This window comes from Leguminivora glycinivorella, chromosome 8, assembly GCF_023078275.1.
Source record: "Leguminivora glycinivorella isolate SPB_JAAS2020 chromosome 8, LegGlyc_1.1, whole genome shotgun sequence".
In the NCBI taxonomy this organism is placed as follows: domain Eukaryota; kingdom Metazoa; phylum Arthropoda; class Insecta; order Lepidoptera; family Tortricidae; genus Leguminivora; species Leguminivora glycinivorella.
In genome coordinates, this window is record NC_062978.1 from 1,916,164 (window position 1) to 2,204,521 (window position 288,358).

At 37.8% G+C, this 288,358-nt stretch overlaps 9 protein-coding genes, 1 long non-coding RNA gene and 4 other non-coding genes across 19 annotated transcripts; 10 read left to right on the plus strand and 4 right to left on the minus strand.

The window, feature by feature from the left end:
- Positions 1-17,065: 17,065 nt before the first annotated feature.
- On the plus strand, positions 17,066-38,839 carry LOC125228841 (transcriptional regulator ovo-like). 3 transcript variants are annotated; one of them, XM_048133531.1, is made up of 5 exons: positions 17,066-17,549; positions 33,901-35,594; positions 35,938-36,363; positions 36,996-37,108; positions 37,512-38,839. In XM_048133531.1, the coding sequence occupies exons 1-5, from the start codon at positions 17,390-17,392 to the stop codon at positions 37,564-37,566; spliced, it is 2,448 nt and encodes an 815-aa protein (XP_047989488.1). In that variant the 5' UTR covers positions 17,066-17,389; the 3' UTR covers positions 37,567-38,839. The 3 variants fall into 3 exon arrangements, with proteins under 3 accessions (XP_047989488.1, XP_047989487.1, XP_047989489.1); XM_048133530.1 differs by having other exon boundaries at positions 36,996-38,839; XM_048133532.1 differs by having other exon boundaries at positions 17,069-17,549; positions 33,901-35,543; positions 36,996-38,839.
- A 19,570-nt stretch (positions 38,840-58,409) lies between these two features.
- On the plus strand, positions 58,410-61,896 carry LOC125229038. The gene is made up of 6 exons (XM_048133803.1): positions 58,410-58,557; positions 59,075-59,096; positions 59,431-59,586; positions 60,876-60,967; positions 60,999-61,014; positions 61,693-61,896. Exons 1-6 carry the CDS (start codon positions 58,504-58,506, stop codon positions 61,716-61,718), a joined length of 366 nt encoding a protein of 121 aa, XP_047989760.1. The 5' UTR covers positions 58,410-58,503; the 3' UTR covers positions 61,719-61,896.
- An 8,531-nt stretch (positions 61,897-70,427) lies between these two features.
- On the plus strand, positions 70,428-73,414 carry LOC125229064. Its single transcript, XM_048133841.1, has 5 exons — positions 70,428-70,567; positions 71,215-71,242; positions 71,669-71,851; positions 72,494-72,610; positions 73,243-73,414. Exons 1-5 carry the CDS (start codon positions 70,517-70,519, stop codon positions 73,272-73,274), a joined length of 411 nt encoding a protein of 136 aa, XP_047989798.1. The 5' UTR covers positions 70,428-70,516; the 3' UTR covers positions 73,275-73,414.
- An 11,124-nt stretch (positions 73,415-84,538) lies between these two features.
- LOC125228459 (glutamine-dependent NAD(+) synthetase) lies at positions 84,539-141,835 on the minus strand. Its single transcript, XM_048133018.1, has 21 exons — positions 141,144-141,835; positions 139,937-140,026; positions 139,748-139,848; positions 139,365-139,476; positions 138,723-138,809; positions 138,553-138,651; positions 137,602-138,342; positions 107,616-107,764; positions 103,982-104,237; positions 100,687-100,832; positions 99,711-99,813; positions 98,489-98,635; positions 97,901-98,105; positions 94,850-94,996; positions 92,298-92,338; positions 91,279-91,386; positions 88,927-89,082; positions 88,223-88,437; positions 87,503-87,725; positions 85,448-85,624; positions 84,539-84,818 (listed from the first exon to the last, which is right to left on the minus strand). Exons 8-21 carry the CDS (start codon positions 107,759-107,761, stop codon positions 84,690-84,692), a joined length of 2,199 nt encoding a protein of 732 aa, XP_047988975.1. The 5' UTR covers positions 107,762-107,764; positions 137,602-138,342; positions 138,553-138,651; positions 138,723-138,809; positions 139,365-139,476; positions 139,748-139,848; positions 139,937-140,026; positions 141,144-141,835; the 3' UTR covers positions 84,539-84,689.
- On the plus strand, positions 116,911-134,403 carry LOC125228460 (cytosolic carboxypeptidase Nna1). Its single transcript, XM_048133019.1, has 16 exons — positions 116,911-117,266; positions 118,941-119,116; positions 125,801-125,953; positions 126,775-127,007; positions 127,456-127,602; positions 128,070-128,328; positions 128,409-128,573; positions 128,641-128,756; positions 129,014-129,173; positions 129,254-129,573; positions 129,654-129,927; positions 130,338-130,517; positions 130,857-131,005; positions 132,103-132,279; positions 132,733-132,903; positions 133,972-134,403. Exons 1-16 carry the CDS (start codon positions 117,230-117,232, stop codon positions 134,264-134,266), a joined length of 3,012 nt encoding a protein of 1,003 aa, XP_047988976.1. The 5' UTR covers positions 116,911-117,229; the 3' UTR covers positions 134,267-134,403.
- Positions 141,836-142,910: 1,075 nt separating the features above from the next.
- Positions 142,911-143,407, plus strand: LOC125228458 (vacuolar ATPase assembly integral membrane protein VMA21 homolog). The gene is made up of 2 exons (XM_048133017.1): positions 142,911-143,074; positions 143,153-143,407. Exons 1-2 carry the CDS (start codon positions 143,054-143,056, stop codon positions 143,405-143,407), a joined length of 276 nt encoding a protein of 91 aa, XP_047988974.1. The 5' UTR covers positions 142,911-143,053.
- Positions 143,408-143,449: 42 nt separating this feature from the next.
- Positions 143,450-146,359, plus strand: LOC125228457 (piRNA biogenesis protein EXD1-like). Its single transcript, XM_048133016.1, has 3 exons — positions 143,450-144,037; positions 144,377-144,493; positions 146,077-146,359. The coding sequence occupies exons 1-3, from the start codon at positions 143,450-143,452 to the stop codon at positions 146,317-146,319; spliced, it is 948 nt and encodes a 315-aa protein (XP_047988973.1). The 3' UTR covers positions 146,320-146,359.
- A 3,078-nt stretch (positions 146,360-149,437) lies between these two features.
- Positions 149,438-155,387, minus strand: LOC125228867 (vacuolar protein-sorting-associated protein 36). The gene is made up of 7 exons (XM_048133561.1): positions 155,101-155,387; positions 154,656-154,851; positions 153,670-154,034; positions 152,535-152,699; positions 152,012-152,112; positions 151,017-151,131; positions 149,438-149,737 (listed from the first exon to the last, which is right to left on the minus strand). The coding sequence occupies exons 1-7, from the start codon at positions 155,194-155,196 to the stop codon at positions 149,564-149,566; spliced, it is 1,212 nt and encodes a 403-aa protein (XP_047989518.1). The 5' UTR covers positions 155,197-155,387; the 3' UTR covers positions 149,438-149,563.
- Positions 155,388-156,678: 1,291 nt separating this feature from the next.
- LOC125229039 (histidine--tRNA ligase, cytoplasmic) lies at positions 156,679-187,134 on the plus strand. 4 transcript variants are annotated; one of them, XM_048133804.1, is made up of 10 exons: positions 156,679-156,936; positions 157,052-157,339; positions 158,307-158,519; positions 159,270-159,491; positions 165,647-165,853; positions 166,458-166,752; positions 176,418-176,518; positions 178,206-178,388; positions 179,495-179,721; positions 185,949-187,134. In XM_048133804.1, the coding sequence occupies exons 1-10, from the start codon at positions 156,844-156,846 to the stop codon at positions 185,950-185,952; spliced, it is 1,833 nt and encodes a 610-aa protein (XP_047989761.1). In that variant the 5' UTR covers positions 156,679-156,843; the 3' UTR covers positions 185,953-187,134. The 4 variants fall into 4 exon arrangements, with proteins under 4 accessions (XP_047989761.1, XP_047989765.1, XP_047989763.1 ...); XM_048133806.1 differs by lacking the exon at positions 157,052-157,339 and adding an exon at positions 157,594-157,756 and having other exon boundaries at positions 156,805-156,936; XM_048133807.1 differs by lacking the exon at positions 157,052-157,339 and adding an exon at positions 157,589-157,756 and having other exon boundaries at positions 156,809-156,936.
- LOC125229040 lies at positions 179,512-185,955 on the minus strand. The gene is made up of 3 exons (XR_007177362.1): positions 185,807-185,955; positions 182,195-182,196; positions 179,512-179,577 (listed from the first exon to the last, which is right to left on the minus strand). It is a non-coding gene; the product is annotated as an uncharacterized LOC125229040 (long non-coding RNA).
- A 62,326-nt stretch (positions 187,135-249,460) lies between the features above and the next one.
- Trnay-gua lies at positions 249,461-249,547 on the plus strand. Its single transcript is given in 2 exon segments — positions 249,461-249,497; positions 249,512-249,547. It is a non-coding gene; the product is annotated as a tRNA-Tyr (tRNA).
- A 3,244-nt stretch (positions 249,548-252,791) lies between these two features.
- On the plus strand, positions 252,792-252,877 carry Trnay-gua. Its single transcript is given in 2 exon segments — positions 252,792-252,828; positions 252,842-252,877. It is a non-coding gene; the product is annotated as a tRNA-Tyr (tRNA).
- Positions 252,878-258,971: 6,094 nt separating this feature from the next.
- Trnay-gua lies at positions 258,972-259,057 on the minus strand. The gene is given in 2 exon segments: positions 258,972-259,007; positions 259,021-259,057. It is a non-coding gene; the product is annotated as a tRNA-Tyr (tRNA).
- A 1,366-nt stretch (positions 259,058-260,423) lies between these two features.
- Positions 260,424-260,509, plus strand: Trnay-gua. Its single transcript is given in 2 exon segments — positions 260,424-260,460; positions 260,474-260,509. It is a non-coding gene; the product is annotated as a tRNA-Tyr (tRNA).
- Positions 260,510-288,358: the final 27,849 nt, after the last annotated feature.

Sequence of the window (288,358 nt, forward strand, 5' to 3'; positions counted from 1 at the left end):
ATGTGATTGGCTTTTATTCAAACAATGAACATTTTCAAGTGATCAGTGTATAAATATCTTGTGTTAGTATAAGCACTAGATATTCCGTTGCAATTTTAAGTTAGATTTAGATTATTAGTTTCATTTAGTTTTTTTTTTTAGATTATGAATTCCTCTGATTGAGCTGATTCAGTCAGACTGAGTAAGGCCGGAAGAAAACTTTTCGAATTTCGCAGTTGTATGATTCCAGAATTGACCTGTTCAGAATGTATAAGACCGGCGTAACGAACATTGTTCTCAAAGCTCATGAAAACACAATTGTGATTGCGAAAATGCTCCATTGGACATTATGCTTAGAAAGTGTTTCCATGAAAAGTAATGAGGCATTACAATTCAGTAAAACAATTTGTGTAACATTTGGAATTTCCTCCCGCGAATGCTCCGGCTGTGGAATGAGCTCCGTTTTCCCGAGAATCTACAATATGGAGTTCTTCAAAAAAGGGTTGGTCGAGGGTAGCAATGTACAAGTATCAGACCGTTTTCAAAATTTCCGTAAATTATTGGAAATTTTCGTGAAAAAAAATTCTCATGGAAGTTGCTATTGAGAACATTATCTTTAACATTAGGATGTATTACGCGTTGTTCTCAACAGTTGACGATCGCTTCATTTGATATTTGAGTTACACTGACGTTTAATATCAACTCACCAAATGCTAAAGAAATTTACCCTAAAGCTGGATAATGAACATGCGAACGGTACATACTTTCCTAGTCGAGGGTTGGCAACGCGCAAGTAACACCTCTAGAGTTGCAAGCGTCCATAGGCTTACTTTCCATCAGGCGCCCTTTATGCTTATTTGCAACAATCATCATCATCCTCCTTGCGTTATCCCGGCATTTGCCACGGGGTCCGTTTTGACAACTAATCTCAAGATTTGGCGTAGGCACTAATTTTTACGAAAGCGACTGCCATCTGACCTTCCAACCCGAAGGGTAAACTAGACCTTATTGTAATTAGTCCGGTTTCCTCACGATGTTTTACTTTACCGAAAAGCGACTGGCAAATGTCAAATGACATTTCGCACTTAAATCCGAAAAACTTATTAGTTCGAGCTGGGGTTCGAACCTCCTCCGCGACCTCCAGTCCAGCGCTTCTTTGCAACTATTTGGTAAAAACGCCAAGTTTGTAAATGTGCAGTGCGCTCGTGACGTGGCTGACATTAGCCGCGCGAGCCGTGATCTTGGCAATGGCTGGCAACGTGCGGTGTCGGTAACCGGCCCGGCCCCGCACCGCGGCCTGACAACCGGTATGCTTGCTGCTTGAGAATTCTCGGCCTTTACTATGACTTTTTGATGTTACAGAATTTTCTTTACGGAACGCGTTGAATTTTAGAATAGAATAGTTTATAAGCACACAGACATTAAACAATTTTCGAGACATACGGATAGAATATGAAGAGCCACGTAATAGCCTCCCCTCAGCATATTACTGGTGACTTCCAGCGCTGGTCTTCCGGTGTGACCATTAAGTGAGAAAAATCACGGAAGGCAACATACAAAAGTAACGAAACAAAAATCATGAAGATCAAAAGAAGGACTGGTATACATAAAATAAAAATGCGACAAGAACCTTATAGTTATTAACATTAACTATTACAATTATACAATTGTATTTATTTACTAAAAACATGCCAGAAATAGTATTTTATGGTTATTACACACAATTGCTTGCCAAGTAATTCGATGTTGATACAACGGTGAACGACGCCATTAACAATAATTTTAACTTGAATGATGATATATTTCGTCCATTGATGATGAAGATGACTCATAGAAAAAGTATTGTATACAATAGTGATATAATTAAGCTTTTCACTCTCGTACCGTACTATCAGGCATTAAACATGGTAGGTACTCTACTGAAAAGCTTTGTATTATATCACGATTGTATAAAATACTATTAAAGAGAGCTGTACCAGGCTAATGTAGACAATGCCAATTTCGGTTGGTTTTACTGAATGATTAGGTTAACCTTGTACCAACTACTAAAGCAACTTGATATGTCCTCGATGCTACCTGCGGGTGATAATGCATACATTTCTAATCAGTATTTACATTGAACTTTTGGGGCTATAGATTATTTACTTATACCAAGGATTATTTACATACTTCATACTAAGAATCCTACCTCGATTTTTCAGCGCCACCTATTAAATACTGTCATAACTGGGCCATTTTTTCAAAGTCCACCCCACTTTTTTTTGGATTGGAATTTTGTATGTGGTTTTGGAGAAAAAAAGTGTCCCAAGGTTTTATTCCCATTCCGTTACCATTTTTCCATACATTTTGTATGGCGGTAACGGAATGGAAGGTTCGAAAAAATGTATGGAAATCTTGGGACATTTTTTTTCTCCTAGCAGGATCGAAAGAGCTCGCGATTCTGAGTATTAATCGCGTAAAAAATACCCATGTTACAAAAAATTGGAGTGGACAACTTTGAAAAAAACCGGCCAAGAGCGTGTCGGACCACGCTCAGTGTAGGGTTCCGTAGTTTTCCGTATTTTTCTCAAAAACTACTGAACCTATCAAGTTCAAAACTATTTTCCTAGAAAGGTCTTATAAAGTTCTACTTTTTTGATTTTTTTCATATTTTTTAAAGTTATGGTTCAAAAGTTAGATCGACGCACTTTTTTTTTCCTTTAGGAGCGATTATTTCCGAAAATATTAATATTATCAAAAAACGATCTTAGGAAACCCTTATTCATTTTTAAATACCTACCCAACAATATATCACACGTTGGGGTTGGAACGAAAAAAAATATCCGCATTTTACATGTAGGGGGGTACCCTAATAAAACATATTTTTCCATTTTTAATTTTTGCACTTTGTTGGCGTGATTGATATACATATTGGTACCAAATTTCAGCTTTCTAGTGCTAACGGTTACTGAGATTATCCGCGGACGGACGGACGGACAGACAGACATGGCGAAACTATAAGGGTTCCTAGTTGACTACGGAACCCTAAAAAATGGCCCAACTACATCATTTGTTCTTATAAAACGCAAAAATATTTGGGAAAAATATGATTTAGGCCACTTTCAGGCTGCGAAACAGCGCCATCTAGTTTTAAGCCTAAGAGGCCCATACATTGGTACGCTTTTTTATATGGGCTTTGTCAGCCCAGTATTAATCGTTCTTGCTTATACACATTTATATTATAGGTAAGGAACCATTTCGCTGCATTTTCAGGCCCCTATTTGAGAACCTTTGGATAAGACCAGAACCACAGAATACATAATAGTACAAGTACAGAAGGCTCACTCCTTTGATGTTCACAAAACGCCGCCATTCTAAATTCTTACCTACATTAACAAACGGACCGCACGTGTGCAGACGACATTGAATTCTATTGCGCCGCGCGAAGGTCGTCGCCACTGAATGGGCCGCGAACTCGCGGCCGCCGGCATGTACTTGTAGCGCGGCGAAAGGATCGCTGAGTGAGCCGCCCCTGCCAGAACGCAGAATTTTTTGTCATCCAGTAAGCTATAATCACATACTTAAATCCAAAATTTCAAGTCAGTAGGTAATTTAGTTACGAAGTTAAGCGAAAGCAAAGTTTCGCATTTATGACACTCACTAATTTCTACACTACACTGTCTTTATTAAGTTGGCAAGTATAGATTGTTTTAAGTACATAATAGTATTCATACATTTATTTTACAATCTTTAGAGGTACCTTAAAACAGGCACTTAAAGCCCTTAACATTGTTACTGGCTGATAGTGCGCCCGTATATTTAAATATCGAGTTATCTACTACATATAAAACTAAACGAGGACTTCCCTATCCATTTGTATAAATATTTCCATTACATTACGTGTACTAGATAACATGGTGTATTCAAAAACATACAGGGTGGGGCCTGTAGCAAATGCAAAAAATTAAGACGCTACGGGAGCGAAAATGCTAAAATGGAAAGGAGCCCCCCTTTCAATTTGGGAATTTCAGTTAAATACACTAGTGTTATTAACTAGATTTATCCAAAGAAAACATTTCCATTAAGAACATTTCAGTTAAAAGATATTGCGAAAAAATCTTTCAAATCGAGGTTCCGCTCTCGACTGTTTCCTCCTTCAAAACTTAATTAAACGAAACAAAATTTGAGAATTTGAATAACAATGAAATAATCTGTGTCGGACCGTTTAGTTCTTTTGGCTAATTATTACCGATCTTGAGTATCACACCTTTTTTTTTGAGCCATAATGAAAAAGGCCAAAATTTTTGATTGGCTCTAGCGTCTTTTAAAATAAAAATATCAAAAAAATCAAAACGGTCCGACACAAATAAAAATAATAATAAAGTGTTGAAAAAATCATTGCTCTATCTTCAAAAACCAGGAAGGAAATAGTAGAGAGCGTTTGTATGGAGAATTGACCCCTCCTGTATCGTCTTAAACGGTAGGCTATATACTCCTTAAACTGACCAACATTTGTTCAGCTAGTTACTTTTAAAAATGAAGTCTTTATTTTTTTTTAAATTTTTCATACAAAATAAATATTCGCTTCAATGTACGTCATATTGTTGTCATTGTCGTCATCTGTCACGCTTTAGACTCAACAGAATTCACAATACATTGCCTCTTAGGAAAAACTTTCGAGGGTGATAAAAATCAAAATATACAAGTTATTTTTAAAAGTCGCTGAATGTTGCTTCGTATAAGGAGTATAGCCTACGGTTTAATTTTTTATTTTTTGCCTTTGTTACAGGGCCCACCCGGTGTATGACTACGTATAAGGCATATAAAGTATAATAATTATTTTTATATAAATAGGGAATTTCACGATAGTACAAAAGACATCAACGTGCTGCTTTAAAGTATGTAAAGATAAAGAACGGTATCCCGTTGGATATTCAGAGTATTCAGATAGGAATAAACTTATTCCACATTTGACGACCGGTCTGGCTCAGTCGATAGTGACCCTGCCAGCTGAGCCGCGGTCCTGGGTTCGAATCCCGGTAAGGGCACTTATTTGTGTGATAAACACAGATATTTGTTCCTGAGTCATGGATGTTTTCTATGTATTTGCTTAGTTTGGGGCTAAGTTGATCTGTGTAAGGTGTCCCCAATATTTATTTATTTATTTATTTATTTTATTACTATTATAGAAAACAAAAATTCAAAAAAGGAGTTTACATATTTCTAAAGGATCGGCAACACGCAAACTAAGGGCCACCGCACTAGCGTCTAGCGCATCTAGCGTCTCGCGAGCGTAGCGTCTGGCCAACTGTGTGGCAAAGCCCGACGTCGCGGGGCGCGACGTCGACGCAACGTCGACGCGGAGTCTTTTTCCATACAGCTGTAGAAGGTAGGGCATAGCGAATGATATTCCGCTTTGTGTGGTAGGGCACAGCACAGCGGATATCGTCTCGCTCGAATCTAGAGCAGAGCCCAACTAGGGAAGTACCTCCGCCTTACAGAAGACGGCAGCCAAATAGCACTAGACCCTACTCATAGTGTTGTGTTCCTGCCGGTGAGTAAGGCTGCCATAGCTCAACGAGGGTGCGGGGTGCTGAGGACGGGAGGACTTACGGAACTAATTTATTCCGTCTATTGTTCTTTGAGTCGTCGACAACCCAAACCCTCCTTTGAACTGTACATTTTTCCTGTGTACTTATACTTAACACAGCAAGGGGAGTGTACATGTTTCTAATGGGGTGGCAACGCGCATGTGACACTCTTTGAGTTGCAGGCGTCCATAGGTTACGGTGACCGCTTTCCATCAGGCGGACCGTATACTTGTTTGCCACCGACGTAGTATTAATAAAAAAAAAAGCTGGCCTGACGCTAAGGTCGCGAGACGCTAGATGTGAGGGGACCCTAAGCTATGGACTTCCACCATGTGGTATTAATATTAAAGTTGTACCTAACACTATATAGTATAAAACAACATCATCTTTGTATCTGTCTGTCCTTTTATAATATGCATAGATGTTTGACTAGGTTCGCAACGAATTTCGATGCGGTTTTTCTAAAAAATAGTAATTAGTGAATGTAATGTATAAAATAAAAAGTATTTGTATGAAGAATATTGTAAAACCCTTTACATAAGTAGGTATGAAATATGATTTAATAGTCTAATAGACAACTGTTACTGTTAATTGATTCATTTTGGTAAATAATATTTTTACTTTTTACCTTTTTTTTTACTTTCAACACGAACTCGGCAAAAAAAGCTTTTTCTCAAACATGCAATGAAATATTGTCTTTACGTTCCTTAAAATGGGCTGGGAAGTATCGCTTTTTGGGCGCAACAACTCGAGAGGACTGTAAAGGGATTTCATATTATTTTTCAGGCCTAGGCCTGCAAAGTAACTTTTTTTTATAAAATATTGTCCTTTAGAGCATTTTTATTTTATTTCATTGTATGTTTGAGAAAAGCACTATACATGCCTCGGCGTGAAAACGGATTCCCGGCCTCGTATCCCTATCCGGCCTCGCTCGCACGCTCGCTCGGCCGTATATACCCACTTGGCCGGAAATCCTCATTTTCCCGGCCTCTGATGTAATGTACTATTTATAAAATTAATTTCGCATTCAAGCCCATTATTTCCAATTAGGTTATCTAAATGATTCACTTTCAAGAATTACGGTAACGAACATCGAATCGCCATAACGTTACCATAAGCTTTATAAAATGCATTAAATATAACGCTGTACACCGTTTCACTCACAAAGACGCGTGCCTCTCTCATAATGTCATATTGGATTTGATCAATCTAGACGTCTTCGTGAATGACATGAGATCCGTAAGGCTCGTGCGAGCAATTGAATAATATGAGTGTCCACTTGAGGGGTAATCAGAGAACCGGTTCAGGCATTAATATATATTACTGTTGCAGTTTTCTGCGCGTGGAACGCAAGAAGCAATATCTGATATTGTAGAGGATTTATACAGTCGCTTTCGAAAAACAAGCGGCTACGACAAATCTTTAAGAAAAAGAGGGAAACCTCTCTTTCTTAAAGATTTGTCATGTACCTACACTCTTTTTTGCTGTGTAGGTACTTAACACAGCAAAAAGGAGTGTACAAGTTTCTAATGGGTTGGCAATGCGCACGTGACACTGTTGTGACGGTGACTGCTTTTCATCAGACGGACCGTATGCTTGTTTGCCACCGAGGTCACATCTCGGACACTGGCAATCAAATATATGAAAGAGGCGCGTTCCTAGCACACAGTCTAAGCTCTTGTAGGTGACCGCGTACCATGCTTGTATGAGTGAGATATGACAGGTCGACTGTTCGCGTTTTTGACAGGCGGTAACTGTAAGGTAACCGAGAGGGGGTGAGCGACACATTCAGCGGGGAGCGAGATAGACCATAGTGTACCCGACGTAGTATAAATAAAATTACAATTTTGAAAAGCCCCCGACCGCTACACAGTAGACCGATTTTCATGAAACATGGCTAAGAACACTCCCGACTAACTCAACTTTCATACAAAATAAAAACAAAATCTCAATCGGTTCATCCATTCTATTGGGGATATTAAACCACAAAAACGAACGTAAAGCGTTTATGATAGCTTAACCAATTGGAACCCTAGTTTACAACCATGTCAAAATGACAAACAGTAAGCGCAATGATATGACATAGTTCTACAGTGCGCCGGCGAAACGCTGAGCGTTCCATTTTTTCTTACAATCCGCGCGCATTCGTTCTATTTTCCGCCAGCGTGGACTGCTCGGGCTTTATGAAAACATTATGACTGCCGACGTTCTACACGTTCGTCCGGCGCACTATAACTTGCACTTTTACTTTATTCGTTGCGCATAATAACCGACTTCTTCACTACAACTCGCTCCGCCTACGTTATCAAAACGCGCATGTGTGGCCGAACTTTAAATCGGTTCATCCATTCGGGAGCTACGATGCCACAGACAGACAGACACAGACAGACATGTCAAACTTATAACACCCCGTCGTTTTTGCGTCGGGGGTTAAAAAAGATCTTCCACATTCGGAATTCGCAATATATACCTCTGTTGCGCCAGCGCATGTTCTTCCGCGCAATCACCGGGCATGCACAACTGTACTCGCGATCTGTATCAGCGACACACTTGACGCGTTGGAGCGGGCAGTCGCCTTTAATTCACAGCATTAACGTGAAAGAGGACATACAATAGACCTCGTTTTCCTCCCTGCTCATTTCATAATGATACGTTAATTTTCCTGCTCTGAAAATCGCAATGTTATTTAATTTATTTAAATTTTATTGCACTAATTTACAAAAAAAGAGAACATATGACGAACGCCTTGAGGCATTCTCTACCAGTCAACCATCGGGCTAAGCAGAAACAGTTAGTTTGGTGCACGATTTTAAAATTAAATATGAAAATACAGGGCAAGATTGCAATCGCAATATACATGCTTATATATAATAAATATAAATACCTATATATGGTCAGATTAAAATATATATACACATAATAATATTGTACCTAGTTAGCTTTGACCAGAGTTTTAGTTGTCAGATTCATTTTATTTTAAATTGTAGGTACATTTAAATATATGTACTTACTTAATAACCTACCTACTTACACATAAATAGCATTATGTTCTGTTTCAAAAGTCCCGCTGGCTAGTAATAAAATTAGCGCGATCATTAATAGTTTACTAAACTAATAGTTTTGAAAAATCAATCGTAGGAAGGGGTATAGCTATTGTTAAGATGCATCAAATTATGTCAATGTATTCCATAAGGCCTGATTTAGACGGCGTGCGAACTCGCATGCGATTTTAGTTACATCGGTACTGTTGAGGTTGCATACAAATTTGCACAGCCATCAAATACCGCAATGTAATAGAACTCGTATGCGAGTTCTCATACCGTTTAAATGGGCCCTAACGTCAATTTTAAGTCAAAAGTCAAAATATTCTTTATTCAAATAGGCTTACAAATCTTACAATAAGCACTTTTAAATGGTCAACAGTGTACAGTATTCATCTTATTCTAAATATCAGAGCAATTTATTGGTGCAATAAACAATATTGTTTTAAAACACATTCAAGGGGGAAAACGAGGGCTTTTGAATAGGGTACCGACTGTCCCCTATCCTCTTAATTAAAGGAGGTTATCAAGCCTGGACGTGTCGGGGCGGTTTTTTAAATGGCGGTATTTTTGTGGTGTCGCCGGAGTGGACATTTGCATGCTACAATATTACCGCATTTTAAGAATATTCTTATTTTTTCCGGGCGTATATTATTACTTTGTTTTAAATTGGATGTGATATTTAAATGAAATCTTTAAGGGTTTGCCGAAAGAATTTTACAACAAGTAGGTATCGCTCTTTAGCGATAAGAGCGCCTGTTGTCTACCGTAGTTAAAGTTATTGTGCTAAATTTATTGATGGCATCTTGTTATATTGGTGAGCTATAAAGAATATTTGTAAAATTGTCGAAGGTCGCTCGACATGTTTCGCTCCGTAACGAGGAGCATTTTTATTGAGCACGCATTCCTCGTTACGGAGCGAAACATGTCGAGCGACCTTCGACAATTTTACGTGAGTTACCCGATTTTACATGTTTAATATGTCAGTGTCTCACGTTAGTTTTATTATTATCTTATCTTATCTTATCTTAAATCTGCGGGGGCCCTTACGGATACACTTCGACCCATCGGGATCTTTTGTGCAATTACCCCCTACGATCCTAAGATCCTTCAGCTATTCAGGAGCTTCTCGACCATCTCCACGTATCGGATGATGAGGCTCATGGGTAGCTCTCTGAAGTCCTTCGGTGCCAGGTAGCCTGCTCCAAAGTTCTTCATTCTTTGTCTGGCGAGGGCGTGACATTCACACATTAGTTTTATTATTAATATTTGTACTATATTATATTGTATCTAAATTCAATATTGTTTCTTTCCCTGTCTCTCTCTCTCTCACCTAAAAATCATGGAAAAGTGCCTGCGATACATTTTGACTGTTTAGACGTTGATGTCTTTTGGATATCCAAACTTTTTGACGACTTTGAGGTTGGTTCAACATCAAAAATTATTAAAGACATGTAAGTAAAGCGACCAGCCGGCGTATCATGCTGCCAATTTTATCACTTGTCCACGTGGATAAGACATCTGTCACTCTCACACTGACATACTTGCTAAAGCGTGACGGATGCTTTATCCACGTGGATAAGTGATAAAATTGGCAGCATGATACGCCTGCTGAAATATATGACTATAGGCTACTTGCCTCCTAGTCAAATCAGCTTCTTTTTAAGAATTGTCAAAACGAATTTGAACGACTTGCTAATATGGAATTAATACGTAATCGAATCGAGTGACGTCACGGTCACGGTAAATTCAGTTACTTTATATATTTCTACCTGACTTATTAAATAGAAATTGGATTAAAAAAATATTTTTCAGTACAGATGGTCGTTTTTTTACGCACTAGTTCGAGAAGTAGTTCATTATATGCCAGTTCGGTCGTGTTTTAATTTATCGCCACTCGTTTCGAACTTCCTTTTTTACGCACTTGTATCGTAATGTACTATTCTGTCCATCTGATGCTTTATTTCGTGCATGGTATAAATTATTTTATTTTAAATACATTCAAGTTCAATATAACGTAAAATAAATAAAAAACATTACTCAGCAAAATCTCTAATAGCTTATCAAACTGCAGTCAACAGAATACAATAAAAACCGGCCAAGAGCGTGTCGGGCCACGCTCAGTGTAGGGTTCCGTAGTTTTCCTTATTTTTCTCAAAAACTACTAAACCTATCAAGTTCAAAACAATTTTCCTAGAAAGTCTTTATAAAGTTCTACTTTTGTGATTTTTTTCATAATTTTTAAATATATGGTTCAAAAGTTAGAGGGGGGGGACGCACTTTTTTTTCCTTTAGGAGCGATTATTTCCGAAACTATTAATATTATCAATAAACGATCTTAGTAAACCCTTATTCATTTTTAAATACCTATCCAACAATATATCACACGTTGGGGTTGGAATGAAAAAAAATATCAGCCCCCACTTTACATGTAGGGGGGGGGTACCCTAATAAAACATTTTTTCAATTTTTTATTTTTGCACTTTGTTAGCGTGATTGATATACATACTGGTACCAAATTTCAGCTTTCTAGTCCTAACGGTTACTGAGATTATCCGCGGACGGACGGACGGACGGACGGACGGACGGACGGACGGACGGACGGACGGACGGACGGACGGACGGACAGACAGACATGGCGAAACTATAAGGGTTCCTAGTTGACTACGGAACCCTAAAAACACGGTAAGTACATTAATATTTAATTTGTTCCGACACCGTTTTGATATTCGTGCCCTGCCAGCCCCAGACGGGATTTAACATGTGAAATACATGTTTATCTTTATGTGTACCCTAGCCCGGTCAATCTACATTGTCCTTACAAATAACAACAGTGTCAAAGTCCAACTCAATACTTGTACGTTCTGGTTGCTTCCCTTGTAATGTGTTTTGACGACCGGTCTGGCTCAGTTGGTAGTGACCCTGCCTGCTAAGCTGCGGTCCTGGGTTCGAATCCCGGTAAGGGCATTTATTTGTGCGATGCGCACAGATATTTGTTCCTGAGTCATGGATATTTTCTATGTATATAAGTATGTATTTATCTATTTAAGTACGTATATCGTCGTTTAGCACCCATAGTACAAGCTTTGCTTAGTTTGGGGCTAAGTTGATCTGTGTAAGGTGTCCCCATTTTTTTTTATCTCGATTTTCCTAGGTAGGTATTCTGTATTTTATAAATGCATAATGAACAACGTAAACCAAATAACACATTAAAAATAACACCTACAAAAAAATCATAGACTTAGTTCTAGTCGTTAGCTAAGGAGCCCAAAGGCTGGCCAGCAATCCTGATCAGTGTGCGTAGCCAAATGCACAAATACTCACGATAATATCTCTTTCGTAGCTATCTATCTCTATCGCTCTTGCGTATTGGCGCGACAGAGACTACCTTTCTGCGGCGTTTCAATTTCGTTTCGCGTCGCAGAAATGCCATTCGGCTACAGGGCCTGCTGAGCGAAATATTGGTAAGCTCTCTGGTCAGATGCATTAACATATAAGGCGCTTAGGTAGCGCCTCAATCTCCTCATAGAAACATTGTATTTTGTTATGTATATCAAATCAGAAATAATAGTGAATTATAAGTGAACAACGAAGTAGCATTAGTTTTCAGGATAAATACTTAATTTGAAAGGAGATACAGACACAGAGACAGGCAAAAAGATACAAATTAGGTAATGCTTTCCTAGAAAGCCTAGAAGCGAATGTTTAGATTCTAGCTTAGCGGGTAAAATCCGTACAATACATTTGATTTTAAACTGTTAAATCTACTTATAATTGTTGAGAACAATTTAAAAACAAAAACAATAATAAAATTTGCGGTAAAAGCTGTGAAATTAGCAATCGAGCTCCGGAACCGTCATCGAATCGCTTTGTCTACATTAATGACTTTATTAATGATCGTTCCGAGCGACTGATTACATTTAGTTTTTACTCAAAATTGTTTTTTCCGATTTATTTATTTATTTAAACTTTATTACACAAAATATACACAAAAATGTACAAATGGCGGACTTAATGCCAAAAAGCTAGGCAAAACTTTATATGTCGTATCAAAACCAAAATTTTGCTGATTTGTAAATTTGCTGGCTTACCATAAACATTATATGCATGTGCATAGTCATCATTTTATTAGCCTGTATCTTGTCAGTGGAGTAATCATCATTCCGTTCTTTATCATTCTTCAGTGTGGGAATGCTTTGGTATATGTATGATGTAACATCACCCTGGCCCATTTTTTGGAATTTGTGTGATTAACCTCCCGGTGCTTTCAATTGCCCAAAAGTCCCAAAACGTACTGGTGTTTCCCACAACGGCCACAACCCACAATATGCCGTTCATGGGCTCATGGACCGCGAAAATTCTACCACGTCGCTCCCTTCCCTATATTTATATATAACTGATCAATTGAAGGTGCTGGCCGTTTACTGGCCGATTCTATCCAGATTGGCAGGATTGACACAAATGACAGGGTTGAGTGGAAGAAACGAAGCCTTTGCCCAGCAGTGCGACACTAATTCTGCCGACGTATTTATCAATTATTCACGTAGATAAGACATCTGTCACTCTCACACTGACATACTTGCCAAAACGTGACGGATGCTTTATCCACATGGATAAGTGATAAAACTGGAAGCATGTATTATGCTATGTCGGGCTAGTAAAGTAAAAACACTGATCTAATGCTTTATAATTGATTTATAAATGTAATGACTTATTTGTATGTTGATAAAATGAACATCACTATACTTAATTAAAAGTTTAGTCAACTTTAAAATCACACATGTCATCTCCGATAACGCTTCGCATAACGGTTTCCAAGTTATAAGTATTACAGGTACGATCTAAAATGGTAATTTTATAAATAAATCAACGCCGGTATTGGCTCCAACGTTGGTTCAAAATACAGGTCTGTAACTCGATTGAGGTTAGCGTTGCCGAGAACTTGACTAACTTGAGTGCGCCGGCGCGCGCGCCGTTGCGCAATCTCGTGCGCAGCGGAAGATGTACTGAAGTTTTATACGGTATTTTATTCGTTTTGGATTTACTATTTTATTTTATGAAGACTACGATAATATTTTTTTAGGTTAGTGGCTTAGGTGTCGTAAAGCATGTATTCATAAACTCATTAACAAAAAAATATTTTTGAATTTAATGGCGAAGCAACGAATTGGCAATTGCCACATATTACCTACCTAAGGTTATAGTTTACAGTTATTCTAAGAAAAAGTTTGTTTATATAAACTTTGTTTTTACAAAAATGCATTTTCACTGAAAATACGATTCTTAAAGTGTAACGATCTAACCTCCGAGAAGAAATAATATTATTGTCATTGTCAATTCAACAAATACCTTTATTGCGAAGAGGAACGAATTACATCTAAGTGCGAGTTCAATAAACCCGTCTCTAGTGGTCGGGCGAGACGACTGACAATCGTTGACGCCGATCAAACGCAGCCTGGCTCTGTCGCGCCAATACGGTTGCGATAGAGATAGATAGATACAAAAACGATATTATTGTGAGCGTTTGTGTATTTGGCTACGTGCTCTGTGGTCGAGACTCGAGGGCCCGAGGTTTGCACGCTCCGCGAGAGCCGGGGCCCATCCGGGCAGCGTCCGGTTTTTAGCCGGATAATACCATGGGAAATGCCACGCGGCATTTGAAGACCAATAAAATAATGGATACGTTAAGCCCTTTTTGCAACGCTAGCCATGTTTAACGCAAAATAGACAGAAGAAATAGTATAAAGAGATTTTGTATTTGAAACAAAAAAACAATGTGGTTAAATTAATCTGCATAAACTATTTTAATAAGATGTAGTCATGTACTTACATCTAAAACAATCTGAACTTTTCAGGTATTTATTAGCCTGGCCAGAAATATATGATATGACTAGGTACGCGCCATCTTGCGGAATTTCATTAGAACTATTTTCTTCATACTAAACTGAACTGTCATCCCATACATGAGAATAAACAGCGCCCTCTTGACAATAGTCATATATTTCTGGTCAGGCTGTACCTAATCCGTCCAGTAGTTTTTCAGTTTATTACCATACAGAGAGATAGATTTTGTCTTCATTCATAATGTGTAGTGAATTTGCATCCGTTCTTTAAAAATAATTAACATACAGCTCCATGGCATCATTGAAAGGATCGGTAGTTTAATGATACCTACATTAAGAAGCAGAAATTTTAATTCCCAGGTTGTTATTTCAGTATATTTATTCGTAAAATCTGCTTGAGCGCCAACGCACGCAAAAACGCGTTTCATTTTTTACCAAAGTTAAAAAAGCAAACAGAGCCAATTCGGTAGCACATTACGGTTTTATTTTATTTGCTCAAAACAACCTCTTGCCACTTTATGGACTCGTTAGTTGCGTTTTGGAATAAAAATGATTTATGGTCCCATGGGGGAGATTTATTTTTCTGTAGGTCTTGAACCTTGATGTTCAGGAATCTAAGGATAAAGATGATTGCAAACTTGATAGATAAACGTATTCAAGTCCTCGCATAATGAACTGTTTAAATTATTTTTAAATGTGTTTTGGTTTTAACTTTTAATACTTAGTTGCTATGGTAGGTTAGGTTAGGTGTTAGTTGGTATTTGCGGAGGAGTGCCGAAATGTGCCTGCGACCTCGTCCTACAGCCCTGAGGCGGCAATCGAGGGGTTTTAGTGGGTAAACCATGGGTCTCATTAGCCTATATGGGAGCTCCACATAACCATCCCAGGCCGGTCCCTGCGCCTGGGATGGTATGCGTAACGCATTTCCCCTCGTAAAAAAAAAGTGTTACTTGGTATGGTAAAAATTCAATAAATTACGTCTGCTAGCTGACCGTTAAGATTGTAGTCCTACAAGCTCTTATAGTAACAAAACAGTCATGATAAAAAATTGTAGAATTATCAAAAATATTCCTCTATATTTCATGTCATCAACCCGCTGGATGGACAGTTTTAAAAGGCCTGATAGGGATTAACACAGGCGCCTATTATTAGGACTGCAGAAGACCGTGGTGAAGAGCTTTGGTGCACAAAATAACGACCTCATATGGTCGCGACTCGCGACTCTCAGGAATAAGGAACCGAGGAAGAAGAGATATTTCATGCAATTTTTATGGTGGATAGCCTCTATCTTTAACTTTGCCGACGTCATCAATAATGTTACTGTACCTGATGTTTACTAAACTAGTTTTTACGTTTTATTCTATTTTGCCAAACACAACGAAATTCTTCGGATCTAAATCCCAGCACAGCTTTAACGGAGTGTAAAAACCCTTACAGATTAGTGCAGTTTTAATCCCAAATCCTACATCTCTATTTTAAGCGTCACATCACGTGGAAACACAAAACCGTTTTGTATTAACTGTTTGCTAGAAAACCTTACAAACTATCCTAGGGACATTGTGTTTAACAAATCATTTCACACTTCTTTAAACAGGTTTTTGGAGTTTTTCGTATTAGTCGCGTATTATACTTTCCTTCTTTGAGATATATTATCGCCGACAGTTAACTATACTTCTTTAAAATCATTTTCCGGTACCGGATACCTATCAATGCTTACGGAAGTGTTAACACTTAACTGCTTGCAATGGCCGGTTCATAAAAGAGATTTGGAATATTTATCACCTAATCTCCTGATATTTTTTCCAAGAATCGATGCATCATTTCTTCGCGTATTGAAAAGGCTCCTTTCGGCTACAGATAGTGGTGGAAACACTGGAAACGTGGCGTCATGCCTCCAACATGTGAGCACCGAACAAAGGCACCGCCGCTTCTCCTGCAATGAACTAAACAAAAAGATTATAATTTCGACGTCAAAACTTCGTGCAGACAATACGGGCTGTAAAATTTATTGTTACCTACTTTATGCCCGTAATACTGTTTCCTTTTTCGAATACTTTTCGACTGATTGCAACCCCAGGTTTGTCCTATTGTCTTGCGAGACTTACCGTTGATTGAAGGGATGCCGCCGACTGTTTCTGTGAGGTCTAAAATCATGTTATATTTTAACGAAGCAAGTAATAAATATGCAAGAGATTATCCTTCTTCGGGTATAATTTATTACAGATTGCTTTTTCTTCACTTCCAGTCTCATCATTATGCTAAAATTTATCATCATCCGTCTGAATATAATATATGTATAATCTTATTGAGTAACTTCTCAAGGATTTGGGTTCGGGGTGATTCATTAGTGACTCCAATGACACAGATATTGCGACTGAATTTCCATGCCGAAAATCAGTGAAGATATTCGTGGAATTGTACAAGATCTTCTTATACATATGCATTAATTTCTTCTGTTTCATAAATGTCAATAAAACATTGATTTAGGTATTTCCTTGTGGAAAATACAGGTAGATTAAGGCTACACAACAATTAGGTCGTCGGAAAATTTCGAAGGGTGCCTAAATAAAAAAGCCATTGTTATTGTTGACAGGATAACATCTTAACACAAAACAGCACTTTTACTGTTGTGTAAGTGCGAGCGGTGCCGGGCCGGGGCCGCGGCCGGGAAGGCATGGAGCGCGGTGCTTATGGCCGGCGGCGCGCGGGGGGCGGCGGCGGGGGCGGACCTGTTCGGGCAACGGTGTCGCAGGCGCCGCACGCACGGGCGCTCGCTCAGTCCTCCCGCATCGCCCAACGGTACCGAACGTGCGTCGGCGCACAGCTGCGCCACCAAATAAACAAACTTACCGGTCAATGTGTACGATGCTGACTTGTGTCGCTTCGGCGGGGTGAACTTACAGACTTAGTGATTTTGACTAATTTAAGGATTGAGTGCAAGTGATAAAACGCCAAGATGCCGAAGATATTCCTGATCAAGAAGCGGATGCACGACCAGCAGCTGGGCCTGCAGGAGGGGCAGGAGCTGCTGGTGAGCAAGGCGGACGCGCTGTGTCCCGGCTCGCCGCTGGACGACGGGCCCGTCGCGCTGCTCTCCAAGAAGGACGACTGCGGCGGTAAGTCTCGACGCCCACATAATGACCCATTCATTCCAGACTGTCTGCATATGGCCAGCGTCTTAAATTATTCTATTCATGCTTGTATCAGACGCTAGTTCCTAGCCGTAACTGTTACTTTATCATCATTTTTGACACTGACCTCTTCCGTCTGGCTATTGTATTTTAATTCAATGTTGATTTCAGACGGGTTACTTTCTTACGTTTTTTTTTTTATATAGATTAGGTATGTGCCTCATAACAAGAATGAGTTCCCAGACTCTTTTACTCGATTTCGTCTGCCTACCGTCTTAACGTGTTTTTACCGAAACTACCTGAGCGTCGAATTAGCGCGTCCCAATCCGGCATTGTCATCGTACGTGGGTCGATTTAGTTAGAATTTAACTGTTGCCGGTTTGAAAGATTCAAGTTTTTTGTTCGTTCTTAGAATGTTAACCTCAGCAGGTCCAATATATGAGGTTTAAAGACCAAAATCATTCACCGGAACGGAACAAACTATTTCACATAATGGTAGGAAAACCGTTACTAATGTAAATTGAGTAGGTATAAACTATAAGTTAATGTTACATATGTACAGTTGATTATATATTATAAATTGACGTAGACGAACACAAACAATCGAGCCTCCGCACGTTAACGGTCCGAATGATTCACTCTTAACTGTCGGGTTTTTTTCTCAGTTCCATGTTTATTCTCGATGACATGTTAAAATTCTAAGCCATCGTTTGCACGGGACTTGACACTTCGTGATCTATAAGACTGATGCTATTTTTGGCGACATTCAAACCACCTTGGTACTTGTAACATCCTGATAACGTCATTTAGATATTTATATGCTTAAGTTTTGTAAACTGAATAAGCCCTAACTACCTACACACACTCATGGAAGTTGCTCCACCGACAAGAGTCGACGACAAGTTTTGAGACGCAACTATGGGTAAGAGTGAGTGGCAAATATCTGCATCTCTTTCTTGCATATAACTCTGTTTCAAAACTTGCAGCAAAAACTTGCAAGTGTAAACTCAGCTTTAAATGGATGATGATGAACTGACCGCTATTGATGAACTAACGTGTGATCTTGAATATTTAGCGATCTATTCGCAATTTCAGCTACCCACGTCACTTTATTATTTAGGCACCTAAGGAGGCCTATTCTGTTTATAACTTGTGATTGCTGACTTAGCAATCAAGTGACATAATGTCTCTTGTGATTATGATAGCAGTCAAATTCTATATATACAAATACATACATACAATCACGCCTGTATCCCATAAAGGGGTAGGCAGAACACATGAAACCACTAAAGCTTCAGTGCCACTCTTGGCAAATAAGGGGTTGAAAGAAAACGAAACTGTGACATTGCAGTGGCAGGTTGCCAGCCTCTCGCCTACGCCACAATTTAACCCATATCCCATAGTGGCCTTCTACGACACCCACGGGAAGAAAGGGGGTGGTGAAATTCTTAACCCGTCACCACACAGGAAATACAAATACTTATTACAATCTGAATTATGTATGAGTCCCTGAACTTGAAATCATGTCCTGTTTGGCTAAAGTTAAAATTACCATAAACCACCACGTTTTTGTTGATCCAAATACATAATCCGAACTATCCTTCAGGTACAAATATTTCTTACCCTAATCCCAAACGGATGCATTACTAATGACTTGCCCTAAAAAGATAATAGGCTCTTATGATAACCGTGTAAAAGCTTTTAGTGGTCCAACGATTGACAATTATGCCTTTTCTTACTTCATTTAAGACGCTGGCAGCACCCAATGGCCTTGACGCTAGCGTACACTGTCTAATCGTATGGGAGTAAGTGAGAGCGCGATGTCACTAAAAGAGGGCGGATAGGTACGAAAAGTGCAGAAAAATATTAAAATAAAATAGAAAGATGCATTATTTGTGGAAAATGTTTCGTTAGTGTTTTAGATATGTATATATGTGTTATTATAATATTAACTAAAGACAACTAAGTGAATAATTGAACGACAAACAACCGTTTAATGACGAACTCGAGACCAATCTTTGCAATTTTTTTCTATCGAGCCGATTTCATTAAATCGTGTATCGAGTACGGCTATGTTCTTCGAAATATAATGAATAATAACATATAATTTACTTGCCTTACTAACACTAATAGTTTGTCTTAAAAAACTGCGCAAGTAACATCAATTTTACGCAATTGGGTGTTGTCAGCCCCTTAACACGGAAACTTAACTCAAGAGTTTACTAACTTTGGAGCACTCCAACACCTCTGGTGTTTCGGGTGTCCGTGGGCGGCGGTGATCGCTTACCATCAGGCGACCTGTCTGCTCGTTTGCCTCCTATCCCATAAAAAAAAAACTCGAATGAGGACCGGTTTGGCCTCATAATCCTGCCTGCAGGGTCTCCAAAGCCAATGGTAGCATGAGTATCATGACCGAATCTTCGTAAGGGCGTTTATTTGTGTTATGAGCACAAATATTTTGTTCATCATGTTTGTTGTCATGGGTATTCTTCTATTCTATTCTAGAGCTTCTTCTTCTTCGGTCTATGCTGAAAATTGCGATCACAAGTAGCGTGTCTCCACTGAATGCGGTCATAAGCCATGTGGTCGCCGCCGTCAGTAGACTTCTTCGCACAGTCAGACCATCTCTTACGAGTCTTACGACAGTTACGACCCATTCCAAGCGCGTTTGTCATTCATTCGTCCCAAGATGATACACTTCTCCATATAGTGTATTGGTGATCTCATAATGTGTCCTAAAAATCTAAGAGTTCGCTACTGGCATATTTTGGAGAGCTTTGTGGTGATATTCAGTTCTTCCAAAATAGAGATATACCGTAGGTACAGCTACAGTTAGTTTTCTCTAGGCATTATCTTCTATAGCCTCCTAATATCATCCTCATTGCATTATCCACGGCTCATGGGAGCCTGGGGTCCGCTTTGACAACTAACCCAAAGATTTGGCGTTACCACTAGTTTTTACGAAAGCGACTGCCATCTGACCTTCCAACCCGAAGGGTAAACTAGACCTTGTTGGAATTAGTCCGGTTTCCTCACGATGTTTTCCTTCACCTAAAAGCGACTGGCAAATATCAAATGACATTTCGCACATAAATTCCGAAAAACTCATGTCGAGCCGGGGTTCGAAACGAAAGTCGCACGTACTTACCGCTAGGCTACACTGAGAGAAATTTGCATTGTGAATTTAACAAGTTCGACTTGTTGCGGTTTATCCGTTTGAATCAGCCAAACGTATGTTTAAAACAATATGTGTCAGGTTGTTTTTATAAAATCGACTTGTTGATTCAAATATATTGCCGATTCAAATGACAAGTAGCTTGTTGTTTGAACCAAAGAGCACGTAGGCGCTATTTTAACCAAAAAACTTGTTGAACGAACATGAAAACTGGTTGTATTTTCTCTCAGTGTACCAGCGCTTTTATAGCCTCCTAATATTCCAAATATTAAAGAGCAGTCAAAGCCCCCAATGCTGCCAACGCGACACTGCCGGTACGAGACAGGAATTGACCGGATGATGCGAGGTGTCAATGATTGCTGGACAATGGCGGCACTTCCGGTGCACCCGCTTTGTATTTAGGCTACAATCCCCGCCATTTTAATCTAATTAACTTTATACACGTACGATATCTATTGGCTGGCTATTCATTCATGTCTTCGTCAATTGCATGAGGTGACTCTTGCTGATTTAGTTAGCATGGACACGTAACAGTTAGCAAATCAAAACATGTTATAATATAAATTAAATTCATACTTAAACCGCCTTAAAATAAACTATTACAACCTAATTCGAACTTTAATATACGGGAACAATTAGATCTGAACCATATCGTATCCGGAGCTAGTTTTTGTCAAACAAATAAAGTTTGAATTAGACCGCACTTCAAATTAAACTACTTTGTAGTTACGTAACTATAACCTCTCATATCATAACTATAAACGAACCAAGTATTTAACACCATAGTTAACTTAATTAAATAACAAAGAAACAAATTTGACCTTGCGTAGAGTACGCTACTTCGTTAACTGAAGGTCCATATTTGCTTATTTATCTAAGGACATACATACTTTAATTATCGTTTCTTTGGTCTTGGAGTTAACGCAGTCATTCTAGTATTGGAAAACCGCAAATTACTAAACTTATGAACTTCATAAACTGTTCTAGTTCCAGTACTACTTTTAGTAACTCAGGGGTTGAAAGAAAATGAAATTACATCTCTAAAATCTAGGTATAGTCTGTACCTTTAAGTACTTTAATAAATGTAAACAAAATCTACCCTCTAATCCCAGGGTAAATGAAAATATTACACAACCAAATATCGGCTAAAGACAGGTCGCTCAGTGACTGATCAGCTTTTGTTTTTGTATTTAGTTGATTAACCGACAAATGTAACTACTGGAAGATGTCCAAATTTGTTTACGTTCTTTTAAAACCTAAAAGAGTATAAGTGACTTCATTCGTACTGTCTGATTTAAAATAGTAGAAATCGAAAATTGGCAACGTGTCACCCTTTTCAAACCAATATGCCCAAGTCAATATAGTTTGAATTGGCAGTATTATCATGAGCCGGGTGCGTCCTCTTGACATTCTACCATCTAAAGGGCGCAGCGCAGGCGCAGGGATGAACGAAACTTGCGAATACAGGTGACGAGACACCTGTGGAGGGGACATACAAAGGTGATGCAAGTGCATAGGGGTCGAGACGAGGGGCTAAAACTACTAATTTCATAAGGGCTTGAACAAGACAATTATATTATTTATAACAGGGAACTTGCCTCTCCTTAAAATAAAATATCTCATACCATGAACGAAATAGACATCACTAACAAACTGCTGTGCAGTTTGGCAGATAAGTACAAAACTTTATTGTAAGTTTTCTTTTCTTATAACGGCATAAAAATAAAAAAAAAGCATCAGATGATTTGACCGTGGCGTCACTCGATTCGAGTATTAATAAAATATTAAAATATTTATTGGACAAAAATAACACTAAATATTTTACAACCAATTATCCGCAACGCAGGCTTCGTCATGAGGTTACAGCCATAAATCAGCAACAAGCGTCGTCGTCAGGGAGTATTAACACAGAATATATAATAGTACAAGTACAGAAGGCTCACTCCCTTGATGTTCACAAAACGCCGCCATTCTAAATTCTTACCTACATTAACAAACGGACCGCACGCGTGCAGACGACATTGAATTCTATTGCGCCGCGCGAAGGTCGTCGCCACTGAATGGGCCGCGAACTCGCGGCCGCCGGCATGTACTTGTAGCGCGGCGAAAGGATCGGGGAGTGAGCCGCCCCTGGTATTAATTAAATTAATTAGACAGTTCTTAAAAAGGAGCTGATTTGACTAGAAGGAAAGTAGCCTATACATGGATATTTTTTTTTAAATTTTGGATACTACCGTGTTTATCGGGCAAAGTAATGTAGGTACCAACGAAATAAAATAAGGACAGGTGGTCTTTTATCTTTAGTGTTCAGTACAAAAGACTTCAACGGGTTTCTATACAAACGAATATTCAATATTATCATTTATGAAATATCGTATTGTACTATATTTACGGTCATTTTAATGTTAAACATGATACTTAAATTAAATTTTACAATCATCAAAATGAGAGCGAGAGAGATTTGTACAATCTGTACATAAATGTAACTTAAAAGATAAGTGTGAGTGTATAAACGAGGGAGTAATTTTTAACTGGTTCCTTCTTTTAATTATATAAAATGCTAATTCAGTATTAATTAGCTCATAATAGCATTCCTATAAATTTTGTGCAAGAAGCTACCCAAGCAACCCATATAAACATGAATTCGACAAGTTATAAAATTTAATGATAAATTACATTTATTTCTTACGTTCGTACTCGTTCAAGTCAAGAATATTTAAATTCTTAATGACGCCAAAAGAATTTAACTAGTTTCAAAGTCATTACAGGGGCATTAATATTAGAATGCTATTGAAACTAATTACCGCTAACCGCGTAATATTGTGTTCTGAGACTTTATTGATTTAAAATATTGAAATTTAAAACAAACAATGAAATGTACCTCAAACATTTCGGTAAGCAATAAGCATATGTTTGACGACGATGTTCTCAGATGCCAAGATTAAGTTATTTCAAGTCAAGCTACATGTTTTCTTACATGTCTGCATAAAATGTCGAGATATTTCAAAAACTCAAAAAACATAGTAAAGTCACCAGGTAAAGATATCTCCAGACGTTGCCAGCAACAAAGTGATACACAGTTTTACCTCTAAAAAAGGAGCCCAGTAAAGCCTGTAATCTACTGGCAATAAACTATTATAATGCTGGCAACAATGCTTATCGCTACCATGCCACTTGCCATTTACGAACAGTAAAAAATCTGCATCTTCGAAGAAAAAAACAGTTCACCATGTGGCCGCCTGCGCTATTGTGGCCGGCCCATTGTGTGCGAGCGCCTTTTTATTTTTACTTTTTATTACGATTGCTGTGTAACCAAAATACCAATGGATTGGGAATAAAAATATGTCTTTAATTAATGTAGGATTCACCTTAGGATTTAGGAGTAGGATTTATGAAAGTAACAATTACCATGGGATGTGTTTTTAAATATGATGTACCTAGTCTAGATGTTTTAAATGCATAGGAAACCTGCAACCCAGTATAAGAAACTTCAAAATTATTAATAGTAAAGTGCACAACTTTTTTTTATCAATACTGCTGTACTATCAATATACTTACATACATGAATTTTGAAAAAGAATCAAGTCAGTAATAAAGGATACATGTTACAACTATAAAGATATATATATATTAGTTATTATAGCATCACATTGAAGTATTATTTCAACGGCATCAGCCAGTAATTAAATCTCAATTAAAATAACGCAGCTAAATGATGGGAAGATCCGGCGCGGCGAAACACAAACGCCAGACAACAACTGTTGTTTTTGCACAAACTGTAAAACATTTGCAACACTCACTTGTATATTTAACAGTATTTAAACTTAAAGAAACATGTTTAACTATTAACATACCTAATACTTCATTCGGGAACTTATTACAGGAAATTTGCTTTCAAGTGTCAACATCCGATGTAAAGGTCGATTGCGTCGGTATTTAGTAGGGCTTGTGATATACGTGTTACACGCGGAACCGTAGCTACGTAGCCTTAGCACCGGCGGTGCTAAGATCCCGTACTACACGGTCACGTCAAAGATACGTATCCGTTTCTGGATTCGGCTACGTTCCCGCGAATCTCGGCTTCGGCTCCTCTCCGCTCGGTTGTTGAAAGAGAGCTTGTAAGTGTCGAACGGACCCTTCGCATTATGTGTTATACTCGTGGTCTTTGCATTGATTTGATTCCAGATGTTTTTTAAGTAATTACATATTGGTATTATTCTGTTCTCTGATAACCAGACATTATGAGTTTGTACAAAAAAAACCAGAGGTGGTATTGGTGGGATTTTTGAATCTCACCGGTGCCTTGTTTTGTATGCAGCCGATGACTATTTAGTACGAAATAAGCCACCCGATGAGAATCAAAAATCGCACCTCAGGTAGGTACTAGGTACCTACTTGGCGATGTCGATGAATATGAAAGTCCATCCAAATAAATATATTAATATCTCTAATTAATATTTACTCCCTAGTAAGAAATGCTACAGGTAGACCAATGCAACAATTTAAAAGTATTTTAAGTGAAATAATAATATACACTGTTGTTCATAAATATTATTACTGTCTGGACAACCGTCTTTCGTCGGTGAAAATACTAAGAAATAGTTGCACGTGCAGATAAAGATAACAAACAATAGTGTGCGGGCCATTGATAATAATTACCTTCAAGTAGCTTTGGGATTTACCTGTTAAGTACCATGTGTTCCTATTGTTTGTGAAGTTAAGTGAAAGCAAAAATAACAAACTATTTGACTACTTCGGATACTACCAACTATAAGACGCTGACTGTACATGTTAGATTGTTTAAAAAAAGTTGATTAATTATAGTCTGTGTCATGTGAATGAAAATTAGAATTTTACCTATTTTTTTATATGTTGATTATACGCGAATTCTTTTGATATAATACACATCTTTTACAATTTGTACTGGTCTATTATTTTTGCCTCCAACATAATATTTGCATCTTATTATTTTTGATCCATCTTAAAACTTTATTTAAAATGCAAAAATATGGAAACTGAGATTAAAAACTTTCCCCTTGCATTACATTCGGGGGTCTTAGTGACACGCATAAAATCTACACTAAACGTCACGGTCACGACTGGATCCGATCTACGTATAAATAAGATACGTATCTCCGTGTACACGTAGCTACGTATCTTAATTACACGTAGCCGAATCACACGGAGCAAACGGAGCGGATCTCCGTTGCCGAGTAACACGGCAACGGAGATTCGGCTACGGGTACACGAAACACGGTCACGACCAGGAGCTCTAGTATTTAGTTTTTGCTAGAAGGCAGGTTGATGTAGGAACAACCGGCCGCCGCCCGGACCAAGATGCGGGACCGGCTGTTAATTGCCATTCGCCCGTTTAAGCAACACATCTGCTCAACTCGCCTTGTCCTTATAGTAGGAGTAGGAGTTTATAATGATATTTTGCAAATAGTTTGCCTAGATAAGTAGATATATTACGTACGGACGGAAATTGCGTAAAATAAACATTTTTTTTTTTACTTTTTTACTTTCTTTCTTTACCAAAGTGTCACAGATTATCTATCATTTCTTCCTTATCACAAATAAATAACGTATGAGGGTAGAAACATCTAATAACGTATCTTAAACCATTAGCAAAGCCACCGTAATTATGCAAACATCAAAGATATAACAGTCATTATGATCTAAGTTGACTCACGGTAATATTTTATTACGCGTAGTTTTATAGTGCGGAAGTGCGGTATCTTAAAAAACGTTTGCGAAATCTTTATGTAGGTAGTTCACAAAACGTTTTTGAAATAATGATCTCAAGGCATCACGGTTCTGACATAAATCCTATAATCGCCATGCCATTTTGGTCAAGTGCAGCTCATCTATTTGCCGACTTGAAAAGGTAGATACAAAGGTTGCTAAAGTGTTCTAAACAAATACATAAAGAGGACATACACATCAATAATAACAGTATGAGCGATGTCATTATCATGTTGTCAGTTGCTGATCTGGCGGGTTGGTTGAGGAGGGGGGAGATGGGGGGGGGGGACAAATTGCGGAAACAATAAAACGCGATGGTCTCGTGATTGATATTATAAAATCATCCAGAACGCAACTTTTGCGGTTTACCGTGCTTCGTCACTAACGCTAACGGGATCTACTGCAACTTCACTATTACTGATCGAGCCATAATATTCCAACGGGATATTCAAGCACTTACATTATAAAATGTATGATTATTGATTAGATCACGTCTTTAACAACGGGAGACTGAAATTCTTTTGAAAAATGGACCAATCTAGTATATAAATAAACCTGCCTTCAGAACAGTCACATCACAATACACACAGTATGGCACTAATACACTGTTATGTTGATTACACACCTCGGTAATGTAAGTAGCTCAGTGATTATTGATATGTACCTATATATATTGGAACAAAAAGCTTTGTTATCGGACACCATTAAGGACCATCAACAACATAGCTTTATCTATTCAAAATGAAGTCTAAAACTTTCGGTTCATCAACTAAAAAGAAAATGTTGGTAAGACGAATGGTATATTTTAAATGGAATATTGCAGAATAAAATACAACAGAGCCTACATGCTTCCACGTCGCGAACGTAAGGTCATCTCTGCCATTGTCGTGCTTAAAAAGATAATCATTTCGTGTATTTTGGAGCAATTTGGGCTCCATTGCAACCTTAAAGAGACCGCCCACGGTACGCTGTCTGTACGCACAATTACCTACGCTTTACGAGATCAGTCTTTGTAGTCAGTTCTTTACATCCGGGTAGATGTAGCAGATTTATGTATGTTTTGGTGCCGAAAAATGATTATTTAGGTAATTAGGAATATATTTGTAGACGGAGATAAATCGTACAGGGCTTACAGATGTAGTGCGGAAAGCCTTTCCTTCGTATTTTTACGGAAACGATCGTATTTGTCATACTAGTTCGGTTAAGACAGTGTCAGTACGTCTTGTACTCAGACTGACTGAAATACATAGTACAACATGTTCGTATATTTCTGTAAGAATATGAAGTAAAATCTTTTTGCACTACATCTGTATGCATAATAACAGTGTATTATTAGCGGCTGTTATAGGATAAGTATAATAAAAAAACTAACTGAATCAATCCGGTCGGGAGGGTAAATGTATTTAACATTTCCCATAAACCACTAAGGTAACACAGTTTTTGTTGTCCGCCATCCCAAAATTTGAATAACGGTAACGGTCTTTAACGGATAAAGCAGTAGGTAATAAAATTCAAGTTTCCTCCATGGAGTGGCGAACAACAAACCGAAGGCCTCCTTGTAGGCGGGTTTTTTTCTATTAGTCAAATTCGGCAGCTAACCTTGAACATTCGCTAAACACATTTGGGTTATTAACCCTGGCCAAATCTGGTTGTGATTCACGTCGTGAACAAAATAATAATAGAGGTGTTTAACAGTTTTTGCGACCGTTCATTTAAGACGGTATACAATTCTAACTTTTTACTGCTCAGGAGCTTGTATCCATGCTCCATAGGCGGCGTAGGTTGAGCCGTCCGGCCGACCGGCGCATGCGACGGTCTAACCAATTTTGTTGTAAATTTAAGCCTTTTGTTCTTTCAATGTCAGACTCGTGTTACAGCATAAATTACACTAAAGGAAACATACATAATTTTCCGCTAACTCCCAACTGTAAATTGGCATAAACTCATGGCTGCATTACACAACATTTCGCACAGGCAATTTCAACGCCACGTGTGGACTCCACATCTGGTAACAGTCCACACATGTGACCGAAACCAGGGCACTATAAAACTCGACAAAAAATGTCCTTCGGGACGACCTTTCGTCTCGGAGCGATCCTCGGACGGTACTGCTATCGGTACTTATGGAAAAAAGGCTCCAACGGAATTTTATTTACCCGCCGCCGGAGCGGGTCTTCATAGCTGTTTTATGTTTTATTTAATGCGTTAAATGCTAACAGCGTCCAATAACCTCGGCGCAAGGACATGCTAGTCCGGCGGCTAGTCGGCTCGCTACAAGACTGCCCCGGGCTAGTTTTACTGCCTCTTCATTGTTCGTCTACAGATGAATACATATGTTTGTATTCATGAAAACAGCGCATTTAAAACATAATTTTACAGCTAGTTACTTAGTAAAACTCGTAAATTTATCTTGGCAAAAAATATTATGATTCATATTCGACAATTGAACATTCTTGAGAAAAACGTGACGCCCTCGAAGGTTTTGGCCGAAAGTGCTTTATGCTCTGAATTTTAATTGTAACATTGTGCTGTACAGACAGACAGGTCGCAATTAATCATTTTGACGTAACTATTAGAATAACATTTTGTTAGTGATTAATGTCTGGATAATTACTAGCAACGAACGCCTTTAACGCCAATATAATGGTATCAGAATGTTTTGAGGCTACAATCAAGTATTGAGCAAAACGGCACTAATGAGTAAATTATTATCTGAACAATTATGCACGTAATTCAAATTTCATTGAAGTTCTCGGTAAAAACACGTTTTCAAATTGACAATGATCAAAAAACACTTCTGACAGAGCGCTTATCTAAAAATTGTTCCTAATTTCCTCACAGCCCGATTTCTCATATGAACCTAACTGAGATGTACTAATTATTGCCAAAAGTGTTGCAAGGAAGGCTGTGTGTAATAGGCAAATAACGAGCACTGCGAAGGTCGCCCTCAGCAGGAAACCGTAGGTACTAATAGATATGGTCATGGCAATTACCGGGCCTTGACTTACCGTTTTAGAATAAAAAACCGCACAACTTGAAATAGATTAAAGGAATGTACGTCACGCTTCGCCATACTGAGAATGATTAACAAAGAAGTTCAGAGTGTGCTAATAACTGCCTAAGATGGCTGACGGTTAGCGTAGAATGCAGGATGACGGCACTTATCACTCGCTCTTTGTTGGTAATATACCCACTTAGGTCTTTTGTAGGTAAAATATGTATATGTAAATTAAAAATACCGCCTGACAAAAAAGAGAGGAAATTAAAAAGTGGCAGCATCATCTTTAATCCCTACAGCTAGAATCTTTAGGTAATCATAAAATTGAGGATAAATGAAATCATTACACGGCCAAATAAGAAGGTTTAAAGACAGCTCGCTCAGTGACAGAGCTACTAGGTTTTGTATTTGGTTGGTTAACCGACAAATATTGTAAATTGTAAATTTGTAACTACTTACCCAAAAATTTACCAATAATTTGTTTACGTTTTTAAATACAGAGTTTACATTGTTGTCAGTTTTTCATTACTACTCTTTTTGACCAGACTATAGCTAATTAAATTATATGATTGATTTTGTGATCATTGTCAACGAAAAAATAATGATCCGATATACCGACTCTCGGCCCCGTTCGAGCTACGAGGCAAACGAAAACGACGCATACAAATACGTGATAAGGTTACCATAACACGGCCTGAATGCGTAATGTTTGATGATGTAAAGAATTATTAGGTACACGTACGTAAATATATACGATACATAGTAGAAGATAACCCGTTACATTTCAACTCTTACGTCTTATTAAAAACAAAAATAAGTCTCGATTATTTTATTACTTATAGATAGCACAGGGTGAAATAAACAGGATTTTACGCTAAGATATACACCGCAAATTAATGTAGTCGAACGGTATAATAAAACTATACTCACGTGTTTGTCTACGTTTGTTGAAAACGACCACCGACCATAGCACTTTTGCAGAGTGACTTTTGAAATCATAAGGAACAACTTTTATTACAGAACCAATGCTGAAAAAAATTTTGGCTTTTCCGTAGAAATAAGTGGTCACGTCAGTTATTTTTTTTTCGCATTTCAGTATTGGTCCCATAATAAAAGTTGTTCATTATGACTTCAAAAGTCAATATTATGCAAACTGTGGCAGGATGAAACAAGAAGAAACTGACATAAGACTTTTTATGCTACAATAAAGAGAGGGTCAAATATTCACGCCAAGGTAATATTTAACTACGAGGCATTAATAATGAAGAATTAAAAATATCTATTGCCGAAACCGTCGATAATGTTCCGCAAACCGCAAAGCAAATAGGTAGGTATTTATTAACAGGTTCGTCAAACGATTAAGGTAGTCAGGTAGGTGGAATGGTCCATGCGTTTAAATATTCAATCCTCAGGGGCAATCATTAAAAATATTAATTAATTAATGTCGGTATTGAACAGTTAATTAATTTAATTTTGATGAAATTACTTTTATTAGTAACTTTAGTATTAACTTATTTGGACCTTTTCTAAGAATTCAATCGGTGAATAGGTGATGTGATCGATAAGGACGCGTGTCTTAGTTCATATTATCATGCTACTATAGCTTAACATTTTCTACTTTACGCGTCATCTTAAATGACACGATTCATACCATATATAGCGTACATCACAATACACAAACATATTTATCTTTTAAGAACGGTTTCCATAAATCTAACTCACTCTAACATCCACCCGGCCTAGCCAAAGTGACAATCATTGACGCTAGGTGGCGATCGAAACGCAATCTGGCTCTGTCGCGCCACTACAGAAGAGCTTATAGGATTAGCTACGATAAGCGTAAGCGTTTGTAACTTTGGCTAGGTACCCAGTTGTCCACATTAGCATCTCAAATCCCAAAAGGCGTATAACCATAAATAATGTATACAGCATTCCACTCCTTTTGAAGTGAATTTTATATTCCAAACCTGTCTCGGTCTTCGGCGGGACGTTTTTTTTTGCTCGCCAACCTATACTTGCATGCAGGTATTTATCTACAGTCAGTAGAAGTAGATAGATTTTATTACATTATTTGTATGCGTAGTAAGTATTAAGCAATGTGATATCAAGTACCTACTTTTAATAAGTTAGATAAACAGAAAAAAGAACTATACAAAAATTGTCCTCAAAAATTACAATGCATATTTAGTTATCAAATAAACTTTCATTTAGGCCCTTAATTATTAAAATACTAGCTTTTGCAAGCGGCTTCGCTCGCATTAGAAAGAGACAAAAAGTAGCCTAAGTCACTCTCCATCAACTATCTCCACTTAAAAAATCACGTCAATTCGTCGTTCCGTTTTACCGTGAAAGACTGACAAACAAACAGACACACACTTTCCCATTTATAATATTAGTATGGATTACATACAGAATATTTCATAATAAAAAAAGCATGACCAGAAATGTACGACTACAGCGCCATGTTGCGGAATTTCATTAGAACTATTTTCTTCATACTAGACTGAACTGACACCCTACATCAGAATAACAGCGACCTCTTGACAATAGTCATTTATATCTAGTCAGGCTTTAAATAGTCCTTCAGTAACAACTTCCATTTTGTTGATTCCGATCATCTTAAAACGACTGTCAACAGTTTCCGAGAAACCGTCCACTCGTCCCGAGACGCATATTTCAACAAACATACCATATTTACATGCGCATTCGTGCCTTAAGTGCCGCTATAAACCTTGGCCGTGTCTTCACAAAGCGTCCTTTGCTGGAATATCGCGCAACAAAAATATGGTACGCTATGCTCGGGACCCGTCACGCCTCGCTGCCTAGACGCATACAATTACGGGCTACACACAAAAAAGAGACCCAACAATGCAGGATTCGTCCTTGAATCAACAAAAGCCGAGAAAGGGCAAGGGAACTCGTTTAACAACCTTGGGACTTTCACTGGTACATTTTTGCTACAAATCTCTTTTTAGAAATTCATTAAGTAAGCGCAATTATTGTTTCAAGTGACTTTTGTTTCTCCGAGGCAGTCTATTGAGGTAGGCGATTTGATTGAAGCTCTGGGTTATTTTCTAGTATTAAGTAATCCGTCCGTCAAGTCCGGTTGCAACGACGAGCGACAACGTTTTTAGTTTTACTAGTAAATTGAGAAAACAAAGCTACTTCCACCCGAGCACGGCCCCCTGTCTTGCCTACAACAAGTAGCAAGATTACATTGTGGCCATGTAACTTTTTGGAGTATTGCTTTTAAAATTTTAACAATTTGTTCGCCTCGGGTCTAATCTTATAAGCTAAATAGAACCCAATTTGTATTTTTAGATTGCGTATAAACTAGCTTTACTTACAAATGATGAGCAAGCACGCATACTAAAAATGACTTTTTCTAACTAAACTAGTCACAATAAAATAAGGTATTAATACTATGATAATAATACCCCGTAAATAAACCTATTGATTGAAATGTTTTAGTAATAAAGATGTAGATATTATTTTTAATTAAAAGAAATTAAATTGGTTTTGTACGACATCCGGTTAGTACGACGTAATATCGGCTGTTCCTTGAGCGTCGTTGTAACCGGAGTCTATAGTATTAAGTAACTTCTTTTAAGAATTACGGACATTTTACACAGATCGAACTTGTCCCAAATTAGAAAAAACTTGAACTAGGACTACTAGGCGATTGTAATAATAAATTATGAATGAATTCGTTAATAAATTAGCCATGCACTTTTGCAGCTGATAGTACACATACTTGTGTAGATGAATAGGTACGTACATAAACACAGAACAACATCTAATGAATGACTCAAGAACAAAATATACCCATATCCCATGCTTATCACTTTCGCAAATAAGTACCTTGTTATATTTAATTTATGTTATCACGCAAATAAGTATCTTTACCAGAATTCGGGATTGTGTAGAGAAATATACGATTACGCTACATGACGCTCATAACATAAAATTATACTATTGTACATTATTTGGTGTTTAAATATGCGATGTTAGATATTTGTGCACAAAACTATAGTGAGTAACAGGAAGTAGCGACAGCGGCTGAATAGCCAGGTCTGGCGTCAATGGCTGGCAGATTTAGGTCGAGATTGGATTTGTCACTGACGCGCCAATTACAATAAGCGACACACACACATACACCAGTGGGTGTGTATGCGGAGGCGATGTTACCGTTATGGAGGCACATACCAGTGACGTCAACGAGGTCTCATGCCTCCGACGCAACACGCATACATTACTAATAATCCGAGGACATATTATATTAAATGTAGAAATACTAACATGTTAAATGCATTCGAAAAATATGTTTGCATCTACTAAATAGATTCATAATTATATAGTCGTATTCAACGTAGAATGCTTCATACATTATTAACCAAATGTTTCTGTTTTCATTCCAGATCGTGATGTTTTCGGAGAAAGATCCATCGAGCGCGGCAAGAAAGAACCAAGAAAATTTGTATCGTCGATTCTGGGCGGCGACATCCCTTATGGAAGCCACAGAGGTCACGTTCTCACACAAGCAGAACGAAAACAGTATTCACCAGTCCTCGTAGAAGACAAGAAAAAAGATGACAAACCTTTAATTAAAGAGGAAAAGGATCCATTAGAAAGCCAGTACGTTGTGCTCCCTTCCAGAAGCTCGCCGTCTCCAGAAACATCCCCATCTCCCAGTATTGATAACAATATCACATGTCAAAAAGTATCAGTAATACAAAGAACACCCTCACAATCACAATTCCGTGATGGCAAAAAAGATTCAATAGATGTCAGCATTCCAGCGACACTTCCGACAACAGAACCCGAACAGGACCAGCCTATTGATTACGTTATTGCAAAGAAGCGCGGGGAAACAGAAGATGAAGAAACAGAAAAAAAGATAAGAGAGCAAAGACGAACAAGCAGTTCTAAAATTGCAAACGGCATTTTAGCAAGGCCTACATTAGTACTAAGGAACTGCCCAGCCAACAAGATCCCCGGAATAATCAGTGCTGCGGCGGGTCACGGGCGCTCCACCAGTGGGGGCGGCTCTAATGGTGGATCTCAAAATAGTGGTGGTTCAGCCAACTTCAGCTCAGGCGGGGGCAGCACTGCTCCTTCTTCGGGCGGAGGCGGCGCTATTGGCGGGGGTTCAGGGAGTGGCGGGAACGGCCGCGATGGACGATCCAACTACGGCCCAAACAGCCCACCGACGGGAAGCCTGCCACCATTCTATGAAACACTGGGCCCGTCCACGAAGGGCGGACAGAACTCATACAACGCTAACGGTTCCTTCTCAAACGAATTTAATATGATTAATGGCTTTAACATGGACTGTGAAAGTAATGAGAACACAACAAATTTCCCGGAACAAAGTAAACAGTATTCATTAATGCAAAATGCAAATTATGGACTAGCTTTAAAAGACGAAGACATCGATTATGAGAATAAAATGGAAAATTTGGGCGCAATGGGTAACTACGGAAGTAATTTCGATGACTCAATGGTAGTCGATATGGGAGACGACGTCATAGATACGTACCACTTTACAAACACATTAACCTTTCCCGGATCGAACGAAGGTATTCTGGGCAACTTGTCGGATTCGACAGAAGACTTTGAAAACCTGTTAAATAATCATGTAGAACCTATCACCGACTCGGATCTGCGAGAATCGTCATCAATCTCGCCAGCGTCTGTAGACATCGAATCACTAGCGGAGCAAGTTACATTAAGTAGACAGTATTATGAAAAGGCGAATAACTATTTGGCATTCGCTAGCCAAGAAGCGGGTTCGTCGTATAACTTCGCTAAGGATCGGCCGGACTTGTTGATGCAACTGAACCCGGCACTTTTGCAACACAGCGAAGGTCAAATGCAGCAACTGCAGATCCATGTTCAGTTGCAGCAGCGGCAGCAGATGATGTCGTCGCCCGGGTTCCCGTTCAGCCACCCGCTGGAGCTGGACTCTCCGACGGGCGTGTCGCTGCCCTCGCCGGGCGGCAACAGCTCGCTGGACGGCAGCCCGCACGCCGACACCTCCGCGCTCAGCCCCGCCGCCGCTGTAAGTCTCAAGAAAGGCTCTGACTCCAAAGTCCAAATCTTGCAACACAGGGTAAGCATTACTTGATTTTAAGGCGAAGCTTTGATTCGTTTTTCTCCTTCAATGTCGCTCTCTATGTTTATAAAAGAAAGACGACATCGAAGTTTGATAATGAAAATCATTGTTATATTATGCTGAGCCTGAATCAATTTATGCTTTATCTTATTGCAAAATAATTTTGAAATTTCTTTTTTGGACAGCTTCTATTGATTTAGCTCAGCTGCATAATTTAATAATGAACAAAAAGTTCCTCTTAACGTCTTTAATGCAAACCACGTCATACATCATAATAGACTGAGCTGTCCTTATCCTGAAAATAAAAAAAATAATGGACATCTTATTATCTCTTTTCTAGTTGGGTCTACCGGCCGAGCTTCCCTTAGAATTCATCAACGGCGGCCACGGTGTAAAGAACCCCTTGGCCACAGAAGCGAACGCAAGACAACGAGAGGAGGAGAAAAACAAACAAGTATTAGTCAGTGAAGACGACCCGACCAAGTTCGTGTGCAGAGTCTGCTCAAAGAACTTCAGCTTGCAAAGGCTTCTGAACCGACATATGAAATGCCACTCCGATGTCAAGCGATACTTGTGTACATTCTGTGGCAAAGGATTCAACGACACCTTTGATCTGAAACGCCACACGCGGACACACACTGGAGTCAGACCCTACAAGTGCAATCTCTGCGAGAAATCGTTTACCCAAAGATGCTCACTAGAATCTCATTGCTTGAAGGTGCACGGAGTTCAACACACATATGCGTACAAGGAGCGGAGAACTAAGGTAAGATATTGTATTTATTTCACTATCTAAATAGCGAATGAAAAATTATGTTAGGCAATATTCAAACGCTTTTTAACTGTTAATTCTTTTGAACTTAAATATGATACCTATACAAAGGTAGATCCCAGGGCCCTATGCAAAGTGCCGGGATAACGCTAGAAAGAAGAAGATTTTAATACAATAATAATAAATTGCAAAACTGAGATACTTCCCCAAATAACTCCAGTAGCAAGTTTTGACTTGTTTCTTACACATTGTATATTTTATTGTATTTTGATGACCTGTCTGGCTTAGTGGTTAGTGACTTGCCTGCGAACCCGAATCCTGGTATGGACATATGTTTGTGTGATGAGCACAGATATTTGTTCCCGAGTCATGGGTGTTTTCCATGCATATACATATATATATATTGTATTGTAGGACATTCTTACACAGATATTGTGTTGTGGGTATAGCAACGTTATATACTTATATACATACTCCATGACTCAGGAACAACACAAGCCTTCTTCGAAGCTTACCATAGGGCTTAGTCAATCGTCAAATGTAAGAATGTCTGGGTACTATAATATTTATTAGGGCTTAGTCAATCTGTGTAAGAATGTCCTGTAATATTTATTTATTAATTCCAGATGTACGTGTGCGAGGAGTGCGGTCACACGACGTCGGAGCCGGAGGAGCACTACATGCACCTCAAGAAGCAGCACCCCTACTCGCCCGCGCTGCTCAAGTTCTACGACAAAAGGCACTTTAAGTTCACCAATGCTACTTTCGCCAACCAACTCTTAGGACAGCTCCCTATGCCAGTCCACAATTAAATCTAAATCTGTGTAAAGCCTGCAGCGGGAGCGTGCAGCGGAGCGGGCGAGCGTGCGTTGACTCAGAACACTTGTGTGAGCTTCAATTGTTTGACAAGCACGCCGCACGCAGCGACCCGTTGCACGCCCAGTATGAGCGTAAGCAGGTCTTACACTAAATTTTTTATAACCGCCTGTAGCAACTGGCAAAACATCGTGTTCCAATAACTATACCATTCGAGTTATATGCATGACTGAAAGGTATTTTACGAATTTATTCCGTCCCTTTTTAGCTGAATTTTATTAGATCCCAGTGTTTGTATAGCTCAATTGACTTTTTTTTATGTGAAGGACAACATACATGCAGACGGGTCGCCTGGTCGGAAGCAGCCTCCGTCGCATATAGGGGCTGCGCTCCATCGAGCCGCCGGCAGCTTTGTCCTCACATCCTATACTCTAACCTTATCACTACTCGAACGTTGACTAACCTAAATCAAACGTCTTCCAAGCAGTCTCACGACTGCACTCTCTGTAATCTTTCTTACCGGGAAATCAAAATCTGTTCCCAAAAAATACCTAAATTTTTAACAGTCAAGAGAACGCCAACAGCCCAGGCATGACTGCAATTAAAAAATTTAAGTATCGGGTATTATGTGCAATCTTTGGTGATGGTACGGGATTAGATATACGTTTACGTGTAATTTAGTTTAAATCGTAGTATTATTTTAGTCATTTACGAATTTTTATATGAAAAATTGATTGTAAGTTTCATTTCAAATCAGCCATGGAAAGCAAAGGGAAGATTATTGTATGGTGCTAATGCGAGCGACGCTGAATTGAAATGAAGCAGGTATGAACCGGATGACACCTCTTGTCCGCTTCATGTAGACGTCTTAAATCGGCATGATTTTAGATGAATAATTCCACAATAAGGAATCTCTTTCCTCGTTTTAGTGATACTAGCTTCTAATTATCTTTGAAAACATTAACACAAATTATGTCACAAGTTTTACGAGTATGTACCTATAAAGTGTTATGTTTGTTCTTTGTACTTATTATTGAAGACGGAATTTTGATTTGAAAGTGACTTCCCGTGCGAAGCACAATGTCGTACCGAGTATAATTGCATTTCTAGAAAATATTTATATTATTTAAATTAAAGTATAGATCGGTTAGAGTTCGTGCTGTGAGTGTGTGCGAGAGTTTATCTATTGTGATGTGTACTGACTTATTTAATGTGTCGATTGTTATGTTGTTAAGGAAGGTCGTCATACCGCGGTTGGACTTGTAGATTACGATGCTCAATTGATACATTTGCGCTTTCACAGCGAAGCTTGTGGACCAACATTGTAAATATGTCTAAATTTATAAATATTAGTTACAAAATTAAAGCATAATGTACTTAATATTGTAGTACCTAATTAGCCTATAATGAGATTTTTAAATGATATTGAAATTTATAGTATTTTGAACAATTTTGTAGTTTTTGATAGATCTGAACTTTAAATTGGCTTATCGATAATGGAATGCATGTTTGTGATAGCGCAATGCCTCTGTTATACTTGTCTGTTGCATTTACTAGCATTTTTAATCCAATGTCAATGTGTGGTTCCTTATTTGAAGGAACGTACTCTTTGTTATTCTATATTGATAAGCAATATATAAAGATTAAATACTGATTTCTATCGTTTTATTGATCATGATTATCCAACACTGTTGGCACCCTTCGTCTGGACCCCAGCCTCCGCTGTCCGTCCGTCTGTCCGTTCGCTCATCTGACTGACATGATCGAATTATAAATTATGAAACTAAACGCAGGATACCCAATTACGCATACATTAACATGTTACGTTCTGGATAGGTACTTAGTTTTTCTGAAAATTAAAATATTTTCTTAGCGTTATTAGATCTTGCTGCCAAAAAGATCCAGCTACAGAGTTATGCTCTATTTTGATATCAGTAGGTTAATTTTATAAAAACCATCACTTCTAATTAAAATGACGAAAATGCTGCAAAGAGCTTTGCTCATTAAAAGTCTCATCTAAAGAAAGAACCCACCTAGTTATAAAAATAAAAATGGTCTATTGTAACGGCTGAGTATTTAGGTAACTACGGAACCTGTCCTGAATATGACCGGATATGCTATTAATCCATCAGGGTGCATTGGTGTAATATCGAAGCACAGAAATGCTCGGGTAATTACGAAAGGGGAATCTTGATATGATGGAAATAATGGTGATTTATGTGACTTTCGAAATAACCCCAACGCACCCTATAAGTAAAGTGTAAGATCATTCGATAGATACGCCTATCTGGGATTCATTACACTCATTGCTTTTGCTTTCCACTAAAATTACTACTCAAGGGAATTCAAACCACTTTCGTTGACAAATATTGAATACTCTAGCACTATTTATTGGGGTAATTAATTACTAATGTAAGACTAGAAACCGTGGAGCCTGCCTGTAGAGCGGTTGTTTAAATAGGTGCGTATGCATCGTTGACCTTATACTTAATAGTATTTTATCACTGAAAAAAAGGAGGCAGAACATTAAATATTTAATAATGTACGAGTTAAAAGCGTAAAACATGAAAAAAAAAGAATGGTTGAAATTGCCCCCCCCCCCCTACCTTACGGAAATAGTATAATTTATACCTACAATGCATCATGTTGCAGATCCACGTCCAGTCTCAGATCATCATATCTTCTAAATAACATTACCTCATAATATGGAAGAACGAGCAAGGAACGAACTCACAAACGAGTACATTAAAAATTTAAGGAAGTATTTAATAGTTCTGAAAATAGGTGCATTCAACAGATTTGATATTGAAGACGGAAAGATCGTCAGCATCTCACGCTTCTCTCAACTCTGTTCAGTATTAGCAATGATAACTGTTCCTATCGCTGCTTACTTACTCATTCTCCAGACGTCTATAAAAAACGATTACTTAATCTTGCCAGAATTAATAACAGTGATTGAACTCACAGTGTTGAACGATGTAGTACTGCTCAATATCCATTTTTTCAACAGACATTCTGGATCAGAATTGCTGAAACAATGTATAGAAATAGACTTATTCTTGGGAGTGAAGCAAACAAAAGTTATGAGAGATATTGTAACTAAAGACGCACAAATTTGGTCTGGCTGTATTTTTTTATTCGAGTTAGCGATAGCTGCTATTTTGATCTTGGCATTTTTCAATAAAATACCTGTGTACATCTACTTTGTGGGCATAGCATACTTTCAGCTCCTGTTCACGCTGTGCTACGACCAGGTGCTTCAAGTTTGTTTATATAAGTTTCTGTGCTTGAGAGTGCACTACTTGAACGTGGGATTAGTAAAACTGGCAAATTTATACACGGAGTATTTAACGGAGCAACTGCTTTTGTATCCCTTTCATTGGAAGAAAGAGTACGATGAAGCCGTGGACTTGTCGAGAAAGGATACGAAATATTTTACTGAGAGCCTGAGGATGGTTCATGCACAGTTACGACGCGTGCAGCACAGCTACCGGTTTATGGTATGTTTCATAGCCTCCTATACATCCTATTTACTTCTAGCCTAGTCTGTTGTGACGATGGACTAATATACCTTAACGCATTCACTGCCACTCTCTTCTTCTAGACATTCGCGAGATGCTGCACTTTGCTGTGTGCCTCAAACGCACACCTTTAAACGAGCAATTCTTGTATATTTATTTATTTATACCGACGATCTCGGAAACCACTCTAACGATTTCGCTGAAATTTGTTACGTTGGGGGGTTTCGGGGGTGAAAAAGCGACCTAGCGTAGCCTCAGACCCCGGAAAACGCAAATTTTCGAGTTTTCATGCGTTTTTCTTTCGCGTTAGTACACGTAAAATATGGTCATTAATTTCGCCGCCAGCGCATCGTTTCCACGTAGCTAAGTAGTAGTAGTAATCACTTTATTGTGTACAACAGTTTATATACAATTTGTAGGAATAGAATTTGTAGAAGTCGTAAGAGGTCAGTCTAACGTACGCAGGCAGATCGCAGGAGTCAGGCTTTCGAATCCTTTTTTGTATTTATAACAGTACTTTTATCTAAAGACGTAATATAATAAAATAGAACCGAGCGGAGCTCGGTTGTCCAGATATTGTGAGTTTAACTGACTATTGCCCAATGCCAGGGTAAAAATCACTAAATTATTACTAACGCGTCTGTGCGTCCAGGCTCTGTAGCCGAATGGCATTTCTGCGACGCGAAACGAAATCGAAACGCCGCAGAAAGGCAGTCTGCATCGGTCGCGCCAATATGCAAGGCAAGAGCGATAGAGATAGATAGCTACGAAAGAGATATTATCGGCAGCGTTTCGTGGGCGTTTGTGTATTCGGCTACGCAAACAGGGCACTATGTGAATCACTGATTAAAACTTACACGATTTTTATACATATTTAATATTGAAAACGGGACTTAATCGCGTATTACAGGACTTAATCGCGTATTATTATGTTTTTCTACTCCCGTGGTGTTATTCGTCATTTACCGTGTCGTGCATATAGATGGTTAAAACCCTACATAAAAGATGCCCCCCGCGCGGCGCCCCGCGCACCCACGCATACGATATAGCTCTTAAAGCATTGTTAGGTAGCCGTTGAGGGATATAGCGGGCCGCGGGGCGCTGGCCGGGGGCGGGCGGCGGCGCGGGGGAGTGCGAGCGACAGGGTGAGTGCAGAAACATTGCAGAGGACAAGTCAAACTACTTATAGGAAACAGTGCGAATTTCACGAAAGTTATTCTAGAAAACTATTTAAAAGTAAGTGCATGGTCGTAGAAAAAGTATTGTATGCAACGGTGTTTAACTGAGTCAAAAAATACTCGTGGCGTCTTAATAACAATTTTCTTTTTTGACCTCCTTTAAACGTCTGTTGCATAATAGTATTTTTTCTACTCCCGTGTTGTTATTCGTCATTTACCGTGTCGTGCATAGATCGTTAAAACCCTACATAAAAGATGCCCGCCCCCGGCCGGCGCCCCGCGTACCCACGCATACGATATAGCTCTTACAGCATTGTTAGGTAGCCGTTAAGGGATATAGCGGGCCGCGGGGCGCCGGCCGGGGGCGGGCGGCGGCGCGGGGGAGTGCGAGCGACAGGGTGAGTGCAGAAACATTGCAGAGGACAAGTCAAAATACTTGTAGGAAACAGTGCGAATTTCACGAAAGTTATTATAGAAAACTATTCAAAAGTATGTGCATGGTCGTAGAAAAAGTATTGTATGCAACGGTGTTTAACTGAGTCAAAAAATACTCGTGGCGTCTTAATAACAATTTTCGGCTTCGCCTCAAATTGTTACCCACGCCACTCGTCTTTTTTGACCTCCTTTAAACGCCTGTTGCATAAAATACTATTATTTTTTTCTACGACCATGCACTTACTTTTTAATAGTTTTTTAGAATAACTTTCGTGAAATTCGCACTATTTCCTGTATTTTGACGCGTCGGCCTCCCCTCTGTTCCTGCACTCCCCCTGTCGCTCGCACTCCCCCGCGCCGCCGCCGCCAGCCCCCGGCGCCCCGTGCACCCACGCTATATCCCTTAAAGGCATCCTCACAATGCTTTAAGAGCTATATCGTATGCGTGGGTGCGCGGGGCTCCGGGCGGGGGTGGGCATCGTTTATGTAGGGTTTTAACGATCTATGAACGACACTGTAAATGACGAATACCAACACGGGAGTAGAAAAAATACTATTTTAACACTGACCGACGTTTCAAGGATGGCATTGCCCCCGTGGTCTCGGAGCAGACTGGCTTGAAACGTCGGAGGTCAGTGTTGAAAACATAATAATACCTCAGTATGTGAATGCAACGAAAACGCATACATGCGCAATGCGCAGGGGTGGCTCACTCCGCGATTCTATCGCCATGCTACAAGTACATGCCGGGGGCCGCGAGTTCGTGGCCCATTCAGAGGTGACGACCTTCGCGCGGCGCAATAAAATTCAATGTCGGCTGCTCGCGCGCGGTCCGTTTGTTAATGTAGGTGATAATTTAGAATGGCGGCATTTTGTGAACATCAAAGGAGTGAGTGTGTACTTGTACTTATTATATATTCTGTGATATACGTCGTTGGCAGTGAATTCGTTAAGAGACTGGAATATAATTGTATTATAAACAAAACTCTTAATAAAAGATATATTTTATCCTACTGACTGCGCCATGTACGAGTATGTAAAGCCTGGCCAGAAATGTATGACTACGCGCCATGTTGCGGAATTTCATTATAACATTTATGACTATTTTCTTCATACGAATCTGACTGACTTCATACTAATCACCCCATACGTGACATACAATAACAGCGCCCTCCTGACATCATTATCATCCTCCTTGCGTTATCCCGGCATTTGCCACGCAGCGCCCTCCTGACAGATTTGCTTGACCGTCTATATCGAATTTAACAGTTTTATGTAAAAGTAGTGCATATGTTACTCAATAGGTGTCGCTCATCCCTCAGAATAGAATTTCTAAAACGCGCTATTAAGACTTTTCTTAAATTGTATAAATACCTACGCCTGATAAAATTTCGGCAGTTTATTATTGAGTGATACTTCGTCCGTTATTCTTTAATTTGTCCCTGCAAATACCATTAGGGGCAACATATGGACATATACTTACCTATTTAGTTTAGTATTTAGAGTAAGTTAAACACAAATAACGATCACAAGAGAGCAAAAACTAGATTTTTTTAACGTATTTGTAAGGGGCATAGGGGCATAGTTGTTTAACCGCACGTGCCAATATGAATAGAATAGAATAGAATAGAATAGAAATCATTTATTCGTGACAAGTATACCGGAGCAAACGAAACATCTCAATATAGAACCCTCGAGCGTAGTGAGTGGTCCGAAAAGAAGAATCTTGAGCGTTGTGAGGGTTTCAAGGCACGAAGGTTAAACCAATTTTGCCACCGACTGTAACACAAAATTGTTCACCGCACCGATATAAATGAAATAGTTTAAAACATTTCAAACTAAATCAAATCCATAAATTTATTAAATATTTATATATAAGTAAATGTATTAAATATTTATATAAATTAAATATTTATATATACATTTATAAACATTTATACTTAAGACGCTATTACAGGAGCGAAAATGTTAAAATGGAAAGGAGCCCCTTTCAATTTCGGATTTTTTGTTAAATATACTAGTGTTTATTAACTAGATTTACTTTTAGAACTCAGTTAAAAGATATTGCGAAACAACTTTTAAAATCGAGGTTCCGCTCTCGACTGTTTCCTCCTTCAAAACTTAATCAATCGTAACGAAATTTGAGAATCCGAATAACAATGAAATCATCTGTGTTGGACAGTTTAGTTTTTGTGGAATTTTTTGATGGGCTAGCGTCTTTAAAGATATGAATATCAAAAAAATCGAAACGGTCCGACACAGATAAAAATAATAATACTTTGTGTTAAAATAATCTTTGCTCTATCTTCAAAAACTAGGGAGGAAAGAGGCAACTTGTATGGAGAATGACATCTCCTGTATCGTCTTAAAATGTAACATCCAGCTTAAGACTTTTGTGGTTAATGTGCTATTTTGCTATCCGTTTTCGAATAATCAAGAGAGCCTTTACCAGTTGGTGTGTTGAAAGATATGATTACGGCGAAAAAATCAGTCAAATACCCCGTTTCACACGGTGTTGTGTGAAAGTAGTGCTTGAATTGCTAACTAGATGACGCTTATCCCTCAAAACGAAATTTCTAAAACGCGCTATTAAGATTTTTTCCAAATTGTATAAATACGCTGGTTAAAATCCAGCAAGTTGATAGACAGACAGACGGACGTTTGTGGTTCGACTTTTGATCGAATTTTTTAACATTGTCCCTACAAATACCAGTAGGGATAACATAATTTATAATATCTAACCAAAACACGAATTATAATAGTTTCACTAGAGAGCAAATTAGAGAATTAATTTTACAGGGGGGCAATATTGTTGTTTAACCGCATCCACCGTAGTTGGGGAGTTTATTGAAAAACCTTAAATTTTTTGACCAAAGCATGAAACTTGGCACAGTTGTTCCTTATATCAAAATAAGCCGATTAAGATCGGGAGCCTTCGGGAGCCTCCCCCCTGGGGCCCGGGAGGGGGTCAAAGTACCGCTTCACCCGGCTTGGTTTGAAAAATTCTAACTTACCCCGTTTAGTTAATAGGTCATGTTTGGTATCGTTTTCGAGTAAATCAATAACGTAGAATTCGTTTTCAGTACTAAAATTATCATTTAATGGTAAATAAAATAAAAAAAATTAAAAAATTTGAAATTTTCATCCATGATTTACAAATTCAAGTCATCATAAATGACAAATTGTTTGCTTTTTCTATAAATAAAAAATATGACATGATAGCCTATTTAATATAGATTATAAAAAATATAACTTTTATCCACCTTTACTAACGTTAAGTTCCACAAAAAATTACTTTAAGACGCGCGGCGTCGGTACGCCGCGAGCGTAATTTTAAAATGCCTTTATTTTAGAAACTCTATTAGACCCCGTTTAGCTATTAGGTCATGTTTGATATCGTTTTCGAGTAAATCAATAACGTAGAATTCATTTTTGGTACTAAAATTATAATTTAATGGTAAGTAAAATTAAAAAAAATTTAAAGATTTGAAATTTTCATCCATGATTTACAAATTCAAGTCATCATAAATGACAAACTGTTTGCTTTTTCTATAAATAAAAAATATGATAAGAAAGCCTATTTAATATAGATTATAAAAAATATAACTTTTATTCACCTTCACAAACGTTAAGTTCCACTAAAAAATTACTTTAAGACGCGCGGCGTCGGGACGCCGCGAGCGTAATTTTAAAATACCTCTATTTTAAAAACTCTATTAGACCCGGTTTAGCTATTAGGTCATGTTTGATATAGTTTTCGAGTAAATTAATAACAAAGAATTTATTTTTGGTACTACAATTATAATTTAATTGTAAATAAATTAAAAAAAAATCATCTATAATTTGCAAATTCAAGTCAACAAAAATGTCAACCGTTTGCTTTTTCTCTTATGTCACCAAACACCCAGACAAGTTTGGTGGAAACTTCCTTCACGAACTGCTTGGTGTCTGATGACCATGGTCCAAATGTTTCAAATGCAATTGCCGCAAATATGTAGTTGTTTTTTAAAAATGCATATTTGCGCGTTTAAACTGGGCGTTTTGCAGCAGCAGTCTCTGGTTTCTGGGCCGAGCGTTAGACGTTGGACGGAGCCAAGGTATCCACACAGGTCACGCCCCACGCCAAGGGTCGTCCCAGAAACCAAGGCAAAAGCAAGCAACCATCAGGCCGCTTTCCGTCTGCTGCTGACAAGCCGACAGGTTCGAGGGTTGTCGGCATGTTCGCTGTGCCGAGAGCCTTGCGGATTAAATCGTTAAGTGCAGTGTGTCACAAAATTCGGCCAGCAATAGACTGACAGTGGAGTCCGTGGTGTCCTAATGCGTCGGCAGCAAGGGTGTGGTTGGCATGTCTTTAGCCCCAGTCTTAGACAAATGGCAGTATATGATGAAGTAAGGCAGCCTCGGAAGGAGGTATGTTCTCCAAGTGTCGATCTTTTCTAGTAAAGAGGTTCTTCCGGCACTCATTCACTGTTGCGTAAGGACCCTTGATCTGAAACAATATGTGCATTGTCATTTTATTTAAACAGATTCTGCAACTATCAAATTACAACATTTTGGTGGATCACCTTCACTATTACCCACTTACCTACCATACAAAATAATTACAAACTTTAGTAGAATCTGATTAGCCTATCTATGATATTGCTCCATCTCGTAATAGTTTGAAGCCTTGGGTGGCCATGTTTCTCCCTTGTTGATCGTTTCAAGCTGCGTTTATCGTACCTATCCCATACTATGTCTAATCTAGAAACGTTTTCTTTTGGCTTTGAAGCTTAGCCAGGCCACTCAAGGTGTCAAACTATTACAAGATGGAGCAATATCAGAGGCAAATCAGATTCTACTAAAGTTTGTAATAATTTTCTATGATACGTAACGTAAGTGGGTAATACTGAAGGTTACGTGATCCACCAAAAAGTTGTAATTTGATAGTTGTAGACTCTAAAATGATAATGCACATATTGTTTCAGACCAAGTCGTTGCGCAACGGTGAATGAGTGGTCGAAGTACCTACCTCTTTAGGTACCAAAAAAGATCGACAATTGGAGAACATACCTCCTTCAGAGGCTGCCTTGGATCAGCATATACTGCGCACAGTGTACCAGGGGCCCATTTCTCGAAGCTACAAGTTACAGTTTTCAACTGGTTGTCAATGTCTAATATGACAAGTTGGAAAGAGACTTCCGCTTGTAACTTGTAACTTTCAGTTTTGAGAAATGGGACTCAGGGCGTTCTTGTTTGGAGTCAGGCGTTGGCGTTGGTGCCACACCAAAATTTGCCAAGTCCGTCTTCTTGGGGATGGAAGGAAGAAGGAGACGAATGGGTACCACACTGGTCAGACAACACTGCTTAGAAGTTACAAGATGTAAATGTAAATCAGGTTACAAAAACCGATGCAACTGCATAAAGAGGGTAGAACCTTTTTTATGCAGTTCCATATGTACCCAGCTATGTTTTTGTGAAGGGAATGTATAGTATGAGTATGAGTATGAGTAATCTGTCAATTAGGACACCACAGACTAAACTATAAGTGCTAACTTTTCAGTGTTGGATACTCTATGGCAGTTCCGACTCAATTATAATAAGCTCATTATAATTGACTTTAGTTAACTATAATAATTTCAAAAATAGAACTTCATACAATTTCTATACTAATTTGCGATACCTGGCAAATTTTCCTGCATCTGAAACACATTTTTTTTATCTGTCGCGTTATCGGCCAATCAGAGACGGTTATTACAAACAATTGGTTGCTAGGTAATTCGATGTTGATACAACGGTGAACGACTCTATTAACATTAATTTTAACTTGCATGAATGGTGATATTTCCGTCCATTGATGATGAAGATGATGACTCGTAGAAAAAGTATTGTATACAATAGTGATATAATTAAGCTTTTCACTCTCGTACCGTACTACACATGGTACTCGACTGAAAAGTTTCGTATTATATCACGATTGTATAAAATACTATTATATAAATTTCTTTCAGGATTCACTACAATGAATAAATAACAGGTACAGTCGGTCTTTAGATCGTGTGGTCCGACCCGAGTGTTGCCGTTGTCGACACGTCAATAATAATGAATCTTTTTCTATTTATGCATTAACACACCTCTGACACTGGCGATCAAATATATGAAAGAGGCGCGTTCCCCGCAGACAGTCTAAGCTCGCGTAGGTGAACGCGTACTATCCTTTGTGAATAGGCTTTAATATCATATTTTTATATTTATAGAAAAAGCAAACCGTTTGACATTTATCGTGACTTGAATTTGCAACTCACAGAAAATGATTTATTTTTATTTCATTTAACATTAAATGGTCATTTTAGTACCAAAACTAAATTCTACGTTATTAATTTACTCGAAAACGGTACTAAATATGACCTAATAGCTAAACGGGTTCTAATAGAGTTTTTTAAAATAAAGGTATTTTAAAATTACGCTCGCGGCGTCCCGACGCCGCGCGGCTTAAAGTTTTTTTATGAAACTTAACGTTAGTAAAGGTGGGTAAAAGTTATATTATTCATAACCTATATTAAATAGGCTTTCATATCATATTTTTTATTTGTAGAAAAAGCAAACAGTTTGACATTTATGATGACTTGAATTTGTAAATCGTAGATGAAAATTTCAAACTTTAAATTTTTTTTTATTTTATTTACCATTAAATCATAATTTTAGTACCAAAAATGAATTCTACGTTATTGATTTACTCGAAAACGATACCAAACATGACCTATGAACTAAACGGGCTATGTTAGAATTTTTCAAAGCAAGCCGGGTGAAGCGGTACTTTGACCCCCCCTCCCGAGCCCCAGGGGGGAGGCTCCCGAAGGCTCCCGATCTTAATCGGCTTATTTTGATATAAGGAACAACTGTGCCAAGTTTCATGCTTTGGTCAAGAAAAAGAAGGTTTGGCCTCTTTTTGTCGATAAACGTCCCCACTACCGTAACTGCGAAAGATTGCAATATCGAATCGCAAGCGTAGCGAGTGGTACCAAAAAACCGTTGCGAGGGTTTCAAGATTTTGCCAATGAGTGCATTTTTACATCACACTTGCAACAAAATACGATAAAAAAAGCAAATTATGGTACCTACTTAAGATTTTAATAAAAAAATTTCTTTAAATTTCATAATTTGTTTTTTTTTGTAACTCCCGCTCCGCTTGCGTGCAATTACACAAATTTACTGTGCGAGTGTGATAAAAAAGCTAAAAGTTATTACGTAGCTTACCGGCTCGCTAATGGGTCCGCATCCGCACATTGGCAGAGCATCTGCGGTGGTTGTAATCTTCTTTCTTTCTTTTTATTTCTGAATTACTGTGACATTAAATTCAAGATTTTGATGACTCTTAGGTACAAAGCTCCTAAAGTGACACTGATGTTTTTGTACAAACTGTCATTTTTAACCCCCGACGCAAAAACGAAGGGGTGTTATAAGTCTGACGTGTCTGTCTGTGTGTTTGTCTGTCTGTCTGTCTGTTTGTCTGTCTGTTTGTCTGTCTGTCTGTGTGTGTGTCTGTCTGTGGCATCGTAGCTCCCGAACGGATGAACCGATTTAGATTTAGTTTTTTTTTTGTCTGAAAGCTGAGTTAGTCAGGAGAGTTCTTAGCCATGTTTCATGAAAATCGGTCTACTATGTCGCGGTCGGGGGTTTTTTTTTAATTTTAATTTTTAATCGATTTTGGCTTATTCAATGAGTTAATATAGATCAAGTTATACTTGAAAAGTACGAATATAAATACAGTCTGACCAAAAAGAGTAGAAATGAGGAGGCACACGGACATTTTATCCCGCAATTTTTTGCAAGTCTCGCTCTCACGTACGAAACTCTTTATCTCTGCAATGGACTAATAAGGTGGTGTCATCTGTCATAATCTGTGAGTTCTCCTCATTAACACTTTAGCACCTAAGTGAAACAACAGTAATGTGATGAAAGAGAGCCTATTCCTGCCAACAAACAGTCCTACATACAATACAATCACGCCTGTATCCCATAAAGGAGTAGGCAGAACACATGAAACTACTAAAGCTTCAGTGCCACTCTTGGCAAATAAGGGGTTGAAAGAAAACGAAATTGTGACATTGCAGTGACAGGTTGCCAGCCTCTCGCCTACGCCACAATTTAACCCATATCCCACAGTCGCCTTCTACGACACCCACGGGAAGAAAGGGGGTGGTGAAATTCTTAACCCGTCACCACACAGGCTCCTCCAGTCCTACAGTTTGGCGGAAAGTGCAATGTAAAAAAACTGTCTCACTTTTATTGAATTTTTTTTTTTTAAGTGGCAACATCGTAGTGTCGTCCCGTTTTCTCACACATTGATTTGAAAAGGATGACACTACAATGTTGCCACTTTTTAATTTCTACTCTTTTTGCCCGACTGTAAACATGTAACAATTTATTGCAGGTTTTTGGATGTATTACATCACTAGTTATTGGAACATTTCTGGCTGTTCAATCGGTGATTGTATTCATTAAGGATAAGGTAAGAGTTATAACCACCGTGTAGTGACGGGCTATATATAGTTATTTGTTTTACAAGGGGGCAAAGTTGTTGTTTAACGGCACGTGCCAATATTGAAAATGAAAATGAAATGAAAATGAAATGAAAATGAAATGAAATGAAAATGAAATGAAAATGAAATGAAAATGAAATGAAAATGAAAATGAAATGAAAATGAAATGAAAAAAATGAAATGAAATGAAAATGAAATGAAAATGAAAATGAAAATGAAATGAAAATGAAATGAAAATGAAATGAAAATGAAATGAAAATGAAATGAAAATGAAATGAAAATGAAATGAAAATGAAATGAAAATGAAATGAAAATGAAATGAAAATGAAATGAAAATGAAAATGAAATGAAAATGAAATGAAATGAAAATGAAATGAAAATGAAATGAAAATGAAATGAAAATGAAATGAAAATGAAATGAAAATGAAAATGAAATGAAAATGAAATGAAAAATGAAATGAAAATGAAATGAAAATGAAATGAAAATGAAATGAAAATGAAATGAAAATGAAATGAAAATGAAATGAAAATGAAATGAAAATGAAATGAAATGAAATGAAAATGAAATGAAAATGAAATGAAAAAATGAAATGAAATGAAAATGAAATGAAAATGAAATGAAAATGAAATGAAAATGAAATGAAAATGAAATGAAAATGAAATGAAAATGAAATGAAAATGAAATGAAAATGAAATGAAAATGAAATGAAAATGAAATGAAAATGAAATGAAAATGAAATGAAAATGAAATGAAAATGAAATGAAATGAAAATGAAATGAAATGAAAATGAAATGAAAATGAAATGAAAATGAAATGAAAATGAAATGAAAATGAAATGAAAATGAAATGAAAATGAAATGAAAATGAAATGAAAATGAAATGAAAATGAAATGAAAATGAAATGAAAATGAAATGAAAATGAAATGAAAATGAAATGAAAATGAAATGAAAATGAAATGAAAATGAAATGAAAATGAAATGAAAATGAAATGAAAATGAAATGAAAATGAAATGAAAATGAAATGAAAATGAAATGAAAATGAAATGAAAATGAAATGAAAATGAAATGAAAATGAAATGAAAATGAAATGAAAATGAAATGAAAATGAAATGAAAATGAAATGAAAATGAAATGAAAATGAAATGAAAATGAAATGAAAATGAAATGAAAATGAAATGAAAATGAAATGAAAATGAAATGAAAATGAAATGAAAATGAAATGAAAATGAAATGAAAATGAAATGAAAATGAAATGAAAATGAAATGAAAATGAAATGAAAATGAAATGAAAATGAAATGAAAATGAAATGAAAATGAAATGAAAATGAAATGAAATGAAAATGAAATGAAAATGAAATGAAAAAATGAAAAAATGAAATGAAAATGAAATGATGAAATGAAAATGAAATGAAAATGAAATGAAAATGAAATGAAAATGAAATGAAAATGAAATGAAAATGAAATGAAAATGAAATGAAAATGAAATGAAAATGAAATGAAAATGAAATGAAAATGAAATGAAAATGAAATGAAAATGAAATGAAAATGAAATGAAAATGAAATGAAAATGAAATGAAAATGAAATGAAAATGAAATGAAAATGAAATGAAAATGAAATGAAAATGAAATGAAAATGAAAAAATGAAAATGAAATGAAAATGAAATGAAAATGAAATGAAAATGAAATGAAAATGAAATGAAAATGAAATGAAAATGAAATGAAATGAAAAAAATGAAATGAAAATGAAATGAAAATGAAATGAAAATGAAATGAAAATGAAATGAAAATGAAATGAAAATGAAAATGAAATGAAAATGAAATATTTATTTTTCAAGTAGGCATATTACAATGCGCATATGAACGTCAAATAAAGCTACGCCGGCTCTAACCCTACGCCTCAGCCTCGAGAAGATTTCAGTCCCCCCTCAGTTGGGAGGGGGATATCCACTATGGGACCGGCAAGAAACTCGGCGGGCAACTTCTTTTCAAAACATTACATCTTATAATTAACATGCATTAAATAACAAGATACAATTTAACATGCAAAAGTATTCATCAAAGAATATGAACAGACTAGGTACTCTATGGAAATTAATTTCAATAAATTATATTATCGCTTAATAATACGTCGTTCTTCTTCAGAGAAAACATATCAAATTGTCACAGAAGAAAAAGATAATATGAATCTCAATATCATTAAATATGTAATTTACCTACACAACATAAAATATAAAATATTTGATGTGCTTTGATTGATACCCGAGCAAGCGAAAGATTCCAATATCCCGCGAGCGTAGCGAGTGGTTAAAAAGTGGAAATTTGAGTGTTGCAAACAAACTTTGCCACCGAGTGAAACGCAAAATTTTTCACCACATAACCTACACGAACAAAATACTGACTATAAAACATCAAACTAAATGAAATCCATCAATTTATTTAATATTTATGATTCAAAATCATCCTTTTTAGGTAAAATCTACAGGCATCAAGTTAAAATTTGTGTGGAAATTACTTTGCACTCTTGTGGATAAAATGCAATTTTGTTATCTGTTTTCGAATAGCAAAGAGTGTTTAATATCATGATATCACATCAATACATATTTTGAAAAAAAAAAGCCATATTGTATATTTAACCACGTTGACAACGAATGCTGTAACGTGTTCGAAACGTCGGGATGAATTGTAAATTCATTATACGCGATTTAATCCGTTTCCATAGTTTAATTTCATATTGTATATTTATTTCAGAATATACCTGTGATACGCACGTTTTCCTTGATGGGCTGGTTCTTTGCCAGCTGGTCCATATTTATCGGAATAACTCAGCAAACGGATAAACTGAACATGCAAATTCAGCGAACCAAACTTATATGCACTTATATTCAACTGAAACCTAATAATTCTGGTATGTGCAATAAATATCCGTATCTTTCATGGCACCTTATACTACGTAAATCGTGTTCCCTCTTCATCATTATCACTCAAAACACCTACCAACCGTCGCAAACAATTTCCTTTCAGAAGTTTTATTATTTTATAAGTATCAAAATTAGTGACGGGTTAAGAATTTCACCACCCCCTTTCCCGTGGATGAGATAAAAGTATGAGCGATGGGTTCAACCTCTTATTTACCAAAAGTGGCACTAGAACTTGAGCAGTTCCATGTGCTTTTTAGGAATGCGGTGAGTTTATGTAAGTTTTTAAAAATAAAAGTTGGTTTCAGATGAGCTGTTCTCCCTATCCCGAAGCATCTTAGACACGCTGTCCGTAAGCGACAGCAGAATCTCCATATACAGCCTGTTCTACTTCACCCAGAGCCTGCTGCGGGTGATCGCTACTTCGGTGTTCGTCTACATCACCATGCAGCTACAGATCGCGTTTCCCAAACGCACTGCTCCTAATAAGAAAGACGACTAACCTCCTACATCCTGGGTTTCAAAAGAACAAAAGGAATTCGAATTTTTAACTACAATGGGATTAGACAAAGTTACAAATTCAACACCTAATTGTGTCAAAATTGTCACCACATTATCCGATCTGATATCGGATGTCGGAAGGATTTCAATAGAAAAAATCCAAGATGGCGCCTGTAATGTATAGGATATCGATCCGACATCCGATATCGGATCGGATAATGTGAAAACGCACTTAGGAAGATAAAATTTCCAAACACACTTTATTAGAGCACTTTACAATATCTGATACGTTTTAGGATGGATGTCAAAGATGCTTTTATGTATAGAATATCGGTCCTAAATCCGATTTCGGATCGGATAATGTGGAAACGCAATTACACTGTGCAGTCTGTGCAACATGGGGCGTAAGTAAAATATTGTAAAAGCGAATAGTTGACATGAGTTTACACTATTACGCCCCGAGTTATTATAACATAAAAGTGAGCTGTTCTCCCTGTCCCTATGCATCCTGGAGACGCTGTCCGTGAGCGACAGCAGGATCTCCATATACAGCCTTTCTACTTCACCCAGAGCCTGCTGCGGGCGATCGCCATTTCGGTGTTTTCGTCTACATCACTATGCAGCAGCAGCTCGCGTTTCCGAAACGCACTGCTCCTAATAAGAAAGACGACTAACCTCCTACCTACATCCTGGGTTCCTTTAAAAAGAACGAAACGAATAGTAGCTGATAATAGGCTAGTTTCCTATATTTAAAATAAAATATTTTATGCACTGCACGAAATAAAGCTCCACAAAAATTTGAAGAAATATATGGACGGTAGTTATATTTCAACAAAATTTCTATTTAATAAGTCAAAGAGAAAGATAAAAAGTAAATGAATTGATTGAATTGTATTTCATAGTAATTCCATACTAGCAAATCGTTTTGACAGTTCATAAAAAGAAGCTGATTTGACTAGTATAGTAGGAAACTAGCCTATTGTAGTGGATCCCATTAATAATTACCTGGATTATACATTTTGAATTCACAGTTGTTATTATTATGTAGGTACTTAACTGATAAAGACTCCAATTTCCTGATAAGCTGATAACCAAATTAAGTCCCGAGGGCACAGTATTTGTATAAAAGTATACTTTTTATCATCATTTAGAGCAACTAATTAATTTACTACTACATATTCAAATTAACAATAATGTGGTTTAACATTATTTGATGAATTTTTTCGTTTAAATTAGGGATGTACCGACTAATCGGGAAAGCCGACTATCCGGCCACATTTCTAGTCGGCGATTAGTCGGTGACTAGTCGGCAAAAAAGGCCGATTAGTCGGCTCTTCATTAGTGATAGAAAAACAGTACAAAAGTAATTAAATTATGGTTGTATTATGAACCTATTCGTAATTCCTTTCTTTCTCAAAACTACAAATATCTGTATTCATCACAGAAATAGATTTCCTACCTAGGATTATAGATTTCATAGCCCTAAGCCAAGCCGGTTGTTAAAAATGGAAAATGTATATAAAAATATTGGCATTAACCTTTGAACCTGTAGGTAACAAATCATGAACAGCGCGAACGAAGAACCTAAAATGACATTCAAAATGTGAATTTAGTCAAAAATTATGTTATACAATGTTACCTGATACTTAAACATATTATAAGTAAGTATACAATAGAAACTTTGAAATGTCTTAAATAAACGCCTGCAGTAAAAATCGAGCAATATCTCTAATGTACGTCACACAGAAAGTCCCTCGTAGAAATTAGAAATAGAAGTAAGCTATATAAATATGTATGTATTGCAAGAACATATACCTTTTTTTTAAATATAAAATGGACTTACTCTTGGCCACAGACTAGCCAAAGGCAAAGACGTGGCCTACGATGGGGTGAGCTCGCCCAGAAGATGCCTGTGCACTCTTGATTTGAAGGTTACTCATAGGTAACAAAATTATTACAGTCAATGGACCTTTTTTTTTTTTTTTTAGTATGAATAGGTAGACGTTTGACCACGATCACACCTGATGGTAAGTGATGATGCGGTCTACGGTGGATCACGCTTACATTGATGAAGGTTCAACATTAGTGTGATACATTGCGTTCGGTGCGTCCTTTTCGCAATAAGTAGGGTACTAATTTCGAAAATCACATAAAAATCGCCCTTTTTCCATCATATCAAGATTCCCCTTTCGAAATTACCCGAGAATTTTTGTGCTTCGAAATAACCCCAATGCACCCTACCTGTAAGTGCGAAATGGACGAACCCACATGTAAGGCTACCTGTATCACGCGATGATACCGCTGGTTTGTCTCACTGGCACAGGTAAATCAGTGTTGAAATTTCAGGACTGAACCTTGGGCCCCAGATTTCACACTCCATCCAGACCTACTTAATCGGGTTTTTTAGGTAATACGTAATACGTGGCAAACAAGCATATGTACTGCCTGATGGTAAATAACCGATACGGAATAAAATAGTTGCTAGTCCTTGAAATAACATATTTTTTACCAATTTCAATACCAAATGACAAGCGTGACTAAAATGTGTACTGCTTCAAAACAATTGAGCATTATTTACTAACTACTCACTTGAACTCATATTATTCGCATAGAGTGGAACAAATTTCATTGTGGCGTAGGCGAGAGGCTGGCAACCTGTCACTGCAATGTCACAATTTCGTTTTCTTTCAACCCCTTATTTGCCAAGAGTGCCACTGAAACTTGAGTGGTTTCATGTGCTCTGCCTACCTCTTCGTGGGATGCAGGCGTGATTGTATGTATGTATGTATGTATGTAAATTTCATTCATATCCCTTCTATTCTACATAACCTCGAACCGAAAAACAACTACGGTATGTACAGTCATCTGCAATAATATGTGATACAACTTCCTTTTAAACATATTTAAAATATTTTAAGCGGGTTACTCACGTATTAAAGTCGATATAACGCTCGACATGATTCGATCCATTTCCGAGGATCTTTCTCAAAGAGTAGCGACTCTGCCTTTACTCGTCGAGCGTTATACCGACTTTAATACGTGGGTTCAACTATAGAATCCCGCTTAAACACTCGGCGTTAAAATTTTAAATTAAATAAATAAATAATTAATAAATATTAGGGACACCTTACACAGATCAACTTAGACCCAAACTAAGCAAAGCTTGTACTAATGGATGCTACGACGATCGACGTTCTTAAATAGATAAATACATACTTATATACCTACATAGAAAAAATCCATGACCCAGGAACAAATATTTGCCCTTACTAGGATTCGCTCATCACACAAATAAATGCCCTTACTAGGATTCGAACCCAGGGCCGAGGCTTAGCAGGCAGGGTCACTACCGACTGAGCCAGACCGGTCGTCGTCTGACAAGATCTTATTTGTACAGTCAAGGTAAAAAATACATGAGTAAGGCTGCCAGAGCTCAACGAGGGTGCGGTGTGCTGGCGACGGAAGGACCTACGGAACTAATTTGTTCCGTCTATTGTCCTTTGAGTCATCGGCAACCCGAACCCTCCTTAGAACTTTTACACTCCTTTTTGCTGTGTACTTAACACAGCAAAAAGGAGTGTACAAGTTTCTAATGGGTTGGCAACGGGCATGTTTGCCACGACGTAGTTTAAAAAAAATGTCCTGAGTCGACGCAGCATAAAGTCACACCTCGGACACTGGCGATCAAATATATGAAAGAGGCGCGTTCCTAGCACAGTCTTATCGTGTAGATGTGAACGCGTACTATGCTTGTATGAGTGAAATATGACAGGTCAACTTTTCGCGTTTTTGACAGGCGGTAATTGTGAGATAACCGAGAGGGGGTTAGCGGCACTTTCAGCGGGGAGCGGGAGTGGCCATACTGTACGATAGTCCTCTTTATTATACTGTGATAAAGTGCATAACCGACCGCTCCGCTCCAAGCGTCCTCTCAGGCCTCACATTTACTCGTAGCTACATCGTGGGTACATCGCTGTGCTTTTTGTATGTCAATGACGTGCTTAGTTCAGTGACTATTATCCCAAGTTTTCAGAAGAATTCTTTACAGCTGACAGCGCTCACAATAGCCATCACTCACACGTCGCTCTATTCACTGCCTAATCAGAACAATTCCTACTTGAAACTGTCAGAATTTACATACATTACTAGCTTAACTTTAGCATGTATAAAAAGGTAGCGAAATTGTGAATTTAGTACTAGTTTGGTCTTACATTCAGTCGCTCAGTATTGGAAATAACTCAAGATGATGAAGATTACTCTTTGCTCGCTTGTCGTCCTGTCTGTCGTGGCACAGATTGTAAGTATTTTTGTGAAAACATAATTGTACTTACTAACAGAACCAAATCAACTCTTGTAATTTTATTTCTGTTAATTTCATTGGTGTTATAAGTTTGACGTGTCTGTCTGTCTGTCTGTGTGTGTGTGTCTGTCTGTGGCATCGTAGCTCCCTAACGGATGAACCGATTTAGATTTAGAAAATCGGTCTACTTTGTCGCGGTCGGGGTTTTTTTCAAAAGTTTAATTTTGTGGTTAGGTTATTATTTTAAATGTAACAAAGCAAAATGTTATTTTTATTTAAAAAAAATTTAAACTGTTTATTTCAGTCGTAATAGAATTTTTACAAACAAAACTCTTAATCTATTATTATTTAGATTCTAATTGAGTTAGGTCTAATTGAGATCATGCATTACATTACAGTTTCAAAGTTAGTATTATAATAATATACTTACATTTTAACTACATTTATGTCAATTCAGAGATTAGGTATTATTTATAGGTATTTATGCAATTCTTAATATAGTTGTATTTTTCAGTGCGCCATCCCAGCGGGTGCAGGTATGTAATTTTCTCTTTTTTCTGGTTCAGAAGTCAGAAGTGTCCAAAACACCATCCCCCATTAGTAAATATTTGGCTTTGGTAGCCCTGTCTGTCCGTCTGCGTACCCCTCTGTCTGTTCGTCTGTCTGTCATATTGCTCAATATTTCGAAAACTACTTAACTAATCGACTTGAAAATTAAAATCTCATATTATTATGAACTACTAGCCAGATTAGGTACATCTGAGAAATGTAGGTAATAGTACAAAGAAGACAGTGCTAAATACAGGAAAATCAGTAGTTTTCAAGAACACCGCCCATACGCTTCATAAAATAATTCTATTTTTAATATAGATCCCGAAAAAGAAATCAAGGGGGCCGTAAACCAAGTGGCAGGCGCGGCTGAGGGCGTGAAGAATGATGCCACGAAAGAAGCGGAAAACGCTGTCAAGCAGGGACAAGACCAACGGAACCCGACGCCCAACGCTGATGGCGCCAAACATGGTCCAGGTAAGCTGTTCCTTCACTGAGAGAAAAAACAAACAGATTTCATGTTCGTTCAACAAGTTTTTTGGTTAAAATAGCGCCTACGTGCTCTTTGGTTCAAACAACAAGCTACTTATCATTTGAATCGGCAATATATTTGAATCAACAAGTCGATTTTATAAAAACAACCTGACACATATTGTTTTAAACATACGTTTGGCTGATTCAAACGGATAAACTGCAACAAGTCGAACTTGTTAAATTCACAATGCAAATTTCTCTCAGTGTTGTATTACAGAGGCAGAGGCTGCCTTTCTCTTATATGTGAGAGAGGGATAGCAATAGCAAGGACGTGATAATACAGGACAGACAAAGCCCATACGTACGACAAAAAAGCGTACCCCTGAAATGTATGGGCCTTTTAGGCTTAAAACTAGATGGGGCTGTTTCGCAGCCTGGAAGTGGCCAAAATCATATTTTCCCCAAAATATTTTTGTGTGTTTTTATAATTTATAAAAAGAAATGACATGCTTCTTTATTTTTATATCATGATATTACGTTAATACACATTTAAAAAAAACTATAGGCATCATCAGTTATGATAGTATTTAATAGGTGGCGCTAAAAAATCGAGGTACGATTTTAGCAGGAAGATTGTAAATCCTAATATATACCTAAATTATTCTTGGCAATAGTTACCGGCCACAAATTGCAGTGAAAATATGTAAAATAGCACTTGTAAACAATGTGGAAGGAATAGACGGGATAGGAAAACCGAAAGGCGTATCGTATCCACTGTGCAAGAGATGATATGAAGCGTAATCAATGATGAGATGACGGGTGAGAGAGGAATGGAAGAGGAAGACTGCGCCGACCCCAAATGAATGGGAAAGGGGCAAACGAATGATAATTGTATTCAATGTTTGTTTTTAACCCCCGACGCAAAAACGACAGGGTGTTATAAGTTTGACGTGTCTGTCTGTCTGTGTGTCTGTCTGTCTGTGTGTGTCTGTCTGTGGCATCGTAGCTCCCGAACGGATGAACCGATTTAGATTTAGTTTTTTTTTTCTGAAAGCTGAGTTAGTCAGGAGTGTTCTTAGCCATGTTTCATGAAAATCGGTCTACTATGTCGCGGTCGGGGGTTTTTTCATTGCAAAACATTTTTGGTCGTAAAATAAAATGTTTACTACCAGAGACCAGAGACCGGAATTGCGACATTCTTCGTGACTTACCTACGGCATTTGTGATGACACAAAAATACGATCTCTGCTTATGCTATTTAGTTATAACTTACTAACAATTTTTGTCAACAGGTTGTCATAAACACGGTGCTGGTAAGGAGCGTCCTCTTCCGAACATAATGAAAGTGCCCGAAAAAATTGCCGAACGAGTCGCAGACACGGCAGACACAGGAAAAAAAATTACATTTTTTATTTGTTAAAGTACTGAGAGGTAAACCACATCAGATAATATTTTATTTGAACAGCCCTTAATAATGTGCAATAAAGTTTAATAGTTATTTGTTATACAAGGGGGCAAAGTTGTATTTTAACGCCGAGTGTGGAATTGAAAAACGAGCAAGTGAAAGGATTCTATAGTTGAACCACGAGCGAAGCGAGTGGTTCGAGAATAGAATCCTGAACTTGCGAGTTTTTTAACACACGAGAAGTAAAATACATTTGCACCCGAGTGTAACACAAAACTTTTCCCCTCACTATAGCGAGGAAACTAAAGAAATGCGTTTATCAGTGGTTCCAGTAGTTCCACACGTGGTAAATCATTTGTATTACTAGATTCACATACTTTTATCAGTTTTAAAGCAATTAATTTGACTTTATTCAAGGTCAAATTACTTTACCCACTAGTGGATAAAATGCGTTTTTGCCCACTGGTATTAAAGGACAAAACACGTGTTTCCGAGCTAGTGAGGGGAAAATAAATAAATAACAGGCTCCCAGATATACTTTATCTTAGAAATCTACTAAATTGTGGTTTACTAAACCGATTAACTGTCAAAGGTCGCACTGAAACTAAAGTTTAATTTGCTCTAGAAATAACCCTTTTGAAAATACAGCAGTGACTTTATAAATGTATGTGTAGAATTGTCTCATAAGATTTATTCTTTTTCAGATATATTCGGGTTTTTCAACGTGTAAGAAATATATCGGCATACAGAGAACTCATCCATCACCGACACCCGAGACTTACTAGCAAATCTGCATGGTATCCAGCACTAATCGGCTTCTGTCAAAAACATATTGGAAACGAAAATTGTTTGAAACTACTATACCTAGCTTCACATTAGGTATAATTAAAGTATCTTATTATAATGCATTTGGCTGTTTTTTTTTTCTTCCCAGATTATTTTTTACGCTCGTGAATTTTACTTGAACATTGAATCCGGAGTCCCGAATTTCTTTAAAAATTACAAAATATTATATTTAATAATAATAATTCAGCGTAATACCGATACCGATCCAGAATGCTACCCCTGTTCCAGGCACTCGATCCATCCACCACCGTATCATATTAGCGAAGAGTCTCGACCAACATCTTAAGAGACTCTCGCTAGGTGGCTGGATCAAGGGCCAGATGCAGAAGGCGGTGATCTTGGACACGGCGCGGATAGTCCGACGGTTCCTCTCTCTGCAGCCCTAACCACCGGCAGCTTGGACCCTGCCCTGCCCCGCTGCTGGCGGCACCCTTGGTTAGGTTTTTTATAATGTGTTTATTATAATTTGTAAGTGGTTTTTTATTTTACTTTTATAATCATATTATAAAATAGCCTAGCCTAAGTGTTACGCCTGAGAGGTACAGGCCTGTGCCCAGCAGTGGCAATAACAAAATACATCGAATATTGCTACAGTGGGATTTAAGAATGTTACAAATTCTGCAAAATGAGCCAGGGTCTTAGGAGGTTAAAGTTATAATTATACCAAACTAGCTTTTGCCCGCGGCTTTGCTCGCGTTAGAAAGAGACAAAAAGCAGCCTATGTCACTCTCCATCCCTTCAACTATCTCCATTTAAAATACCACGTCAATTCGTCGCTCCGTTTTGCCGTGAAAGACGGACAAACAAACAGACACCCACACTTTTCCATTTATAATATTAGTATGGATACATTTTAATGATATACACTAATACCACAGTATAATAAAGAGTACTATCGTACAGTATGGCCACTCCCGCTCCCCGCTGAAAGTGCCCCCCCGCTCTCAGTCATCTCACAGCTACCGCCTGTCAAAAACGCGAACAGTCGACCTGTCATATCTCACTCATACATCAAGCATGGTACGCCTCTCTTTCATATACCTATTTGATCGCCAGTGTCCGAGATGTGCCAATACAATAATCAATATGCATGACCAGTAGGCCTAGCACATGATGGCCGCGGGAGTATGTCGCCGCGAGATAGATGACACGTCTTTGTCTAATTGTATTGATGACATAAGGACAGTGTAATGGTATTGGGGGACCTAAAATACCATGCTGAAGGCTTTAGAGAATTAAATAAATTAGATTGATTAAGGTGTAGATGAATCTAAGGAGTCTGAGCTACTATATGGGGTAGTTGTAAGGAAAGGCACATGGCGATTTATAAAATTGAAATATATTATCGCAAATTTATTAAGGTATAGGGCGTTCCTATCAAAGAAATCTATAAGGCATTCGTTATATAAAATGAAATCAAAAATCTATGAATGCGAACTTGAATACAATACAGAAATACGTACTTGAGGAAAACAGTTTAGGCCTTTATCACTTGAAATATTTATATAAATTATAAGACAAAAGTGTATACAATACAAGTCAAGCCCATACCTTTGCGGGGACAATATATTAAATCAATGGCTCATGAAGTAAGGGAAAACCCGCTAAAACCCTTACTTCGCCTTATTAATGTAACGTCTACATACAATGTCTACATAACGTCTATAATTATGCTCTATTTAATACAACAATACAATAATTCATTAGGAATTGTAATAACAGAATTTCCAAGACAGTTTACTCTAAACACAGTTTGAGTTATAATAAATGCACATGTTGTTTAATCTGTAGGATATAACAATATAATATCGGTCGTCTCGTTTCAATCCTTTACGAAATGTATTTAGGTAAATTAGATATCTCAGGAACTCGAATCCTGGTTTCAACAAATATATATGGAATCTATTTAACATAGTGGCGAGGCTCGAACTCGCACTAATATTCATCAATAAAATGTCATACAAGATATGTAACACAAAGTGGAAGAAACATTATACAGTTACTTTAAAATACTTATTAACCATTACGAGGTTATAGAATTTGTCCCAACAATAAATCCAGATTATAACGCAAGAATTGAACTTGCCTTGCACTTGAACAAAGATAATTAAAATATGTTGTGTTACTTAAAATACAACTTGAGACGCTGTTTGGATAAAAGAGGTACTTAGCTCGTTTATCGCCGAATCCGGAACCACTGGCTTTATTCTCTACTATTACTACTCAATTAATCTTTAACAATTAATACAATTATATATGATCAGGGAACACATTTTAACAAAGCTGGAAAGACTTGGGTCTCCCTTCGAGTCTAAAATCAGAGTGTCCTCAACTCCCGGCCTTCATCCTAACTGGAGTCCCTGCAACCCCAACTTATTTCTAGTTACGCTAATATCAACTTTATTAACAATGATATAAGGATTTCGTCGCTACAATTATCCAATTGCGCCCACGCTTTCTCTATGGGATCTTATCCCTTCCAAGGCTCTGATTTGTGCGCTGTCTCGCTCTCTCTTACTGCAGCGGTGCACGTTGTCTCGTTCGGCGTGGTCGGGTCTTCATAGGAACCCCCCGCTGTCACTTTTGCAACGAAGGGTACGGTCATGGTCAAATGCCTCGACACATGGGCTCCAGATGTCCTGGAAACAGTTTACCAAGGAGAGTAGACTTTGTATGGAATAATACACCATATTAGAGTATAATTACGTTATAGGTTTGGCGTACTGTGCATTGTGCGATAGCGGTTTTTCTGTTGTTCCAGTAAACTCATAAATAAATCTTATAATGGGTTTTGTTTTTAAAATTCTATAGAATATCTTTTAACTAAAACATTGGGTAATCCGAGAATGGGAAACTGCCTGCTTTCTATTTTTATTGCCGCCCTTTTTTTTCGGCTAGCCATTTTAGATTTATTACTTTTAACCGATGGCAATTTTAATCACCTATTTATAACTACTTAGTAAAGCACGTATTCACGTATGTGGAATACGGGTTGCCATCTCACGCCCCTCTCTGGTTAGTCGAACAAAATTACCCTGTCTTCCACGTAACCTATATAACATGAATACGAGAACTTGGAAAAAATGTAAACTCCTTTTATTTATATCTTAATAATTATCGATGGAATCTGGCGTTACTTTGTGCACGTCCACGATGCTCAAATCTAGAAAACTACTTTATTAATCCGCGAAAAGGTAGCGCGCTTGTCAATCAATGCTATCCTGCTACTCATGTCTTTGTCCCAATGGTTACAAAACGGAAGGTAGCTTTAAACAAGTTAATTATGCTTCTTTCTTCTCTAACAAAACCACACTATGAGACTTGTAATGGCCAATAAACCAATAACAATTATATCTTAGCACCGGCGCCTATACTTCTGAAGGAACTACCTGACGTTTGGGCACGGATAATAAAATAATAATGAATTTAATATTTTAAAATATAACAATTTTTATAGTATCTTATTGTTTGCATTTAGACCGTTACAATTACTGCCTCTAACGATTAACCATATGTCTCTTTGCACAAACGACATCCTATCTTAGAGCGTTATTTGGTAGTGCTAATGAAATTTAATTAATTTTGTATCTTGTAAAATCGCTGTCAATAGATATTGTCAACAATGTAAACAAACCATTATATAAAATATCAATATTTTAGCACAATTTTATTATTTTAAAGGTTGAGGATCATAATGTGATATGAATTGATTAAATAACACATGGATTTAGCCAGTATCAGATGAGTTAGAATGGAAGTTAAAGACATTTTGACTACAAGGTTTGTTTACGTTGTTCACAAGTTCTATCGACGGCGACTTTATTTCAAGCTTTATGCGTTTTCATGAAATTATCTATAGTTCACGTTAACCGAGTAGACTGCAGTTTGTGTTAACAAGATCTCTTGACTCATACATCACCATACAATCTTCGTAATCTACACATCGTCGCCTTCTCAAGACACTAATAAGTTACAATCACACATCTCCTTTCACAACCACGCATTACCCTGGCCAGGGATTTTCCAAACAAAGTTCACACATAAGACCTCTAGTTTATTGATTACAATTTACAATCAACTTTCAATAATACTTGATAGCTTGTAGTAGATTATTACATATGTAAATAACACCTATGTTGTCGTCAAGAGATCTCGCATCTCAAATTACACTGATCAAAATAATTTTGTGTCATATAATTTATATTGTGGCATAATAAATGTCTATTTTCTATTTAGAGACATTTATTTACATCATTTGTTGAGTATAGCTGTCATAAAATAAAACCCTTTGTCATCTCTGTTCTTTAGGGTATTTAGATAGTATTATGATAGTGATGCCAGCTAAATGAAAATTCACTTTAACCTTTGTTAATAAGTGATGCAATTGAACTTTTGTTATGAAATAATGATTTGAACAGACAATGGCCTGACCATACGTCGTGTAATGGTATTACGGCCCTATTTAGTAAAGTTTGGACAGACAAATACCTCAGCCACACACCTCAGAGTCACTTCCTCATGGACAGAGCCTGATCTACTATAAAACGCGTTCGTCTGAGACGAGAGAATTAATTCTCGGGTCACACTGCGTCCAGCGTGAGCGGAGGCGTAGAAACAGTCCTTCCTAAGCGTAAGTGAGATGTACTACTCAGGGCAGCCCTGAGGTGCCAAAGCTTCTAAAACTGATCCCGTCTGCTACCCACGTAGAGTCTGAGTTACTCGAAACGTGAGGCTACGTATCAAAGTATCGTAGGGGGGGTTAGCGAATGCGCAAGCGCATGGTAGGACATTCATTTGTAATGATTTGGTGTCAGATGTTAAACGGTATACCTTTGACACTACTTGTGAGTGATCACTGCGGCTAACCCCGGCGCCTCAGTTCAAGTGAAGTCAGGTTATTCTACGCAAGTCATATAACAGAGGTGTGACCTGGCAATCAATCTCGTCCCTAGGCCCTCGATTGCAGTATCTAGTTGACTCATGAGCCCCGTCACAAATGCCTTGACCGATAAAATTTCATAGATAGGCTTGATGAAAGAAATTAATAATATCAGAATTTGTGGTACATTTATTTAAAATGTTTTTATACCTGATTAAGTTTTGGGGTAATTGATTTTATACAATCTTTGATTACTTTAAGATTGTCATAAATTGCTATTAGTTTCCAATACATATTTAGGTGCATTCCTGTTTTAATTTTTCTCTGTGAATACTCCGAGTACCATTAACAAAATACATAGTATTGCATATCGCGATATTGTCCATTTAATTCGCATAAATTTTACACCTTGAATTTAAATATGAAGACCCAACTTTTGTGTTATGTATGATTGAGACGTATAAACAAAACAAAAAAAATAGAGGAATTTAAACCATGCGAAACAGCTGTTGTGTGTTGATTTCTTTTCGCCCTTTCGAATGTTATAATTATAGAATCATTACAAACTGCGACAGCAAAGAACTTTAATTTACATCGAGATTTATTTAGTAATAAAACAGCTTCTAACCCATATGTATAAATAGTAAGAGATGTCTATCTATAACTCCTTTTATCAGTAAAACCCTTCGTGACAGAAACCATGGACCGACCAGGTAGCATCGATTCAGTCCCAAATTACCCAAACAACAACAAACCAAAAATAAATTGGATAAAATTAATCAGACATCGGTAAGTTAAGGTCAACCCAAAAGACGTTGTCGAGACCGTCCACAGTCGGCTATACAGCGGCGTCGTGTCTTGCCTCTAGACGCGTCAAAACTGCCACAATTCACACCAGTCTTTTCCTAGGATCGGTCTTAGTCGCCTATTAAAGCCAGGTATGTTAGGTATACTGAAACTATCCTGCAACAAAATACCTTTTGTCTGTCCAACCAATAACTGCAAGATTTATGTACTTTTTCTTTTCAAGTCTTTTCATAAAATAATTGCAAATTCAAATTTAAAATGCAAAACATGGTATACCTCTTGGAATTTCTGGTTGTAAAACATTACAGCAAACTACATACACAAATATTGTTAAAACTGCTAATCATTATAGCACTTTATACAGCAACTTAACACCCCTCTCAGACTCTTCATAGGTAATCGAAGTGATCGTCATAAGTATTAAGTTTATAAAATTTAAGGTTTCCTACGTTGTGTTTAGTTTTTAAAAGTTAGAAGTTCTTTTTCTAGTTGTGTCTTTTTATAAATGATTTTAGACACAAGCACTAGATCCTGCGTCACGAGCGCCACGTGTAATGGTATTGGGGGACCTAAAATACCATGCTGAAGGCTTTAGAGAATTAAATAAATTAGATTGATTAAGGTGTAGATGAATCTAAGGAGTCTGAGCTACTATATGGGGTAGTTGTAAGGAAAGGCACATGGCGATTTATAAAATTGAAATATATTATCGCAAATTTATTAAGGTATAGGGCGTTCCTATCAAAGAAATCTATAAGGCATTCGTTATATAAAATGAAATCAAAAATCTATGAATGCGAACTTGAATACAATACAGAAATACGTACTTGAGGAAAACAGTTTAGGCCTTTATCACTTGAAATATTTATATAAATTATAAGACAAAAGTGTATACAATACAAGTCAAGCCCATACCTTTGCGGGGACAATATATTAAATCAATGGCTCATGAAGTAAGGGAAAACCCGCTAAAACCCTTACTTCGCCTTATTAATGTAACGTCTACATACAATGTCTACATAACGTCTATAATTATGCTCTATTTAATACAACAATACAATAATTCATTAGGAATTGTAATAACAGAATTTCCAAGACAGTTTACTCTAAACACAGTTTGAGTTATAATAAATGCACATGTTGTTTAATCTGTAGGATATAACAATATAATATCGGTCGTCTCGTTTCAATCCTTTACGAAATGTATTTAGGTAAATTAGATATCTCAGGAACTCGAATCCTGGTTTCAACAAATATATATGGAATCTATTTAACATAGTGGCGAGGCTCGAACTCGCACTAATATTCATCAATAAAATGTCATACAAGATATGTAACACAAAGTGGAAGAAACATTATACAGTTACTTTAAAATACTTATTAACCATTACGAGGTTATAGAATTTGTCCCAACAATAAATCCAGATTATAACGCAAGAATTGAACTTGCCTTGCACTTGAACAAAGATAATTAAAATATGTTGTGTTACTTAAAATACAACTTGAGACGCTGTTTGGATAAAAGAGGTACTTAGCTCGTTTATCGCCGAATCCGGAACCACTGGCTTTATTCTCTACTATTACTACTCAATTAATCTTTAACAATTAATACAATTATATATGATCAGGGAACACATTTTAACAAAGCTGGAAAGACTTGGGTCTCCCTTCGAGTCTAAAATCAGAGTGTCCTCAACTCCCGGCCTTCATCCTAACTGGAGTCCCTGCAACCCCAACTTATTTCTAGTTACGCTAATATCAACTTTATTAACAATGATATAAGGATTTCGTCGCTACAATTATCCAATTGCGCCCACGCTTTCTCTATGGGATCTTATCCCTTCCAAGGCTCTGATTTGTGCGCTGTCTCGCTCTCTCTTACTGCAGCGGTGCACGTTGTCTCGTTCGGCGTGGTCGGGTCTTCATAGGAACCCCCCGCTGTCACTTTTGCAACGAAGGGTACGGTCATGGTCAAATGCCTCGACACATGGGCTCCAGATGTCCTGGAAACAGTTTACCAAGGAGAGTAGACTTTGTATGGAATAATACACCATATTAGAGTATAATTACGTTATAGGTTTGGCGTACTGTGCATTGTGCGATAGCGGTTTTTCTGTTGTTCCAGTAAACTCATAAATAAATCTTATAATGGGTTTTGTTTTTAAAATTCTATAGAATATCTTTTAACTAAAACATTGGGTAATCCGAGAATGGGAAACTGCCTGCTTTCTATTTTTATTGCCGCCCTTTTTTTTCGGCTAGCCATTTTAGATTTATAATACGGGTTGCCATCTCAACAGGTAGTCTATCTCGCGGCGACATACTCCCGCGGCCATCATGTGCTAGGCCTGCTGGTTCCTCCTTCGCCGTTCCATCACCGGACAACCAAGCACGGGGAGCGGTTTCACCCTTACGTTGTCGACCTACCTTTCATTCGCACGAAGAGGTTTGCCTCTTCTTTCCTAATGCGAACTGCTAAGGAATGAAACATGCTCCCCTCATCTGTATTCCCGGGAGAATACAATCTAGGAGAATTCAAGTCAAGAGTGAATAGGCTATTACTGAACCAGTGAGCTACAACCTCGGCCTTGTCGTCACTTTCCATCAGGTGCGACTAAGGTCAATCACTAGCCAGTTTATAATAACAAAAAAAAATAACCTAATGGTTTACCGTCAATTAGTTCAGACGGTTTTAACTATAAAACTCCCGTGAGACTCATACATATTTAAAAATATTTTAAGCGGGTTACTCACGTATTAAGTCGATATAGCTGTGTTTCAGTTTCGATCGAAATGCCAGGTAGCGTTAACGATTTTTTAAATAGTTCAGACACACGATCATGGCTAGCCAACCTTATCGAACCGTTTAGTAAAACAGTAACTGTGCGCAATGTTATTTGTACAAGTGGCAATACCATCTTGTTGTTTCCTTTAATTTCGGAATTTAGTCTTCGATCAAGAACAGCCAAATTTGGTCGACTGCTCTCTACGGCATCATGAGAATAATATTTTGTGTTTTAATCGTTGGTCTTCTGGTAGCACATATTGTAAGTGTTTATTTCAATATTGCAAAAATTTATTTTATTTTATTTAGGTTTCCATTTTATGATTGTAATCCAGTGACGTATATGATTATATGGCATACGAGAAATAAATAATTTCAATATTTTTGTCAAAAAGTTCTATTTGTCTGTAATTTTAGAAGTTCATATTTAGTTTATGATCTGCAATGAAAATAACAGATGAAGAACTAAGAAGACGAAGACGATTATGGAACGAAGTAGGTAGCTATAGTTTGTCAAGGCATTTCCGTCAGTAGACAAGACCGGTCAAGTGCGAGTCCGACTCGCGAACGAAGGGTTCCGTACCACTATCTAAAAACGGCATTCAAATCTTGTGTGTTGTATGGGAGCCCCATATGAATATTTATTTTATCAGGCAACATACGGACAGACAGACACACGGACGGGCAGCAGAGTCTTAGTAATAGGATCAAGTTTTTATCTTTGGGTACGGACGTAACATTAAGGGGCATATTTTACCTAGTCAAAATATCAAACCAAAATTGTGAATCAACCAATTTTTTCGCAATTTAAGTCAAGTGATTATTTTCTCATGGTAAAATAATCACTTGAAGAAATCTAGAACTTTGCTCTCGTGGACAAATAACTATTGTTTGCCTTTTTATTTACAGTGTGCGAGGCCAGAGGACAAACCGAAAGGTTAGTAAAAGCTTCCTCCATTTATTAATGACTAGCTTTTACCCGCGGCTTCGCTCGAGTTAGAAAGAGACTAAAAGTAGCCTATGTCACTCTCCATCCCTTCAACTATCTCCAACTCGTCGCTCCGTTTTGCCGTGAAAGACGGACAAACAAACAGACACACACACTTTCCCATTTATAATATTAGTATGGATTAGTTTAAATAAAAACGATCGGTCGATAAAAATGTTGGCGGTTGGAAAGTCGAAGGCAACAAAATAATTAAAGATGTGAGACTATAATCAAAAGAAAAAAAATAAGTAAATGATTACTTTAGTTTAACTTCGCATTTAAAATTACCTATCAGGCATAATATAAACAATTACTATAGGGCAGTAACCATAGCAATAAATCTCTATGATATATTCAATACATTTAAACCTACAGATGCAGCTGATAAAGCCAAAGGCGCCGCAAAGGATGGTAAAAAAGCTGCCGATGACGCCAAAAAAGATGCTAAAAAGGACGCTGACGATGCTAAAAAAGATGCCGCAGACGCTCTAAAAGATGCAGAAAAGGCCGTCAAGAAACATAAACCTACGCCTCCAGATGACGACGACGACGAGGACGGTAATAGGCGCCTGATTTTGCAATAGTATGTAGTAGTTACAACATCACAAGGGAGCAAAATGGCTGGGGTGTACATTGAACGAAGCATACTATTAAACGAAGCATAGCTCGATTCTAAAATATAATCCTCAGTGGGTAAAGTAATTTGACGTAATGAATTTTTAATAAAGATGATTTACCACCTGTGGAACTACTGGAAGCAGTGAAAAACGCATTTTTAGTCGCAATACTTTTGACCCGCGAAAATTTATAAGTTATTTGATTTACAAGGGAGCAAAGTTGTTGTTTAACCGCACGTGCCAATATCAATATGGAATCTTGAGCGTTGCGAGGGTTTCAAGGCAAGAGGGTTTGCCAAAGAGTGAAACACAAAATTTTTCATCACACTAACATGAACAAAATACTAACTATAAAACATGAAACGAAATAAAATCCATCAATTTATTCAATATTTATGATTCAAAATCATCATTTATAGGTAAAATCTATCTGCTAAGTGGGCAGTCATTAAGTTAAAATTTGTATGAAATTACATTGCACTCTTGTGGATAAAATGCAATTTTTCTATCTGTTTACGAATAGCAAATAGAGCCTCTAACTGTTGGTGTGGTGAAAAGGAATAAATTAATTAATGAATTTCAGAGCCTACTACCACGCCTCGGCCACATAGACATCATAGGCATAAACACCATGGCATTGCCGAAGTTCCCATTAAGATTGCCAAGACAATCGTCGATGAAGCATTTGAAATAGCGGACGGTAAGTTTTAGACACACACACAATCATAAACTAGGCATAGCATATGAAACCTAGAGAAACGCATTATGGTTGGCATGGTGGATGGAGGACGGGGAAGTGGCCATCCACCGACCGCTGGGTGGACAGCGTTAAGAAGGCCTTTTTTTTTTGACGGAGTGGGAATGCTGTTGCGCACGCTGTGTGGGACTCACCGTTGCTTTCCCTTCTCCTGGCGAGAAGGGGAGAAACGGCCCTACCCACTAAACCCAGCGTTAAGAAGGCCTGCCAGGGATTAACACAGGCGCCTATTATGAGGACTGCAGAAGACCGTGCGGAGTGGAGGGCTTTGGTGCGAAAAATAACGACCTCATGTGGTCGCGACCCTCAGCCATGAGGAACCGAGGAAGAAGAGCATATGAAACTATTCAAATTTCATTACTTAGACTTTTATTGTGACTAGCTTTCTCCAGTGGCTTCGCCGATTATCGCCATCTAGTTTTCTCATACACACTTTGGACCCCCATTTCACCCCCTTAGGAGGTGAATTTTGAAAAATCCTTTCTTAGTGCTCCTCTACACCTTACAAGGAATCTACGTGCCAAATTTGGAATCTCTACATATTTTAAACAAAATTTTTACCTGTCTCGTTGCAGGTTTCGCCGACGCCATTCCCTTTTTTGGGTGAACGAAATATCGAAGAAGTGTAACATTGGACAAAATACATTATCTCATTGTAAATGATCCTAAGCAAAGTATCATAATTATGATTTCAATGTTACTTGAACATTACAACAATAACTGAAATTAAATACTACTTCAAAAAAATCGATTGAATTTTATTAATACGTTAAATCCCAATAAGTCCAGGTTATCCTTTGAAAAGACAGATGACAGTCGCTTTCGTAAATCTAGTGGGTATGCCAAATCTTGGCGTTAGTTGTCAAAGCGAATCCCAGACTGCATGCGTAAGGCACTGGTCCCACCACGAGCTAGTAAGCTATGAGCTATCGGCTACAAAAACGAACAAAAGATAAGCCACTCCCGTACTGGGCGAGTAACTATAAACATCGCCGTGTCTCTTTTATTTACGCGGGAGTGATTATCTTTTGTTCGTTTTTATAGCCGATAGCTCATAGCTTACCAGCTCGCTGTGGGACCAGTGCCTTAAGCAAGTAGAATTTCTTGAAAAAAAATTGGCATTTTAATGCTAGTTAGACAGGATCGGGCTTGGTCAGAGCCGTTTGATGGCTTGCCAAGTTATTTTCAGGTCTTTAGTATTGAGCTAAGACCCAATAAAACATTTTCTGATCTTAAATTTGTATTAGGAAAATACTTAAAGCTCTACATTTCATAGCAAAATTATAGTATACATACATATCCACATTTTTTCATAAAAGTTTAATAATTTGTGCTTTTTTATCACAATTTCAACATACATACACCTTGCAACTTCACGCGTGTTTTAATTTGGGGTCCTTGGAAGAATCTTAAGACAATATTAAACGATAGGTATATGCTCCCTTCAAAACATATTCTTACATTCCTCCAAGGAACCCAACCCACAAATAAAACTTTGCATGACCCTTTCTTTTTTAGGAAATTATTTTTGTATTATTTGACTGATCTATACATATAAATAAAATTCTTAATTTTAATTGATCAGCGACCAAATCGCAATTACTAAAGTCAAACGATAACAGCCTGTCAGCGCCATGTCAACACCCCGAGTTAAACCCTGACCAGAAAGAAATATTTGACTATTGTCAAGACAGCACAGAATATAAAACAGTACAAGTACAGAAGGCTCACTCTTTTGATGTTTACAAAATGCCGCCATTCTAAATTCTTACCTACGGACCGCACGCGAGCAGCCGACATTGAACTCTATTGCGCCACGCGAAGGTCGTCACCACTGACTGGGCCGCGAAATCGCGGGCCCCGGCATGTACTTGTAGCGCGGCGATAGAATCGCGGAGTGTGTCGCCCCTGGTGACAGTTCAGTATAGTATGAAGAAAATAGTTCTAATGAAATTCCGCAAGATGGCGCGTAGTCATATATATCTGGTCAGGCTTTATCAGGCTTTACACAAAAAGTTAACCTAGTAATTTCATAAATTCCTAGGGAAAAAGCGTTTTCTATAACTACCGCTACGCGTGCGTGCAATAGGCTAGTTTCCTACTAGTCAAATCAGCTTTTTTTATGAACTGTCAAAACGATTTGCTAGGAATTACTATGAAATACAGAGGAGTGACGTCACGGTCAATTCATTTACTTTATATCTTTCTTTTGACTTGTTAAATAGAAGTTATGTTTAAAAATAACTACTGTCCATATTTTTCTTCTAATTATGTGGTGCTTTATTTCGTGCACTGCATAAAATATTTTATTTTAAGTATAGGAAACTAGCCTATTGCACTCTTACTGACCAAGTGTGATAAAAAGGTTACCTATGTAGCTTTTATATTATTTAAGGGCCACTTGCACCATTAACTCAAGGTTAGTGGGCTGTCAACTGTCAAATCCCATATAAAATTGTGGGTTAACCCAACCTCAGGTTAACCCTCCATTTTCGGTGATGCAAATGAACCTAACAATATTTTTGTGTTTGAACATTTCGTCCCCAACTTTTGAATTTTTTTGCAAACAAAAGGTAAGTTGCGTAAGTAACTACGTCAAATTTACTTACCTGTTAGAAATGAATAGATTTAGGGCTGGTTTTTCAATCGCCAGATAAATAATATCTGTCAGATAAATGTTAGCTGTCATTGTCATTTATACGTGTGATGAAAAGGATAGTGATAACTTTATCTGATAGATATATTTATCTGGCGATTGAAAAACCGGCCCTTAATGATAAAAACATAATTCGCGTAACATATTATGACGGTAACTAAATTTCGATTATTCAATGAATCATACCAGTTGTGTAAACAGATATATAAGGTCCTAATTTATTAGTTGCAGATATTTTAACACATGATACTTTACATTAAAATAATTAACTTTAAATATAAATTAAGAAATCTTTTCATGTAACTTTTTTGATTTAATTTTCCTAACAAAAAAATTAATTATAATTTCGTCTAAAAAAAATCATCATATGCATTATCACATGTCACAATAACACTGTCTGTCATGTCAACAATTGTTTGTTGTAAATGTCGTAAAGGTTCGGCGGGAAAACTGCACATGTCATTGGGCCTGTCGAGTTAAAACTTGTCAAATAAAATCTACCCATATCTTTAAAAAGAAGCATGAACAAAAGAAAACATTTATTATCATAAAAAATTACAAAAATTGTTGGAAATGGCGACCCTCTCTATCAATACACAATTTTCAAACAACACAATCCAACGGAAAATAACATGACATTGACAATCAAGTATTTAATTTATCGACGTGAAGTGGCCAGTTACAGTTAAGTGGTACGTAAAAGAGGTACTAGAATCTGTTCAATGAGTTTTCATCTTCAAATTACCCCATTACACACACAAACACCCTTCACTCACACTACCTCAATTTACTGTGAAAGGTCAGTGACCCTTAATTTTTTTCAAGAGTGTTATTTTGAGTTTGTAGTCAACTACTGACCTCCTTTGAGAAATTAAAACTGTAAAAAAGGTAGCATACAAGAAGACAGAGAAAAAATACGCGTCATCTAGCTTTCCTTCTCTGTCCATGTCTCATGTGACTTTAATTTACCTAAATATGTAGATAACGTTCCTTACTCAGTTGATTGTTTACCTAGGTGTATTTCAAATTACTTTGCACTTCATTTTGCGTTACTTTTCTATACTTAGATTAAAAATCGTCAGCCTGCCTATCCCCGCAAACATTTTTCAAAGACGTCTGTGAAGGCCGATACCTCCAGGCAAACAATTATGGTCGCGTGCTAAATGATAAAACATCAGCCCTATCGCTTTATTTGTAAGTGCGATAGGGACGGCCCGATGTTTTATCATTTATCGCGCGACCATGATTGCCCTGCAGGTCTTCAGAGGCCTGAGCTGTGCATTACGTATATGCGGGTTGTATTAAAGACTATCAGATATTTTCTTTATTCTTTTTGGTCGTTAGGTTTTTTTATCATTTAGTTTATACAAAAATAAAGAATGTGTATAAAATAAAAACCTAATGAATAGAGTACAGCTAGCAGCAGTCAAGTCAGAGACCCAAAGGAAGACAGGGAATATCGACGCATATCTTATCATATCCAATACCGCCATCGCTATCTGCATCAGACTCTTGATCTTACCCAATGTCCTAGTCTTTTCTCTTAATTTCAGTTTCTTGAGTTGAAAATGTTGAAACTCATACTTAGCATTAAATAAAACACAAATACATATAAAAATCACAGTATAATTTTAAATTATGGCTTAGGCCCTGTACCAGTTGCAGTCGCCACGTCTGTAAAGCCACTTGTAGTTTCTTTTAAATGGCTAAATACCTAGATGTTATGTCATAAACATCTGTGACGTGCCTGAAAATTAAAAAACATCGCTCAGAGATAAGGTTCAAATTAGCATGGCAAAAAATACAACAGTGCAGTCAAAATACCATCAAAATACGAAAAAGCAAATATCAATGTCGCCGTATTTCAGGCAATAAGGGCTGTTTTCTCAAATATGAAAAAATCTCAAAAGCAGAATTTTATTAAGATTTTCTAGGAAAATTATTTTGAACTTGATAGGTAGAACAATTTATAAAAGTTTTACAGAAAAAAATTCTGAACTAAGTTTGTAACTATATGAAAAGCATTTTTTTATCTCAGATTGCATATTTTAGTATCGTAACGATTTTTCTTTCAAATAAAAAGAGAATTATTAGAAAAGGTTCACGGTGTCTGCCGTAAACTGGGGTTACATTGACCAATCTGGGAATTTAAACTTCTCTAGCTTCTACATTTAATGGGTATTTTTACCCATATTTACCCATATTTTGGTTAGAGAAGTATAAATTCCATAATTGGTCAATGTAACGTAACAAAGAAAGAAAAAAATGGGACCATCAACTTTTTTAGTCTTTTCCTGCTAAAAATCTAGAAAGGTAACAAAATAATGTACGCAAAAAAACGACGTTATCAAACTTAAACTGACATTGGGGTTACTTTGATACCTTATGTATTTTTTTAATGGTAATCGAATGTAATCCCTTACAAAAGTATTTTATTTCAAGAAAAGATAAAAAACGGTTCGCAGAGTCAAATATTACAACTCTTTAACACTATTTTGGGGTTACTTTGATTAAAAATAAAAATTACCATCTTCGAAAAACCAACTTTATTTGCAATTGTTTCAATATTTATCACAAGAAGAGATCAAATTATCAGTCTCAACAAGTACCGTGACATAATCAGACAATAATCAACTATGTGTCATTATGGTCAATGTTACCCCATGCAAGTGATCAAAGACACCCCACATAGTAAATAATTAGTAAGGACTGTATCGTTAAGTATAAGGACAAAACAAACCTCGTCTAAATGTTGACATGTGCATAATTTTGTATTATTATGTTCCGAGAGTATGATCTTAAGGTATTGGTAAGTACTATTTGATATAAGAAGGTCTGATATTTTTTTTATTTTAGGGACTTAATTTATGGTACTTTTATTAAGGTCTAGCAAATAAATTTCGGACAACCCCTATCTGGCTTAATTTGAGAATATTTCAATGACTCTTTGTACGATTTCAACAAACAAAGGTTAATATGCTGCCAAAATATATTCTTTAAGAGTCCTCTTCATGGTTTTTCCGATTGGGTACTTGTAGAATAAATGCGGCGAATTTATATAATTTAAAAAAACGCAATTTTGAGCAACGTTCCGGATTGCCGTAAATTTTTGATGCTAGCAGGATGAGAGAAACAGATAAAAAAATTTGCCATAGGCCAAAGTCTAATTGACATTCATGGTGTTTGAACAGTGCTTAAACCAGATCGATATAAACAATGTATGATAGTCAAATTCGACATCAAAGTCGGAGTTAGAGTAAGCACCATGCCACATTCTCTAAATGGCCGCCTTACACAGATCCTGGAACTATCTTTTTTTAAAATAACAGTGGCTAGACTATGTCCAGATATTCTGCTTTGTGGATCATGTGTCGTTGAGGTTCGCACCATACAATTTTTTTTCTCAATCGTATCGTCTTTTACGCACTTTGTGAATTTTCTAGTAGCATTTGTCCGGAATCGTAATTGGTACTCGGGAGGATTAAGTCAATACTTTCGAAACCATATGCTTTACGTCGAGTTTCTAGGACAAAATGTGTACCTTATTATGTGCCTTATTAAGCCCATGGCCCATGGCTTGTTATAAGAAAAAAATATAATAGCAAATAAATACGGCTACTCAAAGTTGTCTTCATACTTAACGATACAGTCTTTAATAAATGCCTAGTTTGACTTTATGATACAACACTCAATACAATGGTATAGCTAAACACATGTCTGGCAAGCTAATATTCACTGTGAACCTTTTACTTTAATACCCACTACGTTAGTTTAGAAGTTATTTAAACATGAAAAATAGCAATAAACTATGCTTATATTTTGACACGTTATCCGCATTGCCCACGACCATACTTACTTGTTCACTGCGTCAGAGCACCATATAACTATAAAGGTTGGTTTAGGGTTATCATATGTCTAGATTTCGATAAATTTATTTTATTAATACATTACCGACTCATAACATATTAGTTCCTTATTTTTTGATAAAATAAATATAATATGCTCGTGACAGGTCAGGTTTTGTTCGTAATCCAAAAAAATCAACCCTAGCACTTTTCCCTATTCACCCCCTTCCCGACCCTATTCACCCCAACGTTAGGGTGAGCGAAAATTACTAAATAAAACGACATATTTTCAAAGACAACCCGAAGTTCACACCGCTGGAAGATTTTTTGTATAAAAAATTAGCATAGCACATATAAAAAAAACTGCTATCGACGTTCAAAAGTTGGTTTTGGCCCTATTCACCACAAATTAAGTTAGTTCATACCCGTTCCGACCCCATGAACCCAAAATCTTCAGAAAACGATGTACTAAGTAGCCCAAAGTACAGCGCCATCTCTAGGTGAATTGGTGAATTGGGTTACTAATTTATGCAAACTACTTAAGTCGCAATAGATGTCATTTCATTTAGTATTTTGGAGGTAACTAGTAAAGGTAATTTAGTTTTACAATTGTGCGAAAATAGATTCTCATTTGGCCGGATTTTTTAACCGAATTCCAAAATCAAAAGGTTATAAATGTATAGTTTTTTTTTAAATATCACTCCTGGTCCAATTTAATATCCCACAAATATTAACGGCAAACTGATAATGACTTAAGTATTTTTGAAATAAATTTGTGACAAATGTGGGTAGTTTAGTAATTAGGCGCCGATTGATTGTGGGTAGGTTATATTTTCGCTCTCTGCTAATAAATCTTGTATGGAATGGACGTGTTTTCTTTGGTGCCTCTTCATCAGCGCTGATCTTCGGCTGGGAGCATACCTTACAAAATTGAATGCCGAAAAAAAAGTTTATCAGCAAAAATTACTTACTTGAAAATAAAGTCATAACCGTTTTCATACTTATGCATTGAAATAGATATCACGCACGAAAGTAAGAATGACAAGGCCTCCTGGTAGTCCTGGTGGCTGAGCCGGGAATCGAACCCGCCATCTCTCTCGCTATACCTTAATCCTCTAAGTGCCACTTGCACCAACGAATATGGAGGGTTAACCTGAGGGTTAACCCACCATTTTACATGGAATTTGACAGTTGACAGCCCACTAACCCTGAGTTAAGTGGTTGGTGCAAAAGGGCCTTAAAGATTCATATACGAGGTGGTCAAAATGTGCCTATCAGAGATAACATACACTAGAGAAATTTCGTCGGGTACCACACGGCGGGCGGGTGGCCTAGTGGTAATGACGTTAGCTCGGCCACCAGTGGGCCTTGTCGTTTTTTCTTTCGTGTATGATATCTATTTCAATTTATGTATGTATGTATGTAAACACTTTATTGTACATAAGACAAGTTAGGACATAAAAATACAGTATAGTTATGGTGTACAAAGGCGAACTTATAAGGGATCTCTTCCAACCTTTGAGCGAATTGAGAATTTATTATTTATATAAACTTGAAAATAACAAATGAAAAATTATTCAATAAAATAATTTTATTTCTTCCCTAGATGTATAGTTTCATACTTATGATTTTTATTTTAAAGTAATCCGTTTATATTATAGCAACCATGGGTGATTTTTGTGGACTTAAGTAGAAACGTTGACTTGTGGTTGACAGAAGTGTGATTAACACTTCTAAATGTTAATTTATTGTATCTAGTCTAACTACGAAGCAATACATTGACGTATAAATTGCGTCCATATACAGAGAGGTCATTCATAAAAACATCACTTTAGGTAAGTTATATATCTTTTATACAATTTGACAACCATTGACTACACATCCCGATTCACCCCTCTTCCGACCCTAATCACCCCTTTCGTAAACCTATTCACCCCCTTTGCGACCCGTTTCCCCCCATTATTGATCCTATTCACCCCTCAGGCCGCGGATATTTGTTCATCCCGTAAAAGTTCCCCAACACAGTTGCATCGCTTTCTTCATGAAAACCATTATAAAAATGAAAATATGTCTTATGATTTTCTGTTAAACATAAACTTTAGAAGTGTAGGTATACACTACATTCAAAAGGATAATGAACAAATTCTTAGCAAAATCTCACACAAAAATGAAGTTAAAATGAGTAAAAAATCCAATAAATTTGAATGCCTACTTTGACAGACATTTTCATGTCTGTAAATATATTATTTACATAAATCATAAAATATATTATTTAAATATAATAGCATTATATACCCCGGGAACCCTATTCACCCCAAATTACGGTATTTATTAAATTGTCAATATGTAAAATGTCGGAAACTACGGAACGGAACCCTACACTGACCGTGGTCCGATGCGCTCTTGGCCGGTTTTTCTTCTTAATGATATGTAGAGATAATATAAAAATTCACCTCCCAATTTATAATTATTAATATTATAATAATTAATTATAATTATAATTTATAATAAGTTTAAAAAAAATCATTTTTGGCACAGGCTTTACCTTAGCCGACTGTACCTTTCTTTCAAAAATCATCTATTGCTCTCCGAGATGTTTCTAAATACCCCTTACTCAATGGGGATACGACGTTTCATAACAGAGTTCCTCTGACCACCTTTCTGCTCCATCATCAGATCACCTCCATGATACCAGAATATTGCATTGTCACGTGATTTACATAAGTGTGCAAAATTTCAGCTCAATCGCAAATCGGTAAGCGGGTCAAATTTAGCTTCTACGTTTTGGCCCAAACTAAGATATACTAACAAGGCAAGTTGAATAAAAGCTTGTAAAAAGGCTTCTGATATCAGATTTGTAATAAGTTTACTTGTCATAGTTTAACAACAGATGAGACAGACATATGCACTGACAATACTGCACGTGTTTCGTGAGTCTGATGTCAAATCACCTCATACAATTTACAGGCAACTAAGGTAGGGTTTGTTATTGCACTTTAATTACATATTAATGATTTCTAGCCCGTAAGATATATATTTGCTTTAACAATGGATAGATATTTATGCGAGTGAGAGTGTAATTTAGATTTTTATTTATAAGGAATCAAATATTTTTAAGCTACCCGATCAGATATTTCTGCGGATAAGGACACTCCCCAGCTCCCCACATCTGCCGTCTAGCAATCGTAGCGTCGGGCCAACTGTATGGCTAAGCCGCGCCGACGCGGCGTCTTTTTCCATACAGTTGGCCCGACGCTACGCTCGCGAGACGCTAGAAAGAGAGACGATGTTTTTGCCGGTCACGGAGCATCACAAATTTTTGCCGGGAATATGTCGTCATATACTTATGGTCCCCTATAGAAAATTAGATATTTTTGCACGGCCGTTCATAGTCATATATGCTGGTGACTGTTCCTTGAATATTTGGTCTAGTCTAGTTGAGTGGAGAAGTGCCATTCAAAACGAGCGTTAACTTTCTAAACAACAATATATTTAGGTACTTTATAATTATTATTGTTTTCAACTTACGGTTACGTGTTCGTGATATGCACAGAGTAAATCTTTAATGAAATTGAGACATTTTTTTATATATACAATTAAATTTGAACTAGAAGCACTAAACCTATACCCACTCGCATTCCCCTTTTTTCTATTCTAAGTAAGAATCAATTAATAAGTATCTGAATACATATATGTATGAATAAATTAAATTGTAATTGTTTACATACAACCTGTGAAGTTTGGTTGACAAAATTTGACGTAGGTGCTGTCATATATATTTTTAAAATGACGTACTGTTAATACCAGCGTAATGAAAATGTATTCCGATGAGTAAAAGAAAACATGAAACTTTTTTCAATTTAACCGAACTAGAATGAAATCATTTATACTCATTCGGTTGTGTTCGTTATTTTCTTTAATAATGTGATATATTTTTATTTATTTTTTATGCACAAGCCATGCACCTTTAAATTTTAAATGAGATTGGATCTCCACCTGACATATTTGATTTACCCTATTTATTTTGAGCACAGTTTTACACTGGTATGGTTTTTCGTGTACGTACACCATTTTCTGTCAAAATATTTGTCAAATTTAATTGTCAACGCGGAGCGACCGGCGACACGTCTGCCTCCGATGAGCCGCTCACGGCATCTAATCGAAAGGAGAATTCTGACAGCAATGGCGAATGTATGGAAATTTTACGATAGTTTAAATTTAAGGTAAAATTTCTTTGTTGCCTTTGAGAGGAAAAATATAAAAAACCTCAAAACTTTAATAATCACATAAACAGGGTGTTTTTCAAAAGTTGTAGACACACTAGCAAATTTGTTTTTCCGTTTTCTCCAAAAAAACATCGTAAAAGCTATAATGTTTCACGGTTTAATATACTCCAGAGACCGAGTACTATCAGATGTAAAAATATCTGCATCTAATAAATTAGGACCTTATATATACGTAAACTCTATGCGCAAATTAATTATTTACACAATGTTAATTAAGAAATAGAGCGTCATTCATATTTAGAGCAAGTATTAGTATAGTCGCCTGCAGATAAAGACATGAAATGTCATGCATGGCCGGAGTTTATCGTGTACAGTTTTTATAATAGGGTACTTGACTGTAGTTAAAATAAAATATTTTATACCATGCACGAAATAAAACATCAGATAATTATAAGAAAAACATGGACAGAAGTTATTTTTTAATCCAATTTCTATTTAATAAGTCAGTTAGAAATATATAAAGTAAGTGAGTTGACCGTGACGTCACTCAATTGGATTTCATACAAATTCCATATTAGCAAGTTGTTCAAATTCGTTTTGAAAGTTCTTAAAAAGAAGCTGATTTGACTAGGATGCAAGTAGCCTATTGAAATACTTTTTAACTTCTCGTGTACATAAGATTTTATTTCAGTTAAGGACTTACGTAAAATTTGATTTAGCGGTGAAAAATTAAAGTCTTACCGAACTTACAGCGGTTGAGTGGCGACATATCGTCACTACTTTGAAAAACTCTTGTATCTTCTTCTGTCAATGAAGGCAAGAATGTAGTAAGTATGTATAGAATGCATAGAGACTTACTACGTTTTAACTTTGAGGAACAGTGTGAGATACTAGATTTTTTTTTTTTTAGTAAGGATAGGTAGACGTTTGACCATGATCACACCTGATGGTAAGTGATGATGCGGTCTACGGTGGAGCACGCTTACCTATGAGATACCTATTTACTCTTGCTTTAAAGAGACCTGGATTGTACTCGTGCGGAAACACAGACTCAGGCAGGGCATTCCACTCCTTGGCGGTTCGCAAAAGAAATGTTGAAGCGAAACGCTTAGTACGCATTTTTGGAATACTGACCATGAAGCGATGCCGCATTGCCGATTGTCTGGTGGTCCTATGGTGAAATGGGGACGGAGGAACAAGGTTGTACAGTTCCTCAGCGCACTCTCCGAAATGTATTTTTCAAAGTAGTGACGATATTATGTTCAAACCTCTAACCTTTCAATGTGTCTCCTGACTTATATAAGAACTCCTTTCCGATCGCCGCGTATATTGAAAGGCGCGCTGCTGGTAGCTTTCGGTGACTCGCTCTTGCCTTGTCGGTCGCCGTCGCTTTTCAGCCCCTTTTGCTTCGTCATTTGTGCAACCTAAAAAACAATGCAATGTTATAAAAAAATGCTTCTCTGTTTTGAGTGGCTCTTGCGTTTCTCAAGATGTTTCTGGAGAGAGGGAAAAGTCTTGCTTCTAAATTAGGTAGTTTCTGTTTGTTACACCTAGGGCCTTGAATGCTTCAAAACATTGGATAAACAGAAACGTAGAAAACTTATTACCTGAAAGCGATTTTTCGAAGAAAGTATGCGAGTTGTTGATAGATTTGCGTATGCCAAAATTGGTTTACTGATCTTGTAATACTATCAAGGAAAAAATAGGGCAGTTTCCCTTTTCAATGATTACATGTTGCACCTAATCGCTCAAGAGTTGAGTTTTAAACAGAAGTACGGGCAGCCGTCTTCGAAAAGTTAGAGCAAACAAACAATTTAATCAATGTGTGTCTGTATGTCTGTTTGTATCGCCGGTACAGTGTCACTTTGACTAGAAAGAGATAAGTATGTCCTTTGTCACAGCATCTCTTCAACTATCTCCAATTAAAAACGGGCGATCAAAGCGTTGTCGTCATTCGTCTCGGCGTCCGTTTTGGAAAGATCGTCTCCAAACAAACAGACACAAACACTTTCCCATTTATAATATTAGTATGGATATGTATCACTTTACTCACAGCATCGTCGATGGCCTTGAACTGCCAGCTCCAATGTACCCGGTATAGGAAGGGGCGATGGTCAAAGCGGTTGTCGTCCGGACTGTACGTCTCGGCGTGGTATGATGGAGTTAGTATCGTCATCTTGTGCCGGTTGATCGCGTAGCAACGGAAGAAGTGCTTCACTTTTTCAGCGACCTGTGAATAATGTGGGGTTCAACAAGGTTTTATACTAAACGCAATAGGCTACTTGACCCTTTTTTAGTCTGTCTTATACTATTAATTGAATCGAAACAAAATATTGCCATATTTTATTATGACCTGAAAACCGCAAAAAATATTTTTAAAGTATACTTTTATTTAATCAGGCAAATCAGGCCAGGTTGTCTGGTAAAAATCGCTCTTTAGCGATAAGACCGCCTGTTGTCTGCCTCTATTTATAATCATTAGTTTTGTCTCCACTGTATCTTTTTTCTGTATTTTTTGCTGAGGTGTGCCAATAAAGAGTATTCTATCTATCTATCTAACTACATCAGCCATGTTAGTTTATAAATTATCTGTGCTTGTCGAAAATTACATTTTTCTAGTGACGAGATCGCTGTGCTAGTTACTTACTCGCTCGCTTAGTCGCTGTGTTAGTAGCTTAGTACTTGTCTGTTGAAATATTCTTGCAAATAAAAATAGAAATATTACGCTAATGCTGCATGACTGATTTTAGAACTTTGAGAAGATTTGACAAAGTTTACACGTACATTTTAAGTACGATAATTACTTAAAATTGTTTTATCCATGTGATCATAGTGAAAAATTGTGTTTGTGTGATGTGTGCACACAAAACACCCCACATTGTATTGGTCTGTGTCTGTGCATGTGACTGTATGTGTAGGTGTGTGTGTGTGTATGTGAGGGCACTAACCTCATGAGGCGTGCACTTATCAGCCCACTTGTGCACCAGTTTCTGGAACATTGTATACGGGCCACAGTGCTGCGCCTTGCGGAGTCGTCCAAACTCAGATAGCTCGGCGTATGTCATGCCCATGTCTTGCTCATCTGTCCGTGTGCGTGTTTATGTGTCTTTGTGTGTGTACGTGTGTGTGTGAGGGCACTGACCTCATGAGGCGTGCACTTATCAGCCCACTTGTGCACCAGTTTCTGGAACATTGTATACGGGCCGCAGTGCTGCGCCTTTCGGAGTCGTCCAAACTCAGATAGCTCGGCGTATGTCATGCCCATGTCTTGCTCATCTGTCCGTGTGCGTGTTTATGTGTCTTTGTGAGTGTACGTGTGTGTGTGAGGGCACTGACCTCATGCGGCGTGCACTTATCAGCCCACTTGTGCACCAGTTTCTGGAACATTGTATACGGGCCACAGTGCTGCGCCTTGCGGAGTCGTCCAAACTCAGATAGCTCTGCGTATGTCATGCCCATGTCTTGCTCATCTGTCCGTGTGCGTGTTTATGTGTCTTTGTGTGTACGTGTGTGAGTGAGGGCACTGACCTCATGAGGCGTGCACTTATCAGCCCACTTGTGCACCAGTTTCTGGAAAATTGTATACGGGCCGCAGTGCTGCGCCTTGCGGAGTCGTCCAAACTCAGATAGCTCGGCGTATGTCATGCCCATGTCTTGCTCATCTGTCCGTGTGCGTGTTTATGTGTCTTTGTGTGTGTACGTGTGTGTGTGAGGGCACTGACCTCATGAGGCGTGCACTTATCAGCCCACTTGTGCACCAGTTTCTGGAACATTGTATACGGGCCGCAGTGCTGCGCCTTTCGGAGTCGTCCAAACTCAGATAGCTCGGCGTATGTCATGCCCATGTCTTGCTCATCTGTCCGTGTGCGTGTTTATGTGTCTTTGTGAGTGTACGTGTGTGTGTGAGGGCACTGACCTCATGCGGCGTGCACTTATCAGCCCACTTGTGCACCAGTTTCTGGAACATTGTATACGGGCCACAGTGCTGCGCCTTGCGGAGTCGTCCAAACTCAGATAGCTCTGCGTATGTCATGCCCATGTCTTGCTCATCTGTCCGTGTGCGTGTTTATGTGTCTTTGTGTGTACGTGTGTGAGTGAGGGCACTGACCTCATGAGGCGTGCACTTATCAGCCCACTTGTGCACCAGTTTCTGGAACATTGTATACGGGCCGCAGTGCTGCGCCTTGCGGAGTCGTCCAAACTCAGATAGCTCGGCGTACGTCATGCCCATGTCTTGCTCGTCGGTCTGGGTGATCTGACCGTCTGTTAGCGGCTCGAGTTCAGCTGTAGGCGGGGCTTGGAGTATCTCGGATAGTGAGGGTAAGAAGAACCTGTGGATGAAATGTTTGTTAGTGTATTTGGTTACATTCCTCAGCATTTATGTACAGTATTTAAGTGCAAAAATATGTAAAAAGGTCATCTCTTAAGTCTCTAAACTTATCGAAATGAAAACAATTTTCCTAGAAAGTCTTTATAAAGTTCTACTGTGAGCAGACGTATTTGGTCATGTAGGTTTGTAGACCTCGCCTACGTTGAAGAACAATCGATTTAAGTCGAAATTCTGATCAAAAGAATGTATACCTCGGATACCTCCATAACGAAATGGTATTGCAGAACGAACTAACCGACTCTTAGCGTAAAGCAGGAACGCCTTCAGATCCGTCTTGAAATGCCTCCGATGGGGTTAATATCGGCGCTGGAGCAGTCGTATTTGGTCATGTAGCCTCGTAGGGCCTCGTCCACGTTGAAAAATAATCGAAGTAAGCCGAAATTCTGGTCAACAGAATTGATCCCTCCGTAACTAAATGGTATTGTAGAACGAACTAACCGACTCTTAGCGTAAAGCAGGAACGCCTTCAAATCTGTCTTGGAAATGCCTCCAATGGGGTTAATATCGGCGCTGGAGCAGTCGTATTTGGTCATGTAGCCTCGTAGGGCCTCGTCGACGTTGGAGGAGCCCAGCACAAGCAGGCCGCCGGGCCGGCCGCGCGCCCACAGCATTAGCTGCGCGAAGAGGTATGATAGCACCATTCGGAGACGTGCCTGCAATATAATATACGGCTGATGTTAGTAGCATTAGGAAAAAATAGTTGATTCCGCTCAAGATGTCTTTTTGAGGTTAGATAAGTTTTGGAGTACCTCGTTTGCTCATATTAGCATGAGCAGTTAAACGATTGTAGCCATTTGAAAAATCAATAAATATTTATGTTTTCCGCTCGGAAACCGTTACCTCTCGGCATCAGATATGGAAAGTTGGAAACTCGGGTACTTTTTACGGAATGACTACCTTATGTGTATGACCACACAAAATGCGTGAGAGTGTGTGGCTGGCTTAAAGATAGTCATCATAATCGCGATGTAATAGCTACTTATTGGACTCGTTACTGAAGCATACACTATATAGCATTTTGCAATAAAGTGTCAACTTTATTCGTCAAATTTTTGAGTTGACATCTTATTGCAAAATGCATGTGGGATAACACATTATTGCGTATCAGCATCCATATGGCCTTCATATGAGGTATATCCTACCTGTATGTTCTGCAGGGCGAGGTTCTGTCTCGGACAGCCGCCCGCGGCGCGGAACTTGGGCACGAGGCCGGTGGCGGCGGTGAAGATGCCGAGCACGGCGCTCACGGCCGCGTCGATCACGATCGGGAAGTGGTAGCTGCCGATTTGGCTGGCCAACTGAAACACAAATTATATGCCAGGTCGAAACTTCGGAGGGCCATCTGTACTGAAAAACGCACTTACACGTGCGAAAAGGAAATTCGTAACTCGGGTCGATTTACACTCCCTTCGGTCGTGATTTAATTTATTGCCACTCGTTTCGAACTTCCTTTTTTACGCACTTGTATCGTAATGTACTATTTCATCACACTCGCACACTAAATGTGCTATTGCACGAAGGCGGAGCGTGAGTTATAGAAAAATCGCTCTCCCTAGGAGTTAAGAAATTTCTAGTACTGTATTGAACTCTTTTTTACCTTTATTCATATTTTTTATAATGCAAGCGTAATGAAAAACATTGTGTGTAACTCGAGAAGTAGGAATATTACTAACTCGAGTCTTTAAATAGTATCTCGTCAGTAATATTTAACTTCCTCCCCTTGTTGCACAATGTACTAGTTTTTATTCACACCTTCGCTCGCGTTAAATTTGAGAATTGCAGAATACACCATACAAACATCCACCCCCCGTTTTAGGGAAGTGGGGGATTAGAAGAAGACAAAAAGTAGCCTATGTCACTCTCCATCCCTTCAACTATCTCCATTTAAAAAAATCACGTCAATTCGACGGCGTCGCTCCGTTTTGCCGTGAAAGACTGACAAACAAACAGACACACACACTTTCCCAAGTATAATATTACTATGAATAATGGACTTACTCTTGGCTATAGTCTAGCCAATGGCAAAGACGTGGCCAACGATGAAATGAGTGAGTGAGTTATGTAAGTAAAATTAATAAAAACAATGGGCGAAAATCGGCGCCTCGGCTTACCATGGCAATGTGATAAGTGGAATCTGATTTATATCATAATGTAAATATAGTCATAAGTTTTGTAAATATAGTTGTAAGGTCATTAAATTTGTATGTCTGTAATAGGCTGAAAGTGGAGATACTTTCATAGAATAAGATCTTTTATGTACACCCATTTTTTTGACAAATAAATATTTCATTTCATTTCATTTAGCATCTAGTTTGAGTTATATGTGATCTATTATCAAATTTGATGTAAAATAAAATCTATGATGTAGGTAAAAGACTACATGGGGCATTTTGTCCTGAATTGACCTAATTTGTGTTTATGGTGGTACTAAGACATAAAGGTCGTACCTAATAGCCAATTTTGCTTTCTGCATTCTTGACTTTTATTATTTCGAGCATAGCAATAAACTTTACCTTGCTTACATACCACTTAAATGTAAATTTTACGAGCGAATGATGTGAAAATGATCTCCAATATCTGTGACGCTCTCTATTTGGTCTCCTGGCTAGAGTTCTCTGTGGCCATGCAGCATGTCACTAGGAGTCTATTACACAGCTCCATTGGGTCCGACGGTGAGTAATCGGCTTGGCAGAGGATCTAGTGCTATACTGTGACGATGTGTGCTGTGCCTGTGACGCTCTCTGCTTGGTCTCCTGGCTAGAGTTCTCTGTGGCCATGCAGCATGTCACTAGGAGTCTATTACACAGCTCCATTGGGTCCGACGGTGAGTAATCGGCTTGGCAGAGGATCTAGTGCTATACTGTGGCGATGTGTGCTGTACCTGTGACGCTCTCTGCTTGGTCTCCCGGCTAGAGTTCTCTGTGGCCATGTAGCATGTCACTAGGAGTCTATTACACAGCTCCATTGGGTCTGACGGTGAGTAGTCGGCTTGGCAGAGGATCTAGTGCTATACTGTGACGATGTGTGCTGTACCTGTGACGCTCTCTGCTTGGTCTCCCGGCTAAAGTTCTCTGTGACCATGTAGCATGTCACTAGGAGTCTATTACACAGCTCCATTGGGTCTGACGGTGAGTAATCGGCTTGGCAGAGGATCTAGTGCTATACTGTGACGATGTGTGCTGTACCTGTGACGCTCTCTGCTTGGTCTCCCGGCTAGAGTTCTCTGTGGCCATGTAGCATGTCACTAGGAGTCTATTACACAGCTCCATTGGGTCCGACGGTGAGTAATCGGCTTGGCAGAGGATCTAGTCTAGTGCTATACTGTGACGATGTGTGCTGTACCTGTGACGCTCTCTGCTTGGTCTCCCGGCTAGAGTTCTCTGTGGCCATGTAGCATGTCACTAGGAGTCTATTACACAGCTCCATTGGGTCTGACGGTGAGTAATCGGCTTGGCAGAGGATCTAGTGCTATACTGTGACGATGTGTGCTGTACCTGTGACGCTCTCTGCTTGGTCTCCCGGCTAGAGTTCTCTGTGGCCATGTAGCATGTCACTAGGAGTCTATTACACAGCTCCATTGGGTCTGACGGTGAGTAATCGGCCTGTCAGAGGATCTAGTGCTATACTGTGACGATGTGTGCTGTACCTGTGACGCTCTCTGCTTGGTTTCCTGGCTAGAGTTCTCTGTGGCCATGTAACATGTCACTAGGAGTCTATTACACAGCTCCATTGGGTCCGACGGTGAGTAATCGGCCTGGCAGAGGATCTAGTGCTATACTGTGACGATGTGTGCTGTACCTGTGACGCTCTCTGCTTGGTCTCCTGGCTAGAGTTCTCTGTGGCCATGTAGCATGTGACTAGGAGTCTATTACACAGCTCCATTGGGTCCGACGGTGAGTAATCGGCTTGGCAGAGGATCTAGTGCTATACTGTGACGATGTGTGCTGTACCTGTGACGCTCTCTGCTTGGTCTCCTGGCTAGAGTTCTCTGTGGCCATGTAGCATGTCACTAGGAGTCTATTACATAGCTCCATTGGGTCTGACGGTGAGTAATCGGCCTGGCAGAGGATCTAGTGCTATACTGTGACGATGTGTGCTGTACCTGTGACGCTCTCTGCTTGGTCTCCTGGCTAGAGTTCTCTGTGACCATGTAGCATGTCACTAGGAGTCTATTACACAGCTCCATTGGGTCTGACGGTGAGTAATCGGCTTGGCAGAGGATCTAGTGCTATACTGTGACGATGTGTGCTGTACCTGTGACGCTCTCTGCTTGGTCTCCTGGCTAGAGTTCTCTGTGGCCATGTAGCATGTCACTAGGAGTCTATTACACAGCTCCATTGGATCTGACGGTGAGTAGTCGGCTTGGCAGAGGATCTAGTGCTATACTGTGACGATGTGTGCTGTACCTGTGACGCTCTCTGCTTGGTCTCCTGGCTAGAGTTCTCTGTGGCCATGTAGCATGTCACTAGAGTCTATTACACAGCTCCATTGGGTCTGACGGTGAGTAATCGGCCTGGCAGAGGATCTTCCTGACGTCATATAGCACTTGGCTTTCTGAAAAGTAATAATAAACTGAATCATTTTTTTTAGTACACATGGTGTTTTTTTACGCACTAGTGCGAGATGTGATTATATGTCAGGTCTAAACTTCGGAGGGCCACCTGTACTGAAAAACGTCGTACGATACACGTGCGACAAAGACTCGTGTTTTAATTTATCGTAACTCGTTTCGAACTTCCTTTTTTACGCACTTGTATCGTAATGTACTATGTTATGACATAGGCAGCAAACAAGGAGACGAGCCGCCTGATGGGAAGCGGTTATCGTCGCCAATGGACATAAGCAACATCAGGGGTCTGTAGCATTACAAGCTTTTATTTAACTTAGCCTACATACATAATTAATGCCTGTATTCCCAAAAAGAGTAGGCAGAGAATATAAAAACTGTTTCAGTGCCACTCTTGGCAAGTTGGCAGTTAACAGGTTGATAGAAAACGAAATTGTGATTGATCTCAAACACAACTGTTCCCCAATCCCACAGTCGATATACACTGTGTTTTTTTGTTTTCAATTAAATTCGACACGTCGTTAGGTTCACTATCAGAAACCACCCTGTATATCACTTTTAGTTAAATTCGCAAAAAAAAATTCATCATTTTCATACATAATAAATTTTCAAACATTCAAGTTAGTGTCAACTGTCAAGTGATTGACGGCACACGTCAAAACAAATAACATTAGGAATTGGTAAAGGCTGTGACACACGTTTTCAGCAATTATCTATTTTTTTAATAACTCGATAACCGCAAGAGTTAAGACGCTAGTTTCTTAAGAGAAATTGATTGTATTTGATGTAATGAATCTTCCATTAAAATTAACGGAATTCAATAAAGGGTGTATTCAACTTAAGCTGAGTTTAGACCAGCAAGTTATTGCTGCAAGTTTTATGACGCAACTATAGGTAAGAGTGAGTGGCAAATATCTGCATCTTTTTCTTGCGAATACTTCCGTCTCAAAACTTGCAGCAATAACTTGCACGTCTAAACTCAGCTTTAGTCATACAACTAGAATTTCTTAGTGTTGTGAACAGTTCTGAGCGAGCATTCGTTCGTCCATGCACCGAAAAAGGGATCATCCATAAATTACCTCCCACGAAAATCAGCATTTTTTGCCGGCGCAGGCTATGTTGGCATCTCAGCGGTATTCCTACTATCGGAATGGCACAGGTAATCTCACAACTAATGTTAGGTTACCTCCTTTCTGTATAGCGTCGCATATCTGAGTGCACATAGAGAACACTATGCAGGCGGTACTGGTAGAATCTACTCCGTCGCTCAGCGGTAGGAAGTCTACCTGAATGGCACAGGTAGTCTCACAACTAATGTTAGGTTACCTCCTTTCTGTATGGCGTCGCATATCTGAGTGCACATAGAGAACACTATGCAGGCGGTACTGGTAGAGTCTACACCGCCGCTCAGCGGTAGGAAGACTACCCGAATGGCACAGGTAGTCTCACAACTAGAATGTTAGATTACCTCCTTTCTGTAAAGCGTCGCATATCTGAGTGTACAAAGAGGATACCGCAGGCTATGTTGGCCGCTCAGCGGTAGGATGACTATCGGAATGGCACAGGTAGTCTCACAACTAGAATGTTAGGTTACCTCCTTTCTGTAAAGCGTCGCATATCTAAGTGTACAAAGAGGATACTGCAGGCTATGTTGGCCGATCAGTGGTAGGATGACTATCGGAATGGCACAGGTAGTCTCACAACTAGAATGTTAGGTTACCTCCTTTCTGTAAAGCGTCGCATATCTAAGTGTACAAAGAGGATACTGCAGGCTATGTTGGCCGATCAGCGGTAGGATGACTATCGGAATGGCACAGGTAGTCTCACAACTAATGTTAGGTTACCTCCTTTCTGTAAAGCGTCGCATATCTGAGTGTACAAAGAGGATACTGCAGGCTATGTTGGCCGATCAGCGGTAGGATGACTATCGGAATGGCACAGGTTGTCTCACAACTAATGTTAGGTTACCTCCTTTCTGTAAAGCGTCGCATATCTGAGTGTACAAAGAGGATACTGCAGGCTATGTTGGCCGATCAGCGGTAGGATGACTATCGGAATAGCACAGGTAGTCTCACAACTAATGTTAGGTTACCTCCTTTCTGTATGGCGTCGCATATCTGAGTGCACATAGAGAACACTATGCAGGCGGTACTGGTAGAATCTACACCGCCGCTCAGCGGTAGGAAGGCTACCCGAATGGCACAGGTAGTCTCACAACTAGAATGTTAGATTACCTCCTTTCTGTAAAGCGTCGCATATCTGGGTGTACAAAGAGGATACTGCAGGCTATGTTGGCCGATCAGCGGTAGGATGACTATCGGAATGGCACAGGTAGTCTCACAACTAATGTTAGGTTACCTCCTTTCTGTATAGCGTCGCATATCCGAGTGCACATAGAGAACACTATGCAGGCGGTACTGGTAGAATCTACACCGCCGCTCAGCGGTAGGAAGACTACCCGAATGGCACAGGTAGTCTCACAACTAATGTTAGGTTACCTCCTTTCTGTATGGCGTCGCATATCTGAGTGCACATAGAGAACACTATGCAGGCGGTACTGGTAGAGTCTACACCGCCGCTCAGCGGTAGGAAAAACCCTCCCTGCCCGGAACGGCGAAGGTAGTCCCATAACCAACAAGCTGGGCCTGCAAACAAACATCAGAGGACCGCTGTAAAAACAAGTAGTAGTAATCACTTTATTGTGTACAACAGTTTATAAACAATTTGAAGGTACAGAGATACAAAGGCGAGCTTATCCCTATAAGGGATCTCTTCCAGCTAACCTTGGAGTAGATGAGAGGATCGTTCCAGTAGGTAAAATAGACAAACTTACAGGAGTACAATAAAGGTCAAAAGTAATCCAAAATATTGCTAACAATTAAATAAACTACATACATACAAAATGACACTAAATAGTACATTGTGCAACAAGGGGAGGAAGTTGAATATTACCAACGAGAGTAAGTTAAATCGCGACGGCTTGCCGGAGCGATTTAAAGACTCGAGTTAGTAATATTCATACTCCCCGAGTTACACACAATGTTTTTCATCACACTCGCAATGTAAAAAATATGTAAATAGATGTAAAAAAGTTAAATACGGTACAAGAAATTTCATTATTCCCTTGGGAGAACGATTTTTCTATAACTCACACTCCGTCTGCGTGCAATAGCACATTTAAAGTGTGGGTGTGATGAAAAGTAAATTACATGCTAGAGTACATAAATAAAATACAAAATATGTACCTAACCAATATATAAATATATCAATACATACATAATATTTTTTTTTTATTAGCCTACTGTAGTGTCCCACTGCTGGGCAAAGGCCTCCCCTCGCTTCTTCCACTCAACCCTGTCATGTGCGTAATTTTGCCAGCTTGGATAAAATGCGTTCAAGTCGTCCCGCCATCTCTTTTTCGGTCTGCCTAAACCCCGGCCTGCACCCTCCACGGTGTTCCGTGGGTCCCACTCGGTAACCATTTTGGCCCACCGTTCAGGGTGCATGCGGCAGACATGTCCAGCCCAGTTCCACTTAAGCGTAGCGGTCTTGACACCTACATCTGCAACTCGAGTTCTGGAGCGCAGTTCCGTGTTTCTGATTCGATCAGTTCTGCGAACACCCAGTATACTGCGCTCCATCGCTCGCTGGCAAACCTTGAGTTTGGACTTTAGAGCTTCTGTTAGTGACCACGTTTGAGCGCCATAGGTTAGGATAGGCTGGATACACATGTCGATGAGTTTGCACTTGAGACACAGAGAAAGGTTACCCTTCATTAGCGCCTTCATGGACCAGAAGCTCTTCCAGGCGTTATCAATACGTCTATTGACTTCTATGATTTGCCTGTTTTCGAAGGAAGCTATCTGGCCCAAGTAAATGTACTCATCAACATACTGTATATCCTGCCCATCTACCGTGACCCCATGTTTTGCCCGATTGGTCATTAACTTAGTTTTTGCTCTGTTCATTGTGAGTCCAACTTCAAGGCTCGCTGTGCTGAGATCTTGGAGCATGTGTTGCAATTGAGATGCTGTATGGGAAAAGAGGACAATTTCATCGGCAAAACGCAGGTTAGTTAACCGTTTATTACCGACAACAATGCCCGAACCCTCCCAAGAGACCGCCAGCTTTTTAAAAATCTCCTCCAAGCAACTGGTGAACAGTTTAGGAGACAGCGGGTCACCTTGTTTAACGCCTTTCTCTATTTTAAAAATAGGACCAGGTGCGTGCAATTTAATGGCTGCCGTGCTATTATTATAAATCGTTCCAACAAGTTCAACGTACGTTGGATCTAATACCTTGGTTGTGCATGGCGGAAATTATAGCGGAGTGTTTGATGCTGTCAAAGGCTTTGCTATAGTCTACAAAAGCAAGATATAGAGGCACGTTGAACTTATATTGACCGGGATATAGACCGTGATTACCTTTTTGATTTTTGTCGAGCTCCCGATATTTCGACGCAGTTGCATGCAGTTGAAGGTAATCACGGTCTATATCCCGGTCAATATAAGTCATTATCGTACTTGTTCAGAAAGCCAAAGTTTCTGCAGATTCACCTTGAGTGATGTCACAGAGCGTTTGAGCGACAGACGCATCTCATTCCACAATTTCACAGCGCGCACCGTGAATGATTTTGCGTACGTACGTGTATTATTCATAGGAATAGATTAGCACTTGAACGTAAACGGTGTTCACTGCCCTCAGCCACATAACTCAAATCTCTCGGTAAGGTAAGAAGACTAAGAAGGACAACAGGGTTATAAAGTACGTAGTTCCTCTAAACTAGCGCCAATTCTTAAGAATTGACTAGCGCGCCCTAAAGCACCACTTTCCTAGGATAGCGGTGTCCTCATATACCGTACGTACCGAAGGACGTACGCTACCTTCCTACACAGCTTCGAGCCATTATAGGGCATAATTTAAGTTGGACAACGGTAAATTTATAGGTTTACGGTACGTCTTCTCAAGCTTTCTGAATTCAATCTGGACAAACGCTAGGAAAAGGAAGCTGCTCTATAAGCGTTCGGCAGCTCTGCTGTATACTGCGGTTGAATCTTCTCAAAAGTTTGCTATCCTCGTAAAAATAGGGATTTGTAATTGTAGTTATAGATTGACTAAACATATTGAGTCATAAAATAAGGTACTGGTAGTAAAATATAAAAGAGCTATCAAATAAAGTTGAAACAGACATATAGAAAACGTTGTTTAAATACCTTTTACAACGTGAGCATGAGATTTTATTTTGTTTTTTTTTAGGGAATTTTAGGTCAATTGTACTCAGAATCATGTAAATCAGAATTACTTTCAATCTCACTGGGAGACAAAAAGTTTCGCAGAATTTCCATACATTTTTGTTACTTTCCTCTTTTGTTACCTCATACTACAACATGTATGGAAAATGGTAACAAAATAAGAAAAAATCGTATGGGACAATTCTTTTAACTACTAGGATTGAAAAAGCTAGTGATTCTGAGTAGAAATACCATTTTTTTTTCAAAAATATCACATTTCATAAAAGTGGCAAAAAAGAGAAATGCTCACGTACGTACCAAGCTCAATTTCCTCCTCCGGCGTCAGATACTTCCAATCAATAGGCGGACTTGTTGTCAGAAAGGCGTCGTCGTCATCAGATAACGCGAAGTCCACTGTGACCCTCGGGAAGGGGGGGTTTGACGCGGCCAGGTGGGAACGGGAGCGAAGCTGGGTCCGGTATGACCGGATATCTTCTAGGTCTATTGTTGCTACTACTACTTCCTGGAAATAAAGGGAGTTTAAAGCGGTTTTTAAGGTTCCGTGCAAAAAAAGGAAAAATGGGACCCTGTTACTGAGATTCCGTCCGTCCATCCGTCTGTCACACGTACGTGATTGTAGGTATCACAGATTTCATTTACACCATAGACCATAGATCAAGCAAACGCACCTACTGAGTGTACCAAACGAAATCAGTCAATACGACTAGGTTGTCGGTACCTAGGTCCCTACTCACAGCTTGCAGCTTTCGAGCGTCTATTTTTGCAACGCGCACGCGACACTCCTTGAATTGCAGGCGTCCATAGGTTACAGTGTCCGCTTTCCATCAGGCGGAGCGTATGCTTGTTTACCACCGACGTAGTATTAAAAAAAATAGAAAACCTTACAACATCAACCAATGCGAACTGCAGGCCTCGGCTGACAATCTGCCCGTTTAAGGCGACACAGGAGCAGCCGTTGAAGTAGATCCTCTGTCCATCGCAGCCGCGAAGGTTGCTGAACAGGTACGCCCCTCCACTCTTAAATGTCGCACTCTAAAAAATGATATTTAGTAGGTACTTAATCAAAAGAACTGATAAACATTTTAAAAGTTTCAGCAGCTTAGAAAAAATAGGGTTACCAAAGCGGCCTAAAATGGTGTGAAGTAGAGATGGGCCGAATATTCGGTAAATATTGGCCGGTATTCGGCATATTCGGCAACTTTGTCAATGTTCGTATTCGGCCGAATAGTTCGGTTACATTGCCGAATATTTACCGAATAAACAAAATGTTAAATAACGCAAGTTGTTTCGTAATTCATCGGATAATGCCATCCTATTTCAACATTCCAAGGAACTACAAACATAGAGCTAAATATATGCTTAAAAATGGAAAGAACAAAATTTTAAGTATCCTTCTATTGATAAGAACAGTAGGCGCCTTAGTAACAATAGTAACGTTCTATTTTCATTACCATTCGTTTAAAAGTTTCAAACTCTACATCAGCTTTAAAAATATAGCGCACCGAATATTCGGCCGAATGTTCGGTTCGGTAAGATCTAAACCGAATGTTCGGCCGAATATTCGTATTCGGCAAAGTCCATATTCGGCCCATCTCTAGTGTGAAGTGTGTGTTTTGGTGTGAAGCGTGTGTTTTTGTGTGAAGTGTGTTTTGGTGTGAAATGTGGTGTGAAGCGTGTGTTTTGGTGTGAAGCGTGTGTTTTGATGTGAAGCGTGTGTTCTGGTGTGAAGCGTGTATTTTGGTGTAAAGCGTGTGTTTTGGTGTGAAGCGTGTGTTTTGTTGTGGAGCGTGTGTTTTGGTGTGAAGCGAAGAGTGTGTCTTGGTGTGAATGTGTGTCTTGGTGTGAATGTGTGTTTTGGTGTGAAGCGTGTGTTTTGGTGTGAAGCGTGTGTTGTGGTGTGAAGCGTGTGTTTTGGTGTGAAGCGTGTGTTTTGGTGTAAAGCGTGTGTTGTGGTGTGAAGCGTGTGTTGTGGTGTGAAGCGTGTGTTGTGGTGTGAAGCGTGTGTTGTGGTGTGAAGTGTGTGTTTTAGTGTGAAGCGTGTGTTTTGGAGTGAAGTGTGTGTTTTGGTGTGAATCGCATGTTTTGGCATTAATAAGTGTGAACCTACCTTCACCAGGTCGACGGTGACGTATGCCTTGCGAAGCTCCATGTAGCTCCCGGAGCCATTGGCGATTATCTCCACGCCATCGAGACCAAGCGCGATGTGGCGGCTAAAATGTTAAGACAATACAGGAGGGGTCAATTCTCCATACAAACGCTCTCGACTATTTCCTTCCTGGTTTTTGAAGATAGAGCAACGATTTTTTCAACACGGATTATTATTATTTTTATCTTGTCGGACCGTTTCGATTTTTTTGTTATTTTATTTTTATTTTTAAAGGCTCTAGAGCTAATAAAAAAATTCCAAAAACGGCCTTTTTCATTATGGCGCAAATAAGGTGTGATACTCAAGATTGGTAACAATTAGCCAAAATAACTAAACGGTCCAACATAGATTATTTCACTGTTGTTCTGATTCTCAGATTTCGTTATGATTGATTAGATTTTAAAGGAGGAAACTGTCGAGAGCGGAACCTTGATTTGAAAGATTTTTTGCAATATCTTAACTTCACCGTTTCGTTTCAAGTTTCTTAATGGGGTGGCAACGCGCACTCTTTGAGTTGCAGGCGTCCATAGGTTACGGTGACCGCTTTCCATCAGGCGGACCGTATGCTTGTTTGCCACCGACGTAGTATAAAACTAGACAAACGGGCCAGATTTAAGTAGCAAATTCATAGAATAGAAACTAATTCTGACCACAGGCAGGCAACTAAATGAAAGCTTGTATAACCTAACCAATAAATTAAAATTTTGAAAAAACCCCCGACCGCGACATAGTGGACCGATTTTCATGAAACATGGCTAAGAACACTCCCGACTAACTCAGCTTTCAATAAAAAAAAACTAAATCTAAATCGGTTCATCCGTTCGAGAGCTACGATGCCACAGACAGACACACACACACAGACAGACAGACAAACAGACAGACACGTCAAACTTATAACACCCCGTCGTTTTTGCGTCGGGGGTTAAAAAATAAGTACCTTTGTGGATTCCACAGCTCCTCACAGATTTCGAACCCGATGCAGGTGTCCTTAGTAGCAATAACTGCGTCTCCGATAGGTACGGTACTCTGGCCCGTGATGGTCGTTATCATTCGCGGGAGATAGTAGTCTTCGACTTGCCGGTCCTTAATTAAAACATTTTCCATGAAAATAATTTGTTCATGACTTAAACTTAGACTTAGAATATCACAATTTGCATGGCTTTTTAAAGCCTAAATGTGTTTAGCTCTAATATTATATATTTAACACCATTGTATACCACATTTAATGGCAAATAAATCATTTCATTTCATAAAAAATAACACTTTTATCACACCTTGGACACTCGCGATCAAATATATGAAAGAGGCGCGTTCCTAGCACACAGTCTAAGGGTCCCCCCACATCTAGCGTCTCGCGAGCGTCGCGTCGGGCCAACTGTATGGAAAAAGACTTTTGGGCTGTAAATACACTAAACTCAAAATACACTAGTAGTCAATATGCTACAATTTCAAAACGACCTTTGCTCATAACACACGAGACCCTAATTACTATATTCCCAAAAGGAACCTGTCCTCGATATGCACCATTCTCATTGCGTACTATTTCTAAAATACTATATTCCCAAAATACCCTAAATTATCTCCACTCGGAAGTGCCAATATACTCTACTGTCATAAGGCATTATTCCCAAAATACTCTAATCCCAATACACCCTAGTCCCAAAATACACTATTTTTTTTTATGCCAATTTCTCGTTTCTACGATAAGCGAAACGGAGGGGGGGGGGGGATCACCTGGCGTTATTGGAATGAAAGATGATTTTTTTTTAGCAATGCCACTTACTAAACTATTGGGTTCCATTGTGGTGTGGGCGGTGGGCTGGCAACCGGTCACCATCACAATTTCGTTTAATTTCAACTCCTTAATTGCCAAGAGTGGAACTGAAATTCATAGTTTCATTTGCTCTGTCTACACGATTTGTGAGTTTATGTACGTTAACTTATTATACAGGGTGTACCTATTTTGATAGCGGGTCAGTAAGGGCAGCTATGAGATGCCGTAGTCCTACGAGAAAATGGTCTAAGGGGACCATCCATCGATTTTAAATTGATGAAAAATGGCATTTACAGAATTAGGAAAAAAACATACAGGATGCGAGAAAAAGGGCATTTTTGACAAACTTTTCTTTGACGCCAATCGATCCCATTCCTATCCAGTATCAAAAGCTTGTATGTGACCAAAAAAAAAATTTCCGGCTAGAAAAGTCACAAATTGCGAAAAACTTTTCCCATACCCTCCGTTTCGCTTAACGTAGAAACGAGAAATTGGCATTAAAAAAAAATAGTGTATTTTGGGACTAGGGTGTATAGGGATTAGAGTATTTTGGGAATAATGCCTTATGACAGTAGAGTATATTGGCACTTCCGAGTGGAGATAATTTAGGGTATTTTGGGAATATAGTATTTTGGAAATAGTACGCAATGAGAATGGTGCATATCGAGGATAGGTTCCTTTTGGGAATATAGTAATTAGGGTCTCGTGTGTTATGAGCAAAGGTCGTTTTGAAATTGTAGCATATTGACTACTAGTGTATTTTGAGTTTAGTGTATTTACAGCCCAAAAGGAAAAAGACGCCGCGTCGGCGCGACGTCGACGCGGCGTCAGGCTTTGCCCATACAGTTGGCCCGACGCGACGCTCGCGAGACGCTAGATGTGGGGGGACCCTAAGCTCGTGTAGGTGAACGCGTATGTTTGTATGAGTGAGATATGACAGGTCGACAGGTCGCGTTTTTGACAGGCGGTAACTGCGAGGTAACCGAGAGGGGGTGGGCGAGACTTTCAGCGGGGAGAGGGAGTGGCCATACTTTACGATAGTACTCTTTATTATACTGTGCTTGTATCACAGAGAACCTCCTATAGAGTGCCAATATTGTAAATTTTGTGCGCGCTACAAATCACCAGTGCTTGGGGCGCGAGGAGCGGGAGGGGAATGTGTTTAGCGCGTTGCGATTGGTCGTTTCAAGGACGGCAGGCAGTCGCGCCAGATGAAAAGGGGGTCGCGTAAATAGCCAGTGTAAGTTGACCTATGCCGGCTCTGAATAAATTATAAATATGACTTATTTGTGGAATGTAATACCGTCTGTTTTTAAATTTGATCTTCTTGTTACCTTTCCACACCATTTCACACTATTGGTGGACATCTTTAAGGCATCAAAATAGCCCTTTTCAATTTTTTTATTGCGAAAAACACGAGCTGCTTTCGGGTCGGTGACTTGGTCGTTACTGATCGGGCACGGCGAGCGCCCGCGCTTATATCATGGCAAATACAAGTAAGGCTGGTGACCGCGAGTCGTCTTGTAATGGATGTCTATAGGGGTTGGTCTGTGGCTTGTATTAAGGATTTCACAAACTTCAAATGGGTTCTAAACATTTTTATATTAAAGGAAAAAATTGAAAAATTTACGCTTCCGGCGGGACTTGAACCCGCATCATTTGCAATCCGTGCAAGGCTCTTAACCAATTGAGCTACGGAAGCCGCGCCGGACATCGCAAATCTTTCCATGCCTTTCCTTATGTACACAGTCACACGTCTTGGGGTGACGTCTAGCGCCATCTACCGACAGACTATTACATCTTGTAACGGCACTGGAGTCTCAAGTTATATTGAGAATTCACCAGTAACAATGTGCTAACCCATACTAAATTTATTTTTAACAAGCAGAAACCATTTCCATTTTTTCCTTTAATATAAAAATGTTTAGAATCGTTAGCAGACGTTTCTGCTTGTTAAAAATAAATTTCAAATGGGTTATTTATGGTGGGGTAACAAGACAAGAGGAAATACAGCCTGGTAAAAAAGGAGTTTTTTTTTTTAGCCTGCGTTAGTGTCCCACTGCTGGGCAAAGGCTTCCCCTCTCTTCCTCCACTCGACCCTATCACTCGCATTTCCCCACCAGTTGGAATAAAAAAAATTCCAGGTCGTCGCACCATCTCCTTTTTGGTCTGCCTGAACCCCGACCTACACCATCTAAAAATGCCTACACCATATAATAACCTAACCACAAAATTAAAATTTTGAAAAAACCCCCGACCGCGACATAGTAGACCGATTTTCATGAAACATGGCTAAGAACACTCCCGACTTACTCAGCTTTCAGACAAAAAAAAACTAAATCCAAATCGGTTCATCCGTTCGGGAGCTACAATGCCACAGACAGACACACACACACAGACAGACAGTCGTTTTTGCGTCGGAGGTTAAAAAGACTGTATAACACAAAGTTTAACTCACTTTAGTCCACCTAGAGAACCACCTCGACTCTCTATAGTTCCCGTCTTCACACAGCATCATCTTCGGCCTAATCAGCAGTATCTTCTTATTAAAGAACGCCACGCGACAGTTATAGGACACATTCCGGTGTTGAACCGGCATACCCACGTCGATAAGCATGTCGTTGCAAGTTGGGGATTTGAGTAGTTCCGCCAGGACCTGCCAGCTGTGGAGGTAGGTATCTGGCTCGTGGAAATGGTCCTCGCAACTGTAGCCACTGAAATTAAAAAATCTTTTAGAAATAACATACAACGAAGACTGCTATTTACCTATTTCAGTCATTATCATCATCATTCAGCTGGGTAATTTTTTTCAAAGTTGTCCACCCCACTTTTTTTGTAACATGGGTATTTTTAAGCGATTCATACTCAGAATCGAGAGCTCTTTCGATCCTGATAGGAGAAAAAAAATGTCCCAAGATTTCCATACATTTTTTCGAACCTTCCATTCCGTTACCGCCATACAAAATGTATGAAAAAATGGTAACTGAATGGGAAAAAACCTTGGGACACTTGTTTTCTCTTATTACGATTGAAAGAGCTTGCGATTCTGAGTGGAAAACACATAAAAATTTCCAAATCCAAAAAAAAGTGGGGTGGACAACTTTGAAAAAAATGGCCCATATGCCCTTATGACTGGGTCATTTGGGGTTCGGCACAGCATACCCTCCTCTTCCATTCCTCGCTTTACTTGCTTTCGTTTCATATCATCTGTCACACACTCGGTTCTCCCCTCCCCTTACTTCCTTCGACATTCATCCGCATTATGTAACTATATTAATGATTATGTATGCCCTATAACGGCACTGCATAAAGCAAACAATAGAGACGCTTGGAGATCACTAGAGGAGGCCTTCACCTTCGAGTAGCGAGGGGTTCTTACAAACCGCAATAGTTAAAAATATTAGTATGTAAAATGTATTAGATTAGATTATGTAGAAATAAGTTCAAATTGTATTTTATCGTTTTATAAGTTGTAAGAAATATAAGGCTTTTTTATTTTATTTTATAACGGCACTAGGTACATTGGAACATAAGTTACCGTGGGACTCACGTCAATCTGTGTAAGAGGTCCTATAATATTTATTTATTTATATTATAAGTCACTAGCTTTTGACCGTGGCTGCGGCAGATTGCGAAATACTCCACACAAACTTCCACCCCCTATTTTAGGGAAGTGAGGGGTTAGAAAGAGACACAAATCTAACAAAACTACCGTTAGACACTGACATATTAATATTAAACATGTAAAATCAGGTCACACGTAAAATTGTCAAAATCGCTCGACATGATACAAAACATGGTGTCCCGAATATCCCGATGCAGTCGTGCCTGCGTCGAGATACCATCGGCATCGTGCGAGCTCAATGAAAATGCTCCTCGTTACGGAGCGAAACATGTCGAGCGGTTTTCGACAATTTTACGTGAGTGACTTGATTTTACATGTTTAATTTGACAAACATCAATATTGCTGCCTGTTAAGCCGCGGTCCTGGATTCGAATCCCGGTAAGGGCATTTATTTGTGTGATGAGCAGATATTTCTTCCTGAGTCATGAATGTTTTAAGTACTAGCTTTTGCACGCGGCTTCGCTCGCGATAGAAATAGACAAAAGTAGTCTATGTCACTCTCCATCCTTTCAACTATCTCCACTTAAAAAATCACGACAATTCGTCGCTCCGTTTTGCCGTGGACGGACAAACAAACAGACACACACACTTTCCCATTTATAATTAGTATGGATGTATTTATCTATTTAAGTATGCATATCGTCGCTTAGCACCCATAGTACAAGCTTTGCTTAGTTTAGGGCTAATTTGATCTGTGTAAGGTGTCCCCAATATTTTTTTTTTACTAATTACCATATCTCGAGCTCGGGCCCCGTCCGGTAAGTGGCCCCCAGCTCCTTAGCCTCCTGGATCGACTGCAGGATGCGGCTCAAGTTCCCTTCGAAATCGAGCGCCCATTGGTTGAGCGTGCACGACGCTACTGTCACTTCACGACCCGTTTTATTGTTACAGATTAAATTACGACGAAAAGTCAATACTTAGACACTTTTTTTAAAAAACGAGTAATATCTTTATCTATAGCCCCGTCCTTTTGTAAAAGAACCCGTGAGGCCTACTTACATAATAAACATTCTGATTTTTTCATGAAATAAAACTATGGAAACGGATTAAATCGCGTATAATGAATTTAAAATTCATCCCGACGTTGCTAACGCTGTAAAGTGTTCGAAACGTCGGGATGAATTTTAAATTCATTATATACGCGATTTAATCCGTTTCCATAGTTTTATTTCATGATCTATCGCGGTAACCGAAGACAATATTATTCAGATTTTTTATTTTTTTTGTGTATGAAGCGTAAAAGTACAAACGATTCCGATTAATGAGCCCAAAAAGTCAATATTCTGAAGACACCTTTTTCTAAAGACGTTTGTTATTAAACAATATCACGTCAATGTGACAGGCGGCCATTTTGTTTCATGTAATTGTGGTAATTACCATATCTCGAGCTCGGGCCCCGTCCGGTAAGTGGCCCCCAGCTCCTTAGCCTCCTGGATCGACTGCAGGATGCGGCTCAAGTTCCCTTCGAAATCGAGCGCCCATTGGTTGAGCGTGCACGACGCTACTGTCACTTCACGATACGTTTTATCGTTACAGATTAAATTATCACGAAAAGTCAATATTTAGATGACACTTTTTTTTAAAACGAGTAATATCTTTATCTATAGCCCCGTCCTTTTGTAAAAGAACCCGTGAGGCCTACTTACAGAATAAACATTCTGATTTTTTCATGAAATAAAACTATGGAAACGGATTAAATCGCGTATAATGAATTTAAAACTCATCCCGACGTTGCTAACGCTATAAAGTGTTCGAAACGTCGGGATGAATTTTAAATTCATTATATACGCGATTTAATCCGTTTCCATAGTTTTATTTCATGATCTATCGCGGTAACCGAAGACAATATTATTCTGATTTTTTATTTTTTTGTGTGTGAAGCGTAAAAGTACAAACGATTCCGATTAATGAGCCCAAAAAGTCAATATTCTGAAGACACCTTTTTCTAAAGACGTTTGTTATTAAACAATAGCACGTCAATGTGACAGGCGGCCATTTTGTTTCATGTAATTGTGGTAATTAACATATCTCGAGCTCGGGCCCCGTCCGGTAAGTGGCCCCCAGCTCCTTAGCCTCCTGGATCGACTGCAGGATGCGGCTCAAGTTCCCTTCGAAATCGAGCGCCCATTGGTTGAGCGTGCACGACGCTACTGTCACTTCACGACCCGTTTTATCGTTACAGATTAAATTACCACGAAAAGTCAATATTTAGATGACATTTTTTTTTAATCGAGTAACATCTTTATCTATAGACACGTCCTTTTGTAAAATAACCCGTGAGGCCTACTGAATAAACATTCTGTTTTTTTTTGTGTATGAAGCGTAAAAGTAGGTACAAACGATTCCGATTAATGAGCCCAAAAAATCAATATTCTGAAGACACATTTTTCTAAAAACGTTTGTTATTATACAATATCACGTCAATGTGACAGGCGGCCATTTTGTTTCATGTAATTGTGGTAATTACCATATCTCGAGCTCGGGCCCCGTCCGGTAAGTGGCCCCCAGCTCCTTAGCCTCCTGGATCGACTGCAGGATGCGGCTCAAGTTCCCTTCGAAATCGAGCGCCCATTGGTTGAGCGTGCACGACGCTACTGTCACTTTACGCCCCATAATTAATACCTGTAACAATTAAAATGTTGGTGAGTTTTCCGATCAATACTAGTTCCCGATAAAAATTTGCAAGCGGGGTTAAAGGACACGACACAAGTAGGTGGTAGTCTCAATAAGTAATAAAATTCACAACGCAACTATACACCCTGTTTTTATTAAATTCTGTTAACTTTAAGGGAAGGTTCTTTAGGTCAAATACAATTAATTTCTGTAAGAAACTAGCGTCCTAACTCTTATGGTTATCGTATTATTTAAAAAAATAATTTAATTACTGAACACGTGTCCTTATCCCTTACCACTTTCTTATGTTATTTGTTTTGATATTTGCCGTCAGACACTTGACACTAATTGATTGATATATTAGGAAAGGAAAAATATTTTTTTTTTAGTTTAACGAAAAGCGATATACAGGGTGGTTCCTGATGATGAACCTAGCCGCGTGTCGAATTTTTTTTTTTTTTTATACTACGTCGGTGGCAAACAAGTATACGGCCCGCCTGATGTAAAGCGGTCACCGTAACCTATGGACGCCTGCAACTCAAACAGTGTCACATGCGCGTTGCCACCCCATTAGAAACTTGTACATTCCCTTTTGCTGTATTAAGTACACAGCAAAAAGGAGTGTACAAGTTCCAAGGAGGGTAAATTCCAAGAGGTTCCAAGGAGGGTTCCAAGGAGGGGAGGGGGAATTTAACGGAAAACAATAAAAACACGGTGTATAAAAAGACATTAACTGTTTAATTAGCTTAATTAGATCAAAATGTATACAGGGTGTCCGAAGACTATGGGGCGTGAAGGGAAAATATATTGGAGATCAGAATTAATTACTACCTTTGAAAAATAAAATCTACGATATTGATGGTAGGTAACTACTTTGAGAGGCGACAGCCAGGGCTGTTAATTCTGCTGCCTTTTGGGCATCTATTGTATAAAAAAGAAAGGAACCTCGACACGATAAGAAGAAGATGGTACTTTCCCTTCATGTCCCGTAGTCTTAGAACATCATACGTATTTATCCTACGAGTATACTTATATGTGTCCACTCTAGAGAAACTGGTGAAACTTTTGGTTCGTGTTGAATTTAATCTCAGCATTTCAAGACAGTACTTAGTAGGTACAGTTCTTCGAACTGTATATTACTGTAGTTACAAAGTACGCCCCGCCAAGTGGAAAACTTTTACACCACTCGAGTTCAAAGAACCGTCGGCACGAAGTCTGCGCCTAGCCGAAATCACAATCGCTTACGGCCTCGCCACGAAAGGTCCCATCGCTGTGTCTCGCTCCAACCTATCGCGGCTGTTGCCTACGTTGCTGTGCCAAGTACGGCCCGTGAGCCAAGTTCGGCCCGCGAAAGGGTTTTATCCAGCCCGCCATCGGTCCTTCAAAATAGTGTGTGATACGGACAGCACTGTATTAAAAATGCATTTTTGTTGTAAATCTGGTCCGCCTCTTAAAATTCCTTCAAATTTTGGACCGCAATGAAAATAGTTTGCCCACCATTGCCTTAGACCAATGTCAATGTTACGTGTCGTAAGCATATAGTAGCTAAGCTCTCCTTACCGCTCTTCTGTAGTGGAGCGACAGAGCCAGACTGCGTTTCGAACGGCGTCTAGCGTCAACGATTGTCATTTTGGCTAGGCCGGCTAAGCCTCAGACTTACATGTTATCCAATATATCTTCTCAAGAACAAATCATCACTACATAGTATAAAACAAAGTCACTTTTTCTGTCCCTATGTCCCTATGTCCCTTTGTATGCTTAAATCTTTGAAACTACGCAACGGATTTTGATGCGGTTTTTTTTAATAGATAGAGTGATTCAAGAGAAAGGTTTATATGTATAATAACATCCATTAAATAGTGGAGAAGTACTGTTATTTTTGAGGTTTCTAATGTGATGTCGTAAATAATTACATGCGGGTAGATTATATTTATTTGTCTACCCCGAACATTTATATAAATTAATATCGGGTAGTTTTGTGTTGTTTACATCTCCGGTGACATTTCGCTGGGACGTCAGTCTTCGCGACCACGGCCAGTGCAACCTGGCCGAAACGTTGGGAAAAAAGGTAAAAATAATGTTAATTAATCGCATTCGACCTGTATGTGACTTTAAATATGTGTACAAAGCGCGAGAACTTAGTGTTATCTTGATAAGGGATAGGGATAGCGATAGGGATAGCGATATCACTACATAGTATAAAACAAAGTCGCTTTCTATGTCCCTATGTCCCTTTGTATGCTTAAATCTTTGAAACTACGCAACGGATTTTGATGCGGTTTTTTTTTAATAGATAGAGTGATTCAAGAGGAAGGTTTATATGTATAATAACATCCATTAAATAGTGGAGAAGTACTGTTATTTTTGAGGTTTCTAATGTGATGTCGTAAATAATTACATGCGGGTAGATTATATTTATTTGTCTACCCCGAACATTTATATAAATTAATATCGGGTAGTTTTGTGTTGTTTACATCTCCGGTGACATTTTGCTGGGACGTCAGTCTTCCGCGACCACGGCCAGTGCAACCTGGCCGAAACGTTGGGAAAAAAGGTAAAAATAATGTTAATTAATCGCTTTCGACCTGTATGTGACTTTAAATATGTGTACAAAGCGCGAGAACTTAGTATTATCTTGATAAGGGATAGGGATAGCGATAGGGATAGCGATAGGGATAGCGATAGCCATAGCGTTAGCGATAGCGATAGCGATAGGGATAGAGATAGGGATACGGATACGGATACGGAAACGGATACGGATACGGATACGGATACGGATAATATGGGTATCGTTAGAGGGATACGGATAATCGGTCGGCGGTCTCTTACAATCAAAGTGCTCTAAGACGATCGTTGTTTGCTTGCTTGAAGATTACGTTTGCGATAAGTATAAGCAAAATGTAAAAAATTGTAAGGGATAATAGAAAAAAGTACTTTTTACCCACCGATCATATAGTGTCGAAATACGGGCTATGTGGGATGTTTATAAAGGTTTCCCCAGCGTATATAGAATTACCTACGCTGTGGTCGATGTGTAATATTTCTACAATCATTGCAAGCAAAAGTATTATGTGCAATCGAAATAATCGCAGATAAATATACCAGAGAAACCTAAGGATCCAAATGAAAATCTTAATGAATACTTTTATTACGCGGGCGAAGCCGCGGGTAAAAGCTAGTATAGGTATAAATAAAACGTCGCAATAAATTATTTTGGTATAACCTAACCACAAAATTAAAATTTTGAAAAAACCCCCGACCGCGATATAGTAGACTGATTTTCATGAAACATGGCTAAGAACACTCCCGACTCAGCTTTCAGACAAAAAAAATCTAAATCGGTTCATCCGTTCGGGAGCTACGATGCCACAGACAGACACACACAGACAGACAGACAAACAGACAGACAGACAGACAGACACGTCAAACTTATAACACCCCGTCGTTTATGCGTCGGGGTTAAAAATCACAATTCGGCCGGAGCGCTGCGCTCAAAACAGGCCTTTTGTTATTCATCAATCGATTAACTCCACCTTGCGTTACACATGATACCCATGACCGACCTTAAACCAAATCTTTAAGAACTACTTTTCAGCGGTTTTACATTCAAATAGTTTAAAGGCCGTCGGAATTGACGTGAACAGATAGTAGAAGCCTACATAGGTATAGACATGAAATGCTACAATCCGTCACAGTAATCAGTATTATCAGTTGATCGATCAGACTGCAGGTTTACTGCTTTTGGCAGTAAATGGAAATATATGAACATTGTGAATTGTAAACTAGGCGATTAGACAGTACCTAACTTCAATTTCAGTTGCTTCATCAATTTTATAACTTCTTTAGTGCCGTTATCTAACTTCGTAGACATGTCACCTACTAATGTAGTTAGGTAGGTAAGGTACCAATGGTTGTGGAATTGTGGAAACTGACCAGAATAATAAGCTAATGCCTTAAGTTTGCGACGTAAAAGTTTGTAGAATGTAGAAAATAATTTATGTAGATAGCAAAGTGGTTTCCGTTCTTCCGCGGCTTCCGCCTAACTGGTCAAGCCAAGAATAGAAACGAATAAAAAACAACATTTACGTCATATATCGATACAAAGTAAATTGATTAGCTTTTAGCAATAATGGAATTGTAGTAGACTTGGTAACGGATCGATTGGCGGCGACCCGTGCCAGTCAGGGGCCGGTCAATAACCTCATTCCCATAGGACAGAAATACTGTGCATGAGAATCGCGGCAGTGAGGAAGGCTATGAACATACCAAGCAACCCCACAGGACCAGGCAGAAGACCGGCAACCTGCCCCTTTAGCGCAACTTGCCTTGTCGCGCGCGGGTCCATACATCAAGCGCGACTTCAAGTATGGACTCGCGCGCGACAAGGCAAGGGTCTGGTGGCCTAATGTCGAGAGAAATATGCGGACACAAAACCTGACCACAAAGACAACCCAGGATAGAATTGTCCTCAGTCCTGACGCCGACGAACGAGGGGCCTGACCCCAGCTGAACTGGGAAATGGGCTGGACAAAGAAGAAGCATAAGATAACATCGCGGCTAGTCATAACATTTTAGGCCCTGGTTTCTCTGGCCCGTCACATGCGACCGGAGGCGTCTGGATGTGCGGCGCACGCTGTGCCACACGCCGTCGGTCGCGGGTGCGTGGGTTTTCTGACGCTCGGTCACCCGTCGCCGGCAACGGGGCTCCGAGGATTTAGAAGTCGTGTCAAACACGATGCTACTGCCACGCAGATGATACAGAAGTGTCGAAAGAAAGATTGTATTAAAAGTAATGAAGTATCAGAACTAAAATTGTAGTAGACTTGGTAATGGCACAGAATATATAATAGTACAAGTACAGAAGGCTCACTCCTTTGATGTTCACAAAATGCCGCCATTCTAAATTCGGACCGCACGCGAGCAGCCGACATTGAATTTCACCACTGAATGGGCCGCGGACTCGCGGCCCCCGGCATGTACTTGTAGAATGGCGATAGAATCGCGGAGTGGGCCGCCCTGGTAATGGATCGATTGGCGGCGACCCGTGCCATGAGACAGAATTAAGTAGAGACAACCCTGTCTCTGCGTCTGGCACAACGTTGAAAAGGTAACGAGCCTCGATTCTCCTGAGTGACCCCACTGGAGAGAAGCATTGAGGCTAGTCACTTGTTCGAGGTTGTGTCAGACGCTGCCACTGCCATTTAGACGTCACTGAAGTGTCCAAATCTAAATTTGTAGAAGACTTGATGGATCGATCGGCGGTGTCCCGCGCCAGCCTGCCAGAGGCCGCCCGGCCAGTCACCTCGCCTTTCCATAAGCAATGCTGTAACAGCACGGTGGGAAAATACAGAATCGTGATTTATCTTAACCTTTCCACAAACGCTGCCACTGCCGGGGCAAAACTAAAAGCACTGAAGTGTCAAAACTAAAATTGTAGTAGACTTGGTAATGGATCGATCGGCGGCGACCCGTGCCAGCCAGCCGTCCGGCCAATCACCTTGCTTCCCTCAATCCCTCAGGATATTAATGGCATTGATTATATGCTGCCACGGTGTCACAGCATGGTTCCCGTGGCGGGACAGTGGATCGTGGCTTGTCTGTGGTGCACGCCATCGTTGATTTTATTTTATAAATGGGCTTACCCTTGGCCACAGTCACCACAGACTAGCCAAAGGCGAAGACCTACGATGACTACGGTGGCCTACGATGGAGTGAGCTCGCCCAGGAGATGCCACCCTTGATTTCACTATTTGCGTCAACCAGAGACGTGAGTCGCATTGGTTTGCAAATTTACATGCATATATGCCACAGAGAACCTCCTATAGAGTGCCATTATTGTAAATTTTGTGCGTGCTACAAATCACCAGTGCTTGGGGCGCGAGGAGCGGGAGGGGAATGTGTTGAGCGCGCTGCGATTGGTTGTTTCAAGGACGGCAGGCAGTCGCGCCAGATGAAAAGGGACAGAAGTATGACTGTCCCTCTACTGTCGCGTAAGTGGCCAGTGTAAGTTGACCTATGCCGGCTCTGAATAAATTATAAATATGACTTATTTGTGGAATGTAATACCGTCCGTTTTTAAATTTGAACTTCTTGTTACCTTTCCACACCATTTCACACTACAGGTGGACATCTTTAAGGCATCAAAATACCCTTTTTCATTTTTTTTATTGCGAAAAACACGAGCTGCTTTCGGGTCGGTTACTTGGTCGTTACTGAGTACGGGCACGGCGAGCGCCCGCGCTTATATCATGGCAAATACAAGTAAGGCTGGTGACCGCGAGTCGTCTTGTAATGGATGTCTATAGGGGTTGGTCTGTGATATATGCAGTAAATTGAGTATTTATTTCACAAGCATTTTTTTTTACTTGTAATGTACATTATGTGCCTAATATGTTTGTCCGGTTGAAATCATGCAAGGTATCCACCCACTTCTAGTATTCCGATGGAGATTTCATTCCATATTATATTATAATGATTTGCAGCGTCTCTGATGACGGAGACAGGAGCTGGTCTTAGGAATTCTGTCAAATTAACAGAATTGTTTTTATATATTGTCTCCATCGGGTAGGTATCTTGCCTTTGGAAAGCACCTTACCTACTCCCGGGTTCGAATCCCGGTAAGGGCATTTATTTGTGTGATGAGCACAGATATTTGTTCCTGAGTCTTGGATGTTTTCTATGTATGTAAGTATTTATATATTATATATATCGTTGCTGAGTACCCACAACACAAGCCTTTTTGAGCTTACCGTGGGCCTCAGTCAATCTGTGTAAGAATGTCCTATAATATTTATTTATTTATTTATTTATTACTGACTCCAAATATGCTTTTATCGAAAAAAATTTTTTTTTACAAAAAACTTATTGTCAATCAGTGACGTCAATGCCTATGATAGGATATATTTGTCGCCTTATGACAAAAGCATACAGTATAAAGTCATATCCACAGACGACAACCAAATGAGGTCAGAACTCGAATAAAACGCACACAACGAATATAGTTTCCCCGCTCCATATTCAATTTGTAAAGGGAATTGCTCTATTGAATAGATGATATATCTATACTTTCATATATGTAGATATAGTGTAAAGGAACGGCTCGATTCGTATTTTTAGTGACGTCAAATATTAGCTCTAGATACGATAGTTAAAAATGGCGTCATAAGCTGCGTTTTTACTTAATTTTGTTGTTTAATGTTCTGAACCGCGCAAGCATTCGTTGGTTCGTACCGATAAAGGTATGGAAGTCAATTGTTTTGAACGAATGCTCGCTCAGAACTGTTCAGAACACTAAGTGAAAACGCAGCTTATCAAAACAACACTTCTGATACTGTCATGTCCGTCTCATCGTATCTAGAGCTAATATTTGACGATCTTAAAATTCGAATTGGGCTGGAACACGTAGGATTGAACAACTGAAGGTGCGCAAAACAAATGTCGTGTAGCGATGCCGTTGTGCATAAACCATAAGGGCTATTACCGAGTTATAACCAAGCAAGGTCAGAATTTAAAATAAAATAATAGCTAACTAGTTTATCTATTTAAATCTTACCCTAAAGCTCTAGGAAGAGGTTTTCCTCGAACGATCGATTTTACTATCGCAGTATCCTAGGCAACGGCTTACGTAAAAGAAGGCTTTCGCATTCGTCTATAAAACTAATTTGATTCATGGTTCGTAACCGTATGTCATTATGAGGACAATCTCATTTTTGACCGACTTAATACCAAGGAGTTATACATTCAAAAGTATTTTTTTCTACTTCTTTCTTTTGGGTTTTTAATAGTTTCATTTTTATCAAAATTCAGTTTAACAAATTTTGTTCCAAAAACTCCTTAAATCTTACAAAGACAAAGATTGACGATCGAACGAGTTAGGCTTGAAATGGAACTGCTGATGAAGATCGGAACGGAATTATTTTCGAGAACCAGAACTTTGCTTTTTGCGCTTTGGGTTCTTCCAATAAATTAGTAAAATCAGGTTCTAAAAACTATTCTGGTAAAGGTGCAGTTCTGATATCGGAATCAATTTCTCCTTGCCCTAAGCCTCATCCAACGGGGTATGCCAGATAACGACCTGGGGTCGGTTCTCCTTGTCTACCGTTTCCACTGTTCCCAGTTTCGGGCTACGGTGTTGTCCACTCTTCTATTTAAGTCCTTCAGATCAGGTCATCAAATATCATTGCCTTGCACTCTTGAAACAAGAGTTCGGGAGTTTATCTTATCATCTAGGTGTACGTTTATTTAAAAAGTCAGCAATTTCATTTATTTTGTGTTATTTATTTGAGGTGCATAATGAAGGGTGCGTATCGATCGATATATAATCAATCATATAACAACAAATAATATACTAGCAAATTGTATAATTCTTATTTAATATAATTATCATTATTTCGTATTACACTTACTTATAAAAACCGTTAATTCGTATAACTATCTATCGATATAGGACTAGTATAATATAACTAGCAAAATAAGTATAAAACATTTCATGGATTAATTTTATTATTGTGCACTAGCACTATGGTTGCAAATTAAATTCCTGATTTCTGAAGTCTGAAGTCGGTTTCTGTGAAGAATATTAAACAGTCTTGACTGTGGAGGTCAAGGTAAGGTTAACATGCATTTGTGGCAATGAAAAAAAAACATACAAAGTATCTATTGTAATTTTTAAGCAATGCAACTTCATCGTCATTTATGAGTACCTAGTGGCACACGCGACGCGTGCAAGCTATCAGAGAGAAACACTGCCAACTATCATTTTACAAAGTCTCCAATCAGATCTTTTCCTTGGTAACTAAATACTGCCAACTTTTACAGTATTTTCTTATCAGATCTTTTCCTTCGTAGCTCTACGAGCGAATTTAAGTTTATTGCCATAATAGGGCCATTAGCGAAGTTGGGTTTTCACGTAGTCGTGAGCCGACGAAGTGCAGTCACCTTTCAGGCGTTCCTAGAAAACGTTATGCTACGGGGAAATCCATCGTGGATTTTACTTGAAAAATTAGTAATTTTCACCATAATCTTATCATAGTGATTAAGCGCGAATTTGCGGATTTTTAGCAGGAAATTGCATATGCAGGTTTACATGTAGTCTACTCGACGCGCAGTCTAGACGTTTTCGTAAGGTGGACGACGCGTGCTGTGTGATTTTCACGTTAAACATTATAAAGCAAAATTAGTTATAACTTATAACTACATAGAAATAATGTGGAAGACTCCGTAATATTTTGTATGTGTTTACGAAAATTCGTCTGTTTTCCATTCGCCGATTTCGCACGTTACCAATAATATACATATCTGTTTGCTCCGAACATTATTATGAAATCAAGCAGCACAGAAAAGCAGGGATAAATTAGCTTGAGTAACCTGAACGAATAAAATTGGTACTACTGCTGGAAAAGCTGGAAATGGATTGGAATATAATTGGATGGGACAGGACAATTAAATAGAGCTATAAATTTATAAAAAATGGAAGGCGAAATATGCGAGCAGCAAATTGAAAATGGTAAGTGATATGTATGTATTCCTTATCATATAAGTCTAAAGGTCCACTGAAAATCAGCGTCGTGGCACTATGTGCTCCGACACATGCTGAGTGGCATCCTTTTTGGAACAACAATCTGTACATTTACCACTTATGCAACTGTCAAGATGTAACGTGTTGTTTAGAATACATTTTATTTCATTACATTTCATGTATAATTAATAATTATGTAATTTCAAACTAGTTAAGTAGGGGTTTGTAAAACGTCTGTAACACGAGCAAACAATTAAAAAATAGATTGTACCTACCTATTTCTTTGTTGTTGAATAATATTTAAAATGATTAAGATTTTTTGTCAAACTAAGGGCTAAAATTCGCTAATCAAAATATTGGTCAGTTTGAGTACAGTCTAATAGGTACGGTTTAATTTATTGCTTCTATAATCTATTATATCATGAATCATAGTAAAGGAATGTTTTTCAAAAGCTTAAACTATCAGAAGGGCGGATCAGTTATGTTATTAATAGATAAAGATGCTATTTTTATAAGGTCATGGAACCTCGCTAAAATCAATATCTAAAGTAGATTTTCATCGAATCGCTCGTTTAATCATAAAATGCAAAATACGCATACAACATAACTAGGTCTCTAAAACTGCGATAAATGTTAACAATGCCCTTCTGACGCAAATGAACGAGATTTAGTGCGATCGAAGCATGATAGTCTTCCGATACCCAAAATATTAGGGCCTTACACGAAATCGTCAGTCCCACTTCGGTCGCGCGGCCCGCTGCTCGCTCAGTCACAACAAAGCACTCGGTTACCATGGCAACCATAAGCCTGGCGATAAAAATCTGACTATCGCCAGTCCGCGAGAATTCTCAATGATTGTCGTAGAATAAAATGTTATGGTGGAAACAACTTGAAAGGGCACAGGAAGCAATGATGGTGGAAATGGAGGAGCAACGGAAACAGGAGTATATAGAAAGTACTACAGTGACGCTGGCACTGCCTATTCCCAGTAGAGACCCAGTTTTGGAAGATAATTTGTTGATAGCCAATTTAGAACAAGTTAAATCGTTACAGGCGACACTGTTTCCTATTTGTAATAAAGGTAAATTGTTAGAGGACTGTATAAACACTTAAATTTAATTTGGAGTGGTTACTGTCATCTAAGATTTGAACTATGGGTCATAAAAATATAAAAAATAGTGTATATGTATAACAAAGATGTTAAATGAAAACTATCGAAAAACCGGTAAGGTGCATACCTAATTCCGAAAGTCACATAAAAATCACCATTATTTCCATCATAACAAGATTCCCCTATCGGAATTATCCGATCATTTCTGTCATTCGGAATTAGCCTAATGCACCTTACTCCTTTAATGTAAAAAAAAGTTGCCTAAAGAACTGCGAAGCTTTTGTTCGTTATAGTTATAGGCTCAATTGTCGTCAAAAATTTGTTACACGACGAAAAATATAACAAAAATCATTGACATCGACAGTATTGAACTGATGATAAGATAATTAATGAACTTAACCGTCCCCTTCAATGCAACTTATTGTAACGGGTTGGTTTACACTGAGCATGGCCCGACATGCTCTCGGCCGAGTTACCTGCCAAATTAGTTCTAAACTAAATTGCATAAGTGTTTAGTTCGTTCAGACTAATTGATCACGCAACTTCAACAGGCACGTTCATATCGAACTTTCTTCAAAACAACATCAAAACGAATCAGTTCGAAGTCAGCACGGACGCCAAGACATTTCGGACGACGGCCAAGTTGAAGGAACCTAGGGAGTTGTTTGCGTTGCCTAAGGAGTTGGACTGTCCCCAACAAGCGCCTAGATGGCCTTCGGAATGCCAAGTAAGATATAGCCTGAACCTTAACACAAGTTTAACAGTTTAGCGCAACTTGCGCTTTCACGCGCGAATCCATGCTTGATATAGGCAAGACATTTCGGACATAGGTCTTGGCGTTCAAGACATTTCGGACAACGGCCGAGCTGAAGGAACCAAGAGAGTTGTTTACGTTGCCTTAAGGAGCTGAACTATCCTCAAGAAGCGCCTGGATGGTCTTCGGAATGCCAAGTAAGATATAGCCTCACCACAAGTTTAACAGTTTAGCGCAATTTGCTCTCACGCGCGAATGCATACTTGATGTAGGTAAGGACTTGCGTCGTGCCGTCCAAGACATTTCGGACAACGGTCTTGGCGTTCAAGACATTTCGGACAACGGCCGAGCTGAAGGAACCAAAAGAGTTGTTTACGTTGCTTTAAGGAGCTGAACTATCCTCAAGAAGCGCCTGGATGGTCTTCAGAATGCCAAGTAAGATATAGCCTCACCACAAGTTTTACAGTTTAGGGTAACTTGCGCTCTCACTCGCGAGTCCATACTTGATGTAGGTGTATGAACTTACGTCGTGACGTGACGGTCAAAAAATTTCGGACAACGGTCTTGGCGTCTAAGACATTTCGGACGACGGCCAAGCTGAAGGAACCTAGGGAGTTGTTTGCGTTGACTAAGGAGCTGGACTGTCCCCAACAAGCGCCTATACCTATAGTTAGAAGCTAAGCTAGAGGCCTTAACCCTTAACACAAGTTAGACACTGATATGAAACTGGAACCGCTTTATAGCAATAGGAACATTAGGAACTTCGTCTTGGATCGTCTCATTCGTTTTTTGTCAAATTCTAAAATTCGTCCCAATCTGCTTTCGTTACCTATTTTTTTTTCGTCACTTTCGTCAGTACTGTCAGTACTCTTTGGTCATATGAATTGTTTGCCTTTTTCTAAGGTTTTGGAAAACCGTAAAAATATCTGCCGTGAACTTATTTGTAGGATTATATTTTTTTTTTTTTTTTTTTAATCTTATTTTTGTCGAGGCTTTGGACACTCTGGGTGAACATGTCAGCCTCATGGGTGCTTACAAATCTCCCTACTGAAGGGAGAGATCTATAAAGTGGTATACACTGATTGCCTTGTCTGACATTGGCTCTGCCAACCAGCAATTGATCTGTCCATTGTGCATGGAGCCCGAGCCACCAAAAATTCTATTCCTCAAGTCCAAGTTCCGGACACAGTCCAACAACACATGAGACAGGTCATCAGTCTTCTGGCAGTCTAAACACAGTGAGGATGGCTTAACACCCATCATACACAGAAACTTGTTTGTAGGAATGTGCCCAGACCGGACTCGGAAAGCTGAGACTAACACTTTTCTAGCGAGATTGGCAGAGTCAAACCAGGGAATCCATAAGGGTCTAGCTTGAATAGTTCTGTACCAGATTCCTACACCCTTTGACAGCGATTGTTCTCCAAAATGGTATTCCCATTTTTGTAAACTCCTTTTTTAATACTGGGAATTACTTCACTTGAGTATGGTTTAGAATCTAGTACAGAACCATCCATTACAGCGGTCTTAGCAAGCTTATCTACATTCTCGTTTCCGGCTAGACCTATGTGGGAAGGAATCCACTGTAATCTGACCACCCCATCATTGCAAGCAAACTCATTAATCAACTGGAGAGCTTCATATGCAATAGGCATGCCTCTTTGTCCATGAACACAACGGTTAAGGTGTTGAAGTGCACTCTTTGAGTCAGATAGTATTACAACGGGAGTACTATTAGCTAGATTATTTGCATAAGACAACGCCTCTTTAATAGCTACAAGTTCAGCTCGCATAATGCACGCGTCATCATGCAGCTTCCACATGAGTGAAACATTGCACTGAGGATCAAACAGAGCTGCTCCAACACCCTGTACACATCTCGAACCATCAGTGTATAATTTATAGAATTGATCATACTGCTCAGTAAGCATTCTCAATGTAGAATTTTTCAACGCCTCATTCTGATGGTGCCGTTTAGGAACATCAATATAATCAATTCTATCAATCACACATGACCTAATGTCGATCGAGGATACCCACGTATTCAGAGAGTACATATCCAATTTGTCAGAGTGATGTACAGGTAGATGATTCCATTCATCATATATGTTTGCCAACAAAGGAAAATTTGTATCACTAAATAGACTTCGTTTAGTCAAAATGTTCTGTAACGCTAATATAATGGGGCAACTTGTTTTAGATCTTATTCTTAGTAAAAATCTACAACCTAACCAATATCGCCGCACAGACAAGGGAGGAATGGAGAGTTCACTTTCCATAGCTATAATAGGCGTGCTACGTATGAAGCCTCCGCACACGCGTAAAGCTCTGTTTTGTAAAATATCAAGTTTCTTCAAATGAGAGAAGGCACAGCTTCCATAAATGAAACTACCATAGTCCAGACGACTTCTTAAGAGCGATATATAAAGGCGCCTAAGATGTTTAGGGTGAACTCCCCAAGACCTGCCCGCTAGAACCTTTAAAATATTAATATGTTTGTAATTTCTTTCACAAAGCTCCTTTATATGAAGCCCCCATCTCAGAGATGAATCAAGCCATAATCCTAAATACTTAACTCTACGAACAACCTCGAGAGGCTTGCCATTAACAACTATATTAACATTAACATCTTTTCGTGATCTTTTAAAAACACATGTTTTTGATTTAGTCTCAGATAGATGTAAGCCTACTTTTTCTAAACAATCAACCAAACATTCAATAGAAAGTTGAAGAGCATTAACTGTATCTAAAGTCCGCCCATTATCTACTGTTTTATACAATACAAAATCATCAGCGTATTGTGAAATACAAACATTATTAATACTATTACCTATCTTCCTAGTTGCAATATTAAATAAGAGAGGCGATATGGGATCTCCTTGGGCTAATCCTTGGTGTGTATGTCTAATTAAAAGGTTATCTTTACAATTTTGAAGAATTCTACAGCGTCTATCAGAAAGAAAATTCCATAAATATTTACATATCCTTTCACCTATGCCTACACTTTGTAAAACGTCAATTAATGAGCTTATATTTATGTTGTTATATGCATTATCAATGTCGATAAAACAAGCAACAGTAGGTTGTTTTTTAGAAAATCCTTGCTGAATATCAGTAGTAAGCAAAACTAAATTATCTAAACAAGACTGGGACCGTCTAAAACCAGTGGATGAGCTGGGAAGGAGACCTCGACTTTCAACGAACCATTCAATTCTCTTCATAAGTATCAGATGTAAGATTTTACACGGACAAGACATTAAAGAAATCGGACGTAATGAAGATGATAATCCAGGGTCCCTCCCCGGTTTAAGTATAGGAACTATTTGAATATCTCTCCACTGATCCGGGACAACACCAGTCTGCATTATGAGATTAAATATTTTTAACAACATTAATTTACCATTGTTTGAAAGGTTATAAATCATAGAATAGGAAATGTTATCAACGCCTGGGGAAGTATCCTTCTTTTTTAAACAGTTTAGTAATTCAGTGAGAGAAATTGGAATTTCTAAAACAGAAGTTTGTCCACAAGAAAAAGACGGGTCTGGTTCAGCAACACTATCCGGGGTTAATGATCGAAGCAAAATTCTAGCGTTGTCTGGGTCAACTCCAGCGCGGCCTGCAGAGTTTCCCTTCATCCACCTCATTTTCCTCCACATGTTGGTAGCCGATGATTCTTGGTTGATGCTAGTGCAGAAGTCTTTCCACGCCTTCGAGCTAGCTTTTTTAATGAGCTCATTGGCTTTTGACACCTTAGTTTGCCAGCAAGAAAGATTTAATGGAGTGGGATTACGTCGCAGCTTTGCCAGGGCGAGACGTCTTTCTGCTACTGCTTTGGATATTTCTGGGTTCCAATAATGTTTAGGTCTAAATTTTGATGAAGGGTCCTCACTTATTTTGATCCAAGGAATATGTTTATCAGCTAGTGATTGGATGTTATTCAAAAATAAATCATAACTAGTTTGAACATCATCACACACTGAAGTATCAAACACTATTTCTGCTTCTTTATTGTACTCCGCCCAATTAGCCTCCTTATAGTTCCTCTTCTTGATAAAATTTTTAGAGCGCATATATCCACAGTTCATCTTTACTATCACGTGATCACTGCCTAAATTTTCATTACATGTTTGCCAGGTAACATTAGTAGCAATGTCTGTTGAAGCGAATGAGATGTCAGGTGAAGAAGTCTGCAGACTGCCATTAACCCATTTAATGCGAGTGTGCGAACCGTCGTTCAGGCATACAAAATCATTTTCAAACATAGCTTTGTAGACAGATTCTCCTCTTCGGTCAGACTTAGATGACCATAGCGCATGATGAGCATTCATATCACCTATGATTAAACATTCTGACTTAACAAAACTGAAGATCGAGTCCCAATCATGTTGATTAGTAGATGTGGAAGGAGGGCAATATATCGATATAATATGTTTAAGGCCAGGAATATTAAATATTTCAATAATCATTACTTGCATGTCACAATTAGTTATATTGTAAGGCCTATGTGAGAATTTTATTGATCTATGTATGATGGCACACAAGCCGCCATAAGAATCGTGCCTGTCTGCTCTTACTACGTTATAACCACTTAACTTTAGAATAGTTTGAGTAGAAAGCCAGGTCTCACTTACAAAAGCCATATGGATTTTATTTTGTAATAATAAAAGTTCAAAGTCACGAGCTTTAGGTTTTAAACTGTTAGCATTCCATTGGTATATACTTATCAAATCCTTTTGGGCGTTACTATCCATTATTTTGATTTTCAAATAGCTTTAACAACATCTCTATAGTGAAAAATTTCTGAACATACTTCTTAACCTCACTCCAGATAAATTCCATAAATAGCTTTACTTTATTTTCAAGATCTCCCTCGCTTGCAATTGCTTCTTTTATCTTGTCTAGAAATCTATCAATTAATGACTTTCTTTCTTTGCGAGTCCTTCGAGATTGCTGAACTGGGGCTGCGTCATTTGAAGGAACAATACTTTCTGTATCAGATGATTCATCAACACTCATATTATATTTCTCCTTTCTTCTAGATTTACGTTGTTTTTTGTCACTTAGCTTTTTATTTTTGCTTTCAATTTTCTTCTTCTGAGGTGCACTTTCTTCTATTTCTATCTCAGGGTGCTCTCCTTCCAAATGTATGTTACTGACACCAGAAGCTCCAGCACATACATTTCTATAAGCGGAATTCAAGGATTCCCCGGTTGAATTCGGTAGCGAGGCTTGACTAGCCTGGAAGACACTAGTTATAACAGTCTTCTGTTTTTTTTCTTCGTTAATTTTCTGTAAAGCTACTTTATATGTGCAACTATTTACTCCCATGAATATGCGAATGGATCTCTCTCTGAGGAACGCGGGACATAAACTTTTCATCAAAGATAAATGGTTTCCCTTGCAGTTCACACATTGGAACTTCTTTGTTTCACAATTTTCGTGTTTTTCTCCGCATTTAGGACAGATTTGTGCCTTGGATGGACAAAACTTACTGACATGCCCAAAGCGCCAACATCTCGAACACTGCGTAACAGGGTACTTATACGAGTCTACCGCCATTCGACATCCATACGCCTTAACATAAGGGGGCAGAACTGACCCTCGAAAGCAAATACGCACGGTTTCACTTTTTACCCACTTGCCTTGCCCATCTCTTTTATTTAATCGTTTGACGGCTAAGATCTCTGCATCTGAATCACACACTAAAATATCTTTGAGGTCCTTTTCATCAACATCAAAGTCTATGTCTCTGACTACCCCGTAGCAGAATGGCAACTCATTAGTATTTCTACAAATCCAATCATCTTTCTTCGCAACGTCACTTTCCAAAAATTTGCTTGCGTTAATGTCGCTATCAAATCTGATCAGTAATTTGTACGGACTTTTATAAATTACTCTTAAGACGCCCTGCACATTATGACTCGATAAAAGCTTTGCAAACCCCAGCTGTTTCGGGAGCACTTCTTTGGAGTTAACGGAAATCTCATAGACAATATCGTCGGACTTTGGCTGAGGGCTAATCGAAGGGGGTGAGCGACGTACATCTCTACGTTTATTCCTAGATACGACCGTATAACCCTCATCATCCTCATCACCCCCTATCTCCGTCTCTAATCGTCTCTTATCGCCTCGAAGCTCCGCAGCGTCTATCTCGCGCTCCTGAGCGTGATTGTTACCGTAACTCATATCTCCGTCATCCCACTGCAAGTCCATCTCCCCATCTCCGCGAAGGGAGCCCTCGGAGCCCAAAATAACCTTCCTGATTGATTCTGGGGACATCCCAGCCGGCCCGGGGCCGGAGTTCTCCTCCCGATCACTCATATTAAAAAATGAGGGTAGTTTTAAAAAACCCCTCCACGAATATAAACCACGAATTAACTTAGTTTTTCACGTATTATCAATACTAAAGACATTATAATCACTTTGTACACACTCAGAGTTGTATCACTCGCTGTAAATCACTAAAAATCGGTATTACAAACAAGTAAACAAAGGAATGCGTCCGAACGTAATGGCAGCGCACGCCAGACTGAGGATTATATTTTTGTGACCTACGAAGAGTAGGAAACATTGCAGGAGACTGTGACTGTAACCAACCAATTTGCATAATTACAAAAGGTAATCAATCTTTTCTGAGCTAAATTTTCTTCCCAGGTAGTAGAGGAGAGAATACAACACATATCATGGAGCCCTGCGTGTCCAGAGCCATATTACAATGCTACAGGGAAGGAGTTACGGCCACAGCCAGTGGGAGAGGAGGCTGGGACTGTCATCTTTCAGTACTACCCCATGAGTGCCGTCAACTATGTGAGTCATCTATGAGTTCTATGACATTTCCAAAAAGACGCTACCGTATATTTACTAATATTTGTTTTCACTGAAGTTACAAATGTTACAATTCGTCACTACTTTGAAAAAATCTCGTATCTCACGCTGCTCCTCAAAGTTAAAACGCAGTAAGTCTATATGCATTCCATACATACTTACTACAATTTTCTTTTCATTGACAGACGAAGATACAAGTTTTTTTAAAAGTAGTGACGAATTGCACGCTCCATAAGAACCATTTAAGAACCACATCTTATGTGTGACGTACGTTTAGAGGGAGTCAAGTTGGCACATTTTGAGTGCCTAACTTTATGACGGTATACTCTTGGGTCGACTCATTCGTTTTTCGTCACGTTCCTAAATTTGTCCGATTCTGCTTTCGTGAGCCATTCCTTATTCGTCAACTTAGTCTGCAGTATTTATCGTCTTTGACCATAGTGAGTTGTTGGCCTTTTTCTTACTTCGACTCAATTGTTTTTCGTCATGTCGTATTTGGTCATATTCTAAGTTGGTACCGACGCAAGACTGCGAAAAAACACGAAAACCATCGATTTAACTGCGAACATGCTGAAAGAAGATTATGACGAGTGACGAACGAGGCGGATTAAGATAAAGATGAATAACGAAATTGACCGTAGTTGAGAAAGACCATCGACGATCGTGACGAATAAAGAACGGCTTATGAAAGCAGAATGGGACAAATTTAGGAACGTGACGTAAAAGGAACGAGACGACCCAAGAGTATGTATTGTATACCTTTATGAGGACACTGTGAGTAACTTCACCGTTTTTTTTTTCAGTTTAGTAGATCTACCGTGGGCGGTTCGCGCCTGTACATATCAGCTTGTGCCAGTGCGGGGGGCGAAGATGAGTTGCGATTTGAATCGAGATTCGAAAGTGGGAACCTAGCAAAAGCTGTGAAAATCACGTCTTCCTATTACGAACTTCACTTAAGGACCGATCTTTACACGAACAGGCATATGCAATGGTTTTATTTTAAAGTGACGAACACCAAAAAGCAAATGATGTACAGGTAAGTAAATTGACTAATTAAAATTCCACTTTTTGGCGTGCCATAAGAATACTCTTCTTCTTCTTCCTCCTACCCTTATCCTACGTTATGTGAGGTCGGTACAACTTGTTTTTCAACTTTCGTCATCTCAGCACTCATTTCTTTCTTTCTCATACCCTCTTTCACACAATCCATCCATCATTATTTGTGTTTACTCCTTCCTCACCGTCCGTCAACAATCAACATTCATCCCTAACATTTTTTTGCCTATAAGGACTATCTTCCCTCATTAAATTCCCGTACCACGCTATTGTTTGCCATAAGGATACTGCTAATTTATTTGCAAAAAGACACAACCAGATACAACCAAAAAAGTTGGATTTTTGACTAGACTACGACACAAATAATCTTAGCCAGACGTATCTTCTGACTTATCCATGTTAGTTAAAATATTTTATTGTCTATTCAGGTTTTCCATAGTAAACTTATCAAAGGCGGAAAGCTTATACAACGAAGGCATGCGACCTTTATTGTACTCCACGAAAGACGCTAACCTACATTCGATTGGTTGGAGGCGGTGCGGCGATAACATCGCGTACTACAAGAATGACCCTACGTAAGTAAGCTGGTCAGTTAAAAGATAACTCGCAGCTTCGCTATATTTTGACAAACGGATATCGTTTTATTTAAACTTTTACAATGTTCACAAACACAAACGGAATTTAATCGCGTATAACTAAGTTCTTAAACTAACCTCCAACGACTCTTTATCCCAAGATAAAGTGCAATGGTAATATGCAATGGTGTCAGAAGAGCAATGTACGGCGTGAAGTGGCACAGGATTGGGCAGAGTGGCGATCTCTTGTGTCGGAGGCAAAGATCCTTTTTGGGTCGCTGAGCCAGTGAAGTAAGTAAGTAATTAAGTATGCAATGGAGTCATACGTCAGTTTGTCTTTTCTGGATGTCAAATTAATTGGTTGAGTCGACGAAAGCCAACTTCTTCTCCGAGACCTGCCTTAGTTTAAAAACTTAGTTATACGCGATTATGTCCCGTTTGCAACTTTAATAATCTCATCTTTACAGATGCGAAGAAGAGGAACAATTTCCAAACTACACCTTAACATTTAATATAGAATTTCCTCATGCGGACGACGCGGTATACATTGCACACTGCTACCCGTACACATACTCCGATCTACAGGAATACTTATCAAGACTCCAATCGCATCCAGTCAAATCTACGTTCTCCAAACTGAGGCTACTTTGTCGGACTTTAGCTGGGAATAATGTTTATTATCTAACCATTACTGCTCCTCCTAACCCCAACGATTTAGAGCCAAAGGTGATCCAATAACCATGTTGTATTTTGTAACATTTTAAGCTATTCGATTGTATTATAATAGTTTTCTTACGATTTCTCAGAAGAAGAAAGCAGTGGTTATAACAGGGAGAGTACATCCTGGAGAAACCCCATCTTCATGGATGATGAAAGGTTTCATAGACTACTTAACCGGTGACTCAAATCAAGCACGCGAGTTGCGCGAAAAGTTTATATTCAAACTGGTGCCAATGCTGAACCCGGATGGCGTGAGTAGTTGACCTAGATATTATTCACTCCACACAAAAGGTTGTTAACAGTTTACAATCGTTCCAGGTAATCGTGGGCAATAATCGGTGCTCATTGACCGGAAAGGATCTGAACAGGCAATATAGGACTGTTATACGAGAGACGTATCCACCTGTTTGGCATACTAAATTGATGATTCGAAGGTATTATTCTCGATTCAAACCTTTCCTATTGTCTTTTAGAATTATGAATGGCCAATTTTCCTTTCCTTCTTTAGCGTAATATCACTGGTATGTCATAAATTCTATTGGTTTCTTAAAGCTTCTTGCAAAACTCTTTTAGACGGATTCCTAATGAAACCACTTCAACCCTGGAAATCTGTTACATGCGTTTTTACTTTAGGAGATTCAATAGCTAATTAAATAAGTATCAAATCACATTATAAATAAATTATATTCAGATTGCAGGAAGAGTGCGGTGTAGCGATGTACTTGGATTTACACGCGCATTCTCGAAAACATAACATATTTATTTACGGCTGTGAAAGTAGAAGAAATACAGATAGAAGATTACAAGAACAGGTTTTTCCCTTGATGTTACACAAAAATGCTGCAGACAAGGTATTTATAAAACTTAAGGTATACAGAAAAAAATCTAGATAAAGTATATGAAAACGCTACAGAGGTACAAATTGTTACAGTTCTCTTTTGAAAATTGCAAATTCAGAATCCAACGAAGTAAAGAAGGAACAGGCAGAGTGGTTGTGTGGATGCTCGGAGTGGCAAACAGCTACACGATGGAAGCATCTTTCGGAGGTTCAGAGTTGGGCAGCAGGATGTCCACGCATTTCTCAGTTCAGGATTACGAGAGTTTAGGACGAACGTTTTGTGAAACTTTACTCGACTTTTACGACGAAGATCCGAGCAAAGAAAGGCTGAGGACGAAAATTGTAACAAGGCTGTTGAAGGAAGGGTCAAATGCCGATGAACCAACTAATATCGATTTGTCTGATTACTCCAGGTAGCTATTGACGTTAGGGTATGACGACCATGTCGTAGCCTTCGATGTAATTGAAATGAAACAATAAATATGCTTTTCAGTGACGAAGGAGATACATCCAGTAGTAGTTCAGAATCAGGAGCAATAAGAAGACCATTAGAGGTGCTCCAACCGGCACCACCATCCTCTCCCATTTTGCCCAATATCCATAGAGATATCAGCGATGTGAGTATAGAGCTCAAAATGCCCTCCTTGGACCTAGGATCATACAAAATACTCAATGATCCTCCTTTGCAGCAACCGAGAAAACAAAGAATAAAATTGGAGAAAATTAACCGCATCGAAAAGAAGAAAACTAAGCGAGAAACTTTACAGGTAGAATAATTTTGCAAGAACTTGCTATCTTATTTACAATCGCCGAAAAGAAGAGGGACGCAAAAATATCTGACACAATCTCATGTTTAGAGTCACAAGAGCGTCTCAGATTTATGCAGCCTTATTTATGCACGATCTTATTAGCCGCCTTTACACAGACGCTCTATCGCGCGTGATACAGCAATCGCGTGTGAAAGAATGCGCGTGTAAAGCTGGCGGGAGGAGACGGAAAAGAACGCGCTCTTTCCATTCTCAAAAACTTCGACGCGCAATCACGCGCGAAAGAACGTGAACCTTAAAAACTAACAACACGCAGTCATGCGCGCCCTGTGCGCGCACAATAGAGCGACTGTGTAAAGGCGGCTATTGCTTGTCATACATATACATAGAGTTTTAAAATGTTTTTTCAGGTTTCAAGAGCGACAATTGATTTGACATCAGACGCTATGACCGACGGATCCTCGGACGCCGAATCTTGTGATGAAAATCTCAGTCCTATAAGACGGGTTCAAAAACTTCTGCATTCTACAAAATCTAAACCTAGGAGGAAAAAGAAAATGCCGCCAGAACTGAAAATTATACCGGCACCGGTAAAGTATAAGCACTAAGCAGTAGGTTTTTAAAGTTACATGAATCATTAAGATAGTGCAGAATAACGAAGGGGTGTTATAAGTTTGTCGTGTATGTCTGTGTGTTTGTCTGTCTGTCTCTCTGTTTGTCTGTCTGTCTCTCTGTTTGTCTGTCTGTCTCTGTGTGTGTCTGTCTGTGACATCGTAGCTCCCGAACGGATGAACTGATTTAGATTTAGTTTTTTTTCTCTAAAAGCTGAGTTAGTCGGGAGTGTTCTTAGCCGTGTTTTATGAAAATCGGTCTACTATGTCGCGGTCGGGGGTTTTTTCAAAAATTTTATTTTGTGGTTATATTTTCAGACAAGTGACTCTCCATATCAATCAGACAAGGAAAAGAAAACTCCTTTAGGTAGACGTCCTCGCAGCGTATCCATGTTTAATGAGCCTACAGAGAAGCCAAGATTGATACCTTCTTCGTGGCATCAGTTTAGATGCTTGCCTCCGCCAAAGTAAGACAATATTATTGATCACAAAAAATATGTCAGCGGCCTAACGTAATAATAAACCTCGCCCAAGGAATTCCAACATCGTCTCGATTTCAAACATCTATCCATGAAGACCGTGAGTCGCTGAAGCCGGGCCCCCGGAGTAGGGTTGCAAAAAAACGGTTTTTTTTCTGGCTTGAAAAAAACATGAAAAAAAACCGTGAAAAAAAAACAGTTTTTTTTCTGGAGTATGTTTTTTTTCTAAAGTACGAAATCTCAAAATTTGCAAAGTAGTTAATACTTCTATACGGGTTTTTAGACTTAATGTTAACTATTAAACGAATTTAATCAAATAACTTTAATTTCTGGTCTTATAAAAGTAACATTTACGAAATCTGTAGTTGGTAGTTATCACTATTTACTGTTGGCAACACCACCGCTACACGCAGCATCGGGGATTCCCCAATAAACGTTTGTATACTGAATGTTAATTGAATTAAAATGTACGTTATTGTTATTGAAACACGTTACAACTCACGAAAAACCGTTACTGTCGTATTATTTGTTCATCTGAAAAAAAACGATATTTAGAAAAAAAACCATGGTGCTCGGTTTTTTTTTCATGTTTTTTTTCACAATTCTGAAAAAAAACATTTGGTTTTTTTTCTATTTACAACCCTACCCCGGAGCTTCTACTTTATGATAGTTAAATTTCAATTAGGGAATCTAAAGGAACCTTTCCTTCTTATTGACCGGAGCAACAGCGTAGGTCTAGGGTTTCATTCGATTTACATTTTGTATGTCCGGATGTTCTCATCTACTGGTCCCAATTCTCAAACGATTCGAACGAAAATCTAAAGGACTTAGCGCCAATAGCATATAATATGGCGCTCAAGACACAGTGACTTTAGTGTCAAACTAACATTATAATCACTTTTGATTTTTCTAAGCCTATCACGATGATCTACAGCTCATAGAGCCACTAGCCTATTGGTTTAAAGTGACTAACGTCAAAACGTTAGTAATTTTGCGATCAGGTACATGTTACCATCAGCCGTAGACTAACCTGTAAGAAACATGTCGAGTAAAAAATAACGTAATGCTTAATATTTGTTCTGTAGGTTTCTATCAGACAGTAGGAACAGGAACTTGCAGCCGGCAGAGCTGCAGGTAAAACTGAACGTGCTGAAGAGAAACGTGTGGACCGGAGTCCCTGCTGAGGAGAAGGGACCCCTGTCCTGGGGCATCTCGAGCTTTGCCATGAACTCGTACTTCACGGACAGTGAGGCTTTGTTACGGTAGGTATAGTTATTTTTATTTTATCATTACATATTTGATGAAACCACGGTTGTGCTCACGTTATTATATCGCTATTCGCTACTGCTGCAACATGTTTCGGGCCAATTTTAGAGGTCCCTAGGAGGCCTCCGTCGGTTTCATTAAATATTTTAATATGTCTCACGAAAGTTTAACGTCTATAATTAATTAATTACATACTTCGTTCAAGAATAATGAAAATGCATAGTTTTTCCTTTACTTATTTATAGTGACACATTAACATATTTACCTAATACCAAAAAAATGGCGCACTAACCCAGAATCCGGACGTTACTTATAACTGCCCGCTTGTATGGCGACAACCCGCCCAGCGAAAGGGATTTCTCTCAGTCAACCTGTGACCAATTAACTTTTATATGACCTTTATATGAAAATCTTTAGAAATCATTGAAATATAATGTTGAAATTTTAAGGTCATGTTCAAAAAAATTGGAAGAGATTGAAGGAGAAAGAAAGAAGAGTAAAGAGGACAAGAAAAAGAAGAAAACTAAGTCCAAGAAGATTTCTCTTAAAGTGCCAAATGCTGGAGATGAATTGTTAGAATCTGCTGGAAAATCACCAAAAACTTGGAAGAAAAAGGGAAAGTAAGTTCTTGCAGATTATACACCATAGAGGAATAAGGGAAGAGTTGTAACTCCATACATCAGTAAATCCGAGTTATTTGTATAGGCAAGTTATAGTGACATCTAGCGACAATCACGCGTCAAAAGGCGTGAATTATCAGTACCACTACTCGATACTAGGTGTCAATAGTGTCTCGTCTGCCAAAAATTTAATATTGGAACAGTTTACAACTTATATTACAAGCAGAAGGAATTGAAAACAGAACACTGATTAATACTATTATTGTAATATTAGCTAAAAATTGGTGAGCATTAGACTCTTCGTTCGTCGGGACATTTATTGACAAGTAGCAGTACTGCGCGTGATTGACGCGTGATTGTCGCTAGATGTCACTATACAAATAACTCGCATTTACTGATGTATGGAGTTTTACACTCTTCCCTTACTTATTCCTCTATGTTATACACTAAATAAACTTGTCAAGTGTTGAAAGTGAGCAACAGACATCCAAATATATATTTTTGTTTGCTGACTGTACAAAATACTCATAAAATGAAATATCATCATGTTTTATTTGTCATCGAAGAAAATAAAAAAAAATAAGTAGATTTGGACCAAGGTTCGCATGAAATTAGATCAATCAATGAAAAAGGGTTGTAATGTCTTCATGTTAATTTCCTATGAAAATAACATTATTAAATTTACCCATTTTTAACCCCCGACGCAAAAACGATGGGGTGTTATAAGTTTGACGTGTCTGTCCGTCTGTCCGTCTGTCCGTCTGTCCGTCTGTCCGTCTGTTTGTCTGTCTGTCTGTCTGTCTGTCTGTCTGTTTGTCTGTCTATCCGTGTGTGTCTGTCTGTGGCATCGTAGCTCCCGAACGGATGAACCAATTTCGATTTAGTTTTTTTGTTTGAAAGCTGAGTTAGTCGGGAGTGTTCTTAGACATGTTTCATGAAAATCGGTCCGCTATGTCGCGGTCGGAGGTTTTTTCAAAATTTTAATTTTGTGGTTATGTACCTACTGTTCAACTCAGTGCGAATTTAGCTTAGACATAAAGATTTGTAAACAATCTTTTCTTCTTTCAGGCTAAAACATACTAAATCCGAAGGATCCCCATACATGAACAATCCAAGTTTCACCGATATACCACGGAACACCCAACCCACACAGAAACCTAATCCCGACAAAGCAAAGTCCAGATTCAGGAAAGGTGTCTTCGTGTCTACAGCTATCCAGAGCAAAAGGAATAACAAGTTGAATATACTGTCCGATAACTCTGATACCGATGATTCTACTCAATCTACAAAGAAAGTTAAGAAGAAACCCAAAACAGCAAAACCTAGGTTACGCAAAGCTGCAACAGAGATTAAGACTAAATAAGAACTGAATTTAGCATGAACTCGTGGAAACAGTCCAATGAGCTATAGTATGAATTTTCTGAGATGGTTTTTTTGTTTTTTGCCGTAATCTGTTAAACAAAAGCCTTTGTTTCTATTATTCACGGCGGCTAGCTCCCATTTAAACGGCACGCGCTAAAGTCTCAGTGTAGTTAATAAGCAACTATCATGATAGCAATAAGGTTCAAATTTATGAAACAGTTCGCAGTATGCAGGTAACTTTTTTCGAAGATGACAAAACGTGTTACCTATCTCCGAAATGGCTTTTTATGGATTTGAACCTTATTACTATCATGATAGTTGCTTTTTAACTACACTGAGACTTTAGCGCGTGCCGTTTAAACGGGAGCTAGCCGCCGTGAATAATAGAAACAAAGGCTTTTGTTTAACAGATTACGGCAAAAGCCAAAAAATCATCTCAGAAAATTCATACTATAGCAGCGGGATTGAAGCTAGGCCTCAAGGACCTTTGCACTTCTGAGATGCCTCAGGACAAGAAGAACTGAATTTCATTTTAAACATTTCTATACCAAAGCAATATTCATCTAGTAACTTGAAATACTTTTTTTTTGTTTCTCTGTCATGGCTTTTACTCCTCGCTAATTTAAGCAAGGTGAATTCTGCCAATGTCGGGGTGAAGACATTTGACTATTTTAAACGAGTGTTGAAACCTAAAATACTTGTGATGTTCTGCTATATTGTTGCTTGCCACAAGGACGCGCTGACATGTTGTTCATATAAATATTCCACCCTTATGATAAGCGACAATGTGGTATCTTAAGGAGGAAATAACATCCAGCTTCATATTGTGTATCAGAAATCCCTTGTTAGTATGAATAGTTTCAGCTATCCAATACATAAGTGTCTTCATACTAATGAGCAATTTCTCATACATAAATGCGTTTTGATGCTGATAAATGTGACTTCACCCTAATAGATAAAGTCTTACTTGTTTTGTAAAATAGGCCATTTTTTTTTTCAAAGTTGTCCACCCCACTTTTTTTTTTTGATTTGGAAATTTTTAATTTGATTTCCACTCAGAATCGCGAGCTCTTTCAATCCTAATAGGAGAAAAAAAGTGTCCCAAGGTTTTTTTTCCCATTCCGTTACCATTTTTTCATACATTTTGTATGGCGTTAACAGAATGGAAGGTCTGAAAAATCTTGGGATATTTTTTATCTCCTATCAGGAACGAATGACCTCACGATTCTATGAATGAATCGCGTAAAAAATACCCATGTTACATAAAAAGTGGGGTGGACAACTTTGAAAAAAATGACCTAAATAGTTTTTAATCAGATTTTTTTTATATTGAAGTAGGTACGCTTTCATAATAAATCATTAGATCATTAATGTGACCAAACTATTTGTAGTCGTAGATACAGTAGGTTAGGACCACTTAGTTGTGTTCACATCTCATAGGTATTTGTTATCTCAGTCTCTTGTAATAATCAAACAATGAAGTAATTAGTAGTGTTACATAACTCCCGTTTTTGTACATAGGATATAAGATAATTTGTTTTTATTTCTTACTGGCAATTAAAATCACAGAACTAGATTTAGATAGAAGAAACAAATTCATCTATTTGTATGGCGGCCGAGCATGTCAGATTTTGTACTGAAGTTGTTACTTACCGTGATTTAAAATATGTCTCAGGCCGAGTGTTCATAATTTTTGTGTTGTTGCAATTAAATATCACATAACGAGGCATATTTAATGTTTTTGTTAACTTCAACTTACAAAAATTGACGCCCGAAAGCTGCAAGCTGTGATTAAAGACGGACAATGCAGTGGATTTTACGGAGTTCATTTGACACACTAAATAGATATGTTTGCTTGATCTATGGTATATATGACAACTGTGATTAAAATCAGGGCCATCTACTATGTTTTCATCATTATCATATAATACTTTATAGACATTCTAAGAGCTGATAATTTAAATTGTTATTTGGGACCCAAAGAGCAAAAATTGGTTGAAAATAAATTCAAAAGGAGGTGTTTTGACAAATTTAAAAGGTCCTTAGAATTATTAACATAATGTCTGTATAATATGGACATTCTGTTTGTTTTCAGAAAGCTCACATTATAGTTTAAATTCCATTCCCATCACCATTTCACATCACCATCACCGGACAACCAGTGCGGGGAGCAGTTTCACCCTTACATTGTCGACCTACCTTCTTACATTGTCGCCTTACTTCTTTCCTAATGTGAACTGCTAAGGAATGGAACATGCTCCCCTCATCTGTATTCCCGGCCGAATACAATCTGGGTGTATTCATGTCAAGAGTGAATAGGCTGTTACTGAACCAGTGAGCTACAACTTCGGCCTTGTCTTGGCGACCTAAGGTCAATCACTGGCCAGTTTATAATAAAGAAAAATAACTTTTTCAGTACAGATGGTGTTTTTTTTTACGCACTAGTGCGAGAAGTGGTTCATTATATGGCAGGTCGAAACTTCGGAGGCTCACTGTACTGAAAAACGTCGTACGATACACGTGCGAAAAGGAAATTCGTAACTCGTGTCGATTTAAAACACTCCCTTCGGTCGTGTTTTAATTTATCGCCACTCGTTTCGAACTGCCTTTTTTACGCACTTGTATCGTAATGTACTATTTCAGTACAGTTGGTGCTTTTTTCGCACTAGTGAGAGAGGTGGTTTATTTCTTGTCAGGTCAAAACTTCAGAGGGCCATCTGTACTGAAAACCGTCGTACGATACACGTGCGAAAAGGAAATTTGTTACTTGTGTTGATTTAAAACATTCCCATTCAATGTACTATTTTAAAACAGCTTTGAGACAGCAAGCAATAATACAGTGGTGTGTAGAAAATATATGCCTCCTACCTTATGTTGAAATGTTAAAAATAAACAATAATATACTATTGTTTTAAACTTTTCTGAAGTTTATGACTATACATCAACCTAAACAGTTTGTTTTTGACACAAGAATTTCTAAAAATTCAGTTTCATAATACCACACATTTTGTAGCTACAACCTTGCATTAATGATAGCTTTCAAAAATCCGGTTCATTTATTGAATACATATGTATTTCTTCACAGACTAACAGGATAACAACATCTATTTATGACTCAGTAGACCACATACAATACTGAAAATCGTTGCTACAATATCATCATGCCGCTTGCTATCAATATTTAAACAGCACAATGTCTTATCTATCAGATAACATTAACCCCATTGTATAAGCGATTATGAATTAGAAGACCGAACGAAATTTAATGTAAAGGTTATGTTGTTGTTAACGTAAAGGTATGACCATGAAACCCGGCGTAGAAAAAATAAAACACTTACCGTATTTCAAAGATTTTGATTGATCAGAATCGAATGAACCTTTAACACTTCCTGGAAATTATTTCCATTAATGGTGGGCTTAATTAAAAGAAACCAAAACAAAGTTTAAAACTTGTCCGAGACTCTTGTTGGGTAAGAAATGACAGTTGAGTTTAGTTGTCAAATTTGTCATTTGTTTGACATCTGACGAATCGATGTCACAGATAGTCATAATTAGCGATGTAACAGATTACGAAATTTGTATTTTTAAAATTTACAGGTTGTGCTTGGGTTGTGCCAAGCTAAAGCCTAGTTTAGACTATGTTAAGGAGTCGTTAGTCGAGTGGCGAGAATATCGGTTACTAAAATTGATCGGGCAAACTGAACATTTTGGAAAGGCAGAAAAAACACTTCAATGGTCTTTATTTATTTTACGTTAAGACGAGTCCTAGCATACATTTGTGAGCCAGCTAGTTTGCGTGAGATTCGATGGTGATGAACAGAAGGAACTGGACACTGGTGTGGAAGCAGAAAACGCTAGTATCCTCAATTCACCCGCTGCGGAAAACTGTAAAGCGTTACTGATTCTGGCACCAGAGGATGTGTATCCTGGGGTCTGTGGGTCACCAGTGATTGGATTATAAGTACTGCAACGTGACTTAGCCAAGATACAAGAAGTCACGTTGGTATAAAATCTCACGTTGTCGGCATCAAGTGTTAGATTAATACCTGTTCTTGCTTCTCGAGTACATTGAGTTATCTGAAAGAAGAACCAGTCAATTGGTATTTTAGTCGGTTTTTTTAAAAGTCAAGAATGGTCGCTCCCAATTTAATAGGCAAAACGATTACTGGTAGGTGGGTATGTAATTTTGATAGGGGCGCCAATTTATTTTTATAAGAGTCTTAAACTTGAATTTAATTTATGTATGACTGTACAAGTGCTAAGTTTTAAAAGTTGGTAGGTACTTACCAAATTAATTGAGTTGGTTCTCCTTAAACAACGTACAAAATCACAATAACCCATGAAGCACCCAGAAGGCTGTACGTTTAAGGCTGAAGTTGCTAATGCCTGAAAATATTTTAATTATTTATTAAGGGGCTGGATTGTATTAAATTATTGTTTATTGAATATTTACTTACAGCAAGTGCAGTCGCGCAGGCAGCGTACGACGTATTCACGAAATATTGGGTGGCACAGGCGCTTAATGCAGTTAATTCTTGGGGGCCCTAAAATCACGGACATTTTCAAAAGATCCAAAAATAATCCACCAAAATTCAAACTGACGCGACCCAGAATTATTCATACTAAATGTAGATTTAAAAATATTCGACCTTTGACATATTTTTTGTGAATGATTCATTAAACTCAAGTTAAGTTAGAATTATAGCTTCAATAGTCTATTTCAGCATTTCTTTTTTTTTGCCATCTTTTTTATTTTGATTTTTTTAGGGAATTTTAGGTCAATAAAATTGTACTCAGAATCACGAGTACTTTCAATCTCACTGGGAGACAAAAAGTGTCCCAGAATTTCCATACATTTTTGTTGCTTTCCTCTTTTGTTATCCCACACAACATGTACGGAAAATGATAACAAAATAAGAAAAAATCGTATGGGACAATTTTTTTAACTACTGGGATTGAAAAAGCTACCGATTCTGAGTAGAAATACCATTTTTTTTTTTTCAAAAATATCGCATTTCATAAAAGTGGCGAAAAAAAAAAGAAATGATCATTTAATAAACTACGGTATAAGTACGATGGCTTCAACAAAAAATACTGACCTCGGGCATGGAAGTAACTCTAGAAAAACATGTTATACATCCATCTCTCAATGTAATATTGGTAGGTTGAGCTGTACTGCAAACTAAATTCAGTAAATTTTGTAGCTGTGCCCTGAAAGTAAAGTAAACTCATTACAATAAGTACATATGAATTATGTATGAACAAAGAGGAGTTGGAATTATACACATTATTCATTGAATTGTAGGTACTTACATACTTAGCAACTGAATCTATTGTAAGTATATTTCTCCGCATTGATAAACAAGAAAAACAGGACCTAATTATATATTCAGGTCAAGGTAATTTGGCAGTGATTTTGACAGACCTGCCGATTAAACAACAATCTCCGATGAAATTATGACATATTTATGTTAGTATTTACCCATTCGTCGGACATAAAGCAGCCAATTTTTGATTCTTCCATTGCAGAATTTTATTTTTAACATCTGTAAAGTCGAAGATACCACTAGATGATGCCCCAATCTGCAGATGAGAATTTTTGATAATTTACTGCATATTAAAAGAATATTTAAAATAAATAGGTTAAATTGAGAAAGAACTGTTTTCTGACCTCACTAAAATTAAGTGCGTTCTGTTGTTTCCATTTTAAAATATTGTTCTTGATTTCGTTTATATCAACGAAAGTGGCACTTATCTCGATCTGTCGGATAAATCCAGGTTACTTTAGTAATTATCGTTTCACCAAAGAACCATATGGAACCCAATTAAGATTAGTTATTCAACAAGCTAAAAAGCTCAGCCGTAATTTAGCTATATACTTTTACCTATACAGGGTGTTCCACGGCGATGCCACATGGAGGGAAGTACCTTAAATATCATAGATAGCATATTTTGCTGAAAGAAGACTTCATTTTATTTTCAAAACTTAGTAAAAGTGCATTCAAATTTCTTTAATTTTTACTATGAGGACTTATACAGGGTGTATTTTGATAGCGGGTCAGTAAGGCCGGTAATATGAGATCCCGTAGTCCTACATGAAAATAGTCTAAGGGGACCATCCATCAATTTCAAATTGATGAAAAATGGCATTTACAGATTTTGGAAAAAACATACAGGGTGCGAGAAAAAGGGCATTTTTGACAAACTTTTTTTTTGACGCCAATCGATCCCATTCCTATCCAGGATCAAAAAAAAGCTTGTATGGGACCAAAAAAAAATTTCCGGCTAGAAAAGTCACAAATCACGAAAAACTTTTCCCATACAATTTGTATGAATTTTTTTTCCATATGGTATTTTTATGATGCCAATCGATTCCATTCCTATGCAGTATCAATAATTGCTTAGGGTTCAACTCACGACAATGCACCAAAAAAAAAGTTTGTCAAAAATGCCCTTTTTCTCGCACCCTGTATGTTTTTTCCAAAATCTGTAAATGCCATTTTTCATCAATTTGAAATTGATGGATGGTCCCCTTAGACTATTTTCATGTAGAACTACGGGATCTCATACCGGCCTTACTGACCCGCTATCAAAATACACCCTGTATAAGTCCTAATAGTAAAAATTAAAGAAATTTGAATGCACTTTTACTAAGTTTTGAAAATAAAATGAAGTCTTCTTTCAGCAAAATATGCTATCTACGATATCTAAGGTACTTTCCCTCCATGTGGCATCGCCGTGGGACACCCTGTATATTAGCTTAATTGTAATAAGTCAAGCCCTCTGCCTTTACTGCCCCACTGTTAATGTATTTATAATTAAATGTTACCAAGGCCAATTTAAATAACTGAATTTGGTGTGTACATAATAGTACATACTTATATTATAAAACCGAAGACACCAAAAGCGAACCAAAGTTTAATTCGCATCTTTTAAAGTCTACCTAAGAATTATAATAAGATTAAGTATATTGTTATTGTACTTATATTGACAGGGATAAAAACCGTCATTACCTTTTTTATTTTTATTAAAGTCCCGATATTTCGAGGCAGTTGCATGCAACATGATTTACATGATCACGGGAAACTGAAGACGGCGGGTGGATGTCAAAGTCACGGTTTATATCCCGGTCAATATAAGTCTAATGAAACTAACCGTCAATAATTTAAAACTCTTACTGTTATTGTACTTACAAAAAATATTAAACTCCAATAATAATGACTTTTTTTCATTTTACAAATGGGGTGATAAACTGGAGTTAACGTGTTACATGTTCGGTTGGGTGAACGAAAGTGTTAAATAAACGGATGCACCATTATTCTCACCGGATATCAAATATAAAGCGGTGTAGCCGTGTAAGTGATAATTTTAATAATTTGGAGGTCATTACTTTGTTGTTACTCCCGTCTTTACTTGCTGCTATTCATTTATAGGTACTTGATTATAATTTTCATGTTTTTACAACAAATAGTTACATAGACCGGTAAGATTTTTGTCTCAATTTCGGATACCGATAGGATTCATCACCTGATACTTGTAACACTTACAACTTAAATCCGGCTCGAAGGACCACACCTTCTATATTAACTACTAAGGTAAAGATACCTACCAAGGTTTTTAATGCAATTTCGGATACCGATAAGATTCTAACTCTGATAGTAATAATTATTAAGTTTAATAACTAAGATCCGGTTCGAAGGACCACACTTTTAAATTAACAACTAAGGTAAGGTAAGATAAAACTAACAGAATAACTCGGTACGGGACAGGATGCACTTCGCAGGTTTATTTTTCATTTAAGAATATTAAATTTCTTAAATTATTTTATTTTAAGTTATATAGGTATATTATTTTTTTATAATGAAAAGACAAATTGACTTGTTGACAATTTTGTATGTGTATAACGGATTTGGTAACATAATTTTATAAAAATATTTCCACTCGTGTGTACAAAGCGTGAAGTAACGAAAGCCAGTTAACATTATATCGACATAATGAAAAAGCTATTACAATAATTTTATTGTCCTCTTTGTGAACAATAGTTATAATAAGTTACCTACCACATTGTTGGGTATTGAAAAAGCGCCCGGGCACTAGACTGTGATGTGACATACGTCGTATCTTCTTAGTAGTCTGTGACTGTGACCTTGGCGTGAATAAAAGAATGTGTGAATTTTAGTAAAGCCTGGCCAGAAATGTCTGACTACGCGCCATGTTGCGGAATTTCATTAGAACTATTTTCTTTATACTAAACTGAACTGTCAACAAATACATTAGAATAACAGCGCCCTCCTGACAATAGTCATATATTATATTTCTGGTCAGGCTTTATATTCTTTGATTCGCGCCCTGGAAAGCCGTTGTCAAAAATTTGATACTGAATTAATAAACCTTCAGTTTGTTAGTTACAGTTTAACTTGTTTGGGACAGATCTGAAACAAGGCGTTTGAGGGGTTAAAGCTAAGCGCCTACGCGCGCGAGTGTGGAGGGCACTTTAGTTATATCTACGTCACACGATCGAACGCGCAACATGCGGAGGAAGATCGCGGTCCTGTACGACCATCTATAGACAATTTATTATGAATCGCTCGACGTTTACTTCAACGGGAAAATCAATGGCTCGAACACAATATTCATTGATTTTTCAATGTCAAATTGTGCGCTGTCAACATCATAGTCATTCTTTTTTACGATTTTATCGGTGAAATCGCTTTGGCATTGATGAGGCAAAGATTGTCGAAGGTGCTTGTTAATTTTTCGTTCTTTTATTTATTTTCGGTTTCTTAACATGATTGAAGGTCGCGCCAATGTAAGTATAAAGTAGTTATGAAATTCATTGATGTTTCTAGTTATTTGTTTTATACCCACATAACCTGTTACATTTCAGGAATTACCCGACTTTCAAGTCTTTCAAACAGTAGTAAAATACTGTTTGGTGATTATAATCGTGCCGGTGGTTTCATTCTTCGCCGCAAAGATAGTACTTTTCGATGGCATTTTGCGATTGGATATAACTACGAGCAGCGTTTACTCCGCCGTGGTCGCCGTCCTTGTATTGCATGTGACTCTGGGTCTCTACATCTACAAAGCTTATGGTACAGCGGACACCGCGCCGCCTGCGAAACCAGTCAAGAAGGATTAAATACTTATCTTAATCACTCTTCTTACATATCACAGACTCAAAATGGACAGTCTATACATGAAAGGAGAGTTACTGCAAGTTACTACTAAGAACAGTGAAGTATATGAAGGCCATTTCTACAGTATTACCAGTGATAAGTCTAAAATTTCTCTTTATAATGTTAAAGAGCTGCCTCAAGGGAATGAATGTGAAGGTATAACACATTACTATAATTCTGAAGTGACTAATATAGTGAAACTACAGAAAGCTGACATTCAAAAGCACTTAAAGATCTCAGAGAAGGAATGTGAACTGATCATTAATATTGCAAAGAAATACATTTTTATTAATCAAGTGGACAACAGTTTCCAAGAAGCTTTGGAAGATTTAAATCAGTACAGCTACGTGAGTGTGAGCTCTGATGGTGCAGCAATGGGTCGCAAGTGCAAAATGCCATTTCTCGTAATGGCTACTCCGCAGCAGATTTACATATTTGATATTCAGGTGATGCAGTACCGTGCCTTCGAGGCTGGTCTGCAGAAGCTACTGGAGAGTGAATATCCTAAGAAAATAGTGCATGATTGCAGGAAACTGTCGGACTGCTTATATCATAAGCATAATGTGAAGTTGTCTTCGGTGTTTGATACTCAGGTGAGCATTCGCAAAAATACAGTTACCTAAGATTATAAATTCATAATTATGTTACTTACCTTACTTATTAGATATACTGGCATCAACTTATCCTACTCATATTCATCTGAACTAAAATCTGATTATGACTAAACATAGCCGCTGGCAGATAAAATTAGAAAAAAAAAACAAATAACTTCAAAATTAAAATTGTTTATACAATTTATTTAGGTTAGTTACAACAAAAGATGTTCATTCACCAGTTGTAGCTATTTTTTAAACTTCTATGTTTATAAGCTTTAAATTATTGGCCTCAGTCTTAATTTTAGTGTATCTTACCAGTAATTTGTCATCTTCTAGGTTGGTGATCTCATTATCCAGAGGAATAAACAAGGCCGCCTGCCGGAGACAGTGAAGTCTTTGTCAGAATGCCTCAACACATATCTCGGCCTGCAACTAAACGCTATTGAGGAGAAAGTAAGTTTGATGATGAAATTGATGAATTGTCTATGACAATATATACAGTACCGGTCAAAAGTTTGAGTTCACCCTTTGATTTCGGTACAAATGAGTACTTTTGTACGATAATTATTTTCGGTTTGGTAGTCGAAATATGTTTTCAACTTATATTTATTGTTTTGTGGAGATTTGTTTTACTAGTTAGACACAATTCACGTACCTTTTTTTCACTAAAATCTAATAAACATGACGGCAAAATGCTAGTTATATTTATGGCCTTGCCTTTGCCACTAATTGAGACACATCTTTACACGAAACACAGTTTTAGCCAGATAATATAGGCCAAATAATTATTTAGCCTATAAGATTTGAGGGAAACAGATGTTAAGAAAATATAAATTGTTTACGAAACAAATTTATTTTGACGTCTGAACTACAAAAAACTATCTCTCTAAAGCAGTCAATTGTACTGAAAACAAGGAGTGAACTTAAATTTTTGACCGGTACTGTAGATAAGATAAGATAAAATTTATTTCATAGAAAATGTCTCAAATTAAAACAATACTCACAATCACAATACTCTTTAGGAAAGCAAACAAATAATAAATAAATCTTGTATGCAATAATTGTAAGTGATCTACTTACAATTATTGCATACAAGATTTATTTATTTTACATAATATTATTTTACGCCAATACCTAAACTAAGTAACTTAATACTTGTAACTTAATACTTGTAACTTAATACTTGTAACTTAATACTTGTAACTTAATACTTGTATCTTAGGCATGGCAATGAAAAGTTCTTAGTGGTTAAAAGGTTAAGAAAATTGCAAAAACTGTAGTTCTCATTTTTTCCTGAAGATTTTAAGAAAAAGAACTACCAAAAGAATAGTACCATACCATACTATTTTTAAAGTCACTCACGGGTCGCAACAAACGCTATAAAAAAACCGGCCAAGAGCGTGTCGGGCCACGCTCAGTGTAGGGTTCCGTAGTTTTCCGTATTTTTCTCAAAAACTACTGAACCTAGCAAGTTCAAAACAATTTTCCTATAGAGTCTTTATAATGTTCTAGTTTTGTGATTTTTTTCATATTTTTTAAACATATGGTTCAAAAGTTAGAGAGGGGGGACGCACTTTTTTTTCCTTTAGGAGCGATTATTTCCGAAAATATTAATATTATCAAAAAACGATCTTAGTAAACCCTTATTCATTTTTAAATACCTATCCAACAATATATCACACGTTGGGGTTGGAATGAAAAAAAATATCAGCCCCCACTTTACATGTAGGGGGGGTACCCTAATAAAACATTTTTTTCCATTTTTTATTTTTGCACTTTGTTGGCGTGATTGATATACATATTGGTACCAAATTTCAGCTTTCTAGTGCTAACGGTTACTGAGATTATCCGCGAACGGACGGACGGACGGACGGACAGACAGACATGGCGAAACTATAAGGGTTCCTAGTTGACTACGGAACCCTAATAACACAATAAACTTAACTTTTTCCATCGTTTTTTCACAAAAAGTTAAACATACCGTAACACATATAAAAACCAATCAAGTGTGATTCACTTACATTTCTGATTTCCAGCTTGACATCCTACAGTGCACCGTCCGCCCGTTATCTGCCAGTATCAAAGACACCATCGCAAAGAACATAGCCTTCATGCACCGCCTTTCAGAAATAATCAATGAAGAAATGATGCTACCATTCGTTCGGGGAGTAGAATGCTTTGTGGAAAACCTTCGCTCCAGCGATGACTTCAAGGCTTGGGAACTATGCGGCAAGCATCACCAAATACCAAAGGACTTTAAGAGTGCAATCGAGTATTGATTTAAGAACAACATTCCTAAATAAAGTAGTTGTAGGCCTATTTTTTGTTTGTCCTACACCTTTGATCCTCACCCGTTTTATTTGCATTTTAACAATGAATTTAAATTATGTGGTTTACTGATTTCTGTCGTGCGTAGTTAAGATGAAAGAGGTCTGCGAAACATTTTCATTCAAACATAGTCGTAATATTTCTCTATGGATTATGGATATAACATTATTTACCTATAATATATCAAAGGAATTTTGTGTATTTTACCTACCTATATCTATTTTTGGCGCACAGTTTTTATAATACATTCAAAATATCGAAACGAAGAAGCTACATTTAAATCGAGCGGCTTAAAGACTCGATTTTGTAATATTCTTACGCCCCGAATTACACGCACTTTCACACTTGCAACAAAATAATGTGAAAACGATAAAAAAAAGTTAATTATGGTACTGGAAATTTCATAACTCCCGCTCCGCCTGCGTGCAACTGTACTTACTATGCCAGTGTGATGAAAAATATTTGCATGCTTCTATATCTTTAGAGGAAAAGAGGACTATGTTTGTATAAAGAAGCGGCCATCTTAAATTAAATAATGTTAAGAATAAGCAGCAAAGTAGAAAAATTTGGCCATAATTAATTAATTATGACATATTCATTAGCTTGATGTATCTGTGATTGCTGGACGCGTGTGTCTGATTAGCTTAATAATCATAAATTTATATTTTTGCATTTTGTAGCCACTGAAATACTTAAAGTATGCAAATATCATATATAACATTTTCTTAATATATAACCCTAATTAAAATTATATTCTTGCAGTAAAACTTTTTGAAAAATGACGTATTGGTAGGAATAATAGGAGTATATCATTATTATAATCTGAATAACTAAGGCGTATAAGGCACTTGCCCCACCAAAACGAGTAAGCGATGAGCTATCAGCGATAGAATCGAACAAGAGTCGCTCGGCGACGAACTATAAGGGTGCGCGCCCACGGGCGACAAAGTTGCTTCGCGACTTACGTATTTGTATGAAAAGTTGCGTCGCTTCGTGAGCGCACTTTCATACTAGCCCATAGACCGATGATGTGAGCGACAAAAAAGTCGCTGCCAAAAGTTGCCCGTGTGTGCGCTCTCTAACTCGCCCACGCTATCATCGCTTCTCTTCTATTTACACGGGAGCGAGTATATTTTGTTCTTAGCTTTTTTTTTTCAGTATGAGTAGGACGTTTGACCACGATCACACCTGATGGTAAGTGATGATGCGGTCTACGGTGGAGCATGCTTGCCTTAGCTCATCGTTTTCTCGATTTTGGAGGGACTAGAGCCTAACGGCTCAGCCACGACATTGGTCTAAGCGCGACAGCGGTGAGCGGCGGCCATACATTGGAGCGAGACACAGCGATGGGACTTTTCATTCGCGACGTATGGCTGCCGCTCACCGCTGCCGTGGCTGGGCCGTAAAAACACCATGTTTAGTACTAGATGTGGCACTAGTGTGTAAGATTGAGATACTATTTTATATGAGGTGGTTTACACAGCATGAGTGATGATTATAATTTATAAGGAGTTTGGATATCATCGGAATTCGCTCATAGTCCATATTTTCAGGCAAATAGCTTATGTGGAATGTTAAGGCGGCTTAATAAATATATAACGCTTATACTGTTCTATTATTTTATTCTTCATAAAAATAATTGTTAATTTGTAAATAATAATTTCATTAATTCTTAATACTAATCACAGAATCATAAACAATTTAGTTACAAACTTGATCAATAGATGGCGGTAAATTAAATTCATCCGGATCGCGGCAGCATGGGTTAAATTTTCTAAGTACAGTTTGGCAAAACTGTGTACAAATGATTTTTTTTATGATAGCAACAGTAGTAGGGACCGTCCACACTCAAGAAACGCATGTCCGCCGACGCGGAACGGACGCCAGCGCCACGCCGCCTGAATGTAATTTAAAAAAACCGGCCAAGAGCGTGTCGGGCCACGCTCAGTGTAGGGTTCCGTAGTTTTTCGTATTTTTCTCAAAAACTACTGAACCTATCAAGTTCAAAACAATTTTCCTAGAAAGTCTTTACAAAGTTCTACTTTAGTGATTTTTTTCATATTTTTTAAACATATGGTTCAAAAGTTAGAGGGGGGGGACGCACTTTTTTTTCCTTTAAGAGCGATTATTTCCTAAACTATTAATATTATCAAAAAATTATCTTAGTAAACCCTTATTCATTTTTAAATACCTATCCAACAATATATCACACGTTGGGGTTGGAATGAAAAAAAATATCAGCCCCCACTTTGCATGTAGGGGGGGTACCCTAATAAAACATTTTTTCCCATTTTTTATTTTTGCACTTTGTTGGCGTGATTGATATACATATTGGTACCAAATTTCAGCTTTCTAGTGCTTACGGTTACTGAGATTATCCGCGGACGGACGGACGGACGGACGGACGGACGGACGGACGGACGGACGGACGGACGGACGGACAGACAGACATGGCGAAACTATAAGGGTTCCTAGTTGACTACGGAACCCTAAAAACGTCTCCTCAGTACATTTTGTATAGGAAGGACGCGCAAGGGACGTCGCTCGGCGCGCGCCGCGTCGCCTGAGGGCGCGTCTTACGTCTTTCCTATACAAAATGTACTGAGGAGACGTTTTTTCACTTTGGACAATCAAATCAATCTAGGTTATTTATATATCTATGGCCATAACACAAAATATAGGGGCGAAGGTTTAATTCCCATAGACAATTTGAATTTCATGCCAAGATTTGGTTGACTCTCTATATGTATCTGTGCATTGAGGGAACGCATGGAAAAATTAGCACGCATCCAGCAGGCCTCCGTGGCTAGCCGCCAAAGCCGTAGGTCTCAGGTTCGAGTCCGGAGGTGTGAATTTCTCCATTTTTCATTTAGTCATAAATTAAATATAAGAAGATCATACTAACCCATACATTAAAATGCAAGTAATGCAACCGCCTAAGAACGCGCATACACTACACCACACATAGATGGCGCCACAAAAAAAAATATCTTGTAGCTTTCGATTATACTGTTAGATGGCGTTAAGTGACACTTAACGTCAATCTACAAATAATCGATGGCAACAAGGCATCTTTTGTGGCGCCATCTATGTGTGGTAACTGTGGTGTAGTGTATGTGTGTTCTTAGGTCGCATTTTAATGTATGGGATGGTATGATCTTATAATTTTATCTATACTTTAATATAAATATATTGCTAGGAAGTTTCCCTCAGGAATAGATTAGGGTAGAACGCTAGACCCTCGATGGATTCGTCTCTGCAGGCGAGCCCAAGCCGCTCAGTGGTGAAAAGCCGTTCTCTCGCTAACAGAACGGAAACGTTTGCTATCTGTGAGAGTTTCTCTGGCGTAAGGTTACCGTTTTCTTCAAGCTGTGGAGAGATAATTTGGTATTACTTAATGCGTCCATGTGATTAATAGTGCCTAAACATACATAAGGTACAGCAGGGCAAATCTCGACTGGGGGACAAATGTAACTGGTCCATTTTTTCCATGTTTTACAATGATGGAGTCCGACCGATTTCGCCATGGCGACCACTTCGACCCCTAAATAATGTTCCGACGCTCATGCGCCCGAAGATGGCTAATGTAGCCTATCTTTGCGGCGAAACTCCGTCCACATTGAGGACACGTAAGTACGCCGTGAGTGTAATTGTAGGATATGGCAGCGGGTGGGCGGGCCTTGAGCTGGTCGCGTCTAGTATCGAGGTCAACTTTACGTTGATCCTCGAAATCCCGCACTTTATTAAATACCAACCTGCGCCATTCTGGTCGATGGTTTTACAATGTTTGCATTATTAAATAGAGTGTCCACCGGCTATATATTGGTAGGTGTGTTTAGTGGATAAATGTAGAACTTAACATCATAGTGTAATAATGAAAAAATAAATAAAATTATTAGTTACAATTGCCCCCCCGGTCGAGATTTATAATCACGCCTGTATCCCATAAAAAGGTAGGCAGAGCAGATCACATGAAACTAATCAAGTTTCAGTGCCACTCTAGGCAAATTAAGGGGTTGCAAGAAAACGAAAATTGTTATTGATAGTGAAATGTTAGGAAAATCATTTCCGAAATGCAATTACATACAAACAATTACACCTGTATTCCCAAAAGGGGTAGACAGAACACATGAATCTGCTCAAGTGAATTTGTTGAAAGAAACCGAACTTGGGACATTGCAGTAGAAGGTTGCTAGTCCATCGCCTTTAGCACAATAGTGAACCCAAATCTCTGAGTCGACTAAAAAGAATATACATTTTATTAATATACTAGCTTTTGCCCGCGGCTTCGCTCGCATTAGAAAGAGACAAAAAGTAGTCTATGTCACTCTCCATCCCTTCAAGTATCTCCACTTAAAAAAATAATGACAATTCGTCGCTCCGTTTTGCCGTGAAAGACGGACAAACAAACAGACACACACTTTCCCATTTATAATATTAATATGGATTGTTCTCGGTTACCTCACAGTTACCGCCTGTCAAAAACGCGAACAGTCGACCTGTCATATCTCACTCATACAAGCATAGTACGCGTTCACCTACACGAGCTTAGACTGTATGTTAGGAACGCGCCTCTTTCATATATTTGATCGCCAGTGTTCGAGGTGTGGCAGTGACACAGTATAGGCTTCTAATAACAATAATTTACCATATTACTCGTGGTCTTCGCTACCTCCTCGTCTCTGTGGCTGTTCAGTTGCAGCACGCATGCGCCGCTCGGAAACTTGCGGAGTGACATCGGAGCCCCGACTGTTTGGAGTAGCCTGGAATGCAGATGTCAATTTATACAACATATTTTTAGCCCCCGACGCAAAAACGACGGGGTGTTATAAGTTTGACGTGTCTGTCTGTGGCATCGTAGCTCCCAAACAGATGAACCGATTTAGATTTTAGTTTTTTTTTGTTTGAAAGATGAGTTAGTCGGGAGTGTTCTTAGCCATGTTTCATGAAAATCGGTCCACTATGTCGGTTTTTTTTTCAAAATTTTAATTTTGTGGTTAGGTTAGTTGTTAATCTTTGTTAACTTTAAGGGAAGGTTTTTTTAGGTCAAATACAATTAATTTCACTAAAAAAACAAGTGTCCTAACTAAAATAATAGAATAGATTCAAGTTCATGTGTATCATAGATTTTTCCACAGCTTTCACATTTTTCCGCTTTTTGTAATAAAATTTCTAGACGTAGAAAATAAATGAATAATGGGTACCTATGTATTTGAGTCTTTCGAGTTTTTGACCAGGGGCCCGTTTCTCGAAAGGTACAAGCCTTGTATTACAAGTGCGCGAACTGTCATATCGTATGGGTTGTCATGGAAACACACTTGTAGTACAAGGCTTGTACCTTTCGAGAAATGGCCCATTTCTCGAAGCTACAAGTTACAATTTACAAGCGGTTGTCAATGTCTAATATGACAAGTTGAAAAGAGACTTCCGCTTGTAACTTGTAACTTTCAGTTTTGAGAAATGGGCCCCTGGGGTCCAACGCGCACGTTTCTCGAAATAGGTTACGGTGACCGCTTTCCATCAGGCGGGCCGTACAAGCCTTGTATTACAAGTGCGCGAACTGTCAAATCGTATGGGTTGTCATGGAAACACACTTGTAATACAAGGCTTGTACCTTTCGAGAAACGGGCCACTGGTACTTACTTGCAAGCGTTTAGTAAATCTTCAGGAGATATGAGTTCTAGCCCTCTCGCTCTGTTCACGCGACACCATACATCGGACAGAGACATAATTCCTCCACATTCCTGCAAAAACACAATATGCTATCCTAGTTGGAATAATTCATTGTTTAGGAATTTTAGGATTAGAAGCAACTGAAATGAGGTAAAATTAGCGTCAGTTGCTTCAAACCGTCCGTCACCGTTAAAGCGTTCGCTAAATTTTATTTCAGTCAGTTTCAGTACAAGAAGTATTTTCACTGAAACGACTTCGTCAAAATAGTATGTTTGTAAATAAAATAAATAAATATTATGTACTCATGGATGTTTTCTAATGTATATAAGTATTTGTATTTTATATATATCGTTGTCTGAGAACCTGCAACACAAGCCATCTTGAGCTTACCGTGGGACTCAGTCAATCTGTATAAGAATGTCCTATAATTTTTTTTTAAGTCCGCCCTTGCTTGGACAGGTGGTAATTTGGCCTAAAAGTATGTACTATTTACCATTAAAACCGCCACCATCATATCAGAGATCTGTTGAGCCAGCCCCACATAATAATCGGAGTCGGAACGGAAGGCGTCTCTCGTGACCGGGTCGTCTATGCCTAGACTCATAAGGTAGGCCTTGAATCTCACTGTGTCGTCTTCTGATATATCACCTTGTTTTTCCTGTAATATAGTAATGTACATAACATACAAAGCTAAAAGATGGGCAGTTCTATAAATCAAATGGAAAGGTCCTCCTGGGAAAAGAAAACAAGGAAAATAAGACACTGGTCCCACCAAAAATCTATCACCTGTAACACTGTTATGGCGCAATTTCATTAGTCGATAGGGCTCGCATGCGGGGTGCGAGAGATTTAGATTATAGAGATTTCTGGAAAGCGTGCCAAAGGGCCCACGGGAAACGTTTTCATTAGTTGATAGGGTGCGCATTCGGGTGCGAGAGATTTCTGGAACGCATGCCACATGCATGCACATGCATGGTTGTTATCTCGCCTGCGGGGAGTCCCCATATGCTGCATAATCTAACGACCAATAAAATTGCAGCACTTTCTTTGGTTGTTATCTCGCCTACGGGGATTCTCCGTATGCATCATACGGAACGAGTTAACGAATAATTAAATTTATATACTACGTCGGTGGCAAACAAGCGTACGGCCCGACTGATGGAAAGCGGTCACCGTAACCTATGGACACCTGCAACTCAAAGAGTGTCACATGCGCGTTGCCACCCCATTAGAAACTTGTACATTCCCTTTTGCTGTGTTAAATACAGAGTAAAAAGGAGTGTACAAGTTCCAAGGAGGGTTCGGGTTGCCGACGACTCAAAGGACAATAGACGAAATAAGTCAGTTCCGTAAGTCCTCCCGTCATCAGCACACCGCACCCTTAAATTGCACCACTTTCTTTGGTTGTTATCTCGCCTACGGGGACTCCCCGTATGATGCATACCGAACGAGTTAACGACTAATTAAATTGCACCACTTTCATTGGTTGTTATCTCGACTGCGGGGACTCCCCGTATGCTGTATACCGAACGAGGTTATCGACTAATGAAATTGTGCCATTAGATTCGTGAAATAAAAACATGCACTAAGATATATGTCATTAGATTAATGGTAAAATAAAAACTCACCCTAATCTTAGTAGAAATATTTTTAGACACAGCAACCATATCTTTAGCTTTCTCCATAAGTTTAGTCAAGTCCTTAAACGCCACTGTGATACTTTCATCTGTCGCCCTATGCTGTTCCTCTATACTTCTTTCAATCCCGATGATTCCCGATCTGATTTTTGAATTTATTGGGGCTACTGAGCCTGAGGGCTTGGGGCTGGCATTGGGGCTTGTGGCTGAGCGAGGGGAGACTGGGGTTTGTTGTTCCCATGCTTTGGCACTGACGGCTTCGTTTAGTGCTTTGTAGAAAGCAGAGTCTATGCCGTCTTTGAATGATAGTTTTACAAAGTGGTAGGGGCTGACTACGGCTGGTCCGGGTCTTTTACCTGTAAGCAAATGTAAACAATTATATTACTATAAAGTGTCATTAATTTCATATCAACTCATGAGAACAGCAATGTGTAAATGCTATATAAGTGTTTAAGAGAATTAATATCCATACTTATTACTTATAATATTATAAATGGGAAAGTGTGTGTCTGTTTGTTTGTCCAACCTTCACGGCAAAACTGAGCAACAAATTGACGTGATTTTTTAAGTGGAGATAGTTGAAGGGATGGAGAGTGACATAGGCTACTTTTTGTCTCTTTTTAACTCCCTACTTCCCTAAAGTGGGGGGTAGAAGTTTGTATTGAGCATTCCACAGTTTTTTAAAGCAAAAGCTAGTTATATATATTATATATTTTTCTCAGTAAGTGATTTTGTAAAATCTTACGAGAAATAAATATCTTAAACCATATATAGAGGGTGTTTATTATTATTATTAAAATGTTTACTCTGACTTGGCTTATGATCAAGTAATTAACTTTATACACTCAATTTGACTCACTGATTCCTCGTCAGGAGTTTTTACATTTGGAACCACGTCATACTAAAAAGTTCACAACCCAATATCAAATATAGGGACAGCATTTTTAATGGTTCAACTTATATTACTATTTCCTTACCAGGTAAAGCAGGTCCAAGGTGTAATATTATCCTTTTGAGTCCACCAAGCCCAAACACACCACTGCTTTCTTCTTCCACACAGAACACATAGTACAAGTGAAGAGAAAGGCATGTCAGCCCCTTAGGTATATCACCCGGCTTGCCCCAGAGTATTCTATGAGTCGTTAGGACAACTTCTCCATCCACAAATTGAGTCTAAAATAAATAAATAGTTGTATAAAATCAACCTGGCTGAAACGTCGGAAAAAAGGTAAAATAATGTTACTTTGTCATGTTCGACCCGTAAGAGACTATAGAAATGTGTACAATACGCGAGAATTTAAAGTGTTATAAGTCTATAAGAAGTAGTTAAAGAATAAGCTTGCCTGGAAGAAAGATGTCTCTTACATTTCCTGACCGAATTTATACAATTTAAAGATATGTGCTCACAGTAGACATACAAACCTTATCTTCTCCATCATAAATTTTCACGTTCCTATCCCTTTTAATGTAATTTTCACCTTCAAACAAGCGGGCTTCCATATATTCGAACCTATCCATAGTGCATTCAGTTTCGATACGTAAATACTTATTTCACTGTAACGGATGTATGATTAGGGTGAAGGTTATTATGTGAAATTAATTAGTGTGATTAGAAATATACAGCTAATTTTCATTGAATAACACCAGGATAAAGAAATAAATGAAATAATCGTAAAATGCAAGGATAAACAAGAACAAGATCTGAGGAATTCATCTGACATTGACAGCTTTGACAGTGACAGCTAAATAGAAAACTAGTGTTGTGTATAAAATTGCGTAAGGTTTTTTTTTTAGGTAAATATATCGATAACGTAGATTTCAATCTTTATACATTAAGGCTTCCCACAGACAGTCTTAAAAATTCATAATCTTAAAAAAAACTTGTATGCAATCTGACAGTTCAAATCTGTCAGTGTCTTGTCAGTGTCAGTTTGAACTGTCAGATTGCATACAAGTTTTTTTTAAGATTATGAATTTTTAAGACTGTCTGGGGGAAGCCTAAGGTAAAAATGTAAAACAAAACAGAAATCAATGTTATTTTCACACCGAAACTACATTCCACTTGTTTTTGTGTGCAAATCACTTGATCTTGATCGCAGGACAAAATCACATGATGGCCACGTGTGTGTTAGTGTCATAGATTTAGAATTATTAAACTAGATTGTGGAATCACATTTATTGCCATACTAAATTGAACCTTATCACTGAGACAGAAAGGTGATCGTATCAGACTAGCGAAAACGGTCCACATGAGAGGGCATTGTTTGGGCTGGTGTCCCTCTCGCACGTGTGGCCAGTGTTAATGAGGTTACCATAGTAGTAGTATTTTTATTTGTATATTACCTGACTTTATGGCTTCCCACAGACAGTCTTAAAAATTCATAATCTTAAAAAAAACTTGTATGCAATCTGACAGTTCAAACTGACACTGACAAGACACTGACAGATTTGAACTGTCAGATTGCATACAAGTTTTTTTTAAGATTATGAATTTTTAAGACTGTCTGTGGGAAGCCTATAACTTCTTATATTATTTTAGTGTTATATTCAAACTAGGGTTTCGATATATTTCAAAGAATTGGAAAATAATTATAATGTAATTATTTGGATGCCAATAAATCAAAGATTTGTATAATTAAAAAATATGTTCAAATGGGTATTAGTAGATTTGGTAGTAACTTTGAAATTTGACTGGTATCCCCAATGAATGACAGTGATGACGTCACTGAATAATGTTGACATTGTCAGTAAGTGCGAGAGGGACACCAGCCCAAACAATGACCTCTCATGTGGACACACTTTTTGACCTAACTACTCATTCTGGTTTAACTGTAATTCTGTGGTTAGTGTCACGTGTTATTACCGGTTTTTATATAGGAATCGGTTCAGCTCAACACTACCAACCTACTCTGTTTCGCCTACATGGATAATCGCTTGAGAGAAATGAATCTTGACCGTAAATTCAACTTCTTTGGTGTTGGCTCGAATAGCTTAAAATTATAACCTCTTTCTCATGAAGTACGTGTTATTACAGTACACGTAAAAAATGAAAGGTACAAAAGCGAAAGGCTAAGCTAACTGCAATTATTTTATACTCCAGTCGTTGTCGCAGCCTTGACGTTATTTTTTGAATGAAAGTGTTATCCCTGTGTTCTGATTTTAATTATGGCCGATTCACAAGAATTACTACTACAGCAAATTAAAGAACAAGGTGAACTCGTAAGAAAATTGAAGGCTGCAAAGGAATCGAGCGAAAAGGTAAACTTGTTGACGTAATATAATAAAATGTGGTGTTGTATTACATCATTCACATACTTTATTGTATTGGATCATACTTGGAATGTTTTAAATTACAGTTTTATTTATTCTATAGGCCTGCGTCTCCAACAAAGGCAGTCAACGAAACCAGTATGATTTGATTGAATTCGACAACCATTTTTCACAATATAGTTATATTGGCGGCTATACGCCTAGCAATTGCGATGTGATTCTTGCTAAAGACTTAGAGAACATAGATTTTCGTAAATATGTGTATATCCGGAGGTGGTGGAACCATATGCGGAGTTTCAGCAAAGCTGAAGTATCACAATTCCCGATTGTTCAGCCTCCTGATGTTATGAACTCAAAACCTAAAGGTGGTACATGTTCTATTGAAGCACAGGTCCGTGAGTTACAATGATAAAGTATTTATTCACTGTATATATGATTTGGCACAGTAGATAGGCCCTGGTGTTCTGTTAACATGGTTATTTATTTTTTAAATCATATTTTGAACCTCCACATATGGTTCCTTAGTCACCACTATGGATTTTATTTATATCCATTACCTAAAAGCCTTTTAAATACCTATACAAGACTTTGGTATTACAATTATTTTCAAAGTGTTTTTTTCTGCTTTCCGGTATAATTGTAAAGCTGTGGTGACAAGGGATTGTATTGGAGTTTTAACGTTGGATATAATCAGTCAAGCATGTCTTTCCGAGCAATAAGTCTTGTGAAAATCCATAAAACCGTTATGAGGTTGCACAATATAAATAGAGTTTTGACTAAGACTATTACAACATCAGCTTGTTGCAAGGTATTAGAAAGCTAATCGTTAATTCTATATGTTTAAATGCCTTTTCTAGTTGCTTTTTCATAGCATTTATTAAAGTAATGAATGTTGTTTAAGGAGTGCTCAAATGTGTAAATCTCACTTCTTTTGCTTTATGTTGATAGGAATACTTCAATATAGTTGTGATTTAAATGAAAGCTGAAATACTAGATTGCCATAATAATGAGAACATTATGCATGAATTGAATTTACTCCCATAATTTTAACTGCTCTAAATGTCTTTTATGGCCTGTGTTTCTTAAATTTTTTAGATACCAATAGATTCTATATTGTATAAACATATTTTATGAAAATATATTCATGTAGTTCTTTTCAGTAAGATTAATAAGATTTTGATAGCACTGGCTGTGAATGTGTTATTTGTAATGTCTATGAACCTACTTACACATACTCAAGTTTTGGACCTATACCACCAATCTCTGCAAACTATTACTATTGATAAATAGTCAAACTTTTAATCATATCATTATTAAGATTGGGATTCTGTAAATATTGACTAATACAAATTTTTCAGATAAAAGAAGAAGTAGCAAAGCTCCTAGCCCTTAAATCTCAGCTAGCCCCAGAAGATGTGGCCCCACAGAAGTTCACCCTCAAAACACCGAAGGGAACTCGGGATTACACCCCGCAGCAAATGACAATAAGGAACGAGGTTCTGCAGAAGATTATAACGGTTTTCAAGAGGCATGGAGCTGAGTGCATTGACACGCCTGTTTTTGAATTGAAGGTTTGTCTATGCTGCTGATTGGGAGTTTTATCTTAATACTAGCCTTTGCTTGTGTTGAATTCGAGAAAATTGTGGAGTGCTCCATACCAACTTGCACCCCCTATTTCAGGGAAGTGGGGGTTAGGAAGAGACAAACAGTAGCCTATGTCACTCTCCATCCCTTAAACTATCTTCACTTAAATAAATCACGTCAATTTGTCGGTCCATTTTACCGTGAAAGACAGACAAACAGACACACATTCTCATTTATAATTTTTTTTATAATATAGTATTTATAAATACATACATACATATATACTATCACGCCTGTTATCCCATGAAGGGGTAAGCAGAGCACATGAAACTACTCAAGTTTCAGTGCCACTCTTGGCAAAAAGGGGTTGAAAGAAATCGAAAATGTGACATTGCTAAATGTGTTATTTATAAATATGGTATGGATTGTCATATTCTATTTTAGAATCCCTTGCTACACTCAGGATTAAATTAAAGAATGCTTTGTTCAGGATGAAATGTATGCCCTTGCCGTAAATATAAATAAATAAATATTATAGGACCTTTTTACACAGATTGACTGAGGCCCACGGTAAGCTCAAGAAGGCTTGTGTTGTGGGTACTCAGACAACGATATATATAATATATAAATACTTACATACATAGAAAACATCCATGACTCATATATGTTATTTATCTTCCTTGTGACACAATCCTTATTTTTATTTGTTTCACTAAAAAGTCCAATTTTGTTCACAGGAAGTACTAACAGGCAAATATGGCGAAGACTCTAAGTTAATCTACGACTTAAAAGATCAAGGGGGTGAGATCCTGTCCCTGCGGTACGACCTCACCGTTCCACTGGCCCGGTATCTGGCCATGAGCAAGATAAACACGCTAAAGCGGTACCATATAGCCAAAGTCTACAGGAGAGACAACCCGGCCATGACTAGAGGGAGATACAGGGAATTCTATCAATGTGTAAGTTCTAAATTCAAAGTAATCATAATCTTTATTGTTTGTGAGAAATGGGTTACATTGCCAGTAATACTATTTGTGCTTGTCTGTTCAGTGTTTGTCTTCTCCACAGGGCTACAGTTGCCTGTCCGAACTAATTTTTTGCCCACCATTTATCATAGTTTCCTTTTCTTTAGACCATTTGCGATGCAACAAATAGGTTAGTCAATGTTTTTACAAGCTTTTAAAAAACTTGCCTTGTTAGTATATTAGTTTGGGTCAAAACATAGAAGCTAAATTTGACCGACTTCCCGGTTTCCGATTGAGCTGAAATTTTTCACACATATGTAAATAACGTGCCAATACAATATTACGGTATCATGGAGCTGATCTGATGATGGAGCAGAAAGGTGGCCATAGGAACTCTGTTAAGAAACGTCGTATCCCCATCGAGTAAGGGGTTTTTAGAAACGTCTCGAAGTGCAGTAGATGACTGTTGAAAGAAAGGTACAGTCGGCGATAAGAGCTTGTGCCAAAAATGATTTTTTTGCAAAAAACTTATTGACACATATGGCGCTATATTACCGCACTATACAAATTATTCGTTTAGGTTCTTTTAAATACCTAAATGTACTGAGTATAGTTAGGTAAGTGTGAGCTCATTAGTCATTACGCAACTATCTCAAGAAATGATATGGCCATATATTATGTATGTACTGTAAAACATAGTACGATTCACGTGCGAAAGGTGAATTCGTGATTCGTGTCGATTTAAAACACTAATTCTTTCCTATAGTATGCAATGCTATAAATAATGTAATTGCAAGCCCATTTGTCGGTCGGCAATTTGTTAATAAGTATGTGTATTATTTCATTTTCTAATATAACTTTGGCCTAGAATGCCCCACAATTATTTTTGGCGGTTCACAAAAAGTGTAATGTGTGGCATACTTCGCACGCATTTGCAAGACTGAATATCGATCTTGTCAGAATAACATTGGAAAAAGATGATTTGGATAAATTGATTCACAATCGTTTTTTTTAATTATAAATGGGCGTACTCTTGGCCACAGACTAGCCAAAGGCAAAGACGTGGCCTACGATGGAGTGAGCTCGCCCAGAAGATGCCTGTTCAGTGTTCACTCTTGTTATCGTAAATATGTTAGCCGGATGCACACTGGCCGCACGCCTCGGGAGGCAATTCCTCGTGTCATACTTTCTAGCGGTGACATGGTATCGTATGAAATTCAAAGCTACATCAAAAAAATGTACGAAAATTGTTCTAAATTGTACGCGTATTAAAAAAAAAAGTACTACACGCATTTACAAGAAAACAATGATCAATATGTCACCGCTAGAGAGCATTCTTTCTGGCGGGCGCTATCTATTTCACCATGTAACAGTCCACTTTTCAGCTTTTTTATGAATCAGAAAAAATGTACGAGAATTGTACTAAGCTGTCCGATACTTTTAAAAAAAATAACTACACGTATTTACAAGAAAACAATGATTTATATGTCACCGCTAGGAAGCAAACTTTCTGGCGGGCGCTATCTATTTCACTATGTAACAGTCCAGTTTTCAGCTTTTTTATGAATCAGAAAAAATGTACGAGAATTGTATTAAACTGACCGATACTTAAAAAAAAATAACTACACGTATTTACAAGAAAACAATGATGTATATGTCACCGCTAGGAAGCATACTTTCTGGCGGGCGCTATCTATTTCACTATGTAACAGTACAGTTTTCAACTTTCTTGTAAATCAGAAAATATGTACGAGAATTGTTCTAAATTACACGACAATCTTAAAAAATGTACTCCACATATTTACAAGAAATTTCACCACGCCAACTGGTACGGTCAGCTACATAAGATAAATATATTTACCTGTATTCAATTTTGACCTGCGTTCTTCCCAAGTAATAAGTTTCGATATGTATAGATATTTATAGACGAGACTGTAAAGGCTCATTTGATTCTTCGAAAACAGATAGCAAAATTGCGTATTATCCACAAGAGTGCAAAGTAATTTCATACAAATTTTAACTTGATATTTGCTTGCTGATAAAATTTACCTGTGTATAAAATAATGATGATTTTGAATCATAAATTATGAATAAATTGATGGATTTCATTTAGGCCGCCTTTACACCTGTAAGTGACTTACGTAAATCTTTGGTAAGCGACTGATGGTTCCATTTACACCTATGAAAAACTTATCGTAAGTTTTGCTTACGGAAGTTTTGTGGTTTTCATTCAACTTACTAAATGTCTACATTGTTCCAAGCAAGCAAAGTTGAAATGAAAAAAAAAACGACCGCCCTAGTTCGTAAGGCCAAAACTTATCAGTTTATTTCGATAAGCTGAGTGATGAGTCACTTCTGTAAGCAAACTCGTATACACTTGAAAGTTTTCAGCTTACGAAAGTAGTTAAAACTTACCGTAAGCTGCTTACAAAAACCATTAACATTTGAAAGTTTTACATAAGTCGCTTACGTAAGCGGTAAAACTCACAGGTGTAAGAGCGGCGTGCTACCCACCAAAAACATACCTGTTAAAAAGGGGGCCAAGTTCCTATCGGCTAATTGGGCAGGTAAAGTTTTCCTGATAGAATACTTTATAACGATCTTGGAAAGGTGGCTCGTTTGTTTTTATTTCTTATTATTTATTAATTATCTTTTTTTAAGTGACCGAAATGACGTTTGTGAAATTTACTGGCGGATGAACTATGAAGTGACAATGCATTTGTGCGTTCTGAATGTATGAAATTCCCAAGAGTCGCCACCACACACAGTTCTCCGTTTCAGAATACTTCTAAATTTGACCTTGGCAGGTTTTCATGCTGCACGTAATTATTTATAAGATTAAATGAATCTATTTATACAAATAATTAAATTAACCTGCAAAGTTCAAATTTAGAAGTATACAGGAATGGAGGACTGCGTGTGGTAGCGCTGGCGAGTCTTGAGAATGGCAAATGTTTACCAGTGGACCCGGCTGTTGATGAAGATGATTATGATCGATTTTAAAGTGCATCTAAACATGGCATTGGATTGGATTTTAACCCTAATTTAGGCGAACAATTAGCCGATAGGAACTGAGCTACAGAGGGTCAAAAGTGGGTCGAAACGGTTCGTGTAAATAGTGCACAGTATGTGCGCCGCCTGTTGCTGGAACTTGGCCTGCGCAGTGTGCTACCGTGCGTGTGTTTTTGTTGCATAGTAACATAGCAGTAATCTAAACAATTTATTAGAACAAACTTGTAATTATTTCTACGCATGTCAGGGGCACCATTGGCCTATTGCATAATGGTTATATATATAATTATCTTCGTCAAGTTAAAATTTATATGAAATTACTTTGCACTCTTGTTTTCGAAGAATCAAATGAGCCTTTACAGTCTCGTCTATAAATATCAATACATATCGAAACTTATTACTTGGGAAGAACGCAGGTCAAAATTGAATACAGGTAAATATATTTACCTTATGTAGCTGACCGTACCAGTTGGCGTGGTGAAATTTCTTGTAAATATGTAAAGTACATTTTTTAAGATTGTCGTGTAATTTAGAACAATTCTCGTACATATTTTCTGATTTACAAGAAAGTTGAAAACTGTACTGTTACATAGTGAAATAGATAGCGCCCGCCAGAAAGTATGCTTCCTAGCGGTGACATATACATCATTGTTTTCTTGTAAATACGTGTAGTTATTTTTTTTTTAAGTATCGGTCAGTTTAGTACAATTCTCGTACATTTTTTCTGATTCATAAAAAAGCTGAAAACTGGACTGTTACATAGTGAAATAGATAGCGCCCGCCAGAAAGTTTGCTTCCTAGCGGTGACATATAAATCATTGTTTTCTTGTAAATACGCGTAGTTATTTTTTTTTAAGTATCGGACAGCTTAGTACAATTCTCGTACATTTTTTCTGATTCATAAAAAAGCTAAAAAGTGGACTGTTACATAGTGAAATAGATAGCGCCCGCCAGAAAGAATGCTCTCTGGCGGTGACATATTGATCATTGTTTTCTTGTAAATGCGAGTAGTACTTTTTTTTTAATAAGCGTACAATTTAGAACAATTTTCGTACATTTTTTTGATGTAGCTTTGGATTCCATACGATACCATGTCACCGCTAGAAAGTATGACACAATTCCTCTCGCGTAATGCCTCGCGGGCGCGCAAAATTTTGCTTGTCAAGATGGCGTCCCTCGGTCAGCTGTTCAATATAGTACTTACCTCCTTTCCTCCCGTGGGTGTTATAGGAGTCGACTAGCGACGGTAGGATATATAAAATACAAATAAAATTGTGTGCGATGGGGTAGCAACCTGTCACAACGTCATATTACTTTCAACTTTTTAATTGTTAAGTGTTGCACGTAAATTTCAGCAATTCCATGTGCTCTGCCTCTTTTGGGAATACACCCGTGAGTTGCATGTATGTCTAATAAAGTGACGCAGTCAAACAAGGTTCATCATCATCATCAACTCAGCCCTTTATCGCCTCTCTTATTAAGTACAGCCAACCAATTGGAACACTAGGCCACTGTAGAACTATGTCATAGTGACGTTATAAATTAGATTGTAAGAAATCTCTTACTGCTTGTCATTTTGACATGGTTGTAGAGTGGCCTAGGGGCTAGGGTTCCAATTGGTTGAAAGTACGCCACTTGTCCCGGTCCTGAGCTAGTCAATTTTCCGGATGTCGTCCACCCAACGAGCCAACGAATGCCAAGCGCTTCTTACATCTGTAAGCGGCCACCCTTCCGTTAACATTTTAGTCTATCTGCCATCACTCTGCCACAGTATAATAAAAGTGCTATCGTACAGTATGGCCACTCCCGCTCCCCGCTGAAACTGCCGCCCACCCCCTCTCGGCTACCTCACAGTTACCGCCTGACAAAAACGCGAACAATCGACCTGTCATATCTCACTCATACAAGCATGGTACGCGTTCACCTACACGAGCTTAGAATGTGTGTTAGGAACGCGCCTCTTTCATATATTTGACCGCTAGTGTCCGAGATGTGACTCTGCCCAGCAACATATTGGTACTGATATAACTGTTACAAACCACGAAGAGAATTGGCATTAGAAAGTGCATAGACTCCGTTCGCGTCGGTCAAGTCCGGTATGTAGATCGGCGTCGCAATATTATTCGGTTAAGGTCACGCTGTGCGGTCAGTCATTATCGCATACCTTACAATTGGCTGGTTAATATGTATGAGCTTGGATTATGCGATGTATACGTCATGCGTTGCGTGGTAAGGGGGTGTGTTATCACGGACGTATTAAATTTACGATATTTTACGACTTCGGGACTTTCAGCTACAATTAGTGTTTTTGCTATTCTCTTCTGTTCTATGCCCAATAAATTCTCGTGACAGAATTATCAATACACTATTCTCTATTGTAATTCTTTTGGATTTATAACTAAACTAAAATGACGGGCTTCAGACTGCCGAGATTTAGTTAGAACTACTGGGTACGTAGCCGAATGGCACAAACGCTGACGAAACGAAACGCACGTAGATATCTATCTCTATCGCTCCTGCGTATTGGCGCGACAGAGCCAGACTACCTTTCGCGGCGTTTCGTTTTCGTTTCGCGTCGTAGAAATGCCATTCGGCTACGGCACCTGATATAATTTAATAGGTGTTACCTATTGTTGAACTTAAAAAATATGATGTATAGTACAATAGGGATGACGACTACATAAAAAATGGCATTCCGTTTAGTCCGTCATTTAGATCGTCCAAAAACACTGAACACATATTTTTCGCTTTTTCTAATGAAAAAATACAAACATAAGAGCATCAAAGTTCCGGAGTGGGGGCTTGTGGCGTCACTTCTAAGTAAAAATTGTACATAATAGGCGTGACGTCACGCGAAACTTTGTACTGTACCGTCGTCATTTTTCGTTTACGAGAAAAAAGAAAAAATACGTGTCTAAAATTCTTTGATAATCTAACTGACGGACTAATTAGTTTTTTTTAGTCGTCTCGCCTATTGATTTCATGCATGAAAATATTCGTTGATGGTAACATGGTGAGCCGGACTAATCCGGATATTATTTTGTCCTCTGGGTTGGAAAGTCAAGTGGAGAGTTTTTAATCTAAAATATGTATTATCAAAAGAAAATAATGTATGTTAACCATATATTTGTCCACAGGATTTCGACATCGCAGGCCAGTACGACCCCATGGTACCAGACGCGGAATGCCTACGAGTGGTCTCCGAGATTCTAGACGCTCTGGATATCGGCAAATACGTGCTGAAGGTCAACCACCGACGCCTTCTTGACGGCATGTTCGAGGCGTGTGGGGTGCCTGCTGAGAACTTCCGGGCTACCTGTTCTACGGTTGACAAACTTGACAAGGTATACTAGTATGCACGTATTGCCTTATAGAAGTAGCTGCATGAGAAATTCACTGGTCACAGACCGCCACAAAGTAACATACAGCCACTTAGACTTATAGCGGTCTCTGAGACTAAACTGGACTGCTGAAGCTCAACCACCGGCCTGCTCGATAAAATAGTAGCGTAAAAGAGAAATTGGTGTTAACACTATACAAATGTGTCTCATAAAACTGGTAGTCTATTGATCGTAAGCCTAATGGCCATTGTATAATCTGTGATCGCTGTGGTAGAAAATGCCGCTCTGGTATAGGTCTCTTTAGCTACCGAAGACGTTGCTATCAACCTCTCCACAACACATGATTTACTAGACGCTGCAACAATCATCTGCAATAGATGACGTGGTCAATGATAATTATGAATGAAATGGCCATTGTAACTAAATATTAATTGAAATTCATCCTCGACTCTTTGGCCTTTCAAAAAAATAAAATAAAAATATTTTTATTGCCATAACTACCAACACAACTTTCCAATGTATTTTGAGTACAAATAAGCTGGAGCAAGTTGTAAAGATGATTTTCTTAGTGTTATATATGTTTAACAACAATCTTTCTAAATTTCAGTTGTCCTGGCAAGAAGTGCGAACGGAAATGATAAACGAAAAAGGTGTGACCCTGGAAGCGGCGGACAAGATCGGCGAATACGTCAGACTGAACGGTGGCCCCGAACTCGCCGAGAAGCTGCTCAAAGATGAAAAATTATCCAAAACTAAGGCCGCTGTCGAAGGCCTAGAAGGAATTAAACTGTTGCTGCACTATTGCGAACTGTTCGGTATTAAGGATAAGATTCTCTTTGACTTGAGTCTCGCGAGAGGACTGGACTACTACACTGGAGTTATCTATGAAGCTGTTTTAACTCGTAAGTATTGCTAAAGACATATATCCATATTATAATATTATACATGGGAAAGTATGTGTGTTTGTTTGTGTGTCCGTCTTTCACGGCAAAACAGAGCGACGAAATGACGTGATTTTTTAAGTGGAGATAGTTGAAGGGATGGAGAGTGACACAGGCTATTTTTTGTCTCTTTCTAACGCGAGCGAAGCGGGCTAAATATACATTTAAGCCATATCTGATTTTCGCCTTTGAAATCCGTCCGACATCCGATATCGGATCGGATAATGTGAAAACGCACTTAGTCTGTTCGGAAAGAGAAGAGTCGTGGAATGTATTGGACCATTTCAGGACTCTTCTTCCGAACAGCCTAACACTCGCTAAACAGTGTGCCAGACCAAGTTTTGGTCTAACTAGACTAGAGTAACTAGTCATATTATATAAACTAACCTAACCACAAAATTAAAATTTTGAAAAAACCCCCGACCACGACATAGTAGACCGATTTTCATGAAATATGGCTAAGAACACTCCCGAATTACTCAGCTTTCAGACAAAAAAAAAACTAAATCCAGACAGACACACACAGACAGACAGACAGACACGTCAAACTTATAACACCCCTTCGTTTTTGCGTCGTGGGTTAAAAATTACAAATTACAAATCAAGTTGAACTGAAATTACAATTGATAATACTAATTCTAAGTTCTAACTAAAGTATTACGCTACTACAATGATTAGAGGTGTATAAGGTCTCTAAACGTCGATATTCAACTAAAAACTACACATATAGAAAAGTACAAATACAAAAAAAAACCGGCCAAGAGCGTGTCGGGCCACGCTCAGTGTAGGGTTCCGTAGTTTTCCGTATTTTTCTCAAAAACTACTGAACCTATCAAGTTCAAAACAATTTTCCTAGAAAGTCTTTATAAAGTTCTACTTTTGTGATTTTTTTCATATTTTTTAAACATATGGTTCAAAAGTTAGAGGGGGGGGGACGCACTTTTTTTTTCCTTTAGGAGCGATTATTGCCGAAAATATTAATATTATCAAAAAACGATCTTAGTAAACCCTTATTCATTTTTAAATACCTATCCAACAATATATCACATGTTGGGGTTGGAAGTTGGAATGAAAAAAAATATCAGCCCCCACTTTACATGTAGGGGAGGTACCCTAATAAAACATTTTTTTCAATTTTTTATTTTTGCACTTTGTTGGCGTGATTGATATACATATTAGTACCAAATTTCAGCTTTCTAGTGCTAACGGTTACTGAGATTATCCGCGGACGGACGGACGGACAGACATGGCGAAACTATAAGGGTTCCTAGTTGACTACGGAACCCTAAAAAAGAAGGCTAAAATTACTTTAGAGATGCAAATGACTCTAAATGTCACAAAAATATAAAATTACGAAAATAATCGGCCACAAGGGCTCTTTTGCTACTGAATAGGTCAACAACTCAACAGGTAGGAATTATTGTCCCGGATCTGTAAGTTCACATTTTTGACACATTTGTTTTGAAGTATGTTGCGATCTGGCTAAGACGTATCGTTAGCCAAATCCAACGATCAACAATCGATTAGGCCCTATGTACAAGGAATAAGACTCTGCCACAGCACTAGTTTAAAAATGAAAATGAATGATAAATTACATAATAAGTAAATCATGCGTGATAAATTAATATCGTAAAATACTCACTAACGAAGATCCGCAAAAATGTAACATGTGTTAGATTATGTTTAAAGTAAGCGAATATTGTTTTTACGTACTTGAGTTTTTTCAATATTATTACAGGATTTAATTTCAAATTTCATTAGGTTGCGCGAGTTTACGTTTTGCGGACGCTGTCATGTGTCAAAAAGAGGTTCTTACAGCTCTGGGACAATAGGGATACGTTTACATTACACACTAAACACATTTAGATTTAAATCTGTGAAGACTACTATAATATACGCATGTAGTATTTTCTCGTAAATGGATATTGAACGTTTTGCAACAGATAATAGAGTTTTTTCCTTTGTTTTTAGCGAAGTCATAGTTTTTGTTAATGGAAATTTCTTTATTTATTTCTTTATTTATAAATTCCTTAAAATTAACACTAACAGACAAGCTATACATGTTAATAGGAGGGTAGTTTTAGAGACTCATACCATAGGATATTAGACCATACTTAAGGTCTTATGATTGATTCATAATCAGTAGCTAATGGAACTTGGAGTCGTATTAGCTTCCAGGTATCGGCTACTAATCGAAAGGAATTGCGATTCCGTGCTGTAAAACATGTCCAGATTGCTGTCACTGGCCAGTATTTCATTTAGAAGAGTTAATGCATGGTGTAGCGGAGAGTGTGATAGGGCATGAGTTCGTGCTGTCGGGATAGCGAATAGAGTTTGTGGACGGGGGCGGAGTTCTATGCCAGTAATAGGGCGAACTTTTAATGAAATCAGAGATAGCATGGTAGGGTTAGTAATTTGGCCGCGTATTAAACGTAAGAAGAACTTTATGAGAGCTATATTTCTTCTGCACTCTAGGGAAGTGTAATTTACCATCCCAAGGACGTAAAGAGTGGGATACAGATGCGGATAGTACCCATGGAGTTTACGGAAAAGAAAGCGTATAAAAGTTTTTTGCACCCTCTCCAACATAAGAGTGTACTGGTGTTCATGGGGGCACCATACAATCGCATTAGATTCTAGCCGACTTCGCACATATGCATTGTATAATATGCTAAGTGCATTTTGCGAGTCCAGAAATTTGCATTGGCGGATTACAAAGCCCAACGACTTTCTAGCAGCATTACATGTAGCAACAATATGATCATTGAAAGTGAGATGTGGATCAAACCAGGTGCCTAGGTCACGAGCTGATGAGACTTGTTGAAGAGGCTGGTTGTCAATCATGTAATTGTAATGGAGGCGATGGAAAGCACGAGTGAATGTCATGATTGAGCATTTATCTTCATTAAGGGATACATTATTTTGAATGCTCCACGCACAGACATTGCGGATGTCCTCTTGTAACTTAATACAATCTTGGTGGGTACTAATTGACTTGACTAACTTTAGATCATCAGCAAACAGCAAGCACGTGGAGTGTTTAATGGATGTTGGGAGGTCGTTGATGAGAATGACAAATAGAAGGGGACCAAGAGAACTACCTTGACCTATACCGGATAAAACTGGATAGGGAGTTGATTTACATTGGCCGTACTGGACATACTGTTGTCTATTTGTGAAATAGTTTGCTAACAATTGTAATAGTGACTGTGTGAAACCAGCATGGGCCTATTTTACTAAAAGTGTATCATTATTAACTCTGTCAAAAGCTTTACGGTAGTCGAAATAGGCCACATCCACTTGATTCTTTTCATCTAGGCTATTGGCAATAACAGTGATTGCATCCGATTTTTAACGTTCACGCGATGATGTTGCGTGTTAAATTGAGAATGAAATCGATAAGTCTACGGTAATTAGCGAATGTAAGATTTAATTATGCTGAGGATGTTGTGGCTATTTTCTAATTAAATTAGCGATCTTAGATTATATGGTATATCAGCAGTTCTCGAAAAGTTTGTACAAAAATTAAGGAAATATTTTTTTTTCCTTTTTTGTTACCAAGATTTATTTCATGAATTGAGATTTTAGTAAGTTTTATTTGATCATTAAGGTTCTCGAGTATCTATATTTTCTTAATTATAGTAATTATCATAGTCATAGTTTTTGTTAATGAAGATGATTGCATCCGTTTTTTTAACGTTCACGCGATGATGTTAAATCGATAAGTCTACGGTAATTAGCGAATGTAAGATTTAATTATGCTGAGGATGTTGTGGCTATTTTCTAATTAAATTAGCGATCTTAGATTATATGGTATATCAGCAGTTCTCGAAAAGTTTGTACAAAAAGTAAGGAAATATTTTTTTTTCCTTTTTTGTTACCAAGATTTATTTCATGAATTGAGATTTTAGTAAGTTTTATTTGATCATTAAGGTTCTCGAGTATCTATATTTTCTTAATTATAGTAATTATCTTGTACATATCTTACGAAAGTAAAAAGAACTTATATCACTAAATGTTGGTAACATAACCTAACCACAAAATTAAAATTTTGAAAAAACCCCCGACCGCGACCTTGTGGACCAATTTTCATGAAACATGGCTAAGAACACTCCCGACTAACACAGCTTTAAAATAAAAAAAAACTAAATCGAAATCGGTTCATCCATTCAGGAGCTACGATGCCACAGACAGACACACACACACAAACAGACAGACAGACAGACAGACAGACGGACGGACAGACAGACAGACACGTCAAACTTATAACACCCCGTCGTCGGGGGTTAAAAATAGGATCAATTAAATTTGGCTGACGAGGCTATATATACAAACTTTTTGAGAACTGCTGATATACGTTGATTGCATTTACAACATATGTTTATAACGATTAAAAGGTAAACTATAAAAAAACTCACGTGAGACTCGAACATATTAACATTTTCAAAAATCATAAATACATAAACTCACGCCTTTACTTCCAAAAAGAGTAGGCAGAGCACATGAAACTCATCAAGTTTCGGTGCCAGCGACAGGTTGCCAGCCCATCGCCCACATCATAAGTAACCCACATCCCTCAGTCGACTTCGTAAATCATAAGTCGAATACATTAAATGGTCAAAAAAAGGATAACCAAAACACCTTTTCGTGTTTTTAGAAAAATACATTAAAAAATATAATCATTCTCTTGCCCTCATCTCATTATTTGGGGTCGGCGCAGCAGATTTTCCTCCTCCACTCCTCTCTATCAGCCGTCATTTCCATACTAACACCTTTCACTCTCATATCATTATTCACACATTCCATCGTTTCTTAGGCTTTCCACTACCATTGTATCCATCCACCTTCATATTTACCACTCGTTTTATAAAATTGCTTTCACCCCTCCGCATTACATGCTCGTACCATGCTAATCTGCTTCCTCTCACCTTCTTAGTCACTGGCGCTACTCTCAGGCTTCCCCTTATACAGGGTGTCCCAAGACTATGGGACATGAACGGAAAGTACCTTAAATATCGTAGATAGGGTATTTTGCTACAAGAAGACTTTATTTTATTTTTAAAACTAAGTAAAACTCCATTCATAGATTTTTAAATAATTACATGGTATAGGCTTCATCATAAAGATTATCTTTCTCTAAATAACATAGTGTCGGAGATAAAAGGAAGACCATGAATTTTAACATTTTACATGGCAGACTCCTTAGCCTTAAAATTTGTCCATACATTAAAAAAAAAAAAAAATTTTTTTTGAATGCAGTTTTACCAAGTTTTAAAAATAAAATAAAGTCTTCTTTCAGCAATATATCCTATCTGTGATATTTTAGGTACTTTCCCTTCATGTCCCATGGTCTTGGGACACCCTGTATACTCATCCATACTAATATTAGAAATGGGAAAGTGTGTGTCTCTGTTTGTTTGTCCGTCCTTCACGGCAAAACGGGGCGACGAATTGTCGTGATTTTTTAAGTGGAGATAGTTGAAGGGATGGAGAGTGACATAGGCTACTTTTTGTCTCTTTCTAACGCGAGCGAAGCCGCGGGCAAAAGCTAGTACTTATATACTTTAAATAAATAAATAAATAAAATAGCCTTTATTTCAGACGTTTTGTTACATTTCATTTTGTTGTTGACATTCATAATTATATTACCTAGTTTTTGTCTGTATGCCTTTTGTAGGCAAAGGCCTCCCCTAACTCCTTCCATTTGTCTCTGTCTTTTGTTATTGTAGTCCAGGAACTTCCTGCTGCACGCTTTATCTCATCTTCCCATCTTCTTCTTGGCCTGCCACGTTTCCTCTTTTTGTATTTAGTGAACCAGTACATTATCGTTTTAGACCACTTTTCTTTCCCTCTTATTGTGTGACCTGCCCATTGCCATTTTAACTTTTTAATTGTTGTAGTAATGTCTTTTGTTTTAGTACATTTCTTTATATCTATGTTTCTAACTTTATCGGCTAACCGCTTTCCCATCATGCTTCTCTCCATAGCGTTTTGACATATCTCTAGCTTTTTGTAGTGGGATTTGTTTAGTGCCCATGTTTGGCAACCATAAGTTAGGACAGGAAGTATACAGGTATCGAACAGTTTCCTTTTTATGGTCATACTCATTTCTTTATTTTTCATAACTTCTTTTAAGTTCCAATATTGCTTCCACCCGTTTCCAATACGCCTGTCTAGTTCTTTCGTAGTCAAGTCGTGTGGGGATATAATTTGGCCTAGATATAAGTATTCATTTACATACTCGATCATGTTGTTGTTGACGTAAATGGGTTCTTTGTCTTTTCCATTGGTCATGGCTTTGGTCTTCAGGGTGTTCATACATAGCCCTACTTTCTGGCTTTCTGTATCTAGGTCACATATCATTTCGTTTAGTCTGGTTTTAGATGGTGAGATTAATATGAGATCGTCTGCAAATCTTAAATGCGAGAGGTTTTCGCCATTGATTGATAATCCGCATTCCTCCCAATTTAATTTACGGAATACCTCTTCTAAGACAGCCGTAAAGAGTTTTGGTGACACTGGATCTCCTTGACGGACTCCTCTTCCTATTTTAATTTCTTCACCTTCTCTGTCCAACTTAATTTTGGCCTTGCTATTTTCATAGATGTTTTTTAGGATTCTGATGTACTTGATTTCAACTCCTTGATTTATTAGGGCTTGCCAGATTTTGTCGTGTTCAAGAGAGTCGAAGGCTTTGCTATAATCCACAAAACAGCAGTGTAGCGTGATATTGAATTCCTTCGCTTTTTCAAAGAGTTGTTTAACTACATGTATATGGTCCAGGGTTGAATATCCGCTCCTAAATCCTGCTTGTTCCCTCGGTTGGCTTTCATCTAGGATCTTGGTCATTCTATTAAGGATAATTTTAGCGAAGATTTTGTATATATTTGACATCAAGCTAATAGGGCGGTAGTTGTTAATGTTGTTTTTGTCGCCTTTTTTGTGCAATAGTATGATTGTCGAAGTAGTCCATTGATTAGGGATTATCTCTCTTTGTAGCACATCATTGAATATGGTGGTGAGAGGTGGTACAAGGATTTCTATGTTAGCAGTCAGAAATTCGTTGCTAATACCATCCGCTCCGGGTGCCTTATCTCTTTTTTGTGTTTTTATTGCTTTTTCCACTTCTGCAGGTAATATGTTTGGAACCACGCTTTCACCTGTTGTGTCTGTCGGGTGATTGTTATCCTTCTTTGTGTATAGATCTCTGAAGAAAGTGGTCGCTATAGAGATAATCTCTGGACGACTGGTTTTGCATTTTCCTGTTTTATCTGAGATATTGGGTATCCAGTCTATTTTTTCCAATAACTGTTTTTTCGCTTTTTTAGTCCCGCCTGTTCTTTGAATGCAATTTTCCAAAAGTGCCAGCCTGTGTCTTTGTCTGTCTTTTCTCATGTTTAGCTTTATTTCGTTACTGATTTTAGTGATATTTTGTCTGTCTTGTTTCGTTTTTCCATGTAGAGATATTAGTTCAGCCCTAGTTTTTAATAGTTCCCTTGTTTCCCTTGTAAGCCATTTCGCTGAGTTACATTTTATTTTAGGTTTGTTGCTTTCCTTTGTGTGTAAGAGTTCCTCAAATTTGTCATATTTATTTTGGGTATCTAGGTGTTCTGTTAATCTTGCAAAATTTTCAAGGTTTTCTTTTAAGTTTTCGCTGTTTTCTATAAGTGTGGTAATTGGTTTCAACATGAAGGGTCTGTCTTTTTTGGAAGTTGTAAAATGAAGTTTGGCCCTTATCATCCTATGGTTGGTATTAAAGTTTAATTTATTTATTACTCGACAGTCATGAAACATTTTTGTTTTGTTCGTGAGAATGTAGTCGATCTCGTTCTTGTGTTGACCATTTGGGGATATCCACGTCCATCTGTTGTTATCTCTTTGTTTGTATATGCTGTTGAGTATTTTCAAGTTGTTTTCATAAGCTAGTTGGATAAGTTTTCCACCGTTTCGTGTGCGCTTGCCAGAACAGTGTGGGCCCATTATTAGCTCTTCTCCTATGCCTCTGCTCCCAATTCTTGCGTTGAAGTCACCCATCACTACTAAGTTCTTGTGTCCGTGAGTTTTGATTGCGTCGGTTAGCAAAGAGTAGAAGGATTCTATTTCTAACTTGCTGGATAGTTCGGTCGGTGAATAGACTTGTATAATGGACCATGATTCTTTTTGTTCTCCATGTGGCAGTTTTATGTTGAGTATTGCTATACGTTCCGATATTCCAATAAATTCTTCTATGTAGTGTTTTAGTTCTGGTTTTATTAAAAATCCTGTGCCATATTGGCCGGGTGTTTCTCCTTTATAGTACATAAGGAAGCTTCCATGATCCTCTATATTTTCTCCTAGTCGTCTGACTTCACTGAGGCCCACAATGTCCCATTTTATGTTTGATAATGCCAGTTCTAGCTCGTTTAGATTTTCAGGAGTTCGGAGTGTTCTAGTATTTAATGTACACACATGTAGAATGTTGTCATTACTGGTATACTGTTTTGCTTGGTTTTCTTTATATAGTGTTAGGGGGTTTTGGTCTTTCTCCCCACGGGGACCAACCGGCTTGGGGAGTTGATTGTTGTTGTTTACTTGCTGTTTGATAGTATAAAGAGGAGTTGAACTGTGGCCTATGACATTTAGTTTTTTGTGCTGTTTATTTGTGCTCTATGCCTCATTACTTGGAAGGCATTGGTTTTTACAACCTTAGAGGATGGTGTTTGTTTCCCAGCACATGCATTTGCTTCTTTGTCCGAGGGGGGTGATTCCGAGCGTGTTCGCTTGTTTGTGCTTGGAATTACTACTAATTTGTCGTATTTGATATAAGCTTTATTTCCATTTGCTTGTTCCTTTTTGAGAAGGGGAATTAAGTTTTTGCGAATCTCTAGAACTTCCTTTGTGTAGTCTTCACTTATGTATATATTTTTTGATTTTAGATACTTGATAAGTTTAAAAGCTTTAAATTTCAGTTCTTTGCGCACAAATCTGGCTAGGATCGGTCTATTCTTGTTCGGTGTAAACTTTCCAAGTCTCCTTGCATAATCAATATCTGTTTCCCCGATGCTCATCTCCCCACTATCTTGAAGAAGTTTTGTGACTTTCGCAGTGATGAACTCTCCTTTTTCTTCTGGCACATTAAATACTATGATATTTTTTTCTTTTGTTTGTCTTGTCAAAGATTGCACTTGTTTTTGAAGGTTTTCGACTGTTTCCCGGTGAGTTTTGTTTTCCGTTTCTAGCACGGTGATTCGGCTGCCGAAGCTTTCTTCCAGTATATTTGTTAGCTTTTGCGTAATTTCCTCCGTCTGAGACTTCATTAGCCTTTTCATCATTTCCTCCATTTGTGCTTCGTTCATCATCTCCTTTGTCCTTTGTCACGATTTTGAGGTTAGGTTGACACTTAGATGTTTTTGGCACGAAAAACAGTTTTTGTGTTAAATTTCGGTTATAACTTTATGGAATGTGAGTCCCGATTTTAGATCTTCGTTCAATTTTTGCGTAAACTTTCACTTTTCCGCCAATTTCTATATATTTTCTTTAGATATGAGAATTGCGATGTCACTTGTCACAGTGTTGCCATAGCTCAGCGATCATAGATCAGAATCTTTAAACTTTCATATTTTAAAAACCATTATTTATATTTTCAGAACCAATCAAAGTAGGCAATGAGGAGCAAACCGTCGGATCTATAGCTGGTGGCGGTAGGTACGACAACCTAGTGGGCATGTTAGACTCCAAAAATAAACAGGTATGTTAACGAATCCAATATCGTCACTACTTTGAAAAAATCTCGTATCTCACGCTGCTTCTCAAAGTTAAAACGCAGTAAGTCTAAATGCATTCCATACATACTTACTACAGTTTTCTTTTCATTGACAGACGAAGATACAAGTTTTTTTAAAAGTAGTGACGATATACAATAATATAACTCCGTATAAAATAACTAAGGCACTGGTCCCACCGCGAGCTAGTAAGCTATGAGCTATCGGCTATAAAAACGAACAAAAAATAAGCACGCCCGTCCCGTGCAAATAAAAGAGTTTTATTTTGACGAAACCTTAGGTGGATGAACACTCTGTTATATGACGAAGCCTGCGCTGTGGATCTAAACGTATGTATTTTTTAATGATTTCTTTTGTTCAATAAATAATTGTCTAAAATAAAAGAGACACGGCGATTTTAATAGCTCACCGCTAGACGAGTAACTATAAACGTCGCCGTGTCTCTTTTATTTGCACGGGAGTGATTATCTTTTGTTCGTTTTTATAGCCGATAGCTCATAGCTTACTAGCTCGCGGTGGGACCAGTGCCTATGAGCTATCGGCTATAAAAACGAACAAAAGATAGTCGCTTCCGTGTAAATAAAAGATTCAGATTCAGATATCTATAAAAAAAGCGTATCCCGGAATTACTCGTAAGCACCATGGCAAAATGCCCGTTTAAATGGTGCTAATATTAATATTTGTACCAGGGGATCGATTTTTGAATTTCGAACGCACGAATTCGCCGTTCGAAAGTCTGTGGGAAACGACGTAATGCTATTTTTGAAAAAGGACGGCTAGTGATTTTAAAACTAGTAATGACCACTCGTTTTCGATTCTGCTAGTAGAATTTAAATCGCTAGTAGTGGAGATATTATTGAACGAATTTCACGAAATCGAATGGCCGGGATTCAAAAATCGGCCCCCTGGTTCGATTCCCGGCACGGCGTGTACTTTTTGTGTTTGTTTGAACTTTTAACACAAAACACAGTTGCACTCCACGCACTTTTTTAGGGTTCATATTCATATTCATATTCATATATTTATTCATAATAGTTCATATTATATGTCACATACATTTTAAATACAATTATTTGCAGAATCCGTAGTCCGTTCCGCCGTGTAGTTATAGTTTCGCCATGTCTGTCTGTCCGTCCGTCCGTCCGCGGATAATCTCAGTAACCGTTAGCACTAGAAAGCTGAAATTTGGTACCAATATGCATGTCATTCACTCCGACAAAGTGGTAAAATAAAAAGTGGAAAAAAATGTTTTGTTAGGGTACCCCCCTACAGGTAAAGTGGGGACTGATTTTTTTTTTCATTCCAACCCCAACGTGTGATATATTGTTGGATAGGTATTTAAAAATCAATAAGGGTTTACTAAAATCGTTTTTTGTTAATATTTATATTTTCGGAAAGAATCGCTCCTAAAGGAAAAAAAAGTGTGCCCCCCCGCCTCTAACTTTTGAACGATATGTTTAAAAAATATGAAAAAAATCACAAAAGTAAAACTACAAAAAGACTTTCTAGGAAAATTGTTTTGAACTTGATAGGTTGAGTAGTTTTTGAGAAAAATACGGAAAACTACGGAACCCTACACTGAGCGTGGCCCGACACGCTCTTGGCCGGTTTTTTATTGGCTTTTGTTGACGGTCTACTATTGTTATCGTTTAGGTCCCGTGCGTGGGCGTGAGTATCGGCGTGGAGCGCGTGTTCTCGGTGCTGGAGGCGCGCGCGGCGGCGGGCGCGCTGCGCGTGCGCACCACCGACGTGCAGGTGTACGTGGCCTCTGCGCAGAAGAACTTCCTCGACGAGCGCATGAAGATATGCGCGGAGCTGTGGAGCGCCGGCATTAAGGTAAGACATACTATTATGTTAACTGTTTACGCGATCTATAGTGTGTACAACCACTAACTGGTTGGAAGGAGTGGCCTCTGCGCAGAAAACGATCCATGGTGAACGCATAAAGATTTGTGTGGAACTGTGGGGCAAAGCAAGGTAAGGCACTGGCTCCACCTCAAGCTAAGCTATGAGCTATCGGCTATAAAAACGAACAAAAGATAAGCAATCCCGTGCAAATAAAAGAGACACGGCGATATTGATAGCTCACCGTTGGGCGAGCAGCTATAAACATCGCCGTGTCTCTTTTATTTACACGGGAGTGATTATCTTTTGTTCGTTTTTGTAGCCGATAGCTCATAGCTTACTACCTCGCGGTGGGACCAGTGCCTAAGACATACTATTATTATGTTTTTTAACTGTTTACGCGATCTATATATAGCACAGTATAATAAAGAGTACTACCGTACAGTGTGGCCACTCCCGCTCCCTTCTGAAAGTGCCGCCCACCCGCTCTCGGTTACCTCACAGTTATCGCCTGTCAAAAACGTGAACAGTCGACTTGTATCATTCATACAAGCATGGTACGCGTTCAGCTACACGAGCTTTAGACTGTGTGCGTAGGAACGCGCCTCTTTCATATATTTGATCGCAAGCGTCCGAGGTGTGACTGTATATTAATAATTACTTATTTCGTTTTATAAATTTTAAATGGGATTATGTTATTAAGTTTTGTACTCAATGTTTTATTATTAAACGTTTGATGGTGTTAAAAAATGGCATAACTCAGTGAGACAAATTACAGTAACAAAATATCTTTATTATATTTTAATTGACTTTTTACAGTAAAGATAAATGAAAACGATAACCAAGAAAATTATATCTATTTTTATAACTTAAATATGTAATTCATTACATTATGAAGCGGATACACATTTGAAAAATATATCTTTGAAGAGGATTTCAACCAATTCTAAGGTTCGCCTTTGTCTTGATTTCGTATTTTTTTGTATTTTAGTTTTCTATTCAGTACTTTGAAAAAAAAAATGAAAAAATAAATCGGCACGTCGATGTCAAATGTCAAGTAGTGAAAGGTCATTGATACAATTTCTGTTTATTTTCAGACTGAGCAATCATACAAGAAGAACCCAAAAATGCTGAACCAGCTCCAACATTGTGAAGAATCCGGCATCCCATTAGCCGTGGTCTTAGGAGACGACGAACTCAAACGGGGAGTCGTCAAGATACGCAACATCGCGACGAGAGAGGAAAACGAGGTCCCGAGAGACAAGCTGGTGGACGAGCTCACGGTTAGGATAGCTGCGCTCAACACGGCCGTTAATGGGAATAAATAATAAATAAATTAATAATATATTTTGTTTGGTCTTTTGGAATTGATTCTCATTATAATGAAAAAAAAAAATGGCCGAATGTCACATTGACACATGTTAATGTGACATTCGGCCAGTGGCATGCTAGTGTGATTTAGAATCGATTCTGAGATTTAACTGGGCTTTTAAAATGAGATTTATTTATACTAGAAGAAAAATAAAGATGGCCGAATGTCGCATTGACATATGTCAATGTCATATCAATCAATCAAAATATTCTTTATTCAAATAGGCTTACAATAAGCACTTTTAAATTGTCAACAGTGTACAATATTCATCTTATTCTAAATATCAGAGCAATTTATTGGTGCAATAAACAATATTGTTTTAAAACTACATTGATTTAATAAAATGATATCAATCTAAATTGTATAAAAAAATACTAGTATAAAAACTTCTAGAATAAATTCTAAATGTCAAAAAAATTGTGTAAAAATACATTGAATTATCAATATCATCATTAATAAGCTATATAATTAATGGTTTTCAGCAATACTTGTATCCCACAGTGTTTCATCATTCATGTAGTCTTGTGTGCTATAGTAGGCTTTAGAGATCAGTATACGCTTTACATAATGTTTAAATCGATTAAAAGACAGTTCAGTGATGGCATTAGGAAGTTTGTTATAAAATCTTACACAATTACCCATGAATGATTTTTTAATTTTATGGAGCCGAGTGAAGGGCACTGCAAGCTTATGCTTATTTCTAGTGTTTATATTATGTACATCACAGTTTTTCTTAAATTTACAAATGTTTTTATGTACATACATAATATTCTCATAAATATATTGACAATGCACTGTCATTATATTAATGTCCTTAAACTTATCTCTAAGTGAGTCTCTATGGTTCATTTTGTATATTGCTCGAATAGCCCTCTTCTGCAGAACAAATATGGTATTTATCTCTGAAGCACTGCCCCATAGTAAAATACCATATGACATAATGCTGTGAAAGTAACTAAAATAAACTAATCGAGCTGTTTCCACGTCTGTTAACTGACGGATCTTGCTCACTGCAAATGCTGCAGAGCTCAGTCTATTCGAGAGGGTAGCAATATGGGGACCCCACTGAAGTTTAGAATCTAAAGTTATGCCAAGAAAAACTGTACTATCTACCAGTTCCAATTCCTCATCCTTCACAACGACACTTGCTTGTTCATTTTTAGCATTACTCGTTACAAACTTAATACATTTAGTCTTTTTCTCATTTAACAATAAGTTATTAACACTAAACCAATTAACTACTTCGGAAATAGCATTGTTTACATTTTCACAAGTTTGTTGCTGACGTTTGACTTTGAAAATAAGGGAAGTATCATCTGCAAACAATACTATATCATGGTGGGTCTTTACAAGATATGGCAGGTCATTAATGTAGATAAGGAACAGGAAAGGCCCCAATATTGATCCCTGCGGTACACCCATAGAGACTAGTGACCCCGGTGAGCGCTGTCCATTCACGTCGACCCTTTGTATTCTATCGTGTAAGTAAGATTTGACTAAATTCAGTGCCGATCCTCTCACTCCATAGTAGTGCAATTTCCTGATCAGTGTTTCATGACAGACGCAATCGAAAGCCTTAGATAAATCACAGAAGATACCCAAGGCATCCTGTGACTCCTCCCAGGCATCGAAAATCTGTTTGATTAGCTCAACACCAGCGTCGGTTGTTGAGCGACCCCGTGTAAAACCAAATTGTTTATTGTGCATTAGATTATTGATGTTAAAATGTTGCAATAGCTGAAATAACACTAACTTTTCAAAAATTTTGCTGAATGTCGGTAACACTGATATCGGTCTAAAATTAGTGGGGTCGGATGTGCTACCAGATTTAAATAATGGAATGACTTTACTGTGTTTCATAAGATCAGGAAACTCACCACAATCAACACTGTTATTAAAGATAACTACCAAGTCAGGCGCTACAATTTCTATTAAAGATTTAACACCATGGACAGAGACTCCCCAAAGGTCACAAGTTTTTTAACATTAATTGATTGAAATGCCTTAATTATATCTGAGGTACTAACATGTTCAAATACAAGGTCTCTACTACATTCTGTGACATTATCTTCTAACAATGTAACGGCAGATGCAGGTGATGAATTTAAGTGCCTAGTTGTGGAAACTGGTATATCAGTGAAGAACTTTTCAAATTCTGTTGCTACTTCTAAATTGGAATCTACAATTTTGCCATCAATTTTTAATTTCAGTTCATTTGTTCTTTGCTTTGATCGACCAGTCTCCACGTTAATTACTTTCCACGTTGCTTTAATTATATCGGAACTACTTTTAATTTTCTTGCTTAAATAATTACGTTTAGCGGTATGACAATCTAATTTAAACTGTTTCGAAAATTGTTTGACATGTTCTTTAAATTCATCACTCGTATTAAACCGCCGTTCCTCATACAAGGCATACAATGCACGTCTTCGTTGATGTAACTCTGCAGTTGCCCACTCACTAAAAACTGATGCATCACTAACCGTGACCGTTTTTGTTGTAAATATCGTATTATAATTTTCCATATATGTGTGAAAGAATGAATTATACATATCATTAGGACTCATGTTTGGAGACAGAACGGGTAGCGCCTGAACTAAACTCTGTTTCATTCTTTCCACGCGGTCCGAGGTTACTGGTACAAAAGTTATCTGTTTTTTCAAGGTATTTTTCCTAGCAGCTTCAAATACCATTAATTGACCTAAATGGTCGGACTCTAAATTGCTGATTACATTTTTTGTAATAGGAAAAATATCTGTGAAAATATTATCTATACAGGTTGCACTAGTAGCAGTCACTCTAGTAGGCTCCATAAAAATGTGGTTCAGATTACATGATTTGAAAAAATTCAACAGCCTACAACTTAATGTCGAATTTTCTAAAATATTTACATTAAAGTCGCCGCAAATAAGTAATTTCTTGCTGGAAGGCGATATTTTCAGTAGCACAGATTCCATTATGCTTTCAAATAATTCAAAATTACTTAATGGCGGCCTATACACGCACACAACAATAAATTGCTCCAATTCTACTGCACTTAGTTCTATAGTCCGTTCAACAGACATGGACACAATATCCTTGCGTTCCTTAAATTTTAACTGATTATTTATTATAATTAACGACCCACCATGTATGGAACTATGCCTGGTGAACGAACTTCCTACCTGGTGATTAATAAATTGAGGCATTAATTCATTATTTTTTAACCAGTGTTCAGTAATACATAAAATATCTATATAAAAATCCTTCATAAAAAGTTCAATTTGTAAATCTTTACCTCTAATACATTGAATATTTTGATGCACCAGGTGGATATACTTCCCTTGCTTACAGTTTTTTTCCTTATATTTACTTAAGTCTAGATTGCCAGAGACAGAATCTTTTGTCTTAAAAGCTAGTTTAAATCATTGGTTATGACTGGAACCAATTCCAAGTTCATACTTTGCTGCTCAATAGGAGCAGAATTGTCTGCCAAATTTTTGGCAGAAATGTCAAGTAAATAGGATAGCGATAATGCTATTTGTCTTTTGTAATAATTTGAAAGGTAACAATTACCTTTAGTCAAAAATACCATAGGCATATGGTATTTACTAACAAATTTGTTAGTGTCAATTATGCTAACCTTACTACTATATGTACAAAGATTATATAAAGCTATATTTAACTTATGTCTAGTGTTATTTTCTGCCTCTGACATTTGGGAACAGTAGGGGAATGTGAAAAAAATAATTTTATGCACTGCCATTGAGTTTAACTGTTCAAAGTATTTGACCAAATTATTTTTGTTCACATTGCCCCTATTTCCCATAAAGATAAGCAGTGTCGTCTGAGAATGAATATCACTGTCATTTAAAATTTGTTTTAAAATATTTTCAAAACTACTATGAGGCAAACAATGGTTGATTGTACTAAGTCCCTTTAAGTAAAAGTTTAGAAATGAGCTCATATCGCTTCCAATTTCATCACAGTACATAATAACATTAGGCTTAGGTATACATTTTAGAGAAGTGTCGAAAGAGCTACTACCACTTATATGCTGTTGTTGTAAACTGTCATACAGGCTTGGGTAGAGTGTGCTGGTTGACAAATCCCCGGTCACCTGCTTACATGCACATGACTGGGCATTGGTCAATGACTCAAAGCGGTCTGAATTATGCTTTATCTGGGATATTAAGTCATCCATAGCCAAAGAATATTCATTAATAACTTTTTTTGAACTTTCATTTATGCCTTCCAAAGATTTTATTGAATCCTCCAAAGTCTGAATTTTTGATTTTAATGCCTGTGTGTCAGTTTCATACTGTAATTTACTATTTTCTAACTGAGCAGAATACAAATCCAACTTATCCACTAAGCCTATATTAACTTTACAATATTTTAATTTTTTAAAAACAATTTATTTATTTTTGACAGTTTTTCTTTTTTTCTAATGACTTTATTCAATTTAATATATTTCTTTAGTTTGTTTCCGCTGCAATTTACTAACCTTGGTGTGGTGGTATCATTGGCTAAATCTGTAGTGACCAAAGGGATTTCAATTGCTGCGGTAACCAACTGGGAGTCAGGCCGGACCAGTTCCTCGAACAAGGTCTGAGTGTGTGCCGCAGCTGCTTGGTTTTGGGCCTCCCGTAGCTCGTAGATTTGTTCGTGGGCGTCGTGCAGTGCTCTCTCCAATGAGTCGATGTCTTTCAGGGCCTGTTCATATGCAGCATTGCACTCCATAAACCTGTCAACCGTCTCCTGAAGCCGGGCCCGCTCTGAATTTACATTATTGTAATCACTCTCTAATGTACACAGTTCCTTTTTCAACTTATCGTTCCTATCAATTACTAATAATAGCTCTTTCTCACTGTCTTCTCTTTCACTGAGCAATTGAGCACTAAATTCCTTGGATTGTTTTAATTCCAGCAAGGTAAGTTGGAGCTTATCACACTTTTCAGGCTCCTGCTGGAGAGCCGCTGCTGCGGCTGCTGCAGCTGCTCTGCGTGTTTGCATTGTAGATGGGTTTTTAATGTACTAAACACTAAAACAAAGCAAGAAATTGCTTACTCAAGCTCAGCGGTTGCAGGTAGGTACTTACATGAAATAATGACGCTTAACTATGTCTACACTTGTTCTAGCCTTGTACACACGTTAACACTGAATTGAAAAACACAATTAACAATAACTAGTGACAATACGACCTAGAAAGTGTACAAAGGCGAACAGATATTTCAAATTTATAACCTATAACGGCTACAAACCTGATACATCAAAGACACTGGTAAACGTCACTAAAACACTTCACTTATTATATTTATACAAAACTTAATGTTAAATCTACTTAGTTTACACTTAAAATAGTAATTATTACACAAAATATCCTTAAAAAATAATTATTTTAAAGGGACCTAGCAAAATCAGCTGCTTATCGTTTGACAGCCGGGGTTGCCATCTTTTTCTTCTTCTTCATATTTTATTCTTTTTCTTCATATTTTATAAGTAGCTAACAAACGAGCGGAGTCCGTACGGCAACTTTGGCATTTTTTCACGTGAGAGCGAGAAACATATAACTCTTTCTCACTCTCTCGCAGGATAGTATCTGGTTGACCTTGAGGATGTATGCCACTATTAATACTGTCAATAACCAGTGTATTAATAATAATGCTAGTGTAAATGCTGAACCAGCAACATTGCGTAACCGGCATCCCATTAGCCGTGGTCTCAAGCTTGATGTCATGGGATCTCCAGACACGATCACTGAGACGCCCGAAGTTGGCAGCGGCGTTAGCAATGCGCGACGGTATTTCCGAAGCCAGGGTGTTATCGTGTCTTAAAGTGCTCCAATTACGTAAGGAAAGACCTAAGCCCTCCTACGTGTATACATACAACACGGCTGGTCAACTGTACTGCCGTGAGTGTGATCGAATTTTTAAGAGCAAGTTTGGCCTGGCTAGCCACATAAGAGCTCACAAGAGGGAAAAATCTTGACTGCTGAGGTCGCCGTCATCGAAATCGATGTGGAGGACTATATATATATATATATTAGCCGTGGTACTAGGAGATGACGAGCTCAAACGGGGAGTCGTCAAGATACGCAACATCACGACGAGAGAGGAAAACGAGGTCCCGAAAGACAAGCTGGTGGACGAGCTTACGGTTAGGATAGCTGCGCTCAACACGGCTGTTAATGGGAATAAATAATTTTTCACCACACCAACTGGCAAAGGCTTTCTTTGCTATTCGAAAACAGATAGCAAAATTGTATTTTATCCACAAGGGGGCAAAATAATTTCATACAAATTTTAACTCTATGTCTTAATCTGGCTGCATAAATTTGGTGATTGGCTATGTATATAGGTCTGTATGCCTTCCTTTTTGTCCGACGTGAAGAAAAAGGAGGGCATGTTTCCTATAATAATAACAATAAATCCGTTTATTGCAGACAACATATGGTACGATTAAAATAACAGTACAATTAAAATAAATAAATCACAGTTCAAAAAAATACATAATTTACCAGCAGCCTATGATCATATTTATATGATAGTGAACTATCGGCCTGTCTCATCAGAATTCGTAGAACTCCATCGTCCGATTTCTTCCGTCATTCTTCGGTTTCGGATTGGATTCGGATCTGTTGAGAATCAGTTTCAAAATTAGTTAGCATAATCCATACAGTGTGGTCAATGTCTCAACATTCGTCCTTATACCAGAAACCGCGATTAAGTTCCAAATATGTCAAGCTAATGCTTACGAGGTCACCAAAAAGAAAATTTAATTATTTGTCTGTGATATCTTGAAACGTTAAAACATTGTAAAACTTCGTATTGCATTGCATAGGTGCATTAGGGTGCATTAGGGTAATTTCTAAAGTCGCATAAAAATCACCAATATTTCCATCATATCAAGATTCCCCTTTCGAAATTACCCGAACATTTCTGTCATTCGAAATTACCCTAATGCACTTATTCAAATCGCTTGTAATGCTCATTTTGAGTAATGCATATGATAACACAGCGTGAAATTTTCTTGAGAACTGGATGCGTAGCCGAATGGCACAAACGCTCATGAAACGAAACGCTAGTAGATATCTATCTCTATCGCTCTTGCGTATTGGCTCGACAGAGGCATACATTTCGCGGCGTTTCGTTTTCGTTTCGCGTCGCAGAAATGCCATTCCGCTAGGGCATCTGTACTTGTAGTACCTATGTTTTAACAATTTATTATGTTCTTAAATGTTTTTAGTTTTCATTCTTTATTATTCACACGTTCGCAGAAACCAACGTCTATAGACGTCTTTATTTTCTATTGCCGTTTTTGATATGAAAAGTATGAAAATACGTGTGGCCTGTTTTACCACAATTGTCGTCCGACAGTATATATGTATAAAAACATTTGAGTCATAGCCAGCTATGTTGGTTGCGATTTTTCCATAGTATAGACTGGGCATGTGTTCTCGTATTAAACGTAAAACGTACATGAAATTAAGACTACATTATCAAAATGTTGCGAACTTAGCTTTGACTACACTATAAATGAACGCGTATCATTTATCTTGCTCTCAAAAGCATTTACAATGTGACGTTTTCAATCAAAAGGTACCAAGTCGGTTGTCGATAAAATCGATTTCACATTGAAGTTGTTATGGAAATAACGCCTTATCCGGGTCCACACAGGCAAATGTCCAAAGTAGACGTGGGTCATTTTTTTCAAACTTGTCCACCCTACTATTTTTTTGGATTTGGATTTTTTCCCACTCAGAATAGCGAGCTATTTCAATCCTAATAGGAGAAAAAAAGTGTCCCAAGGTTTTTTCTCATTCCGTTACCATTTTTTCATACACTTTATATGGCGGTAACGGAACGGAAGGTCTGAAAAATGTATGGAAATCTTGGGATATTTTTTTCTCCTATATCAGTATCGAAAGACCTCACGATTCTGATGAGGAATCGCGTAAAAATACTCATGTTACATAAAAAGTGGGGTGGAAAACCTTGAAAAAAAAATGGCCCACGTGCCTCGGTCGAAGTTGCGTGCAAAACGAACGCACTGTCTCAGGCGAGACACGTCTACATAGCACGTTTGCCGCGCGAGGAAGTTGCTTCGCGACGTGCCTCGTTCTGTGTCCACCCGGCTAAGAGTACCTTTTGATTGAAAACGACACAAATCGTCATTACTTTAAAAAAAATCTTGTATCTTCTTCTGTCAATGAAAAGAATATTGTAGTAAGTATGTCTGGAATGCATAGACTTACTGCGTTTTTACTTTGAGGAGCAGTGTGAGATACAGTCAGCAGCAGAAGTAGCATAGCGGGCAAGGTGTTCAAAATGAACTTGACACGATCTTATTTTTAAGACAATAAGAGCGGGTCAAGTTCATTTTCAACACCTTGCCCGCTACGCAACTTCTGCTGCCGACTGTACGAGATTTTTTAAAAGTAGTGACGAAATACTTATCTATAATATTTATGTTAGAGTATAAGTTGTGCTATGTGCATTTTTAACTGACTTCAAAATAGGAGGTCCTACAGACCTTCCTCAATTCGTCAGTAGCTTTTTACTTAATTTTAATTACTTGATAAAGTTGTATGTTTTTCTCACAGATGTCATAGATCAAGCAAACGTATCTACTTAGCGTGTCAAATGAACTCAGTGAAATCCACTGAGTTGTCCGTCTTTACTCGCAGCTTGCAGTTTTCGGGCGTAAATTTTTGTATTTAAGTTGAAGTCAACCAAAACATAAAAAATGCCTCGTTACGTGATATTCAATTGCAACAACACAAAAATTATGAACAATCAAGAGCCTGAGACATATTTAAAATTACAGGCAAGAATCAACTTCAGTACAAAATTTGACACGCTCGGCCCCTATACAAATATATGAATTTGTTTCTTCTATCTAAATTAAGTTCTGTGGGTTTTCTGTTACCTATCATATACAGGTTTTGTTAATTTAATTCAAATAGTTTTAGCCTAGTTTTATGATGCAAAAGTTACTAGAACCGCAATAGTATTTTGTATATGGGTGAAATAAATGATACTGATTTCAAAATTATTGTTATTATTTACCTATTTGCATACACAATTAATTCTTCAAACCTTCAAGAAAAGAGTGTACATCCATCTTAAAGGCCGGCAGCGTGTTTTTTTTTTTTTATGGGATAGGAGGCAAACGAGCAGACAGGTCGCCTGATGGTAAGCGATCACCGCCGCCCATGGACACCCGAAACACCAGAGGTGTTGGAGGTGCGTTGCCGGCCTTTAAGATGGGTGTACGCTCTTTTCTTGAAGATTTGAAGGTCGTATCGGTCCGGAAATACCGCAGGCGACAATTCATTCCACAGTTTAGCTGTGCTGTGTTCCAACCCTTCATGTGTTTCGGGTGTCCATGGGCGGCAGTCATCGCTTACCATCAGGCGACCTGTCTGCTTGTCAAACATCTGTCCTATCCTATCTAAGTCCCGTGTAAGTTTATCTACTTATACAAAAAATAACTGCTTATTTTTTGTATAGATAGAAAGCCGGCGCCCCCTACATTGCATAGATCTGCATTTATGCAATGTAGGGGGCGCCACTTTAGTCAGTTTTAACTTAAAAAAAAAACTAAAACAAAGCCGTAGCCCACGCAACACAAGTATACTTTACCTGATATTGTAATTTTAACCTACACAATGTGGGAAATAAAGTTGATTTTGTAATGAAACAAAACATGCAATTCTGTTGCTGCAGAACATGATTCTTTACATATATAAACTCTCGCGCCGGCATCTCTAAATGGGGGTAGGCAGAGCACATGAAACTGCTCAAAATCCAGTGCAAAGAGTTTAACAAAATTGTGACTAACTGGTTGCTAGTCCATCGACCGGAACATATTGAACACAGTCGACTACTACGATACCTACTCACAGGAGGAAAGGGATGTATAAAACCAATTTAATTTAGTAACATTTGCACGGTTATCAAGTTATTGACAAATTGAGTACACTTAGATAACGTACAGCGGGGCAAATCTCGACTGGGAGGGCCATTGTAACTGTTCCATTTTTTCCATTATTACACTATGATGTATAACCGGCCTAACATATATAACCGGTGGACACTGTTCAATAATGCAAACATTGCAAAACATGGAAAAAATGGACCAGTTACACTTGTCCCCGGTCAGGATTTGCCCCGTTGTACCTTACTCATAAATTTCAACCGTTTTTAATTTGTTAGTGCCTGTAGTGTGCACTTGAAAAATTCTTGAAGTTATTTATTTCATGTTGAAACGGCGTCACGAATAGTTATAAAAATAAAGGAAGGGGTTCAAGGGGTATTTTACCTTAACTTAAAATTTATCTGCTTCTGATGCTACTCTGCGATGCCCGGACAAACTCCACAGCACGACGACTTGTCCTGAACTGGTCTTCACAAGAAAGTAGCTTTCAGTCTGCTTTCTCTCTCCGTGGTTGCCATTCAAGAACTCTTCTGTTTCAACGGCCAACAGCACTAGCGGTAGCATTGTGTCACACATCAACGACGGTGTCATTCTTTTGTGAGTCTACTTTCAAATAAGTACATAAGAGTTTTGAATGATTCACGGTTATTCTCATTAGACTTATATTGACCGGGATATTATATCCGTTACAACGTGATATAGACTGTGAGTGTAGTGTGTTTGGACAGACCATCGAGTGTGAATGCGACCAGCAGTAACGCTGAAAGTGAACGCAGCCGACGCGCGCGAAGGAGGGTAGATCGCGCGCTGTCTACGCAACTTTGACATCCACCCGCCTTCGTCAGTTTTCCGTGATCGTGATGCATGCATCTGCGTTGAAATATCGGGAGCTCGACAAAAATCAAAAAGGTAATCACGGTCTATATCCCGGTCAATATAAGTCTAAATAAATACATGTTTGTATTATCACAAGTAGGTGTCAGTTTTAAAAATGCTGTATCAATGACCTTATAGTCAACGCCCTCGACTGGGTTCTATTGACCTCGATAGCTCCTAGTACTCAAAAATGCCATGTCACGGACGCTCCGAACTTGGCAGCGATCGATTGTTCCCGCCATGCTGTGGTTCCTGTCATTGTGCCCTAACTGACCGTGAAGACCGACCACACGATTAGCACCGATATAAAACTGTTTAAGCAATGGGACTCCTACTCACTACCTCGCACACCGCATCAGTAGCAACATCCGCCAATCTGTGATGAGATGATTCTTCATAGAATTTACCTAATCTTAACCTTAACAGTGCTATTTACGTTTACAAGTGGTTCGTCACCATCAGTGCTGAAAGATGCTTTAGAGGAACATCTTAAGGACATATCGCACAAGGAGGGAGCCGAATCTATCAAACATGATAAACAATCCGGAGAAAAAGTACATCAAATAGAAAGCCGTGTCAGCGATGACCACAAAAACCAGTATTCTAAAGCCAGCGACGAAGCCAAATATATCAAGAAGGATCACGACACGAAGTCTTCATTGGAAAGTGACGCTTATAAAGGCCACACTTCGAAACAGGATAAAGCAGAGGATAGCCACGCGAATGGATATAAAAGGGGCCATAAAAAGGGACATCAAAAGCAGGGATTCCAAAACTCCTATCACAAGGACGAGTCTTCCAACAAAAGTACGTTTTTCGATGACTTTAACGACGAAGGTGATGAAGCAGCTTACAAGAGTCGCTTAGCCGCTCACGATAATCACGGCGGGCGCACCTACCACGGGTCCCACAACAACGCCAACGAATACGTCCGTGACAACCATCACCACGGCGGTTACAACCGACACGCGGACAACGGTCATAAGAACGTGGGACACAACGATTATGGCAAAAAGTATTATCTAGACGACCACTCCAATTACAATAAATATCGCGACGACAGGGACCAATATGATAGAGGAAAAGTGCACGATCATCACGAATATCGCGAACCAGTTGTACACCGGGACCCCGGTTGGGGCTGGCAAGAGGAACGCAGAGGTTGGGAGCGACCGACCTGGAACCGCGACGAGGGGTGGAACAGAGATCCGGGATGGAGGGACCCGGGTTGGGACAGAGACCAAGGGTGGGACAGAGGCCAAGATTGGGACAGAGGCCACGGCTGGGACAGAGATTACGCTGGCCCTGGATATTATGACAGTCGCGGCTTGCGCCATGATGGGGGATACGGCTATGGCTATGGTTACGGCGAATCAAGAGCGGCGCCCGTGGCCGCTGCAGAGGTGCCCAGAAACGCACCAGTTGTAGCTCATAGGAAACAAACTATCACCATATATGAAGATCCGAGATACGACGGATCAGAGAAAGGACAACTGAGAAAAGAGGAGGGAGACTATTTACAGCTGGAGTACAAACCGAGCAGCCAACGATACGCTAGTTATGACGACACACAATACTATAACATACCAAGGCAGGGTACGGAAACGAGTAAAATCAATAGATTAGTTTACAACTATAAACGCCATTAAAATAAAATTTCCGTTCCATTAGTCTATAAGCAACTAATTCAATAGAATAATCCAGATACTCATTAAATTATGGTTCCGATTGAGAAGTTTTAATAAGTCGCAACGAGTGACTGAATTTGGGGGTTTGGTGACGGGTAAACTTAGTTAAAATGTATAAATAATATAATATCTAAGTGTGAGTTTTATTTTCCTCAGTTGAGAACGTGAATATTGAATCGGAATCTTGATATGACATATTTGCCGATGTGCAGTAAGGCGAGAAAGTCAAATATAGGTATTTCAAAGACGTTATGGTGAGTAGGTAAGGTACGGCATACGGCCGGCCGGTCGAGGGGCTATTTCAATATGGTAGAGATGCACAGTCGAGCGGAGCGTGCCTTGGACCGTGACGGGACGCAGGGGCGTGCGAAATCGGTGTCGTCTCGTCGCTTCAGCGTAGCTAACCTACACTAAATGAAATTGTGGAAGCACGTGTTAAGACGGTAAAGAACGATCGCTTCATAATATTAGGTACAGCGGGGCAAATCTCTACTGGGGGCAAATGTAACGTCCATTTTTTCCATGTTTTACAATGTTTGCATTATTAAATAGAGTGTCCACCGCACCGGTTATATATCGGAGATTTGCTCCGCTGTACCTTAAACAGAGTCCCTATTTCCGTCCTGGATATGGACATTATACGATAGTTACTATATTAAATAGTAGATCTTAAGAAGAATATTGTAAAATTTAATAAAAATATTAAGTAAGTATACGAATATCGGGGCTGGTTTTGATGAGAAATTATTTCATCCCAAGTCTTTAAAATTTACTCAAATACATCCCTCGCCGTGACTTTTCAAACTCTTCCAAAATTGTTCTACTTCATACTTACTTATTTACCTACTTCGCAACAGCGCAAAATATGAAATTAATTCACCAAGTCCTCATAATGTGTTAACTTAAGCGTGAACTTCAGAAAACTTGGGTGTCTGCGGGTAAACCCACCGAATTTCGAGATTAGACATAGACATAGACATATAGACATTCTTTATTGGTAATGAAAGTTAGAGGTCATAACTTATATCATATTAGATTATTGTACATAAGTAATTACACCTATACACATTATTATTTACATTTTATACATTCGTTCGATAACTATACACTTTTATATATATAGCCTGCGATTATACATATAACATTATTATTTATTCATTTTATTATAATTATTATTTGTATATGTATCTCCGAAACTCGGGTCTTTCGAGCCCGGCCATTTACAAGGCGTGCGTGGTGATTTAGATCCAACACGTAGAGGCCGTTTGGAGAGCTTTGATGTCATGTAGAACGCCTGCTGGAACCCATTCACAGGTACATGAATAGATACCCGTGAATCGGTTTCAACAGGCATTGGGAGCTATTGTAGATAATATGGACAGAGTATTGGACTAGTCCATGTTTGAAAAAGCGTGTAATAAATGTAATAATCATCCTCGCTCTTGCTGTGACCCAGACCAATTACTACCGGATGCTCCTTCTCGGTTAGCAAAACACCAAAAAAGCTGTCTATAGTGGGGACGTTTATCGACAAAAAGAGGCCAAACCTTCTTTTTCTTGACCAAAGCATGAAACTTGGCACAGTTGTTCCTTATATCAAAATAAGCCGATTAAGATCGGGAGCCTTCGGGAGCCTCCCCCCTGGGGCTCGGGAGGGGGGGTCAAAGTACCGCTTCACCCGGCTTGCTTTGAAAAATTCTAACATAGCCCGTTTAGTTCATAGGTCATGTTTGGTATCGTTTTCGAGTAAATCAATAACGTAGAATTCATTTTTGGTACTAAAATTATGATTTAATGGTAAATAAAATAAAAAAAAATTAAAAGTTTGAAATTTTCATCTACGATTTACAAATTCAAGTCATCATAAATGTCAAACTGTTTGCTTTTTCTACAAATAAAAAATATGATATGAAAGCCTATTTAATATAGATTATGAATAATGTAACTTTTACCCACCTTTACTAACGTTAAGTTTCATAAAAAAAACTTTAAGCCGCGCGGCGTCGGGACGCCGCGAGCGTAATTTTAACATACCTTTATTTTAAAAAACTCTATTAGAACCCGTTTAGCTATTAGGTCATATTTAGTATCGTTTTCGAGTAAATTAATAACGTAGAATTTAGTTTTGGTACTAAAATGACCATTTAATGTTAAATGAAATAAAAATAAAAAATAAAAATTTTCTGTGAGTTGCAAATTCAAGTCACGATAAATGTCAAACGGTTTGCTTTTTCTAAAAATATAAAAATATGATATTAAAGCCTATTCACAAAGGATAGTACGCGTTCACCTACGCGAGCTTAGACTGTCTGCGGGGAACGCGCCTCTTTCATATATTTGATCGCCAGTGTCAGAGGTGTGTTAATGCATAAATAGAAAAAGATTCATTATTATTGACGTGTCGACAACGGCAACACTCGGGTCGGACCACACGATCTAAAGACCGACTGTACCTGTTATTTATTCATTGTAGTGAATCCTGAAAGAAATTTATATAACAGTATTTTATACAATCGTGATATAATACAAAACTTTTCAGTCGAGTACCATGTGTAGTACGGTACGAGAGTGAAAAGCTTAATTATATCACTATTGTATACAATACTTTTTCTACGAGTCATCATCTTCATCATCAATGGACGGAAATATCACCATTCATGCAAGTTAAAATTAATGTCAATAGAGTTGTTCACCGTTGTATCAACATCGAATTACCTAGCAACCAATTGTTTGTAATAACCGTCTCTGATTGGCCGATAACGCGACAGATAAAAAAAATGTGTTTCAGATGCAGGAAAATTTGCCAGGTATCGCAAATTAGTATAGAAATTGTATCAAGTTCTATTTTTGAAATTATTATAGTTAACTAAAGTCCATTATAATGAGCTTATTATAATTGAGTCGGAACTGCCATAGAGTTATCCAACACTGAAAAGTTAGCACTTATAGTTTAGTCAGTGGTGTCCTAATTGACAGATTACTCATACTCATACTCATACTATACATTCCCTTCACAAAAACATAGCTGGGTACATATGGAACTGCATAAAAAAGGCTCTACCCTCTTTATGCAGTTGCATCGGTTTTTGCAACCTGATTTACATTTACATCTTGTAACTTCTAAGCATATACTGGCCACTTCAGTGTTGTCTGACCAGTGTGGTACCCATTCGTCTCCTTCTTCCTTCCATCCCCAAGAAGACGGACTTGGCAAATTTTGGTGTGGCACCAACGCCAACGCCTGACTCCAAACAAGAACGCCCTGAGTCCCATTTCTCAAAACTGAAAGTTACAAGTTACAAGCGGAAGTCTCTTTCCAACTTGTCATATTAGACATTAACAACCACTTGTAAATTGTAACTTGTAGCTTCGAGAAATGGGCCCCTGGTACACTGCGCAGTATATGCTGATCCAAGGCAGCCTCTGAAGGAGGTATGTTCTCCAATTGTCGATCTTTTCTGGTACCTAAAGAGGTAGGTACTTCGACCACTCATTCACCGTTGCGCAACGACTTGGTCTGAAACAATATGTGCATTATCATTTTAGAGTCTACAACTATCAAATTACAACTTTTTGGTGGATCACGTAACCTTCAGTTACGTTACGTATCACCCACTTACGTTACGTATCATAGAAAATTATTACAAACTTTAGTAGAATCTGATTTGCCTCTGATATTGCTCCATCTTGTAATAGTTTGACACCTTGAGTGGCCTGGCTAAGCTTCAAAGCCAAAAGAAAACGTTTCTAGATTAGACATAGTATGGGACAGGTACGATAAACGCAGCTTGAAACGATCAACAAGGGAGAAACATGGCCACCCAAGGCTTCAAACTATTACGAGATGGAGCAATATCATAGATAGGCTAATCAGATTCTACTAAAGTTTGTAATTATCTTGTATGATAGGTAAGTGTGTAATAGTGAAGGTGGTCCACCAAAATGTTGTAATTTGATAGTTGCAGAATCTGTTTAAATAAAATGACAATGCACATATTGTTTCAGATCAAGGGTCCTTACGCAACAGTGAATGAGTGCCGGAAGAACCTCTTTACTAGAAAAGATCGACACTTGGAGATCATACCTCCTTCCGAGGCTGCCTTACTTCATCATATACTGCCATTTGTCTAAGACTGGGGCTAAAGACATGCCAACCACACCCTTGCTGCCGACGCATTAGGACACCACGGACTCCACTGCCAGTCTATTGCTGGCCGAATTTTGTGACACACTGCACTTAACGATTTAATCCGCAAGGCTCTCGGCACAGCGAACATGCCGACAACCCTCGAACCTGTCGGCTTGTCAGCAGCAGACGGAAAGCGGCCTGATGGTTGCTTGCTTTTGCCTTGGTTTCTGGGACGACCCTTGGCGTGGGGCGTGACCTGTGTGGATACCTTGGCTCCGTCCAACGTCTAACGCTCGGCCCAGAAACCAGAGACTGCTGCTGCAAAACGCCCAGTTTAAACGCGCAAATATGCATTTTTAAAAAACAACTACATATTTGCGGCAATTGCATTTGAAACATTTGGACCATGGTCATCAGACACCAAGCAGTTCGTGAAGGAAGTTTCCACCAAACTTGTCTGGGTGTTTGGTGACATAAGAGAAAAAGCAAACGGTTGACATTTTTGTTGACTTGAATTTGCAAATTATAGATGATTTTTTTTTAATTTATTTACAATTAAATTATAATTGTAGTACCAAAAATAAATTCTTTGTTATTAATTTACTCGAAAACTATATCAAACATGACCTAATAGCTAAACCGGGTCTAATAGAGTTTTTAAAATAGAGGTATTTTAAAATTACGCTCGCGGCGTCCCGACGCCGCGCGTCTTAAAGTAATTTTTTAGTGGAACTTAACGTTTGTGAAGGTGAATAAAAGTTATATTTTTTGTAATCTATATTAAATAGGCTTTCTTATCATATTTTTTATTTATAGAAAAAGCAAACAGTTTGTCATTTATGATGACTTGAATTTGTAAATCATGGATGAAAATTTCAAATTTTTTAATTTTTTTTAATTTTACTTACCATTAAATTATAATTTTAGTACCAAAAATGAATTCTACGTTATTGATTTACTCGAAAACGATATCAAACATGACCTAATAGCTAAACGGGGTCTAATAGAGTTTCTAAAATAAAGGCATTTTAAAATTACGCTCGCGGCGTACCGACGCCGCGCGTCTTAAAGTAATTTTTTTGTGGAACTTAACGTTAGTAAAGGTGGATAAAAGTTATATTTTTTATAATCTATATTAAATAGGCTATCATGTCATATTTTTTATTTATAGAAAAAGCAAACAGTTTGTCATTTATGATGACTTGAATTTGTAAATCATGGATGAAAATTTCAAATTTTTTAATTTATTTTATTTTATTTACCATTAAATGATAATTTTAGTACTGAAAACGAATTCTACGTTATTGATTTACTCGAAAACGATACCAAACATGACCTATTAACTAAACGGGGTAAGTTAGAATTTTTCAAACCAAGCCGGGTGAAGCGGAACTTTGACCCCCCCTCCCGGGCCCCAGGGGGGAGGCTCCCGAAGGCTCCCGATCTTAATCGGCTTATTTTGATATAAGGAACAACTGTGCCAAGTTTCATGCTTTGGTCAAAAAATTTAAGGTTTTTCAATAAACTCCCCAGCTACTAGTTTTAAGTGTAAAAATTTATAATAAAATACCTGTTGGATTCCGTACAATGAATCTTACATTATTTAAAGAAATTACTAATTAATGAATTTTTTGACACAGAGTAGCATTCAAAATTTTGTTTTTAGTTGTAGGTAAGTTTTGTCTTAAGTACCTCTTTTGCATACTAAATTTGGTTAAGTATGTAAACTTACCAATATGTAATCGTTAACATCTTGTATGTGGTAATGCTTAATAAAATATCTTTTCCCCTCACTAGCTCAGAAACACGTGTTTTGTCCTTCAATATCAGCGTGGAAAAACGCATTTTATCCACTAGTGGGTAAAGTAATTTGACCTTGAATAAAGTCAAATTAACTGCTTTAAAATTACTAAAAGTAGGTGAAACTAGTAATAAAGATGATTTACCACCTGTGGAACTGTTGGAAGCAGTGATAAACGCATTTTTTGCGTTGTAGTTTCCTCGCTACAGTGAGGGGAAAAGTTTTGTGTTACACTCGGGTGCAAATGTATTTTACTTCTCGTGTGTTAAAAAACTCGCAAGTTCAGGATTCTATTCTCGAACCACTCGCTTCGCTCGTGGTTCAACTATAGAATCCTTTCACTTGCTCGTTTTTCAATTCCACACTCGGCGTTAAAATACAACTTTGCCCCCTTGTATAACAAATAACTATTATCTTTATGGTTTAAGTTTGGGTGGAAATAAGACTGGGCTATTTGCAAAGAAATTAAGTCACTTTATAGCCATCAGGTTTAATTAAGTCTTTATTGAGGCACTACCCACTCGTTATATTTTTCAGTACTTTTATTTGTAATTTAAATTTTCCAACCCTTCTGCGGTTGCAAGGGGGATAAACTAATATAAACGTTAAGCTCTGCAGTCGTATTCTAATTATGTATGTGCATAGGCGACCTTTTAAAATTGGATTATCTGGCACTCGTTTAGGAAAACTCGTTTTTACACTTTTTTAATATTTTTTGCCTTTACGGTCTGCGTCTCAAGTCTCAAACCACTGTGCGCTATTGAAGCTTAAATGTTATGTTTACTGTTTAGACTTTAGAGCGCGAACAAACGGGGAGTTAGTAGCGTTGATAGTGAAATGTAAATTGAAATAGATATCATACACGAAAGAAAAAACGACAAGGCCCACTGGTGGCGGAGCCGGAAATCGAACCCGGGTCTTCAGCTTACGCGGCTAACGTCATTATCACTAGACCACCCGCCCGCCCTGAAAAAATGAAATGTGAAATAAATTGTGAAATGTAATTAGTTATTTTATTTTAAGTATGTGACTGGCGAATATGATTCTTTCTTCTGAAAAAAAAAATTCTAAAAGTATTGGTTAGCTGCAGATACCTACATTTTTTTTATTAGGTACCTATAGGCCATTTGTTTGTCGCTCTTAAGCATATTGTAGAATTTATAGAAAACTTATGATGTGGATGGATGTAGGTAAAATGTTAAAATATACATACATACATACAATATAATCACGCATGTGTCCCCTAATGGGGTAGGAGGGTTGAAGAAAACGCAATTGTGACATTGCAGTGACAGGTTGCCAGCCACTCGCCTACGCCACAATTTAACCCTTACCTATCCCACGTGCGACTTCTACGAAAAATGTTAAAAATTATATTTATATATCCTAAAACCTATTGTTTACATATAATGTGATTCCGAGAATATTATCAATTCAGATAAACAACGAGATGAATCTACAAACGAAATCATTCAGAGAGATATGAATATTACCAGCCAATTTGCAATTTCCAAATAAAAATATTCAGTCTCTCTTTGTGCTAGTGTTTGATTTATTTGGTCTCTGTTGAATTAATTGAGGGTAGATTTGAAAGTCTGCAGACACCCTTCGCTCGGTTACTTTGAACTTGCTGTGCCTGCGTGAATATTAATAAATACGGGGTGGATTCGAATTTGTTACTAACTACCTACTTAGTAAATGTGTCCAGGATCTTGTTTTTTTTTTATGAAATAGGCAGCAAACGATCAGACGAGCCGCCTGATGGAAAGCAGTCATCGCCGCCCATGGACATAAGCAACATCAGGGGAGTCACTTTTGCGTTGCAGACCTTTAAGAAAATGATAAAAATTCAATTGATTTTCAAAATTTAGAAAATGATAATTGTTTTTATAAAGAATTGAAGAAATGGTTAATCAAAAATGCATTCTACGATGTAAAAGAATTTTGTGACATTTAAACATTTATGTAATGTATCCAATTATTATTCTAATTATTTTTAATATTGTATTATGATCTCTTAATTTAATTCAAAAATTTAAAGTTTAATTATTATTCTAAATTTTAATGTATGAACTGTAACTGTTGACGTGTAATGTATCTGTGCATTTACGAAATAAATGAATATGAATATGAATAAGAACCCTAAATACCTGCTTCTTGAAGAACCCCATGTCATAGCGCAAGGGGAACACCTCAGAAGGTAGCTCATTCCACAACTTGCATGTACTGGGCAAAAACGAGCGAGAGGCCGTTTTTTCTTGGTTTGCCACGTATCCAGAAAGTGAGGATGAACTTTGTTTCTTTGGCGGGAGGTGCGGTAATAAAAGCGCGACGGTGGCACCAGGTCAAAAAGTTCTTCAGAACAGTCCCCGTTGTACAGACGGATTTGCGCCAGAGCCTACCTAGGGGGCTACACAACCTAGCAATGACTTTGAGATTTGGGCATATTATTATAATTTTAGAAAGTTGAAAAGTCGATTGTTACCATTTTTCTGTCTCACTATTACCGATTTCCATTACAAATTGTTACTGGAATAATTCTCTCCTTTTCTTAAACAACAGTGTAGAAGGATTTACAAAGAAAAGAAATCACGTAAGAAAGTACTAATCGCTGTGCCCTCTTTTTATTGCTCTTCCAACGACTTATCTTAGAAGTCTTAGGGCACTAAAGCAATTCGAAAATGGCACTCGCATAGCGCCAATAATCGTTAGCAACGATTGGAAAACAAAACTGTGATTATGGGGGTATTATCTTGGGATCACCCCTCTTTTTCCAACACAGCTAGTGTGCGTAGTGCTGTCTCGTTTCTTTTTGGAGAGGGTACAGTAGAGATACGGTGTCATTACTTTAACGAAGTTTCGATGGGCCGTGGCGAGATGGGGTTCGAACGAGCCCATTTGTCCTGTTTGGTTACGAATGTGGGCTTCCAAATTGTTGAGTAAACCATTCACATGAACATTATGCACACGGTAATAGGGAAGTTTACTGTTTTAAATATAATATTTTTCCCCTCACTAGCTCGGAAACACGTGTTTTGTCCTTTAATACCAGCGGGTAAAAACGCATTTTATCCACTAGTGGGTAAAGTAATTTGACCTTGAATAAAGTCAAATTATCTGCTTTAAAATTGATAAAAGTAGGTGAATCTAGTAATAAAGATGATTTACCACCTGTGGAACTACTGGAAGCAGTGATAAACGCATTTTTTGCGTTGTAGTTTCCTCGTTATAGTGAGGGTAAAGTTTTGTGTTACACTCGGGGTGCAAATGTATTTTACTTCTCGTGTGTTAAAAAACTCGCAAGTTCAGGATTCTATTCTCAAACCTCTCGTTTCGCTCGTGGTTCAACTATAGAATCCTTTTGCTCGTTTTTCAATTCCACACTCGACGTTAAAATACAACTTTGCCCCCTTGTATAACAAATAACTATTACAGTTTATGGCGCAATATTAGTAAGGTATATATTACCGCACTAATAAGGTAAAGAGCTCACTACGCAACTACATATGTCAAAAATTGATGTAGCCATAGCCAAGTGTCCCGATTTGAATGAGCTGGGCTGGGATCGAAGCAGCGTCCTGTGTTTCACGGACTGATGCCTAACCCGGTGGGCCACACGGTCATAAATAAGGACAAGACTCCATTTCCGAGTAGGTATGACTTTATAATATTGACATTCTAAGAATAGATTCAATTTCTAAGTTATTTGTAAAATACTTCCTCATTAGCTCATTATAGATTAGATTAGGTTGTTTTTTTACACATCGGATCGGGTGGTGCACTGATCATCAGAAATTAATTTGAATCGATAGTAGGTACGCAGCAAAGAAAATAATTATATTGCAATAAAATGACGTGATATCAGTGTTGTGAAAAAAAAACCCTGAGAAAGATTCATATTTAGAATAATTTGACGTAATCAACGAAAAGCTAGATAGTAAGCTTAACGAATAACGACGTATCGTATTTGACGAAAAAAAAATGTAACACGATGTATAGTCACAACTTGTTAAGATGTAACAGGCCGTAGTGTAGCTTGTCTCATTTCTGGAGCAACAAATGCAACAATGAAGTAAACTCTTATCTGGGCCGTTTATTGCCTGAGTTGCTGGATGGCAGTTTTGCCCCGGCTTGATTTGAGCGACTCCGACTTCTTTTGCGATCCCATTTATAACACACGGGTTTTGTCCAAAAAAATTTTGATACTTTTTAATAAAAAAGTACTAGTTTAGCCAGAAAATACTCGTCATGGCATATTTTAAACTTTGACTACCTACATATACCTACTTAATGTATTTAGGGTCGGTTGCTTGGTTGTACGAAATAAATACGGTTCGGTAATTTTCTGTTCGCTAAATTTTTTATATGGGAATTTCCATAGATTTATGCTTCATGACGTTGATGTGTCTGTCAACTGTGGTTGATGCAACTGTCCCTTAGTCTGGATCTGGAGGATTGGTTTTAACCAAGAATAGCGCGTTATTAGTTAATTTACAATAATTATGCACAAAAATACATTTGGCGATGTTCCTCCATTTATAGTATTTATACTTACGTTGATATTCTGTGTTTTAATGATAAAACACACGACACAGACAATGACAGACATGATTAATTAATATCAGTTCAATTATGGAGCAGGTAAATGAAAGTGAAATATAATACTCGATTCTATTTATTTTTTAGCTTCTAACTCCTCACTATTTTTACTTCCTGATGCATCTCCTTTAACTTCTTTACTTTCTGGAATATCTTTTATATCTTCGGCCATTGCTTGCCAATAAGTCGGAGGATCGCTGGGTATAGCATTGTTTGAAAGGAATGCATTTTCTTCGAACCTGCTCGATAAAGTTTTAACAACCTGAAACGGGATCTCTAGAGGCAAATTTATATGTGGATCAGGTAATCTCACTAGAATCATTAAGGAATAATCACGGCGCAAAAATGAACAGTGATCAAAAGAGGCACAATGTTCAGGAACTAAGATGTCAACAGTAAATTTGCCTATAGCTCCACCCGCTATTCCTTCATATGCATATGCTGTATTTTCTACGTCTGTATGGACTTTTGCCAAAAGACCTCCCTCAGTAGTATACTGGTCAACTTCTGCTATTTTAACTTCCAAACCTTTGGTTGACACATTTGTGTCGTTGGTGACTTCAAAATGAACTTTGACGGATTCTCCGGGTGATCGGACAGAGTTAGCAATAACAGCCTTTAAGTTTATCAAACCTTTTTTGCTGGAAAACAATGATGATAATTGTAGTAACTTTTTTTGGTTTCCGTATATTAAATGCTCTGTTGTCAGACGTGGGGTTTGTCCCGAAATCACTGTAATCTCCTTATTGTAAAATTTGTTCAGTTTGAAAGTTCCGGGTCTCTCAAATTTTATACATATGAAATATTTGACGTGAGAAAGCACATAGTAATAGAGGGTATGCTTTTTGTAATCTATAGAAGCTGGTATGTTATAAGGCAGCTGGAATCTGAACTGAGTATCATATTGCCCTTTAGGATACGGTTCTCCTTTTTCATTGGTATATATAACATTGTTTAAATCAACGTATGTTTCGTCGTTAGTAAACATATATCGTCTATTATTTCTCTTCTTTTGTGAATCTTCTAAGTACAGGTGACCAGTACCTTTCAAGGAAACTGTTATTGAAGAAAACTTGTAATCCTCATCAAGAGAATATCTTATTGCGCCAGATATGATGCTTCCTGGTGAATATATATATCTTCCGTCGGATGGTGTGCACAAATTTATATCACAGAAAATACCCATTTTAAATTGAAAATATGATTAGTAATTATTGGGTTGGTAAGAAAGTAATGAGCGATCGATTGAATTCCACATAAAATTTTTGAGAGAGTTCTAGAATCTTCTATGGTCGAAAGTATATAAAGGGCGAGTCGCACAGTTTCTCGTCAGTCATTCACTAGCTGTCGCCGAGCTAATATAAGGAAGAAAATGGACGAATTAAAAGTGCATGTAAGGCATTGCTTACTATATGAATTTCAGTCTGGTCATTCAGCCGCCGAAGCAGTGCGTAATATATGTCAGCGTGTTGCTCCTGAAGTTGTGTTTGAGGCCACGGCGAAACGATGGTTCCAGCGGTTTCGTAGTGGCGACTTTTCATTATCAGATCAACCTAAGTCTGGTCAACCGGTGAAGATTGATGTAGCCAAATTAAAAACCTTAATTGAAGGAGATCCGAGGCTAACGAGTCGTACTCTTGCTACCGAGTTAGGCTGCTCTCATGTCACCATAGAAACACATTTACACGAGTTGGGAAAAAACTACAAATACAGTGTTTGGATACCGCACGAACTTGATAGAGATCAACTAAACCGCCGTGCTGATATCTGCATACAACTTCTGTCTTTTCGCCGCACATTCAACTGGTTGGACCATCTTATCACTGGAGATGAAAAATGGGTCTTATATATAAATCACACACGCAAACGTCAGTGGCTAGCTCCAAACGAAAAAGGAATAGAGGCACCAAAAACAGAGCCTCACCCGAAAAAAGTTATGCTGTCCGTTTGGTAGGATATTCATGGTATTATTCACTGGGAACTCCTACCAAGTGGAATGACTGTTACCGCATCAGTATACTGTAATCAGCTTGAAAATTTAAACCAAAAAATCTGTCAGAATCGTCCACAGCATGCTAAAGTTTTTTCTTACACGACAATGCTCGCCCACACATTGCAAAAGTGACTCGGCTAAAGCTATTGGAGCTAGGTTGGAAAGTGATACCTCATCCACCGTACTCTCCAGACTTGGCACCTACGGATTACGCATTGTTCAGATCGCTAAGCAATGCCTTGAATGAAAAAAGTTCGATGATCAAGCCCATCTACGACAGTACATAGCTGAGTTTTTTAAATCTAAACCTAAGAACTTCTTCGCCGATGCTATTCATTCTTTACCAGAACGATGGAGACAAGTAGTAGATAACGAAGGCCGTTATATTTTTGATAAATGATTAAAATAATAAATTAAATAAAAATTACAATATTGGTTATGATTCGCTCATTACTTTCTTACCAACCCAATACTTTCACAGCGAGCATGCGGTATTTTACAGGGTAATGCTTATCGATTAAAGTATGTGTGATAAATATGTATGAAAACGAAACGTCATATAGATAAAGGCAGGACTAAATGTTATCTATCAGATTAGTTATCTTAATCTACTACAAATTGTAGCATCAGTGGACAGTGGTATTACACAGGGAATTCGCTGGGCGCTGGGCACTTGCGAAAATTGCGTAATGCTCTATACAAACTTCCACTTAGGGGTTCGAAAGAGACAAAAAGTAGCCTATGTCACTCTCCATCCCTTCAACTATCTCTACTTAAAAAATCACGTTCATTCCATTTTACCGTGAAAGGCGGACAAACAAACGGACACACACTTTTCCATTTATAATAGATGGACGTTTGTCTGTTTTGTTTTGGTGGTATGATAAAGTGTTCACTTTTTTTTTAGCGGTGCAGTCGTGTCGTGATCGTCCCGTAAGCGCTAATGCCGTCACCAAAGGGGTACTCGTTCAATCGTGACGAATCCACCGCCAGTAGGTAACTAATTGCTATGAAATGAACCGCTCTCGGGGGATTTGGCCCCGATTTTGTTTTAATCGAAATTTTCTGAGCAGCCTGTGGATTGTAAGGCCTGATTTAGACGGCGCGCGAACTCGCATGCGATTTTAGTTACATTGCGGACTGATGAGGTTACATTCAACTTTGTACAGCCAGTCAATACCGCAATGTAATAAAACTCGCATGAGAGTTCTCGTACCGTGTAAATGGGCCCTTATTGTTAGTGAAGATTATGTTGATATGTACTCATTTATCTTTTCCAAGTTGCGACCAAGTTGTACCTACTAGCCGTAGTCACAGAAAAATAGGTAAAATAATATTACCTAGTTAATCGCGTTCGGCCCGGTGACTTTTAAATATTTAAAATACTAGCTAAGCCCGCGGCTTCGCTCGCGTTAAATTAGAAAATTGCGAAATACTTCATACAAATTTCTACCCCCCATTTCGAGGTAGTGGGGGGTTAAGCGACAAAAAGTAGCCTATGTCACTCTCCATCTCTTCAACTATCTCCACTTAAAAAATCAAGTCAATTCGCCGCTCCGTTTTGCCGTGAAAGACGGACAAACAAACAGACACACACTTTTCCATTTATAATATTAAGTATAGATTATAACAATGACAAGTTTTGAAAAGTCATTCAGAATGTTATGAATTTTATGATATCAGTCGTGCAGTCGATCCGATTTGTTTTGACGTTTTGCGGACTGATGAGGTTACATTCAACTTTGTACAGCCAGTCAATACCGCAATGTAATAAAACTCGCATGAGAGTTCTCGTACCGTGTAAATGGGCCCTTATTGTTAGTGAAGATTATGTTGATATGTACTCATTTATCTTTTCCAAGTTGCGACCAAGTTGTACCTACTAGCCGTAGTCACAGAAAAATAGGTAAAATAATATTACCTAGTTAATCGCGTTCGGCCCGGTGACTTTTAAATATTTAAAATACTAGCTAAGCCCGCGGCTTCGCTCGCGTTAAATTAGAAAATTGCGAAATACTTCATACAAATTTCTACCCCCCATTTCGAGGTAGTGGGGGTTAAGCGACAAAAAGTAGCCTATGTCACTCTCCATCTCTTCAACTATCTCCACTTAAAAAATCAAGTCAATTCGCCGCTCCGTTTTGCCGTGAAAGACGGACAAACAAACAGACACACACTTTTCCATTTATAATATTAAGTATAGATTATAACAATGACAAGTTTTGAAAAGTCATTCAGAATGTTATGAATTTTATGATATCAGTCGTGCAGTCGATCCGATTTGTTTTGACGTTCATATTTTTTCATTAAACAAAACTAACATTAAAATTTATTTCAAATCATAGATTATTAATTAACGACAAAAAAATTCTTTCGCCAATTTGAATTATTGTGATACCTGTTTTCCTAGAAAGTCTTTATAAAGTTCTACTTTTGTGATTTTTTTCATATTTTTTAAACATATGGTTCAAAAGTTAGAGGGGGGGGACGCACTTTTTTTTCCTTTAGGAGCGATTATTTCCGAAAATATTAATATCATCAAAAAACGATCTTAGTAAACCCTTATTCATTTTTCAATACCTATCCAACAATATATCACACGTTGGGGTTGGAATTTAAAAAAATATCAGCCCCCACTTTACATGTAGGGGGGGTACCCTAATAAAACATTTTTTTCCATTTTTTATTTTTGCACTTTGTTGGCGTGATTGATGTACATATTGGTACCAAATTTCAGCTTTCTAGTGCTAACGGTTACTGAGATTATCCGCGGACGGACGGACGGACGGACGGACGGACAGACAGACATGGCGAAACTATAAGGGTTCCTAGTTGACTACGGAACCCTAAAAAGATACAGCGGAGACAAAACAAATGATTATAAATAGAGGCAGACAACAGGCGGTCTTATCGCTAAAGAGCGATCTCTACCAGACAATCTTTGGGTAGCGGAAATAAAAAACATAATCAGAAAGAGTAGATGCTTCGAAATGAAAAATCATACTTATTCTAATTTCCAACACACAAATTGAATAAACATACACATATAAGAGAATATAAATAGAATTACATAAACATACTTAAATAGTAATATACAGCAAGACAGAATATATATAGTAACAAACCAACAATATACAGCAATCATACCAACCACAGAGTAAAAATAGCAATACGATCACTAAGGGAGAGATAAATAATGTTCTTTAAGCATTTTTTTAAAAACAGAAATAGATTGAGCCCGTCTAATGCCCGGAGGTAGAGAGTTCCAGAGTCGAACAGCTTTGAAAGTAAAAGAGGAGTTGTAAAATTTTGAAGAAGAAGATGGGACAGACAAAAGTAGACTGCGGGACAACCTTACAGAATTAAGGTAACTAAAACGCGCCTTGAGATACTGGGGAGAAAGATTCATATTTAGAATAATTTGACGTAATCAACGAAAAGCTAGTTATAGTAAGCTTAACGAGGTATCGTATTTGACGAAAAAAAATGTAACACGATGTATAGTCACAACTTGTTAAGACGTAACAGGCCGTATCATTCTACGAGTATAAGTGTAGCTTGTCTCATTTTTGGAGCAACAAATGCAACAATGAAGTAAACTCTTATCTGGGCTGTTTATTGTCTGAGTTGCTGGATGGCAGTTTTGCCCCGGCTTGATTTGAGCGACTCCGACTTCTTTTGCGATCCCATTTATAACACACGGATTTGGTCCAAAAAATGTTTGATACTTTTTAATAAAAGTACTAGTTTAGCCAGAAAATACTCGTCATGGCATATTTTAAAATTTGACTACCTACATATACCTACTTAATGTATTTAGGGTCGGTTGCTTGGTTGTACGAAATAAATACGGTTCGGTAATTTTCTGTTCGCTAAATTTTTTATATGGGAATTTCCATAGATTTATGCTTCATGACGTTGATGTGTCTGTCAACTGTGGTTGATGCAACTGTCCCTTAGTCTGGATCTGGAGGATTGGTTTTAACCAAGAATAGCGCGTTATTAGTTAATTTACAATAATTATGCACAAAAATACATTTGGCGATGTTCCTCCATTTATAGTATTTATACTTACGTTGATATTCTGTGTTTTAATGATAAAACACACGACACAGACAATGACAGACATGATTAATTAATATCAGTTCAATTATGGAGCAGGTAAATGAAAGTGAAATATAATACTCGATTCTATTTATTTTTTAGCTTCTAACTCCTCACTTTTTAACCGACTTCAAAAAAGGAGGAGGTTCTCAATTCGACTGAATGTTTTTTTTTTTTTATTTATTATTTTTTTTTTTGTATGTATGTTACTCGATATCTCCGAGAATCGTGGACCGATTTTCAAAATTTTTTTTTTGATCGAACCGGTATAACCCCGAGATGGTCCCATTGGCACCAAGTCAGGGTCTGATGATGGGATCCTGGAGAAATCGAGGGAACTCTTCAAATGTTATAGGCACATGTAATGTTTTTAGTCTATTTTTCAAAGGTACACCAGTATTTACGTCTGATGGTAATAATTTTATGTGGCTGAGCTGATGATGGAAGGTCAACTCCTCAATGGTTAGGAGTTAAAGGATAATTCTTTCACTACTGTACATGTATTCGGACTGATACATATAATATCACTAGGAACCACTAAAAATCAACAAATAAATAAACTTTTTAACAAAAAATAAAACCGCCTTCAAAAATAAGCGCGTTACAAAACACGGAGAAACTAAAAAGCCAAAAATAATAAACCTTTCAATTCAGATTTCTTATCGTATTGCAATAAGCTAAACATCCAAATTATAAACAAATCAATTATTTTTGGAGTCGGTACCAGCCTGTGTATGGTTGGGTGGGGCAAACAGGCAATAGCAAGGCGACGAATAGGTCTGGTACCGACTACAAAAATAATTGATTTGTTTATAATTTGGATGTTTAGCTTATTGCAATACGATAAGAAATCTGAATTGAAAGGTTTATTATTTTTGGCTTTTTAGTTTCTCCGTGTTTTGTAACGCGCTTATTTTTGAAGGCGGTTTTATTTTTTGTTAAAAAGTTTTTTTACTTCCTGATGCATCTCCTTTAACTTCTTTACTTTCTGGAATATCTTTTATATCTTCGGCCATTGCTTGCCAATAAGTCGGAGGATCATCGCTGGGTATAACATTGTTTGAAAGGAATTCATTTTCTTCGAAATTGCTCGATAAAGTTTTAATCACTTGAAACGGGATCTCTAGAGGCAAATTTATATGTGGATCAGGTAATCTCACTAGAATCATTAAGGAATAATTACGGCGCAAAAATGAACAGTGATCAAAAGAGGCACAATGTTCAGGAACTAAGATGTCAACAGTAAATTTGCCTATAGCTCCACCCGCTATTCCTTCATATGCATATGCTGTATTTTCTACGTCTGTATGGACTTTTGCCAAAAGACCTCCGTCAGTAGTATACTGGTCAACTTCTGCTATTTTAACTTCTAAACCTTTGGTTGACACATTTGTGTCGTTGGTGACTTCAAAATGAACTTTGACGGATTCTCCGGGTGATTGGACAGAGTTAGCAATAACAGCCTTTAAGTTTATCAAACCTTTTTTGCTGGAAAACAATGATGATAATTGTAGTAACTTTTTTTGGTTTCCGTATATTAAATGCTCTGTTGTCAGACGTGGGGTTTGTCCCGAAATCACTGTAATCTCCTTATTGTAAAATTTGTTCAGTTTGAAAGTTCCGGGTCTCTCAAATTTTATACATATGAAATATTTAACGTGAGAAAGCACATAGTAATAGAGAGTATGCTTTTTGTAATCTATAGAAGCTGGTATGTTATAAGGCAGCTGGAATCTGAACTGAGTATCATATTGCCCTTTAGGATACGGTTCTCCTTTTTCATTGGTATATATAACATTGTTTAAATCAACGTATGTTTCGTCGTTAGTGAACATATATCGTCTATTATTTCTCTTCTTTTGTGAATCTTCTAAGTACAGGTGACCAGTACCTTTCAAGGAAACTGTTATTGAAGTAAACTTGTATTCCTCATCAAGAGAGTATCTTATTGCGCCAGATATTATGCTTCCTGGTGAATATATATATCTTCCATCGGATGGTGTGCACAAATTTATATCACAGAAAATACCCATTATAAATTGAAAATATGATTAATAATTACTTTCACAACGAGCATGCGGTATTTTACAGGGTAATGCTTATCGATTAAAGAATGTGTGATAGGCGCATCGTGTTTATGTATGAAAACGCAACGTCATATAGATAAAGGCAGGACTAAATGTTATCTATCAGATTAGTTATCTTATCTACTACAAATTGTAGCATCAGTGGACAGTGGTATTACACAGGGAATTCGCTGGGCGCTGGGCACTTGCGAAAATTGCGTAATGCTCTATACAAACTTCCACTTAGGGGTTCGAAAGAGACAAAAAGTAGCCTATGTCACTCTCCATCCCTTCAACTATCTCTACTTAAAAAATCACGTTCATTCCATTTTACCGTGAAAGGCGGACAAACAAACGGACACACACTTTTCCATTTATAATAGATGGACGTTTGTCTGTTTTGTTTTGGTGGTATGATAAAGTGTTCACTTTATTTTTAGCGGTGCAGTCGTGTCGTGATCGTCCCGTAAGCGCTAATGCCGTCTCCAAAGGGGTACTCGTTCAATCGTGACGAATCCACCGCCAGTAGGTAACTAATTGCTATGAAATGAACCGCTCTCGGGGGATTTGGCCCCGATTTTGTTTTAATCGAAATTTTCTGAGCAGCCTGTGGATTGTAAGGCCTGATTTAGACGGCGCGCGAACTCGCATGCGATTTTAGTTACATTGCGGACTGATGAGGTTACATTCAACCTTGTACAGCCAGTCAATACCGCAATGTAATAAAACTCGCATGAGAGTTCTCGTACCGTGTAAATGGGCCCTTATTGTTAGTGAAGATTATGTTGATATGTACTCATTTATCTTTTCCAAGTTGCGACCAAGTTGTACCTACTAGCCGTAGTCACGGAAAAATAGGTAAAATAATATTACCTAGTTAATCGCGTTCGGCCCGGTGACTTTTAAATATTTCAAATACTAGCTTTTGCCTGCGGCTTCGCTCGTGTTAAATTCGAAAATTGCGGAATACTTCATACAAACTTCCACCCCCCATTTCGAGGAAGTGGGGGGTTAGAAAGAGACAAAAAGTAGCCCATGTCACTCTCCATCCCTCCAACTATCTCCACTTAAAAAATCAAGTCAATTCGTCGCTCCGTTTTGCCGTGAAAGACGGACAAACAAACAGACACACACTTTTCCATTTTTAATATTAAGTATAGATTATAACAATGACAAGTTTTGAAAAGTCATTCAGAATGTTATGAATTTTATGATATCAGTCGTGCAGTCGATCCGATTTGTTTTGACGTTCATATTTTTTCATTAAACAAAACTAACATTAAAATTTATTTCAAATCATAGATTATTAATTAACGACAAAAAAATTCTTTCGCCAATTTGAATTATTGTGATACCTGTAATGGAAGCGTTAGGCGTATGTTTCAGGCGTTATATTGTAAATTGTAATACAATTAATAATATTAATTTGATTACCAGCGCGTCATTCGCGCTGTTTGGCAGTATAAAAAAATTGTAGCAAAAAATAAACGAAAAATCCTTTGGGTACCTATTGTTAGAACACAGAACCCATAGATATGCAAAGATATTTTAAAAACTCAAAGAGTTATAAAGACGTCAAAGAAGAGTGAAATTTTTCTAACTTAACAATTTTACGGCTTCAAAAAAAACGTTCTTTGTTCTGTGCCTTAACTTTGGATATCATAGGTAATTAAAATATTTTTGGTGGTTCCACGGCCTAATTGCCATTGTTTGGTTAGGTTTCTCGCATTTAGAAAGGAAAAGAAAATATTTCTTAATAACATCAGTTATATGTCAGTCAGTTACATATTAAAAACATTTTACTTATAAATTATGTAAATAATAATTATTTTTTAATAATTAAAAAGTGCCCGTTTTTTGGCTGTAATATTTAAAACGTTAATATTTCATATGTAATTGTTTACTTTTAGTCATACTAAACATAATTTATAAAATGGTTTATACTTTGAAAAATCGGTCATAATGAGTCGTGTAAACAGAACATGATTGGAACGAAACGCGTCTTCTACTGTCAAAGTAGAGGCGTCTACCGTGTTTTAACTTAATGCACGTTCAAAAAACCTCAATATGTTACGCGATTTGTCATAATTATTTTACGTTATTTGCAATACGTCGGGGCATAAATGGATCGATTAAATTAAAATGTAGTTGTACATTAAACAATCGTCCCAAATCGTAAATGTTTATGTTTTTATGGCGCCCAATGAAATAAATTATGTTAGATGAATAGCAAACTCGAAAATATGCACGCAAGTTTAAAAGCTTCAAAAATACGCCTTTGAATTGTCAAATAATCCGTCAATGTCCATGGGAAAATTGATAGTTCGGATTGTTTTATTTCGTTGTAAGTAAGTAGTAGTGTTTTCATTCTTCACTCGTCCCGAGATTTGCCACTCGCGTGCCGCTCGTGGCAAAATGTCTCGAGACTCGTGAAGTAATGACATACTTCTCGCACTTATAACGAAATGTACTATTTTATTGAATTATTGAAGATACTTATTTTGATCATGTGGTAACGGATTAGGAATCTCACTACCCCCTTTTTGGATGGGCAGTTGCGTTTGAAGTTGTCTTGGCGAGATTTCTAGACCATGATTTGCTTAGTATGAGAAAGTCTCTCTTGTTTCTAGTGTGTGCAGAACTCTTAGCACCGAAATGTCTGTAAGGTTTATCAAATGGCTGATACAAAAAATATTTATCATGCCGCGTAGCCAAAGCGCGTAGCATTCCGTAGCGCACGAATTGCTAATGTCCAGCGTAACTTTCATGCCGACGACATCAATTTAACGTCACGCTGCATGTAGGATGACTCAAATAGTTTTATTTTAATAATTAATCATTATTCATTAATCAATTTAATCACGTCCAATGACTTCAAAAGTAAAGCTATTCTTACGTGGAATAATTAATACCTACTTGATACGTGAAACGAAAAGGAAACAATTTGTTTTGTTTTATAATTTATTGAAATGTGGTAACAAAACTATATATTAATACAATATGTATGTATAAAAATAAACAAATAATATATTTTACTTATGACAAATCAAGTAGGTATTAATTATTTACCGTATGAATAACCCAGTTTTGAAGTAATGATTAAAATGATTGATGAATAATGATTAGTTATTAAATGAAACTCTTGAATCATTCTATATGCAGCGTGACGTCAAATTTATGTCATCAGGCATGAAAGTTACGGGCCCTGCTAATGTCACTGTCGCCCTGATATTAACTCTAAGTACGACATGGATCGGATAAATCAGTTTCAAAAATGTTGTTATTTCAAACAAACATAGTATATTATTTTTTATTTAACGCTCCAAGAATATTCGTGTGTGAATTTCTACCTCTCATTCCATGGTAGTTTAATTGCAGCTACGATATGAAATGATAATTCTAGCAACATAATATACAGATATAACGGGTGGTTGCTTACCGTTCCACGAAGGTATCCCAGGCAGTCGGGCGATTTGTACTAGCTTGTAGCTATGCGCGCTTTACACGATGCAAGGGAAATTTCTTAGTAGTACGGCTTGACGTATACTCTACCTACAATAGGCTAGTTTCCTACTAGTCAAATCAGCTTCTTTTTAAGAACTGTCAAAACGATTTGCTAATATGGAATTACTATGAAATACTGAGGAGTGACGTCACGGTCATTTCATTTACTTTATATCTTTCTCTTTGACTTATTAAATAGAAATTATGTTAAACATAACTACTGTCCATATTTTTCTTCTAATTATGTAGTGCTTTATTTCGTGCAGTGCATAAAATATTTTTTCACCACACCAACTGGTAAAGGCTTTCTTTGCTATTCGAAAACAGATAGCAAAATTGCATTTTATCCACAAGGGGGCAAAGTAATTTCATACAAATTTTAACTCGATGTCTTAATCTGGCTGCTAGAGTTTACCTATAAATGATGATTTTGAATCATAAATATTGAATAAATTGATGGATTTGACTTAGTTTGATGTTTTATAGTCAGTATTTTGTTCATGTTGGGTGGTGAAAAATTTTGTGTTTCACTCGGTGGCAAAGTTTGTTTAACCTTCGTGCCTTGATACCCTCGCAACGCTCAAGATTCCACTTTTTGAACCACTCGCTACGCTCGCGGTTCAATATTGGAATCTTTCGCTTGCTCGGGTATCAATATTGGCACGTGCGGTTAAACAACTACTTTGCCCCCTTGTAAAACAAATAACTATATTTTAAGTATAGGAAACTAGCCTATTAAGTAAGTTTACTGAGGTGCCGACGGAAAGTTTCCAAATTCTGACATTTACACATAGGAAAAGTATTGGGGCTAGGCTTTAATCAAGTAAACTATGAGAATTCTTTTATAACTGAACTTTATTTAGCTTGTCAACACGTTACATTTGAATTACGTTAAACCGCATTGATAGAGGCGCCACCTGACAGAACCTACTATGAACTAACATGACGGCTATCAAATAGGTCATCTACATACAGGTAGTATCTTTTAATTTATACTCCAACACTCCCACTTAAATTAATAAGATTAACTTCTGCAATAACTAAAACATAAATCAATATAAATCAGACCTTAAAATAATATCTGATCTCGAATGCAATTAAATTTGCCAACAGGCAGAGCTTTTGTGAGAAAATCTGCCAGTTGTAATGAACTTTCCACATATTTTATCGATTAATTGCACTCTGGTTATCTACGTGGAGTGTTACAGATTCTTGCGGTCAACTTATATCAAACAATAATTGCTTTAACCACAAAATCTCCTTAGCCGCAACACTAGGTCTTATATGATAAAAACAATAACGCTCCCACTGTCTCTCTGTAAAGGAAATCACTGCACATTTCAATATTCAATTTCTCAACAACTGTACATTTACGTCTGCAGGAGTATTACAGCCTTTAGCATAAGTCATATTAAATATATCTATATGTATCAAATTCTCTATTACATTTCTGACCTACAGAGTAACATCCTTTCTGTTAGTTAATCTCCATGGCAACAAAGCAATTGCAATCTAATGTTTCAAAATTTCAAAATTACACTTCACATCATTCAAAATCATGGATAAAATATCCTTTACGTATAAAGCCCATAATAGTCAACATAAATTACGCAATTGTCAGATTGACATAGTTTAAACACATATGATGTCAAAAATGAACAAAACCTTTTTTCGATATCTAGAACTCTGCTTAAAGCCATACAAAGATTTGTTCAACTTACATACTTTTGACGACTCAGCTTTCACACCCTCTGGTACCTCGGAGAGCTCGCCATACAAGGAGGCGGTCTTCACGTCCAACTGCTGTATCTCGAGGTTTTCTTTGGCTGCCAAGCTCAATAGCAACCTAATGGAGTCATACCTGGTCGTAGGCGAAAACGTTTTCTTGTAATCTACATCTTTTACCTGTGAAAAACCTTTTGAACGAAGTCTAGCCTTAAATCTTTCTATTTCTCCTTCTCTGTTTCTGTTCTCACTACTCATTGCCTCTTGATATGTGTTTGGTATCTTCACTTCAGTAAAATTTACTTCTAAATTCTCGCTTGACTTATGAGACCGTAGTGTCATCATATTGCTGCGTACATCTTGATTGATAATGATTCGCTTCGGTGGCTGATATGAATCATCAGAGTCAGGACTTGAACTCTGCACGCTCTCATAGGATGACAGTTCGTCTTGACTTTCTTTTTGTGGTGAAGATGGGGCACTTTTTTCTTGATCGTTATCACTGTTATTTGTCATTATCTCGTTCTCATCCCCACTCAACTTAACCTGTGCAAAGTTTTGACGTTTTTCTGGTACACTTCCTTCATCAAATCTGACATCTCTAGATATTGTAATTTTCCTTGTATTCTGATCATACATCCTGTAGTTCTCTTGCTCATATCCAACCAGTAACATCTTCTCACACTTTCTGTCTAGTTTCGTCCTTTTCTCTTTTGGTGTATGGACATATCCCACAGAACCAAACACTCTGATATGCCTCAGACTTGGCTTATCACCAAACCACAGTTCATAGGGTGAGATGTTCGGTGTCTGGCTGGATGAAGTTCTGTTTAAGATGTATACTGCACAATTCGCAGCCTCTCCCCATAAGTTCATAGGTATGTCTTTAGCATAAAGCATTGATCTAGCTGACTTAATTATCGTTCTCAATTCTTTCTCGGCCTGATCTATCTGCTGAGCTGTGTAGGGCGCCTTACACTCATGGCTTATACCTTTGTCTTCTAGAAAGTTCTTAAAGTCGTGGTTTACGAACTCACCTCCATTATCTGTGTGTAAGGTGCGCACGTCATGCAAAAACCTGTTCTTTACAATAGCATTGTATTTCATGAAACAGTCAAGCACCTCATTCTTATGTTTCAAGAAGTAAATATGACGATAGCTTGTCGCTCCATCCTTAAACAAAACAAAATATCTCTTTCCTGACACAGACAGTTCCTCTATAGGGCCACAGACGTAACTGTATACAATATCTCCAGGTTGGGTTGGGCCTCTATGAGATTTATTGAATGGCAGCCTGGACTGCTCGCCATACTGACACGCTTCGCATACAAAAGTGTCACTGCCAGTCAATGTCACAGGAATGTCACCATTTTTGCTCATATTTTGTAGTTCTTTAGTATTCACGTGCCCGAGTCTCTCGTGCCAAACTTTAATGTCAGTTTGCACTACGTTACAGGCTTCTTGTATAACAGTCTTAATGTTTAACTGATATAAATTGTTGTCTTTCATTTCGGCACACATCACAACAACATTATTTTTCATAAGGAGTGCTCTTTTATCATTCTTGGTTACTACGTAACCTTTTCTAGTTACTGCACCCTCTGAAAACAAATTTCTTCGCAAGTCAGGCACATACAACACATCTCGTAATATACATTGCTCCCATTGACCATTAACCACTTTATTTATCAGAATGGAGCCTTTTCCGCGAACTTGAATATCTTGTTTATTTCCCAACTTGACAGTTCTGTCATTTCCACTCTGATAATTCTCAAATTCATGGAAATAATCTCTTCTGAATGTCATGTGCTTACTCGCTCCCGAGTCTAAAAACCATACGTCATCATCACTATACGTATAAGAGGAACTATTCTCAGCACTCAACGCTAACATGTCTGATTGCTCTTGGTTCTTACGAACAGATTTCTTAGGGGCTCTACAATCCCTCGCAAAATGACCTCGTTTGTTGCAATTGTAGCAAACAAACCTATGTGTGTGACTGGAGGTACTAGCTTTACTATTGTTACCTTGTTTATACTGTTCGCTTGGCTTCTTTGACACTATTAATGCGGACTCACTTTCTTCATCTGTAGTCAAAGTCGCTTCTTCGTCTAACAATCTAGAAGTCAAATTCTGTAACGTTTGCTTAGACGACTCTAAAGATAGCCAAGCTTGCCGGAGGGAACGATAACTAGGAGGCAGGGTCGACAGTATTTTAGTAATTATGGCCATGTCACTAATAGTTTCACCACTTTCTTTCAACTGCTTGGCTAAATTTTCTACCTTCGAAATATGTTGAGCGATGCTGTCAGTTGCTGACATTTTATACTGGTAAAACTTTTCATGGACCATCATCTTATTATACTCCGACTTTTGTTCATATATCGACTCCAATTTATCAATAATCTCCTTGGCAGTTTCACAATTTTCTATGAGCGAGATTTGGTTCAAATCCATAGACGAGGTAATAATAAACATAGCCATACCATCTTGTTTCAACCATTGTGCAGATTGAGTCGCCGTCGCTTGTTCGGGTTTTACTTGCGTAATATCCAAACCCTTAGCTTTCAAGGCACAATTTATCTGAAACTTCCACTGGCGAAAATTCCTACCATCAAATTTTTCTACTCGCATTGCATTAGTGACCTCCATCTTTTCTACCTATCTTTCACGCGAAACACACTTAATCGCGAACGTATTTCTGCTCTTCACAGTTTATTTCTACGCGCACTAGCGTGCCTGGGCCCATAACCTATTGGGGCTAGGCTTTAATCAAGTAAACTATGAGAATTCTTTTATAACTGAACTTTATTTAGCTTGTCAACACGTTACATTTGAATTACGTTAAACCGCATTGATAGAGGCGCCACCTGACAGAACCTACTATGAACTAACATGACGGCTATCAAATAGGTCATCTACATACAGGTAGTATCTTTTAATTTATACTCCAACAAAAAGTTCGGAAACTTTCCATACTTGGTATCGACAATTGTATGGATGGAAACCTTCCATCTCATAAATTTAAATTCCCTTTATTGTTCGTGAAGGTTTCGTGAATTTTTCAATAAATTTAAGTAAATATGACACACGCATATTGGCGTAGCACACTAGCGCGATAAACTTATCGCACTTACAAATAATACGAAAAGGATGTGATTTGAGGCTTTCTTAGTTCTTATTTGATATTTTAAATGTAATAATTGTTATTTAATTTTTAATGTTGAATGTATCACATAACTTTAGGCGTATATATTGGTGTATATATTTGGTGGATAATTGATAATATGGATAATATGGTTTAGTCTGCCATTTGTACTTTGTTTAAATTGTGCAATAAAGTTTAAATAAATAAATAAATAATATGGATTTTTTTATCTGAAATAAATGAATTTTATTTATTTATTTTATTTTCTTTACTGGCCAAGGTGTGTAGGTACACCTATACTATTTTTCTGATCGGCGAATCCGGGAAGCGGTAATTTCGTTTAGCGGAGCGGCTTGAAATTTACGCTGATCTGTGTAAGGTGTCCCCCAATATTAGTTAATTATTATTATTATTTATTAAAATTGTTGCCTTATAATTGTTAATCATCTATGTAGAGCATACACCGTGCCCCTCATCGAGTGGCCTAACTCCAAATGCCCGGACGTCGCCTCAAGGCACGAATGCCAAGACAAACCGAAATCTTATCAAGCGTCCATGTTGGTTCCGTTAATAAGCAAAACTGCACACAAGGCTTGCCACAACTTACCTGACGGCTGTTTGAGAACCTTGTACCGAGCAAACACGTACACACCACAAACTAATACATCCGAGCGTTTAAACTGGTCACTAATGACGGAAATACACTTTGTCGCTTTGGTAATAGAGGCGTGTAACGATATTTATGAGCACTGTACCCGGTTAGATATATCTGATGTTAATTCTGTAACCCAAATTACAATCGCTGCGAGCAATACCAACCTCTAAAACATTAACGATAAGGGCTGCAACAATTGTTTTTGTAAGGTGGTATTATTGGACTGTAGGCTAAGTCCAATAACTTATGAGCGCTCTGACGTTTACGTTACTGAGTTGTGAGTGGGGAACGGTAATCTAATAACGTTCCTAATCAAATATAGTCTACTTACAGTCCCAATTGGCAGCTGTTGCTGCGGAAAGACGAAAAAAAACACGTCAAGAGCGTGGAGACATTGTAATTCAAGCCTGTCTTTTCAGGACGTCACCAGGTTGCAGATCCTTTAAAACCTGTACAGGTTAAAAAAAACTCCTTTACAATCTGTGCGTGACAGATACCTAAAATAGTGGTTCATTTTTTACGAGTTACGATATATACGTATGCAGATGTCACCACACATACCTAAAAGTTTCTTTTCGTTATTTGAAAATTAACGTCACGTTACAAGCGGATTTATAAATATTTAAATTTTATTATAGTCCCGCGTTAGATAATTTACCTACTGTTTTCGAAAAATTTTAGCACTTTTTTGCCACAAGACTAATGATTAATGTAGGTACAGGTTGATTCACGAAAGCAGGCACGAATAAGAAACTTTTTTTGTGTGAGTGACACCTGCATCCGTATATAGTCGTAACTGTCAAAAACCACTATTTTATTGGTATCTGTCACGCACATAGATATTGCCATTCTGACGTGTACTCGTACTCTCAGTGAGTGTGAGAACTCGAAGTACAGTCAACCAATTGGAACCCTAGGCCACTCTACAACCATGTCAAAATGACAAGCAGTAAGAGATTCCATACAATCTGATTTATAACGTCACTGTGACATAGTTCTACAGTGGCCTAGGGTTCCAATTGGTTAACTGTACGTTTTTTTGACACTAAAAGCTACGCCTCTCTACGAAACTTTACCGAACCTGTTCAAATTCTCCGTTATCGTACACTTAAAATTCAGACACAGGCCCAGCTCAACAGGCTTAGGGGTCTTATCTTCAAAGTTTGAAATTCGAACGCCTCGAGCTAAAATGTGAGCCCCACTCACAGACAACAGACTCCGTATTATGAAGCGTTTGCTTACTAAGAGCTATGGTCATCATTTATATGTGCAATTTTACTGGTAAATGACCAGGATTTGAGTAGCATCTTATACCCTTTCATTATAAATTATTAATTACTATCGTTATTGGTCACGTTCCTAAATCTGTCCGATTCTGCTTTCGTCAGCCATTCTTTATTCGTCACGATCGTCCATGGTCTTCCTCAACTACGGTCAAATTTGTTGTTCGTCTTTATCTTAATACGTCTCGTTCTTTATTCGCCATAATCTTCTTTTGGCATGTTCTCTGTTAAATCTATGTTTTTCGTGTTTTTTCGTATTCTTAGGTCGGTACCAACTTAGAATATGACCAAATACGAATTGATGAAAAACGATTGAGTCAAATAAGAAAAAGGCCAACAACTCATTACGGTCAAAGACGATAATGACTGCAGACTAAGTTGACGAATAAAGAATGGCAGACGAAAGCAGAATCGGACAAATTTAGGAACGTGATGAATAACGAACGAGTCGTCAAGAATATAGTACCCTAAATGACTACAGGAGAATATATCTGTAACTTTAAGTTGGCTTGAATGCTCCGTCTAGTGAAGTGGTCTGTGTCCCCACTTGAACAAGGACTTTGTATCGCGAAAATGAGATACTAAGGCATTATAACTTTAAGATAACATGCGTGCATGTAAACATTCCGTCGTGTGTGGAAATTGATGGGACAATTTTGAGATCGTGATTGAAATTCTTAGATTGTTGGACGGATTACTTGAATTCTAAGGGGGTAACTACCCAGTATGTACCACAACATCTACAAGTAATACGTAATTTATTTACCTCGCTCTGTACGTCTTACTTCTCGTCATCGTAGCAAAACCCGAGGAAAGACTATCTAATGCGTTGTGGCGTCCTAATAAAACGGTTTCTATCGATAAAGATTTAGTACTGGGGCTGACGATTAGTCACAAGAAAGATTTGTCTCTCAGTCTTGATTGTATTGAGATCTATAAAAGCTCTGAATTTATTGTTATTTTATGAAATATGAAATGAATGCCCTATTTACACGTTATCGAAAGATACATAAATGTAAATGGGCTGATAATGACGAAATACATTATCAATTGCATTTGTGTTTGGCGCCATGACATTTAGAATGGCTGAATTTATATTAGTGTACAAACACATTGTAACGTGAGGATCTTATTGTTTTTGAATAAATATATGATATGACCATGCATTTCTGAGGTCAAAAGAAGAAAACATGTTACACGACCTTGAAGTATTTTTAATTTTTTTTGTGAAGTTTTTTTTTATGTGTATTTTAATTTGAAAAGAATATCTATATAATTTTAGTAACACTCAAAATGTTTTTTTTTTCTTGAACCCACTCTTTGCAACGACTTTATATTTCTTGACATCTACAAGGTGGACCAGAAGTCCGTTAACATTTGAAAAGTAGTTTTGAATAATAAAACATGTGCATAGTATAAAAACTTTTATTTACTATGAAAGAACACACATGGGGGTTTTATGTTTTAAAAATAACGTTATCTAAATGCAATCCTTTCCTGGCCTGGCACTCATTCAATCTGGATCGGAAATTTTCCATCACTGCCCGCAAAGTGTTCTGAGTAATTGCTTGCATTTCGTCGCGAATATTTTCTTTTAATTCTTCTACAGTGCTCGGGTTGCTGATATAAACTTTACTTTTGAGATATCCCCATAGATAAAAATCCATTGGGGATAAGTCTGGGCTTCGCGGTGGCCAGTTTATGTTACCTCTTTTAGAAATCACTTTTTCTTTAAAAATTTCGCGGACGGCGACAAGAGCATCATTAGAGGTGTGACAAGTTGCACCATCTTGCTGGAACCAAGTCCGCTTGTTGAAGCCCTTAAAGTTTTGCAGTGCAGGAGCAAAAAAATTCTGCAGCATTTCAACATAACGCACTGTATTTACAGTTATGGGACGTTGCCGACAATCTTCATAAAAATAAGGACCAATTATTCCAGTGGCAGATAATGCTGCCCACACCGTGACCTTGGGCGAGTGTAATGGCCTTTGATGCTTTAGTTGCGGGTTACTGTCACTCCAGTATCTGCAGTTTTGCCTGTTGACGTGGCCATTGAGGTGAAAATGTGCCTCATCTGAGAAAAAAATGTTGTTGAACTCCCGAAACCTCCCAAGCATTTCGTCAGCAAAAGCAAGCCTTTTTTCAGAATCATCAGGCTTCAATTCCTGTATAATTTGTATTTTATACGGATGCAGGTGTAGATCATCGTGCAAAATTCTGTTTAAAGTCGATTTGGATACGTTTAAGACTGTAGAGCGCTTCCGAGTTGAGAGACCAGGATGACCTTGAACTGACGCTCGAACACGCTCTACGTTTTCAGGGTCACGCGACGTCCTTGGCCGGCCGGATCTAGGCATATTTAATGTCGAACCCGTCGTTTCGAACTTTTGAACCCATTTTTTAATGGTTTGAACAGATAGGGCAAAATTATTTTTGTGTACATTGTAATGATTACAAAATTTTCTCTTGGCCACAGTTGCAGAATCGTGGTTGCGGTAATATTCGCGTACACAAAACGCACGTTGTTCTCCGGTAAAGGACGCCATCGCACTAAATTCCTAATGGCCGCTCTTTCATTTGACATATCCCGCACTCCCCTCCTCCCGCCAAAACTGACGCAGCGGCAAATTCAAATGTTAACGGACTTCTGGTCCACCCAAATAAATGTAACTTTATGGCTATACAATAAATGACCGTGTACGGGTCCAACTTGCTAACCTAACTGTTGCTTATTTACCTGAATGTTTAATTTATTTATTACTAAATTATTCTATATTTATAATCTAAAAATATTGTAGTGGACGGACACGTCGGCTACATGGCTCATTGTTCGATGCCAGCGTTCGATGACACCGTTGCAAATCGGATGGTACGGCGTTGTGCGCGTCTTTTCGATACCTAGTAGCTGTGATAGGTGTGCGAATATTCTGCTTTCGAACTGTCTACCTTGATCCGTTGTTATTGTAGTAGGACATCCGAATCTTGATATCCATCCTTCGTAGACGGCCTTGGCGACTTCTTCAGCGGTGACTTCTTTTAACGGGATCGCTTCGGGCCATCGAGTTGCACGATCAATGATGGTTAGGCAGTAGCGGTATCCGTCTGACGTTGTGGGCATTGGACCGACGATGTCACAATGCAGGTGTTCGAAACGGGCTGTCGGTTTGAACGTCGATAAAGCACTTGTAGTGTGTTGCTGTATCTTTGCTCGTTGACAGGCGATGCATGCTTTTGCCCATGTTCCAATGTCTGAGTTCATTGAAGGCCAGAAGTATCTGCTTGTAATCATCTTGCGTGTGGTGCGAGTGCCAGGATGACTGATGTTGTGTATATAGTCAAATATAGTGCGTCGGTAATCCACAGGTAGGTATGGGCGATCGTTGCCTGTGGTGGATTCGCAGTATATAGTGCAGTCTGTTCCAGGAATCTTGATTTTCTTCAGTGATATGTTTTCTTGTTGCTGCAAGCACTGAATGCTTCTGTCTCTTTCTTGCGATGCGGCTAATTCTTTGAAGTCGATCGGCGTTGGGCAGGTAATGGCATCGATACGCGAAAGTGCGTCGGCTACGGCGTTTTCCTTTCCACTTACGTAGCGAATATCGGTCGTGAATTCGCTTATGAAAAGTAAGTGTCGCGTACGTCGCGGTGATTCGCCGTCGTTTGATGACTTCGTAAATGCGAATGTGAGCGGCTTGTGGTCTGTGAATATCGTTAGCGGTCTTCCTTCAAACATTTTCCTAAAATGTTTTACAGATAAATATATTGATAGGAGTTCTCGATCGAATGTGCTATACTTTTTCTGGGCTTCTGTGAACTTGCGCGAGAAATTGTACTAACGTAATAACTCTGTAACTAAGCGAAATCTAGAAAAAAAAAATCATTTCAGTCCTGAAATGTGCTCAGGATTAACCTGTTAAAATTATTCGACTTCCTCTTGTGACACCATGTATAATAGTTAATAGTCTAAATATTGTTAATGAGTTTATTTGTTTAGATTCTATTAATATGTTTATCCTACTTTTAGTAGCAAGTGTAACTGGTATACTGTAACCGTTCTTATAATAAATAATAATAATAAATGTATACCTACGAAAATGGTAAGGCTATATGTATACCCATTAATAACATCCAATTTAATTAAACATTAGTATTCAGCAGTAAATTGACCGCCATCAATCAAATAGTTAAATTACAATACCTTATTCATTTGAAATCATGTCGTCCAATTAAATTAATAACATGATATCACCGCTGAAATTAAATTTTCAACCCTTCGAAGCTATAAAGTGGGCTTAGAATAAATGTAGCCATTTCTCATTTTAACCGAAGCAAAACTTAATAACCTTCTAGCTGTGTTCATGTTGCGCGCAGAGTTGGGGGCTTGATTTCGTGGAACCAGTATAAGAGTGATTTCATAATCATTAATTGCATAAGCAATACAAACCCTAGGTATTTCTTTAAAAAATTCGCTTGCCAGCTAAGTCCACGACTACATAACATAATCAATGTAGATATACGAGTTTTTTATAATCGAAGACAGATAAATTTGTAGTTGAAAACTGAAGACCGCATTGAAATCGGATTAGCATTTTTTAAGATACAGGTTGCCAAAGTTGGGAAAGATCGCTTTATATGGCCACTTTGAAATTCCTTTGCCAGAAAGTCAGAAATAATATGTTTTTCTGACACAGAAAAATACATAGTAACAGTACACATCAAAATATAATTAAAAATTCCGAGGATATTATAATTTCATCTCTTAGAACGACGAGCGTAGCGAGGTCGGTTACGAAAACCGAAAAAAAAATCTCATTTTTTTGTACGTCGTCCGATTTTGACAAAACATGTTTCATTTGAAAGGTATTGCTTAATGTAACTTAAAAAAAATATTGAAAAAAATTGAAAAAAAAAATGTAAGATTTTTAAAAAAAAAACCTTAATTTTCGTATCACACTGAATAACCGCAAAAAACGGTAGACACGGTGTATAATTTCAATATATGATTTTTTAAAATTAAAGACAAATAAATGCATGATTATAAACTAAAAACCGAATCGAAATCGAATCAGTAGTTTTTAAGATGCAAGTTGTCAAAGTTGGCTTAGTTTGTTTATATGGTCGCTTATAAATTCCTTAGCCAGAAAGTCAGAAACATTATATTTTTCTTACGGTTTAAAGTATGCATAGGTAATAGACATCATAATAAACAATTTTTATGAGGATATAAAAAAATCATCCCTTGGAACTTGGAAAGCCGAGCGTAGCGATGTCTGTTACGAAAAACAAAAAAAGGCAGTTTTTTTTATTGGATCGTCTTTCTATGGGTTTCTAAGGAATGAAATTTTTATATCCTTGTAAAAAAATGTTTATAATGATGTCTATTACCTATGCATACTTTTAACTGTAAGAAAAATATAATGTTTCTGACTTTCTGGCTAAGGAATTTATAAGCGACCATATAAACAAACTAAGCCAACTTTGACAACTTGCATCTTAAAAACTACTGATTCGATTTCGATTCGGTTTTTAGTTTATAATCATGCATTTATTTGTATTTAATTTAAAAAAATCATATATCGATATTATACACCGTGTCTACCGTTTTTTGCGGTTATTCAGTGTGATACGAAAATTAAGGCTTTTTTTAAAAAAATCTTACATTTTTTTTTCAATTTTTTTCAATATTTTTTTTTAAGTTACATAAAGCAATACCTTTCAAATGAAACATGTTTTGTCAAAATTACAAAAAAATGGAATTTTTTTTCGGTTTTCGTAAACCTCGCTACTGTCATTTTATGCACTATGATTTTTCTGTGTCAAAAAACATATTATTTCTGCTTTCTGGCAAATTTCAAAGTGGCCATATAAAGCTTTGCACTTGTATCTTAGTCATAGACGGAAAAAAACTGCATTTTATGCAGAAAGCAGGCACAGTGATACTAGGGACCAATACAAACGTTTTCATCCGAGGAAACACGATTTTCATCCACTAGAATTCAAGATGGCGGACATTTTCCAAAATGGCGGCCGCATATTTTTAAAAATTTATAGAATCGTAACGGCTGCACCGATTTTGATGGTTGGGGTGTCTATCGCATCGTATTGAAGCATCCATTAATATAAAAAAATAAAATCTTAAAAAAATTAAGATGGCGGCCGAATAATAAAAAAAAATATGAAAATTTCAAACTTTTTTTTTCATTCTCGTGCAATTTACCAATAAATTTTCTATGATATGGCCACATTTTTATGTATTTAAATTAAACCTGATAATATTATCTATATAATAAAATAAAAATCATGAAAATCCGTTGAGTAGTTTTTGAACTATACTCATTTGAAATGGAGCGCGCGGATTTGAAAGACGTTTTCGCACGTGATGTAAACAATTTTGGAATCATAACGGCTGCACCTATTTTAATGGTTGGGGTAGCTATCTGTTTGTATTAAAACATTTATTTATATAAAAATTAAAATCATTTAAAAAATAAAGATGGCGGCCGAATAATAAAAAAAATATGAAATTTTCAATTTTTTTTATTCTCACGAAATTTACAAATAGTTTTTCTACCATATGGCCACATTTTTATTTATTTAAATAAAATCTGATATTAATATCTGGAAAATAAAACAAAAAACATTAAAATCCGTTCAGTAGTTTTTGAACTATACGCATTGGAAATGAAGCGCGCGGGTTTGAAAGACGTCTTTGCACTTGATATGTGTTGCATCGTATCGTTTGGTACCGCTATACACGCAAGACTGATTATTTATTTTGGTCACAACTTACTATATTACTATTCAGAATCAATGTTTTTAGTATTTATATACATTATTAGTTTTTTATTCCGAGTTTAGGTATATTTAGACGACCCCCGTAAACTTGACTATCACATAATTTTTATTTTAATACGTAAAAGAACTTAAATGCACATAATATAACATTTGTATTAATAGCAATTGTCCTTTCCGAGGACTCCAGAGATAATTTTCGACAACTTCTGTAGGGGGCTTCAGAAATATCTATGTGTAAAATAACTTGTTTTCTGCGACAAGGAGCGTATGTTTTTGTAGTGCTGGCGATGTTGGTGGGTTGCTGGTTATTAATTTTGGTTGGAAACAGTTCCTTGCGCACCAAGTTAACCGATAAATGTTGAGTCTGCGGATCAAGTTTTCAAGCTTGGCCATTATTCCTCCAGGAAGACACTGTTCAGTATGATAACCAACAAGACTTTTTCCAGAAACTGTAGCCTGTTGATGTTATTTTTTTGTGGTGTGTTTTGTGTGGTTTAAGTGTGGTGATTATTTTTTTCTAAACAATTTACTTCCTCAGAGAACATTTGCTCTGCTATTTCAGGGTAAACCATAGGAACGTAACCGGAAGAAGCTGATAGCCTCATTGTACCTCGCGCAAAAGATATGGCGGAACAGGGACTCACGCGTATCATCACATCTTCCGATACAGATGTCTTGGTATTTAAATAAAAACCACTGGAGTCTTCGGGTGAAGGATAGACGTAAAGTCAGTGGCCAGATTCGGGTTTGGACCTAGCTTAGAGCCTCGAAAGGTCTTTGCCTCATGTGAGACCTCGAGTGAGTTCAGGGTGGTAACGGATGCTAGAGTGTCCCATGCCCTTCGTTGAGTTTATCTCGCAGTTTGTAGCCGTGGAGGCTTTCAGGGCGTTACGTGCGAGATCGGACGTGATGTAAATGGAGGCAGGAATGACGGCAAAACGACACTTTACGAGTGCCTCAGCCGCCAAACCATACCGGTAAACAGGCCTGAGTCCATGCTTGCTCAGTAAAATATGTCTTAAGAACGGTCCCAATTTGGCATTTAAGCATGTGATCTATGGAGCTACTTATATTGGGAAATTTCCAATTCTTATCTAGTATACTTTCTTAAGACTTCAAATGAGAATAACCTACCGGAGTATAAGGTACTACTGCTATTGGTGGTTTTTACGCTTTTACGTCTGATACCACTTCTTTTTTCAATACAAAAGGAAAAAATCTTGTTCTAAAACATTGTTTGCACACACACTGAAGTTATACCAGCTTTGATAGAAACATCGCAGTAACTACAAAGTCTTCCTGGAGGAATAATCGCCATGCTTGAAAAGTTCACCTGAACTTGGTGAGCAAGAAACTGTTTACCACCAAAAATAAATTAGTACCTAACCAACATCGGCAGCACTCCGTGTCGTATAACAACGCCCCATATTCTGGATATTACTTCTGTGCCTATGCCATCATCCTTGGGTTGGAAGACGTACAATGATAGTTGGGTACTGCAGTGGTCTGAAAACAGGGAGATATGGTATGAATATGTATACTTGGACAATTGCGGTTGTGAAAAAGACTGCGAAACAATACGCTGTACGTGTCTACCCTGCGCGGCGCAATGCAAATAATGCAATGTATTAATAATGTTATATTTGCAAAGGGATCTGCCAAAATAAAAAGTATTTTGCAAAAATGATATTATAAATTATTAAATTATCATTATTTTCTTGTTTGATATTATTTTGTATCTCTTTTATCTTTCAGTATAACCTAGACGAGAAGAAAAAATATGTTTTGTATTAATATATGTTTTCGTAGCCCCCTTAAGAAGTTGTCGAAAATTATCTCTGGAGTCCTCGGAAAGGACAATTGCTATTAATACAAATGTTATGTTATGTGCATTTAAGTTCTTTTACGTATTAAAATAAAAATTATGTGATGGTCAAGTTTACGGGGGTTGTCTAAATATACCTAAACTAGGAATAAAAAACTAATAATGTATATAAATACTAAAAACATTGATTCTGAATAGTAATATAGTGAGTTGTGACTAAAATAAATAATCAGTCTTGCGTGTATAGCGGTACCAAACGATACGATGCATCATCACATATCAAGTGCAAAGACGTCTTTCAAACCCGCGCGCTTCATTTTCAATGCGTATAGTTCAAAAACTACTGAACGGATTTTAATGTTTTTTTGTTTTATTTTCCAGATGTTAATATCAGATTTTATTTAAATAAATAAAAATGTGACCATATATATGGTAGAAAAACTATTTGTAAATTTCGTGAGTATAAAAAAAATTGAAAATTTCATATTTTTTTATTATTCGGCCGCCATCTTTATTTTTTAAATGATTTAAATTTTTATATAAATAAATGTTTTAATACAAACTGATAGCTACCCCAACCATTAAAGTCGGTGCAGCCGTTATGATTCCAAAATTGTTTACATCACGTGCGAAAACGTCTTTCAAATCCGCGCGCTCCATTTCAAATGAGTATAGTTCAAAAACTACTCAACGGATTTTCATGATTTTTATTTTATTATGTAGATAATATTATCAGGTTTAATTTAAATACATAAAAATGTGGCCATATCATAGAAAATTTATTGGTAAATTGCACGAGAATGAAAAAAAAAGTTTGAAATTTTCATATTTTTTTTATTATTCGGCCGCCATCTTAATTTTTTTATGACTTTATTTTTTTATATTAATGAATGCTTCAATACGATGCGATAGACACCCCAACCATCAAAATCGGTGCAGCCGTTACGATTCTATAAATTTTTAAAAATATGCGGCCGCCATTTTGGAAAATGTCCGCCATCTTGAATTCTAGTGGATGAAAATCGTGTTTCCTCGGATGAAAACGTTTGTATTGGTCCCTAGTATCACTGTGCAAAGTGGCTTGCTTTCTGCATAAAGTGCAGCTTTTGCCCATAATTTCGCCGTAAGCCCTATGACTATCTTAAAAACTGCTAATCTGATTTCGATGCGGTCTTCAGTTTTCAACTAAAAATTTATCTGGCTTTGATTAAAAAAAACTCGTATATCGACATTGTACATTTTGTCTGTCATTCTTTGAAGTTATTCAGTGCGAGACGTAAATTTACTTTTTTTATTTTTTTCTTACTTTTCTTTCAAATTTTTTTTCTTTGTATTTTTTTTTTCAATTACACAAATCAATACCTTTCATTTGAGATACGTTTTGTCAAAATCGGACGATACAATAAAAAGATAGAATTTTTTTCATTTTCATAAAACACCTCGCTGCGCTCGGCTTCCTAAGGGATGAAATTTCGATATCCTCGGAAAAAATCGTTTACTATGATGTCTACTATCACCATGCAAAGCGGCTTGCTTCCATCCAAAAGTGCAGCTTTTGGCCAAAAATTCTCCATAACAAGTATGACTAAATATACAATTATAATACCTATTAATTTTAAACAGGGCTCAAACTTTACATTAGTTTTAATGCGATTGTCTTTTTATGGCGTACCTAAAAAACAAAGACCTAGACTCTAGGTTTTTTTTTCTTTTAGGTACTCTCTAGGACCTAGAGAGTACCTAAAAGAAAAAAAAATGTCCCTAATTTTCATACGTTTTTTTACTTTCCACCGATAGTCACGACCAGTGGAAAAAAATTGGGACATATTTTTAATCCTATTAGAATCTAAAGAACTCATGATTCTGACACGAAAGAGTATGAAAATAAAATATCCAAAAACGAATATTTATGAAACAGGCGATAAAGTAAAAATCTGACCATTTGCAAATCGCATTTATTCTATCGCGTCGAGTATTCCTATCGCCAAAAACAAGAAAAAAACGTACCTTAAAGCCCTAGAGAAAAAGGTACGGTGGCCTAGATGGCGTTGTATTTGGGGAACGCGGAACGCTCGGCTAGATGGCGCTAATATTAACATTTGACATTTTAACACATATCAAGTCAAAGAGGATCGAGTATTAAAGAGAGTTACTGTCAAAGTCATCATAGACTGCCATCTCTCGACACAAGCTTATATCTTTTGAACCTCAGTTTAGACAATTTGGGCCATATTCTTAGCTTGATAGGTATGTGTTAAAATGTCAAATATTAATATTAGCGTCATCTAGCCGAGCGTCCCCCAAAGGTGTATCGCCATCTAGGTCACCGTACCTTTTTCTGAATGGTTTTGAGGTACGTTTTTTTCTTAGACTTTATCTGTCTATACGTAGTTACATATGTCTTTGTATCAAGCTAACAATATGGGCCAAATTGTCAAAACTGAAGTTCAAAAGTTTTAAGCTTGTGTCGAGAGATGGCAGTCTATGATTACACATTTTACTACACACTGTGATTACACATTTTACTTTGACAGTAAGACCGTTTTCACATTATCCGATCCGATATCGGATGTCGGAAGGATTTCAATAGAAAAAAATCCAAGATGGCGCCTGTAATGTATGGGATATCGGTCCGACATCCGATATCGGATCGGATAATGTGAAAACGCACTAACTCTCTATAATACTCGATCCTCTTTGCTATCGCTTAGGTAAGTACGTCATGATTGTCGTAACGCCGTGACTTGCGTGGGCGACGGTCGCGCGACTGTCGCCGTCGCGTCTCATCGCATCGTCTACTTCCATATCGATAAGGTTTGATTTCGTATGCGTCGCATCGCCGTCGCGCGACCGTCGCCCACGCAAGCCACGGCGTAAGCGACGGGAATACTTCAGGAACAAACGCAATAATTACCGCGCTCAACTGCTCAGTGCTCGGCGAGATTCGGAGAATAAACGAGCGGCATTAAGAGAGCTCCGGTTAGATATTTCATCCCCCTGAAGAAGACGTTAGCGCCGTGTGGGTTGTTCCCACGCGGACTGACAAAGATGAGTCAAACAGAAGGTACCGTCAAGCTTTAGGCCGGCAAAAGAAATTCATAATCTAAAAAAAAAGTTGTATACGATCTGAGCTGTCAGATCAATCTGAAAATTCATGATCCTAAAAATTGTTTATATACCTACTATGAAGAGCGTGTTAATACAAATAAAGAATAAGAAAATCCGTGCACAATCTCGATCTGATTTTTGATAAGATTACACTCGATCTTTTTATAAGCTTTTGCCAGCGCTTCGCTCGCGTTTAATTCGAAAATTGCGCTTTGCTCCATACAAAATTCCACCCCCCATTCTCGGGAAGTAGGGGGTTAATAAGATACAAAAAGTAGCCTATGTCACTCTCCATTCCTTCAACTATCTCCACTTAAAAAATCACGTCAATTCGTCGCTCCGTTTTGCTGTGAAAGACGGACAAACAAACAGACACACACTTTCCCATTTAATAAAAAAATAAATAAAAATAAAATATTTTATTGATTCCGGCCTTACTGTTCAATATTGGAATCTTTCGCTAACACGGGTATCAATATTGGTACGTGCGGTTAAACAACAACTTTGCCCTCTTGTAAAACAAAAACTAAGCATTTCTTTTTTTTTTGTCATTTTTTATTTTGATTTTTTTAGGGAATTTTAGGTCAATTGTACTCAGAATCACGAGTACTTTCAATCTCCTTGGGAGACAAAAAGTGTCCCAGAATTTCCATACATTTTTGTTACTTTCCTCTTTTCTTACCCCACATAACATGATGTACGGAAAATGGTAACAAAATAGGAAAAAATCGTATGGAATCTTTTTTTTAACTACTAGGATTGAAAAAGCTAGTGATTCTGAGTAGAAATAGCATATTTTTTTCAAAAATATCACATTTCATAAAAGTGGCGAAAAAAAAAAAAAATGCTCAACTATTACCATATTTCCCTTCAAAAAGACATTTTGAAAGACACATTTTGACACACCGTCTATGATTACTCTTTGCCCGGGCCCGGCGTACCTGACAAATTATCGGCGCCCACGGCGACTGCGCTTGTTTTTGCCGACGTGTGTTTTGCGGCCGAAGACTAATGTCCCATGTTTGCTGTTACATGTGTTTCAGTGATTATCACGGCTCGGAAAGATGCCCGCCATTTTGAATCATAACAATTTATTAGTCGGAATTGTTTGTATATACTGGCTACACTCACTGCGTGCGCCTACCAAGTTTCTCCTGTAATATGAGGAATACATTAAAATATCTTATAATCTTAAAACTGTCCAAAGTTTGTTCAGCTACTTTTAAAAGTAACTTGTAGGTACATATTTTGATTTTGTTCACCATTTGAAGTATTTTTTACGTGGCGAACTTTGTTATGTTTAAAGCGTGACAGGCAACTTCAATTACAATCAATTTTTCATTTTCATTTCATTTTATTTCGTTTCGTTTCGTTTCATTTCATTGCATTTAATTTCATTTAATTTCATTTAATTTAATTTCATATCAATTCATATTTCATTTCATTACAACAATAGGTACAGTGCCCAATATTTAATGTGTATGACAAAGTGGAATTCTTAGCCGACATCATTTTTAAAAGTTGCTGAGCAAATTCTGAGCAAATGCTGAACAAAATAAAATTCATTAGAGTACTAGCAAGAGTGGGAGCAAAATTGTATGCTCTACAGTAGGTATTTCACAAAATAAGAGGTTTACCTACAAAATGCTTTGGAAGACATTAAAAATGGTCCCAAAGAGTGTTTGTCAATCTGAATATCCAATTTCAGGTGGCCCGAGAACAATAGTGCATTGTACACAAAAGAGTGTTGACAGCCGGGTTGTGAGCGAAACCATAGACAATAGAATAAAATATAGATCGAGGGTATTGAGCTCTGTGGTGCCGGCATCAGAAACGAATAGCATCAGCCCATCTCGTCCCGAGGGTGTCATTATCTCATGTAAGGTTACATCTAAGGCATTCATGGTGGCTGCAGATATGTACTGTTAGCTACAAAAGTGCATGGAAAATTTCTCAATGAATTCATTGCTAATTTCTTCAGTATATGAGCAAGGCTCGTGCGTATTATTAGCGGGGTCCTAGCTTACAAAACCTGTGCACACCGCCAAGCCAAAAAAATAGATCGAGGGTATTAAGCAAGATCTAAATAAACCTTTTGCCATCCTGTACACTCTCATGAAGCATAGCGTATACTGAAAGAGTCAGATATAAAGTCTGTTAAGCAACTTCCGTAACAATGTAGGCCCGAATATTTATCGTTCAGTACAAAATTTGAGTTTAACGCCTTTTTCTCAAATAATCACACCGTCCTATGTATATAAGTATTTATATATTATATATATCGTTGTCTGAGTACCCACAACACAAGCCTTTTCTTGAGCTTACCGTGGGCCTCAGTCAATCTGTGTAGGAATGTCCTATAATATAATATATATAAAAAAAAATCAATCATTTATATATTTTTTAATTTAGTGCCCTTTTCTAATGACTTTTACTGTCCACCTTTATGAAAATGATATGAATGTTCGGCGAGTAACTGGCTATCAGTCAATTGGTGCCATGATGACGTCACAAACCCCTCATCTACGGGTTTCTATAAGCAGAACAACGCACGCGGAAGACTTCAAAATAAATTACATTTACTCGTATTCATTCAAAACTATGTTTGGATATCCGAACTTGTCCCTAGCAGGTTTAAGGTATATTTTTGTTCTAAAGCTGGGCCCGAATGTGACCGTGCTAAAGTTGGTGTCATGTGAGTCATGTCAGGGTGGCTAGCCGAATGGCACAATCGCTCACGAAACGCTCACGAAACGAAGCGCTAGTAGATATCTATCTCTATCGCGCTTGCGTATTGGCGCGACAGAGCCAGCGGCGTATCGCTTTCGTTTGGCGTCGGAGAAATGCCATTCGGCTACGGGGCCAGGTTGTTTGCCCGTGGAAAAGCGGTCGAATGCCCAACAATTTGACGTATTCTGCCATTTTTATTCGGCAAAGAACTGAACGTTATTGGTTTCGCATTCTGTTGTAGAAGTGTGTTAGTTGATATTCTCAATTTTTAAACCCCGACGCAAAAACGACGAAGTGTGTGTCTGTCTGTCTGTCATGACCACGAACACGACCGAAGTTGTGTTTTAAATTGAAATGAGTTACGAATTTCTTTTTCGCACGTGTATCGTCCGACGTTTTTAACCCCCGACGCAAAAACGACGGGGTGTTATAACTTATAAGTTTGACGTGTCTGTCTGTCTGTCTGATTGTCTGTTTGTCTGTCTGTGAGTGTGTCTGTCTGTGGCATCGTAGCTCCCGAACGGATGAACCGATTTGGATTTAGTTTTTTTTGTCTGAAAGCTGAGTTAGTCGGGAGACTCGGGAGTGTTCTTAGCCATGTTTCATGAAAATCGGTCCACTATGTCGCGGTCATGGGTTCTTCGAAATTTTAATTTTGTGGTTATGTTATTATATTAAAAGAGTTGCGGGCGTCCAGGTGACGGTGACCGCTTTCCATCAGGCGGGCCGTATGCTTGTTTGCCACCGACGTAGCATAAAAAATTCAAGAACGCTAGTAGCTGCAACATCACACTTTAGTCTTCTTTTAACCCCAGAACTGTTAAGACTGACATTGAAACTTGAGTACCTAGTTTCATTGTTCTGCCTACCCATTTTAGGAATACAAGCCTACATTACGATACAAGTGCTGAAAAAGAAGTTCAAAACTAGTGGCGATAAATTAAAACACGACCGAAGTTCTGTTTTAAATTGACATGAGTTACGAATTTCTTTTCGCACGTGTACTTATTGTCCGTTTTTTAGTACAGATCTGAAATTTCGACCTGACAAAATTGAACCACTTTGCGCACTAGCGTGGATAAAAATCAAAATTTTGAAAAAAAAAACCCACCGCGACATAGTGGACCGATTTTTGCGAAAAATGGCTATAACACTCCCGACTAACTCAGCTTTCAGACAAAAAAAAACTAAATCTGAATCGGTTCATCCGTTCGGGAGCTACGATGCCACAGACAGACACACACACAGACAGACAGACAAACAGTGACAGACACCCTGATTTTTGCGTCGAGGGTTAAAAACACCATTGTTACACATGATGGCCGCGAGAGTATGTCGCCGCGTACATGACGTTTTTCTAACTGTCATAAGGACGGGTTTAAAAACACCATCTGTGACTACTGAAGAAAATAAGTAGTGTGTAGAATGAATATTGTAAACAGCATTGATATTTGTGGACCATATTTTCCGGCTCACGTTTCAATAACAAATCAAAGCCACTTTTTCCACATCCGCTAGGGGCTGGATGCGGACGTGAATATTTGTGGCCAACTAAATTATTCAAAACGGAGGCCTATTCTGCTTAACAATAGGTTGTAAAGATCCAGATTTGTTATAGATCTGTTCTGAAAAAAGAAGAAAAGATTTTATAAAATTCACCTTGCGGCTTCAAAATACCTAAAGGGGTGAAATGGGGGGTTCAAAGTTTGTACGGAAAAACAAGTTTTCGTACGCGGGCGAAGCCACGGAAAAAGCTAGTTAGGTATATTAAATAAATAAATAAATAAATATTGGGGACACCTTACACAGATCAACTTATTAGCCCCAAACTAAGCAAAGCTTGTACTATATGGGTGCTAAGCGACGAGATACATACTTAATTAGATAAATACATGCTTATATACATAGAAAACATCCATGACTCAGGAAGATATATCTGTGTTCATTACACAAATAAATGCCCTTACCGGGATTCGAACCCAGGACCGCGGCTTAGCAGGCAGGGTCACTACTAGGGCTTCCAAATACCGGACCTTATCCAATACCGGCATTCATTCCGGTATTGGCGATTTCAATACCGGGATCCCGGGATCCCGGTATTGAAATAACAAATGTTATTCAAAATCTCGTTTGTTACTTTTCATGCGTGTTAATACTACAGCGAAATCTTGACAATCCGACTTAGTGATGGATCAAATCGAATACATTTCGAACTTCATAAGTTTCGATTTCAACACACTACCGACTGAGCCAGACCGGTCGTATTTCTAAAATTGATTTCCCTTCTTATCTATAAACATAATCCTCATCTACTAGTCAGTACATTAAATGAATACGTTTCGCAGGCGACAAGTTTCACTCGTAACAGCTCTCAAGGCGCACCACAAAAGAGCTGTTACATTTTATGACCGCAATCTTGCCTGCAGATAGTCCTCAAACCAACAATTAAAGGGTGGAGATAAACCCGAAGCTTTTCAGCTGAGATTTGTACTTATAACTGGGTTATCGTTTCAGACACGCGGTTTTGGATGAAGTTGAAATATTTGTTTGCGTTTTAGTAGAGATGCTAGGAACAGACTGCGAGCTAGGCAAACATTTTGTCAGTTATCACGAGCTGTGCGGTAGGTACTTCATAATCCTCCTTGCGTTATCTCGGCACCTTGAAAAAAATGTTCAATCAATTTTTTTTACAATTTGAGCATTTGCCAATATGCCAATAAAAATGTCATCAAGAAAACAAATTTAGGATATAGGGAACAAATCAAATTATTTTATTAAATATTTTTTGATTTGTTTTTTTAAGTAGTAACACTACTATTAATTAATTTCGACGGGTGCTTCGGCGGTCGAGGTGGTGTAGCGGTTTATCACGTCAGCCGCGTTAGCTGGAGGGTTCGATTCCCGACTTCGCCACCAGTGGGTTTGATCGCTTTTTCTTTAGTGTATGGTATCTATTTCAGTTTATAAATTTAGGATATGTCAAAGACAACTCAATTTATCTCATTACCTAACTTTTTTCAATAAATACAGTAAGTTTGACAAGTAATTTCAATTTTAATACGTAGTGGCCGACAATCAGAGGTGGCCGGTAAACTTTGTTTTCTGTTAACCCCTAACTGCTAAGAGTTGCACTGAACCTCGAATAGTTCCATGTGCTCAGCCTACCCCTTTTAAACTAGACTGACCGTGCTCGTGTCTATGTAAAAGGGTTTACCCCTTGTCTGTGTTGACCGGCCGATTGCCAGCAATTAGTGCGTCGTAATTATCGGCCTGACTTGCAACACGCGGACTCATTGTTAAACGTGCATTTGACGTATCAAAATTAGATCCGTGCTCGTGTCTATGTAAAAGGGTTTACCCCTTGTCTGTGTTGACCGGCCGATTGCCAGCAATTAGTGCGTCGTAATTATCGGCCTGACTTGCAACACGCGGACTCATTGTTGAACGTGCATTTGACGTATCAAAATTAGATCAAAAACACATTTGCTGCGTGCGAAGGGAGCAAAATTACATATTTACATTGAATATTGAACGACGGAAAGGATTAATTGAATCCTGAGCATGCTTTGTTTTCATAATTCTAAAAAAAAATGTTTTTTTTTTATTTGCAACCCTATTGGTAATAGATTATAATTTCCGAACACATCTCCAGAATTTTATCAACTTACCAATTTTGGGTTTTGATTGCCTCGGCGGAAAGTGTGCCATTAATGACTTGTTGATGGTTGCTATGATTAGTTTTAATTTCACGCTATGAACCCCTCTGCACTATTTTTTTAAATGTTTTTTTTTGGACTGATGCGACTTTTAAGACACGTTAAAGATTTGCGCTACTATATTTATAGAGCTATTGTCGTTAAATTCGAAACTTGCGGAATTCTTCATACAAAAAAACACCCCCCATTTTAGGGAATGGGGAGTTAGAAAGATACAAAAAGGTGCAGCAAGGTGCACGTCAGTCTCCATCCTTGCAACTAATCTCCACTTAAAAATCACGTCAATTCGTCGCTCCGTTTTCCCGTGAAAGACGGACAATCAAACAGGCACACACACTTGCCTATTTATAATATTATAACTGCCTCAAACTGCTGCAAACTTATTAATTTACGCAGACTGGGACATACAGACAGACGGTCGGTTGTATGGAGCAATCCTCAATTAAATAACGCGAGCGAAACCGCGGGCAAAACTAGTGTTTTTAATATTTTTGCAATAAGGCCATTAAAACGCTACGAATTAAATTACATATAATAATTAATATTGAACTCCCAAAGTTAAAACCCGGTAGTTAAAGGTAAAAGGTATTTCCAAAATTAAACAATTTCAAAATTCGCCCATACCCGCGATGCATTAAAATGACAAAGAAAGGCATTAAATCAATTACATAAAATGAATGCGTTCGATTTAAACCAGTAAGAGCTAATAACCGCTAATTTCTACCGGCCATTGTCCGCGTAATAAAATTTTATCAAATATCCACAAGTATCTTCTCAAAACTCTTATATCTATACAAGTTTTTATAGAAAAATCTACCATATTCCTAATAAATACAGCTTAGTTTTAAGCAGAAATATAAATGTGAAAGGAGGTTGAGACAGTATTGAGCGTTATGCCGAGCGATCCCTTGATTGCGCGCACAAATGGATTGGATTGGCGGTAAAAACGGCCAAATGCATGTCCGATCACATTTGTGGTTGTTATAGTAGAAAAAATTGGTACTAGCTAATTATAATAGGTACCTAAGTTTAGAAAAACTCAATAACGGCGAATCTTTTAGCGTTTACTTTTGGCGAGGCACACACACGCACGCACGCACGCACGCACGCACGCACGCACGCACGCACGCACGCACGCACGCACGCACGCACGCACGCGCACACAAGTATAAACATTCACTAACTATCTGAGATCATTATAAATTAGGTACTTACATTGGACTCTTGTGGTAATTATCAAAGTTTCAAATTCAAGAGCAAAATTGTACCTACCTACTGGCTGCGTACTTTGCATCTAGGACATCTAGGTAGAAGTGTTCTTTCTGACTTGTAAGTCATGGTTTTCACTATACAAAAAAAATCCCTCGAAAAATCCTCCTTAATTTATGTTCTGTACTTTAGTTCTTAAGCTTCGGACATTTGAATAGAATTTGACTGCGCATGCTTGCAAATTTTAATGTTTTATTAATTATTGAATATATATTATTAATTTATTATTATTATTGGTTGCTATACATTTTTATTTTTTATAAGAATTATTGAGTTATCGAATTATTTGATGTATCAGTGCACAGTGAAATTGTTTTAAATGTATATCCTTGATTTAATTTAATTTAATTTGATATAAGTACCTAAGTTTTCATTGTAATTTTCTTTTCTTTCTTTCTTTTCGTTTGTGAATATGTGTATCTATGGACTAAAGTTGCCTGAAATAAATGATTTAATAAAAATAATAATAATAATAAAAAAATAAGTGACAATCTTTTAAACGATTAATTTGCCTCGCTTCACGTTCCCTAAGTCCACCGATATCTTATTTAACCAAACCGGTTTTTACCCAATTAAATCTTGGAAGCCAAGCATAAAGCAAACAGTTTAGACACGTGTAATAATTAAAAGGGTTTTGCTCCCCTGGCTGCGACAATTTTCCGATCCGCGAACATGTGAAGATTGTGAAGCAATGTTTCCGATACAATGAGTGCGGGGCTTCTTAACAGGTCAATGACCTTGTCGGTCACTAGTGAGTGTATTGTATTTTAGAAGTGGTGTGTTTGGCTAGTGTTACTGCTTGTGTCTGGCTGGGTATAATTACGATACAAGTGGGAAAAATAAGAATTATCTTTCGAACATGTATTATACTACGGTTGATTGTACAGTGAGCTGCAAAATTTCATGGAGAAATTATGAATGAATTCGTTGATAAATTCTCCATGCAATTTCGTAGCTCAGTGTACATAGGCGTCATCCATAGATTACGTCTCAGCGTAAGTGCGTTTTCACATTATCCGATCATACTAAATGTTACAATCCATGTTAAGGGCCATACAAAAATTGAAATCCTTCCGACATCCGATATCGTGATATAGGGAAGGGGGAGGGGTCAAAACTAAATGTGACTTGGTGGGATACAAAAAAAGGTGCGAAGGGGAGGGGTCCATGTGGATGGTCTCAATTATGGTTATTTAAATCTTCGACATAGTTACGTTATGTGTTAATTAGTGCGATAAAGCACCATAATGTTCCATATACATCCATACTAATATTATAAATGGGAAAGTGTCTGTTTGTTTGTCCGTCCTTCACGGCAAAACGGAGCGACGATTTGTCGTGATTTTTTAAGTGGAGATAGTTGAAGGGATGGAAAGTGACATAGGCTACTTTTTGTCTCTTTCTAACGCGAGCGAAAGCTAGTAATTACATATATGTACATATATAGGTAATAAAATATATAAAATTACCATTAAAACATGAACAATTTGCTGATATTTATTTGGACAATATAAAACGTGCCAACAATGATATTTACAATGTTCGGAAAATACTATAAAATTGATTGACCAAGTTATTGTCAATACCTTTTTTCACATTGTTATAAAGACTAAGTATTTGCTGAACTGGGCTATTTATAACTTTAGCAATTGCAAACTAGCCACTGGCGGTGATGATGTTTTACGATTAATTAAAAAAATTATTAAGCTCCCCCTTCTGGGTATTGTTCGCCCCACAACGCATTTATATCTCGAAAAATAATAAAAAAGCGAATGTGGTATGCTGCTTGATGGGAGATACGACTGTTCAACTACTGGGCTGGTGGAGACGCCAGTGATTGCACGCTTTATTGAGCCCCTGTTTGACTTCAAAGCCTTTCATTGTGTAACTTACTTATTTACCTACGTTTCATTTATTACTTTTTTGGTTTCAACGCGATAAATAAATGGAGCGTTTTTGTCTCCGTTTTGAGTTGGGAAAAAATACATTTGTTTTTTTCTTTGCAGGCCTCATTTCTCAGCCAATTTTATTGAAGTTTTATAAACGGTTTGTATACTTAACATATTTTTCAGGCAATATTAGCATGGCGGGGGCGCACTTAAAAAATGCAAATTAAAATATTTTCTATGAGAAAATAGTTTAATTAGATCTAAGATTTTTAATATTAGCATGAACCGTGATAGTTAGAAATTTGACAATTTTCACAGGTGATGTGACTATTTCTGTTGCCGACAGTGACACTTTGCCGTTCATTCCCTCTTCAAGAAGAAAATATTGACGCTGAGTAACAATGTTATTAAACGACCCAGAAATAGGTTCAGAATTTTCAGTGTCAAGTGTCAAAGTCACTGTGACTGGTACTGGTCTATCGTCCACAGAAAGATTACCCCTCAAAATACTCCAGATTTGTAAACCTTCGTTTCGGAGGCGATAATAAAACGTAACGACTCCCGGGTCTGATGATTCCGAACAATGCGTCCCGGAGGTCCCGGGTAATTATGATTGAGCACAAAACGGATAAAAATAAGTCGGGGTTCATTGTTTCAGACATAATTAGGGTTTGTGGTCCCAGCGGGCGCCGCGAAACGCAAGTCACACTTTCAACGGTATTCTTTGTCTTACAAACATTATCAGCAGATTTCCAGTGGAAAGCTTTATAAATTATATTACAGGCTAAAAATGTTCTATTTGTACTCAGGCATTTTTGATATATAAATTTAAGCGCACTTATATTTTTGTGAATTCAAATATTATAAAGTTCTTCGAAAAAAAAAAAAACATTTAACACACAAACGGATTAAATCGCGTATAATGAATTTAAAATTCATCCCGACGTTTCGAACTCTTTACAGCGTTCGTGGTCAACGGGTGACTGAGGAAAAATTACAATGTGCAAAACACACAACTAAATGTCAAACTGGCGAAACAAAAACTGTTATGTGTGTAATAATAAAATGCCTCCACTCCCAAGAAATCTTGATACTAGCAGCAAATACTTTTTGTTTTGCGTGAGTGACCACCGTCTATGGAACAACAGTTGACTTTCACGAAGCTTCATTGTACCTACTTTACATTCGACTTAGCTACAAGATCAAACCCGAGAACTATTGGTTATAAAAAACAGTTGTAATCAATCAATCAAATATGTATTATTTATTGAAATAGGCTTACAATTAACAATTTCAAATTTGCTGGCTTACGCGGCCGAAAGGCAGGTTTGCCAGCAGTGTACCTACCAACTAAGCTAAAAATCAAAATTTCAAGACTCTTATTAAAAGTACATTATCATGATGTCAGGTATATTATCTTCGTTCTCAAACCCACCCAAACTCAGTAAACCAAGTGTTACTAAATTACTGTCAGTATATTCACGTAACTAATATATATCTATTATCAACGTCTCAGGTTTAATATGCCTTGATGATAAATATTAATATCGCCGAACGTAGACAGGCTCTAATTCGCACAGACAGACGATCTGCCTTCTACATAATGCTGAGGGACTGGCTTCTGACACTAATTGATACTGTAACCAAACCTAGATACGTACGTAGTGATATTCGGACACATACTGCTTAAATACTGGTTAGAAATTGAAATAAGATGCCTAGTATTTAAGAAAAAAAATACTTTTTGATTGTGGAGGTTCACCATGTTCATAAATATTCCAAATTTCAAGTCGATAGCATAAGTATTACTTCTCGAGATATTTAGAAATGTGACAGACAGAGAGACAGACGGACAGAGCGTTGCGGTCGCCATGCCATGCCATGCTAAAAATTGAAGGTGGGGCGTAGGGATTCATGGCGTTAGCCCGCATTGCTATAGACTCCCGTTCGAATTCAGCCTTCAGTACATTATTTAATACATATATGGAAGCTTTATTTCAGTTTATAATTTATAAGTAGTCTGACTCCTTTAAAACACAAATTAAAATATTCCATAAAATAAGTAAAAAAATAATGTCATAATCAAAATTGTTCTCGAAGGTATGGAGTTCTTCAAAAAAGGAGTGTATAGACTTCTAAAGGGTTGACAACGCGCAAACACCTCTGGACTTGGAAGCGTCCATAGGCTACCGTGACTGCTTACCAGCCGGGTCGTATGCGTATTTGCCACCATGTCATAATTGATTTGTTCCCGAAATTGCGTAATTCTTAAGTCAGTTTACAATAATTTGTACTTTACTCCTTCCACTCGTACTATACACTTAGTAACAATAATAATTTACGCAGTGTTATAATACAAATTGTGAGTGTGTACGGGAAAACGTCTCACTTTGTCGATTGATATAAAGCCGCTTTGTCAGTTTCTTCATATAAAGATACAAGTAAATCTCGCCTTAATAGTAGGTAACCGACAAAAGGACGTTTTACTAAACACACTCACAACTGCTCTCAAATACCGTCAAAATAATTAGAATACTATTTAGTAATTAATAACGACAGACTTCATCGATCCGAAACTTCGCTGAATCGGGGAGCTCACCCGCGCTAATTCAACTAAACTTAAATCCGGCTTCGATCCTCATTGCTGCCGGATAAAGCCATAATTAAGGGCCTTCTCGATCGATTAAGTTAAGCCGAGTTTAAATAGACGCTAACTCTGAGAGAAAGGTTTACTCCGGCGTGAAATGGCATTAGGTTTTCGCGCGTTTTATGCCCGAGACAGACGTCAACTTCTAGACGGGGCGTCCAAACTGGCGCCGTAGCCGAATGGCATTTTTGCGATGCGAAACGAAACGCCGCGAAAGGTAGTCTGGCTCTGTCGCGCCAATACGCAAGAGCGATAGAAATAGATATCTAATACGAGTGTTTCGTTTCGTGAGCGTTTGTGCCATTCGGCTACGTACCCAGTTCAAAATATAACCAATTATTATCTAGTTTGGTGGTGGGCATAAAGGAGAGAATGGGGGCCGATTTACAGCAAAGTTGCCCTTTACTACAGTGCTATTAGCATGCATCTGTCATGTTCGAGTAGATTTAAGTCAAAAAATATTCTGTTGCTGGCCATAGTCACCTCTGTAGTAAATTGCAACTTTGCTGTAAATCTGGCCCCCTTCTCTCCTCGTTGCCCACTACTATATGTATAATACATAAGTGCTGGTTTAAGTTTAAGTCTCCTGCCGGTACCATGTCTCCCAGACTCCCCACAACATAATTATACTCACGCCTGAGAATTAGGGGTAGGCAGAGTACATGAAACTTCTCACGTTTCAGTGTCAACCTTAGGGGTTCAAAAAAAACGAAATTGTGGCATTGTAGTCACAGGTTGCCAGCCTCTCGTCTACGTCCAATTTAAACCATATCCCACAATCAACTTCTACGCCACCCACGGGAAGAAAGGGCATGGTCCTTAGGCACTGTTTATAATACTTACAAAATCAACCTCAAAAATATTCTTTATTCAAATAGGCGTACAATAAGCACATTCAAATGCGGTGTTTGGGCAATTTCGCGAGAAAAATCACCAAAAATATTTTTTCTAAGGTAGGTAAATTTTATGTTTTTCCTACTCAGAATCACGAGCCCTTTCGATCTAGGACAAGAAACAAAAAATGGTTCCAACATTTTCTATTATTTTGCATACTTTCCACTTTGTAACCGCTGTACAAAGTGTTTGAAAAATGGTGATGAAATAGAAAAATTAAATTTGGGACGCTTTTTTTACCTAGTAGGATCGAAAGGGCTCGTGATTCTGAGTAGGAAAAACATGAAATTGACCTATTTTAGAAAAAAAAAATTGAATCTTTTTTTCGCGAAAATGCCTGTCTTGTCTGTCTTCATATTGCGGTGTCTAGGAATGTAGTCTGTGCGCCCAAGACAAGACGAGTCGCTAAGAAAAGGGCTTTACCGAGAGATTGACTTAATTACCATCGTAAATTAGCGGAAGTATTTTTGATTGATATGCCGCGGAGGGATTTGTTCGGCGTTTAGTCGAGATGTAGATTCGCTTGTTAAAAGTGTCGTTTCGCTCATTTGTTTTAAAGCTTTGTTAAACAAAGATACAGAGGATAAATTTTGAAAAAACCCCCGACCGCGACATAGTAGGCCGACTTTCATGAAACATGGCTAAGAACACTCCCGACTAAGTGCGTTTTCACATTATCCGATCCGATATCGGATGTCGGAAGGATTTCAATGGAAAAAAATCAAGATGGCGCCTGTAATGTATGGGATATCGGCCCGACATCCGATATCGGATCGGATAATGTGAAAACGCACTAACTCAGCTTTCAGATAAAAAAAACTAGATCTAAATTGGTTCATCCGTTCGGGAGCCCAGCAATTCTCGAAAAGTTTGTACAAAAATTAAGGAAAAAGTTAAATTTGTTTTTATTATTCCTATTTTGTTACCAAGATTTCTTTGATGAATTGAGATTTTAGTACCTAAGTTTTATTTCGTCGTTAAGGTTCTTTAGTATCTATATTTTCTTAATTATAACAATTATCCTGTATATATCTTACGAAAGTCGACTTATATTACTAAATGTTTGTAACAAAATAGGATCAATTAAAATTTGCTGACGTGGCTATGTACAAAGTTCGGGAACTGCTCAGCTACGACGCCACAGACAGACAGACAAACAGACAGACAGACAGACACGTCAAACTTATAACACCCCGTCGTTTAAGTAAAAATCGTGTCGGAGGTTAAAAATATATTTCACGAAAGTTTAATTTCAAAGATATCAAGTGCCAAGGTTTGTTTCTACACCGTGTTTTTTTTGTTTTCCGTTAAATTCGACACATTGTTAGGTTCATTATCAGGAAACCACCCTGTATAACCCTTCCTGTGTCCTTTTAGATAAATTCGCAAAAAAATGTTTCAAAATTTTCATACATAATAAATGAATTTATTAGTGTGAGAGACCCTTAAGAATAACATTCAAGTTGGTGTCAAGTGATTGACGGCACATGTCAAAACAAATAACATTAGGAATTGGTAAAGGTTGTCACACACGTGTTCAGTAATTATCTTTATTTTTCTAATAACTCGATAACCGTAAGAGTTAAGACGCTAGTTTCTTAAAAAATTAATTGTATTTGATCTAAAGAATCTTCCCTTAAAGTTAACGGAATTCAATAAAAACAGGTTGTATAAGCAACGTGTACATGTTTTAGTCGACATTCAGATTCAGATTCAGATCTTTATTCATAAAACACAATATTTTACATGTCAATAATATACATAGCAATTTATAAGTTAACTTAGTATTATGTTAGCAAGCAACATACAGTTTGGTATAATGCAGTAGGTATGTAGTTTTGCAGATTTCCGATAAGTCATACTCGGTCCGCTATAAAATACCTACCGTATGCTATTTATCACTTGCGAACACGCACTGTCACGGTCACAGGTCGTGCCATGTCAAGGAGCAGTTAAAAATAACTGCAATAATTAAATTCGACATTCTTTCCGTTGCTGGTATTGTACAGTCAACCAACTGGAACCATAGGCCACTGTAGAACTATGTCATAGTGACGTTATAAATCAGATTGTAAGAAATCTCTTACTGCTTGTCATTTTGACATGGTTGTAGAGTGGCCTAGCCCTACAGTGGCTTATGGTTCCGATGGTGGCGATGGATCAAATAAAGCTTCGACCATTCTGTAACCGCTAAACAGAAAAAAGTACTTAAAAAATATATGTAATTATTTAATTTTATTTTCACTTTACATAGAACACAGTGGATTAACAAATAAATAAGCTAACTAAAGTAAACCTGAAACCTATTCAATCAGAATGTTAATGACACATTTCGCAACTTTTAAAATATTTTTAGATAATTTATTAGATAACCTAACCACAAAATTAAAATTTTGAAAAATTCCCTGTGTTGGTGACAAAAATCATTACAAATAGAGATTCCAAATATATGTATACACGGCTTTATTGTGGTTGTCATGGAAACTTGTATACTTATTTTTGGAGTGTTGGTTTGTAAAGATGTTTGTGAACGCCGTAAGGGGTCTATCATGGCTTCGTCTTCATTCCCTCTTTTATGTTGAAAGGTGACATAGGGTTGACCAAATGTATCGATAATCCACTGTAGTACAACGTTTTGTCCTCTTAATTTTAAGTTGTTTGTTCCAAACTCCAACAAGTCTCCAAGACTTCACACAAAAATTGAGTTAAAACAAATTTTTGTTCAGAGTTTAGACTCACACTGAACTGCTCACACTACTAGCAACTAAATTTATACACCTTTTTGAAAGAAACATTCTCAACATAACGCATGTATATACTATATATTATCAGCTGTGACGATATTCATAACAATCAAACTATACGTACGATCCTAAACGATTTGATCATGTTTTTAACATCAATTAATGAATGCATACACTTTGTCCACAAATTTCACTGACGGCGATTTTACTTACTGGCACTTATCAACAAGTACCTACTAATAGAATCTGTACTAATATTATAAATGGGAAAGTATTGTCAGTCTTTCACGGCCAAACGCAGCGACGAATTGACGTGATTTAAAGTGGAGATAGTTGAAGGGATGGAGAGTGACGTAGGCTACGTTTTGTCTCTTTCTAACGCGTGCGAAGCCGCGGGCAAATGTTAGTAATAAGTATAAAGTGTTTACTAACAAGATCAAGACGTTTATGCCTAGTGACGTCACAACGGACAAGACCTTTCACTCCGAATACAAACGAGTCGAGTGCTATATATTATGTAACACTTACATAATGATGCGATTAAAATGTAATGTGACTGGATATTTCGTTCTTTCATATGCACCTTCGATAGCTCAGTTGGTAGAGCGGTGGACTGTAGAGGTAGCAACTGTCATCCATAGGTCGCTGGTTCAAATCCGGCTCGAAGGAGTTTTTTTTTTCAATTCATAATTTTCTATTTGATTGGAATAAATTTGTTTTTTTTTTATGCGACATTGTCTTCTATAAACGAGGAAACAGGTAAGCGATCATTCCCGCCCATGAACACCCGAAACACCAGAAAGTATGCAGGTGCGTTGCCGGTATTTAAGACACCCGTGTACGCTCCTTTCTTGACGATTTGAAGGACCGAAATACCGCAGGCGACAGTTCATTTTCTCAGTATTTTAGCTGGATACTAGGTATTCGTTGCCAGCCACTTGATTAAATAAATAAATAAATATTGGGGAGTGGGGAGGGGACACCTTACACAGATCAACTTAGCCCCAAATAAGCAAAGCTTGTAATATGGATGCTAAGCGACGATATACATACTTAAATAGATAAATACATACTTATATACATAGGAAAACATCCATGACTCAGGAACAAATATCTGTGCTCATCACACAAATAAATGCCCTTACCGGGATTCGAACCCAGGACCGCGGCTTAGCAGGCAGGGTCACTACTGATTGAGCCAGACCCGTCGTCAACCGACCGACCGATTAAACTATTAACATGAATAGAAAAGTGTAGAATCTATACGAAATGAAACAATCAAACAGTACCTAGTATTTTGTAAATATCAAACCAAAAATATTTTTGGTTTTTCCTATATCCAATAGCATGAAAACTGCAGAATCCAATATCTAGAAAATATGCATGAGGCTGTGTCCATTCGACTGAAATAATTTCAATATGGTTTACGGATTTTCAGCGAGTTCAAAATAAACTGAACTAGAACACCTGCCGGCCTAGCCAGGGTGACAAACGTTGACGCTACGTGGCGATTGAAACGTAGTATGTCTCTGTCGTGAGAAGAGCGTTAGGGAGATCTAGCTAGTAGCTGCGATACGGTTATGAAGCGTTAGCGATTGGGCAGTTGTCTAGGTACCCTGCAGAGTAATCAAATCGTTTTGTCTAGAGATTTGTGACCATGATATGTACCTACTTTTATTATAAAAATATTGAATATCTGAAACATTACGTCATCGCTACCAATAAATGCATTAATCAATTCTTTTTGTTAGGAAACATGGGTTATTAATAATTATGAGGATAAACCCAACAAGTGTTTAAAAGAAATACATAATTTATACTGGATTACTAAAAAATAAATTAATTATTTTAATTTTTGACTCATAGTTTTGCCACAGAATATATTGTAGTACAAGTACAGAAGGCTCACTCCTTTGACGTTTACAAAATGCCGCCATTCTAAATTCTTACCTACATTAACAATCGGACTGCACGCGAGCAGCTGACGTTGAATTCTATTGCGCCGCGCGAAGGTCTGAGCGCGAAATCGAAAAACTTGTAGCACGGCGATAGAATAGCGGAGTGAGCCGCCTCTGGTTTTGCCTTACATTATATAGGCAACAATATCCGTCATGTAATGTAACGTCGAGCCATATCAATCTCTCGTTTCAGTTCAAAATCCCAAGTGGTGACTCACATCACAGATTTATCGACATCAAACTGTCCCACCCCTAACCCAGTCTCGCGTGACGCCCCACCTTATGACATTATGAATTGACGTAATTCTGTTCACAAATGTCAGTTTGACCTTAAGGTAAGTGCAGCTCCTGAATTATTTCACGGATGTTTGATCCTTGCCCTTTATATGATTGCCTGTCAATTTGGTTGTAAATGTTTGGTGCATATTAAATGGAGTAGAGATGGGCCGAATACGGACTTAGCCGTATACGAATATTCGGCCGAACATTCGGTTCAGCTGTTACCGAATCGAACATTCGGCCGAATACTCGGTGGCGCCACATTTTAAATTCTGCCTTAGAGTTAAAAACTTTCCAATGATTGGTAATGGGTACATTTATCTTACTAAAGGCTCTTAATTTTCCTATAATTTAGTGCATAAGAAAGTTTTGGATTTTATTTCTTAAGTTACTACGTTATTTTTACTTTTTACAATATTATTGTATTTGTATATCAACGCATTTTTAACTCCCTTTGGTAACTACCTTAGAATGCTGAAATAGGATGTCATTATCCGATGAATTACGAAACAACTTACGCTATTTATTTACTTTGTTTATTCGGTAAATATTCGGGAATGTAACCAAACTTTTCGGCCGAATACGAACTTTAAAAATCTTGCCATATATGCCGAATACCGAATATTTACGGCATATTCGGCCCATCTCTAAAATGGAGCTGTGTCCCCTTTTGAATATTTATTGGTGGTTCAGTATTACTTGTTTCACTGTTATTACTTCAGATGGCGCTACAACCCTTTATGTGGCTTAGCCTCCTCTATTATCTTATGTATCTTCATACAGTTTTACTGTTGTTGAAGACCTAAATATTTTTTACTAGCATTTTCCCGCGGCTTCGCTTGCATTAGAAAGAGACACAAGTAGCCTATATCACTCTCCATCCCTTCAACTATCTCCACATAAAAAATACGTCAATTCGTCGCTCCGTTTTGCCGTGAAAGACGGACAAACAAACAAACACACACACTTTCCCATTTATAATATTAAGTATGGATATTAAAGGAAAAAGAATTGAAAAAAATACGCTTCATAACATAATCAATAAGGTCGTTATTGGAAATTTTTGATCGGCTTTAGAGTCTTTCAAAATAAAAACATCAAAAAAAAAATCAAAACGGTCCGACACAGATATAAATAATAATAATCTGTGTTGAAAAAATCATTGCTCTATTTTCAAAAACCAGGGAGGAAAAAGTCGAGAGCGTTTGTATGGAGAATCGACCCATCCTGTATCGTCTTTATAACCAAAACTAGTTGTTACGTCATAGGTTCAATATTGACAAAGACAACTCCGTATAGACAGATAAAGTCTAAGAAAAAAAACGTACCTCAGTACTATACAGAAAAAGGTACGGTGGTCTAAATTGCATTACATCTTTGGGGTACGCTCAGCTAGATGGCGCTAATATTAATATTTGACATTTTAAAACATATCAAGCTAAGAATATGGGCCAAATTGTCAAAACTGAGGTTTAAAAGTTTTAAGCCTGTGTCAAGAGATGGCAGTCTATGCACTGTAATTACTAATTACACACTTTACTTCGACAGTAACTCTCTATAATACTCGATCCTCTTTGTTATTAACCAAAACTAGTTTTACGTCATAGGTTTAATAATGATAATTACTCAGTAGATAAACAATGATAGTAGTGCAAGAATTCGTAGTAGTGTATGTACCTTCGATAGCTCAGTTGGTAGAGCGGTGGACTGTAGCTGGTTAACTGTCATCCATAGGTCGCTGGTTCAAATCCGGCTCGAAGGAATTTTTAAAGTTTTTTTACCTTTAATTTTTTTCCCGTGTAAAGTAGGTAGTGGGGGATTAAGAATTTTCCACCCTTTTTTTTACTCCGTGTATATTGTTTTTTTGTTTTTCGTTAAATTTCAAATGTCGTTAGGTTCATTATCTTATCAGGAACCATCCTGTACCTTTAGGTAAATTCGCAAAAATAAAATTCATCATTTTCATACATAATAAATGAATGTATTAGTGTAACCCTACCTTTAAAAATAACATTCAAGTTATTAGTGTCAAGTGATTGACGGCACTTGTGACACATGTCAAACTAAATAACATTAGGAATTGGTAAAGGCTGCCACACACGTGTTCAGTAAGTATCTTTATTTTTTTTAATAACTCGATAACCGTAAGAGTTAAGACGCTAGTTTCTTAGAGCTTAGAGAAATTAATCATATTTGATCTAAAGAACCTTCCCTTAAAGTTAACGGAACTCAATAAAAACACGGTGTATAAGTCGGCTAGGGGATATGGATTTAATTGTGAGATTGTGACAGGCGTGAGGTGAGTGAGGCTGGCAACCTGTCACTGTCATAATTTAATTTTTTACCCCTTAATTGCTAAGAGTGGCACTGAAAGTACTGAAAAGTGAGTAATTTCATGTGATCTGTCTACTCCTTATGAGAATACAGGCTACATGTAGAGTATATGTTAATTTTTAATGCAAATTTCTCGAAATATGTAAATATTGGCGAGTGGTGACGGGTTAAGAATTTCACCACCCCCTTTCTTCCCGTGGGTGTCGTAGAAGTCGACTGTGGGGTATGGGTTAAATTGTGGCGTAAGTGAGAGGCTGGTAACCTATCACTGCAATATCACAATTTGGATTTCTTTCATTTCAACCCCTTTTTGCCAAGAGTGGCACAGAAACTTAGTAGTTCATGTGCTCTGCCTACCCCTTTATGGGATACAGGCGTGATTATATGTGTGTATGTAATGTATTGAACCGGGACCGACACACATTTAAAGGCTCTGTCTGAAAACCAGCGCTGAGCTCTCTGCCCAGCACATGCTGAGACTGAGACCTTATTGCTTCACAATATTATAAGCTTATTATTAGTTAGTTCATAAGTTTAGTTAAGTACTTATATGTAGTAGTTTAGTAAGTTATTGTGGCAATAAAAAAATTTTGAAGTTTGAAGTTTGAAAACTGTGTAATTTTCCCAATCCATACTAATATTAATTAGAAATGGGAAAGTGTGTGTTGTTGATTTGTCTGTCTTTCACGGCAAAACGGAGCTACGAATTGACGTGATTTTTTAAGTGGAGATAGTTGAAGGGATGGAGAGTGATATAGGCTACTTTTTGACTCTTTCTAACGCGAGCGAAGCCGCTGGCAAAAGCTAGTTTTCTATAAAACTTTTAATTCAACGCTGATCGCGTGATCAGCCAATTTAACTCACTATGCAGACTGTTTAAATTTTTCAAGCGGTCGTTAAGGGTGTCGTTTGTATAAGGGGACGACACGGACGGGTCGGAAACGGCGCCACTATCGCGACCACGACACTTTCTATTCAAATTAGGAACAAATCCCCACCAATGGACTTACCGGCTTATGATTATTTGAACTGCCTCGCGTTCCATTGCTGCGTTACCTTTAAGAGTTTCATAGCGTGTTTATACGAAGCGAGCAATGTATATACATTATATGGAGGCAAACGTTGGAGTAGTATAAAAGGGGTTGGGAAAAGGCAATGTCTAAAGCACTAGACGACACGTCAGGTCGGAGCTTCCGCTGGCCGTTTGAATGCGTGCAATGAAAAGTTGTGTCGCCATCCATTCTAGATAGATACCGTTATCATGGGAATTGTAAAGTGTATGTAAATTAAGTTCTTTGGTTTTGTTAGTGTTTGTAATTTACTGAATTCGACTTTTACTTCAGCTTGTGGATTCCAGAACTAGGAGCCGATTTTTGAACTTAGATCGCTCGATTTGTGTATTTTGTAAGAAAATCGTAAACGCGTGGTCAATAACCTGGACCCACTTTGGCATCTAATCTGAAGTGCATGTTGTTGTAGACATTCGTCGACTAGACTAGGTACCATTTGACTTTCAAATCAGAGGATTACAGTATAAAAAAGAGTACTATCGTACAGTATGGCCACTCCCGCTCCCCGCTGAAAGTGCCGCCCACCCCTCTCGGTTACCTCACAGTTACCGCCTGTCAAAAATGCGAACAGTCGACCTGTCATGTCACTCATACAAGCATAGTACGCGTTCACCTACACGAGCTTAGACTGTGTGCTAGGAACGCGCCTCTTTCATATATTTGATCGCCATCAGTGTCAGAGGTGTGGCCTGGGACAACTCCGGTTTCCTCAAGATGTCATTTCGTACATAACTTCCTAAAGTTCCCAAAACCTCTTGGTACGACTCGGGGTTATAGAATAGAATAGAATAGCTTTATTTGCATAGAATAAGTATTACATGGTTTATGTCTACAGGTGTTATTTTGACAATTTGTTGCTTATTCTGCTATATGTATTTAAAAATACTAGCATGCAAAATTTTACCAAATACTTAATAACTATTTTTAATCAATTAACAATTTTGTTCCTGCATGTTTTCTTTGAGAAAATCATCATGGCAATAATAATTTTTATCTAACCCGCCGGTTGAACCCGCGACATTCTGATTGAAAGTCACATGCTTTTACCGCTAAGCACGAGGCCACGAGTTGTTACAAACTGCATGAAAATATTAATTTCCCTAAAAACGCAATCATTGTTATATTTACATTAAATAAGCCATTTAACTATTACCCGTAGCCTAATTAATTAATCATTAATAATGATACTATGAAAGGTTATTACACAGACCAACCCCTATAGACATCCATTACAAGACGACTCGCGGTCGCCAGCCTTCCTAGTATTTGCACTGATATAAGCGCGGGCGCTTGCCGTGCCCGATCAGTATCGACCAAGTAACAGACCCGAAAGCAGCGCGTGTTTTTCGCACTAAAAAATTGGAAAAGGGTATTTTGATGCCTTAAAGATGTCCACCTGTAGTGTGAAATGGTGTGGAAAGGTAACAAGAAGCTCAAATTTAAAAACAGACGGCATTACATTCCAGAAATAAGTCATATTTATAATTTATTCAGAGCCGGCATAGGTCAACTTACATTGGCCACTTACGCGTCAGTAGAGGGACAGTCATACTTCTGTCCCTTTTCATCTGGCGCGACTGCCCGCCGTCCTTGAAACGGCCAATCACAGCGCACTGAACACATTCCCCGCCCGCTCCTCGCACCCCAAACACTGGTGACTCGTATCGCGAACAAAATATACAAGATTGCCACTCTATAGGAGGTTCTCTGTGGGTTATTAACACCAAATTCTAATGATTAATAAATTTAGTTAAAGGCGTACAAATTAAGTTAATAACGACCTTTTTAGGTTCAAGCTTGATGCACTTTGTCAGTGTAATGATTGTTCTTTTGTTTAATTAAAATTGACGACCGTTCTGGCCTAGCGGGTAGTGACCTTGCCTGCTAAGCCGTTGTCCCGGGTTCGAATCCCGGTAAGGGCATATATTTGTGTGATGAACACAGATATTTGTTCCTGAGTCATGGATGTTTTCTATGTATATAAGTATTTTGTATATTAAATATATTTTTGTCTGAGTACCCACAACACAAGCCTTCTTGAGCTTACCGTGAGACTCAGTCGATCTGTGTAAGAATGTCCTATAATATTTATATTTATTTATTTAATATTTAATTATACAGAGTGAAGTAAAAAAGGACCAGCCACAGACTTTTGAGGTAAGAATGAAAAACTTTTATTATGAAACCATAATGAAATCGAAAAAATAATTATTTGGCTGTTCCATGGAAATGAGCGGCACCACGTCAGTAGGAATGTATGGAAAATTGGAAATGGAACAGCCAATTGTTTTTTTATTGAGTTCAGTTATCCAGACCTCAAAATTACTATAGCCTGTCAAACAAAGTTTGGCAGTAGCAATGTACATCGAACTAAAGTATGGTATCCCTATAAAACGAACAAAAACCAGCAATGTACGTCGAACAGCCACAGAAATTTTTTTTCAAGGCGCTCATTGGGCATGCAGCATTGGAATGCCTCCCTAATAAAAAAAGCATATGAAACGCGTATACTCATCCTTTACTTCCTTACGAATTAGATAATGTATTAAAAAGGGACGGACATAGGGTAGTTATTTCTCTTTTTCGTAGGGTGGAGGTTTCCACAGATAAGATACAAATGACACGCGAATATCCACCGATTTTCAAAACTAGTGTTGCTAGCCCGCGATTTTTCAAATTTGCCGCCTTTTTCTAGTGACAAGATTTGGTTGACGGTCTATAAATATACTATTCGAAAGGGGTCTTACAAGAAGGTAAATTAATAAATATTGGGGGACACCTCTTACATTGTGTATACAGGGTGTATTTTGATAGCGCCCTTACTAGGATTCGAACCCGGGATCGCGGCTTAGCAGGCAGGGTCACTACCAACTAGGCCAGGCCGGACGTCAAAGATACGATATTAAATAAAAAATGCTTTATTTCAGACCAGTATGCGATCCATAATAGGTTAGTAGATACAATTACACAGAAATCCTTACCGACTACATACATTATATTTCCCCTCACTAGCTCGGAAACACGCGTTTTGTCCTTTAATACCAGCGGGTAAAAACGCATTTTATCCACTAGTGGGTAAAGTAATTTGACCTTGAATAAAGTCAAATTAACTGCTTTAAAATTGATAAAAGTAGGTGAATCTAGTAATAAAGATGATTTACCACCTGTGGAACTACTGGAAGCATTGATAAACGGATTTTTTGCGTTGTAGTTTCCTCGCTATAGTGAGGGGAAAAGTTTTGTGTTACACTCGGGTGCAAATGTATTTTACTTCTCGTGTGTTAAAAAACTCGCAAGTTCAGGATTCTATTCTCGAACCACTCGCTTCGCTCGTGGTTCAACTATAGAATCCTTTCACTTGCTCGTTTTTCAATTCCACACTCGGCGTTAAAATACTACTTTGCCCCCTTCTATAACAAATAACTATTGTTAGGAGGTAGGGCATAGCGAATGATATTCCGCTTTGTGTGGTAGGGCACAGCACAGCGGATATCGTCTCGCTCGAATCTAGAGCAGAGCCCAACTGGGGTAGTACCTCCGCCTTACAGAAGACCGCAGCCAAATAGCACTAGACCCTACTCATAGTGTTGTGTTCCTTCCGGTGAGTAAGGCTGCCAGAGCTCAACGAGGGTGCGGTGTGCTGATGACGGGAGGACTTACGGAACTAACTTGTTCCGTCTATTTTCCTTTGAGTCGGCGGCAACCCGAACCCTCCTTAGAACTCGTACACTCCTTTTTGCTGTGTACTTAACACAGCAAAAGGGAATGTACAAGTTTCTAATGGGGTAGCAACGCGCATGTGACACTGTTTGAGTTGCAGGCGTCCATAGGTTACGGTGACCGCTTTACATCAGGCGGGCCGTATGCTTGTTTGCCACCGACGTAGTATACATATATGAAAAAAAAAAAGATATTTGTGAACTCGACAGTACGCATTTTGTGGGAAACCAATATTTGGATTAAAACAATAGTTCTTAATGATGCCCACCTGTAGGCTTCAAATGAAACAACTTCTACTATGAATGACGTTTAAATTAATATTTGTATCTATTTAACCTAACCACAAAAATAAAATTTTGAAAAAACCCCGACATAGTCGACCGATTTTCATGAAACATAAAAAAGCGAAATCGTTAGAAAAAATAAATAAAAAATAGATAAATAAATAAATAAATATTTAAAAATTGCTCGTTTAATAGAAGGAAAAAACCACAAAAATAAAATTTTGAAAAAACCCCGACATAGTCGACCGATTTTCATGAAACATAAAAAAAAGTAAAAAAATAAAAAAATACATATTTAAAAAGAAGGAAAAAACTAAGTATCCGATGGGTACTTCTAAATAATTTACGTTGCTTTTGTTTAAGTTATGTGCGCTCCAAATCACACTAAAAAAATCACTGATAATGTACCCGTAAAATCTACATAATTAAGTCAGTTTAAAAAAAAGGATCCTTCGAGCCGGATTTGAACCAGCGACCTATGGATGACAGTTATCCAGCTACAGTCCACCGCTCTACCAACTGAGCTATCGAAGGTGCAAATGAATGTGCCAAATTTTGCTTCTCATGTTGATAAGTATATCAACTTAGGTACTTTCACTTTTTTGCTAGTCGAAATTGAGCCTTATTACCGACCAGGAGAATTGATAAGAAACAATCTATATCAATAACACATATCTTACAGAACACAGAGTGATCAGTGAGTGAGTGTGATTGGTTACAGAGTGGCACTGAAACTTAGTAGTTCATGTGCTCTGCCTACCCCTTTATGGGATACAGGCGTGATTATATGTATGTATGTATATCTTACAGAAGACCGCAGCCAAATAGCACTAGACCCTACTCATAGAAGTGATGTGTTCCTGCTGGTGAGCAAGGCTGCCAGAGCTCAACGAGGGTGCGGTGTGCTGATGGGAGGACCTACGGATCTAATTTGTTCCGTCTTTTGTCAACCCGTTCCCTGCTTAGAACTTGTACGCTGTGTACTTAACATATCAAAAGGGAGTGTAGGTACAGGTTTCTAATGGGTTGGCAACGCGCATATGACACTCCTTGAGTTGCAGACGTCCATAGGCTACGGTGACCGCTTTCCACCAGGCGGACCGTATGCTTGTTTGCCACCGTCATAGTTATAAAAAAAATCGGATAGATAAGTGTCAAACGTGATGTAAAAAACTTAGGCATTAATATAATCGAGACCGACATGTATTGTATTATCGAGACCGAATATTATTAATAATATTGTACTAATTAGTACAATCTTAAAGTTCAAATAAGAGCATAGATAATGCAGTATTAGTGCAGTAACAAACTCTTTATAAGGCAACGCAGTATTTCACTAAAAAAGCTGGCCAAAATTATTTAAATACATTTCTATAAGTAGGTAGTTCTATTGTGTCAATTCAAATATGCTGTTTTAATGTACCTATTTATATTTTTACTTATTGACATCGACTAATGGCCAGCTATTTTAGTGAAATACCCCTATGTGCAACGGTGCCTTGCACCGCAGCACTACAGTGAAAGTTGCAAAATATGTTACACTTTAAACTGGGGCACATACATTCTAATGATTTAGACAGAAAATATAGCTAAAGTGCCAAGAACTACCTTAATGTACAGCACGGGAAGCATGGTCGCGCGATAGACGATAAAATAGCAGGCCGTCCCTATCGCACTATTTGTAAGTGCGATAGGGACGGCCTGATATTTTATCGTCTATCGCGCGACCATGCTTCCCGTGCAGGAAAAAAAATCCTATATACATATTTTGGGCACTTTGGCTGTATACATATCTTTGTTGCTGATTGTACAAATTACAGTGACGTATTAGTGAAGTCAATTCTTACGTTATATAATAAGTAAAGCGATTGTATATTCTCATTTCGTCCACAAGTGTGTACCTTCGATAGCTCAGTTGGTAGAGCGGTGGTCTGTAGCTGGTTAACTGTCATCCATAGGTCGCTGGTTCAAATCCGGCTCGAAGGAGTTTATTTTAGTATCTTTTAGTGATAAGAAGGTCAAATTAAAACACTAGTTTCATTGTACTTTGGTAACTGTATAAAAACATGAACGCTGAAAACAATACACCTTTTTTAAAATGGAACTCTTATAATTTTGTCGTCTCTGTCTGTCTGTCTACCTGTTTGTATGTCACAGCCATAAAACTATAAGGTAAATCCTGATAAGATTTTGATAAGTACTTCGGTTAGCAGCCAAAAATTAAAATTAGTTTTTAAAGAAGGCTATCCAGCTACAGATCCATACACATAACTAACGCCGTGGCTTGCGTGGGCGACGGTCGCGCGATGGTCGCGCGACCGCGATGCGACGCATACGAAATCAAACCTTATCGATATGAAAGCATGAGACGCGACGGCGACGGTCGCGCGACCGTCGCCCACGCAAGACACGGCGTAAGAGTAAAGCTATTTTAAATAACTTTTTTTAAGGCTGGTATCCTATCACTTCAATGTCACAATTTCGTTTTTTTTCAACCCCTTAATTGCCAAGAGTGGCACTTGAGTGAGACTTGAGTAGTTTCATGTCCTCTGCCTACCCCTTTATGGGATACAGGCATGATTGTATGTGCGTATGTATAAAGCTAGGAACAAATTATGGGACGCGTCACACGGACGCGGCTTATGACCTCGACTGATAAGTGTGATCAGTCTTAAAACGTCTATCGCGATAGATGACGTCTGGACGTCCGTGCGCTCAAGGCCACGTCCACGGCTTACGTTCGATAGTTTGCACAATTCAGTGTATATTCATTATCCAGATTGCGGCAATGGACGCACGTCCACGAACGCGTCCTGTAGTTTGTTCCTAGCTTAAAGAGACCCCTTATAGGGATAAGCTCGCCTTTGTATCTCTATTCCTACAAATTGTATATAAACTGTTGTACACAATTAAGTGATTACTACTACTACTTAAAGCCTCCGCCATACATAAAGCGTTTTTGCGAACGCTCGCAATCCGCGGGCATTCCGCTCGCAATCCGCGCTCGTTAGTTCCCGCCGGCGTCCGCTGGGCGCAACGCCAGCGTTCGTTCCGCGCACCGCTGTCGTTGCGCTCCGCTAACGCTCCGCTACCGCTCCGCCTACGCTATCAAAACGCGCATGTGTGGCCGAGCTTTTAAATAGGAAACGTCGCAACTATCGTAAAGGTGTCTGCATCTCAACGGCCAGCTGTCCAATCAAAACGTAGTCTGGCTCTGTCACGCCACTATAGAAGAGCGAAGAGCTAGCAACTAGAACTATATGCTTAGCGTAAGCGATTGTGATATTGTCTAGAAACCCAGGTACCCAGGCCATCTCCATAATCCCCGGTGCTCTCGTACGATGTTATACTTACTTAACATTCGGATCCGCCGCTCCTTAAATCGGAATACTCAATTAATATGCAAATGCGTGCAGCGTGCAGGGTGCAGTAGAACCTAGATTTTGTATTAATATTATCATGATACGGCTTGGCGGTGTAAAATGTTAATTTTTACTACATGCACGTTGCGGACCCGAAAATTGCCATAATAGGGAACTTGACTGTAGTTAAAAATTAAAAAAAAAAAAAAAAACCCCGACAGCGACGTAGTAGACCGATTTTCATGAAACATGGCTAGGAACACTCCCGACTAACTCAGCTTTCAGACAAAAAAAACTAAATCTAAATCGGTTCATCCGTTCGGGAGCTACGATACCACAGACAGACACACACACAGACAGACAGACACGTCAAACTTGTCGTTTTTGCGCCGGGGTTACAAATAAAATATAACATGCACGAAATAAAGCATCAGATAATTATAAGAAAAACATAGGCAGAAGTAATTTTTAAATACAATTTCTATTTAATAAGTCAGGTAGAAATATATAAAGTAAGTCAGTTGACCGTGACGTCACACAATTCGATTTCATATTAGCAAGTCGTTCAAATTCGTTTTGACAGTTCTTAAAAAGAAGCTAATTTGACTAGGAGGTAAGTAGCCTACATATTATAATGTAGATAAATGTTATAATTTAACTAACACATTCTTAACAACCCTAAATCACTTAACCATAACAATACAGTAGCTTCGATCAATACTAACTTACCTATCATAGAAATCGTCACCATCACAAGCATTAGACGTACGGCAACGTCAAAATGGCGAACTATTGTGTCTGCCGACACATTGTGATAACATTCAACTTACGCGACAGTTCAACAATAAGGAACGAAACTATTTAGCGAAGTTTACTCCGTCAATAGAGGGCGCCACCTTGGGAAGGAATAATTCATTTAGTGGAATTAACTTACGTCGCGTCTCGAGCGCAAATATGCTGATTTTGTTCGAGTTGCTTGAGGTGAGTTTGTATTGTGATTGGGTGCATTGTAGTTTGGTTGTGCAAGAAAATGACTCCAGCACGGGAAGCATGGTCGCGCGATAGACGATAAAATAGCACCTACAAATAGTGCGATAAGGACGGCCTGCTATTTTATCGTCTATCGTGCGACCATGCTTCCCGTGCAGATTAAAATAGTGGCTGACGAGGAAACAAATAAAATTTTAGTCCCGGTGGGAGCGGTAAGGTGGCCTAGTGGTTATGACGTTAGCCGCGCAAGTTCTTAGCCATGTTTGGTGGAATTCGGTCTACTATTTATGTCGGTTTTTTTTTTTTTCAAAATTTAAATTTTGTGGTTAGGTCATGCTATATTTCGTCACTACTTTAAAAAAACTTGTATCTCCGTCTGTCAATGAAAAGAAAATTGTAGTAAGTATGTACATACATACATACAATACATACAATCACGCCTGTATCCCATAAAGGGGTAGGCAGAACACATGAAACTACTGAAGCTTCAGTGACACTCTTGGCAAATAAGGGGTTGAAAGAAAACGAAACTAAGTACTACTAGTACTAGCACAGAATATATAATAGTACAAGTACAGAAGGCCCACTGCTTTGATGTTCACGAAATGCCGCCTTTTTAAATGCCTACAAAATTCTAACAAAGAAACGAGCCGCACGTGCGCAGCGTCGGAGGATAGGGTTGCCTATGGTTTAAAACGCATTAATTCTCAGATAAATAGTTATACTATATATTCAAGTCTTGGGTACTTTCTAGGTATATATACAGTATTTATATATTTTTGTTACAGCCTTCAGCATCAAAAGCCTTATTGAACTTTTCTGTGGGACTTAATCAATAAGATCAGTGTAAGATTGTCCTATTTTATTCATGATGTCTATTTAACTAAGCATTATTAGCCATTCCACATGTGGACACCGCATATGAACCTTGAAAAAAACTCACTACGTAATGTAACAATAGAAAGTGCGAACGTGCGTTCCGTGAGAACGCGCGCCACCCCTGAGTAGGCCGCGAGCTCGCGGCCGCCAGCATGTACTTGTAGCGCGGCGATAGAATCGCGGAGTGAGCCGCCCCTGGTACTAGTAAGTATGTATGGAATGCATATAGACTTACTGCGTTTTAACTTTGAGTAACAGCGTGAGATACGAGATTTTTTAAAAGTAGGGACGATTTATAAGACCCAGTAGGGTCTTGAGGTTTTGACCCGGGTTCGATTGCCGGCTCGGCCACCGCACGCGTTAGGCTTTTTCTTTATTATGACAAATATTTTTATATTATAATTAAAAATCGTGATGTTTGTACAACTGCCAGTAGATAGCGTGTAGCATCGACAGCCACAAACAAGCGTACAGATTCGAACATTCTGAACAAAGTTCCATTATCGAATTTATTTTAAGTACTTATCTTCATTTCTTCAAGTGATGTCAGTAGTAACGAGTGTAATAAAATATTTAAGGCGCATTATTTACAGTTTATTTACATGCCTACAATGTTGTAACATTTGAGTCGGTATACTGATAGAGTATACTGTGTCAGCCTTAAGCCCGCCTGGCATTCACTTAATTACAAAGATTACAAGTTGACACTTTCGCCGCCGCTGCGATTTAAACTGACTGATACGGATTAGCCATATCCATTTCAAGGGTTAGGCTCAGTGTTATGTTTTGTTTATTGTGTGTTATATTATGAATTTTAATTAAGTTTAGTTTACTTAAGCTGAAATTGCGAACATGTTTTTAAATATTTGTTCACCACACCAACTGGTAAAGGCAGGTACTTTGCTATTTGAAAACATCAGATAGCAAAATTGCATTTTATACACAAAAGTGCAATGTAATTTCATACAAATTTTAACTTGATATCTTGAGCTGGCTGGTAGAATTTACCTATAAATTATGATTTAGAATCATAAATATTGAATAAATTGATAGATTTGATTTAGTTTCACGTTTTATAGTTAGTAGTTTGTTCGTTCGTAAAATTTTGTGTTTCACTCGGTGGCAAAGTTTGTTTAACCTTCGTGCCTTGAAACCCTCGCAACGCTCAAGATTCCACTAATCACACTAAAATGTGTGTCTGTTCGCTATAAAAAAAAGGTTTTCATCGCGGTCTCAAGAAAAACTTACCATTATTATGCTTTTCATTGTCCACCTTCAAATTTAATGATAACATTCGTCGCACCCGGTAGCACTGTCAACTGTCAGGGCAGTATTAATCAAACCTGCACTACACGGGCCCCTTTTAATTATGAACGCCGTAATGATCATTTTTCACCCCTAATTGCCGTTTCATATGCGGGCCCACATTTTAGCTAATCATTATTTGGGTACACTGAAATGATTAATTCTGACGTGTGTGGCAATTCATTAAAGTAATCTTGTTAAAACAAGGTACACGTCAAGGTAGATAACTATTTGTCATTGCCACAAAATGGTTTAATAAAACGTTATTTAGTTATATTAGGCATAATAGCGATTCAATAGCAACTTACGGAAGATACATATGTATTACGTACATTGTACATGTACATACATCCATACATTATAAATGGGAAAGTGTGTGTCTGTTTTAAACATTAAATATTTAAAATATTTTCTATGAAAGTAATTTAATTTGTTCTTAATGAGGAATTGACGTGATTTTTAGGTGGAGATAGTTGAAGGGATGGAAAGTGTTATAGGCTATTTTTTTCTCTTTCTAGCGCGAGCAAAGCCGCGGACAAAAGCTACTCTTTTATAAAGCGGGTTTGTATTTTTTAGACTTATTTGCTATTAGATTAGATATTCATTTATTTCATAATACAAATTACAGTATAGATTGCATGTCAATCTACAAGAATTCATATTACGATCGTCAAGTAAGTACGAGGAGATGAATAATTTCCTAATAATTCTAAAATAAACTTTCACAATTATGTTACTCGTAATAGTAACTTTTAAATCAGGTCTAAGGGCCGGTTACATCAAACCGTCTGTAACCGTTGTTAAATCGTCCGTTAAATTTTATTGTATGGGAAGTTCCATAGACATCTGCTGCGTGACGATGATGTGTCTGTCAAATGTGGTTGATGCAACTGGCCCTTAATCCGTGTCACTACATTCGTTTTAACGTAGTGTCTATAAAATAAAACAATTCATCTTTTTAATACTTTTTGTGTTAGGTACATGTATTATTAGAACTAGAAAATATTTGCTCAGGTCAACCCTCGTACCTTTGCCTGTTCAAATTTTAAAAACCGCTTAACCCAACCCCACGCAATAAAAAAGTCGCATTACAAAACCACTCTTGTCAAATACGAATACAATCACCAATAAATTTGACACAGAATTTCGATCAGATACCGGTATGAGTAGCGCTATGTTTTGTATTCAGTGCGTCGGCAAGACATCAAGGTACCTAGCCGAGGTGACATTAGTTGACGATACGTGATAAATGGACGTAGTTACGCAATAACGTTCCAATCTATCTGAAATTGTCATTGAAATGAAAGACTTTTGTTTTTCATACAAGGTCTAAAACTTAATTCCGAGCCGTCTATTATAGACATGAGTAGGGCGCAAATCAAAGGATGATTTATATAGGATTTAAAATCTTCATACCAAAGACGATCGAGTATTATAGAGAGTTACTGTCGAAGCAAAATGTGTAATCACAGTGAATATAGACTGTCATCTCTTGACACAGGCTTAGAACTTTTGAACTTCAGTTTTGACAATTTGGTCCATATTCTTAGCTCGATATGTGTTAAAATTAATATTAGCGCCATCTAGCTGAGCGAACCCCAAAGGTGTAATGCCATCTAGGCCACCGTACCTTTTTCTGTATGGTACTGAGGTACGCTTTTTTCATAGACTTTGTCTGTCTATACGGAGTTATACTTATGTCTTTTATCATACTAAGAATCGGACCTCGATTTTTTAGCGCCACCTTAATAGATCTATAGTGAACTAAAAGAGTATAGTACTTCACAGTGTACGAATGATAGATATCACTCTTCTTTTCGGTGACACATTTTACGCATGTCTACTGCGACCTAAGGGCCGATCGAAACGCAGTCTGTCTCTGTAGCGCGACTACAGAAGAGGGAGAGGTAGCTACGAAACGATTTCGAAACGTAAGCGAATGTGACTTTGGCTAGTAGGGTGGAGCAGCCAAATATTATAATGGTATAATGGTGTCAGGTGCGGTGTCTACGGAGCACAACGAACAATACTTAAGGGATGTGTGTCATGTGTGTAGAGTTGGCGATGTCGATATTTTATTTACAATTATTTAAATTTAGCTGAAAACGATGTACCTATCTGAATTTTTATCTTTCACAAATTAAAATTAAAGACACGTTTTTGAACTTTTTACAGGGAAAGCTGCATAAACCGGCAAAAAGTTATTTTAATTGAATTACGAGCTAAGATAAGAGATGAGAATCTAGTGGTATAGATCAGTCGTGTTCAATCCTTACTAATATTATAAATGGGAAAGTGTATGTGTCTGTTTGTTTGTCCGTCTTTCACGGCAAAACAGAGCGACGAATTGACGTGATTTTTTAAATGGAGATAGTTGAAGGAATGGATAATGACATAGGCTACTTTTTGTCTCTTTCTAATGCGAGAGAAGCGGCTTCCCGCTGACAAAATTCGATTTATAAAAAAAAAAGAATCTAATCTTAAGATCTATTCTTACGGGTAGATTTTGCTATAACGCCACCCTAAGGCGGTTGAGAATTGATGGAAGGCATGGATAAATTCGCACACATCCAGCAGGCCTCCGTGGCGCAGTTGGTAAGCGCGATGGCCCCGGCAAGGCCAAAGGTCGCAGGTTCGAGTCCTGCCGGAGGTGTGAATTTTTCCATTTTTCCTTTAATTTAAAAATATGTCGATTTATAAAATTTAAAAGGAGGAGATGGTGGCGAAACACATAAATGTAATTGTACCTACTTTAATGACACTATTTCTTTACCAGCACGAGAGAACAAGAAGTTGCAAAACGAACTGCATCTGCTAGGAGACATGACATATTTGCTAATCTTATACTTTTAAACGAGCAATTCTTGTATATTTATTTATTTATTTATTTATTTATATATTTATTTATTTACACTGACGATCTCGGAAACCGCTCTAACGATTTCGCAGAAATTTGTTATGTGGGGGTTTTTGGGGGTGAAAAATCGGTCTAACTTATCCTTAGGTCCCGGAAAACGCGAATTTTCGAGTTTTCATGCGTTTTTCTTCGCGCGCCATCTCGTGTGCAGTAGTTGTACTGTTAAGACAGAATTCTTTCGGTCGATGTAAGTACTATTTATTGCAAACACTAGATGGCGACACAGGTCAAGGCTAAAACGAATAGAAAATACACTATTTGAGTTTTTGTGGCGAAATGCGCGCCATCTCGTGTGGAGTAGTTGTGTTGTTAAGGCTGAGAATTCTTTCGCTCGATGTAGGTATTTTTGAACTAGATGGCGACACATGTCAAGGATACGAAACAGAACCGAGCGAAGCTCGGTTGCCCAGATATTAGTACCTAATAAAAGGACGACCGGTCTGGCCTAGCGGGTTACCCTGCCTGCTAAGCCGCGGTCTCGGGTTCGAATCCCGGTAAGGGCATTTATTTGTGTGATGAGCACAGATATTTGTTACTGAGTCATGGATGTTTTCTATGTATTTGTATATTATATATATCGTTGTCTGAGTACCCACAATACAAGCCTTCTTGAGCTTACCAGGGGGCTCAGTCAATCTGTGTAAAAAATGTCCTATAATATTTATTTATTTAAAGGGAAAGCAAAGGGCGGCGGGCAGAGCACATGAAGTTTTGAAAGGGTTTGAAGAAAACGAAAATTGGCCGACACTACAACTGAACCGATATCCCACTGTCGACTTCAACGACACCCGAGGAAGGAAAAGGGGTGGTAAAATTCTTAACCACCGCAACGTGCAACGCACGAGTACAAAATCAATAGTGCAATGTTGAACCCTCTCATTCATAAACGTTTACTAGGTTCACTTTTATCTTGCAGAATTTTATTTCGCATACTTTTGATTTGCATAATAGTTCCATGCAGACACGTTTGGCGGAAATACCTTACGCAAAATATGCTTTGGCATAAATCATTTCGCAGATTTTTATAACACCGAATCGTACTTTGGCATAATGTTGATGAGCGTAATAGTCTTCTTGTCGAATAGTACTTTCGCAGATAAGTAATATTTGTGTGTAATATTTAGGCGGCATAAAGTTGCAATTTGCTTTTTGATAGCGAGTCAGATGTGTTGGTGATGCAAGATACCTAACACTCCTCCTCGCTTCGCTCGTCGTCGTACCTAACGGGGGCTCTGAGACAGTATTTCCTTTTCGATAGCGTGTCGTAATTCTGATCTTGTAATAGTATATATGCTATACGATTATTATGGTAAATAAAATTATGCAAAACCAAAGTCGACCAAAGTAATGTTCTGTGAAACAATATTCTGCCAAATGTGTCATATGCGTAGTAGTAATAATGCCAACTAAGTTTTCTGCAAAATTACCAATCGACCAAATGTTTTTCTGCAAAACATGTTATGCGAAGTGTGTTTCTGACCAAAATTATTCTGCCAGATGAGGATAACCCCGTTTACTAATAAGGAAGTAAAGCTGTGTAACATCCCTACTGACAATGTTGGTATCGCCAGCATCATCTCAGGTCGTGATATGAAAGCGAAGTGACGTCACACAACCCCGCCAGTCTCAGTTTTATTGGCGCGTAGTTTAACAGCTCTCGCGGCGAATGCCAAGCAGCGTTCATGTACGAGCCCCAATGCAAATGATATCGTCTAGTCACACTTCAACGTGCGATATTTATTTCCGAAACTGGTGTTTAAACCCAGATTGACTTTGATGATAAATGGAATACACGACACACTAAGCCATTAAAACTAGTTTAATCTTGCGCCGTACAAAATGCCCTAATGTTATATGTTTTAATATAATCATATCATAAAAATAACATATCTAAAGCAAAAAAATACGCCTAGTTCATATTTGAGGCATAATAGGTCGTCTATTTTAAATAAAAATAGTTTAGTAAGATTTATATTATACAATAATATTTTAAATTGAATTAATAATATTATAAGTCGTCTGATATGATATACGGCTACATAAAAAGGTAAATTCTGTAAAAAATATAATTATTCTACAACATTTTTATACCAAAATAGCAAGAGGTAAGTCGGTGCCTGAATCAGTGAGGAAAATTATAATTTCCAGTAACAATAGCGGCAAATCTACGTTCCAAAATATCCAAAGACCTTTTTTTGCCAAGATCTACGGCGCATACAATCATCCAGCATCAACTAAAACACGGAACCGTCTCCTGTTTAAATAAATCTGGCCGTCGAAGAATAACTGCCAAAGAGAAAACAGGATTTTGAGGAGCATTATCAGGAAAAATCGTCATGCAAGAGCAGGAGAACTTATCTAACTATGGCATGACGCGATCAAAACAAACATTTCAGTCGATACTTGAAAGACAGCAATGAAAATAATGGGCTTCGGTTTTCACACCGCTAAACAGAAACCATTACTTACTCAAAAGCAGAAAACTAACAGGTTGAAATTTGCACAAAAGTACAGAAACTGGACTGCCGATCAGTGGCGAAAAATAATATGGAGCGACAAATCCAAATTTGAGGTCATAGTTGGCGATGAACGAAGTAAAGTCATTCAAGAAAAAGGAGATGCATTTCACAAAGACTGTCTTGAACGCAAGGTGTAGTTTCCAGCATCTTTAAATGATTTGGGGCTGTATGTCGGCACAGGGTGTGGGATGTCTGCAATTTATAGATGGAACCGTCAATGCAGAGAAATACAAAAGCATCTTGGAATAGAGTTCACTACCGTCTATAAGAAAGTTTAAGTATATAAATGGATTTACTTTTCAACAAGATGGTGCCTTATGTCATACTGGCAAGACAACGATGGAGTGGCTGAAACAAAAACAAATTCCTACCATATCATGGCCATCCAGCAGTCCAGACTTGTCTCCCATAAAAACTTTGTAGTGGTAAATGAAGAAAAAGTTGCGAAAAGATCCTTCTAAATCCAAAGCTGATTTTAAGGAGAAACTTGTGGGTGTCTGGAATGGAATAACCCCTGAGGAGTATAGACGTTGGTAGATACAATGCCGCTCAGAATTAAGGCCGTTTTAGATGCAAAAGGTGACGCCACCAAGTGGTAGTTGTTCTTTTCTGCATCGGCTACGCTGAAGACGAACATTTTTGCGAGTGTTACATTTGGTGAAATTATGTTTTTTTGTTTACTAGTGAGGAAAATTGTTAATTTATGTTTTGAATAAATAAAATATGCATTATAAGCTCTCTTGTTTTTATGTTACATGTTCTACTAATCATCTAATTCATCCTGAATTTTGAGGTCGTAGTTAGGACATAATATTTTTTTCATACTAGACGATATCATTTGCATTGGGGCTCGTATGAAAATCTACTGCGAACACTTTTTATTGCTGTTTGTTTAGTTTAGATGCTACTGGGGGTTGGTTTTAAAGCTCAGGAAAGCGGGTGAGGCATTGTTATAATTCGTTTGGTTTGTTTCGGGGGTTGTAAAATAGATTAGTCATTCATAAGCAAGAATAGTACATTACAATACAAGTGCGAAAAAAAAAGTTCGAAACGAGCGGCGATAAATTAAAACCGACCGAAGGGAGTGTTTTAAATCGACACGAGTTACGAATTTCCTTTTTTGCACGTGTAGGTATGTACGACGTTTTTCAGTACAGATGAGCCTCCGAAGTTTCGACCTGGCATATAATGAACCACTTCTCGCACTAGTGCGTAAAAAACACCATCTTTACTGAAAATTAATATATAATGCGATTTAGAGTCTGCAAGCTAATGCAGTACTTACACGAAGAAACAGTATGAAATATAAAAATGTTTTAAGAACTATATTATTATTTTGGTTAATCTTTATTTTCAGCTTGTTTGCTGCAAACTTGCAACGTTTATTGTTTCTTTTTAACCCCCGACGCAAAAACGACGGGGTGTTATAAGTTTGACGTGTCTGTCTGTCTGTTTGTCTGCTTGTCTGTCTGTCTGTCTGTCTGTGGCATCGTAGCTCCCAAACGGATGAATCGATTTAGATTTTTTTTTTGTTTGAAAGCTGAGTTAGTCGGGAGTGTTCTTAACCATGTTTCATGAAAATCGGACAACTATGTCGCGGTAGGGGTTTTTTCAAAATTTAAATTTTGTTGTTATTTCATTCTACGGATGTCTTTGACCTAATTGGTGCTCAACATCCAATAAATACAATTATAAGTTCTACATGGTGTTATGAATATTATGATAACATTGATAACCCATTCATTACTCCCGGTACAGCTGAAAACCCTCTGCCGATGCCGGCAGACGACGTTGAGAGACGTATACCAACACGGAACAATCATTTCTGTCACGTATCTATCAGCGATACGACCGCCAAAAGTCAAAATATGCGGCCGAAAAACTCAGCAGAGCGTGCCGTTCCGTTTCACGCACCTCTTTTTATTGTGTGTGGGGTTCCGATTTCGAATTCGGCGGGATTTTGTTTAAAATTGCATTTTTATATTTGGAACGCGATCCGACATGCCGGGTGACAAATACGCACGCCGCCGTCATGAATGACAATCGACGCGATGTTTTTATAAAGACGATTCCATTTTTATGCGAAAGAAATTGTGCCCATAAAAATGGTGTTGAAATGATGAGTGTCGTTTTTCACTGTCGGCGAAATGCGCTTTTATGGGGCAATTGTGTTTGAATGATGAAAGACGGTGATTCTTTGTGTTTTAGGGATGCTGACAAGCTTAGGGGCGACGTTTAAAATATCATTTGATTCTGAAATGTAACGTTTATTTTATTTTAATGTGATAAATGTTTGGCCAGGTTATCCTACTTCCTAGAGACCTTTTAACAGAAAAATCATGTCATCAATTATTATATAATTCGTCAGTGTGTTCCTACCAAGGATTATTTATATAGGATTTTTTAGCGCCACCTATTAAATACTATCATAATTCATAACTACACTGATGATGCTTACAAATGTATTTATTTCAAAATGTGTATTGACGTGATATCATGATTTTAGAATAAAGAAATATGTCATTTATTCTTATAAAAAATAAAAACACGCAAAAATATTTGGGGAAAATATATATGACTTTGGCCACTTTCAGGATGCGAAACAGCGCCATCTAGTTTTAAGTCAAACGGCCCATATATTTCAGGGGTACGTTTTTTTATGGGCTTTGTCAGTTAAGTATTAAATCGTTCTTGGTTCTTACTAAGCTCACTTGAAACTTATAACTTATAAATGAGAGGAAAGGAGGTTTATATGGTTTTATACATTAACTTCAGCAACTGGATATTCATCAAGTTCATTGATCAGTGGAATAATCTTATCACTTCAAACTACTTTATAAAGTTAGCTACTAGCTATATTGTAGATTGAACTATCCCCCGCACTACAATGGTGTAGTGGAGCGAACTATCGCGGTATCTTCGCGCTCGGCCGAGCGGAACCATTCTGCTCCATCACGCAGCATCTCTAAATATCCGTTTTTTGCCTTTCAATACGCACTTCTATGTTACATGAGTATTTTACACAGCTTTATACTGCAATTTACAAACGAAATGTGTATAATATGTGTATTCTCGTTTATAATAATCTTCCAATAGAAATAAGGAATCTGGAAGGCAAAGTGACTTTTTGAGGTTATAATGAACAACTTTTACGGTCACAATGAACAACTTTTATTATGGGACCAATGCTGAAATCGCAGAAAAAAAATGAATTACATTAAGTAATGTATTGTTCACATCTCAACGTTTCGAACCCATCACATCGTTACAATGTGCAAAAACTACTTACCCACTATACCTACTACATACATATTATATTAATCTGCTTTTCGTTGCATTTTGTAAATACGCTTTAAAAATAATTCCTAAAATTAATCATAGCATAGTTTTTATTGCAAATTACATTTCTTTGCATAACGCATGGTATATTAATGTAGTATAAAATGTAAAATAAAATAAGACCGCTGATTTAATTTTTACAGTCAAATTTATTAACGTATTACCAAAAATGCAACGGGCTTCACGGAAGCAACTCTATATCAATATTTAATGAGCAACGTGAATTAAAATGATTAAAATAAATCATTACATTTATTTTACATCCAATTTTTCGCGCTGCTCCACTAAAAAAACATATACCTACATAGTACCAAATTTAAAACGTTAGGTAGCGATTATTCAAACCTACAAAAAAAAAAATGCTTTGTGTTTTATAAATAAGCTTATGTCAATGCCTTAACGCAATATGTAAAAAGATTCATAGGCCGCAGGTTATTAATAAAGATTATAAAAAAAATAATTAAGTTATTAAACGTAACATACCTATCCTTCACTTGGCCGCAAAACTACAAATACCTAGGCTTTATCTAACTAAATAATACTAATAAGTTACTACTAAAAACTCAGAAGAATAGTAGGTACGTGACCGCGACTACACAGGCAGGCACGACGCCCCTCGGCCACTATACTTGTTCATTAGAATGAACGGCTAGCGTGGAGGTAAGTATTATACGCGCGACCGCGAGCGAGTGACGTAGACCTGCTTAGGCGAAATAAGAAATACCCTATTAAAAGTATTTTTTCTTTCGTGTATGATATCTATTTCAATTTATTATTTTTATCGAGTTCTCATTGTAATAAATATTTCACAAAATATCAACAATGCATATTGACTCGTTCATTACCTAACAAAGTACGTAAATCGGAACGGACAGTAAGCTATTTATGACGAGGCACGATCGTCGTGAATTCCGAATATCACCCGTAAATCGCAACCCAGTATTGTTTACAAATAATTAATTGTCGAATGCAACTGTGCCTATACAATGGCATAAACGGTGGGCCCACATCCGCAGGCCACGCACACAATTGCATACAACTCGATTCCACCATAGATTCAATATAAGAAGACCATACCATCCCATACATTAAAATGCGACTGCCTAAGAACGCGCATACACTACACCACACATAGATGGCGCCACAAAAAAATGACTTGTAGCTTTCGATTATAATTGTAGATGGCGTTGTCACTTTTGACATAGATTTATGGCTCGAAAGTGACATTTAACGCCAATCTACAAATAATCGATGGCAACAAAGCATTTTTTATGGCGCCATCTATGTGTGGTGTAGTGTATGCGCGTTCTTAGGTCGCATTTAAATGTATGGGATGTTATGATCTTCTTATATTTAATCTATGATTCCACGAAACAGGCCCAATTGAAAATAGATTGTATAATATTCAGGATAAAGTTCAAAAGCGCGATTTAGTTTCTGAACGTACAAATCTGTGCGTAAATCGGCGAATTTAAAGTGGAATTAATTTTTATTCATTGTGAAATAGAGAATATATTGGCATGGATTAGTTTAACGTTTACTCGCGTCTGTTTTGAATTGTTTCTAATAAATTGGTGGGTAGGTCGAGTATCGCTTGGGTGGGGTGTGTTTGGGTGCATCGGGTGCAGCGATAAAGGGTGTAGGGTGGTGCAGCGTGTCGGTGAATAATGCGTCGCTAACGGCCGGCAGATCGGCCTCTGACACGGATTATCGATACTTTGAGCTACCAGCGCCGGCGGGGCTTGATGGCCGCTAATTATGAGGAAAATTGTGTTAAAAATTTAAGTGTGTGTAATATTCACGCCATGGTTGGCAGAGATCACGAATTTCCATTTGTTGCGATTCTGACAAACCACTTTCGCTTTACTCACTTTTTTATAGTTCGTAAAAGGTAAGCGCTGGGGCCCGTTTCTCGAAAGGTACAAGCCTTGTATTACAAGTGCGCGAACTGTCAAATCGTATGGGTTGTCATGGAAACACACTTGTAATACAAGGCTTGTACCTTTCGAGAAACGGGCCACTGGTAGCCTAGCGGTAAGTGCGTGCGACTTTCGTTCGCACCATGAGTTTTTCGGAACTTATGTGTGAAATGTCATTTGAAATTTGCCAGTCGCTTTTCGGTGAAGGAAAACATCGTGAGGAAACCGGACTAATTCCAATGAGGTCAAGTTGGAAGGTCAGATGGCAGTAGCTTTCGTAAAACTAGTGCCTACGCCAAATCTTGGGATTAGTTGTCAAAGCGGACCCCAGGCTCCCATGAGCCGTGGCAAATGCCGGGATAACGCAAGGAGGATAATGAACGTAGGTATAATTATGCTTTGAAATCAATTTCTCAAAAAACTGGTCTGCTCGGCGGAAGATTTTATTTTTATAGAGGATCGAATAGCAGTTTTATTTAATAGTATTATGAACCTGTTTTTTTTTATTTTAATTTTGGCTGCTTGGTAAATATTATATGTAATTATGTTCGCAAGTTCGCTGGGCGTCATTTTTTTTAAAAGGTATTTTGTCTATGTGTTCAGTGTTCACCTTATACTTATAAATGTCCTCATCAGTTTAACTTATACAAACCGATGGCATAGGATTAAAGGAGATGCCAAACGGTAAATCAATGGAGGCTGTCTAGTCAGGTTAATCAAATATATCCACCGAGGCTTAGGAGTATGTCGGGTACAGTCACGTACACAGGGCTATTGATTAGTTGTTTATTTTGTACATATATTTACATCTCAATAAGTATTTATGTAAATGATGAAATTGATGTTATATTTTGAAAACTTGCATGACTTCATCAACTTTATACAGAGATCAGAATCTTATCATAAGATGGAGATATTTTGTGTGACTTTAAATGAATTCTTTGAGTTCATATTTATAAAAGTAATAATTTTATTGACGAATATTTTTTTCACCGACTTTTAAATACGACTTTTTATTTTTACCATCCTTAATTATTTTTTCAGTACAGATGGTGTTTTTTTTACGCACTAGTGCGAGAAGTGGTTCATGATATGCCAGGTCGAAACTTCGGAGGCTCATCTGTACTGAAAAACGTCGTACGATACACGTGCGAAAAGGAAATTCGTAACTCGTGTCGATTTAAAACACTCCCTTCGGTCGTGTTTTAATTTATCGCCACTCGTTTCGAACTTCCTTTTTTACGCACTTGTATCGTAATGTACTATTTCAGTACAGATGGTGTTTTTTTTACGCACTAGTGTGAGAAGTGGTCCATTAAGTATATGGCAGGTCGAAACTTCGGAGGTCTATCTGTACCTACTGAAAAACGTCGTTCGATACACGTGCGAAAAGGGAATTCGTACCTCGTGTCGATTTAAATTTTTATTTTTTCGCCACTCGTTTTGAACTTCCTCTTTTTCGCACTTGTATCGAAATGTACTATTTTATGTCGGAATGTATTGCGAATTTTATCAGGTCTACAGGGCAACTGCAATAAAATTCGCAATACATTGCGTCTTACGCCGTGTCTTGCGTGGGCGACGGTCGCGCGACCGTCGCGCGATCGTCGCCGTCGCGTCTCATACTTCCATATCGATAAGGTTTGATTTCGTATGCGTCGCATCGCCGTCGCGCGACCATCGCGCGACCGTCGCCCACGCAAGCCACGGCGTTAGACAGTTTAAAAAGTGGCCGATAACTGTAAGTTATTTTGAAAAGCCGCTGAACAAAATGAAGGTAAGTTTAGCGAGTCTACAGTATAGCCTACAGTTTAATTCATTGCCCATGTCACAAAATACACTTAAATAGTATTAGGTATATAAGAGTTTTGAATGATTCACGGTTATTTTCATTAGACGTATTAACCGGGATTATCTTTTTGATTTTTGTCGAGCTCTCTATGTAATCACGGTCTATATCCCGGTCAATATAAGTCTAGTAGGTATGTAAGTACCTATATGTATATTTTTAATAAAGTTATGTTACACATATTTAAAGTCACACACAGGTCGAACGCGATTAATTAACATTATAATTAACATTTTGCTGGGACGTCAGTCTTCCGCGACCACGGCCAGTGCAACCTGGCCGAAACGTTGGGAAAAAAGGTAAAAATAATGTTAATTAATCGCGTTCGACCTGTGTGTGACTTTAAATATGTGTACAAAGCGCGAGAACTTAAAGTGTTATAAAGTTATGTTAGTTAAATAAAAGGTTACCGTACTGCTGGACTCGTCAGTCCCCTAATACCTGAGTGATATTCTAACCAGCTACACTAAGTCACATAACTGAACAACACACCAGTATAATATGCCCTTCGTCCACACATAGTTCCCACGGACCTTAAACCAGAATTGAACTGGTCACCCTCGATTTAGGATGTACAGTCCTAGCCGAAGTGACAAATGTCGACGCTACGTGGCGTTCGAAAAGCTGTATGCTCTATCGCAGTACAGAAGAGCGATAGAGATAGCTAGTCACGATAACGATATTATCGTGAGCGTTTATGACTTTGGCGAGGTAAACTGAACATTGTCTGCTCCGTGTGAGCAAATTCCTGGCATAGCATCGGCGGCTCTGTGTCGGCTCAATGACTCGCGCTTAATTTGGCCCCGCCACAATTGGCAACCAATTCTGGTTACACGGTAACCATGGGATTCTTTGCTTTATAACTGTGTGGTTGCTAAGCTAGTGTTTTAAAAAATCTTTTATGTGCAAACTAAGAACTATGGATTACTAACTTTTTCGTGGCTTCGCTCGCGTTAGAAAGAGACAAAAAGTAGCCTATGTCACTCTCCATCCCTTCAACTATCTCCACCTAAAAAATCACGTAGATTCGTCGCTCCGTTTTGCCGTGAAAGACGGACAAACGAACAGACACACACACTTTCCCATTTATAATATTAATAGTATGGATTCTAAAAAAAATATGATTAAGAGACAAACAAATCGAAATGATCCAACCGAAGGCACAGTCTCATTTTAGAAAAATATGAAACAACATGAAATGTAGTAAGATAACATGTTTAATAGGGAACTTAATTGACTGTACATAAAATAATAGTTATTTGTTATACAAGGGGGCAAAGTTGTATTTTAACGCCGAGTGTGGAATTGAAAAACGAGCAAGTGAAAGGATTCTATAGTTGAACCACGAGCGAAGCGAGTGGTTCGAGAATAGAATCCTGAACTTGCGAGTTATTTAACACACGAGAAGTAAAATACATTTGCACCCGAGTGTAACACAAAACTTTTCCCCTCACTATAGCGAGGAAACTACAACGCAAAAAATGCGTTTTTCACTGCTTCCAGGTGGTAAATCATCTTTATTACTAGATTCACCTACTTTTATCAATTTTAAAGCAGTTAATTTGACTTTATTCAAGGTCAAATTACTTTACCCACTAGTGGATAAAATGCGTTTTTACCCGCTGGTATTAAAGGACAAAACACGTGTTTCCGAGCTAGTGAGGGGAAAAATATTTTATACCATGTACGAAATAAAGCAACAGATAAGTACCTATAAGACAAACATAGATAGAAGTTATTTTTAAATCCAATTTCTATTTAATAAGTCAGGTAGAAATATATAAAGTAACTGAATTGAACGTGACGTCACTCAATTCGATTTCATATTAATTCCATATTAGCAAGTCGTTCAAATTCGTTTTGACAGTTCTTAAAAAGAAGCTGATTCGACTAGGAGGCAAGTAGCCTATTGTTTATTGACACAATTAATTTAAGAGTTACTTTAAAAAAAGATAATGCTTCTTCTACCTAGACCTCTGTACGTAATACACTAGGTACCTAGTACCTACTCAAACACGATAGATACTGCGAGTAGTTACTGCTGAAGAAACTATGATACCGGACTTAAACTACCGGTAGCTAGTCGTTAACCGTATATATTAACTTTGTGTCGTGCTTTCCATAATTATTTTCAAATTATTTAAATAGAAGTATATTACTTAACACAGCAAAAGGGAGTGTACAAGTTTCTAATGGGGTGGCAACGCGCATGTGACACTGTTTGAGTTGCAGGCGTCCATAGGTTACGGTGACCGCTTTACATCAGGCGGACCGTATACTTGTTTGCCACCGACGTAGTATAACAAAAAAATATACCAAACACCTATATAACTCTGTATAGACAGATCTAAGAAAAAAACGTACCTCAGTACCATACAGAAAAAGGTACGGCGGCCTAGGTGGCATTACTTTACACCTTTGGGGTACGCTCAGATAGATGGCGCTAATATTAATATTTGACATTTTAACACATATCAAGCTAAGAATATGGGCCAAATTGTCAAAACTAAGGTTCAAAAGTTTTAAGCCTGTGTCAAGAGATGGCAGTCTATGCACTGTGATTACACATTTTACTTCGGCAATAACTCTATGATTTGAACACGATCCTCTTCGATTATGCCTATATTATAATAGTTACATTATTTATTGTTTTAAATCTTAGACCAGTGTTTAGCTTCCTAAACGTTACAAGTTCTCCCTGTAAAATGTAAATATCTCTCCAAACTTCATAATTTCCCGAATCCGTGAAATCTTGTAAATCTGGCTAATCCCGCATCTGTCGCGAACAAAACGCCCCAAACGGCCCTCGAGCCGCTCCGGGATGAATATTTATAATGGCGTCGACTCTCGCATTGTTACAGTTTTCACGTGACTGATGACGTCAGAACAATACTGGGATCTTGTGGTGGGTGCACACTGCGAGGTTCAACTTTTTTACTGGTCCATTTTTTAAGACGATACAGGAGGAGTCAATTCTCCATACAAACGCTCTCGAGTCTCGACTATTTCCTACCTGGTTTTTGAAAATAGAACAATGATTTTTTTCAACACATATTATTATTTTTATTTGAGTCGGAACGTTTCGATTTTTTTGATATTCTTATTTTTAAAGCCAATGAAAAATTTCCGGAGTTATTGATTATGGCGCAAAAAAGGTGTGGTATTCAAAAATGGTGACAATTAGCCAAAAAAACTAAACGGTCCAACACAGACTATTTCATTGATAATCAGATCGTTGGTTAAGTTTTGAAGGAGGAAACAGGCGAGAGCGGAACCACGATCTTATAGATTTTTTCGCAGTATCTTTTAACTGAGTTGTTCTTAATGGACCATTTTTTTTGATATATCTAGTTAATTATAATAGTGGTAGTATATTAAACTAGAATTCCCAAATTGACAGGCGGGCTCCTTTCCATTTTATCATTTTAGCTCCTGTATCGTCTGAACTGAACGTCGTTAAATATGTATTGGCTAGTGAAAATCGAAATAAAAATGCAGTTTTAATTGAAATAAAGGTTTTTTCAAAACTTTTTATGCTGGATGAAATGACGTGACGATTTTATACACCGTGTTTTTTTTTGTTTTCCGTAAAATTCGACACGTCGTTGGGTTCATCATCAGGAACCACCCGATACATCCATTTTAGTTATATTCGATTTTTTCAAATATCTATACATAGTAAATTAGTTAATAATTGTGGGACATCCTTGAGAACAACATAACGTGGATGGATACAAGGGTAGTGGAAGGCCTAAGAAAAGATGGATGGACTGTGTGAACTGCGTGAAGAATGATATGAGAGTGGGTATTAGTATGGAAATTACGGCTAAATATGAATTTGTAAAGTTGAATAAATATGTTTTTCTGTACAGATGGTATTTTTTAGCACTAGTGCGAGAATTGGTCCATTATATGCCAGGTTGAAACTTCGGAGGGCCATCTGTACTGAAAAACGTCGTACGATACGTCGTACGATATTCGTGACTCGTGTCGATTTAAAACACTCCCTTCGGTCGTGTTTCAATTTATCGTCACTCGTTTCGAACTTCCTTTTTTACGCACTTGTATCGTAATGTACTATTATAATGTTTATGTTTTATTTAAATCATTATGAGACGGTGTGCACTGTGCACACACCACGCCTCTTCGACGTCTTCAAGGAATTAGGGAACAAAAGGCTTAAGTTAGCTCCGACGCCTCTTCTGTTCGTTAAGATCTGCGCTCAACAGCTGACAACAGATCGGGGCTTACACCCCCTTACTTTATTGAAAATTTAAATAAGTGTAAAGTGTGACACGTTTGGCTGAAAATAAGACATATGTAACTCAGTATAGACAGATAAAGTCTAAGAAATTTAGGAAACTGTGTATTTCACGAAAGTAATTCTAGAAAAGGGATCATCCATACATTACGTCACACTAAAAATCGTGATTTTTGACCCCTCCCCCCCTCCTTGTCACAACTGGTCACATTTGTTAGACTCCCCCCTCCCTAGTGTGACGTCACATATTTTGCAAATTTACACGTAGAAATTATTGAATGAACAGCAGGTAGAAATCAATCTTATTTCCATTTATGTACTTAAATTATTCTTCACTCCACCAACGGGTAAAGGCTCTCTTGATACTTCAAAAATGAATGACAAAGTTTCATTTTATCTACAAGAGTGCAAAGTAATATCATAGAAATTTTAACTTGATGTCCACAACTAGCTGTGGCTGATAGAATTTTGACTCTTAAATGTTAAAAAAAATATGAATCAAACTACATTGTTTGATGTTTTGCAGTTAATATTTTCCACGTGTTGGTGTGTGAGTGACAAATTTATTTAACCTACGTGCCTTGAATCCCCTCAGAATGGAACTCCTCAAATCTGAACGGCACACTTATAGTGACTTTGGTATTTTTATAAGAACAGCATGCACTTACGTCCAGAACAGTGACATTTGGTGCAGTGGAACTGCTGATGATGGTCAGAACGGAACTCCTCAAATCTGAACGGCACACTTATAGTGACTTTGGTATTTTTATAAGAACAGCATGCACTTACGTCCAGAACAGTGACATTTGGTGCAGTGGAACTGCTGATGAAGAGTGAGCCGCCCCTGGTTAGAGTTCCGTTCTGATAATCATTCTCATCTGTAAGTACTTCAGAATCATCCAAATTTCAAAATTGGTTCAGAAATGACGGAGGTATCGAATAACAAACATTAAAAAATATACAGACAAATTGATAACATAATCCAACATTTGAAAGTATTTATCACCAGAACCCCAAAAGAAGGCGGTTTTTTTTCTTAAAAATTATTTGAAAAACCGTCGTCTCCATTTTCACTAACAATTGAAAAGTTCCAATCCATTTTTGCAAACAAATGTCGCTTTCATTTGTAATTTGGATTCAGTTAATAAAACAGCAAAATGGTAAAAGTAAACAAATTGGATATAAGTATCATGTAGCCTTCCTATTCCGGTGTCGATTCAGATCACTCAATCACAGTAAAACTGCAACGTAATAAAAACGTATATTTATTATCATACATACCTTATGGGACTACCGTTTTAGCATCAATTTTATGTTTTTTTAATGAAATAGTTTTTCTTTACTCTTCTCCACAACATATGTTAACTACTGCATGGACCATCGAATTAATCGATCGAATCTATCGTCCATCGACCAAAGAGGATTGAGTATTGTAGAGAGTTACTGTCAAAGTAAAATGTTTAATCACAGTCTGCCATCTCACGACACAGGCTTAAACCTTTTGAACCTCAGTTTTGATATTTTGGCCCATATCGTGATATGTGTTAAAATGTCAAATATTTTTATTAGCACACTCTAGCCGAGTGTTCTCAAAAGGTGTAATGCCATCTAGGCCACCGTACCTTTTTCTGTATGGTACTGAGGTACGGTTTTTTCTTAGACTTTATGTGTCTATACGGAGTTATATATGTCCTTGGTCTATACGGAGAACAATTACATATTTATGTATTTGGTATGACCACAATCATGTAGAAAATAGCTTGTAGGGGTACGAGTCACACTACTATGATGATTAATGATTATATAATATTCAGTGGGTACATTAATTTACAATTATGATTAAAAACAATTCGGCAAACAAATACCTACATCTGACAAAAGTTAAACCGTAATAAACTATTTTTACGAACGAATTATGATCCAATTGGCCAGAATAACCCTTCGCCATGATATAAAACTGAAAGGCAAACTAATAAAATATTTTATTAACGAGTTTATTTTATATCCGGCTATTTGTTCCGGTTCGTCTTTTACACAATCCAATTTTGTTTGCAAAAATACTACCGTATGTATGTAGTTATACTGTAAATTGTGTTAACAATTTCGCAAACAAAATTATTCAAAATCAGTTTTAACCGCAATTAAAAAACCAATGGGAAAAAAATAAAAACCCTTGTTTACACTTTTTCGTTACCGTTTGATTACTTATTAACTAAAATAATTTAATTATTTGAAGAAGCTTTGAAGCGTTCTCATCTGAGCTCGTTTTCATTTTATTTTATTTGTTAGGAAAACTTACAGCTAACGCTAAAGGCTTACAACATAGGTAGAAACAATGAGCCAATAACAAGGTTCCACAGATAGAAATTGGGCAAAGTACATGCGTGCAAAATTACAGAATATTTTTTCACATTATCCGGTCTGATATCGGATGAAGGACCGATATCCCATAGATTACATGCGCCATCTTGGATTTTTTCCATTGAAATCCTTCCTATATCCGATATCGGATCGGATAATGTGAAAACGGACTAACGTACAATCGTAGATGCCCTGAGACCATAGACTTTCCTTCATTCCAACTCAACCGGATAAAAGGAGGTTAAATTTTTTTTTCAAAATCGGTCCAGTAACGACGGCGATATCGTGGAACAAATATAAAAAAAAATACAGACGAATTGAGAACCACCTTCCTTTGAGATATTTGAGGCGGCGGTTAAAAATGAGCTACAAAGCGGACTAATAAATTAACTCTCAATTCTGAAATTTGAAAACAAGACAATTTGTATTAAAGTTGTTTCACAACAACCCCCATTTTCCTTGGTAATGCAACTAATTATCAACTGCATGCGATATCTCCTTAGTTGCAAGTGTTGCCGAGATTTACTGTACCCATTTATAACGCGTGCTTTATGACTGCACAGAATATCCACCCAACGTTACAATCGCTTACGTTTAACGTAATGGGGCATTTTTGCTAGAAGAATCACCAAAAAATATTTTTTAAGGTAGGTAAGTACTTAAATTCACTAAAATACAAAAAAACACAGAATCACGAGCCCTTTCGATCTAAAAAACAGGAGATAAAATGGTCACAAAATTTTCTATTATTACGCGTACTTTCCACTTTGTATTAGTTTGTAACCGCTGCACGCTGTACAAAGTGTTTGAAAAATGGTAACGAAGTAGAAAAGATCAATTTGGGACGGTTGTCACTATCGAAAAGGCTCGAGATTCTGAGTAGGCAAACATTATCCTATTTTAGAAAAAAAAAACCGGCCAAGAGCGTGTCGGGCCACGCTCAGTGTAGGGTTCCGTAGTTTTCCGTATTTTTCTCAAAAACTACTGAACCTATCAAGTTCAAAACAATTTTCCTAGAAAGTCTTTATAAAGTTCTACTTTTGTGTTTTTTTTCATATTTTTTAAACATACGGTTCAAAAATTAGAGGGGGGGGACGCACTTTTTTTTCCTTTAGGAGCGATTATTTCCGAAAATACTAATATTATCAAAAAACCATCTGAGTAAACTCTTATTCATTTTTAAATACCTATCCAACAATATATCACACGTTGGGGTTGGAATGAAAAAAAATATCAGCCTCCACTTTACATGTAGGGGGGGTACCCTAATAAAACATTTTTTTCCATTTTTTATTTTTGCACTTTGTCGGCGTGATTGAAATACATATTGGTACCAAATTTCAGCTTTCTAGTGCTAACGGTTACTGAGATTATCCGCGGACGGACGGACGGACGGACAGACAGACATGGCGAAACTATAAGGGTTCCTAGTTGACTACGGAACCCTAAAAAGTGTTTGCATCTTTTCTTGCGAAAATGCACAGAACGCTCTCCCTATTGCTTTTCAGTACCGCGACAAAGCCAGACTGCTTTTCGTCAGCAACTGCCACTTTGGCTAGGCGGGCAGTACAGTCGGCTACATTAAGCAAACGTGTCGCGCCGTAAACACGCTCGCTATAGACTAATGGGGCGAAGGTTCGATTTATAACCACTTTAAAACTGAGTTTTTAAACGGGAGACTAACAAAACCGTTCCAATGTTCAACTGTTATGAATACGGACATATACAATCTTGAGGAAGAAGTAATTATAGAATACTAGCTTTTGCCCGCGGCTTCGCTCGCGTTAGAAAGAGACAAAAAGTAGCCTATATCACTCTCCATCCCTTCAACTATCGCCACTTAAAAATCACGACAATTCGTCGCTTCGTTGTGCCATGAAGGACGGACAAACAAACAGACACACATACTTTCTCATTTATAATATTAGTAAGGATTAATATTTACCAAGTTTAACACTTATCTACTTACATAATATCAGAGTTATCAGGTAGAGCACATGGGCCTAATTGTCAAAACTGAATTTTAATAGTTACATACATATTTGTTATACAAGGGGGCAAAGTTGTATTTTAACGCCGTTCGAGTTTATGTAGTTGAGAGAGCGAAACGAGTGGTTCGGAGCTATGTAACTGCTAAATAGCTGTGTCCCTTTCTCTCAACCTAAACTGAACGTCTTTAAATACGTTTATCATCTGCTTCAGTATTTTCACACATCACCCACTTCTATCAATTTTAAAGCACACGGGCCTAATTGTCGAAACTGAATTTTAAATATTTTAACCTTGGTATAGGAGTCAATGTAATTTGACTACAAATATTACCTTGACAAATATCTATATCAAATTATTTATTGATCTTCTATATTCATTATCTTTCATCATCATCATCAATATCATCATATCAGCCCTTTATCGCCCACTGCTAAGCATAGGCCTCTCTTCTGGTTCGCCACTTTTTGCCATTATCTTTACTTCGGCCTAACTGACCGAAACGACAATGACCATTATCAAACTCATCATATCTAAGTACGTTACATTAAGAGTTTTGAATGATTCACGGTTATTTTCATTAGAAAAAAATATTAGAATTTTTCATTAGAAATATCGGGAGCTCGACAAAAATCAAAAAGGTAACCACGGTCTATATCACTGTCTATAAGTCTACGTTATAATAAATATACAAGTTGCCCATAAAACAAAAGATTACTTATATAAAAAATAATTTATACAGCGCATTAAATTTTCTCTGTATCTTAATATTTGCGGAGCGCTACTAAAACTTCCGGACGATGACATCCGGTCCGACGCTTCCTGCTTCTCCGGATACTTTAGGAGTTCCGAGACAAATAACTGAAATAACTTATATCATGTTGTGAAAGGGTTAAAAAAATATAACTCTTTATATACTCTTCAAAAAAAAAACAATAGATACATGGCTGAACTGTCATCACAATAGAATCACAAAATACAATGTAAACATGAAATAAAACTATGGATATATAATCCTTTATATCGCGTATAATGAATTTACAATTCATCCCGACGTTTCGAACACTTTATAGCAGTCGTGGTCAACGGGTGACTGAGGAAAAATTACCATGTACTCACATACAAAAAATATGAATGAACCATGACCACAAATAATATAGATTTTTAAGGCCGTTTCCATAGTTTTATTTCATGAGTACAATATTATAAAGTAAACAATTTATTTTAATTTCGCAAGTTGATTTTCAATTAAAATTAAGAAATATCAAAAGTTTTTACGTTTGAATCTTACGTGATCGACAGTGACCTAGTAGATTCACACATTCAATTTTAAGTCATTGTCAATGTGATCTAATTGGGCATAACGGGCATTAGCTTGTCAATCACGGAACATTTTACTTTACGTAGATATAATTACAATGACAATTAAATAAATATTGATGTGAAAACTAATCCGTTTAGGGTTGGGTTGAATGGACATCAATTTATATGGAATTTGACAGTTGACAGCCCACTAACCTTGAGTTAAGCGGGCGGTGCAAGTGGCCCTTGATAAAAAAATATTACGTAGGTTATTAAAATCATACCTACATTAAGTATACTTTAAATAAAAATTACAAGTACTCTGCATGAAATTAATTATGTAAGTTTTTATAATGTAAAATGATTAACGAGGGAGGTAATGGCCACTAACAGCCATATTAAATAATTAAATGATGAATGCTGAAATAAGAGTTTATTTACTATGATAAAACTCTCAAAATTATATTTATTAGCGATTCATTATTTCGATAATATTCGTAGGGTGTGGTTTCAGGCAATGCCAATTGGTAATTATTAATTAGATCGAATATTATAAGTTCGAATCATATAAAATGAGTTTGATGTTTATTCTGATTGTGCATACTAAATTAACGGGCATTTTCAGAATTTGGGACCCCCCAATTAGCAAAAATCAACAACAAGTTATTAACAAAAATCAACTCGCTGTCAGTTTTGTGACGACAATTAAGCAAATCTGTCTAAAAATTTACTTTTTTCACATTCTGAATGTAGGTTATCGCTTAAAGTTTATGTAATTAACACATAAACAATATTTTTATAGAAATTTCATGCTTAATTATCATCACAAAACTGAAAGTGAGT

Excerpts from the sequence above, each read along its gene's own strand:
- LOC125228457 (XM_048133016.1), top strand. The coding sequence starts at position 143,450 with ATGGACAGTCTATACATGAAAGGAGAGTTACTGCAAGTTACTACTAAG. Across the intron at positions 144,038-144,376 it reads CTTCGGTGTTTGATACTCAG|GTTGGTGATCTCATTATCCA; the intron begins GTGAGCATTCGC and ends GTCATCTTCTAG. Across the intron at positions 144,494-146,076 it reads TAAACGCTATTGAGGAGAAA|CTTGACATCCTACAGTGCAC; the intron begins GTAAGTTTGATG and ends TCTGATTTCCAG.
- LOC125229064 (XM_048133841.1), top strand. The coding sequence starts at position 70,517 with ATGAGAATAATATTTTGTGTTTTAATCGTTGGTCTTCTGGTAGCACAT. Across the intron at positions 71,243-71,668 it reads GCCAGAGGACAAACCGAAAG|ATGCAGCTGATAAAGCCAAA; the intron begins GTTAGTAAAAGC and ends TTAAACCTACAG. Across the intron at positions 71,852-72,493 it reads TGACGACGACGACGAGGACG|AGCCTACTACCACGCCTCGG; the intron begins GTAATAGGCGCC and ends AATGAATTTCAG.
- LOC125228458 (XM_048133017.1), top strand. The coding sequence starts at position 143,054 with ATGATTGAAGGTCGCGCCAAT. Across the intron at positions 143,075-143,152 it reads TGATTGAAGGTCGCGCCAAT|GAATTACCCGACTTTCAAGT; the intron begins GTAAGTATAAAG and ends GTTACATTTCAG.
- LOC125228867 (XM_048133561.1), bottom strand. The coding sequence starts at position 155,196 with ATGGATAGGTTCGAATATATGGAAGCCCGCTTGTTTGAAGGTGAAAAT. Across the intron at positions 154,035-154,655 it reads CCTTGGACCTGCTTTACCTG|GTAAAAGACCCGGACCAGCC; the intron begins GTAAGGAAATAG and ends ATTTGCTTACAG. Across the intron at positions 152,700-153,669 it reads ATATTTCTACTAAGATTAGG|GAAAAACAAGGTGATATATC; the intron begins GTGAGTTTTTAT and ends ACTATATTACAG.
- LOC125229039 (XM_048133804.1), top strand. The coding sequence starts at position 156,844 with ATGGCCGATTCACAAGAATTACTACTACAGCAAATTAAAGAACAAGGT. Across the intron at positions 158,520-159,269 it reads CGCCTGTTTTTGAATTGAAG|GAAGTACTAACAGGCAAATA; the intron begins GTTTGTCTATGC and ends TTTTGTTCACAG. Across the intron at positions 165,854-166,457 it reads CGGTTGACAAACTTGACAAG|TTGTCCTGGCAAGAAGTGCG; the intron begins GTATACTAGTAT and ends TCTAAATTTCAG.
- LOC125228459 (XM_048133018.1), bottom strand. The coding sequence starts at position 107,761 with ATGGGGCGTAAAGTGACAGTAGCGTCGTGCACGCTCAACCAATGGGCG. Across the intron at positions 98,106-98,488 it reads AGTTCGCATTGGTTGATGTT|GAAGTAGTAGTAGCAACAAT; the intron begins GTAAGGTTTTCT and ends CTTTATTTCCAG. Across the intron at positions 84,819-85,447 it reads TCAAGGCCATCGACGATGCT|GTTGCACAAATGACGAAGCA; the intron begins GTGAGTAAAGTG and ends ATTGTTTTTTAG.
- LOC125229038 (XM_048133803.1), top strand. The coding sequence starts at position 58,504 with ATGATGAAGATTACTCTTTGCTCGCTTGTCGTCCTGTCTGTCGTGGCA. Across the intron at positions 59,097-59,430 it reads CGCCATCCCAGCGGGTGCAG|ATCCCGAAAAAGAAATCAAG; the intron begins GTATGTAATTTT and ends TTTTTAATATAG. Across the intron at positions 59,587-60,875 it reads TGGCGCCAAACATGGTCCAG|GTTGTCATAAACACGGTGCT; the intron begins GTAAGCTGTTCC and ends TTTTGTCAACAG.
- LOC125228841 (XM_048133530.1), top strand. The coding sequence starts at position 17,390 with ATGCCGAAGATATTCCTGATCAAGAAGCGGATGCACGACCAGCAGCTG. Across the intron at positions 17,550-33,900 it reads CAAGAAGGACGACTGCGGCG|ATCGTGATGTTTTCGGAGAA; the intron begins GTAAGTCTCGAC and ends TTTTCATTCCAG. Across the intron at positions 36,364-36,995 it reads ACAAGGAGCGGAGAACTAAG|ATGTACGTGTGCGAGGAGTG; the intron begins GTAAGATATTGT and ends TATTAATTCCAG.
- LOC125228460 (XM_048133019.1), top strand. The coding sequence starts at position 117,230 with ATGGAAGGCGAAATATGCGAGCAGCAAATTGAAAATG. Across the intron at positions 117,267-118,940 it reads CGAGCAGCAAATTGAAAATG|GCACGTTCATATCGAACTTT; the intron begins GTAAGTGATATG and ends CAACTTCAACAG. Across the intron at positions 127,603-128,069 it reads TACTACAAGAATGACCCTAC|ATGCGAAGAAGAGGAACAAT; the intron begins GTAAGTAAGCTG and ends TCATCTTTACAG.